The 244,056-nt window shown below is 47.8% G+C and overlaps 3 protein-coding genes, 2 long non-coding RNA genes and 1 other non-coding gene across 15 annotated transcripts; all 6 read right to left on the bottom strand.

Moving 5' to 3' along the window:
- Positions 1–9,211: 9,211 nt before the first annotated feature.
- On the bottom strand, positions 9,212–126,080 carry ADCY9 (adenylate cyclase 9). The gene is made up of 11 exons (XM_036090826.2): positions 125,539–126,080; positions 123,527–125,262; positions 44,681–44,871; positions 33,390–33,494; positions 32,227–32,444; positions 28,195–28,297; positions 27,064–27,272; positions 23,078–23,237; positions 21,982–22,130; positions 19,033–19,074; positions 9,212–13,640 (listed from the first exon to the last, which is right to left on the bottom strand). Exons 2-11 carry the CDS (start codon positions 125,217–125,219, stop codon positions 12,452–12,454), a joined length of 4,059 nt encoding a protein of 1,352 aa, XP_035946719.1. The 5' UTR covers positions 125,220–125,262; positions 125,539–126,080; the 3' UTR covers positions 9,212–12,451.
- On the bottom strand, positions 39,609–44,628 carry LOC144382298 (uncharacterized). Its single transcript, XR_013448928.1, has 3 exons — positions 40,777–44,628; positions 40,480–40,689; positions 39,609–39,721 (listed from the first exon to the last, which is right to left on the bottom strand). It is a non-coding gene; the product is annotated as an uncharacterized LOC144382298 (long non-coding RNA).
- LOC118535338 (U1 spliceosomal RNA) lies at positions 121,146–121,309 on the bottom strand. Its single transcript, XR_004917134.1, has one exon. It is a non-coding gene; the product is annotated as a U1 spliceosomal RNA (small nuclear RNA).
- A 19,698-nt stretch (positions 126,081–145,778) lies between the features above and the next one.
- On the bottom strand, positions 145,779–166,719 carry LOC118534770 (uncharacterized). 6 transcript variants are annotated; one of them, XR_013448923.1, is made up of 5 exons: positions 166,353–166,719; positions 164,726–164,955; positions 159,933–160,068; positions 159,796–159,853; positions 145,779–146,342 (listed from the first exon to the last, which is right to left on the bottom strand). It is a non-coding gene; the product is annotated as an uncharacterized LOC118534770 (long non-coding RNA). The 6 variants fall into 6 exon arrangements; XR_013448925.1 differs by having other exon boundaries at positions 159,943–160,068; XR_013448926.1 differs by lacking the exons at positions 145,779–146,342; positions 159,796–159,853; positions 159,933–160,068 and adding exons at positions 146,350–149,460; positions 150,660–150,825; positions 150,920–150,972.
- Positions 166,720–172,179: 5,460 nt separating this feature from the next.
- Positions 172,180–208,870, bottom strand: SRL (sarcalumenin). The gene is made up of 6 exons (XM_036090864.2): positions 208,806–208,870; positions 181,497–181,598; positions 180,609–180,704; positions 177,511–177,627; positions 176,563–176,796; positions 172,180–175,406 (listed from the first exon to the last, which is right to left on the bottom strand). Exons 1-6 carry the CDS (start codon positions 208,864–208,866, stop codon positions 174,595–174,597), a joined length of 1,422 nt encoding a protein of 473 aa, XP_035946757.1. The 5' UTR covers positions 208,867–208,870; the 3' UTR covers positions 172,180–174,594.
- Positions 208,871–221,094: 12,224 nt separating this feature from the next.
- TFAP4 (transcription factor AP-4) lies at positions 221,095–235,974 on the bottom strand. 5 transcript variants are annotated; one of them, XM_036091049.2, is made up of 7 exons: positions 235,829–235,974; positions 225,858–226,023; positions 225,642–225,740; positions 225,061–225,231; positions 224,090–224,230; positions 222,912–223,064; positions 221,095–222,163 (listed from the first exon to the last, which is right to left on the bottom strand). In XM_036091049.2, the coding sequence occupies exons 1-7, from the start codon at positions 235,843–235,845 to the stop codon at positions 221,969–221,971; spliced, it is 942 nt and encodes a 313-aa protein (XP_035946942.1). In that variant the 5' UTR covers positions 235,846–235,974; the 3' UTR covers positions 221,095–221,968. The 5 variants fall into 5 exon arrangements, with proteins under 5 accessions (XP_035946942.1, XP_077931018.1, XP_077931017.1 ...); XM_078074892.1 differs by lacking the exon at positions 235,829–235,974 and adding an exon at positions 232,742–232,834; XM_078074891.1 differs by lacking the exon at positions 235,829–235,974 and adding an exon at positions 232,727–232,821.
- Positions 235,975–244,056: the final 8,082 nt, after the last annotated feature.

Below are 244,056 nucleotides of genomic sequence, written 5' to 3'. Positions count from 1 at the left end.
AGAGGCTGAACTCTCACCTGTCACCCCCACCCCTTCTTCTGCTGGGGCCCAATGGGCAGCATCCTTTGGGAGCCTTGAATCTTCTCTCCAAGCCCTGTTTGGCCCCAAGTTAATCTTGTTCCTTATTTTGGAAAACTAGGATGCTTCCACTCCCACCCCAAATGGGAAGGGTGGTTAGCTGCTCACCTGGCCAGCGGTGGAGGAAACGAAAGGAACCGAACCCCCGTGCTTTCCATTGTTCAGCTTAAAACTCCACAGGGGAGGGACACCTGGGTGGCCTAGTCGGTTAAGCATCTGCCTTCAGCTCAGGTCATGATCTCAGGGTCCTGGGATCAAGCCCCACATCAGGTTCCTTGCTTAGCGAGGAGTCTGCCTCTCTCTCTCCCTCTGCCCCCTCCCTTCATGCTCTCTTTCTCTCTCTCTCAAATAGGTAAATAAAATCTTAAAAAAAAAAAAAAAAATCCACAGGGGAGTCCCCCCTCCTTTGGCCTTACCAGGCAGGGCAGGATACTTGACCATAGGAGATAGGATCTAGAAATGCATTTGAAAATCCAAATTCATTTTAAGAGTACTAAAGACATTTGCCTGCCTCCTCTCTCTCCTTCTCTTTCTTCTCTTTCCCTTTTTCTCTCTTCCTCCCCCCCACCCCCCTCTGGGCAGTGGAGGGCCCTCTCCCCTTGGGGAGGAGGGCCGGGGAAGCCAGATTTCATGGACTACCCTGGGTTGGCTTAAGGCCTGAGGCCCACATTGCCTGTACAGTAGACAGGCTGAGCAAGCTGACTGCCCCCAGGGTGGTGGGATCACTGCACCTGTGGGGGCTGAGAGGTGGGACAAGGGGGCAAGCAGTCTGCTTAGGAGTGGAGGGATTTCACTTGGCTACTACGCATCAGCTTCTCGGTTGAGGGCCCTCGGTGGTCTGCATACAGCCTGTCTGAGGCAAGAGTGTGCGGGAGCCCAGGAGCTACTGACAGAAACACAAAAGCAGAGTTCGTTTTCACCCTCTGAGTCTGTGGCTGCCTGCCAGCTTCTCCTTCAGATACAAACATTCCTGTTTTCATTCTGGCAGTTTTTTGTCAGGTTATTGCAAATGGAAGGGTGAGCAGACAGAAACGGAATGACATTTGCTGAGCTGGAGGGACGGTTTCTAAATCTTTTTTTGAGAGCACAGCGATGTATGTGTGCTTTTCAGGGGCACTCTCCTCCGTGGGGGCTGTGAATCCGAGTCAGAGACGGCCTCGTTTTACCAACCGGTCTCCGGTCTCAATGCATTCACATTTCCATGTGCAGAGTAAGGAGGCATATGACCAATACATGGTGAGGACCACTATCAGCCACCACTGGAAACATACGCAAGACAGGTGGGTGCTAGGTCCACAAGATAATGAGGACTCTAATAAATTTCATTGGCATCACATTTTTATGTTCCTGTAAACTTATGAAGACCTTGAAATTAAAATGACTGCCTCACGACATACCAGAGTGACTAACTGAAAAACAAAACAAAACAAAACCCTTCCAGAAAAACAGATAGATAAAAACTAATACTGCTTAAAAATCGAGAATGATGTCCCCAAGTTTAAACAGTTGCTCCCAGATCCCTTTGGCTGTAAGAATTTGTTGGACAAGGTACTTCCTTGTTTTTCAAAAGAATGTTATAGCTTTGGTATGCATCAAGTGAAGTGTCTCTCCAGGTGCAAATGGGTGGGGAATCCCTGGTCTCCAACCTCATGGGGAAGGTCTGAGGGGCCACCTGGGATGACCATATCAGTCTCAGGAGAGCAACTGGGCTGGCAAGGGGTCCCTTCCTGGGCATGATTCTATTTAAAGAGATGCTTTCTTATTTTCACACGAACTTGACAACTGGAAAAAATGTGAACAACGTTTCCTTCATGGACCAAAAAAAAAAAAAAAAAAAGTTGCCACGGGGCATTTGTTAACAAGCACATCAAAAGACTTTTCTCCTTACCTCCCTTGCATATCACTAAGTGGCGAGGAGAGCAAGCCTTTTCTCTTTCCAGCTAGTTGGGCTGAATTTTAAAACAAAAATGAAAACAAGTTCAGTCTCCTGCTGGGGGAGCATAGCTACTCTTGGTATCGTGTTTGCTAACCAGCATCACACACCTGTTCACCAACCAGCTTCACACACCTGTTTACCCAACACCAGCTAAAAAAAAAAGTCATACTCAGAGCTAAGAAGTACACACCTAGCAGTCTGCACAGGGAAGCTGACCCAACCACACTGGAAAGAGCTTTCTACGATTTCTGGGCGTCTCAGCTTGTCGGCTCGTTTTCAGCGTATTCTCACAATCCAGGGAATTGGCAGTTACACTTCTAAGTGAAAAGACTGGGAAACTGGGCCAGTGAATAAATGCTTACTTTGGACCTGTACTATTGATTTAAAAAATCACTGGAAAAAATGAGCCCCTTTCTTCCATTTTTGCTCAAAGCAGTCCAAAGAAAACAAGTTTTGGTTCACTTCTGTCTGTGAGCTCAGCTCGGTGTCGAACAAACTCCAGAGAAATCACAGAGAAAGCTCACACCAGACGTGCAGTAGTGTGTCCTATCCGCGATTCAGAGAGGCATCACCTTCCCCTCAGGAGTGGGGAGAGAGATCCCCAGGGAGAGCATACTTCTTCGAGCTCTCTATGTGCCTGTCTGCACATGTTCCTGCCTGAGGCGAAGGCCTAATGAACTTGCCAACCCTGGCATTTGAGGCCCCGGGAACTTGCAGCCACACTGTGTGTTCCTGACACATCGACTCCAGCTAGGAAGAGCTGATGGCCGCCCTGCCCCAGAAGGCAGGCTGGAAGGAGGCCTGCAGCACCCTCTCCCGCTTCCCACCCCCTTGCTCTGCACGGTGCGTGTGCATACACGCGGGTAAGCTGCATGAGTCCGTGTTGTTAAAGAGAGGTTTCAGGATTCCTGCAGATGAACACATTTTCTGATCGATAATTTATACGAAGCACATTTTCTATTTGAAATTGTGCCAAGCCCAGAATAAATAAACAACAAAATAGGAGTTAATTATACTGTATTTTGAATTATTTTCCCAGCCTTCTCGATGTCTAATGTGGGGTTTTCTCTAATACAGGACAGCAGTTTAGTACACAACAGATTACAAGGTCTGTAGTAATGAATTAAAGATACTGTGATCCTATCTATATACAGATATAGCTTAATATTTCATAGATATAATTCTTCCTGGTTTTGGTGGTTGACAAAGCGTAAGCCGTTTCTGATGTATCTATTTCTTTAATTTACAGTTAGGCTCCTTCCCTTTAACTGAAAGCAACCTTCGAGTTCCCCTCCCAAGAGTACTTCTGTCTGTCAGAAGAGAGAAGGAAGAGAATGTGTTCAGAGGAGATGAAAGAAAGAGCTACAAGCAGTTCCTAGAAAATATGATTTAAAAAGAAAGCTATCCATGCTTTGGGAATGGAAAGATTATTTAGAATCTGTGGTTTCTTTCTGTGTTTCATGACAAGCAAGAAGCAAAGCCCCATGCATAGGAGGCTCTCCATCAGCACGTGTGTGAAAGAATGCTGGGTTTTGGGTGGAACGTATGACCATCCACAGGTCAAAAGGCTGCTTGAACAAAACCCGTTGCCCCTCCACAGTGACTCACTGCCATGAACGGGGAGTTCACGCCCTGGGAACCCGTCAGGACAAAGCTGGACGGGGCGATGTTGGCGCGTCGTGTTACATTAGGACTTGCGTGCCTCACAGAATTGGTTTTGGTGTAAGGATCACTGCATGGACTGAGATGGTTGGAAGGTGATTTTAGTAACTGGATATCTCAGGGATGGCTCATCCTAAAATGCTGTTACAGGTCGTGAAGTTGACACAGGATTTCCAAGAGGATGTTAAGGCTTTGGGTTTTTCACTGGATGCTCATCTGTGTGTTGTGACTGGTGCTTCAGTTGGATGCTGTAGCATGAAGAGGGGGCACCTGGACACCCTGCCTGGCCCACCCTGATGGCTTATGGTGCACCTGCAGCCGTGGCACTTGAGAGTGGCAGAGGTGGCAAAGGGCTGCTTGGGATCCAAGACCTGCGGCACCCGGTCACGGACGCTGGTGAACTGCTCTTTGTTGACATCCATTTCTCTGGGCGTTCCCGGATGGTCCTCTGCTCTGTCCCTGACCTCCCTCAAGGGCAGCTTTGGGGATCCCAGGATACTGGGGATTGGTGGGGGTCTCTGAGAGTCAGGCTTGCTGCTGCCCGGGATGGCCCCAGAATATCCACTTTGTGAGCTCAGTTCAGATTCGCCTAGGACCTGGTGGCGGTTTATGGCGAGGGGCCCGTGTGTAAGGTGCAGATGGGGGGGGGGGGGGAAGTGTGACAAGCGCGACATGAAGGACACCAGAGTTCACCAAGAAGACAAGGAGGCAGCAGGAGGGTAGGCGCCGTGTAGGTGCTTGGACATTGTCTTCTTGCACAGCAGAGGAACTAGGGGAAGGGGAGTTAGTCTCTTGCTCACTGCCTGACTGTCTCAGGGCACACAGACGTTCACGCTGACACTGGCCACGCTCCTGCTAGAAGTCACCGAAGGGACTGCTGCTGTGGGCACTGATGACAGAGGTCTTGTGTTTGAGGCAGTGGCAGGAGCCACTGGTTGGGAACACAGGCAGAGTTTTGGATGGTAAGTTCACTAGAACACATTAAGTTTCCTCTCAAAGCACACAGGTCTGTGCCTACTGTAATTCTGCCAGCAAAATGGGCGGTTGAAGGAGATGAGGAAGTTTGGAAAGGAGATACTGAAAGCATGGAAATGACCCGTTGTATTGGTTGTGCAAGAAACGTGAATGGAAGAATTTGGATCATTGTGTGATTCGTGCAATCAATTCACTTTGTCTCATTAGCAATATTTTAGGAAAAAGGATGCTTTTATCCTAAATTATCTGGATGACTGCTTCAAATCTTTTTTTTTTCCAAATAGTTTTACCCTATCTTGTTAGGTATCAATTGAACTAATTTCCTGAAAATTCATGTAAATTACATTTTTCAATATTAAAAACAAACAAACAAATCCAAATGCTCTCCAGGTATTGTGGTAGATTAGGATCTTTAGAAGTCTATGGAAGTCCTTGACTGAAATTTTTGTAAAGTACAACTCGTCATGCAATTAATAATAAAAACAGGAGATCAGGAACAATATTCAGCCATATTCTTCTGTGCTAAATGAACATTCCAAACATATCTGTGATGCCATCAGAAGTCTTTACTCTTGAGGAGGAAGAGATAACATTCCAGCAAACCAAAACTACCAAAGAAAAGTTCCACCAACCCACCACATAACAAGACTTGCTGCTAAAAATTAAACTACTGGCTTCCTCAGTCCTTTGTGAAGAGTCAACAAAGTCCATTTTTTACCCAAGAGCCCCAAATTGGTGGAAACTGCAAATTATGTTCTATGATATTTCAAGTTAAACAGCCAAGTTATAGTTTTCCCTCTCTCTAATACTTCCTTGAAATACTTGAGATGTACAGATATATGTTTTTAAAATGACCTAACATTATACATAATAATTTATTGTGCAATCAACAGTTAAGGGGGGAAAACCTGATTTTGTGTTAAAGGTAAGCGATCTGTTTCTGTTCCATTTGCAGGAAGGACAGGACAGCAACATAACCTGTGCTTTCCACAGATCTTTCTGAAGGCACTGACGAGTTGCAAACTCTGCATTCCCCTGGCGCTCTTGGTTAGCACACGGACACAAGTCCATATGGACACTGGAATAATTTTAAAACGTCTCCATTGTAAGCACACACTAGGTAATCACTTAAATATTCCACATTGAATTCAAGTAGCCAGTCTTATAAAAAGAAGGGGAGAGGGAGAAGGGGAGATGTATTTTACGTGTACTTGGGCACACAGGGACCTACTGTCTAATTTCACCATTTAATTGCACGATGACCCACTCCACCCCCTGGATTCTTAGTTCTTTCTTGGCAAGGAAGGGGGAAGCCATGACAGGCAGTCATATGGATTTGGCAGCATGCTCCGGGTTCCAGCTCTGTAGCTGGGAACTGGGCTGCAACCGGCTGGACAGGGACAAGACCCTCCGCTAAGTTCAGCTCTGCAATCTGTTGTACAGAAAAAACACCTCTGCCTACCCACATAGGTGAGGCATTATGAAGACCAAGGGGTCCCCTGTGTCTTGAGTTCTTTGGTGGAAGCTGTGATGGGAAACTGCTTTATGTGCTTTATGAGACATGTTTGCCTAGGTGAGAACTGAATGTAGTGGCCAAAGGGTTATTTTCTTTCAATCAATAAAATGGCAGCTCACTGTGCTTCTGTAGGTTTATCCGTATTCCTGAAGTTAGACAGTGAGGATGGCATCTGGCATGGAACTGAAACCTACTTGGGAGATCAAAGAGAGCGGTGGAAGGGGGGTGGGGAGCTGGTAGAATGGAGGCACCTGTGTCCTTGGAGAGGCATGGCTGTCCGTGAGGTGGGGCCGGCTGGTCCTTGGTGGGAGGACTCCCAAGAAGTCAGGGCTGGAGACCCAAGAGGCTGGAAGCCAGGGAGAAGGTGAATGGAGATCTTCCCAAGCAAGGCCGCAGTGAGCTGTGAGGTTTGCCTTGGGGACAAGGGTATCACAAGGGAGTCAGTCCTGCAAGCGTGTAGGTGTGCAGCTCTTACCATTCCCGTTCCTCTTCCTTTTCCCGGGATCACGTGGACAAATCCAAACAATTCCTCCTTTCTGACACCATCCACTGCCCTTCCAACCTATGTGGCAAGAATTTTGTTTGCTGAGAAGAGCAAGAAAGTCAGAGAAAAATGAGATTGCAATTTGTTCAGAAGATTGCCCCCTGCCAGAAGCTGCTGCCTGCCTGGTGACAGGGCCCAGGGCAGAGACGGGCGGAGACAGGACGGGCAGAGACCTCTGCTCACCGCCCCCACCCCTCCCGGCCACCGGCACTTCTTTCCGGGAGGGCAGGGAGACACCTTACTGGGTGGTGCTCTTCCGGAAAGGCTCCCACCAGCCAAATCAGTCCAAGCCAGTGCCTTGTTCTGAGACCCTCATGCTGGGGCCCCAACTGCCATCTGGAGGATGGTTTTAACAATGGAAACAGATGATTTCACGAGTTGTACGTGGAGTGGCCTGCTCTCCCCATGAGGGACCAACACAATACGGGTACAAGTTGTTTTCTCTGCTTCTCATGCGTTGTTCTTTCCTCAAAGACTGAATACTCTTTAAGACCATGAATACAAAAATCATCTCTTTGTTTACAGATGACACTGAGAAGCCGCTGTGTAAACACATCAGTAAGGAGAGGACATCGCTGTGCCAACCTAGATACCTGGAACCGCCCTTCCACCTACTGAAGAATTCGCAGCTAGAAAGCAATAGGAAAAGCAGCGTCTCTGATCATGGCTGTTGCTCGAATATTCTCAAGCCTCGTGGCAACTTCAACAGCCCAAATAAAGGGAGGTTTGGCATTATTTGGCACATCGTAGGTACTCAGCTGGCTGAGTGTTCCTTATCTGTTGGGAAGAATTTGACTAACTTTGTGAAACTGTAAAAAAAACCTTTGAGTGGCTCCTTGAATATATTTAGCGAATCCAAACATAAAACACGAAAATATCATTTGCTTGGGAATGCATGTGCAAACAAAGCAGCATTAACATGGTGAACCAAATTTCCAATGGAGTCCAGAAATGCTTGGAAACCTCACCTGCAGATAATTATAACAAAAACTCGTCATTCCTTAGTTGTTGCAGATCGGGGGTACTTTATTTGAATCTGGGGACTCATGAAATTGTATGCAACATTAAGAGGGTGTGTGTGTGTGTGTGTGTGTTTCTGGAGAAAGGAGCAACTGTCATCAAATTATCACAGGCTCTGTGAGCCAAGAAATGTTAAGATCACTGCTTTCGATGACTGAGATTTCGGAGGCCCTCGGCTCCTGATACACAACCACTTAATTTGCTTCTCCTTCTGGCATCCAGGCCCAAAGGGAACAGGGAGAATTCCCCAAACTTACGTTACTCTAATATATAGTGACAACTCTTTGGAGTCACATAATTAAAAAAAAAACAATTTTCACATAGGAACTGTATAAAAATAGACACTTGGGAAGATTTTTAATTTACACGTATAGGGTGTGCAAGTGTGTACTTTTCTTAATCACTTCCTTTTACTTATCTCTTCCCCAGTTAGCTTCCTTTTCCTGGCACCCGGGATCTATTCCAGGTGGCCATAAGGAGATTCCCCACAGCAGAGAAAAGCAACCACATGCAAGAGAGAAACCACAAAGGCTAAGTTCTGAGGCTTACTGCAAAAAATTAGGGGCCATCTTTCGTGACTGCCAAGTCCTCAAAAGTCCCCGGGGCACCCCTTCGAGTAGAGAGATCCACGCTCTCACATGACCTCCGGTGCAGCACAGACCACAACTCCCTGACCTCCAGAAAGTTTCCTAGGGCTCAGGAGGGAAGGATGCCCGCATCAACCTGTAGTGCCCTCATAAGCACCAGGTTCCAGCAGAGAACCACCTAGAAGCTTGATCCCTGTGAGGTGATGAACAAGGACTGGGGGACCACATCTTCACCTCCCTCTGCTGAGTCTACAAGGGGATCCTGTGCTTTGAAGTTGCTGATAAATACTGTAGTCACCAGGAAAGACTTCGTAGGGGAAAAGGCTCTACACCCCAACAGATCTATGGTTTTGCTTCGAACCTGGAGGTGTTGTGAACCTCTGAGATACGCACAAATGGCATGTATGTGTTTTGGGGAAGAGTGACTGTGACTTTAAATGGATTCTGAGATGGGTCTGTGACTTCCCCTGATGTAGACACCCCCAGGAACAGGCTGTGTGGGTGTGTCTTTTCAGAAAACCTACTTCATTTTCTCAGTCAATTCCTTCTCCTAAGATCTTGCAGGAAAAACAATTTAGAAGGCCTAATAAAATAGGGATATCGTTGCAAGCCAAACTTGTCCTATAACCTTTTATTTTTTTTAATTTCCATATAAAAATATTTTTCAGTCGAAATTAACTGTAGCAAATATGTCCATTAAACAAAAAGAAACCACATACATAAATAGGGTTGTTTTGTTGTTTTTGTTTTTTTAGTTGTCTCGTTTTTAAAGTCATGATGTGAAAGAAAAGCAAATCTTCTTATTTTAGCCACAAATCTCAGGGAATAAGGAGTGCCCTGATTTCTGAAGTGTTAACTGATCTTTTCAACGAGGAAATACCAGGCATCAAATATTTAGATTTTAGAATATTTTAATATCCATTTCTTGAGTGGATGCATTCTGAAATAGAGTTAACAATTTAAAAAGAGCAGAGTGAAGGAAAGATGGAAAATGCAAACAGTTGGTTCTTGTTAATTTAATTTCAGGTTCTAGGCATGATGTGATTTTCTGAAACAACCAGCGAAAAAACGCTTACCTCAAAAATCTAGAAATGCAAACGCAGACAGATCTTTGGAAACTACACATTATTACAGTCCACGTAGCGGGAAGCACGCGGCCCTCTGGCTCTCAGTGTCGTGTGCAAATGTGCAGGTGCTGCCTCCAAGAGCGGAGTCAGGGTTAATGGAGTCGCGTGCAGGTGTTGCATAATCGGTGTGACTCTTCAAGCTACTTAAGGGCTTCATAACTGATGCTCTACATTTGTTTGCACTGGATAAAATTAGGTGTGCTTGTTTATATATACATATACACACACATATACATACTGTGTGTGTGTGTGTATATATATATGTATAATTCGATCTGACTTGGGGCCAAGAAGAAAACGGCAATTGCAACTCAAAGCGACTATTTACACACATTCAATTCTGAAGTATTGCTTCCTGACCTAAGTTCATAAGAGGTATTGCCTCTGTGAAGAGCACATCCGTCGTATTGGTAGCACTTGAACCGCTGCTCAGGGGCCTGTCCTCAGTGATTCTCTGTTCAACGCCATCGGAGCTGGATACATGGCGTTTCTGTTGCAGAGATTCTGTGCTCCTGCGTTGAGGTATGCTTCAGGGCAGGGAACTGGGAAGGACCCAAGTCGCCTGGTGGCCCAGAGAGAACATCTGTACTGGTGATTTAGAAAGGCTCGGGGTGTTTTTTTAAAAGACAATTTGAAACTCTGGGTGAGTTTCAAATCATGCCTCTGGGTGAGCCAACCATCAAAGGCTCCAATGCGCACGCTGCTGGACCAGATCGCCAGATGTTAAGACCCTCTCCCTGCGGTCTGCGGCTTCCCAGGGTCAGGAATCACAAACACCTCTGCAGGAGGGGAAGGGAAAAGAGAATGTGCTGGGGAGGAAGCATGTGCAGAGACGAACCTTGTAGGGCATGTTCTGAGTGGAACAGTGGAGACGCAGGCGACCTGTCGGCAAACACCCAGCCCCTTAGCTGCTGCCAGAGTTACAGAGCCTGAGGACAGAAGGCAAAAGGAGAGGACCACACTCAAATACGTGCCTCAACACTGGTGGGAGGAGTCCCTAACATGCCCACAGTCCCTATGGACAAGGACAGTGTCGGGTAGTGTTTTAAAATAAAAATAAAAATTCTGCAGTATCTTGTAAGAATACATTCTTTAGAAGCAAGAGGTATTGTCACACCATCCTTCCTCCAGCATTGGAAGACCAACAAACTGACAGTAAAACCTGAAGGAAGATCTTAGTTACCGAGAATGCTCTCGACTCCCTGGGACGTCAAGATCCTGGCTATGGCTGCATTGCTGGGAGGCCACCCCACGCGTGTCCCCCCTGGGGAGCTGACCCATCAGAATCAGTATTTCCTGATGCCAGAAATGGCAGATTCTCGATGAATTTTGGGAGGGGGGATTGATAATGGGACTTGATGTAGATGTGATAGTCATACAGAGATTTAGCAGCGAAAAGAAAACGCACAGCGAATGCCGATGAAGACCTTAAACAGAGAAGGAGCTAGTCCTCAAACTATCCTGTGAACCGTACGCTAGAGTCACCTTGAAAGTAACTATGCCGATGACAGGGCAACACGAGCCTCAGTTCAACTCTACATACCCTCCAGACTCAACGTGGCAAAACGTCATCACAGGCAGGATCATCAACAAAGGGCCCAGAAGTGATTTTCCTTAGGTTTTCTCTCCTTGCCCTAGCTCAACACCTCGTGTGCATGCGGATGATTCTGTCTCTACACACAGCGTGAGAACTCCATCTAAAGAAGGCTGGGATTCACCGGGTTCAAGCCTGCCACACACAGGCCCTGCACAAGCCAAGAACGGGAAAGGATGAGAAATTTCTTGGATATGTGCAAGCCAAGCCCACTGGCACTGCCTGCCCACCGCTGTGCTCGGCTCAGGCCTCCTGCCTCACGCGGGGCAGGGCTCTGCAGCGGGAGGGCCCCAAGGGCATGGATCTGCAGCCCTCGGGACAGAAGTGGCAGTGCCCATTAGTGGCTGAGAGCATCTCCATCCCAGGGTGCGCTGGCCGGGCCCGGCCAGGTCTTGCTCAGCCCATGTGGGGAGCCCCTGGGTGGCCCAGAGTGGCCAAAGCACTAATGGACATCTTCTCATCCTTCTGTGTGCCCCCTACAGACCCCCTCCCCCCAACCCAGCCTATGTCCCTTCGCCAGAATGACCTGGCCGCCCCTCCACCAAAACACACATTTCCTGATAAATAAATAAATAAATAAATGCAACCCTCAGACGTTTATTTTGAGTTTCCCTCTCAGAGGATTCAGCTTCAAAGACAAACCCCTTCGCTCCCAGCTGGAAGACCCCTTGGTGTCTGGGGCAGAATGAAACACGGCTTTTAAATACCTGAGGCCTGGGTTCACAAGCTCTGCTACTGGTTAGCATCTGCAATCTTGGCCTGCACAGGGAGGAAGCCCTAATGCCCCACGGCCCCTGAGGGCCCGGGTGCTCTGGAAGGTGCAGGTTGGGAGGGCGCGGGCCACCCTGTCTGGGGGCTGCTCGCAACGCCCCCCCACCTCCCCTCACAGTGAGTTACTGGCACTTGATCTCAGATTCATAAATGAAAGTGTGTGCGTGTATGTGTTTACATAGAAAGGTCAGGTCACTGGAAAACACTAGTATGTATACAGAAAAAAAAAAAACCTGCAAAAACATTGTACGAGCAAAAACAAAACAAAAACAAAACAAAAACCCAAAGTGTCTTGTGAGAAAAAGCAATAAAAATGATATCTTAACCACAGCTTCGTTTAAAAAGTCCAGCAATACCCAATGCCGCGATCTCCACGGGCGGCCTGTGTCCCCAAACGCGAGGCTGGGCCACCCCTGAAGGCACTTGTTCTCCATGCTGCTGACGCTCACACCCAGGGGACAGGGCTCTGGGGGACAAAAAGCAAAGAGACGGATGTGTGTGGCGCACAAAGACGTCAGAGCAATGACCACGCAGCGCCACATCCAGCGATGGAGGCTGTGGTGCTCGGGACGCACAACAGGCAAGTACAAACATGATTGTGTTTCGAGGAGCAGAGCACCGTGGCAGCGACGGGTGCTGCGTCACACGCTCTTGGAAACGTTGAGCCTGGTGAGCTCACTGGCTTCTTCCATGCCCACTTCTTCACAGTCACTTTTCTCTATGGCTTTGCCAAATCGACACCTTTCTTCAGTTTTGACGGGCTCTTTCCACGGCCTCTTCAAGGACAGGTGAGTGTCCTTGGCCTGCACGCTGTTTTCGGAACCCAGAGACGCCCTGTCCGTGTTCTGTACAGAAGGCACCAGGTTGGCGATCTCGTCCGTGGGAGACCGCCCGATGCTGCCGTCCACCTGGACTCGGATGTCCGGGGAGATGGATAGCTGGTGCTGTGGTACGGCCCCGCTGTCCATGCACTTTGGGTACAGGTAGGTCTTCATCTGGCCCTTGCCCTTCACGTTCACTGTCCCCCGGTAGTCGAAGTCGTAGCCCATCTTGCTCAGGACGCGGTAGCTCTCCTCGCTCACCTGGATGCGGCACTCCACCCCTGTGCTGTCCATCCTGCTGGCGATGTTGACGGTGTCGCCCCAGATGTCATACAGCAGCTTGGTGGTGCCGATGACCCCCGCTGTGAGCGGCCCGTGGTTGAAGCCCACCCTGAGCTTAAAGTTGAACCACAGCATGTTGCTGTTGAAGTCGTCCACCACGCGCATCATCTCCTTGGCGAACTCAAACAGGACCTGCAGGTGCTCCTGCGGGTGGCTGCCGTCCTGGCACTGGACGCCGTTCAGCCCCGACGCAGCCATGTACGTGGCCCCGATGGTCTTGATCTTCTCGATGCTGCTGTAGCCTGGCCTGCTCAGGAGCTCGTCGAAGTCCCCGATGAGCTCGTTGAGGACCCGGTAGCACTCCTTGCCCCCCTCGTAGTTCTCCTCGTAGAACTCACTGAAGTTGACGATGCTGGCAAAAATGACGCCTCCGCTGTCGTGGTTCTTGGAGTAGGTCTGGGAGACCTTCAGCTGCTCAGCCACGTGGTAGGGGATGATGTTTCTCAGCAGCCAGTCGGCTTGGTCCCTCATGCTCTGGATCTTGGTGCGGTGAAGGTCCGCCTCCACGTCCCCGTGGTAGTGCAGGCGGTAGCTGACCTCGAATTCTCGATTCAGGAACCAGACCAACAAGAGCAGGAGGAAGAAGACAAGAATCACTTCCTGGCCAATCAGGCTGGCTGTTCCGCCATCACGTGGCAAGGAACTATTGCACGGATTCCCCTCGGAACTGGAGAGTAAAGAGAAGAGAAAGGACGTACCTTCTTAAGTGCATCTTTTAAGAGAGAGGTTGCTGCACAGGACTTGCGGGTTCTGAAACAGCCCAGCTAACTAGCACTCTGCACCAAGGTCTGTGGAGTTCAACATGTCAATGACCTGCAGCCGAAAAGCTACCTGACCCTGTTTAGCTGGCTGGCTGAAGGGGTGCTGAGATAAAGACTGATTTTTGTAACTGATTTCTGAGTAACTACTTGGCGACTGCTTTGTTCTTCAGGAGTCTTTAGCTCCTTGATTTTAAAAATCTTTTCATTTCCACAAACTTTCTATTTTGAAAATTCTAAACACTATAGGAAAGTTAAGAGACTAATAATACATCTGTACACCCTTCTTCTGGATTCAACAATTGCTGACGTTCTGTGGCTTTGCTCTTTCCCTCTGTCAACACACACACGCGTGCACACAGCTTTCCCGCTGAACATTATGAAGGTAAGCTGCAGACATCATGACCCTTTGATCATGAATATTTCAGTCCCCATCTCCTAAGAATAAGGACATTTCCCTATGTAACCACACTACCATCATCATACCCAAGAAATTTAACATTCTCTGACATACTCACTTTTTAGATTCCTAATCCAACTTTAGTTCTGATAGATGTATAATTTTACAAACAATGAGTGTAAGTTCTTTATTGCCTACTTGTATAAAAGTCCGCCAATGTACCATTACCCCCTACTGGGTTAGTTCTGTTTTGTCAAAGTCATTTAAGACCGTTAACATTTTTACAAATAATAGGTATACTTTTCTTTTTTTTTTTTTGAGTAGACTCCATGCCCAGCATGAAGCCCCACACAGGGTTTGAACTCATGACCCTGAGCTCAAGACCTGAGCTGAGATCAAGAGTCAGATGCTTAACCAACTGAGCCAGGTGCCCCAATATGTATACTTTTAAGAGTAGCACCTTGTGAAAAACTCAAACAGCATAAACAGTGGTATAAAATAAGTGTCTTTCCTATGAGAAAGTTGTGGTTTCCTTGTGGTTGCAAGAAATTCGAATACATGCATGTACTGTAACAATCAGGGTCCAATCCTGGGCATTTGGCCTGTGCCCATCCCTTTCTCCCAGGGAATGCTGCCGCCATGCCATCCCCATGCATAGAAGGGAGTCTACAGAAGGGATAAACTACTGAAGTTGGAAATGCTGAGTCACTTCAACTACTGCACGTTTATGATTCCATTAGAAATTTCCACATCACCCTTCTCATTTCTGTTCCCTCCAATAACAGCCTGCTCTTGGGGGGCGGGGGGCTGTTCTGTAGTTGGATGGTGCTGACGAGCAACAGCTGTGACTGAAGATTAACACACACACAGTCTCTTTGAAAGCTTCTTTTTTAGAGGTACTTTTTCCACTTAAAAATACTACATTCTCATCAGAAGAAATTTAGGGGAAAACGCAGAAAGAAGAAAAGATTCATCCATTATTGATCATCCAGAGGCCATCAACTGTTAATGAGGGTTGCATTTCCTTCTTGTCTTTCTTCTGTTTGTTTACAAAACTGTGACTGCTCTGTTCATATAAATTCTGGGCCCTGATGTGCTTCTAAAGCACACAGAGTGGGCTTCTAGATTTTATGTGTCAATGGGTCGAGTCACTGTATAAATATAATTATATATAAAATGGATGGGTCCTCAGTTTCGATAGCTCCATGGCACCAAAAACTCAATTCTGTAATCAGAGCGTTTAATAAGTTTTACTGTTACCTGTGACTTCAGAACATTACAAAACATAATGAACTTGACCAATCTGGCCATAATGGTCCCCTACGAAACACAGTCACAAAAGTCCTGGCCTTGGAATAAGAATCCTGGGACTCTGTCCCAGCTGGACCACTGCAGAGTTCTGGAACCCTGGGCAAGATTTCTAGGTCTCAATTTCCTCCCACGTAAACTGAAGCAGAGTATCGCTAAGCCCCTACTGGCCTCAGATTCTGTGCAGAAAGCAGTTAACATAGCAGGCCTGAGGCTGCCATCCATAGAAAGGCACTGGCAAGAGTGCCCAAGGCTGGCATCAGGATCTTGGATTTGGGGAGGTTCCCACCCCTCCTTGATAAGAGGGGCTCACCGTGCCTAGACTGTGCCTTCCTTCTGAGAGTCTGGAATTTTGGTCCCCACAGCAGAGATGCCTATGTGACCAGCCTCTAATACAAACCCAGGGTACAGAGTCTCTGATGGGCTCCCCTGGTGGACAACATTTCATCTGCACTGTCCAAGCTCACCGCTGGAGGAATTCAGAGCGTCCTGGACTATGCCACGGGGACAGGACTCTTGAAAGCTGGCAACTGGTTTCCTCTGGACTCTATCTCATGTACCTTTTCTCACTGCTAATTTTGCTTTATGTCCTTTCACTGTAATAAATCACAGCCACGAGTACGACTATGTGTGGAGTCTTGAATCCTCCTAGCGAATTCCTGTTCTGGGGGTGGTCTTGGGGACCCCTGCCATGAGTTCCATGACTTGGCCCCTGTGAGCTAGGAACCAAAAAATGCCTCTATGGTAAGACACAGCACACTTATTCTTCTGTCATTTAATCAAATGGCAATACATATTGTGAATCTCAAGTACTAAACAGTGAATTATTTTAGATGACTGAAACAGATTTGTGTCCAGCCCTGCAAGCCTTCTAACTCGCTTGAGAGTAGGGAGAGAATCTGCAACAGGAGGCAGTAAGTCTTTTCTTGGGTGAGTCCATCTTGTTGGGTTAGGAGGTAACCTTTCTTTCTGTTTCTCCAAAGTGGTAACATTGAGGAACAGCCCCCTTTATGAGTAGACATCACCAAGGCTTAACATCATCTTAATGGTCCAATCAGACTTTGTAGCCCTGTGGCAGAAATGGGTGATGTGTCTGGCTTTCCTCAAGCAGGCTGCTACTCTTGCTTTCCTCGCTGTAGTGCGGCCTGACTCTGGGGAGGGGCCCAGGCCAGACCCTATGGACAGAGGAGGGGAACTGTGGAACACAGAGAGAAAGGGAAACAGACTGTGATGTTTGCTTTCATCTGTTTAAAAGGGGCGTCCTAATACACAGATTTACACTTAGTGCCCAAGGGGCTGCCGTGCAACAGAGATCTGGAACAAGTAGGAAAGACAATCACTTCCCATCGATAACCTATATTTCTCATTCCACTACACAAGGAACAAAGATTCCCAAATTCAAATAGCAAAGGTCAGTTCCAGAAAGAGGAATTTTATGGGACTAAATGCAAGAGTCAATTTATGACCTAATAGTTGGACATTAAGTCATAATTGGAAGTTAGAGTAAAATATAGTATAATTCATTATCATGGAGAAGAGGGATTAAAACAGAGAGAAAAACAGAAAACAAAGATCACTCATGGTCCTAACCAGCTTACCATGGAATTTGTTAACATTTTGGTGTATTTCAGTGCCATTTAAAATCTATGCCTATGCCTACAGATGCGAGGCTGGGGGTCACCAAGCTGGGACACAGAGGGTGCTTCTGGGGTACTGGTAATGTCCTATTTCTTGGTCCAAGTGGCAGTGAATGGGGTGTGCTCACTTGTGGAAATTCACTGAGCTGTGTTCTTACAATCTGGACACTTTTCTGTGCAATGTTATATATTCGTCAATAAAAAGTTTGCTTTAAAAAAGCTAAGTGTTTGGGGCACCTGGGTGGCTCAGTCGTTAAGCGTCTGCCTTCGGCTCAGGTCATGATCCCAGGGTCCTGGGATCGAGCCCCGCATCAGGCTCCCTGCTCAGCGGGAAGCCTGCTTCTCCCTCTCCCACTCCCCCTGCTTGTGTTCCTGCTCTCTCTATCAAATAAATCAAATCTTTAAAAAAAAAAGCTAAGTGTTTTATTTTAAATGCTATAGTCGTGATCATCATAGAAACACATCTGCATCCTACCTTTGTTCCATACTTTAAATCTCCTTCCCACTATGTGTCCACAGAGATTTTTTTAATTGTAGAAACAAAAAAAATCACTCATTACCAGATCATAACTATGACATATTTTACATTTTTTTCATCTATATAATGAAATACCTGGCTGTAGCTACAGACATGCAATTTCACATGGTAGGTGTTTTTCTTACTGCTGCATCTTAACAGCAGCAATATCTGAGCACATGGTCATAATTTAATTCATTTCTTTTTACTGGCAACTGAAGTTGCTGATGGATTTTCAATGTTATCAGCCATTGTGATCAATATTTTTGGGCAGGTGGCCTTTATCATATGCTGAATTATCCCCTCGGTAGATAAGCAAAAACAGAATTATTAGGTTAAAGGCTATGAACACTTCCGTAGATCATCAAAGTACTTTCTAAAACTATGTACCATTCTGAGGAGTAATGAGGCCTGGCAGAAAGAGCATGGCCTGGTAGTGAGGGAGGCCAGGATTTAAACACTGCCGACGACTAGCTGTATGACCACAGACAGGTTCCTTAACTTCTCTGAACTTCAGCTTCCTCATCTGGAAAATGGAGACAAAGTCACCTACTGTGTCAAGTTATTATGAGAAATAAACCATATGTTATAAGTGCCTGGCAGCTTAACAAAATAAACACCCACCCGGGTATGAATGTGGGTATGAATGTACCAGCCCTTGCTTGGGCTGGGTATGCACAATGTAACATCTTGAAGGTACTATGTAAAAGACCAAAAGGATTTTGTAGTTATTTAAATGTGCAATGACTTCAGTAGTAACATAGTTAGCTTCTCCCTACATTTCCTCTTGTAAATTTTTTTGGTTTTTGTCCTTTATTTAAGCAGGTTTTAACTCTTCATATAACGGCCCAGAGATGCTTTTCTCCGCCTGCTCTGATTCCCCCGACCCCATCAATGTGCCAATCAGTCTTTTATTTTTGGGCCTGTGTAGTTCTATTTATTATTTGTAAGACTGGAAAGTTACCTCTGTCTTAGAGGCTTGCAAACTAATTCTATTTTTTCTAGATTTTTATATAGTTTTATATAATTTAATGTTTATTTCTGACTCTTCAGTTGATACAGATTTTAGTTTGATGTTTATAGTAAAGCAAGGGTCTAGCATTTATTATTTCAAATTTCTAGTAGTAACTTCAAAATATTTTAGGGAATTAAAATAAGTACTTTCTTAGACTTGAGAGATTTCCTGCATAACATGCTGACATCTTATGTAAAATTAAGCTAAATCTACTATGTTCTTAACAATCATTCGTTTTCTCAATAAGATACTACAACTATGATCTGATATTTCAACAAGTAGGTATTTTCCACTTATTCTTTTAAGAATTACATACAATTCTTTTTCTTCAAGATACGACTGCTTTTTAGGAAGCTGAGAAAGACACAGTACTCATACAGTTACCCTCGTTTGTTCAGACACAGGCACGACGTTAAAAGCTCACCTGAAATTCCGTCCTGCATCAAGGTGTGAAATTACTATGGAACTGAAATTAAAATGCAGAAAAATATTATTATAAAAAGCAAAGAAGGCGTTATATAAAGTGAAACAGAGAAGAGTTTAAAAAACAATTTCCCTTTTTTTAATATGGAGATGAAGTCAGACAATAAGGATAGTTGATTCTTTATTATAATTTGATATCATGTGTGAACTAAAAATCACAGCAGGCAGAGACAGTGACGCAGCTGACAGGCCTTCACATCAGGTAGGGAGGTACCATCGCCAAAGAGCAAAACCAAACAAGAAGTCTCTAAGGCACTCATGTGACATAAGGACTTTTCCACGTGATCCCACAGGCTAGAAACCAGTCATGATCAACAGCGATGCCCACTGACAAAGGACTGATTTAGAAAGGATCTGCTGGAGACGCTGGCTGACCTGAGAGGCCAGACTTTGCTCCTGGTGTGCCCAAAGCAATCGAATCCCCATCCTGGGGCTTGGAAACCACATACAATAAAGAACGCTCTCTCGGTGTCAGGGCAGGACCTGCAACATGTGGTACCCTTTCCACACCCCTCACAGCTTCTTCTGGGGTCCTGTTGCACCCAGCATCCCCCCAGGTCAGTAAATCAGCCTCGTGCCCCCACACTTCCTGGTCCGCTAGATCTGCCTGCCCACTCACTGCAAAGGGGGACCTTACAAAGCTTCTGCAAGCAGCTCCCCATGGGCAGCAGAGGCCAGGGGATGGCTTAGAGTGGCTTTTACCATCACAGGGGGTGTTAGATGACTTCACGGGGAAGGAAAGAAAGCAAGAGCTACAGCACAGACACGTTCTGAGGCCGTATGTCATCTTCTCTCCCTGCCTAGGCACGACTATGACACTGTCCCTCTTCACATGTGCACAGCCCTTTTTATGTCCGTGTCCCCCTGCGAGGCTGGCATGGTTCTCAGAAATCCCCTCCCCTACACAGGGGGCCTGTCTGTATTTGTGTTCACCACTCCCCATGCTTCCTAAACCCCGTGAGGCTCAGTGGTGATGGCCAGGTGGATGCACTCAAAGTATTCTGCAAGTAGGGAGAAGTACTAGGTGAAGGGGAGATTCAGCTGCAGCCCAAGATCTGCTCTTTGAATTCTGGACAAAGCTGATGGAGTTGGTCCCTCATCACTCTGGTCCCTCCAGATCCAAGTGGAAAAGCCCCACACCAGTGAATGAATGATAATGCGAGTGGCTGGGGGGGCGGTATTTATCATGGTTCTTTTAAAAGGTTAAAAGGCAGACTAATGAATCTCATGCTCTTGGGAAAGAGCTTCATAATGACCCTAATTCCAGATGGCCATACCTTCAAAAAGGGAAATGTACGCTTTGTTCTGCTTAAAGTAATTTAACTATTCATTAAAGTTTCCTTTCAAATGCTGAAAGACAGTTCTGCTTAAAATTCCCTTTTGATCTTAATTTGCAGAATACTTGAGTGCCTTTCATGTCATCATATTTTATAAAATCTAACTGAGGAGAAGGATGCTTACTTTGTCCATTACTGACCACTGCTTTGGTAATACCCAAAGATACACTATGGTGGTTTCATATTTGATATTGCAACAAATTGGATCATCTTCTACTTCTGAACTTATTAAAGCAATGGTTCTCAGCAACAGTAATGCCATTCCTAGGGGGCATTTTGGAAGTGTTGGGGCTCCTTCTGGTTGTCATAATAATTTGAGGAGCCAGGAATGTTAGATGTCCTGCAAGGCACAATGAAGGAATGCCCTGTGTAACTCTGAAATATCTTGCTAGCCTAGACCCACAGTAATTATAAAAGAGCAGTTTTTTAATATACGTTAATAGTAAAATGTTTTTATAAGCAGTTACAAAAAGTCCAATATTTAGGAGAAGTTTGTTACAGAAGCAGAAGCTTAATGGTTTTAAGACATTATCCTAAACTTTCTGAACCACTCACTGAGAGCATTCTGCTCTCTTATATATCACTGTATTTCCAACTACATATTTAGCTGAAAAAGGCTGATTGCTGCAAAACCAAATGCAAATGTGCAACAATCAATTTGAGATCTGTTTTTAACAGACTAAGAATCAAACATTATTCAATTAGTAGGGCACATGAAAGGGATCTTACTGGATTTCATGAATATAGGATGTCTGATATATAGCACATATCATTGCCATCCTATATATTTTCATTTTTTGTAGCACGACGGTAAGAACCGCTTCTGTCCCCCCAGGTCTTTCCCACAGATCCTTTCTTTTCCCATGCCATCCTATCTATTCCTTGGCATCTACCAGTGATAAGGTTTTGAAGGCCATTTGAATACCACAGACTAAAAGTGTTCTTCATTATGTGGAAGGACTTCAAGATAAAAGATATATTTCCAGTGACTGGTCATCACTCCGTTTCACGTCATGACACACACGTCACAACAGTGAGTCAGTATTTATAAATAAGGCCCAGGCCATTTGCAAGAACACCTTACCTCTTCACTTCCTTTCCTTCAGCAACCTGCAAACTGGGTATATTACCCTTACTCAAATGAGGTTAGAACCAACTTCCTCTTTGCTTTCTTGTGTCTCCCTATACCTCTACTCCTTCACTTTCTTGATCATCTCGTATGAAACGGCTTCTGGTCCTACTTCTCCATCATAAGTAAGTTCAAGCACGTGTCTACCGCTCTACGTCTTCCAGGCAGGGATCACTCGAGGATGTCTATATGCAAATACAGATTATGTCATGAAGAATTATTTTCTTTTTCTTTCTTTTGCATATTAGCGTTTGGACATTTCATTAGGATGTTGACATTGTGTATGTTGGAAGCTACATCATGTTTTGACAGTATCTGATAGAGCAGAGGGAGAGGGCATAAGCATGGATGTGAGAGAAGCGAGGTCAGGAAAGGTGTCCCAGCCGGCGAGGGCACCAGACGCAGAGCACAGTGGTGGACCTACCTGTCAGGGCACAGGGAGACATAGAGCAGCAACAGGGGCCCAGCCCCAGCGATGGTGGCTAAGGAGGACCTCATCCAGGAGCTGAGCTGGCAAAAGTTACAGTAGTGCACGACGGTGATCAGGACGGCTGAGCCCATGAACATGGTGAACTGCAACAAGGGGCCAGCACAGTTAGTGACCCATCACGCCCTCGCTGTGTGGGCCCCTTGCCTCACTTCCAGCTGAGCATGCTGACATCAAAGGATTCACTCACTTATCTTTCTTTTGATATAAAAATAACACAAATATCGCAAAGTATCTGGCAGTTTCAGGGACAGATCATAAATCGTTGGGTTAATCACCCCAAGCTTTAGGCTGCAAGCTCGCACTGGCACTAAAACTCTCCTCCAGATGTGTGGAAACTGCACACATCATTCTGGAGGAAAGGGAAGGTAAGCCACCCGTCTCCACACCGCCACCATGTAGGTGGTTACCTCTACAAAGCCTTCCTTCAGGCATGCTCCCGCATGCCAACGGAAATGTAATTTGGTGTTAAAGTATCAAATGCAGTCAGCCCGCCTGGCAGCTCATGTTACACTTTCACCAAAAATAGAACTTTCCACAAGGGCATTAATTCAGTCTTCATGCGGTTTAACTTGGAAGCTCCTTCCCTGATCGACAGCAGCCAGCCCAGAGGCCAGTCACCTAACTGTGCCAGTTCAACAGGTGAGCACCATATCTTATCTGGAAACGTGGGACAGATGCTGCTTGGTAATATGCATAGGAAAATAACGGATTTGGAGCTCGGTGAGCAGCAGGTGAGGTTGGAGAGGTCACATGTGAGCTGGGCAGGGCAGCGTCGTACCCATCTCTCCCTGGCCATGGCCAGTGACAGGCTCGAGCATCTAGACAGGCCGCGTGCTGCCCTCCCTGTCTGTTCCTCTGTCCCAGGCAAGTCTTTTAAGAAGAGAAGCTCAAGGTGGTGACAAAGACTTTGTACCTCTTTAGAGGCCTATATTTAAATTGCTGTCCCAAGTCATCAGGCTTACTAAAACAAACAAAAAAGATAAGGGAGTCCCCAAGAGTCCAGAAACAAAGTCACTGGGCCTTTACTTACGTGTATGTTTGTCTCAAATTCAGAGGTGATGTGTGAATAGACTGCAAGAGCAGGGAGTGACACCAGGATGGCCCCAATGAAATGGCGCGGGAGCCAGCCGGCTATCCACTCCAGCAGGCGCTTTGTACAAGCCATCACGTCCTCCAGGAAAAACACCATCCTGGGATGAGGAGGGGAGAAAGGAGAAATGGTGTGTCTGTGGGCGGGTCAGCCTGCTGGGGAAGATGAGGACGGGAGACCCACTGACTCTCACCTATGTGGCTGCCGTGCACATGGGGGCAGGCGGAGCCCCCGCCCCCCTCACTTGCAGTCGGCAGCAAGTAAATTGGACTTGCTCAGCTCATCATACCTTATTTTAAGGTCATCTGTTGCATACTGATAACACGTGCTTGTACAAAGCCAAGCATGAGCTTCTGCGGGTCTCAAAGTAGATGTAAGAATGGGGCACACAAATGTTAACAGGCCCCCTCAGAGGTCACCACTTGCTGTCACAGGCTGCTAGGGCACTTTGGAGGTGTCTGGGAATTTGGCAGGGCCCAAATTCTGAGGGATGTGGCTGGCATCTGGTGGGCAGGAGCCAGGGATGGGGGGCGCATTGAGACACACAGTGTGGCTCTGCCCTGCATCCCACACGACTGCCACATGCCCCCCCAGACACCCAGAGAGAGAGCCCTGCTGACAATGACCTCAGCCCAGAGCCTCATTGTGTCTCTGTGCTGCTAACACATGCTGATCTTCTAGGAATGAACCACTGTGCGAAGTACCCTTTGCTTTGGGGCCCCAGCAAGGCTCACTCAGCATTTCAGAAATCATGTTACAGGCGGCAACCCAGTGTTTGTGCCACCCAAGCCCGCACGCTGCTAGTGGTCCGCATTTGGAGCCGTCACATTTGTGTGATCGTGCGCATGAGGACACAGCTGAGGACTCTGTTATGACTTCTCAGGTGGTGGTGTCCTGGGAAGAACGAGGTGAAGCACTACATATTTTCTTTTAAATGGCTCCCTTGCTCTTTCTTTCATATTTGAGTGACAGCATTTCATCGACTCCTTCTGAAACTGTGTGTATAAGTAGGCTGTGTTTCAGATAAGTGATGTGGACATCACAAAATAATTTTCATAAAGAAGGGGGAGCAAGTGTGTGGGGCTGAGAACCGCTGTTCAGAAGGAAGAACAGTCTGGCTAAGTGAGGGGCCCTGGGGCCAGCAGGGGCCAGCACCCTCATGCCAGCAGCAGGAGATGGAAGAAGGGGCACTGGGATTCAGCTTGGCAGGGAGACCCATGCACACAGACCCTCTCTGAAGCCAGGCTGCCAGGGAGGGGAGAAGGGACAGGCACACTCTCCTCACCTCTGGAAGTGCCAGGAAACCCCACTGAGCTTTAACAGCACAAGATCCCCTCAAGGGTCTTTGCCACACACCCAGATGCCTGCACCTTCTGTCCTGGACACCCACCATGCAGCAACCACTGGCTACAAACACATTATCTCCACGAGAAAACCGTGAATCTCAGCCATTTTCCACATGGAGCCAGGCCCTGTCTGACCCTTTTAGGGCCTGGATGGTTCTGGCCTCCTGACACTTGACGGATAATGGAGTCCTGGGAATATTTCCAAGAATAACCACAAATATGCTCAAAGGCAGAATACATAAGCCCCATGAGGAGACAGAGGAAGCCAAGTTCCAACGGGGAGAAGGCAGGACTGGGAGGCCCCCATGAAGGTCCCCAGGACGGCAGAGCTCTGAGGATGAGACCCACCGTTCTCATGCCTGCCTGCGTTCAGCACAAAATGAGGGGAGTGAAGGGATGGGCTGCAAGTCAAGATGCATGAAGGCCTCTGGAGGAGGTGCCAGGCCTGGGGCTGTACCCCGGAGCAGCCACAGAACCAGCCTCCCTGGGGCTCCCACATACTCTGAAGCACAGATTCCCGTAGACCTGGGATCCTAAATACGCCCTCTGTGTGGTGAGAGGAACTCCATCCCATTCCCAGCCCTGCCTCCCAGGCTTTGATGATTTGGGTAAAGTGAACTTTTATAGTCACACCAGTGGTCAATCAGGAGCAGCGGCCACCTCATTTGGAAGGCACTGGCCGAGCATGTGGGTGTGACAGGCCCAGCACACACCTGGGTGCAGCCAGCCTGGCATCTCTGTGGCCTACAGCCCTCTGCAGTCTCCACACCAGGGACAGCCCAGCTTCTGTAGAAGTGGGTCCAAAGGAACAGGAAACAATGGTGTAAAGGGCTTTTGAAAAAGGAATGGAGACAATGCTAGCCTCTAAGAGAGCTGGAGCCTTATCCAGCTGGAGGCCCTGTGTCAGACCGAAACCTGGACCCAGGGCAGGGAGCATGGGTGTGAGGGGACTCACTGCACATGGGTGCCAGGTTTTCTTTGAAATGTTCTAAAATTATATGGTGATGTTTGCACAACTCTGTAGGTTTACTAGGAATCGCTGAATTGTACACTTACATGAGTGAATTTCTTATATATGAATTATATCACAATAAACCTGTTTTTAAAAAGGAAAAGACAAACTAGGGGCCCGAGGATACCTTGGTTTGGATTCCCCAGAAGCAGAGCTGATTTGAGAGTGGGTCCCAGGCAGCTCAGCAAGGGGTGCAAAGCCAAGACTCGAGGGGCAGGCCCATAGGGAGGGCTGTGTTACAAGGAGTCCCTTGCTATGCACCACGCAGCTCAACCCTGGTGGGGAATTTGGGTAGACAGTGAGGACGTACCCTGCAGTTATCTCAACCTGGAGGAGGCACAGGGGTCAAGTTTGAAGCCCCTAGCAGCCAGAAAAGACCCTCTGCCAAGAGCCACAGGGGTAGAGGCAGGGATGGGGGGATGAGGAAAGGGGGAGTGGGGGGGGAGGGCAATGCAGCCCATATACTTCAAAGTGGGGTGGTGGGGGGACTAGCGTTCAGAAGCCACAGGGCAGACCCGGGGCTATTGTTTCCTGTCCTGGGGTGTTGGGGAAGGGGGGCAGAAACTCAAGGTCAGGGCCCTTCTTCCCGTTTCTGTTTCACCTCCAGCTTCTGGAGGCAATCACTAGCAAGACTCCTGTTGAGACAGACAGGGCTGGACAGAGGAGGTGGGCACGGTGCCCAGGAGGCAGATGGGGGGGTGTGCATGTGAATGGAGTACCCTATGCATTCACACTTTATCGGAAGTACTCAGAGCAGCTGTAAGTTTCCCCAGGTGATGGGCTGAACCCTGACATCAGGCTGAGTGGATCTTGAGGGCCTACCTTCCCTCAGGGGTCCCTGCTGCCTATTCAGACCTTCCGTCCATTTCTAAATGGGTTGCTTGTCTTTTCATTACTGAGCTTACATTCTAGGTATCAGACCTCACCACAGATGCAGTCTGCATAGACTCTCCTGTCCTGCAGGCTCCCTCTCACTCTGGCATGAGAAGGGATGGGTGCTCTTCAGAACAGAGAAGTTTTACATTTTGATGAGGTCCAACTTATCTCTTCTTTCTCTGGCTGCTCATGCTTTTCATGTCATATCTAAGAAACCACTGCCTGACCCAAGCTCGTGGAAACAGATACCCACAATCCTTCTAAGGGTTTCGAGTCTCGCTCGCACATATACAAGAGGCACCTGCTGACCCGCAGGCGGCCGCCCATTGTGTGCTCCTATATGCTTCTGTTCTGTTTCTCTTCCCTTTCTCATTCCCTCTCTCCCCACTTGTTCTTTTTAAGTCTCGGAGTGGGGAGCTGGCAGCTGAGGGGCTGCAGAGGACACTGACCCTCTGGTAAAGAAGGTGCCCACCTGTGCCGAGGGCTGGGGTCTGTGAGGGAGGATGCTGAGCAGCAGAGCTGGCGGAGGGAAGGAAAGAGGACCAGTCACCCGAAATGAGCTTGCAGAGGCCTCTGGTGTCAGGAGGCGGGCCAGCGGAGCTGCCACCAGACTGTGCAGCCATTAACTGGTGAGCCAGCAGAGGGAGCTAAAGGCTAAAAGCTGGAGCAAAGTTGGGCAGGTGGGCCTTTACCTGATGGAGACCACGAGGGACAGCACCTCCAGCAGCAGGGCGGCGCCGAAGACTGCCAGGGCGGCAGGCGGGGGAGGCGTGGTGGCAGCCCCGTACTTCAGGAAGCAGGTGATGGAGAGAATCAGAAACACTGTTGTTGACAGAAACACATCCAGGAGGGAGCTGAAGGTGGCACTAGCAAAAGTCTTCACAGGAGAATTCTTTATAACCTGTTTGGGGTAGGAGGGGAGGTGGGAGGCATGAGTGGAAACAGGTGGCCACGGAGTAGGATTTCCATGGAAAACACAGCCAACATTTGTTGAGCACTTGCCCACCCTGGACCAAGTGGTAAGTGCTTCAGGTGGGCCATCTCTCCCATCCCATTTAACAGTGAGGAAACTAAGGCACAGAGCAGTTAGGAAACTTGCACAAGGTCACACAGCAAGCTATTACAAACCAGTGAGTTCTCACAAACACATTACATACTGAGCCTGAAATCTGGGTTATGGGCTCTGCATCTGTAAAGGCCGTTGCACAAAAGCCATTTTGTGAAGCTTCCACTGAATGGCTGGGTCCCAGGTTCAGGCTGTGTGACAGCTGGCTTCATGACAGAAGTATCAGGCAGGGATTGAAGCAACAGCAGATGAAAGCATGGGCGGGTCAACAGATAGTAAGAGATGCTCATGCCTTCACTCAAGAGCATGCTCTGGGCCTGGCTCTGTGCAGGGTGCTGGGGGCAGACATGAAACATCGCCCTCTGGGAGCTCACAGCCTAACGGGGGGGACGGACAGGATCCGAAATGTCAGGGTGGTGTGGTAAACGTAACAAAGAGCCATGCACATAGTGTTAGGGAGTCACCGGGAAGGAGGGAGAAAATGAGGACAAGGCCAGCACGGAGCAAAGGGGCCTGGAAATGACATGCCAGTGACACTAGACAAAGGAGCACAGAAAGATTGGGGGTCTTCTCCCCGTGTGGATAAATTCACATGCAGATGCAGTTTGGGGCTTACAGATTGTCGGGAATCAGTACTAGCCTTCATTTTCCTATCACTCAAGGGGGGAAAGAAAAAGCTGCCAAAGCACAAAGCTGGTAGTGAACTATCCGGTGCAAACAACAAATTTCTTCAGTAGAAGTAGAAGGGGAAACACACCTCTTCTTGATAGCTGGTCCTGTAGGATCGCTCTAGCTCCTGATCCAGGAAGTTCAAGCTGAACTGATTGATAGGTGGCTTGAAAAAATAATCTTTCATCAGGCTAGGAGAAATGAAACATGCAGTTGATCAACACGGCACAGAGGCATTGCACTTACTCTATCGGCAGACTGATATCTATCTGTCTATCTATCTATATCGGCAGCTACCCAAACACCACTCGCAAAGCGTGTCACAAAAACCATGTCCAAGAGTCACTACGTGACAGATAATGCTTGACCTCTCCTTTAGAACATACGTCTGGAAAGTGCTTTGTGTTTTCAAAATACATGTTATGCTTCCGCTCCACTAAGCCATGACCATTTGCCATCATTATAGCACAGGTCATGAGCACCCTGCTTCTGGAAACATCTTCCAGTGTCCGGGGAAGAAGGCAGCTCTGCCATGCTAGGAAACCACCACTTCTGGAGGACCAGACATGCCTGTACCGAGAGGACTTAGGCTGATTCCAAGGCTTCCGATGAAAACCTAACTCAGAGCTGGCTGTCCTGTTGTTCAGAGCACTAACAGCAATTACCGCCGTCAGAGCTGACAGGTTGTTATCACAAAACTGTTTAGAGTTAGCATAATTGGAGTGCTATTGTCACATATGCAGACTGTGTGTGAAACCTGAAAAATAACACTCAACGATTTTAATAGCAGAGACATGAAAACTGCTTTCTGTGATTCTTTCATTCTTTTATAGTTGCTAGCAAATAGTAATATCCCTTGTATACTGCAGGAAATTTAAGAGAGTGTTAACATGATTTCAGAAGGCAAATACAGCCATGGAGTGTAGTCTCTCTCCCTCACACGGTAACGTCTGTAATTACATCAGATAAATAGATAAACTCGCTCCCATGTGCCTGACATACAGGGTCCCTGCAGCCCAGTGGACTTTCTCTCTGTGACAAGTGTGCCATACCTCACTATGCTCTCAGACTCGGAAGAGAGAAAACTCCAACCCCAGATGCAGACCCGCATCTTCCCCTCCACCCAGCAAGTGTGGACAGAGGGAAAACCGGCACAGCAGCCGTACGGAGGATGTACAGTGGCCACATGTAGCTAGATGCTGTGCTGCTCCTCTGAAATTAATATTAGCAAGTGCCTTTTCTGGGAACAGAGATTAGCTCCTTTTGGGCCAATCCTCTCTCAGATAACGACAATAAACTCTGGACAAGATATAAAAATGACTCCTGGAAGGTAGTGGAGACTGACCAAAGCAGGTGGGAAATGGAGGAGAGTCACACCTGGAAGAATGGAATAGCACCAGCTTAATTTCCCATACTTTACTGTTTTTCTTTTTTGGCTGAAGACAGCCATTCATCAGCACCATGTGCGGGACAGCTAAAACTCAGATGGAAAAGCCACAATCTTGCTGGCTTGGAAATTCAGAAAATAATGTTTGGGGTGCCCACAGTTGGAAAATGAGGTTGAAAATCCCAGAGAAAGGAAAAAAAAAAAAAAAAAACAAACAAACAGAGAAGGGGCATCCCCAAATTCATCATATGAGCTCTGCTCAGATCTCTGGCTGACCTTTAAAATCTGCATGTGCACAGCAGACTTGAAGCAGCCTAATTAAGGCTTAAAAAAGAGCAGCAGCCACCTACCCCAGGGGAGACAAAGTTTGCTGTCTGAGTTTAGGTAAGTTAACTGCATGCTAAAACAAAGAAACAAAGAAACAAAATATTGACACTCTTCAGAGCAATATAACAGAATCCAGTTTCTAAGCACAACACAATCCAAATTTACACAACATACAAAGGAACAGGAAAATATGATTCAACTCAACAGAAGAGCAATCAATGGAGACCAATCTGAGATTACCAAGAGGGTGGTATTAGAGGTCAAGGTCACAATGTATGCAGATGTAACACATGTGAAAACTATAGCATAAGGGGTGGGAAGAGAGTAATGGATCTACACAGCTACAAGATGTCTACATTTCAAGTGAAATAATACAGGTTCGCTTGGCCAGCTCAGTCAGAAGAGCATGTGAATCTTGACCTAGGGGTCATGAGTTCGGGCCCCACGTTGGGTGTAGAGATTACTTACATAAATAAATAAGTAAACTTAAAAAAAAAAAAAAGTGAAATGATACAATGTTAACCATAAGAAGACTATAAAAAAAATTCAAGGATGCCTATCTGTAAGTCCTGGATCAAGCACCAATAAATAAATAAGTAGATAGATAGATAGATAGATAGATAGACAGATAAAATAATAATAATAATGCAAAGAGGTATGGCTAAAATGCCAGTAAATATATTAAAACGGAATTAAATGTCAGAAACTTTTAGAATGATGAAAAAAGCAAGACTCATAAGAGACACACTTCAAATATAAAGATACAGGTTGAAATTTTTTTTTAATGGAAATTGATATACCAGGCAAAGAGTAAGAATAAGAAGGCTAGAGTTACTATATTAGTATCAGATAAAGTGGCTTTTATGACAGAGTATTACCAGGAATAAAGAGGGACACTTCAAAATGACAAAAGGACCAATTCACCAGGAATTTATAACACTCATAAATGTGTATGTACCTAAAAAAAAAGAGCATGAAAATACTTGAAACAAAAACCGTCAGGACTAAAAAGAGACGCAGACAAACCCACAATTACAATGAAAGATTTTTAAATCCCTCTCTTAACACTGATAGAGCAATAGACAAAAAGTAAAGAGACAGATGATCTAATACTCCCAACCACCTGGACCTAATTGTGTTTATGGATCGCAACATCCTACAAATGTAGAATATTCTTTCCAAGTGCATGTGGTATGTTCATGAAAACAGACACATGTGAGACCATAAAACAAGTATCAATAAATGTAAAAGGACTGAAATCATTTAGAATATGTCTTTGGCTACATGACATTAAGTCAGACATTAACAACGAACATTTCTAAATACCATTCTTCACTAAAAGGCTCTTTGGACAAATGGCTGATGCCTTACTAGGGTTAGGGAGGATATAAGACGAGCCTGGAATATCCTGTTGTGCTAGAACAGGGTGCCAGAAACTATGAAAAACAATTGATGGAGGGGCTCCTGGGTGGCTCAGTCAGTTAAGCGTCCTACTCTTGGTTTTGGCTCATGTTGTGATCTCACATGGTCGTGAGATCGAGCCCCGCGTCGGGCTCCCTGCCCAGCAGGGAGTCTGCTTGAGATTCTCTCTCTCCCTCAGCCCCTCCCCTGCCCTCTCTAAAATAAATAAATCAAATTTTTTAAAAATGATGGAGCCATGTCAATGTGCTCCAACTGCCAATGTGCAGTTGATGCTCAAGTAGGAGAACTGACATTCTGAACCATCATAGTAAAGGCTGTTTTAAGCAAGAACCACGATGGAGAGGAAATTTAGGGAAGTTTGCTGAGGAATGGAATACATGCATGATCTTAAAAGTATTGCTTACTAGTCACAAGGAGAAAATAACCACAGATTGGAGAGGTCAACAACACTTGCCTGGTTGCTCAAAATTACTATCACTGACGGAAGACAAATGGGCACAATGTGCCTCTGGATGGGATACCTGATGCCATTTCTGTGGCCAAAATTTCTAGCCAAACTGGAATATGAACCGTAGATTAGATCAAATATGCATCCATGTTAGATTTCCTGAATTTGGTAACCATGATTATGTAAAAGAACATCTTTGTAATTTAGGAAATAAAGTGTTTAGGGGCAAAGGGCATGATATATCCAACTTACTATTAAGTGGTCCAGAAAAAAAAAAAACACACATAAATTTCATAAAGAGAGAGAGAGAGAATAAAACAAAATAGTAAAATGTTAAAAGTTGGTAAATCAGGCAAAAGGTAAAATGAGAGTTCTTTGTATTATTCATGCAACTTTTCTTTAAGTTTCAAATTACTTCAAAATAAAGTAAAATACTGACAATGGAGGGGCAAACACATGGGGATAGGGTGACTCAGAAAAAGGGAGAGACTCCTACCTGCAAATCTTTACTTTCATTGGGAATGGTTGACTCTTACCTGTCTTCTTTGATAACATCAACAAAATGGGCATCTGTTTTCTCCCGGATGTTCTTGAATCTCAGCGGAAGGAGAGCTGACTGGTCCAAGCTCACTCCTGCCCACCTTCCCTTTTCCTGTAAGATCTCACACAGGGAGGTCTGACTGTTGGTGAGCTTCTCCTCTTGGGGAGGGCTCAGAAGTCCGTTCTGAGTTTTGGAATTCGGTGCTCCAGGAGCCTGCCTCAAGACAAGGGTAGTGGGGGGCAGACACAGAGGCTGCAGGGCGAGCATGCAACAGTGCTATTCCAGCCCGACCTCTGCCACGCTGGGGCCCCACTGCACGCTTGACCAGCACCTTCACATCTCTGTTCTGACCTGACGCTCAACCTCTCCACCCATTTGCTTCTCCCTATCCCCCTATTTCGTCAGATTGCACCTCCAGGGGCTGAGGCAGCCTGGAAGGTGACATCGTGGGAAGAGCCAGTAAGGAGGTAGAGAGAAGGTCATGGAAGATTGAGGCTCTTGGAGCTTGCTAACCACAGAATCAGCATTGCAGAGGGCCATGTGGGAAGGTTTGGGGGGCGAGGGCGATGGATGTGGTACGAGGATCCATCCAGGGGAAGGTGGCAGGCGACACAAGGATGGAGGATAACAGACATAGGCCTCCCTGGAGACTCAGCCTTTATAAGCATTCTTGGAAGGGCTCTCAGATTTGGTCTTTGTTCTGCTTTCCACTGCAGCCCTGGCTCTGTCTCCAGGTGAGACTTCTCTGGCAGTCCTTGCTGCTGACCCCAACCCCAAGCCTCTCTTTACAATGCAACTTTGCTCCGGCAGAGCCCCCCTTCTCTCTGCACATCCACACTGTACCGCGTGTTCCAGCCCCAGAGATCTCCCCTAGCTACTGCAGTCCACGTGGCTTTAAGCTCTTACTGCCCATGAAGGGAGTCCCATCCAGCTGGGCATGTGATTATTCTATTTCACAAGGGTTAGACCTGACTCTCCATCCTGATCTTCACTGGTCTATTACTGATCTATTCAAAACCCTCAGGATGAGAAGGTGTGGAATGGTGTCACTTAAGGGGAGTTATTCTTGGAACTGAGAAGCTGACAAGACAGGAATGTCACCTCAGGTGGAGGCACCAGGGGAGAAACCGACAGGAACAACAGCCAAGAGCTTGTTACCTTAGTGCTGTTTTTATGTTCCTCTTGACAGCCATTTTGGACTGCTCCTCCTTCTACACCAGCTTCCGATTTGGGGGCCAACATGATGCCGCATGAAGGACAGGTCTACAAGAAAAACATACACCATAGGAACACACCCAGAAAGCATGGCCACAACCCGTAATTGAAGTCTATCATTGCAACTGGCTGTCACGCTGAATGGTGGAAACCAACTGGTAGGGTTCCTGAGCCCCTTGAACAGGAGTCAAAAACAAACTGGTGAAGTGAAAACGGAAACATGTCCACACGAAGACCAGTACATGGATACTCAGAGCAGTGCTGTCCGTAACAGCCAGAAAGTAGAAACAACTCGAATGTCCATCAATGGATGAATGGATCAACTAAATGTGGTCTGTCTGCAGAATGGAATATGATTCAGCCGTCAAAAGGAACAAAACACTGACACCTGCTCCAACATGGATGAACCCTGAAAACATTGTCAGGTGACAGAAGCCAGACACAAAGGACCACATGTTATATGACTCCAACTGTAGAAAATGTCCAGAAAAGGCAAACTCATAGAGATGGTAAGGTGATTAGTGGGTGCCGGGGTTGAGGGGACGAAGGAATGGGGAGGGATCTAATGGGTGTCTGGATGGGTGATGAAAATGTTCCAAAACTGACTGTGGTGATGGATGCACAATCTTGCAAATACACTAAAAACCACCAAAATGTATACTTTAAAAGGGTAAATTTTATGGTAACATGAATTGTATCTCAATAAAGCTGTTATTAAGCCAACCAACCATCCGCTAGGCTACATGAGGTTCTCGAGCTCTGTGTGATGGTGAGCTGTTCGGGTAAAACAGGCTGGAAAGTCAAAGGGACATGCTTACAGACCTAGGAGTTCTCAGAAGCCTGAGCAATTAGCTGACCTGGAAAAGAAAAGTCAAGGCTTAATGCCATCAGGTAGAGCAGAAAGGGCCAGGCTTTGCTTCTCACAACCAGGGTGTGGAGATGCCCTGTTCAAATTACTCACCTCTGTCCTTTCACCTATAAAACGACAGTGGTGCCACAGCTCTTGCAGATGTGTGGTAAGAGCTAAGTGAAGACATGTGTAGACAGTCTAGCCTTGCTCCTGGCACTCAGTGCATCCTTAATCAATTCACTCTTACTATCAATGGGATCCAGTAAACTGGCAGCCACCACCAAGACAGCAACTAAGAGCTTCCAATGGAGAAGACGAACGGCAGCAGGACAGATTTAGAGGGATTCTGACAATTTCTAGCATAATAAGCACTGTTACACACTGGAACACATTATAGGAGGCTAGGCACTATTTTAGAAATTTAACGTAAGTATCACTTAGTACCCACGGGCAAGGATATGAGCTATATTACATCCTAAGTTAGATTTCAGGCCTCTGCTGTATTAAATAAAAGAAAGATTCTAAAGAGTTGTGTCATCTGAGAATCTAATGCAACACGCAAGTTTGAACATTCATATTCATTTGAAAAATGAAAATACGCCAAAGTGGCAGGCCAAATCATTAACTAACATACCTGAGTAAACAGCAATACCAAGGTAAAACATGCCTATAGCTCTTTAAACACTGACATCATTGACAGGGGCAGAATGTTCTAATTGCCAGTAATATAACATATAAATTTATTTTAATGCACCTTGGTAACGACTGAGTTAAACATCAAAACATGTTGCCAATGGGGCCACTGATCTTCTCAAAAGAAAAAACAAAATCCAACACCCTCGCAGGGAGCGCCCTCAGGAGTCTTGCTGGGCTTGTCACTGGAGCGCAGTGACTTCACCCCTCTGCGGGGGGCGAGGGCTGCGAGAATGACTCTGGTGGCGGCGGTGGTGGCAGGTTGCTCCTCTAGGGCAACACTGGCCTCTGCAAGGGCCAGCTGGCAGCCCAGGGAGAGTGGTGGGCACGGGGACAGTCCGAGAGACTCTAACCTGAGTCATACCCTTAGGGTCTGGGGCTTTCCCCAGTCTTGGGCAGACAGGACAAAGTAGTAAGAGTTATTTCTCTGGCCACTTTTGACACCTGAAGACTAGAGAAGTAGTGTGACAAGACCATTCTTTTTTTTTTTTTTAAAGATTTTATTTATTTGACAGAGAGAAAGACAGCCAGAGAGGGAACACAAGCAGGGGGAGTGGGAGAGGGAGAAGCAGGCTTCCCGCCGAGCAAGGAGCCCGATGCGGGGCTCGATCCCAGGACCCTGGGACCATGACCTGAGCCGAAGGCAGACGCTTAACGACTGAGCCACCCAGGCGCCCCATGACAAGACTATTCTAATTAGTTCCCAGAAGCTACCCCTTACTGGTAGTGTAGCACAGAGATCAGAGGTGCTGGTTTCGAAATCAAACTGTCATGGACCAAATCTTGGTTCGAACACTGACTAGGGTAGGGGGATCTCCAAGCCTCAGTTTCCCCTTTCCACAACAGGACTGTGTCTCCCATAAATGATGTTGTGGAAGAGGGGGCAAGGACGAGGATGCCGCATCCTGGCCCAGTGGGAGGACTGTGGCTGACTGGGGATATCCGGCAGGGGGAAAGCTGCACGAGCAGATGCACACATGCATTCACCACCCTGGGCTCTGCCTGAGGTGCTAGTGGGTACTCAACACATGCTGGTCCTTAACAGTGAAACTTCTGGTTATGAAGACCACGCAGCTGTAATATGATGTCCTTATCACAGACAGGACAGCCATCCTTGGTATCTCTCAGTCTCAGTTTGTTCCTAAGTACTTTTCTCTCCTCAAGTACACATACAAGATGTTTTAGGCACTTAGAGCCATAAATACGCAACAGAGACTAACAAACCTCCTGGACACCAGAGGGCACACACCGTCTACGAAGGATTCCCTGCACACACACTTAAGGCACACAACTTCAGCACGGTGCCCTCTCTCCGGAGGTTGACTGTGAAGGCGCTGGGAAGCCCGTGGAGACTGGGAGTGTCCATGGGGACTGGGCTGATCTCCAGGAGCCTATGACTGTGGTCTTCACAACTGGGCAACCCAAGTCCACATCCCTTTGACACAGAGAGGCTATGCGGCCTGTACCTGCTGTGATAAAATGTTCTAATACAGAGGTAAGGTCTGGTAGACTGTCCACAAAAGAACCTCAGGGAGCAAAGGCACAGACATAATTTTCATAAATGGTCTCTGAGACTCTCCTCGGGGAGGTTCAGGTGCTTGTCAGAGTCACATGGGAAGCAGTAGAGAGCAGGCACTGTGGCTGGGACCCCCCCCATGGCCTGAACAGTGCTCACTACTCCCTCTGCACCCCTACAGCAGCTTCATCCAGGGAGTGGGGACACCAGGGGCGGGGGGGGGGGGAACCAGCTGTGGATTCCAGACCCGCCTACAGCAAAGCAGCCCCAGGAACTTACAGCACATGGATCCAGAAGATCATTTCACTGTACTTTGAAAATGTGGCTTTTTTCCTTCTATTTCTTCCTCATCTACTTTGCTTTTTGGGGGAAATTTCATTGATTAAATCTTTAAAACAAATGAAACAAAAAATCCTAGAGAAGTCCATCTGCCCGATGGAGACATACTCACATCTCGACATTCCCTTCCGACGTGTGGCGAGCGTCCCTTCTGCACCAGAAAGGTCCCACAGGCAACAGAGGGTGGGTCTGTTTCCCCTCTCCACTACCCACAAAAACTTTAACTATTTTCCAGCTTTATTTTAATCAGGGTTAAAACACCTCACAAACTGGTTTTTGCCAAGCACCCAGATACCTCTGGGAGATGTTTCCCTACCCATTAAACAACTGCCTCTCTTCCTGCTGTGAAACCCTCACTAGGAAGAGCACTTTGGACTTTAGGGAACTATCTGGGGTAGGTTACCATCTTGGGAGACATGCCCGATATGCCAGATAAAATCACTCTTACGACGGCAGCTGCTGTGATGGAGAATCACCTGTGTGCTGAGCACATCCTCATGTGTGCAGGGTCTGTGGTCTCATGCGCCTGGCCTCAGTTAATCCTTGTAACACACCACAAGGCCACTTGGAGGACACAAAGGTTCGTCAGCAGCGGGAGTCAGCCTGCAGGCTCCTGGTCCCTGACCACTGTGCAGCCTCTCTCTGTTCTTTTCCTCACATAGGAAGGACCCAGGAATCATCCTGGCACTATGACCTCCTGGGCCTCGTTCCCCTCAAGTAGCCCAAGCAGTTATGACCACCTCCTGGTGCTTCTAAGTGGTACTACTGGCACACTGGCACCAAGGGAAGCTTTATTAAGACCAGCTAAGGTCCCCAAAACAGAGTACTCTACGGGTCAAGGCGTGTGCTGGCTGTTGCCTGGGAAACCCGAGATCCTTGGAGAACACCCAAGAGCAATCTCTGCATTTTCCCAGATGATCTCTGCTCCTTCCCCAACGCAGACATGGGTTTTGGAGGGGAGATGGTAACTTTCTCTAACACACTTGAACACATTTGCATTTGTTTTTAACACATTTCAATACACACACCCTACATTCTGTTCAGAATATATGGCATAAAGCTATAAAATAGGTTTTTCTTCAAGGCTATTTCTCTTCACAAGATAAATCATTTCTAAGCCAACAGCTGTCCTTTTTCATAACTGTCAAGGAAGAAAGCAGGGAAACCTCTTTTCTGAGAAACGAAGAGGAAACATCAGAAAAGCGCTGGCTTTGCCTGTTTAGTCTGCTGAACGTGACTATTTGGTAAGCTGTCCTAGGACCAAGAGAAGCAACACTGGCTCCCAAGCTCAAAACTCAGGCTGAAAGTGGCAGGCAGAAACGTGCAACAGTAACAACAAACAGACCTACTGAGGCCCACCCGAGGTTCTCGGCTCTCTGCCTGCAGTCCTCATAAGCACCCATGAAGCAGACACTATGATTTGCTCCATTCCACACACAGGAAACTGAGGCAGAGAAGAGAAATGACTTGCCCAGAGTCTCACTGTCAGAGAGTGACAGAGGGGAGCTTAAGCCCATGCAGCTGCAGCCTGGACCCCATCTGTGCATGTGACATCTCCCAGGGAGCAGGAATGGGGGGCAGTGCGACATTGTTTAAGCTAGTGGGTTAGCATGAGCATCAACACTTCCAAGTAGATGATTTCTACAACCAAAATACTAGAGAAAAAGAGAAGCAGGAATTGTTACAGAAAAAGAAAGGCATCCCAGAAGCTTTAAGAATAGAAAGTGCACAGTCTGAGAATACGGGAGGCAAAAAATAAATAAATAAAATAAAACAAAAAACCTGTAAAAATCAGACCCAAGATCTCGGAGTCACAGAGTGTGGAGTCATAAAACCCTGCTCAGACTCCCCAGCCCTAGACAACCACCGAGTGTAATAACTAAGGCTGATGAGGTGAGAAGATCATTCCTGTGCTGTGGGAATATTCCATCAGCAAGTCAAATAAGAAAATATTGGGTATTTTGGGAAACTTCATTTACATGTAATACTTCACTACCTGATGATACCAGTTAAATGATGCTGGACTTATCTTCTCATGTCAATTCATATGTAATATATAATAGAAATACAACCAATGTTACACACCTAACATTTATATTATATAGAATGATTAAAATAACATAGAGTAAAATAGTTAATACATATATATTAGACATTTAAACCGTGCAACAGCTTAGACTTATGGGGAGCAGGAAAGACAGTTCAGGGAGCTGCCACGTGTCCTTCTCCGGCATTCCCGAACATCAGTGGCTCACGGCAACCACGGCATGGCCATCGAGACTACAGCGTGAGCGCTGGCACAGTACTAACTACGCTCAGATTTCCCCGCTTTTCCCCGAACCGCCTTTTTCTGTACCAGGATCCCACGCTGCATTCAGCGTCTCCTTGTCTCCTTCAGCCTGTGGCAGGTCCTCGGTCTTTTCTCGTCTTCAATGACTTGTCACTGTTGCAGTGCCCTGGTCAGGCGTCAGGTGTTGTGTGATTTGGCAGAAGGACCCCACAGAGGTGACGTGCCCTGGTCAGCACATCACATGGCGGGGGCACATACACGACACTGCAAGTCTTATTAATTGTGATACCGGCCTTCATCGTTCAGTGAGGCAGGGCCTGCCAGGTTTTCCACTGTGGAGTTATTATTCTTCTCTTTGTCATCAGCAAATATCCGGGGGGCGGGGGGCAGTGCTTGGAGGCTGTAGAAATATCCTGTTTCTCCTTAAACTTCTACCCGCTAATTTTAGAATTCACTGAGGGACCCTGCTGGCAGCAAATACTACGGTGGTGTTCTAGTGTTGGTTCTCTCTCCCTCACTCCTTCTACCTCCATCAGCTGGAACTCTTCTGTAAGGTGTTGATTTCCATGGGACAGGCTTTCTCCTAGCTGAAGGAAACACACATGACTGGAAATATAGATAAAACCTGAACGTCTTTTTTTTTAAAAACTTACTTTATGTTCACCTTTCAGAGCGAGCAATCAGACTACTATTTATTTTATAACAGCTTTATCAAGATAGAATTCACATACCATGCAAATGACCCATCTAGAGAATATATAATTCTGTGGCTTTTAGTGTATTCACAGAATTGTGCAACCATCACCACTACCAATTCGACCACCATTTATAAGAAATACTTATTTAGTGTCTAAACTATAGATAGATAGATATTTACTACTTTTTCCATTTCTGAAATGAACTAAAAGGCCCACTGCCTCCTCACACTGATCCCACGGAGCCTAGTCATAATTATTTTACATACAAATAACAGGGAGATAAAAGAAGTGACCATTTATTTAGAGTCATTAAAAAGTCATAGGGACTGCCACAGAAGGATGGTCCCTGGGGCTACTGACCTCAAAGGGAAAGTATTACCCTTTTGAAAACAGAACAGATCCTCCCTAAATTGCCCCCATGTGGGTGAATCTACATCATTCGCCTCATTACTAACTGTAAACATGTAGAATTGCCCTATGAGCGCACAGCCCCAGGGTTCTGAATAATAGATTAAGATTAAATTCACAAAGACTAGCTGAGCAGGTGTCTTTCCAATGAGGCCCGTTAGAGATGAACTAAGATGCTTTCACCACTCACAAAGTTCACTGGTTGGGACTGATGTGATTAAAAAAAAAAAACCACCCACATGTTTGGTTTTCATTTCTTTGTTCTTCACGAAGATGCCTGACCAGCTATGTTCCTTGGCACAGGTAGTCTCAATCCGTCCATCACCCACAGTGTTCATGGAGAAGGAGCAGCAGATATCCCCTGGAGAGCTGAGGTCACACTAAACGGGCCAAGTTGCTCATGCTCTGATGTCCCATGTGTGACGTGGTTACATCCCCTACAGCAAAAACTGAAGAACCTCCCTCATATCAGAACAGAGAAGCCAAGACCTTCCTGAGAGAGTCAGTGACTCCTTGTGGGCAAATCAAAGCCTTACCTGTCTCCTCCTGCCCTTCTTCACTCCTACCACAGTCAGTGTCCATTTCTCCATGCGGAGTGAATACACGCGTGTCCAGTGTTAACAGAGCTTCTACTCCAAACCTAATATTCATGGACATTATTTCAGCTGATCTTCACAGCAAACCTGGGAGATAGTCATTACCATCTCACTGTGGCCAAGAGAAACTAAATGACTTGCTCACAGTCCCAAGACCAAGGCTTTGAGAAGCCCTTTCCACAGTAGTACTCCTCTCCCCCCCATTACACTATCCAGGGTCTTCCTGATGAGAAACTCTCACTGCCAGTCACTGAAGAAGCCAAGGCTTGGGTGTGGGAAGGGGTCCCTCTGACCTATGACCTCAGGGCCAAACCCTTTGACCTTTGACGTCACTACTAGGTCATCACAGTAGTCATACTATTTAATGAAATATTAGGTAAAAATCCTCCAGCTGTGAACTGGGAGACAACTCACATGGGACATGTACACAAGGAGTGGAAAACAAATGCTTCGCTGACGTTACCTGCTTCTATTCAGTTCTGCCTGGGCTTCTGAACTCGGTCCTTCTTGGCCTAGCTCTGCAGAGCTACAGTTCTCTGTGTATCATTCAAGAAAAAAACTTAAACCAAAAGAAAGTTATAGTTATCTACCCCATGCCGGGCTGTACACTTGGGAAAAACGTAAGTTATTTCACACATGGGTTCTACCCGCATTCAAAGAGCTCACAGGAAGCTGCGTAAGAAACAAGTAAAGGTGTACATTACAGCTGAATGGACCGAGGATGTGAAGATGGGGAGACAGCACTGTTAGCTGGAGGAGTCACTGGAAACTCCAATGACACTGAACAGGGCAAGGAAGAGCAGCTCAGAGGGATAGGGACAGTGAAGTGCACTGCAGGTGACAGGAGCGACAGGTCAAGGCACACATGCATTCACCTGAGGAATATTCACTCAACACCTTTCCCTAATTTCTTGGTTCCTGCATGAAACTCCTTCCACTAGACAATCATTCCCCCAAAAGGTGTGGCCTGAAGAAAGAAGTCTGTGGTCACAGAAGCCCAAGAATGCCGCTGCCACATCCCTCTCTGGAGGCCTAACGTGGACAGTAGCAGGTTCAGGGAGCTGCCACGTGTCCTTCTCCGGCATTCCCGGAGATGTCCTGGAGCACAGAGACCCTTTCTACAGCATGTAGCCCAGAACTGTGCAGGTGTCCTTGACCACAGAATGCTTTTTCCATACTTGCCACCTATTTCCAACCTGAGAAACTTCTGCTCAGAGAATGTACATTGAAGGGAAACACTGCCTGACACAGGCCCCCTCCGCGAGCCAGGGCTCCCGCACTGGGCAAGGAGATGCGGGGTTGGTGACAGAAGTCCACAGAGGAACCACCTCTTGCTGGACGAGGGGGCAGCAGCCACAAAGGAAAGAAGCTCGTTCACAGGGAGAGTCAACAGACCCTGGCAAATGATTAGGAGGAACCACTCAGTGCTTCTAGCTAAATGGAAAAACTAACCGTAGTGCAGACATAAGGCAACAAACTAATGACACATGGGACAAGTGCACAGGATAAATCTACACCAAGAACCTATGAGTGAGCAGCCAGTATTTTTTCTGTTGTGTGAGAACTCTTACCCAAAAGAAAGACTTATACGTCAGATTAGAATGTATGTAATCCTTGAAGCGGACCTCAGTTTTCTTTCAGGCTTGACGATAGCTCCTAAAAACTCACTCAGTTACCCAGCGCATACTATTTGCAAGGCACTCACAGAGGCCTGCTCTTACCTGACCCCATGAACTAGAAGCAAAGGGGCCAGACTGCACATGACTTCCCCAGACTGGCAAAGCCTGAAGACCACGCTGTCTACCTCTCTGTGCTCCTTCCACTCCAACCGCGGGGGCGGTCCTCATCTCAGATGTCCTCACATGAAAATATCCCAGAAATTATACTTCAAGATCCAGCTCGTCCTTCCTCCCTGGAAGGGACACAAAGATCTTTTCCCCCCACTAAAATTCTTTTTGGCAGACACAGTTAACTTAATAGATCACAAGATTTTCAGAAAACTTTCAATGACTATTTAAAAATTTATACATGACAACAGAATACGCTAAATAGTTTTTTATCTATCCAGATTTTTAAAATAAAGATAAATACATTTATATCTTTAACTATAACTATATACATTTAACTAGAACAAGAAATGTTCTCTGGGATAAGAGAAAACCTTTTTAGGTCAATTTAGCATCAAATCGCTGTCACTAAAATTGGAAGTTAGGTGCTATGGCTAGAAACACACATACACATAATCTAACATGGCAGGCAAACACAACACATCATTTATTTTTGAATTTGAGCTCTATTTCTCTACTTAAATACAGCTCAGTTTGAAGCCCGGAGGAAATAATTTCTCTCTAAATAATGAAGCTATATTTGGAAAACCACGTTTTCAACTTCTCCCTCTACAATGGTTCCTGCCCACGCTCAGGGACAGCCTGTGAGCCCGAGAGCGGAGAGCTCCTCTTCCTGATTGCTGCAAAACATCGCCCGGAGCAGAGGCTGTCTTGAAAGTGTGCAGGCAGTAAGGAAATTTCAGAGACATTAGCAGTATGCAGAGGACATGGGAAAGGACCGCGTCTAGTACCCTACCTCATGGGTTCTCAACCAGAGGGGATTTTTACCCTCCCTCAACCCTCAGGGGTCACTGGGCAGTGTCTGGAGGCATTCTCCATCACCATAATGGGAAGAGTGGGTGCTCCTGGCATCTGGTGGGTGGGAGCCAGGAATGCTGCTCGATATCCCACACTGCACAGGCCAGCCCCCACCACAAACAGTTACCTGGCCCAAAATGTTCCTAGTGCTGACGTTGAAAAACCCTGCACTAAATTAACAAAGCATATGATAAAAATGATACACAAGTACTATTAATAAACCTGAGCATGAGAATTACACAAAGTAACTGGCCGACAGGGACTACGGATTCTGGTGGAGGGAAATGACCTGGATGCCCACGTTATGATCCTGTTGAACTTAAATACCAGCAGAGCTGGCTTTCAAAGCTGTGAATGAATGTGGATAAACAGGAACATACTGGATTAAAGCTGTAACAACAGGCCATCATTTGGACCAACATATCGTTTGATTATTTGAGAGCACAACACAGTGAAGGGGAACTGTTATCTCTCTTTTTCTTTTTTTTTTCAAATGGAAACAGCAAATATTTCAACAGTAAAAACAAATAAGAGATACCAGTGGGGGAAATGAAATCACATGTGAAAACTGAGGAGCAGCTCATACACTGGCGTGGTTTCCTATACCCATGGCCCGCCATGTTAATCCTGTGGCAGTTGATGATGACAGAAATAGGTATGTGGAGACAGCCACCAGGAGGTCTCTGCCCCAACAATGAAATGCTGTAATGTTCCCGGCAAGCCCACACTCTTTCAGTGAGCTACACCACAAGATTCACCCACACAAACAAAATTTAAAATAATCGTGAGACATTGTATTTCAAGAGACATAGGAGCACTGGGGAAAATGGTCTCTGAAATAAGATACAAACGAGCTCACTAAGCAAGCTGCGAGAAGAATCACCTTTACTATCACTTATCATTAGCTTTCAGAGATCCCCAAAAGACAGCATAGGTCTCAGGAAAAGAAAACAACAGCTCGAGTGAGAAGCAAATTGATGCAGTGTGGAAAGAAAATGGAGGTGCATAATATGTCAAAAAAGCAAAGATGTTAAAAAATGCAAAATGCTGGTTACTTCATACTAAATTTAAAAATCGCAAAAAACCAAAGTGAAGGGCATTCCAAGTCGTCTGCCACAGACCCAAAGGCTGCTTATTATTTCACATGTTCTACTGCAGAATTAATATAAAATTTTAGAAGTAGAAAAAAAAAAACTAACCTTAAGGTTATCAAAGGTTTTGACAGTCTGCGCCAAGTCACTGACACTCCCTGGCGATGCTGTCCCCTGTCCCCTAGGACCCGAGGACACCCGTGAGCCGTCAATGACCTCAAAGCCAGAAAGCAAGGCCTCTGAACAGCTGCAATGAGACTCCTTCGCTCTCTGACCCGCTATCAGGTATGTCTTCAAACCTATGGATAAAAATTACAATCAGCACAGATGGAAACCACCGTTGGTTGAAATGCAGCTCGATCTTGCTTTCTATGCAGGACATGCTCCTGAAAAGTGGAGAGTAAAGTGAAAATATGAATGTCATATTTTACTACTGATTTCTATGATCTTTTCAGAGATGCGCATATTTCAGGGAGAATGTTTGCTTCCGAGACACACCATTTACTTATATCATGTTGTCTTTGAACTTTGGCTGCACATTTTACCTTGGGGGGCTGAAATGAGCATTAAAAAGCTCCTCTATGCAAGGGTCACATGACTGCTTTGTGCCGGTAGCTCAGCAGACAATGATGGTTGACCCTAGACATTCTTGGGCTTATTTTGTTCAGTCAGTCTATATGCGAGGGTGATCTAGAATATGGACCATGTTACCTATGTCAGGATTGCAAAACTGCCACGAAAAGTGAAACCGTAATGTGCACCACAGGAGTAATTAAAACCTCCCTTGATACAGATGATCAAGTATCAGTTTTCTGTTGGATCTAAACATTCATAGCAAGAACATGCAGCTTTTGTCAAGCTGTAGTCTATGATAATTTTATTCTCTCACAAAATCCTCATTAAAAAAGGTGGGGGGGGAGCACCTGGGTGGCTCAGTCGGTTAAGCATCTGATTCTTGGTTTCAGCTCAGGTCATGATCTCAGGGTCCTGAGATCGAGCCCCAAGTTGGGCTCTGCATTCAGATGGGAGTCTGCCCTCCCTCTTACTCTGCTCCTCCCCCCACTCTCTCTCTCTCATAAATAAAAATAAGATCTTTTTGGGGCGCCTGGGTTGCTCGGTCGGTTAAGCGACTGCCTTCGGCTCAGGTCACGATCCTGGAGTCCCGGGATCAAGTCCTGCATCGGGCTCCCTGCTCAGCGGGAAGTCTGCTTCTTCCTCTGCCTGCCGCTCCCACCACTGCTCATACTCTCTCTCTCTCTGTCAATAAATGAAATCTTTTTTAAAAAAATAAATAAAAATAAGATCTTTTAAAAAAACAGTTAAATGGACAATTAACCAATATCTTTACAATTCTTATTAAAGGCTGAAATAACACACTAAAGTATGCTACACTGTTAGGCAGCTCTAACAGGCAGGTAGGTCCCTGCTCCAGGTCTTCAGAAGAACTATCTGCTGGGAAAATACTAAGCAGCAGCATTTCCAGGCAGAACTCAAGCAATTTCTGAAAAGGAAGCAAATCTTATTTAAATGAATCCATTGTTAGTCCTTACTGAAAGTTCACCACGCTGCAAATCTGTTGAGGGGAGTGGCAATGTAATTTGTTCAATAAACATTTGTTTTAGGCCTGGGGTCGGCTATAGCTGGAGAATAGAGTCAAGAACAAAAGAAAGTCCCTCTCTTGGAGAGTTTAAGCTTCAGGAGAAAGTGGCAATGAAAAGGCATCACGGGGGGTGCCTTGGTGGCTCAGTGGGGCGCCTGGGTGGCTCGTCCGTCCTTAAGTGGCTGCCTTTGGCTCAGGTCATGATCCCAGAATCCTGGGATCGAGCCCCACATCGGGCTTTCTGCTTGGTAGGAAGCCTGCTTCTCCCCTCTCCCACTCCCCCTGCTTGTGGTTCCTCTCTGGCTATGTCTCTCTCTGTCAAATAAATAAATAAAATCTTAAAAAAAAAAGAAAGAAAGAAAGAAAAGAAAAGAAAAGCCATCACGGAAACATCTGAGGTGAGGAGTCTACACTCCTAAACCCACATAGGTGCTTATGTTCAGTATAGTTTAATAAATGCTTTAAAAGTAATTACTTGGGGCACCTGGATGGCTCAGTCTTTAAGCGTCTGCCTTCGGCTCAGGTCATGATCCCGGGGTCCTGGGATCGAGCCCCGCATCGGGCTCCCTGCTCTGCAGGAAGCCTGCTTCTCCTTCTCCCACTCCCCCTGCTTGTGTTCCCTCTCTCACTGTGTCTCTCTCTGTCAAATAAATAAATAAAATCTTAAAAAAAAAAAAAAGTAATTACTTAAAAAAGGGAGGGTGCCTGGCTGGCTTAGTCGGTGGAGCATGTGACTCCTGATCTCAGGATCATGAGCTCAAGCCCCATGCTGGGATTAGAGATTACTTAAAAAAATTAATTAAACAACCTAGGGATTACTTAATTATCCTTCATCATGTTATGGTTACACCCCCATTTCTTCGTTCAATCTCTCCTCATCTCCCTTTCTCCTCATAAAAATACTATATGGTGTGTGTTTTTAAGTCACCTAGAGAGATCCTAGAGGACAGCCAAATCATAGGTGGGAATCGAAAGACTTAGATAAGTAACTTTGGACATTAACTCACCCCAAAGAAGACCATGAAATACTCACTCTTAACTAAGGTCCAGAACTTCCATATGTCTTTTTTTCCTCCAACAAAAATACACAGTGTACAGGGTCAATCACAGTCACAACTAAATCCATGTATCAACTTGAAATGGAAGCATGAACTGGAATATGACAGAGGAGTAAAAGCACCTTTGTGTGAATTCCTCAGACTCCGTCACAGAAGACACTAAACTCACTTGCCATTTTGCCTTGGGAGAGTCAAAGAATGCAACCTCTGTGGGCTAACCAGAGAAAAGTGCTATTTCTGACCTAACTTGGAGTCTCCATGCTGGTAGGCTTATTTCTGGCTTTGTCAAAGAAGTGCATGGAAAGGCCCGTTCCCTGGAGCTGCTCGAATGGGCTCTCCCGAGAGCACAACGGACGGCCTGTGAGTCTCCCTGCAGTGAGCGGGGAAGGCCCTGGCTGGCACTCCATGCTGATGCAGAGGGCTGCCCAGGGGAGCGGAAGGAGGAAGGAGGAAGGAGGAAGAATGCAGTGTGGAGGAGCTGCTGCTGCAGGAAGAGGTTTTCATTATGTCTGTAGCCGGTCCTGACCCCAGATCAGCGATCCCTACAAGATGCTGGTGGCTCCCCTGCCTGAGGCTTCTGCTCCCTGTGGGTGAGGACTCCCCAGGGAAGGCAAAGCCAGGGCAGCCAGAGAGGCTCTGCTCTTGGAAGTCCTTGCTCAGATAATTGTTTATCCCCCTCTCCCCCCACCATGCAGCTCCACACCTGCCAGAGCAAGTGAAGGAGGCCTTTCCTGGAGGTGTGACAACCAAAGCAGAGAACAGGCTGAGCCAGCAGACCAGAAGAGCACAGACTGAGCCCAACAGATACATGCATGGAGCTGAAGCTAGTACTTCAAAACAGAGGCATGCCCTCCACCAGGGGACGTGAGCGAGTGACAGCGGCCCAGCTCTGTAGTCACAAACTCTGATGCTGCCTCGGGGTGCACATCCCTGAGGCCTGTTGTTGCTACTCTCAACAGTGACGACCCAGTCGCTGCTCATTCATCACTCATCAAGTGCTTCCTATTTACCACACACTGTGAGAGGTGTGGAGAGGACAGGTGTGAACATGTCAGCCATGACCCCCACCTGTATGGGGCAGTCGCCGGAGGAGGGATCTAGACAGCGAGCAGGTATGAGTACAGAATCCTAGGACTAGGAAGTGAGGGTGCCCTGGGAAGCACAGGAGGGTGGCCCCTTACAGATCTGGGGGTTAGGGAAGCCTCCTGGATCAAGTGCCCTCCAAGCTAAGGATTGAAAGATGAAGAGAGATCAGCCCAGTGAAAGCCAACAGGGCCAGGGGCTAGAGCAGCTGCTATCAAGCCGTGGGTGTCGCTATAACAGTTCGTGAACAGGCCCCACAGAAAAAGAGCCTTTGGTAGGCATAGTCAAGGGACGGAAGTGAATTTAGTGCGGCTGGAACAGGGAATGCATGTGGGGCAATGGTCAGAGATGAGCAGGGGCCTGTGCAGGGCACCACGTACACCAGCTCTGGGAGTCTTCATGCTGGGAGCAACAGAGGGTGCGGGGGGAGATGGTAAGGAGCAGGCATGAGACTTAGGAAAGGCCAGGGAGCTGTGGAAATGCCAGTCATAGTGGGTGATAAGGAGTTAGGGGACCTGGGAGTCCAGACGTCACGGTGGGAACAGGAACCTGCTCTCCCCCAAACGTGGTGGCAGAAGCAATGCTTCTACAATGAGCCATGCAGAGATGGGTAAGGGCATGGGTTCTGCAGAGGAGCCCTCAGATTCAGGCCCCGCCACGTCTCCACCGGGTGACCTGGAGTAAGATATGTTATCGTAGGACGAGGCTCAGAACAGGATGTGCCCCATGGGGCTGATGCAAAGATGAAATGAGGAAGACGCATGAAGCCTTTATGACAGTGCCCGGCACAGTGAAAACTTCGTAACATGAGCTATTATTATCAATGTGGGTGTCTGACTTACTTATCACTGGGAGTCTTCTTCGTATTCCACGTACAAAAACATTTGTGGAACTGTTAAATGAACATTGCTCCAAATGTGCTTCTAATGTGAACTGTTCTTTAGGGAGCCCCAGATGACCAACTGATGATGCACTGAGAACACAATGCTGCTAGTGTTCCAAAAGTCAGATGCATGTAGGCGTCCATAGCAAGCAAAATCGGCCAACAAATTAGGTATCCATGCTTATATGTGGAAAGCTAAACCTAAAGTGAAATCTTTTGCCAAAACTGGAGCCCGGTAAAGTAAGGCAGTATGGTGTGAAATTCCCTAGAAATGTATCCTGGCTGGATGACTGAGTTCTGGCCTCGTCAAAGTCTCAAGTCAAAGGAGTTTATAAGAGATAAGGATTTAATGAGTAACCACGACACACCAAGTTCGTAAGAATGACCCTCTTGGAGCAGAAGGTCAAAATAAGGCAACTAAATTATTTATTTTGTTAAGTATAAACAGGAGATTAATAAGATTTCTTACATTCCTTCCTGGTAATTGATTTTAAACCTCACCAGCATTGATGCCTTTTTTCATCAGCTTCATTTTACAGAGGCTACAGAAGGAGGACATGATTCCTACCACGATCCTACCTGATGGGGGGCTGGGGGGGGGGGCTGGTCTGTGGCTGCATGCACCAAGAAGACTGATGTGGTTAACATTCTTAAGCTTTGAGGATGAAAACTGTGGCTTGCACAAGACTGGTGCTTAGTTTTGGTGAACTAAGTGTAATTTGAGTGTATGCCAAAGTCCATTTTGGAAAAGCCAGACTATTCCGGCCTCTTTCTTTATCATGGTCTTTTGCTGCACGGCGCTTGCTTTGGAGTGAGACAGCCTCCATTACCCAGTATCAAGGACCTGAATGTCAGCTTAGCAGAAAGAGGAGAATACTCAGGAAGGAAAGGATGTTTTGAGACACGACCTTGAGAGTTAGCAGCATAACATAACAAATGCCTAGAAGTCTGCATCGCTGATGATTTGAAACAATAAACATAAGAGAGGCAATCAGTTTGGCCTAGTTCATAAACATTCTAAAAAGTTACTCCACTTTGTACTGTATTTTTCTTCATAACTAGGTCTACAATGGCCAAGAAGCATGAGAATTATTTAAACTACAGTGTAGTCAGTTGGGGCACCTGTGTGGTTCAGTCAGTTAAGCATCTAACTCTTGGTTTCAGCTCAGGCTGTGATCTCATGGATCATGAGATCGAGCCCTGTGTTGAGCCCCATGCTCAGCATGGAGTTTGCTTGAGATTTTCTGTCTCTGCCTCTCCCCCTGCTCATGCTTTCTCTTTCACTCCCTCTCAAATAAATAAATAAAATCTTTAAAAATAAATAAATAAAATAAAATGTAGTCAGTCAATAAGGAAAATAGATACTAAAAGATTCATCTATCAAATAACCAGGTTCTACAAAATTATAGATACGATATTTCATAATTATCTGTTGCTTCTGCTTAAGAAGACCAGAAGTTTTGGTGGGGAAAACAAAATAAAACAAAACATTTTGCAGCTTGTTAACATGAAAACACTCTGGATGGGTCTCTGTCCTTTCTGCTCCTACGTAAAACCACTAATCACAAGGACTGATCCATCCTGGTTGTCACAACACTTGACAATAAATCACAAGTTCCAACGGCAAATGGGTGTTGATGAAACTGAACCTCTTTTCAAAAAATGAAGTCCCAAATAATAAAATATGAAACAGCTACTCAAGCAGGTAAAAGAAACAAAGGGTGGGCACCGTGCCTGTTTAACTTGGTTCTGACTAAACCTTTAGCTAACAAAACAAACTTTAGAACACACATGTACATGCTCTACATCCTGCTCCTGGAACAGATGCTTTTCTGCACCTTGCCTCCCTCTCTCTACCCGTAAGAAGTAAATATGCTGCCATCACAGCCAAAGGCCAGTGACCAGGCCCTTAGTGACCATGTTCCCATGTACCGTCTTCTTCATTTTCGTATTTGGCCTTTACTAAATCCTACCCCATTATGTGCTATGGTGCCAAGTATTAACACAAGAGAGCTCAGTGGTGAAAACTTCAGAGACCCACTCCTCCCACCTCTAAAATACTCTTGAATTATGCTTTTATGCCACAGGCCTTCAAAAAGGCCACAGAAACAAGTTCTTTGAAGGAAAACATTTGACACACCCATAAGGAGCCTGCCAGGTACTATCTTATTCATTCATCTGCTCATTCACTCATTTACTTACCCAACAAATTGACTATTGAGTACTTACTGAGGGTGAGGAACTAACTGGGCAGAATGTTGAAGGGAATGAAGAGGAAAAAAAGCATACTCCAGTTTTAGAGACTGAGTGTAGTTGAAAAGTGTGACATAAACACTCAACTCCAGTTCCCTCATCAATAAAATGGAAACACTAGGAACTCAGCAATAACAGCATTTCACAGAGATGTTGTGGGGATTACATGAGTTAATGCACATAAAAAGGGAGAGATGATGCTCTTTCTTAGAGCGTCCTTAGGGGCACTCAGGAGTAACTCAGTAAACCGAGGAAAGGCATGAAGTAATGTTCACAAAACATTAAATTGGGGCGTGGGGGGATGGCAGTGAGTGTGAGGACAGTAGGTAAGTAAGTAATGACACACATCTACAGGAAGAGAGACTTACACGGATTCAGGTCTCTGTGCTGACGGGATGTTCACAAGGGACAAAGGCTTTCGACAGGGAGTTTTAGAAAACAAACCAAAAAAATGAAGGTCTATGGTAACTGCCTTGCAATACAGTAATATAACAGAGTTTAAATCATCACAGGCTGTGAAACAAGAAGGAGAAAAGGAGAGGTGTCAGGAGCCGAAACAGAGCAGCAGCTCATCGACGGTTATTCGCCAGAGGGTAACACAGACCGCCATCAGACAGAGGGAGCTAGCAGACGTCTGAAGCAGGTACAAGAGGAGTCACACACTGAATTCTTTCCCCCAGAGAACTGACAAATGACCATTAAAGATTTTAATAGTTAATATTTAAAATAATAGTTTAAAAGTTAATAATTTCAAAATTGCAGATTTAAGTACAGAACAAAGACAATGGAAAAGAGACTCCAGGAAGAAGATAAATGACTCAATTTATCATCTGAGAATAGGCGGCAACTAAATAGCTGACAAAGAAAACCAAACAAAGGGAAAACGCTGAAAACAGACATAAAGCTATGTGATGCTCAGTGAGAGAAGCCGGTCACCAAAGGCCACAGAGCCTATGACCCTGCATCTGTGAAAGGTCCCAACAGGCAAATCCGTAGAGACGGGAAGGAGATGAGTGGTCACCAGGGGCCTGCGGGTGGAGGAACAGGGAGCAGCCACTGGCGGGCACAAGGCTTCTTTCTGGGGGGTTGAAAATCTTATACAGTTAGTGGTGATGGTTGCACAACTCTGTGAATATACGATAAACCGCTGAATTGTGTACATCAGAGGGCTGCATCGTATAGGGTGTGAATCATACTTCAATGAAGCTGTTTAAAAAAAAAAAAAGAAAAGAAAGCAAGGTATGTGAGCTTCAAGATGCAACTGTTCTGAGATTGAGAGGAGACACAGAGCCAGTCATGAATACACCATCCTTGGGAATTCAAGGTAAAGGAGTGGGTGGTGGCAGGTAGAAGGAAAAAAAGAAAAAAGATAGGCTTGGAAGTAGCTAACTTGCTAGAGTTAGGATAGGAAAATATATAAATAAGAAACAAGGCTGGGGCGCCTGGGTGGCTCAGTTGGTTAAGCGACTGCCTTCGGCTCAGGTCATGATCCTGGAGTCCCGGGATCGAGTCCCGCATCAGGCTCCCTGCTCAGCAGGGAGTCTGCTTCTCCCTCTCACCCTCCTCCCTCTCATGCTCTCTGTCTCTCATTCTCTCTCTCTCGCAAATAAATAAAATCTTAAAAAAAAAAAAAAAATTAAAAAAAAAAAAAGAAACAAGGCTGAATAACCTTGAAAAACCAAAAAGTCGACATGGCAAGAGCTCAGAGGTCTGGGAGAGATTAAACAAAACAAAACACCAGTGTGACCTTCACAAGCTACCTCCCAGGATTGTCAGATTTGCACCCCTGACCATGGCAGTGTAATCCCAGAGAGCCAGGCCACACCCAGGCTGTCTTCTCCCAACCAATGACTCTACATGGTGCGACACAGCGTGGCTGCCGAAGCACCTCGTCTGCCACTTGCTCACTTGCTCGGCAACAACAGAGCCGAAGGCTCGGGCTTCCATGGCCGCCTTCAACACTGCTAGACTTCATCCAGGGTAGCCTTATTTGCAGAGGCATTTCCTTCTGCCGCAGGGGCAGACTACCCGCAGTGACACTTCCTGTGAGCATCTTCAGCTGGGAAGAAGGGCAACATAGCCGGCCTCACCCTACCCACCCTGGAAACATCCCACCATGCAAAGGAAAACACGCAATGCTTACAATTCCTGACTAGCCTTCCCTGGAAGGGCCACACTGGTGCCTTCGGCACCTGTTCCTCCATGGAAATGTTGATGCAGGCTTCTGGCATGATCCCAAGTCCCGTTTCCAGTACTTCTGTGAGCTTGCTGTGTTTTCCTCACTTTTCAAGCCAGTTTGCAACTCACATCAAGGTTGAAGGTTTTCTCTCCTTTTAGGAGTGTTTTTTCCATGCTGGCTGGATCACTGACCAAAAGTTTCCCAAACTGCATTTCCTTGTTCCCACAGAGCACATGGCAGACTTGCTCAAGCCATAATAGCTGAGAAACCCAAAACCTCTATTTTCTGATCAAGAAGCTGTATCATCTTTGACATCTCCAATTTCTCATTTCATTCCAGTACTGGAGGCAGTCTTTCCTTTTTAGACCTTCTCCAGAAGACCCATAGTTGTGTTTGTGAGGTCTGTTTTTAATAACCTTAAAAGTGTGGCCAGGTGTAGGCTGCGAAGCCAGAGTGGGGCCACTCTGCCACTTGGAAGGCCAGGGGCTGGGTGTTCCGCTCTCCCATACCAGCCTCACGCTGCATGACGTGGGACTGCAATCTACGCCTCCAGAAAATCACAATGGTGTTGTGCACTCTTGAAAAAGCAAAACTGAAAGCGAAACCAAGGCAGTGAGCAATGAGCGCCCATATGAGAGAAGAGCATGCAAAACGGGGCACATGGACACGCACAGCTGGGGTGACAACCAACAGCCCCTCGTTCACAAAAGGGGCTGGAGGAGTCTTCAGAAGTCGCCTGTCTGGGGCTGGAAAGTGGAGGTCTGTACAGAACCTGAAGGAAAGACGGGAAGTGGATTCAGACTCCCCGGGAAGGAAGGTTCCAGACGGTTCAGCAAGCAGCTCGCTGCCCAGCAGAGGTGCTGGCCCCAAACCACACAGCTGAGTGCTTGAAGAAGGAAGACAGGAAAAGCAGCAGCTAACATCACAAGGAAGAAAGAAAGAATTATTCTGAACAATACTAGACTAAAAACACAGAAACACAGCCTGAGGACCTAATGTAAAACGTGGTGACTAGAGTCACAACACTGTACAGTCTAACTGAAATGTGCTAAGAGAGTAGAACTTAAATGTTCTTACACACACATACACGACAGGGAGTCATAATACACACTTCAAATATCTTACATTTTTCTATTTGTCAATTATACCTCAATAAAGCTGAAAAAATTAATTAAAAGAAACATGGGGCACCTGGGTGGCTCAGTCGGTTAAGCATCTGCCTTCAGCTCAGATCATGATCTTGCGGTCCTGGGATCGAGCCCCGTGTTGGGCTCCCTGCTCAGCGGGGAGTCTGCTTCTCCCTCTGCCTTTGCCCCTCCCCCGCTCGTACTCTCTCTCCCTCAAATACATAAAATATTTTAAAAGAAAAGAAAAGAAACACACCAAAATAGGCCAAAATATTAATAGGAAAACAGGATTATGGAAAACATTCATTTTGTATATTAGATATTTTTGTTATCTATCTTTAAAATAAGCACGAATTTTTTAAATTATTACACAGTATTTTAGACACAGAAACATGTAAGGATAAATATGCAGAGCACTCAGGGTCTCACCAGTCAAAGAAATCAAAGGTCACTTGCCCTGTTCAGGTGCCCTGTGGACTTTCATCCATGGCAAGTTCTTCTCCCCCAACAAAGCACATAACTATTCTGAGTGCCAGGCTGCTAATATTGTGGAATGCTAAACAATATGCAGCATTAACAGGGTTTTTTTATTTAAATAAATGACATTTTACAAGTATTCTTCTCAAAGCTCCTTTTTCTGGCTCAGCATTATGTTCGAGATTCATCCATATCAATGTGCATGAACTGCACTCATTTATTGTCAATACTATGAAGTTTCCCACTGAATAAATATACCACAATTTATAAAAGGAGAACTGAAAGTATTAAATTAACACCAATTACAAACTATGTTCTATTAAAAATAAGAAAGAAATATGAAAAATAGGTCAAACTTATTTATAATACAAAAATACCACTGAACTTATGGAGACTAGTTTAAAAAAAAATCAGGGGAGGAGCTCAAGGATGAAAGAAAAGTTGCTGGAAAAAAGTCAACCAAATCAAACTCAGGCAAAGTGGCAGGGCTAGGCTCCACAAAATCACACCGAAGTGGAAAAACACAAAAGAGAGAAATAAAATACAAGGAATACAGAGCTCTTCAAACTGTCGAGTTAGGGCGCCTGGGTGGCTCAGTCGGTTAAGCGTCTGCCTTTGGCTCACGTCATGATCCCAGGGTCCTGGGATCGAGTCCTGCATCGGGCTCCCTGCTCTGTGGGGAGCCTGCTTCCCCCTCTCCTCCCCACTTGTGCTCTCTCTCTCACTATCTCTGTCTCTCTCTCTCAAATAAATAAAATCTAAAAAAAAAAAAAAATTAAAAAGAAAAAACTGTCGAGTTAACGAGACTAAGAGGTAAAAACTCCATTATCCCTGGTCGGGAAAGTCCTCATGACTGCTGCAGATCCAGACCAGTATGCCTTCCACTTACACCAACTAAGAAGGGACCTAGGGTTCCAGGGAACAAACCAGGACCAGGCTGACTTGTGACCAGGTTAGGGGCAGAGAGCAGCCTAACCGGCAATACGGTTTGGCCTGGTACTTCAGCTGTACACAGCTGGGCTTAGAGAAGTATGAGAGGTGGAACTGGAGGAGAAAGTTCCAGATGGTTCCAGAAAACTGAAGAGGCTTTCAACAAACCCTTGAGGGCAACTGTAGGTGATGGGATAATACAGGATGTGGGCTAATGAAGTGTATATGGCGTCTAGACCCAGCTGTCCAAAAGAACCGTCCACCATGATGGGAATGTGTGACAGCTGTCAGTGCAGTGGCCACCAGCCACATGTGGCTCCTGAGCATGTGAAACGTGGCTAGTGTGAGTGAACAGATGGATTTCTAATGGTTTTTTTCATTGTGACTTACATTTTCTTTCTTTTTTTTTAAGATTATTTATTTATTTACTCGACAGAGAGAGAGAGAGAGAGCACGAGCAGGGGGAGCGGTAGAGGGAGAGGGAGAAGCAGGCCCCCCGCGGAGCAGGAAGCCTGACGCAGGGCTCGATCCCAAGACCCTGGGACCACGATCTGAGCCCAAGGTAGACGCTTAACCGACTGAGCCACCCAGGCACCCATGACTTACATTTTCAAGAGCTCCGTGCGGCCAGCTGCTACTGTACTCAACAGTGAAGATCTAGATCCTTCTTTATTGGAGAAAAGGAATGGACTAGCAACAGAAAGCTCTTTCTTAACTTTATTAAAATAGAAAAGAGGTATAAGAACTATGGAAAGAAGAGTAGGTGGGATAAAGAGGACAACTGCATGTGAAACCAGTAAGTATTAACTTTTATTTATTACAGATGACATTTAGTAGCAAATATAAGAGAGAAACTACCCTGTACACTAATAGCAGGGTAGCAACTGGAAATTGAATAGGAAGGGATACTCCATCAAACAAAACGGTAGGATAATTTCTAATATCTCGGCCATAAAAAGAATAAAATCTTGACATTTGCAATGATGTGGATGGAACCAGAGGGTATTATGCTAAGTGACAAATATCATGTGATTTCACTCATTTGTGGAATTTAAGAAACAAAACAGAGGATCATAGGGGAAGGGAAGGAAAAATAAGACGAAAACAGACAGGGAGGCAAACTGTAAGAGATGCTGAACTCTAGGAAACAAACTGATGGTTGCTGGAGGTGGGGGGAGGGATAATTGGGTGACGGGCACTTGATATAACAACGAGCACTGGGTGTTATATGCAAATGATGAATCATTAAATTCTAACCCTGAAACTAATAATACAGTATATGTAAACTAAATACAATTTAAATAAATTTTAAAAAAAAAACAGAGCTTACAAACACTGAATATATTCCAAAGAAGATGAAAATGGGTTGAAAAATTAGTTCAAAAATCTAATTCAGACGCCATCTTTATATATAGCTCAATTGCTTGTATATATTATTCCTTAAAAATGTTTTTAGTGTGAATATTTGTAGTTATGCCACATTTCTGCGTTTTATACACTTTACATTTTACTACATGATTCCTAAAAGCATTTTGTAAAACAAACGCGGGAGCTCTCTGATCTTTCGTACCCATTAAAAGCAACACATGTAGTAAAACACACCACTGAACAAACTGCTATTTCGTTGGGGTTCTCTCTGACTCCATGGGGCCTGAATATTTAACTAGGCATACGGCCACAGTGCTAATAGGATTTGGCACACACCGTTGAGCGAGGCCAGGAGAATGTTGCAGGAGTTACTTACCCTTCTGCTGAGGCTTCAGCCCCAGGCAAATTTGAAAAGCAGATAAACTCTGGTCACCTTGGCCAACCTCCCCTTTCTTTCTGCCTCTCCAGGATCCCACTGCCTCCAGGGTCCTCTCTGTCCAGTCAACCTACAGTGTGAACACCCGCCAAGCAGCCAGAGGACCTCTGCTTCCATAAGCTACAGCGTCACCAGACTGATTTGCACAGTATGCCCTCCTGAACTGAACTCAGGTGACAACATCTAGTGCCTGGTCGTATCCCAGAAATTCTTGTATCACCAACATGCAAAGTTTCGGCAAGGCACCACACGATGGTGCCTCCCACCAAACTGGCAGTTCCCAGCATAAAGCTCTGCTTCACCTGGGATCATCATGAATCATGACATTCCTGTTGGGTTCTTTGAAATACTTTAAATTCCTTGAGGACCCATAATAGCACCTTCTGGAAACCAGACGATGAACCACATGTTCTCAACCCGATCAGACCCAATGGCTCCTTTTTATTACGTTTTTATTACACACTTAATTTGTAATGTCCTCTTTACCATCCTGAATAAAATTAAACTCATGGACAATCTATAACCCTTCATCACTGAGACCATTAAAAAAACACCTCTAACAATTTCCCAAACACCCCACTGTGGAGCCTTTCCTCAAGCTGCCTTAGGGTACAGCAGTAGTGCCTGGCAAAGGCGGGACACCAGCAGAGCCTCCCGTCCTGTGGCTCTCTTCCCAGGCCTCTCCCTGCCAAGACAGAGCCAGCATGAAGGACATTTGAAGGCTAAAAATTCCACAATCCTGTATGTGTGCATCTATTACATGATTGGATATATAATGCATGAGTGTGTGTGTATCTGCCTTATTTAAAAAGGAAAACATTTAACTTATCCTACTCATTCTTTTAACAAATAAAGTGCTCCAGAGATCTGCAAGAATGAGGTTAGTCCTATTACAAAGGCCAATAATACCTTGCACCTGACTGTGCCTCAGCCCCTCCAGCACCTAGCTGAAGGCCTCACACAGAGGGCATTCAGATATGTGAAGAATCGGGTCACCTCTCTAAAGCAGCAGTCCACTTGCAAACAGTGGGAAAATCAAGGAAGGGCAGAATAAAATACTGCAAATACTGTAACTTCTCTGGAGGCTGAGGAACAGGAAGCTACTCGTCTGCTGATTCTAGCCCCTCGCCCACTCTATGCCAGCCAAACACTCATGATACAACTGCAAGCATGGTATATATCGTGCCTACTGCCACGGAACCAGCAGCAGGGAGCGTAAGCAAGGGCCCAAGTCACGAGCTGTGACTAAGGACCCTGAAGGAAGTGAAGGGTTCCTGCCACAGAGAACAGCAAGTGAACAGGAGGGCTGGCTGGGAGACAGGAGGCAGGGAGGGTATCTATGAAGAAATGGCACTGAAGTGGAGACACTGATGATGAGAAGGAGCTGGTCACACTGTGGGCCCGGGACAGTTGGCGCTGGACGGGGGACTGGTGGGGAAAGATCATCACCTCTTCTCCTCGTTGAAAGAGGACCACAGTTGCTGAAGCCAAGTGAGGGACAAAGTGCATCGTTCCATGAAGCTGGAGGGGCAGGCAGGGCCCTGGAGCCATCAAGAGCCTTCAGAGTCATGTGTTAGGCCTGTGGAAGGCTTCGGCAGAGTTTTAAGCTCGTGAATGCACAATCTGATTTTCTTTCCTTCTATTCTTGCATTTTAATTTTTTAAAACTTTTAAATTTGAACTAATTTATACATACAGAAAAGTTGCAAATATAGTACAAGGAGTTCCTTTATATTCCTTGCCCAACTTGTCCTAATGTTAACATCTTATTGTAATATGTCAAGGAAATTAATGTCTGTACAATGTTACTAACTAGACTATAGATTTTATTCAAATTTCAACAATTTTTGGTCTGATTTCTGTTCTGGGATCCTATCCAGGAGCCCACATGGCTGGCCTGCTTTTTTAAGAAAACCACTCAGCTATAGGTGATGAATGGCTTCGGCAGTATCAAGAGCAGTAGCAAGAAAAATAAAAATTAAAAAGAGTAGTAGCAGGGACTCATTCCCAGGTTGTTGCTATGGCCCAGGTAAAGGTAAGTGTGGCCCAGCTTAGGTGACAGCAGGGTAGAAGCAGACAGACTGACAATATGATATCCAGGCAGGACAGGTAAGACGTTCCAACAGACTGGATGTGAGGGATGAGGAGAGGAAATGAGGAGGACTCCCTGGGTTCTGCCCATAGTAAGTGGATGATGACAACGTACTTCCTGGGGTAAGACTGAGGCAGGTAAAGGTTTTAGGGACAAGATCAGAGGCTCAGTTTTGGACCCCTTAAGTTTAAGATGCCTACGAGGGGCGCCTGGGTAGCTCAGTTGTTAAGCGTCTGCCTTCGGCTCAGGTCATGATCCTGGGGTCCTGGGATCAAGCCCTGGATAGGGCTCCCTGCTTCGCAGGAAGCCTGCTTCTCCCTCTCCCACTCCCCGTTTGTGTTCCCTCTCTCGCTGTGTCTCTCTGTGTCAAATGAATAAAATCTGAAAAAAAAAAAAAGATGCCTATGAAATTGCCAAATGAAGATGTCAAGAGGGCAGCCACATCATCCCAATCAGAGGGAAGATCTAGGCTAGAGGGGGGTGTTTCTACTACCACCCTGGAATGACGACAAGAAAGGAAAGGGCCAGGAAGTAAGTCTGGGGAACTTCAATGTCGATAAATGGTGTGGGGTGGGGGATCCAGCAACAAAGTCTGAAGCGGGACAAGTGGGGTTGGAGGACAGTCAGACAAACAGGATTCTAAGAAAGCTAGGAGGGGACAGTGTCTCAAGGAGGAGGAATGGGCAACTACATCGAGTACAATGTGGCTAGAAAAATGATCCTGGCCTTGGTGGTACGAAGACTATTGATACCATGACAGGTAGAGACACAGGTGAGTGGTGGAGGGCACAGGCCAGGCCTGAGATGGGGGGTGACATGTGAGCGTAAGTGGAGAAGTGGAGAAAGCCCACGTGCTCAATCCTTGAGAGAAGTCTGGCCATGAAGTATGGCAGAGAAGTAGGTGACGTGGCATCCTGGGAGGATGTGTGCAGGGCAGAAGTGCTAGAGACTGGTGTGGGCTGATGGAATGGTCCAGTAGAGGGGACAGATTAAAGATGCAGGAAAAGGAAAGGCAGCTAAAGGAGGAAAGTTGCCGAAAAGGGGAGAGAAGATAGAACCATTACCTCAAGTGAAGGGACTGGGCATTACCAGATGGAAGCAAACTTCTACTGTAAAGAAAAGAAAAAAAAAAAAAAAGAGAGAGAGACACCTATTGGTAGACATTTGGGGAGGGTGTTGGTGCATTTGGTTTGGTGGGAATGGGGATAGAAAAGTAAGACTCTGACAGGATGTCGCGTCAGGTGATGTGCGGTTCAGACTGGCACAGATGCTCTCGCGGGTAATTATCTTGAATCTTCAAGATGATAGTGCCACCAGCCAGACAAATGATAGTGGCAGCTAGCTCTTTCAGAACAGCACTGAGAAGGCAAAGAAATAGCAAAGACACAACTAAGGCACTTAAATATCTGTTGAATAAACACAAAATGGATGGATAGATGAATGAGTTGATTCACCAAGAAATCAACTCACAAATGAAAGCCTGTTATGAAAGCAGAACAAGAAGAGACAGGAGAGTAAAGTGGGGTGATGTGCTCCAGACACCCAGAGAAGGAGTGTATAAAGAACTCTTCCAACAACAAAATGACACCCCATTTTTTAAAAAGGCAAAGAATCTAAATAGACATTTCCCCAAAGAAGATATGCAAATGGCCAACAAGCACCTGAAAAGCTGCTCAACATCATTAGCCATCAGGGAAACACAAATCAAAACCACAACGAGATGCCGGTTCATACCTACCATGACAGCCACAATGAAAAAGACAGAAGAAAACAGTTGTTGATGGGGATAAACAGAAATTGTCATCTTCATACACTGCTGGTAGGAATGTAAAATGAAAACACTCTGGCAACTCTTCAAAATGCTAAACACAGAGCTTCCATACGTGTTACCAGCGATTCTCCTCCTAGGTATAAAATGGAAACATACGTCCACACACAAACCTGTATGTGAGTGTTTACAGCGGTGTTATTCATAACTGCCAGAAAGTAAAAACCACCCAAAGTTCTATCAACTGAATGGTGTATACATACAATGAAATAGCATTCAGTGGTAAAAAGGAGTGAGGTTTTGATTCATGCTATAACGTGGGTGAACCTGGAAAACATCACACCCTGCATGATTCCATCATTATGAAAGGTCCTGAAGAAAACCCAGGAGGAGACCTGGTCTGCAGGACTCCAACAGCTCTTACAAAGCTCTAGTGGTTAAGGCAGCGGATATCGACATAAGGGCAGACAAACGGATGAAACAACAAAAAGTTGAGAAACAGATTCTCACACATATGGACATAATTTATGACAAAAGAGACACTACAGAGCATGGGAAAAGGACGGCCTTTTCAAATATAGTGCTTGGTTCAGGGTGGATATCTTTTGCTTCCTTTGCAGCCACCCCAAGACCCTGGGCTGGTAAATACATACATGAAAAAAATATTAACATCACTAGCCATTTAGGAAATGCACATTTAAAATAGGAAATAAACATCACCATATGTCTGTTAGTATGACTAAAATGAAAAGTCCTGAGAATATCAAGTACTGATGAGGACGAGGAACAAGAATGCTCATATACTGCTGGCAGCAATACAAAAAAGTATAGCCACTCTGGAAAAATCTGCAGCAGTTACTTATAAAGCTAAATGTACACTGATAATATGCCCCAGCAACTCCAAACCTAGATATTTTACCCTAGAGAAATTAAACATTATGTTCATACATAATGTTGTGCACAAATTTTTATAGCAACTCTATTCATAATTGCCAAAATCTGGAAACAGCGTAAATGTCCTTTGGCGGGTGCATCCACAGGATGGAATACCATTCAGCATTACAAGGAATGAACAGATACATGCAACAACTAGGATGAAGTTCAATCTTTCAATTACACTAAGTGAAGGAAACGAGTCTTAAAAGTTTATACACTCTAGGGGCATCTGGGTGGCTCAGTCGGTTAAGCGTCAAGACTTGATTTCAGCTCAGATCATGATCTTAGGGTCATGGGATAGAGCCCCGCATTGAGCCCCACATCGGGCTACATGCTCAGCAGGGAGTCTGCTTGAGATTCTCTCTCTCTCTGCCTCTGCTCCTCCCCCCACTTGCACATGCACACACTCTCTCTCTCTCTCTCAAAATAAATAAATAAAATCTTTAAAAAAAAAATTTATATACTCTATGGTTCTATTTTTTTTTTTAAGATTTTTATTTATTTTTTGACAGAGAGAGAGAGACAGCGAGAGAGGGAACACAAGCAGGGGGAGTGGGAGAGGGAGAAGCAGGCTTCCCTGCTGAGCAAGGAGCCCGATGTGGGGCTCGATCCCAGGACCCTGGGATCATGACCTGAGCCGAAGGCAGACGCTAAACAGCTGAGCCACCCAGGTGCCCCTCTATGGTTCTATTTTAATGACCTGCTCCTAAAGGCAAAATTATAGGGACAGATAACAGATTATTTGTTGCTGAGGGGAGAGAGAGGGTTGGAGGTAGGTCTCTAAAGGGTCCACACAAGAAAAAGACTGGGGGTGGAACTGTTCTGTATCCTGATTATACTGGATGCTACAAAATCTATACATGTGTTAAAATTCATAGAACTGTACACCAAAAGAAGAAAGTCAATGCACAATGATTAAAAAAAAAAAATTATACAAAAAGGAATTACCATACAACCTTGCAATTCTAATCCAAGTCTCCACTCATGAGAAATTAAGACATCTATCCACATCAAGACTTGTACACAAATGTCTAGAGAAGCTTTACTTATGACAGGCAAGAGGTAGAAATAACCCAAATGTGCATCAGCTGGTGAATGGACAATGGTACGTCCATACAATGAAATTTGACTCATCAGTAAAAAGGAACTAAATACTGATCCACACTACAATATGGATGAACCTCAAACAATATGCTAAGTGAAAGAAGCCAGATGCAAAAGACCACATAGTGCATAATTTCAATTATGTGAAATGTCTAGAAAAGGCAAGTCTATAAGGACAGAAAGTAGATTCCCAGTTGCTGGGTCTGGAAGCACAGTAGGCCTGTGGGTGATGAAAATGTTCTAAAACCAGATCACGGTGATGCTTATACAATTCTGTAAATTTTTTAAAAGTAAGTGAACTATACACTTTCAAGAGGTTATTTTATGGTGTGTAAATTATACCTTAATAAAACTTTAAAAATAGTGCTCAATTAGATATGCATATTTTTAATGAAAACTTGACCTGACCTCATAGAATACACAAAAAATTTAATTCTATGTGGATCATACACATAAATCTGAAAAGATAAACAATAACATATTTAGGCAACAATATAGAAGAGTAATTTCATGACCTCAAGGTAGAGGAAAATTTCCTAAATAGGACACAAAAAGCATTAAGCTAACAAAGGGAAAGACTAGTAAACGTCATACACGGTAGGTAGAGCCACATGAAATTGCCAATATCTGAACATTCTGATCTACACAAATGGCAATTTCATACTCAAAAGGCAAGACCAGGGTGGGGGAAGTTATTTGCCTCACATCCAACTGGGAGAGGACTGGTAACCTGAAAATAAGGAACACCTGACACTCAACAAGAACACAAAACACAAAAGACCACCCAGTGGAAAAAGAACAAACCCAAACGGCCAACGGAAGTAAGAAAAGGCACTCAATCGGGGCAAATGCAAATCAAATAAGGGAATCAAAAATTAAAGCTACCAAAAGAAACCACACCCACCAGAGTGGCTGAAACCAGACAGGCTGAAAGGTAAGAATGCCGAGCAACAAGAGCTGGTCAGAGGAGGAACTGCGAACACAGCCTGCAAAGCAGTTTGCTATTATCTATATAAGAGTGGAAGACATTCATACTCTGGGACCCAACAATTCCATCCTTGGACGTTTATTTACCCAACAGAAACGCACGCAAGTGTGCAACAGGGTACAGGACATCCAGATGTGTCTGAATTCTGTTGAAGCCAAGATGGACAAGCCACACATCCGTCAACGGGAGGATGGATAGACAGACTGAGATACACTAACACAGCAATGAAAATGAACCGACTGCCAACTATGGGCAACAGGGATTAATCTCCCAAGTTTAACAGTGAGTAACAGGAGTAGCCCCCAAAGAATACATATCGCAGATTCCACTTATGTGAAATCCAAGCACTGGAAAAACTGATTAATGGGGCCACGATGTGGTTACGTGCAGGAGCTGGTGGTGGGTAGTCCTGAGAGGCACAAAGAAGGGCTTCTGAGACCCTGTCTCAGAAGGATTTTTTCATCTAGATGCTGGTTATGTGGCTGGTTATGTGGCTGGTTATATGGTCATTTTGTAATAATTCTTCAAACGTACACTTATAATTAATGCATTTTTATTTACGCATATTATACTTCAATGCAAAAATTTATTTTAAAAAGCAGACTTCCAAACTCTTCAAAAATGTCAGTATCATTAAAGACAAAAAAGGCTGGGAGTAGTTCTAGATCAAAGGCGACGACACAGATGTGTGATAACTAAATGCAATAAATGATCCCTGATTGGATCCTGGATGAAAAAAAAGAAAAGCTCTAAAGGATACTACTGGACAACTGGGGACCATTTGAATATGAACTGTATATTTGATAAGAGTATTTTGTTAACGTTAAATTTCTTGAGTGTGACCATTTGTTTTGTCTACATAGGAGAACATCTTTGTTCTGAAGAGATATACGTTGAAGAATTTAAGCTTGATGCTTGCAACTTACTCTCTAATGGCTCAGGAAAGAAACAGAAAGCACACACGCACACGCACATACAAAGGACATATATATATGCATACATCTATAAAACATTTATGTGTGTATATATATTTATACACACATACATTGAGAGAGAAAGCAAATTTGGCAAAATGCTAACAATTAGTGAATCTAGGTGAAGGGCATATTAGTGTTCATTATACCACGTAACTTTTCTGCAAGTCTGAAATTCTTCAAAACAAAAAGTTGGGAAAGCAGCAAAAGCAAAAGCAAACCCCAAATCTGGCAAAAGCAAACAACCGAAGTCAAGTGTTTAAGGATGCACACTTGGGTAAGAAAACCATAAAGAGAGGGAAGTGACCCCAAGTAAGGGCAAGACCATGGTTGCCTTTGGCAGGGAGGGGACAGGGAGGGACATCTGGGTGGCTGGCAGTGTTCTCTTTTTCAGTCTGGCTAGTTAAGACACAAGGGTGTTCACTTTAGAATAATCAGGCTGTACATTAGCTTTATGCAGTCTCCTGTATCTTCTCACATTTTACTACTTTTATGAAATTGTGGTTTTACTAAGGACGACACTGAGCAAGGCAGAGCTGCGTGTGCCGTGTGTGAGGGGCAGTCACAGTCAGATGCGGAGGACAAGGGCGGCTCAGCCGCTCAGCTCCGGGCTGCCATGGGTCTCGCCAGCCGTGCGGTGTAGCTTCCGGCGCCGTTACACAATCATAACAGCGCGGCTGCCTCTTAGCTGCCAAATGTTCTCACAATTTGGTTGCTAGGAAAACACACCTAACTTATACTGCAGATTGATTTATGAAAGGTGTGGCAAGATGGTCATTTTTTTGTGAAACAAAGTTGTTTTCTAGGAAGTTATTTTCCCACAGATCACATATAAACACTAAACAAAAAATATTTAAAACTCCCATAGTTTTGGTCCTTAATTCTCTTCTCGTGCTATTGCTACAAAGATAACGGAAACAAAATATTTACTATTTACAGCTGCTTGGAATTTGGTTCCAAATGCTTTGGTGTGTAGACTCACTTATGGTAGAACTAAATACGCAAGACTCCACATTGAGGACAAATTCTCTCCGTTTACAGGATGGAGAAACCCTTGACAGTCTCTTGCTGAGGTCATTCTTGACAAGCTGACAGCAGCGTCTGTGCTGTATGTCAGCTCAAGAACTCCAGAACCACTCTGCCTGCACTCAGACCCCAATTCTGCTACATGGAGCCCATGTGACTCATGCAAATCCCTTCCCCTCTTCGTGGCTCTGGTTCTTAATCTGAAAGGACAGGAAAACGTCACCTACAGTACAGGGTTGTCATGAGGACTTCCTGCTGAGCATTCAGCAGGTGCTTAGAACAGTGACTGGCACAAAGTGTGGTATCAATGCTTCTTCAAAGCCAGGATTGAAGTAAATGAAGGAAACACACAGGCTCAACACCATGAGAACCCCCAGAGAATGTGGTTGAAGGGATCACAGGCAGCTTGCAAAGAAGGGGCTTCAGAGAGCAGCACTGCCCTAGAATTTAAGAGCACGGACTCTGGTCTCAAGCGGTCTGGCTTTCGGCAGCAATTTTACTACCTTGAAACCAGCTACTATTTAACCCTCTCTGTGCCCGTTTACTCGTTTGTAAAGCTGGAGCAATGGAAGGTCCCAGTTCACAGGGTTGTTGGGAGAATTAAATAATGATATGAAAAACGCCTGGAACAGTGCCTGGCACACAGTAAGCACTCAATAAGTGTTTGCTGCTGCTATTACACCAGTGCGTTTGTGTTGTACTGCCCTATAAAATAAACAGTGCCATGTATCTGATTCTGGCCAAAAAACTGTACTGTCGATTGGTCAATAGCTTGGATGAAGACACAGGAAAGCTGTTCATCACACATGCAGATGGGAGGGATAAACAAAGGCTCGTGGGTGCTGGAGGAGCTGCAGGCCTCATAGCAGCCCCAAACCCAGCAGGTAAGCCCGTGGGCTCCAGCTGCCTCTGTGCTGACTTTCTGAGTGTGGACAGATGTGGCTATTGCCTCACTTCTGCTTTCTAGAGCCTGTGAACACTGCCTCCTGTGGCCCAAGCTACCACAGATTTCCACCACACTGACTCAGTATGAATCCACTGCAGTCCACCCCTTGCCAGCCTGGGATCGAGACACACACCTCTTTAACCATACTTCACTTCCAAATAAAGTCAGTGGTAAAATCAGACTTCCACCTCACATAATGCCCTTATCCCTCTCACAGCCAAAAACATGCTAGCCCTCTCTCCAAAAGAGGATCCCAAGTCCCTTATAGTTCATTTCTCTTCTAGAGGAGTCATTGCTGCTCTGATCAATATCCCCTGGGATGAAGAGTGCGATCCTGTTCTGACCCAGGTGAGAGTGCTGGTGGAACCCCGAGGGATAAGAGTGAAGGAACACGGCCAGCCCTGCCAGGCACAGAAGAAAGACGCTTTCACCAGCATACCACCCGCCAGCAAACAGTGGATCTGTTACAGCAAGAAACCACATCTGGCTCAGCAGCTGCAACCAGAGCCACCACCGGGCTGAGCTTATAGTAGCCCACTGCCATTCTCCAAGACCCACCTGCCTTCTGCGCAGGCCAAGCAGGTGGGCTGGAGATGTGGCAGGAATCACCACCCTTACATCTTTCAAGTCCTGATGGTGGCACTAATCTCTGCCAACCCTGCCAGGAATGTGATACTGCTTCTGGTGCACTATTTTGATGGGTAGAGTAGCTCTAGTGGCTTCCACTTGGCCTTTCACACCATAATAGCTCTCACTCCAGGGAACTGATGTCAGAATTCTGCCAATGTACATGTGTATATTTCAGTTAAACATTATAGAACTGGAGGGGAAAAAAAAAACACAAAATAGGTTGTTATACCTTAATAATTACTTAACATATAATATGCAGTAATGTGTGGGATTAAGGGCGCCTGGGTGGCTCAGTCGGTTAAGCGTCTGCCTTCAGCTCAGGTCATGATCCCGGGGTCCTGGGATGGAGCCCCATGTCAGGCTCCCTGTTCAGTGGGGAGCCTGCTTCTCCCTCTCCCTCTGCTGCTCTCTGTCAAATAAATAAATAAAATCCTTTAAAAAAATATCTCACAGACATGCCACACTCCCTCGCAAGTCCTATGTGTTGTAACTGTACAACCCTGACAGCATGCAGGCTGCACAGCACCATTTGGGTAGGATGAACAGAACCATTGCATCCTAGCCCCACAAACTCGCTTTTCCCCTCTTTCCCTAGGGGTCGCCATTCTCCAGTCATCCCAACCAGAGGGCTCCATGTAACTGTTCTCTTTCTAAGCCCTGTCCAGTCCTCCTGCTGAGCCCACCTTCTCTCCACTCCCTCTGTCTCAACCTCGGGTACCAGCCAACAGCTTCCTAACTGGTGCACCATCTCCCGGTTTCTCCTCTTCCAGTTCATGGCCTACACTGTCACCCAACAGACCGTGCTCTAAAACCTCTGAGAGCTGTCCTCTTATAAAAATAGTAAGAGCAACAACAACTACTATAACACTTAGAGAACAACTTACTGTGTGTCAAACACTGTGCTGAGTGCTTGACATCCATGATTATCACACTGAGCCCACACAGTCCTATGAAGTAGGTGCTGTTACAAATAATGGATAACAGAATAAAGTATAAACGCCAACGTGGCGTGGAAAGCTGTTCACAACCTGGCCCCAGGCTACCATTCCAAGCCCAGCTCCCACGCCCACGATCTTCACCTCTTCCCTGCGCACTTACACGCTACTTACCAAGCACCCCGTGCTCTGTCACAGTGCCACAGACCTAGTGTGGGCTCCCCGCTTGCCTTTTTTAGGGGTTCCACTAATGTTCCAATTCTTATCTTTTTAAGTGTTCCAATTACACTTAAAAATTGCTTTGAGGGACGTCTGGCTGGCTTCGTCGGTGGGACATGCAACTCTCTATCTTGGGGTTGTAAATTCAAGCTCCACGTTGGGTATAAAAATTACTTAAAAATAAAATCTTAAAAAATTACTTTGACTGCAAGATTTCACACTTGAAAATGGAAATTCTACTTTTACTAAAAGAATAAAACTGAGCTTACCATGTCTTTTCACACAGATAACTCCAATGATGGCTTTAATCTAGTCTAACATTTTCGCTTCCATGGACATAACATTTTACTAATAATTAGACAGTCACCCTGATGCTCCAGGATAGAAATCAGAATCTAGGTTTTAGGACACAAAGCTATATAAATCAGCTCAAACTACAGTGGTTTTTGTGTCGCTGTTAAGGTTTTTTTCCCCTTTCGTTTTGCATTTGTATTTAATCCAGAAAGCTTCTGTAGGAGCAGGGAAGCTGCAAAGTAATACTCTCTGGAACTCTTCTTCACTTGGTATCACTACTTTCACAACAATTAGTGAAGGAGTTGAGGACTATCGTATCTCCTGGTTTCTTCCTTACTTAAAAAGGGATTGCTCATTAAAATGACACTTAATTAAACAAACATTTATGGAGTGTCTACTAAGTGTAAGATACTGATTCCAGGTTACATAAAATACTACAAGTCTTTTTACCTGTTGACTGAATTGCCTTTGATCATTGTGCTTGTGTGGTACTTTGCATTTCCATTACATCATTCAATTTTCCAGTGAGACCAGTGAAATGAGTCTGCCTCCCATGACAATGGGCACACAAAGTGGCAGGCGCCGGGCTTTACCACAAGGTTCTGGTTTTATGCTGGAGGTAAGTATCCATCCAAAACTTCAGGATGGAAACGATCACACAAGGGACGCCTGGGTGGCTCAGTGGGTTAAGTGTCTGCCTTCAGCTCAGGTCATGATCCTGGGGTCCTGGGATGGAGGCCCGCTGTCAGGCTCCCTGCTCAGTGGGGAACTTGCTTCTCTCTCTCCCTCTGCCCCTCCCCCCGCTTTCTCTCCCTCTGCCACTCCCCCACTCACTCTCTTTCTCAAATGAATAAAAAAAAAAAAAGATCACTCAAGATAAAGGCAGAAAAGCAAAGCCCAGAGAGGAAAGTCATATATGGAGCATTAAAGACCAGCAGTGTTGAAAGACTTCCTACAGAACAGTAAGTTCTAGAACAAAGTTAAGTTTGGGTAGGAGCTTACTCTCAGAATGGGAACTGCTCCCCCCTCATAATTCTCTGTTTCTGCCCTTATTTTTTCCTTCTAAAAGGCTAGACTCTTCTAAGTTTTCAGATTTATTGTCAAACTCAAGGAACATTTGATCGCAACAGTGTGCAACTCTGAAATGACAAAGTAGTAGCAAATGCCATCTTTGCTTACTATCATTTTGCTGGTGGGCTAGTACCAAAACAAGAAAATGATGTGTAAAGAAAAAGTGAGTGCTGTTCATGAATCTAAAAGTTTTTATTTATCTGAATTCATTTTTTTTTAAGTAGGCTCCACACCCAGAGCAGAGCCCAAAGCTGGGCCTGAACTCACAACCCTGAGATCACAACCTGAGCTGAAACCAAGAGTTGGATGCTTAACCGACTGATGCTTAACTGACTCAGCCACTCAGGCGACCCTGAACTCATTTTTTTAAAAAGGAGAAAAAATATGACTCCCTCCCTCTCTTATTGTTTGATTGGAGTTTATGAACTGAATTCTTAGCATACTTCGCCTATTTATTTCTTTCTTCAAAACCCATTTTTATACCAGCACCTTAATCTGGCTGATTCTGTTTTGGTTTAATTTTAGATAAATTCCCAGAGGACCTGCATTGCATTCAACTGTTGTTTGAACTGAATTTTCTAGTTACCAGGATCTGTAAATACTAATTACCTGAAAGAGAGGAGATAAACATACAGTGTTTTTAGAGTATAATACCTGACCTCTCCCCTAAACCTGGAAAAATGGACCAGACCAGTGACGAGACGAGAGCCCACGGCTGCCTGTGATCCCATGCTACAGTAACACCTGCTTCTTCTGGGCTTTCTGGATACAATATAATTTGGGCAAATTGTTTTGGACATATCTAGTTTGGGTCTGATAACTTACAAAGTATCTGACTTCAGCAAGTTACTTAACTTCTCTGGGCTTCATTTCTCCCTTTTGTAAAACAGGATGAAGAAACTGCATCCCACAGGGTTGCTTTGAGAATCACAGAATTTCTTACATATAAACATAAAGCATCATTATAAGAAGAGATGTATACCAATAGAACAAACTCAAAAGAAGATTCCTTTATTTTCTAATAATTTGGAACCTTTCATTCTTTGCTTAGACTCAGTGCATTGCAAGAATGAGCACATTAAGTTCAAATAACAATGTCACTAAATACTTTGTGACCTTGGGCAGGGCATTTCAGTTCCACGGACCACCGTTTCTCCCTTTTTAAAAAATGAGGTAGTTTAACTACAATCATCTAAACTACAAAAGTGCATTTACTAATTCCAAAATGTAGGATTTATAAAATAAAATTCTATGATTTGATGGAGCCATTTTTGTCCAAGACGTTAAGAAATGCCTGGCAAAGGGGATCCAAGAAAGAGTCCCTGAGGAGTTAGACTTACACCTTAGAGACTTGTCTCATCATAAACCTATGGAATCACAGAGTATAAAAAGTAGCCACCGGTAACAGCACAGAGCCACATCAGCAAACATAACTGCACTGAACCTGCAAACAAAGGGATACAGCTTTGTAAATCAGCTTTGTCTCTGGATATTCATAAATCCCAATTTAGAAGCCTGTTCTATTTTAAGAAAAACACAGCAGGAGAGTATCACTTTTGAACCTTCATACATTTAAATGATGTCTCCAGAGTGAGAGCCTGCATGTAAATCCTACCAATTTTCCAGGACCTAGCTCAGAGGCCACTCTAGCACTCTGGACAGGCGGATGAACTCTCTCCATCCCACTTTTGCTGCCCCCGGAATAATAAATCTTTCCCCAGACAAACATTCCACTTCCCAGCATTACAGTGATTGGCCCCTGGCTCCCCTAGCTGATTATAAATTCTGAGACTGTGCTGGCTCTGCATTTCATGGAGCAAGCATGCAATAAATATTTGTTAAAATAAACTCATAAATTAATATAATCTTAATTTATGAGTTTAAGTACAAATTACAAATGTGTTGTAAGTGACTCTTTGGACAAAGTCTGAATTAAATCCCAGTTCTGTTTTTAGATCCTTTGATGATATTTGAGGGGATCTGAGAACGAAAATAAGACCAAAATAAAGTGGTTCCTGAGGGGAAAAAAAAAAGTGAAACCTAGGTATGAATAAGTAGTTTGAACTGTTTTATTAAGGAAGAGCCAACAATTTTGCTTCCCAATTTTCTTGGTTCATTCAAGAGCATAAAAAAAATCTCAAGGAATAACTAGCTTTGAAAATCTTTATGAATTTACAGTTCATGTTACTGATAAAAGTGAGCCTAAGCTTGAAGTCACTGTTCATGGTCACCTAAGCAGTAAGTGGGCGGGCTTAGCTTGAACAACACGTGCATTTTCTCATATTTGCCAAACTTACATTAATCAATGTACTTTGTGCAGATTCATGTGTGAGCACAGCTACAATTCTTACTAGCTTTGTAAATAAGGAAAAAATTGTATTGGCCAGCAAAGTTTGTTGCTTGTGCGTGTGTGCCCTACGTTGGTGTTTTGAGCACTAATGATATAAGTGAAGAAACCAATAATGTTTCCACTCATCCAGAAGGAATCATTAATTCTAAATGAGGCTAGTAGCTACTTCCAAGGCAAGGCAAATGTGCACACTTTGTGGAAGGGCACAGAGGCTCTTCTACTGTCCTTTCATTGACATCTAGTAGTGTGTCTCTCCAGTAGAGCTCTAAAGAAAACAAGATTCTCCAGAAATTCTAGGCTGGTCATCAATGTATGTCTTCTTAAACCAAGATTTCTGACAGGTCTCCCTTATCAAAGTAACATTTCTCTCCAGGTAAGGACCAGAGGATTTATGTATCTGTTATAAAGTCATTAGGTAAAAAAATTCTGTTCTTGGCAGATGGGCAATTGGATTGACAAAGAAGATTCCTTTGCAACCAATCCCTTTGTGTGTGGAGCCTGCGACATGTACTGGTGTTCATTCCAAATGGAAAGCAACGTGACGTGGAGGCCGAAAATGGGTCTTTAAAACTTTGCCTGCAAGTAGTCAAAAAGCTGCTTTTGGTTGAAGTGTTTCCCTACAACAGTTCTACCCCCTCCAACACACACTTTAAAAAAAAATAGAATTTTGGACACCTTCCATTCCTTGCTTCCAACTCTGCACACACAGCAGGCTCGAGGCCTGGCACAGGTTTTCCTGAACAGTAAGGTGGGAGTTGGGTCCAAGGTTACCCCACATATCTTGCTCACAGTGTCTGAAAACTACAGAGTATATTCTAAGAATACAAGAGAAAAAGATCTTTGTTTTGGGGATGGAACATCCCCTCAAATATTCGCTGCTATTGTTTAAAGTGCAGATACCCTCCTAACCTTTCTTACTCAGGAGCAATGAGGCTTCTTGGGGACACTGGCTCTCAAGCTGCGTTTCTGTTGTCTCTGGGGCCCCACCCTGACCCACTTGGACTTGTAATGCCATCCTCCCCTCAGCCCCACGAAAGGACCCAGGTCTCCAGTGTGCTCATCCTGGACGGAAACAGGTCTGAGGCTGGGAAGGGCGCCAAACAGAGATATTTTCATGGTTTCTATTCCCCGTTATTTTGCAGGGAAAAGGAAATACTCAACAATCAGAAATTGTCAGGCAGATGTGAAAGAGATCTAATTAATCATAAAGACCATTTTAAAGTTGTATTTGCCATTTAAAAAGGAGATAACACTAATAACATTGAAATGAAGTCTCTATTAAAAGAAAATGACTACGTGTTGCCCAAATCTCGATTACTTCTTTATTTGTCACTGATAAACCATCCTCAGCTCGTTATACACACAGACTATGAAACAGAGCAGGCTAGTCCTTCGTCACGCTTCTCCCTTCTGTGGTTTATGTAACTTCTCTTTTTTCATCAAATGGCAGCACAAGGTCAAGACGGAGTTTATTATAAAAATGGATCAATTAAAACCTACCCAAGAAGAACACATGTTACAACTCCGCTGTTTTCCAAAGGTCATGGGTGAGGTGGAAAGAAACATGGGCACACCCTCAAGAACCACTTAGACTGGCACCTCATTCTCCCCACAGAGGGAGACCCACACAGGAAACAGAACATGGCCATGTCCAGCTCCCTACTTTCCTAAGGGCTGCCCATTTCTGCCCATTGTAGATGAAGTGGAAATTCCTTGAAGTTAGGAACATGTGTCATTATTCACCACTCTGTTTTCCACAGAGCTTGACACAGCATCTTGCACCAGGCGAGAGTTCAGTAACGTTGGGAAGTGTTTCATTCCCAGTGTTACTGAGTGGTTCCACTGACGACCCTCTAGCATGGCTGCTCCAGTCCCCAGACCACTCATAACCCTGGGGTTCCCCAGGAGCCACCTGGGCAGGTCCTCACTGGAGAAAACCCAACAACATCCCCATCATATGAAATCTCTGGGCATGCCTGGGTGGCTCAGTCCGTTAAGCATCTGCCTTCAGCTGAAGTCAGATCCCAGGATGCTGGGATCGAGCCCCACACCAGCCTCCTTGCTCAACAGGAGGCCTGCTTCTCCCTCTCCCTCTGCTGCTCTCCCTGCTTGTACTCTCTCTCTCTGTGTCAAATAAATAAAATCTTAAAAAAAAAAAAAAAAATCTCTGGTCTCCAGATGATGACTTGAACTCCACGCAAGTGTCCAGAAAGACCCTGCGACCATCAGGACTTAAAGTAACCAAGGATCCTGTACCAGTCACGACTCGAATAAGGAAGGAGTAACACCAGATCAGAAAGTTTTTCAATACAGGGAAACAAGGGGCTTCAGAGACCCTCACATGTGCCACCTACCATGTGTCTGCTTCGGAGGCCACAAACAACAGAGCAACGTCTCCCCTGACTCCCACAGTTGAGCAGAACCTAACCTGGGGTCACACAGGGAAGGGGCCAGGGAAATACAGCTCCAGGCTTTCTCTGAGATGAAGGAACACATCGGGGGGAGGCAGCGGCACCCCACTAATGCTGGACACACTCCCCACAGTGTTCCTGACCCCATCAGACCCACGGATATGGGTTAACAAGACACTGGACACTTTCTGCCAAATTGCCCTCAAACTCAGTCACTGAAATGTCAACTTAAATCTCTGCAGTCAACTCTCTAGGCTACTTCTGACCCAATCTGGGTGCACATAGATTTGTCTTCAGACCCTCTGGTGAACTCACCTCACACTTCCAATCCAGCTCTTCCAAAAGTACTTTTGCCTTGACAGGCCCAACACCAACAGAGTCAGCTGATTCTTCCAACTGTCAACACCTTCTGACTTGGCTTGGAAATCAATATTGAGAAGGAAGGCCTTTTTCTCCGCTTATGTTGGATATATTGTTCCCCTGTGAATATTGCTATAAAGAACTACCCCTGGACTAACGGAATGCCTTTTTAAGGCAAACACGGAGATTTAAAAGTTACATGTAGTGTTTGCTGGCACAGGCTCAAGGGAGTCTGCCCACCCCTGGAGGCACAGGTAGGGGGAGGGGATGCTCCTGGGGCCAGAGGTAAGCACCAAGGCCTCGAGGGCCTGTGTAGGAGAAGGCTGGTTACGCTCAAGGGGGCTGATCAGATAAAAGAAGATCTCACAGATGACAGAAGCCACCTGTTACTCTCATCGTTGGAGGAAGAGAGGTATGAGCAGGGAAAGGGGAAAAGCTAACGGGAACCAGGGGATCTGAACTGTAATTGGACACGTCACAGCTCTTACAGCTAGGTGGGAGGACAGAGAACGATACATGTATGTGTGCGCCCATGCGTATATGCACATACTTGTGTGTGGAGGGGAGCAAGTACATATAGTTTCCTAACAATGCCCACTGAGAAGGCTTAGTAGCTCTAATGCCCCCAGGGCAGCAGACACATCTAGTGCTCCCATCTGGGTTTCTAAAAACCATTCTTCACTAAAACAAACTGGGACTTATTGAAGAAATGGCTGATTCCAGGGCTGAGACAAGGAAGGTTCAAGATAAAACTGCACGTGTTGGGCCAAAAAGGTAAGCAAGTGCTCAAAGAATGATGCACATGTGTCAAAAGTGCACAAGAGCCAGATTGAAGGGCTCCCACAGGCCAAATATGGGATAATCTGAGCATCAAAGTGGTTAATGATAGTCATGGATTATAACCCAATGAATAAGAGAGGAACCTGTGAGTCTGCAGCTAGGAAAGAAGGGAGGGCGGGACAGGAGGAAGGAGGAAAGAAAGAGGAAAGAAAGCTCTGCCTTGCGGTGGGTTACCAACTAATAAGTGTAAAATAAATGATGCAATCAGTAAACCACCATTTGGCAGCCGTCACGCTAATTGATTCAGGTAGGACTCACCACAGGGTGCTAAAACTAGTGGGTTTAATGAGAGACAGGATGTTTACATAGTCTCAAAATACTGCCCCACAAAATACTTACTTAATAGTTGCAAAATGATCATTCATTAATTTTGCCATGAAGAAACCTGGCAGACACCTATTCAACCCATGATAAAAATTAGCATCTCTGGAAATGGGACAAATCAAAATCATAAGCCCGCCTGTTGGCTGCACCTAGGACGCAGCCTCACGTTCTTGGCCCTCCTGCCGAAAACATACAAGCAGAATCTAATCGCGGGGGAGCACCAGCACCAGCCGAGTCCAGGTGCAGGACATTCTACAAAGTAACTAGCCTCTTCTCTTCAAAAATGTCAAGGTCATGAAACACAAACACTAAGGAACTGTTCCAGACTGGAGACAATTCATGCACCGCTGGGCTCGTGGACCCATAAAGGACACTACTGGGACAAGTGGCAAAATGTAAAGGGGGCCTATGGATTAGGAGGTGTAGGATGGCAGTGTTCATTTCCCGACAGTAGGCGGCAGCTACCCAAGGAGGCATACACACAAAGTATTTAGGGACATTGTCTGCAATCTATTCTCAAATGGTTCGAAGAAAAAACAAGTGTGAGTAAGTGTGTGAGGGTGGAGAGAGACAAATGTGCCAGGACATTAACAATTGAGGGAACCTGGCTGAAGGGTCGGCACAGAGTTGGCAGCCAGACGCCCCAGCTACACAGCTGTGGTTATGCCCACCAGGCACAGCTCTTCAGACAATGTACTTGGGCTAGACCACTAGACAGAAAAGCGTGTTAGGGGTGGCTTCCTCACTTTCAACGCTAAATGGCGTTGGATCATCAATGCCAAGGCGAGGAATAGGGTGCCACAGACTCCTGAGGGAAAGGCTATGTCATCTGTCTCTGAATCCCACCGCCATGTCATATTTAGTGCCTTATAAATGTTCAAATAGTGAGCGCGCGACAAATACATGTTGAATGCAAGCTACTTATCATAGGTTGAATAGTGTCTCCCCCAAAATTCCTGTTCACCCAGAACCTCAGAACGTGGCTTTATTTGGAAATAAGGTCTTTACAGATGTAATTAGTTAAGGATCAACATGAAATCGTACTGGATTAGGGTGGGCCCTAAATCCTTTACAAGAGACAGAAGGGGACACACAGAGACACTAAGAAGAGGGTGAAGTAAAAAAGGTAGATGCAGAGATTATAGTGATGAGTCTGTAAGCCGAGAAACGCCAAGGGTTGCCAGCAGCCACCAGAAGCCAGGGCAGAGGCAGGGGGCGGATCCCCCCTCAGAGCTTCCAGAAGGAACCATCCCTGCCAACACCTCGATTTTCAACTTCTGGCCTCCGGGACTATGAGAGAATTAATTCCTGTTTGTTTGCAGCCACCCAGTTTGTGGGGCTTTATTACAGCAGCCCTAGGAAATGAATATACTACTCAAAGAACACTTAAAGTGGCTTTTTCAAACTACACTAAAACCTCACTTAACATGTTAACTTCATTAAAGGTAAAATCACTTTAACATATTCATACTTCAGTTAAATGAATCTGACTTACAGCATCTTAAGCCACGCACTGCGGAAGTATAGTTTCTTTATAACATTAAGCTGTTCTTACTCGGCACTGGCCCGGTGGAGAAAGTCAGCGACCAGCAAGAGGGGCACGCTGTATTTTTTTCTTAAGAGACACACTGATTTTTAAATTACTGACAACCTACTATATGAATGGCACAGCTTCAGATGTTCTGACATGTTACAAATAAACTACAGTAAAAATTTCTTGGAATAGAAGCTAAAAATATGGGAATGAACATATTTAAGAGGTACGTATTTCCAGCCATGAATCATACTGCATACACAACACAGTTATACATAAGTCTATCATTTAAAATGAGGCCACAGGAAATTTTGAAATGCAGTGAAGTGGGCAAGATAAATCTCTGATTAACAGTAAGGAGAGAAAAATACATCTGGATCACAATATTGGCAACAGTTAAATTACACGGCACTCTTCTGCAGAAAACACAGTTGTTTTTTTAATTTAGTCAGTGAAACAAAAAATAATATTGATGTCTGAGAAGGGAACAGCAGTTCACATTCATCAAGACAGGACTTGCCCTTCGAACGTTTCAGGTTCAAGCCTCGCGTCTATTTATAACGGTGAGGCACATGTCACCACAATAGTTGACTGTACTGTGCAGCTGTGAGTGTGCATCACGAAGGGCAGCTGTGGACAGCCTGCACTTTGATGTTTCCCTTTTTTTGAGATTTAAAATAACATTTAAAAAACTGCCAACCAGCAAGGTCACAAAATATTTTTGGATGGCACGGGGAATGATTGCAAAGTTGTGGTTCACTTCAGATGCGGCGGTCTGGGACTCCGCCAACAGGCTCGATTGCACAACATCCTGCCAATGCCAGCTTCAGAAAGCTCACCAACGCCTCCTCCCCTGTAATAAAACCACATTCTATAAGTTTGCAGAGGTTCTCCCTGACAGAGAATACCCAAGAAAACAAGGATTTCCCTGACTGCCTTATTTACAATTATAACCACTGCCACCATGCCTCTTCGCTGCCCTCACCCCATGCCACCCCAAAGCCCCTGCCCTTCCATGAATTTTCTCAAAGCACTTAACACTGACACACTACATATTTTTCTAATATATACGTCGATGGATCTACAGACCTGAGACTCGTGCCTGACACATAATATTTACAGAGTGCATACTTGTGAAATTACCTAATTTAAACAGCAGAGACAATGGCTACAGGAAACACATGGGAACACTGATGAGTAATACTAGACTCCAGAATTTGATGCTGCCCTCTCCCCCTATCATACACATTTGGGTTTTGTTCACACATTTAAGGCATGTAAAATCGGAAATGGACTTTTAAAATACCGGATTTTCTCAAACTGTGGTAGAAGGCAAAGACCAGGACCTCACGGGGCCCAACTGTGAAATAATAATATTCATTCAAACTGTGTCTCTGGAGCTCTTAGATCATAGTGTGTCCATCTGATAAACCTTCTTGCTAGAGATGTTGGACATGCAAGGCCCTGAGTTAATGAAGTGTGGCCTTAATTAAATAAGTATTTAAAGATCATCAAGTCACACAAAAGAATACAGTATCGTGTACAACAACTCTTTGAGGTTTTCGTTTTTTTCAAGGTTTTACATCAGTGTATCATGAAAACCTAACTATCTTAGGTAAATAAAATCCAACAGTACACCCACCACTCAGAAATTCTGGAAGGTCGGAAAGTGGCACAGAGCAGAGCCCCAAGGGAAGGGGGGACACAGGGCGAAGGGGGACAGGAGACCAAGTGGGGACAGGATCAAGGGCTGCCCTGGGAACTCTGCAAAGCCTTTCTTCCACGCCGTAAACAGACGGCCACACTCAGAAAGCTGGTTCTATTCAGCATAATTCACAAGTGAAGAAGCCTTTAGTAATGCTTTTTGAAGGGGAACAATTCACTAGCAGAATAAAGTTGTCGTTTAAGCGTGAGTCACTCCTTATCAAAGATGCCTCAGGAGCGAGAAAGCCCCTGCAGCTACAATGGCCGGGACGTTTACCGAGAACCTCAGGCAAATGGTTTTGAAGCCACCTTCCTGACATCGGCAAGCAGTGTTTGAAAGCACAGTCAGGGGCTCCCAGTCAGGGCTGTGGAATGTGAGAGTCTGCAGCTAAGAGGGAGCAGGTCAAGTTCCACTAGAGACTTTTTTTTTTTTTTTTTTTTTTGGCCCTTCAGAGGTTGTCTTCAGAAAGAATCCATGGATTCTGGAAAAATTTCCTCAACATCAGATCTCAAAACATTTACAGAACAACTGCTTCCTGCACAGCTATTTTCCTACCTGCACCAAAGTTCTGTGGCTACAAAGCAAAATTAAAAGGGGTATTAGTCCTGCCAAGAGTCAAAGCCAGCTCTCCCTGTAAAAAGCAGAATTCTGACTTCAAAACTGGTCTGGGAGCACTGAGTGGCTGCATGTGACCTGCAGAGGCAGCCTGACAGACCGCTCACCTCTGCATCAGCAGCACTCAGCACCACGCTCCGTCGTGTATTTGAGGGTGACGAAGGCCAGACGTGGGCAGATTTCTCTGCGTGTGTTTCCAGTAGCAGCTCCTGAGGACAAGTCAGTCACACTCACCGTGTCCATTCCCCCCTGCTGCAATGTGTGAAGCTGCCTCACCACAGCACCCACTTCCTGCTTCAGGCCCTGGGACCCGACCAGTGCAAGCCACCGGACTCTCCTCCGAGGGTCCAGCCTGGGGCTGACATGTGGCTATTCCTGCAGAGCTCTACCTAAGCACTCCGTTCTCTCAGGTAACCTGCACTGAGGAAACCCACCTCGATCTTACTCTGCTACTATTTTATGTCTGCAGTGGGTTTGGGCAGATAGAATAACAGCCTTTTTTTTTTTTTTAAGATTTTATTTATTTATTTGAGAGATAGCGTGAGAGAGAGAGAGAGCACAAGCGGGGGGGGGGGAGGGGCAGAGGGAGAAGCAGGCTCCCCGCTGAGCAGGGAGCCAGACATGGGGCTCAATCCCAGGACCCTGAGATCATGACCTGAGCTGAAGGCAGACACTTAACTGACTGAGCCACCCAGGTGCCCCTATAACATTCTTTTTAAAAAACAAAACGACAAAAACTGATGCTTGCTTTCTCATTTCAAAGACAACACATATTTTTTGCTGGAAATATCTGAAAGAGCCAAAAGTGTAGTATAATGAAAAAATAAAGATGATCAGTACCCCAGCCAGAGAGATCAACTCCTCTTTATTTCCTTTCCACAATTTTTAATGTTAGCTCTATTGAGGTGGATTTCACATACCACACAGTGTACCCACTGAAAATGTACAATTCAGTGATTTTCGGTATATTTAAGGAGTTGTGCAACCACTGGCACAATCGATTTACAAAATTTTTGACATCCTCAAAAGACATTCTGCACCCTTTAGTGGTCACTCCCATATCTTGGCTTGTCTTCTGTGTCTGCCCAGCTGCTGTCCTGTTCTGTTTTCTTCTTAACATCAGACTCTCTTCCCAGCCTACCATCTCCCAGCTAGCACCACCCCCCATGCCCTGTTGGAAAGTCTTGACTCCACTCAGTGGTTTATTAATACCAAAGTTTCTGTGAGCACAGAAGAGGTCCCACTCAAAATTTTCTCTCCTATATGAAATGTCACTGCTAAGGGTAATAATGTTGATGTCATCAAGACAATGAGGACAATGACAACAGAGGAAAGCATTCACTGTGTGCTCCAGAGTACCAAGCACTGTTTTGTACACATTACACAGGGTATCCCATTACATCCTTATTGCAACCCAATACAGCAAGGACAGCTACCAGCCCCACTGTAGAGATGAGAAAACTGAGGCCCACAGAAACCAAGGTCACAAAGGCTTAGGAGAGCTGAAATTTGAACCCCAAGCAATGTGACACCAAGCTCAGGCCCTCTTAACCCTATACTACACTGCCCCTCCCTTGAGAGAACTCTCTAAATGGAGTCGAGTCAGAGTGACATCGTGTGGGAAAATGACTGGTCAGGGACTTGTCTGGAGAGCCTGGGAAAGGATGAACTATCAGTAGGATAAAGGGCAGGGGGATGAGAACACTGTACACAGGAAACTAGATGAGGATGGCCAGAACCAGGTCCACTTCAAGGGTAAGAGTCATACCAGCCTTAGCATTCTATCCCCACCAGGAGAGGGGCCCTGGACTCCTTGCAGTCAAACTAATTATTGCTAATTAAGTTTATCTCCTTGCATCGGGGAGCTAAAAGAAACCTCGGAATTAGAAACTATTGTGGTAAGGGGTAAGGAAATTGTGTGGGGAGAGGATACAACCAAAAATGCAATGATTAAAGTTAAGGCTTTAGTCTAGAAACAATTCACTAACCTATTAGCAGCGGCTATCTTTAAGGGATGGGAGTAGTAAGTACTTTTCATTTCCACTTTATACATTTCATACTGGTAAATTTCTACAACAAGTTTATATTACTTAGAAAGTTGAAAAAATATCTATACAAAAGAAGGACTGGAGGGGAGGGGCAGAACTTCTGGAACAGTGTGAAGCGTGGCAAAAACTTCCCCAAAAAAGCAATGGTAAAACTGGACAAATTTGTCAAAAACAACCATTTCAGGACTAGAAGTCAACCAGAGTCATACAACAGATTGAGGAGTATTTATTCGAGAAGAACTAGAGAGCCTCAAGTTGGAACAGTGGCAGTATGTGGCATTTTAGCCTGGGATGCTCCCACCCCTCAGCCCAGCTTATCACCGTGATAGATCCACCAGGGCATGACAAGCTGTGAAAACTGGTGGATCCTTTGTTGGAGGGGTTGACTTGATGTAAAATAAACAAGCCCAAGGGCATTGTCATAAACAACAGTGGTCGTGGACAATTATAGACCAACATCTCAGCTAGCTTCAGGTTGTCATACTGATTGAGGCAAGCAACAAACCAGCAGACAAGTAAAAAAATTGACAGGCAGATGCAAAGAATAACAGAACCATAGTGATAAGCTGCCACATGTCCCTGGTGTTCTGGAAGGGTACACATATATGGGAGAGACTGAAGACGGCCCTGGTTATCAACTCACCCTAGGTAAAGTGAGGCCTAGTGCATGCACAGAGGAGGCATAAGAAGGTCTGGCAGAAAGTAAGCCAAGACAGAACTGTAAATAACCTGAACTTCTGAATGTGTTTCTCAACCTAAACACAGATCCACTGCAGAACGATGAAGCTTTACTGGCTTAAGGTATTTAAGCAGACCTCTAAACAATCACTGGCTAATCACTAAGCTATACTGGTCCAGGGATGATCCTTAGGATGCTGGGCTTAAATATAAAACAAGGGGGAAAAATGAGCAGGATCATCAGCACCTGCATACTGCTGGGAAGACAGACTCTCCAGAATTAATCCAGACAAGTCATAAACAAAAAGCAACAACAAACCTGGATTTTGCCAAGGGTGGTCAGAATCCACAGTTGCTACAATATATGAACTAAAATATCCAGTTTAAAAAATAAAATGTGAAAAAAAAGTGAAACATGCAAAGAAACAAAGAAAGTATTGGGAACTATACTCAGGAAAAAGAGCCATCAGTACAAACTCTAAGGAGGCCCAGATACTGGACTTAACAAAGAATCGAAGTAGCTATTATAAATATGGTCAAGAACTGAAAGAATCCATGTTTAAAAAGTAAAAGGAAAGTATGATGACAATGACACATCAAATAGAGAATATCGAAAAAGACATAAAAATTATAAAAAGGAATGGAAATTCTGGAGTTCAAAAGTACAATAACTAAAGAAAAATTCACTGTAGGAGATCAACAGCAGATCTGAGATGGCAGAAGAATCAGCAAACTTGAAATTATCCAACCTGATAAAAAAAATAAAAATGAATAAAGAAAAATGCACAGATCTCAGAGATATGAGGGGCACCATCAAGAATATCAATATGACTGTAAAGGAAGTCAAAAGAAGAGAAAAAGCAGAAAAGTATTTGAAAAAAACAATGGCCAAAACTTTCCAAATTTGATTTTAAAAAGCTAACCTTCACATCCAACAAGCCGGAAGTAAGTTCAACAAACTCTAAGGAAGATGAACACAGAGATCCGCTGGACTCAGTATAGTCAAACTGTTCAAAGCCAAACACAAAGAGACAATCTCAAAAGCATCAAGAGAAAAAGGACTCATTTTATAAAGGGGAACCACAAAATTAACAGTTGATTTCACATTTGAAATGACAGGAACCAGAAGGCAGTGACATGATACGTTCAAAGTGCTAAAAGAAAAAAAAACTGTTAACCAAGAAGTCTATATCCAACAAAACTACATTTCAGAAAGTAAGTAGAAATAAAGACATCCCTAGATAAACAGAGACTGAGATAATCTGTGGCTAGCTGAACTGCCTTACTAGGAATACAAAAGGAAGCCCTTCAGGCTAAAGGAGAGGACACTGGGTGGTAATCTGAATTCACCAAAGAAATAAAGAGCACTAGTAACAGTAATTACATAGGAAAATATTTAAAAAAGAGAGTTATAAATATTTTCTTCTCTTTTCTACAGGTAACTGATTTAAAAGCATATAAAACAGTAACTATAGACCTTTATTTTGGGACTCATAACATATTAAGATGTAATTATATGATAATAACACTACAAAGAAGGGAGGGAAAGAGACTTTTTTTTTTTTTGATCTTTGATGCAGTGTTCTTTTTTGGCTCTTCAAAACTCTCTGATCCTGGGAATGCCAGGATGGAGTTCACTTATCTATGGTATCTGTAGAATGGGAAGATTTCTTACATTTGATTGTCTTTCTCTGTATAGGCTACTTATCTAAAAGAAAGAAAGAAATTTTCCAGGCAGGTAAGGTAGATATTTATACAAAATAAATAATGTCTTTTTTTTTTTTTTTTTTTTAAGTCCTAAAGCTGCTAACCTTGACTTCAAAAGAGCATCAGTTATAACTCTTCAGAAGAGATCTGATAGTTGGGAGCTGGCAGAATCAAAACACTGTATACCCAATTTTTGGAAAAGTACACTTTATCGGTTAAAATGTGGTTATAACACAAGATGTTCAAAATGGCATCTTTGTATTTAATATTACTGTGCACTGAATGAACTGAGAGATGTAGTGGAGAAAAGTTTCTTTGTTTTTTAATGGAGTAAAGTTTCTATATTTTATTGAAAATGGGTCAGTATTAATCTAAAGTAAACCACGATGAGATACTATCATATTGCAATCTCTAACCACTAAAAATATAACTCAAGAAAAAATGTAAAAACTGAACAAATGAACTAAATCTAGTAGAACACTAGAAATTATCTAGTTAAGACGGAAGAAGACAGTGAGGAGCAATGAACCAAAAAAGACATGAATCAGAGAAAACAAATAGCAAAATAGTAGATGTAGTACAACCATATCAATAATTAAATCTGAGTGGATTAAACACTCCAATAAAAGGCAGACTGTCAAAGTGGATAAAAAATAAAAACAATATCCAACGATATGCTGTCTACAAGAAACACAAATAAGAAAAAAATGTACAGGGGCGCCTGGGTGGCTCAGTCGGTTAACCACTTGCCTTCGGCTCAGGTCATGATCCCAGGGTCCTGGGATCAAGTCCTGCATTGGGCTCCTTGCTCAGTGGGGAGCCTGCTTCTCCCTCTCCCTTTGCCTGCCACTCCCCCTGCTTGTGTTCTCCCTCTCGCTCTATCAAATAAATAAAATCTTAAAAAAAAAAAGAAAAAGATGTACTATGTAAACATTAACCATAAGAAAATTATAGTAGCTATACTGATATCAGACAAAATAAACTTTAAGATATAAAAAGTTACCAGAGAAAAAGAGAAAAGTTTTATAATTATAAAAGTGTCAATTCATCAGGAAGATATGACAATTATATACACATAAGCAGTTAACAACAGAACACCAAAATACATGAAGCAAAACCTGACAGAACTGAAGGGAGAAAATAGGCAACTCAAAACAGTATTTGGAGACTTGAATATCCCCCTCTCAGTAACTGATGTAATAACCAAGGGGAAAATCAGCAAGGATACACAGGCTTGAACAACACTGCCAACCAACTTGACCTGACTGACATCTTGAGAACACTTCCAGCAGCAACAGCAGGATACACATTCTTTTCAAGCACACATGTGACATTCTCCAGGACAGACAATAGGCTAGGCCAAAAAACAAGTGTCAATATATTTAAAATGATTAAACTAATATAAAGCATATTCTCTACCACAATGGAATTAAATTAGAAATCAAGAACACAAAGAAATTTGGGGATCCTCAAATATCTGGAAATTAGAAAACACGTCTAAATAATTTGGGAGTCAAAGAGGAAATCAAAGGGAACTTAGAAACTATTTCAAACTCAATGGAAATAAAAACACAGATCAAAATTACAGAATACAGCTTTGGAAAGTGCTGTGAAGGAAATTTTTTACTTTAAAAGCCTGCTGAAGACAAAAGACTCAAGTCAATAATATGAACTTCCACCTTAAGAAACTAGAAAAAGAAGAGTAAATTAAACCCAAAAAAAGCAGACAGAAGGCAATAATAAATACTAGAGTAGAAACTAATGAATTAGAAAAAAATAAAATCAATGAAACCAAAAGTTCATGCTCTGATCAGGAACAAGGCAAGGACTCTCTGACTCATGTCTTATCACTTCTAGTCAACACTGTAGTGAAGGTCCTAGCCAGTATAATATGGCAGGAAAAGAAAATTTTAAATGTACAGATTGGAAAGGAAGAAGTAAAACTTCCTTACTCACAGAAGACATGACCCTGTAGGGGTGCCTGGGTGGCTCAGTCGTTAAGCATCTGCCTTCGGCTCAGGTCATGAACCCAGGGTCCTGGGATGGAGCCCTGCATCGGGCTCCCTGCTTGGCAGGAAGCCTGCTTCTCCCTCTCCCACTCCCCCTGCTTGTGTTCCCTCTCCCGCTCTGTCAATAAATAAATAAATAAATAAAATCTTAAAAAAAAAAGAAGACATGACCCTGTATATAGAAAATCCTAAGGAGTCTACCCCAAAAAAATCTAGCATGATAAGTGAATTACTCAAGTTCACAAGACACAAGATCAATATCCAAAAATCAACTGTATTTCTATATACCAGCAATGAACAATCCAAAATAAAATCAAGAAACAATTCCATTTACAACAGCATCAAAATTAATAGGAATAAATGTAACAGAAGTGTCAAATGATCATACATTGAAAAATATTGTTGAGATATTAAATAATTATCTACATAAGTGGAAGGAGATAGATACTGTGTTCTTGGATTGGAGGACTCAGTATTGTTAAGATGGAATTTCTCCCCAAACAGAGCTACAGATTCAACACAATCCAGGAAGTTTTTTATAGAAATTAACAAGAATGGCCATAAGTAGATAACTGTTTGAAGCTGGGTTATGGGCACTTTACAGTTCATTATGATATTCTCTTCATTTTTGTATGTTTGAAATTATCCACAATAAAGTGGGTTGTTTGTTAAAAAAAAAAAGTACTGGAGGAAAGAAAAAATTAACAACTAATGAGAAACAATCAGAATTCCAAGCACTGCCTTAATATTCCTTGCTCTTCATCCTCTGCCTTCATCACTTAGCTACAGGTTCCTCCTTGCTCAGAGTCCACTCTCTGTGCACATGGCTAGTGTATGGGTACGTACGAAGGGAAAACTAAGAGAGCAAACACACAGGCTAACAAAGGGAGCATAAGTGAAAGATCATACGCATTTGCTACAGCCATTCCTGTGGCTTAATCCATCGCCAGGCTTAAATTTTTGGCAGCTAACAGCAACTCCACAACTGCACATGTCAATCTCTAATGATCCACGTGCCAGACTGGAAGCTACCAGCGAACTGTTACAAAATGCTCCTCTATTGTTATGACAATTGCACAGTAATTTACTTGGATCTGAGCTAAGTACAAATTAGTGGTACCCTAAGATCAAAGCATCCAGATCTTCAAAGTTGCCATCTTCACTGCCCTACCCCATCCTGTCTGGAACACCTGCACATTCCTTTCACTTTCTATTCCCAAGTGCACACTATAAAGCCCTGGCCGAGAGGGAAAGCAAAGCCTATTTTAGTTTCCGTCCAAATATTTGGTGCTTTCCAATTTTATTCCTTCCTTCCCTGATGGAATAATACTTCACACTTATAAAGCATCATTCATCTCCTCTTAAGATCCTTACCAAACCACCATGACATACATAGGGCAGGTGTTAAAGCTGAAATAATGGCAGAAGTCCAATGTCACATAGCAGCATCCAGCCTCCCTCCAGTCCATGACTTTAACAAATGGGTTGTGCATTCCACTTCCTATGCTGCCTCTCAAAGCATGGGGGTCACTTCCCAGCAACAGATGAGGAGGCCCTATTCTAGGAATGAGTAAGAACTTGCCTGAATGGTCTGTGATGGGCAAGTGGAAAGTTCCACCTACACCTCATCATGGAACCCAAAAAATAACTTACAAAAACATATAATCCTCAAGTTTTAAGAAGTATTAAATAGTTCTAACATATAATACTCCATAGCACACTTGGTTTTCTCATTTTGACCTACAACTATAAACGTCCTTCTACTCCTTGACTATGTTTAATTTTCTCTCTCTTCTCCCTAGTCTAGAGCAATAATTTTACTTTTTTTTTTAAAGATTTTATTTATTTATTTGAGAGAGAGAGAATGAGAGACAGAGAGCACGAGAGGGAAGAGGGCAGAGGGAGAAGCAGACCCCCTGCTGAGCAGGGAGCCCAATGTGGGACTTGATCCCGGGACTCCAGGATCATGACCTGAGCCGAAGGCAGTCGCTTAACCAACTGAGCCACCCAGGCGCCCAATAATTTTACTTTTTAATGAGACAGATCATATGTCCAATAACATTTCCATGAGATCCATGAAAAAGGCAAATATCACTCTTTAGAATAATAAATAATTCATATCAAAACACTTAGCTATAAAAGATTCCCACTTGTAAGAGCAATCAGAACTTCAAAAATGCCCAGTGAAACATAATCTTGTCCATCCCAGCTTTCTCATTTACATATAATTAAAAGAAAGGATTTACTTTTCCATAAATTTCAATTTTCTTTAGATGCAGCAAAGATTCTTTATTACATCAAAGCAAATGCAACTTTACTATTCAATTTCCTTATCTTTTATATAATTAAACTGCAAATCATCATCTGAGACAGAATTAGACAACTTGCTGACGCTCAGCTCTTATGAAAAAGAGTTTTAAGAACTGAAATGATGGCTTTAAAACCATTAGAATAATGGATGGCGGAGAAGGGATGAGAAAAAAAAAATGCTTTCCAAGTTAGAAACATGAGCTCCTGCTCAAAGTGCAGGGTTGTTGTTGTTTTTAATGAATTTAAGAAACAGATTGAAATAATATTTATAATCAACATTATTTTACAAGTATAGTAAAATACTAATTTTTAAAATCCTTCTTCTTGTACAACTATGGCTATTTTGGTGTTGGCCAAGCAAGTCACTTCCTCTCTCCAGGATTCTAACAATGAACATATTCTGACAGCATTATACACACCACAACTCCACTACAGACCAAAATGGTTCTGGGTCAAATCCAAGACTTCTGGTTCAAATTAGGATAGTTATCAAATTAAGATAGTTCTGGCTCAACTGAGTCATCCTACACAGGCAGCTGAGTCCATTTCAAGGTTAATTGCCTGCTGTGGGGTAACCCTGAGCATCCCGGATGGCTGCATTTTATGGTCTGCCCTAAACAGAACTGGACCCCCAGAGGAGTTCCAAAATCAACACAGCTTCCAGGTGGCCTTCAAGAGCAGGTTAACTTATAGCTGGAACTGACCAAGAGGACAGGGTCTCTATCACCAGCAGGTGAGATGTCATCTCCCTAGACACACTCCCCCACTGTGAGCTAAGTATGCAAACATTTACTTTGTGAATTTGTATATCATCACTGAGTCATCAGAATCAAATCTCTGAACCTGATTTTTCTGGTGGCTGCACTAACTCTACAGTTGCACTTTTGGTGAAAAATCAATTCTTTAGTTAAATAGGCTAGAAGGGGGAAAGGTAACAGAAATATTTTTTTCTTCTTTCACTTTTGGGATGTGAGTGTCTTTAAGGGTTTTTCTATTTGTGGGGAAAACAAAGTCTTTCAATATTATGATTTATAATTTAAGCAGCTTAAGGAATTAAAAAAATGCAGGGGCGCCTGGGTGGCTCAATCAGTTAAGCATCCGACTCTTGATATCACCTCAGGTCTTGATCTTAAGGTTTTGAATTTAAGTCCCATATTGGGCTCCATGCTGGGCATGGAGCCTACTTTGAAAAAAAAAGAGAAAATGTATAGAATGTGATACTCTCACACCAAGACAAGTTCACAGCCAATCTGCACCCAGTACACTGTCAGAGTTAACTTGCATTCACTTTTCCTCACTTTCGTGCTTTTAACACACATTCCCACCAATTAGGATAACTCAGATAATGGCTTCTTTTTAATTAATAGTTTCTTTTTGTTAATAAAAGTAACACCTATATGTTAAAAAAAGTATAAAAGAGGGGCACCTGGGTGGCTCAGTCGGTTAAGCGGCTGCCTTTGGCTCAGGTCATGATCCCAGGGTCCTGGGATTGAGTCCCACATCGGGCTCCCTGCTCAGCGGAGAGCCTGCTTCTCCCTCTCCCTCTGCCTGCCTCTCTGCCTACTTGTACTCTCTATCTCTATGTCAAATAAATAAATAAAATCTTAAAAAAAAAAGTATAAAAGAAAAAACTAGAAGTTCCTCTAATCCCACCTTAACGACAACCACTATTTATATATTTATGTACACCCTTTAATGCATATGCCATCAGCTCTATGTACACAGACTCTTAAAACATATCTTTTGATGGAAAGTGAAATCATGTTTCACCTATAGTACAGTCACTTGTTTTTTTCAATTAACAATTAGTGATGGCTATTTTGCACACATTGATACACACAGATCTACCCCTTCCTTAAAAATATTGGTAAGTATTCCACTACGTGGATAGACTAACTATAATTTACACTTGATAGATATTCAAGTAATTTCCAGTTTCCTGGTATTACAAGTAAGAAGGTAACTAAGATCCTCCTAAATACATCTTTGCACACATTTACAAGTATTTCCATAGGGTAAATTCCTAAAAGTGGAATGGCTTGGTCAAATGGTGTGACATGTAAAATTCTGACAGATATGGCCAAATGCCCTCCAAATAGGTTTTTTAATTTATACTCCCAAACACCAGTAGTATCTCAGACCACCTGGTTTCCCTGCCCCCCCCACCACCAACTATAACCAATCTTTGTCATCTTTGCAAATGAAAGAGATTAAAACTCATCATGCTCATTTCAATTTGTCCTTTTAATTATTAGGGACGTTGTGCATTTAGCTTTCCATGTTACCAGATCTGTGACCCTGGGAAGGTGTTTAATCTGTCCATGCCTCAGTTTCCTTGTTTTTCAAATGGGGATAAGAGTAATGTCTTCCTCCTGGGGTAACTGTGAAGATCGAATGAGATAAGGCAGCTAGGACACTTAGCACAGAGCCTGACACACAGTAGGAATTGAACAACAAAGATTTGTTGAACAATGGGGCAAATATAATATTCTATCAGGCAGACTTCCCAGAGTGACCTCAGCGATTACCACTGCTGGTAATTCAAGCACTGTTCAATGTTTGCTATTATCAACTGCACTACATTCTTTGAGTAAATCGCTCTTTTGTCTCTTTAGGACCATTTTCTAAGGCTATTCTCCAAGGATTTGAAAAGTGTTACAGTTCTTCCTTCTATTCTTGAGAAAAAATGAACTAGCAACAATATGCCACCTATCAAGTTTTATGAACTGAAAAAACAACTTCTTTTACAAGCAGTAACTGAAAAATTGAGTATTATATATTTATAAATAAACACACATATTTCTTATATGTGACTTTTCTTCTACCAGTAAAAAATAAGATATATAATTGAATAAAAGTTTAAAATAATATTATCTTATAAATCTCATACACTGTCTGAGCTTAACCAAATTTCTCAAAAATAACCAAGAAGTTATTTTAAGAAAGCTAGAAAGAGCACCATCCCATCTTAATAAAAATTAAAGCCAAAAAAAGCTACAAAATCACAACTCTTCCTGAACCCAACAAAGAGCTAAGGCCACAAAGGCAACCAAGTAGCCTGAAGTCCTAGATAACTCCCACATTAGGAGAGAAGAGACACATGGACTGTTCCAGTAGTGGTATAGCCCACAAGAAAGACATGCCTACTACACAAATGGGATCTAGTGGAACAGGTGGGCAACATGGATGAAAAGATTTAAAGTTAGAGCAGAGAGACAGAAAAGCTAAGACAGAATCAAATGGAAATGATAGAAATAAAAAACACAGTATCACAGATAGTAAGTACCAGAGACAGATTCACCAAGCTGATGTAAGAATCAACAAAGGTGCAAATAGTTAACAGAATCCCAGAAGAAAGAAAGAATGGGAAGGTAGAAATATCTGAATACATAATGGCCAAGGATTTTTCTTTCTTTTTTTTTTTTTTTTAAGATTTTATTTATTTATTTGAGAGAGAGAGAGAGAATGAGAGCACATGAGAGGGGTTAGGGTCAGAGGGAGAAGCAGATCCCCTGCCGAGCAGGGAGCCCGATGCGGGACTCGATCCAGGGACTCCAGGATCATGACCTGAGCCGAAGGCAGTCGCTTAACCAACTGAGCCACCCAGGCACCCAGCCAAGGATTTTTCAAAGCATAATGAAAGACATCAAGCTACAGACCCAAGGGGTGTAGAGGACCCCAAACAAGATAAATACCAAAATCACATCACATCCAAATTGCTGAAAACTAAAAATAAGGAGAAAACCTCAAAAGCTGCTGGAGTAGAGGCAGGAACCGGGGAGACACGTTACATTACCTTCCTCGCAACAATGAGGGGAATTACAGCAGACACTGCATCAGGAACAATGCGTGTTAGAAGACAATGGTGCAACATCTTTAAAATACTGAAGGAAAAAGATTCAATGCAAAAGTCTATGCCCTGAAAAAACGTCTTTTAAAAATAAGTATGAAATTAAGACTTTTTCAAACAAAAGCTGAGAGGATTCATTCCCAGAAGATCCACACCATAAGAAATATTAAAGGAAGTTGTTCAGTCAAAAGATAGTGTGAGAGGGGTGCCTGGATGGCTCAGTCATTAAGTGTCTGCCTTCGGCTCAGGTCATGATCTCAGGGTCCTGGAATCAAGCCCCACATCGGGCTCCCTGCTCAGCAGGGAGTCTGCTTCTCCCTCTCCCACTCCCCCTGCTTGTGTTCCCTCTCTCGCTGTCTCTCTCTCTGTCAAATAAACAAAAAAAATCTTAAAAAAAAAAACAAAAAAGATAATGTGAGAGAGCAGGGGAAGCACCCTGGACGGTGGCAAGGGGGGTCGGGGTGGGGCAGCATATGCCAGGGGCTTTGGACACCCTGGGGTCAAGGTTCAGAGTTTGCAGGTTTGAGACCTGGCCTCAGATGCGGAATCAGAAGCTCAGAGAGGTGAAGTGACCTCCCCGAGGCCACACAGCTAAGTGGCTGCGACTGAATTGGAAAGCTGGAGTGTCCAGTTCCAAATCAGTGCCAGGTGAAGTTCTGAGAAACAAAAGAAGAAGGAAAAGTTAACTGGCCACTGGAGCTACCAAGTGTTCGGAAGTAGAACACTGCAGAAGGGGAAGAGGAAAGTAAGCGCCAGGCCCCGTGGGGCCAACAGACAGCTGAATCCGCACTGTTGCTGAATTTGTTCTGTGTGCTGCTGATGGTGGAGACAGCATCTCCAGGGCCAGGGTCCCATGTACAGGGGCCCACATAAGCCCCCAGTCTTTAGCCTCAGGTGTGACCCAGACCCCCATGGTAGATGTGAGCATCCAGTGTATAGCTCAGGGGCATTAGTCAGTGCAGCTGTCACCACCATGCACCTCAGAATTGTCTTCCTTTTGAAGGCTAAATAATATTTCACTGTATAGGGCACCTGGGTGGCCCCCAAGTAGCACAGTCAGTTAAGCGTCCAACTCTTAATTTCAACTGAGGTCATGATCTCAGGGTCATGAGATCAAGCCCCACGTCAGGTTCCATACTGGGCGTGGAGCCTGCTTAAGATTCTCTCCCTCTGCTCCTCCCCCCAGCTTGTGTGCACATGCACGCTCTTAAAAAAAAAAAAAAAAAATCCACTGTATGGATATGCCACAACTTGTTTATCCATTTATCCATCAGGGACACTTGCGTTGCTTCCAAACCTTCTGGCTATTGTGAACAATGCTGCTATGACTGTGGGTGTGCAAATATACCTGCCACCTGGCTTTCCATTCTTTTTGGTATATACCCAGACGTGGATTTACTGGATCATATGGTAATTCTATTTCTTTCCAGTTTTACTGAAATAGAATTGACATCCAGCACTGGAAAAGTTTAAGATGTAGAGCACAGTGACTAAACTTACATACCCTGTGAAATGATAACCAAAATAAGCTTAGTTAATACCCATCATCACATACAGATCAAAAAGAAAGAAAGAAAAGATAATGTGAGGAAGAAACCTAGATCTACACAAGAAACTAAGAGGCCCTGAAATGGTTTAAAAAGAAGAAAGTACAAAACAAATTAAAATAAACTTTAAAACTCTGTTCATCAGTTACAACCAGCTACCTTCCAGGTACTCAGTAGTCCCATGTGGCTGGTGGCTACCATGTTGTACCTCACAGATACAAGTATTTCTGAAGCTGCATGAAGTTCAATTGGATAACACCCTCTAAAAGGTAATTTAGTGTCTAAAGCAAAAATAACAACAATGCATTGTGAGGTTTGTAATATGTAAAATACAGTATTATGACAACAATAGCATTAAGCATTCTTACAAGGTTCTTGTACAATAGATTAAGTAGTAGAATATTTGAAAGCAGACTATGATAAATGAAAGATGTATATTGTAAGCTTTGGACAATCCCTGAAATGGGTTAGAAAAGGAGATACAACTAATAAGTTACTAGAGCATACAAAAATGAAATCATAAAAAAAAATACTTGGGGTGCCTGGGTGGTGCAGTTGGTTAAGCGTCTAACTCTTGGTTCCGGCTCAGGTCATGATCTCATGGGTTGTGGATCAAGCCCTATATTGGGCTCCTCACTTAGCAGGGAGACTGCTTCTCTCTCTCCCTCTGTCCCTCCCCCTCATGCTCACTCTCTCTCTTTCTCTAAAATAAATAAATCTTTAAAAAAGAAAGTTAAAAAAATAAAAAATAAAACACTCAATCCAGAAAGAAAAAGAAACAACACATAGGACCAGGCATAACACCTGTTCCCAAGAGCCAAACTATATAGCTAAAAAGGCTGAATTTTAGTGTATGTATGTAAACTATGCCTCACTAAACCAGTTTTATTTTTAATCAGAGGAAAAAAATAACGAAGGAGTCTCTGTCCTGATAAAAGGACACCATTTGGCACGACAACAGAGGTATAAGACTTAATACTTACTTCACTATTGCATATAGAATTATTTTGTATTTGAAAAGTATGGGCTGCCTCGTGGACAGCAAAATTTCCATGAAGTGTGCAAATACAGGTAGCCCTTGCTGGTGATCACAGTTTATAAGCAGTAAACCTAGGATTCAATTTAAGCCCAGATTCGTCTAACCCCAGAGTCCACCCTAAATCCACTCTACTAAATCCAACAGGATTCTGTATTTGATGTTTATGAACTGAGCCACAATTGCACTTCAAGAGTCGGCTCTTGATAAAATAGGGCAGGGGTCTTACATGATTCTTTGCCCTGATACTAGCATTGGGAATGCCTATGTGATTAGCACTTTGCCAAACACAATGCATCTGGTGCACTGGTCATCCTAATGGGGCACCCAGCTGTCAGTTGAACAAACAAGACATGAGATTGGGAACAGACCAGTCAATGTAGGCACACGTGGGTGATTGTCGTCAAACCTTCCCTGGTTGCTGGACAACTCATGTCCCAGACACAGAGGAAGGCACCCTCCCCACCAGGAGTGGGCACTGATCCCCAGCCTCCTGCATCCTCCCTCTTGTCCAACAACATGAGAAGAAAATGTACCAGCAGACTGACTATAAAGAGGGAGGATTAAAAATGACAGAGGAGGGGCACCTGGGTGGCTCAGTCGGTTAAGCATCTGCCTTCAGCTCAGGTCATGATCCCGGAGTCCCAGGATTGAGCCCCACATCGGGCTCCCTGCTCAGCAAAGAGTCTGCTTCTCTCTCTGCCCTTCACCCCACTTGTGCTCTCTCTTGCTCTCGCTCTCTCTCAAATAAATAAAATCTTAAAAAAAAAAAATGACAGAGGAAACAGAAACTAAATATTTCTTTGTATGAAAAATCTAAAAGGTTATTTTGAAACTAACAAAAACTTAAGCAAAACCATTACTTTTAAAAGTCACTTCATGCAGAATATCAACAAACTGAGTCAAAAGACCTCACTTCCAATACTGAGAAGCATGCAACACAGGCACATATTTTTATTATTATTTATGTAGTTTTAAAAAAACAGAAATCGATAATATTTTGGGTATTGTTAATGCTTGAATTTTACCCTGTTCTTTTAATCCCTAAATTAATATTTCAAGGCCCAGAAGATTATGAACTTATGATAGAAGTGATGAAGAAAAGGAAACTGGATGTATTTACAATTCACTTTATTGAAAGCATGAACCTCATGAACCTAAGTACTGAGTACCTATGAAGCACTATTCACTGGGGATACAGCCACGTTGTCAACTGTGTCTCAGGAGCTCACAGTCCAGTTAAGGGAAGAGACAACTCCCAACAACCTGCCAAAGCAACAGGAACTAAATACAGGTTTAGACTTCGTCCTGGGTGAACACAGAGGTGGGAATACTGCACTCTGTCTGGGGCTTAGGAAACGCTTCACCGAGGAAAAGATATTAGAGCTGGTTCTTAGAAGGTGAGCAGGGGCTCAATGCACATAAATACTTCGCTAATGAGAGAGCCTGCCCTATTGAGAAGGAATACAGACGGGTTTTTAGAGAAAGTGACCAATTCTAGAGTCTGGAAAAGTTGGCTCAGTCCCATCATCCTGAAATGCATTGGTGTTAATTCATTTCAGAGACAGATACCCAGTTAGTGAGGAGAAAAGGACGGCACAAAAGCACTAATTGATGACAAATCAAATGCAGAACAGAATTAGAGTCCAGTCCCTCGGGTTCACACATGGTTGTTCGTCTATGACAGCTCTGCTAGAAAAGCTAATCAGAGCTAAGAAGAGAAATTCAAAAGTCAAACACACGATTTATGGTGGCAAATCTATAAACCTATCAACTTAAAAATTCAACAGGAGATGGAGACTTTGCACCTTTTCTGCCAAAGGACAAGAGCTTCCATTGTTACCTCCCATTCTGTTGGCTGACATCACCTGTCGGGTCACACAGAGGATGAGTGACACCCCTTGCAGATGAGCAGTGCTCCAGCTTTCACCTCCGGGGTCTAAGTGGACATCGTGCTAATCAGCAAGAGATGAGGCACACTGGGGATTTAAGAAGAAAGTACCTGACATGGTTACAAAAAATGAGAAGTGCACTTGATCAGCAGCTACAGCCACCACGGGCCCTCAGTCCATTTGATGGCTATGCGATGCATTGACCAATCAAGGAGACATCTATTCGTAACACCCCAAAGAGATCCAAACGACAGCAATAAATTCAGAATGAGTCTGCTTTCTATATATGCTTTCCATGGCCTGCAAGCAGACAATTGGATTTCAACTGGATTACTGGGTATAAAATGGGACTAAAATTTAGGACTTATTCAGGGGAGTCATAATTTTGTTCAAACTCACTTACATGGGAAATGGCCCAAAATCATGAATGTACAGTGTAGCACAGACTCATTCTATTCTAGAAAAACAGCACCGAGGACAGTACCTGGTGCTACCTGAGTACTGGGGAGAAAACATTCTCAAGGGTAGTTTTTGTTTCTGGTCTGCTTATGAGGTCTTTTGGCTATGGAGACATCAAATGCCCTTCCCCAAACTCCTTTAGGAATTAAATGGCTGGTTTAGCAGCAATGAGCACTTAAGAAATAAGACATCGGGGGTGCCTGAGTGGCTCAGTCATTAAGTGTCTGCCTTTGGCTCAGGTCATGATCCCAGGGTCCTGGGATCGAGCCCCACATCGGGCTCCCTGCTCTGCGGGAAGCCTGCTTCTCCCTCTCCCTCTCCCACTCCCTCTGCTTGTGTTCCCTCTCTTGCTGTGTCTCTCTGTGTCAAATAAATAAATAAAATCTTAAAAAAAAAAAAAGAAGAAGACATCATTTCCTTCTTTATGATTATTTCCTGCACTTTACATCACCCTTTCTTTTCTTAGGGAGAGAAAATGCACACATACACACAAACACACACACACAAGCCACAGTCGTAGGTTACTGTAACTCTAAGCAGAGAAAAGGCCTATTTTTCCCCTTTACATTTCAGTTCAGTGAGAAGAAGTGAGATATAAAGACTGAAAAGGAAAGGATTTAAAATTTATATGATTTTCTACCAAAAAAATCTACGACTATCTGACTTTTAAAAATCAGAACCAAAAAGCATTCAATAAAGTAGCCAGTCACACAGAAAAATAACATTTTCAGCTGTATAGTTTCATATAAAGTTAAACACATACTCACCATACAACCCAGTAATTCAACTCCTATGCATTTAACCAGCAGAAATGAAAATATACGTCCATAAAAGACCTTGTGAATGTTCATAGCAGCTTTATTCATCATAGCCAAGAACTGGAAACAACCCAAACATCCATTCCCTGATGAGAGGATTTTTTTCCCACGGTGAGATATCCATATAAAGGAATACTATTTAGCAATAAAAAGGAATAAGCTACTGATACATGCAACAACATGGATGAATCTCAAAAGCATTATTCTCTCTGGAAGTAACGAATCACCAAAGGCCACAAGCTGTAATAGTCTATTGCTATGGCATTCTGAAAAAGGCAGAACTACAGTGACAGAAAGTGAATCCCTGGTCACCATGAGCTGGGAACGGGGGCAGGACTGCCTGTGCTGGGGGCACAAGGGAACTTCTGGGGTGAAAATAATGCGCCGTCTATCAAGTATGGTAGTGATTACACAACTGTAAATATTTGTAAATTCACTGAGCTGTGCACTTAAAATGGGTGGGGTTTCACTGTTACGCAAATTATAAAAAATGGGCAACTTTCCTATACACCAACAGTAACTGCCTACAAAATACAATGAAAAAAAGATCCCATTCATAATAGCAATGAAAAACAGTAAAATTTAAGAATATATTTAAGAGGGACGCCTGGGTGGCTCAATCAGTTAAGCATCTGCCTTTGGCTCAGGTCATGATCCCGGGGTCCCGGGATTGAGCCCTGTGTCAGGCTCCCTGCTCAGCAGGGGGCCTGCTTCTCCCTCTCCCTCTGCCTCTGCCAGCCGCTCCCCCTGCTTGTGCGCTCGTGCACTCGCTCTCTCTCTGATAAACAAATAAATAAAATCTTAAAAAAAAATTTTAATAAATATGTAAGACCTCATGAAAAACTACAAAACTTTACTGAGCAACATATGAGGGCCTTGTATAAATGGAGATATACATACCAGCTTGCTGGATGACCCAAAATTGTACAGATGTCAAAATCATCTGTAACCTAAAAGAAACTGAATCAAAATGCCAAAGGGAGTTTGTGAGAAAACAGCAAGTCAAGCTTTGATCTGGAAAAATAAATGTATAAAAACAAAGACAAAATTAGCCTAATTTTTCAAATTAATAAGGAAAAGACAAGAGCCATCCATCGGTTCACAGCCAACTCATAAAAGAAGAAACAATGACAGCAACACACATGAAAAAAGGGTCTGGCCTGTCTAGTAATTCCTGTGAGCAAAGACAATTCCCAAGAAGAACGTGTCACATTGCCATAATCAAACTATATGATGCCACTCAATTTGAGGGATGTCTAGGAAATGTACATCCTAGTATCATCATATACAGTAATATAAAACTGGAAACAGTCTAAATTTCCAACATATACCCCATAACAAAACATTACAATCATTTAAAATGATGATGATATAGAGGTATATACAGATGAACAGTGGAAAGATGTTCATGATCTATTAGGTGAAGAAGGAGCTTATAAAACACTACGTTTAAAAGGACACCACTGTGATTAGAAATCATTATTGATATGTACGTCTGCATTGAAAAAGTCTAACAGCCTTGTATCAAAACGTCCCAGTGGCTATCTCTTGGTGGAAAGAGGTTTTTTTTTGTTTTTGTTTAGTTTTGTTTTGTTTTGTCTTCCTTTTGCTCATCTGTCTTTTCTGAAAGTGAGATCACATATTTCACTTCTGTGATAAAAAATAAAAATAAGGTGCCCATCCACCTTGTCATGTGTTTAAATATAAGTCTTCAAAAGGCACACATTTCTGGAGCACCTGAGTGGCCTCAGTCTGTTAAGTGTCCAACTCTCGATTTCAGCTCAGGTCATGATCTCAGGGTTGTGAGATCGAGCCCGGAGTCGGGCTCTGGGCCAGGCATGGCGTCTGCTTGGGACTCTCTCTCTTCCTCTCCCTCTGTCCCTCCCCCGTCTCAAAGAAGTAAATAAATCTTTTTTTAAAAAAAAAGGCACACAGGGGCACCTGGGTGGCTCAGTCATTAAGCGTCTGCCTTCAGCTCAGGTCATGATCTCAGAGTCCTGGGATCGAGCCCCACATCGGGCTCCCTGCTCGGCAGGAGGCCTGCTTCTCCCTCTCCCACTCCCCTGCTTGTGTTCCCTCTCTCGCTGTCTCTCTGTCAAATAAATAAAATCTTTTAAAAAAAAATAAAAAATAAAAAATAAAAAATATATTAATAATAAAAGGTACACAGTCCTTAAAGGGGCAATATTTACAAGGGGAAAAAAATCCTGGAACAATCTAAAAGGTCAGACAGGAAATGGTTAAACAAATGATGGTCATTCATTCCAAGGAATATTACATTCTCCTTATAAATAAAAATATGTGAAATATGGAAATGCACAGAAAATCAACAGAAAACAGAAACAGAAAATGAAAACACAACTTGATTGACATCAATTTCAACCAAGAAAAAATAACTGTCTATCCCTAAGACTATGAAGTTATAATCCTAAAAAGAGAGGTCAATTAAGGCATCAGGTTTCATATAATTATTTGCTTTTACCTTTTCATTACTTATTCATATAAAATTACTTTAACAGAGGCAATAAAAAATACACACTTTACAGAACCACTCAGCATTCTATAGGTCTCTAACATTACTGCCCAAAAACATTCCACGTAGAAACAAATGGCCCATAGTTAGCAATCTGTTCTCCTGTCTTCTCTAAACTCCTGCTTACAAGTTTGTTTTTTCAATAACCTGTTCTAAAAAGAAGAAAATTTCAGGTAGAAATGTCTACACTGCACGGAAATAAAGCAAAAAGTTTCATTCATCTCTTTCTGTGTGTGCTTTTCTCTATTTTCTGGTTAAGGAAAACATTTTTCAAGTGCATAAAAACAAGGAACTAAAATTAGATAGACATGAACTGAACCTTGACTCACAGTAGGGAAAACGTTATTTTTAAACTGAGAAATATTTATAGGCCTGTGCTTTATGGAAAAGGAAGACAGGCGTGCTAATGTATGTCGATGGAACAGCCTAGGGTAGGGATAGGAGACTTGAGAAGAGAAAATACTTTCACTGCATGTTTATATTCCAGGAACTGCAGGCACTTCACATATTTTCTCTCATGGAATATGAATTAGGACCAATAATTACAGAGTATTTGAGGACTCTATTCACTTAACATTAAAGAAAGTGTTGTAAACAGCTCACACCAGACCATGAAACTGTCCCTCCTCCTCCCACTGCCGTCCAGAGAACCGGGGATGCTCCCCAACCCCGCAAGAGTGGCTCTGCTCTAGACACTTCATCATCCCTGCAGGACAGACAGCACTTTTCAGAGCTCCAGACGAAAGTTATAAGGTTTTTTAAAAAGACACAGAAGTGAAATCTAAGACACTTAACAGGTGATATTCAGAAATAAATCCTTAAAACTTGTTAAAACCACATTCATTTTGACATTCATAGCACCACTCAAAAACCTTCAAGAGCGCTTTACCACCCACCGCATCAAGTCTAAATGTCTTCTTTTCATTCACTCACACCCACGAGGTCAACATGGGAGCACCTGCAGTGAGTCCCCAGTCCAGCGGGGGAGGAGGGTGGTTGTGTCTGCAGGGGTGGATAGGTAAGAGCTAATGGGAAAGAGGAAGGGGTGCAACTCATTCCACCCTGGAAGCTGAGTAGAGGGAAGGGCTGCAAAGAAGCACTGCTCTTTGAGCAAACTCAGCTGGTAGATGTGTGGATTCTAGGGGGGGAAGAACCACTATGCAAGGGTGAGGGACGGGGACCATCTCAGAGAACTGGGAAGAGAAATGCAAAGGTTGAATGGGTTGCATGATCCAATTTCACAAGTTTCTCCTAAGAACAAGCACCTAACTCTTCATTTTAAAAACACTGCATGTTTTAACTAAAGTTATAGCTTTAATGCTTTGCCTCCCTAAGGACCATTCCTTCTTCATGCCCATGCCACCACCCCCATCCTTCCTGTATCAGAAGCCTGATTCTCTTTGGGGGATCTTCCTTCCACTTGTTCAGGAAGGAGACCCCCCTGCCCTCTGCCTGGTCACAGTGGATGGAGCTGGATAAGTCCAGGCTGCTGGGGCCTCACTCCCCTTGCCAGTGACGGGTGAGGACATGGCCCATGATACATAAAATAAGACATGCATGAGAGGAAAAGGCACTCTTCTTTGCTAGATGTCATTGTGTCCCCTGGAATGGCTGCAGCACCTTGTGCCATGAGGGAAGGCATCTCCCACACAGCAAGAATGGCAGAGAGCAAAAGCAGAAAGCACCTGGATCCTTGAAAATGTCATCAAAACTCTGATGTAATCAACCCTGGAACTAACGCACTTCTTGCTATATGAGATAATAAATTTCTTTTTTTTTTTAGCTACTTTTAGTTAAATCTTCATTAACTCTCACACTTAATTTGAAGCCATCTTGGCTTTATTCTTAAGCATTTTTACATATGTTTGCATTCCTTATAAAACAGGGAGTTTTCTGTCTTATGGTGAGGTTTTGTTTGGTATCCTTGTTTGTTCTGTAACAACTAACCTTCTTTAAGGAAGGCACAAGGTAAGAGCTTTGACAGAGCTTCCACAGTTCAGGGAAGGCACTCAATCTGGCGGACATAAGTACTCTGGTCCCTAGTAAGATATACTTGCTATGATTTCCCCATGGCTAAATACAATACCACATTCTTTAAGATCCTTTGCTCGGACACTACACTCCTTAGGCAATCTTGTTACTATTAATTAGGCCCTCCCAGATATCTTGGAGGAAGTGCCCCATGTAGTAGATATGAACATTCTAGACCCTGGAAAAGCACAGCATCTCCCCCAAAGTAAACTAACACACGGACACCTAGTTTATAGTCAGTCCCACGACCAGCATGAATCAGTCCTCCGAAATGTGTACAACTCTGAACACTGAGCTGTAACTCACATACCATACAATCCATCCATGTATAGTATACAGTTCAGGGATTCCTTAGGACATTCAGAGTTGAGCTGTACAACCATCACCCTGGTCCATTTCAGAGCATTTTTATCACCTCAAAAAGAAACCGCAGACCCATTAGCATTCACTCTCCAGGCCCCTCAATGCCCCCAGCCCTAGGCAACCACTAATTTACTTTCTGTTGCTATGAATTTATCTGCTCTGGACACTTGAAACAGAATCATTACATATGTGGCCTTTTGTGACTGGCTTCTTTCACTTCAGTTTGCAAGGTTCACCCGGGTTGTAGCATGAATCAGTACTTCCTTCCTTTTTAAGACTGAACAATATTCCACTGTACAGACAGACCACATTTTGTTTATCTGTTCATCACTGGATGGACATTTGGGTTGTTCCACTATTTGGCTATTATGAGAGATGCTGCTGTGAACATTCACGCACAAGTTTTTGTGCGAACCTATGTTTTCCATTCTTTTGGATGTATGCCTGGAAGTGAAACTGCTGGGTCACTCGAAAACTTTAAGTCTAATGTTTCAAGGAGCCGCCAGGCTTCTTCCCACAGCCTGAAGGTGCTCCACTCTGTATTTCCACCAGCATTTTAGGGACAGTCTCAGAGATTTCTGAGACAAGGACTACAGTTTGCTTGTCCTCATATCCTCCATCTCCAGTAGGTACTCAAAAATCTTGTTCAATAAATGTATGCTAGCAAACATGGCTAAAAGAGAAAGCCAGGGGCACCTGGGTGGCTCAGTCGGTTAAGCGCCTGCCTTCAGCTCAGGGATGGTCCTGGAATAGAGTCTGCTTCTCCCTCTGCCTCTTCCTTCCCCATGCTCATATGCGCGCTTGCTCTCATTCACTCTCTCAAATAAATAAATAAAATCTTAAAAAAGAGAGAGAGAGAGAGAAAGAAAGCCAACAGCAGAGTCACAGGGCACTTTTCAAGGGCCGGTTTCCTCCCTGATGGGCTCCTGACATACACTGTGCTCCTTCTGTCCCCTAGAGAAGCTACACTGACTTACCCAGAAGTTTTACGTGCCTACCTACAGAATTGAATAACATCCTACTGAAAGGCAAAGGGCACTTGGTGGGACTCCACTGGCCTGAGAGCTGCGTAATAGTTTTGGGGATCATCTACTTGTGGCAATCATAATACAGCTGTCCTATGGGACATCCCAAGCCGCCCCATGAGGGAAATTTTTCAGATGGACCAATCAACGTGATTGGGGAGCATACCAGCCCCCAGAGGGGAGGGCTGAGGTTGGCTCTAAAACAGGCTCCTTGGCACCCATGAACATTTCCCACTCGCCCCACCTCCTCAGCAAACGGCAGGATAGAGTCTGGCTGACCTCCAAACTCACCCATCTAGCCACAGAGGGACCCTGCCTTCCCTTTGCCCTAAAGGAGGAATACTGTTTTTCTGATTAGAAACTCAGTTTTCTCCTCTTCTACCCTAAAAAGCACTGACACTTGGTAACACTGACAAGTTTACATACTCTTCCTTGTTTTAACTGCATAAAAACAAATAAAAATGAACTATGAACTGATGACCATGTTTGGGAGTTGAGCTCTTTCAGTAGCCAATGTTTTTTTAGAAAAATGTTCTATATTAAGGCCGAATTGTGGGAACACTACTGGCTGTGGACAGTATCCCACATCCCCATGTTCTAAGGATAGCTAACAAGCAGAGTGTGTCCCAGACGGGCACAAGAGACCCATGGGCTCACTCAACCCCACAGAAACCAGAGGGGAAGACTAATTTTACCACACTGTATTTAGTTTGAAATTCATTTGAACAAGAAAGTTCCTAGAGCTGTTTTGGGTGGATTTTTGGGGTTGTTTTTTTTTTTTGATCAATATTTAAATAGTACTTTTTTTTTTTTTAAGCTTGCCCTAGATACCAACTATTTATCTAACGCACAATTCCAAAGTTGCCAAATCCAATGCCAGCCTGAAGGGGACAGCCAAAATCCATATGTTTATCAGTAAGAAAAGGTCTCTAAACATGTTATATCTACATTATAATTTTATCTTAACCACAATACCATTGCAAGTTACAGTGAACAAAGTCATTATTTCAATCAAGATACATAATTCATAGTATTACCTATTACCAGCTTGACTCTCAACTTGGAAGATGTTTTTGGAAATATCTGACTGCTAGATGTGGCTTTTTACAGGGTTCTTCTTATAATTTTGAGTTTCTCGTTTTAAAAAGTGATAGAGGTTTGTAAAAAACATACAGTTACCATAAGCCCCAGCAATTCTACTCCTAGGCATATACCCAAGAGAATTAAAAACACGTACTCAAAAAAAAAAAAAAAAAGTACATGAATATTCAGAGTAGCACTATTCACAACAGTTGAAAGGTGGTAACAGCCCAAATGTCTATCACCAGAAGAATGGATAAACAAAATGTGGTCTATCCATATAATGGAATATTTTTCAGCTATAAAAAGGAATGAAGTCCCAATATACACTGCAATGTGGATGAACCTTGAAAACATGATGCTAAGTGAAAGAAGCCAGACACACTGTATGATTCATTCATATGAAGTATCTAGCAGAGACAAATGCATAGAGACAGAGAGGAGATTAGTGGTTGTCAGGTGCTGGAAGGAGCAAGGGATGGGGAGTGACTGTCAACGGACATAGGGTTTTCTTTTTGGGGTGATGAAAATGTTTTAGAATCAGAGGTGATGGTTGTGCAACACTGTGAATGTACTAAATGCCACTGGATTATTAATTTTATGTTATATAAATTTTATGTCAATTTAAAAAAGTGAACAGAGCATCAGGAAACTGTAGGATAACAGCAAGGGTGGGAGTGGGAGAGAAGTAGCAGAATACGAGGCTTTAGAAAGTTCTAGATATGGCACAAGAAGCCCATCTGTGGACCAGTGTCAGAGAAAGTTTATGAAAGCAATCAAGACAACACCACCAGGCCTGCAGTTTAGACTGGGAGGCAAGGTAGGTTTCGATAAATCCTAAGTCCCCCATCCAAGGATTTTTCAGACAATCTTACAAAGACTGACACAAGAAATGTTGCCCCCCGCCCCCCCGAGTCCAGGCACTGGACAAGCAGCTCATGCTTCCCCACAGAGAAGCCTGAACTAAAGATCTGACATGTGAATATACATTTTTCTTTATCTATAGAAGGCGGGAAGAGGAAATTCAAGTGTTGTATTCATGGTCATTCTGAATCAGCCATAATATTAACTCACAACTATTCAGAGAGATGAATGCACCTTTCACTCACCAGATATAAAGTCACTCGTATCCGTGACGCTGTTCTCATCTGGCTTTATTTTCCTGTGCAGCCCCACCACTCGCAGGACACGGTGTCCGGGTTCTGGTCTACCTATTTTTATACTCTTCCTTACTGGGATCACACTGTGCTTCATACTCACAGCCTGGGGGAGGCAAAGCTCAGGACTCCACGAGGCACACAGAAAGGGCAGGTGAGTACCAGAGATGAGTTCTCTCTGGCTATGAGGGAAGCCTGTGGCTGATGTCCCCCCTGAATCACACTGGTGAGGGGGGGCAGAGCTTCCTGCCGCTAGCACCTGCTGGGCATGAGGTTTTGGCATTACAGGGCTCATGCTCCCACTGTGCCCCCTGAATCTCATAGCTGCTTATGGGGTAACATCTATTACATGGGTTTCAATGCTGATGAAAACAAGTTTGGGAGAGGCGGGGAGTAGGGCAAAAACCAACAACTGCTAAACACCTACCATGTGCCAAGTGCTATCATGTGCATTATCTCACTTAATCCCAATCAAAACCCTTCAGGTTAGGCAATTTGCTCCCCCAGAGAGAAAACCAATATGCAGACTGCCATTTATTAAGTAATTACATATTAATTACTTTAAAAATTAAGAGCTGACAATCCATACTCCTAAGAATTGAATCTACTTTAAATTTTTTTTTTTAAACATGGGGCTTGAACTCACGACCCTGAGAGCAAGACCTGAGCTGAGATCAAGAGCCAGATGCTTAACCGACTAAGCCACCCAGGCAACCCGAATCTACTTTAATTTTTAATCTAAAAGAACAGCCTTACCAAATGGGTGGGCCAATACTTCAGCAAACTTGGCAAGCACATCTGAGTAACCTGTGGAGTGGGGGGCAGAGCTCAGACCTGGCTGGGCACCCGCTGGGCAGTCCGGCACCCAGCCAGCCCCTTCAGGAAGAACAAACCTCCCCAAAACAAGCAACAACACTTAACTAGCATTGCTGAATGCCAGACTACTAAATTTCTGGGATGAAAGTCCAATGCACCCCTTCAGTTTAAGCCAAAGAAGAAGAAATATGGCCTATTCTTCCTTGGCAGGTGTATCAGAGAACACACAAAATCTCTATACAGTCATTCTTACCAGAGGCTTCTTGGGAAAGTCTGCAAAGTACTTTCCCAAAAGTCTGGTAAATTTCAACATCAATACTTTCCAAATTTAACATTCACATTTTAGCTTTGTAATATAACTAGTTATAGAGTTGTTAATTAATTCTAATTAATTCGTCATCCAATCTGTTATTCCCATTTTCTATTTCCACATAGTCAAAAGAAATCTACTTTGGTCTTGTGGAAAATATGCTCTGTTTATGAAGATACAAATTTGATTCAAATTTCCCTTTCTCCTCCCCTTTAAGAAATATGCTAAAAATAACTGTCATAACATCTTACTCATCCTGAACTCAGTACCTGGCAACTTATTCAGAATATTTGATCGTTTGAAACCAAAAAATTGCCGGAGACCTAATTTTTAGTCCTTTTAATCAAACTATATCTGCGGAGTTAATAAGCTTGGTTTATTTGGGTTTCTTTATGTAATAAAGTAAAAACCAGAAGCAAAGCTATTACAGAAAAGCCTACCAATAGCTATATAAACTGATAGCAAGAAGCAAGTAGGAAAACTATTTTAAAATGTAAGAACTGGAAAAACAGAGCAACTCAGTTTATCTAAAGTAAAGCAAAAACTCCTAGTCTCATGGGGTAATTGCTATATCAGTAAAAGCTGAGTAACAGGTAATAAAAATAACAGTCATTGAGAAAATTAATTCATTTGACATATTTCATTTTTATGAAGGTAAAAAAGTGTTATATACATTTCAGAAATATAAAACCAAATGTTTAATCAGGTTAAAAGAGGAAAATGTCTGCTTGACTAAAGGGGAAAATCCTCGGCTCTTGGGAAATCCAGAAAGGCTTACGTTAATTGATATTTATATTTAACTAATTGAGGCTGGTTTCATATTCAACCATATGCTTCCCCTACAGCTGCCTTTTAGGGATCTGGATAGAAGAAAAGAAAAGGATCAGAGAATTTAACATTTAATCAACCTGGATCAAGCTTAGAAAAGAGGATAGCTGTTTAAAAAAAAAAAAAAACAAAAATTACGTGAAACATTTATATTAAAGTATAATTCGGTTTCAAATTTCATTTAATCAGGCTTTCTGGGAAAACTTGTAAACATTAGTGAAAACAAAGTAACTAAATTTTAATCAAGGTGTATTATTAAATAATAGATTTTTTTTAATCCTTTCAACTTATTTTCAAACCATCAGCCTGACTGTCGATTTCAAACAAGAGCTTTTCCATCAACTGATGAATGGACAAGTAAAATATGGTCTATCCACACAATAGATTATAGGGCCATAAAAAGGGATGAAGCACTGACTCATACTACAACGTGGACGAACCCAGAAAACAGTATGCTGAGTGAAAGAAGCCAGACCCAAAAGGCTGCATATTGTAGGACTCCATCCGTATGAAATGGACAGAACAGGCCAATCTATAGAGACAGAAAGTAGATTAGTGGTTGCCAGGGGCTGGAGGTTTTAGGGGAAATGGGGAATAACTGCTAATGAGTATAGGGTTTCTTTTTAGGGTGATAAAAATGTTTTAAAATTGCTTGTATTAATGGTTGCACAGATCTGTGAATATACTAAGAATGACCAAATCACATGCTTTAAATGAATGAATTGTATATGTGAATTATATCTCCAAAAAAAAAAAAAACTGTTATTAAAAAAAAGAAAGAAAAGAAAAGAAAAACTGAAAATCATCCACTGTGAGAAACTTGGTCACATTCCTTATTCAGGAAAGTTCCACACACCATAGCAATGCTGCCGAAAGAAACAGAAACCTTAGTGCAAACTGGAATACCTCCAGGGGAGTATATGGAATTGGAAATTTAATAGCAACTAAATAAAGTAACATCATGACTGGAGCCATGAAACCAAACATTTCCATGTGAATGGTCAGATGGCAGAGGGACAAAGTTGGTATCTGAGAATCATCAGCTCTGAAAGTGTTCAGAATCACGGTTTTCTTTCAGGAGCCAGAAAGAACACAGAGTTAATGAAGTTATTCCAGCTGAGAAATTCACTGTGAAATGTGTGTTAAAGACAAAAAAAAAGAAAAATTTTTGTTTGCATGGTAGTTGTAAGAGTTTTGACCTTCTGCAGTTACTTACACACTGAGTCAGTCACTTCAGTACTGGAAACATGTGACTCCAACAGGCTGTGAATAACACTTTCTCTAAGGGAAGCTACAGTTTCACAAGGTGGGTCTTTGTTGGGGTGAAATTCTCTCTCAGGTCAGATGACACATGTAGCCAATGATAACACTGTCTTTGAGGACAAAGTAGAGTGTTTTTCCTTTCCCACTTTGTTTCACCAGCCATGGACATTACAGCAAATATTATATTACTTTCCCTGAGCTGCTTTGCTGTTCTTAAGACAGGATAAGAAGACCATTCAAAATCTTTTATAAATCCTTTATAATTAAATCCAAGGGTTTCTTTTTATCACTGGTGACCTCTAATTTCTAATTGCAAGGTCTAAGGTAGACATTTTCCAGGTACATTAATTTTTGAACTACAAGAGTCACACTAAATATACAGTAAATATATGGGACCCTGGTACACTAAGTATCCAGTCATCAGGTCCAGGAACTCACCATCCAGAGCAAGCAAGTCTTTTATTAATAGAATAATCAGTAAGAACATTATTAAATCCAGTATTTGCTCTGTTTGGCTAGTGGAAAAATTTGCCAAAACAGTGAAATTAATTGTATTGGCAACTAACCTTCCAATCTCTCTCCAAAATAATGTTCAAACAGGAATTAAAGCATATGTTTAAAAAATTTAAACACTTCACATTTTCTCCAAGCCATTTCAAGAGTGTTCCTCAAACTTTCAGAATCAAGCAGTGTTCCTCTAATGATACTCTGCTTTATGTAACAAATGTGATCCAAAAAAACCACATGTAAATTATACTCCTGTAACTTAATCTTATTCATTTACACATAAAGCAAGTAAAGAATCCTCTATAGAAAGTGAAGAATCCCACACCTGCCCTGCAATGTAACAGTTCTGTAAATCTGAGTTTCCATATGTTAGATCTGCCTAAATGAGGGCTCACAGTTTAAAGAGATGGATGAAGAAGAAACAATACTTCGTATTAAGAACCCATACTATTTTCCAGTCACGTGTGAAGCTCGGCTGCTCTTAGAGAAGAGTGGGGGGGTCTAGTTCAAACTTTGTTTTACAAATAGGAGGAAACTGAGAACAAAGTATTTCACTAGTTAGTGGAGAAAACATCTTAAGATAAAAAGCTAATTCTCCCAAATTTTAGACAGCTCATTGACAAAACAAAAATTAACATTAATGACCATAAGAAGCATTTTCTCATGGGGAAAAGAACTCATGTATGAAGTTACAGAATACAATGCAATCCACACTTTGAATATTAACACTTAGCAGAGTAAAACTCACTGAACCAATGTGCAATAGACTCTTTTACTTAAAATGTCAAAGCCTTAATGGTTTATTGTATTTTAATATCCCATATACAAGAAAATAAATCACATGCATATGGGTTTTCTTCCTCTCTACAAACTAAATGGCAAAAAGCTGAAGTTAATATTTCCCAAACAATTCAAACATGAATATAAATGATTCAAAAGCTGCTTTCAGTAGCACATTTTTCTGTGGAAGGAAAAAAAATGAATTTAATAGCATTACATAAAAATCCTGGAAATTATGCACAAAGACTATCCTGGAGCTTTGCCAGAAAAAGGATATGCTGGTTTCTCATGTGCATAAATGATAATCAAATAAGAATTATAAGGAGCTATAGTATTATTAAAGATAAATACACTTCTTGAAATCTCCATTTTAAAAAGCTTAAAAATGACTGCCTAAACTAAGCCATTCAAGCCCACATTTCCTGGGCCCTAAATAAACACTTGGGTTTCAGTGACCTCAGTTCCTGCCCTACAGCCCAGCCCCCCGACCTGGTAGCCTTCAATGGCAGCACCCTGGAGCCCTCAGTCCTGAGGCTGCCCGCTCTCCCGCACCCATGCCCTAGGTCACATTCCCAGGCACTATGCGTCGGCAGCTCTCTCTCTGCCTCCTTCCCCAGATCCTTGCAAGACCCTACCTACAGCCTCTATTTAACAAACCACTCAACCATTCCTTAAAAACCAGTCATTGCCTTCCGTGTGCCTCCTGGTTTGTTCTGTGTGGATGTCCGGGGTGTGGTGCCCACAGAGTGCCCACATGCAGAGTGTAAGTAGTTAGAATATTCATTCATTCATTCATTCATTAAAACAAATATTATTGAGCATCTACTATATGCCAGACTATGTTCCCAGCGGTAGGAATACAGAAAATCCCTGCTCTCAAGACACATTCTAGTGGGATGAAGAAAGATCATAAACAAAAATAAGTAAGTCAAATACATGTTATGCAAGATGGAAAGGGGAGTGGTAGGGCAGTCATTCCAGGAAGCACTATTCAGAACAAAGTTCCCATGGACGGAATTCCTGGAGTTGGGCCTTCTGGAACCTTCCACAGCTGTGCTGGGGGATGGAACTTGCTGGGCTGGGGGCACTCTTCAGTTTGCAAACAGTCTACATTTTGGTTTAGGATTCCTTTCATTTTATATTTCTTTGTCTCTACTTATCTACATTCACAGGCACCTGTCCCTGGACAGGCATTAGTGGGAAGACAGAGTTCAAAGAAATGCTGCATTGCTCTATAATTCTCAATTTTAAGAATGCAAATTAAAGCTTCCAAAGAACTTGAAGCAGCATGAACCATTTCTTCTGCAGTGCTGTTTCTTCATATTAACATGGATATACTATTAATTTTCTTTTCAAAAAAGGAGAGGGAGGGATGCCTGTGTGGCTCAGTCGTTAAGCGTCTGCCTTCGGCTCAGGTCATGATCCCAGAGTCCTGGGATCGAGCCCCACATCGGGCTCCCTGCTCCGTGGGAAGCCTGCTTCTCCCTCTCCCACTCCCCCTGCTTGTGTTCCCTCTCTCGCTGTGTCTCTCTCTGTCAAATAAATAAATAAAATCTTAAAAAAAAAAAAAAGGGAGAGGGAAAACTTTAGCTCAGTCTCTCGGAATAAACCTATGAGACAAACAGAAGTAACGAGATTTTAATAACTATTATTTCTCTACTCCTTAAAAATGTTACTAAATGCATAAGAAAGCTATTAAAGACTTCGGGATTGTATGAAAAGGACTCGGGGGCAACCTGAGGGGGCTTCCATGGGCCCAAGATGGGACAACTTAAGCATCAAAAATTGTGATCTCTGTAATGGAGTAAAATACATCAAATAAGCTGAAATCTAAGAATTTATAAAGATACTTGAAAAAAAAGTCATTGGTCACCTTTGGAAGATGTTAAGAAACCAACTCAGCCTGGAAACCCTATAATGGGGTGGGGGGGCACCTGAGTGGCTGAGTCGGTTAAGCATCTGACTCTTGAGGCCATGATCTCAGGGGTGTACTATCGAGCCCCACATCAGGCTCCACACTGGGTGTGGAGCCTGTTCAAGATTCTCTCTCCCCATCTCCTTCTGACTCCCCCCAAAAAGCAAAAAACTAAACAAAACAAAAAAATCCTATTATGGGAAATAAGCAAACAAATAAAACATAAACTCCTAAACATACACAGTTCCCGTGATCCTAAGACTTCACAATGGTTGAGATAACAATGTGCATGCAAACACTCTGAGAACTGGAAAGAGCCACACAAAGGTATGGTTGTTTTCCTACTGTTGGTGCTAAGAAAACTGTCCCCACTTTCACTAGCTAATGCATCTAATCTCTGTTGAGTGTCACTGGGTGCCAAGTACTTTTCTACGTACTTAACATCATTTTCTCCTTTAATCCTCACTGCAATTCTACCAAGTGGGCACTAGTATTTCCTAATACAGCCCCTTTGGGTCTAAATACCGGCTCTACCACTTAGCAGCTCTTTCTAGCTGTGTGGACACCCCGAGTTACTTAATCTCTCTGTGCTTCAGTCCCGTCACTTATAAAATGGAAATGATAAGTGTCCCTACCTCCCAGCCCCATTTGTAATACAATAAGCAAATCTAGTGTGTATTTGTTCAGGTGATAATTTGATTAATGTCTACTTCCCCTTCTAGGCTGTATGCTCCAAGAGAGCAGAGGGCTCTCTCTCCAGAACCTAGTCCAGGCCTCACAAATAGCAGGAAATCATTTGATATTTATTGAGTAAATAGAGGAGTTTATAGTAGAAAGCGGTAGAGCTGAATAACTGTTCTAGTTCAAACTTCAGCCAGGATCTCCAGAGTCACAAAGCTGAGGATTTCCCCATAATTCCTCAATTATCAAGGGCCACATCATCTTAAGTACCCCTAAGCTCTGGGGACCAGACGCAGCCCAAGAACAATACTGCCTGAACTCCCTGGGGTTTTCAGTTAAGAAGTTGCCAAACTTGGCAGCTACAGTTTAACCAGGGTAAGCTATCAGTCTTTTGTATTTTGGACACTTGCCCTTTTTAATTGGAGAAACTGACACAATCACAGTCCCTGGTGTGTTTTGGGTTTCAGTACCAAATTATACAAGACTGCACCAAACAGAGTGTAGGGAAAAAGAAACACCCTTGAGTACAGGACAAAATGTGACTCACCCAGGCAGAAGAGTTGGTTATTAGCAAGCGAATAAATCAATCATGGGAGAGTCACTACGCTAACAAGTGCTTTCCTTCAATCCTCTCACTCAATTCTCCCAATAACCCTCTGACAGAGCTACTGTCACTCCTGTAAATTGGAGAGTCCCTACATACTTGCCCAAGGCTCCCCAGTTCAGACATTGCACAACTAAGAACTGAATGCAAATGTATCAGAAATCAAAATCCATGCCATCATCCACTAAACTATACTGACAAAGGGTAAGCCCTGCAAAAAAAGTTAAAAAAACAAAGTTGATAGTCTTCATTGTGAACCCACCAACAAAAATTTGGCAGAGGCACAAAGAATTTCTTTGATTTAAAAAAAAAAAAAGGTATGAACTAAAGTCACTTGGTGCTTCCACAATAAACGCGCTATGTCCATCGCACTTCCAGTCTGAACAGTTTCAGGTACATGAGAATGTGTGTTTGGGTAGTATGTACAAAACCCTCAGGCTTCCTATCTTACAGCTTAGGGAAGCAGTTCCCCACATATTACCGCAGACCCCCAGGGACCCCTGAGACCTCTGCAGAACATCCATCTGTGGGTTCAAAACTATTCTCATCTTAACACTAGGACATTATTTGCCTTTTTCTGTGTCGGCATCAGAACTGATGGTGCAAAAGTAATCGTGGGTAAAACCACTAGTAATCAAGGTGGTGGCACCATCCGAATTGTCAGCGTGTTCTTGACTATCACGCACTTGCAGAAGGAAAAAAAAAAATAGTTTCACCTAAGGAGGTCCTTTGATGATGCAGTAAAAATGAATAATTGTGTTAAATCAAACCCTGAGTGACTGTGTTAAAATAGGAAGTGCGGCCACAGCATGGCCACTGCACACAGAAGGGCAAGGGTGTTGAGAAAAGCACCCTCGCAGTTGTCTGGGTTGCAAGCTGAACTAGCTGCTTTTCGGATGGAACATCATTTATGCTCGACCTACAAACTGTGGTCACTCAGACTAGCGTATCTGGCAGACTGTTCCTGAAAAATGAACAAAATGAGTCTGTCACTTAAAGGGAAACAACTGACAGTATTTGTCGCCAGTGATAAAATTTAAACTTTCAAGTGAAAACAAGAATGAGAAAACTTCTGCCCCTGTGAAGTCGGCATCTTCCCGGTATTTAAAGACGGCTATGTCAACATTTGGAAGATCTACATAACTCAAGAAGCCAATATTTTCCAAATGACCAATGCATTACGTTACAAAATCACGCCTCGGTAAAGATTCACTCAAAAATAAATGGGGTTTGGGGCGCCTGGGTGGCTCAGTCGATTAAGTGGCTGCCTTCAGCTCGGGTCATGATCCCAGGGTCCTGGGATCAAGCCCCGTGTCGGGCTCCCTGCTCTGGCTCCCTCTCCCTCTGCCTGCTGCTCTGTCTGCTTGTGCTCTCTCTCTGTCAAATAAATAAATAAAATCTTTAAAAATAAAATAAAAAATAAAATAAAATAAATGGGGTTTGGGGGTACCCGCTGGCTCAGTCGACAGAGCATGCAACTCTCCGTCTCAGAGTCGTGAGTTCAAGCCCCACATTGGGTGTGGAGCCTACTTAAAAAAGGGGGTGTGGTCTTAATAGCATACCAAAAAATTGACTAATAGGATTTCAGATTCCATTTTTTAACTGGTCTTAAGAAACTACTGGGTATTGGTAGAGCATCAAAGAAAAATATCCACAATTACCTAAAAAAGCTATTAAAATGTTCCTCCATTACCGAACTAGGTAATTCTGTAAAGCCAGACTTTCTACACATTCTTCAACATATTGCAACAGACTGAATGCTAAAGCAGTTAAGAAAATCCAGCTACCACACTTAAAAATAGTTAAATTAATAAATTTTCAATGTGTATTTTAAAAATTTTTTTAAAAATCCAGCAGTTTTTATTTATCTGGACATTAAGGAGAGAATGTAAAGGCAAAAATGTAAAATGGTACCACTCTTCTCACCAAATTTGACTTTGAAAATACAAATTGTTGAATCACTATACTATACACCTGAAAGTATTATAACACAGTAGGTTAACCCTACACTGAAATTTAAAATAATTAAAAATTAGTTACATTTTTAACATATAATTATCTGTATAAAAATGTTATTTATATTAACATGCAGTGGGTACAATGGATTTATTATTATTTTGAAATAAATTATAAGGAAACATTCTCTTAAACATCTCAGTTTGTTTCAATTTCTAATATGATAAATATCAATAGATAAGGCACATAAACAAGAGCTCTTTAGTTTCTCCAATAATTTTTAGGGGTGTAGAGGAGTCCTGAAACCAAAAAGTTTAAGAACAGAACCACGGGCTGATGGAAAGCCTCACTGGTTGGTCACAGCTGTTCTTGATCATCCCAGTCCCAGAATCCCACTCCGTCCCAAAGCTGTTCCGGTCCCTCACTCCCGTTCTGGTTCTGCTGCCTGCCACTCCCTCCACCAGTCTCTGGGGGGGCTTGACCTTCCAGACTATTCTAAGGAAATGAGCCTCTCTCCTAACCTCAGCAGAGAATGCATGCCACATGCCAGGCATTTTCCTACAAGTGCAATGCAGCAAATGCTGGGGGAAAACAAAAACCTGATTTACAAGAGCAAGCAAGTTTTACAAAGTACAGTTTCACCAAACCTGACCCAAGGTTGGCCACGGGGTGGCTTGGCCAATACAGTCTACCAGGGCATGAGCAAGACCAATGAATGTCACGGCCTTATCCAGCCTTCCTAGAGGAAGACTACTCCCGCCCTTTGCCCACTGCTCTGTGCCTGGTAGCCCCGGTCAGCCTGTGAGGCACTCAGTTCCCTCACTGCGATCCTGCATTAACGTCTTAGCGTGGACGGTCTAGACCTCACATGGCAGTGCCCTTCCTGTTTCAAAAACTCTCATCTCCTTATAAAATTCCCTCCAAGGATGCTAGTTCCTTCTGGGAAAAAGGTCTTCAGATGTCTCATGTGCAAAGTACAAATGATGCCAAGAGTCACATGAATGAGGAGCCACTCAGCCACTCCTCTGGTGGTCAGCAGCCTCCTATCACCACCAGGAGAGGGGACATGCATTCTAATGATTAATGATCACTGTCTTATAAGAATCCCAACAGAAATACCAATACTGAAATCACCAACCAAAAAGAGGAAAATTTAGGCACATGTACATACGAGAGAAAATTCAATGTTTTCTTTCAAGATTATTACTCCACAGCAAAGTACACAGGTGACGCTGACCAGGAGGCAGAAACACAATCATTATTTGAACCAGGCCGGCTAGTCCCTGAAATTTCGTTACTTATGCTATTTACTTCTTTTTAATTTTTCCCTTTCTTAGTTAATTCTACTTAAAAGATTACCTTCCTTCCTTCTTTATTCCACCTGCCATTCTGCAAACTATATCCTTAACTTTCTTTGCCAAAGGCTAATTCTGCTCAAAAGCTGGTCCTCAGAATTAACCTGTGTGCTTCTTGCTGGAAGGCATGTAATTTGGCCTGAAGAAGCCTGAATACATTGTCACCAAGGGCTGCCTGAGCATCAACTCCACAGCTGTTTGTTGTCTCCAATCTTGGTTGTCAAGCTAAATTCTGCTTCATCTTGTCTCTGCCACTTGCCATCCAAGAGGCTATGTTTCAAAGTGCACGAGACAGCCCGTTCTAGGGTGCAGGTGAGCACAGAATTTCTTGACTGGACTTTAGAGGAAGCACTGAGCTGTCAGCTGTAGGCTAGCACTCCAGTGGGTGGCAAGGGTACATGCTTAGGCGGGGACAAGCTATCCAAGCTTGGGTAGGGCTGTTAGCTGCCAGCTGGCAGGGAACTAGGGGGCCCAGACTGCCAGTTTGGGACAGCAGTTGGTAAAGGCTAAAGCTCAGAGTGCCTCAGGCCACTGTCAATTTGAGGAATGGCCCCAGCAGGGGGCTAGATAGGAACTCTTCTAAGTGCCACCTATTAGCACTTGGGGAAGGTCTTGGTCGCTGTGGCCAGCAGGTGACGATCTGCTCCAATGCACATCAGCAGATCTTTCCCCAGTTGCTCATGAGCCTAAAAGGTTGGCAATAGCTACCAGATATTCCCTTTATAAAGACATGGTTGTTGCGGTCAATTTGGAGTGACTGCGCACCCTGTTTCAGCTTCCTAATGTTTCAGAGGGGAATATAAGACATTTATAGATATCTTCTGACAGTTTCACCTTCTGTCTTTGTGACTCTACCTATGACAGGAAAAAAACAACAGTTCCAGACAATCCTCCTCACCTTTTTGGCTTGTGGCCCAACGCAGAAGAGAACAGCCAGTACCCTTTTGGGCCCAGTAGTTTGTCCCAAATGGTGTGAAAGGATGCTTCTTCCCATCACTCATATCACACTATTTCTCCCTATCTTTAATAATAATTGCCTCTTAGTTTTTTGATCATTTCCAAAATCCTAGTCCTGTGCTGAAAATTCCTTCAACCTTCTCTCTCAGTGACTGGCCACCCTATCTAAAATTTCACACACATACACACAGACTGCAAATCCTCCTTTTTGCTTTATGTTTTCTCCTTAAAGCTTAATGCAAAATAAATTTTATATTTCATTTATTTGTTTACTGTCTGACTGCCCTATTAGAACAGAATACCACTGCTGCTCTCCCTTGCAGAGGCAGCCCTGCATGGCTGCTCAGACTGGTGTCTGAGAACTTTCAGTGCATGACAACATACCATGAGGGCAGGAATTTTTGTCTCTTTTGTTCACTACTGTATCCCCAGCACCTCGAACTGTGCCCATCACAAAATAAATTACTTGCTGAATGAATGAATGAATGAACAAGCCAGGGGTTCCTGGACTGTTTCATATTCTGCAACTCAATCCTGCATTCTCTATTCATACCACAGAAACTTCAAAGGTCTCAGTCATTCCTGACAGCAAACTGTCCCCAACGTCAACTCCAGAAACCTTGAAAGGCCATCTCCCATTCAGACAATCTATCCTCTCACCCCCCAAGCTGTCTGTTTAAATCTGACTCTACTTCTTATCAAGTCTGTCCTGCTACTGCTCATATCTGTCCCACCACCTCCATTGCCACTGTCGTCACCCTGTTTAAGGCTGCCATTACCCTGCCTGGGATTTACTGAAACGACTCCCTAATCTCCCATCTCATACCCTTCCAACCGACACTCCCTAGAATTGAAAAAGTAAGCCCTCTAAACTTGCAAATTAAATCACCTAAGCCTCCTGCCTAATGCCTATCAGTGGCTCCCCATTACCTACAGGATCGAATATAAACTCCTTCCCGTGTGACCCACAGCCTTCCTTGTCCTCATGAAGTACTGTACTTAAAGCCCACCAAGAAAAACAACCCCAAGCCTTTGCTCATGTTCCTCCCACTGCACTGAATGTTCTTTTATCTACCTGGAGAGCCACCGCCCGGTCTCAATATCCACCTCAGTATGTGCACCTCCATACAGTGTTCCTGACTCTCTGCACATGCTATCACCTTTAGAACTGTAAGCTCGCCGAGGTCAGGAACTTTCAGGACTCCATCTGCTCATCCACAGCATGGGGCGCACATAGAAGCACGATGAAGCTTTTCGAGGAGTGAGTGAATGTGCAGAAATAATGAAAGTCCACCCTTCCACAAACCTTTTCAGACAAATTACAGAGCAGTAGCTACTTTTCACGCTGCCAGGCTAGTTCTGGAGTGACCAGTCTACTGATACTCATTTCTACAGAGTCCTCTACTGGGTATTTTTAACCCCGTTGTCAGAAAAGGGGATGAGAGGCAAAGGCTGATGCCCAACATTGTAGAGAGAAAATATCTCCATAAACCCTAAGACAGGCTAAAAGAAATTTATTTTTTATTTACTTATCTTTTTAAAAAAGGAGAGAGTGCAAACTCAGTCCCCCACTACCACAAATTATGCAGTCGAGTTTCCCACATTTGGGGAAATCACAGGGGTCAGCACATCTGGGGTGCAATGGATAAGCATCACCCTGGGAAAACTGCCTTCATGATCATGGTATCCCCTGTGCCAGATAAGTATGGAAATTTTAAATATATAACCTTAACCTCATGTATAAAAAGGATTTTCTACAAACTGTGCTACCTTCTCAATTTAGCAGATTTGTACAATGACAGGAGAACAGAACTGGGCAGCTTCAAAAAGAGGCAGGAAGTTGTGTAGACATCCTATATTACTGGAGTCCTGTCCACAAAGGTTTTCAAAATCAGCTGAATAAAGCAAAAATCATGGTCTCAGGGAAACAGTTAAATGAGGGAATACCATATAAAAATATAACCGTTTCAGCTAACCCTTCCATCTTTCTCTACCTCCCATCCAGTAGTAAAACTTTTCCCTTAAATATACAACTACACAAATTTAAAGAAAAAGCTAACTTACCAAATTTACACTATTTGAAGTTAAAAAAAAATCAATAAACCCATTCTAGCATATTTTGTCAGTGTCTTTGAGACCCCTGGCTTGAACTGAAATTGAAAATAAAATTACGCATAAATTTAAAAAAATGGGTATTGCCAAAGAGTCAAAGACTTGGTGACTTCCAGACCTACTTTATGTTACATCTGTTTTTATTTTTGATATTCAAGAAATACACTGTTCAAACTACCACTTACAAAACTGCTATCCTTGTCATAATGTCATACAGCACAGCTCAATTCTCTGGAATCTGTCCCACAACCCCTGAGGACTGAGCCTACAACACTCAAATCTTAAAGATGCCAAAGTGTCAAGCAGGGATTACATCTGCCCCACACTCCACTGGCATCTTTAGACTCTGAGGACTCTGAGAGCAAGGGTCACCCTCCTACAGGGAAAGACAATCGCCACGGCAGAATCTCTCAAGTGAACTGCAAAGTGTAGTTTCTGACCTCCTCAATGTAACATTTACAGCTCTCTAGACAGAGGGAAGTATCAGGTGAAAATAGTTTTCTACTACATCCATAAATTCTTCAACTCCTAGCAAAATTAATAAAGAAAAGTCAGGAGAAGGATAAAGTGCTCTCACCGAATAACAAGTAAATGACACGGGGGAACTCCAATCACAAGGAGAGAAATGAAGTATCAATTGAGCATATAGAATGATGTCAAGCCTGACAACCTATTCAGGCCCCCACACTCAACCACTTACTGTCTCTGATTTACAGTATTACTTCTCTCATCTCTGACTTAAGCTGTTCCTTCCCCCGACAAACTCTTTTTCCTGGAGCTTTTTACTGTGTAATCATGCAACGTGTGGGCACCACAGAACACAATAAGCTTTACAAACTTTGGCTTTTAAGAATCAATATTATTTTCTCTACATACTTCCAAAATAGATGTCCCCCCTCCAACCCAGAAGATTTTAGTAAAACATAAGGACTGTTTTTAAAAAGGGGATAGGATGGGTGTTAGGTATTTAGAATCCTTACTTTGGGTCCCACTTGCTTATACATCACTTTCCAGGCCTCAAAAATTTTTGTCCTATGTGAAAATAAGAAAAACCAAAGAAGCCCACTGAAAATATCAAGAACAGCAGTAATTGCTTAAGACCAAGATAAGAGACAAGATACAAATCCAAGGGGTTGGGAATAGGGGGTCTAAATACTGCTCCGGGTGTATTTCAGGTGTATTTCTAAAACGCTGCAGTCTATAAGACAAATATCACGATAAAAATGAAACTTGAAAGCTGAAAATACATTTTAAAAAAAAAGACCTAGGCAAAGGCAGTGTGTACTTGGGAGTATACAATTCCATCTAATTCTCAAGAGTCCTGCAGGGTTAAGCCAACTTCCTTATTCCAGCAAAGTGAGGCCTCAAGGCGAGAAAGGTTTTATTCTTCACAGTTCTGGAAAAAGGCATAGAGAAATGTTTTGATGGGATTTAGGGGCAACCAAAGACAATCTGTTAAAGTACTTCAAAGTTCTGCCTGCTAACAGGCTCCGACTCCCCATACATTCATCGGACCTGCCCCCAGGATTTCAGAAACAGTAACAGCTGACTGGCAGGATACGCATTTCCAAGGTTCTCCTTCCTCCTAAAGGTCTCATCTAGGTCAGCATTGTCACAGTGTGAACAGATCTGTGATACTTGACTCACCAGAGGAAAAGTCTCACCAGCCCTGAGATGCCCCCATGGTGAGGTGTCCTGAGACAACTGATCTGCCTCCAGATACTGACACTAGAAAAAAACTGTTTGGTTTTTATTTTCCTCAACACAAACAGGACTGGGGAGGGAGATGACGAGGCAAAGAAATGCACATACCTTTCAACTGATCAGCAACAACGCTCTGGCCAAGGCGTTCAGTAACTTTCCCATCTTCCATTTCGTACCGATCGTCTAGGTATTTTGCTGTGGCCTCGGAAATGTGAACTTTGCCCGCCACTCCCAGCTGCTCCATGAGATTGGCCAAGTTCACATCATTGGACCACACATCGAATTTGAACCTCCTCATGCCCAAGATGCCACAGAGGACAGTCCCCGTGTGAACCCCGACACGCATGTTCACCATCTCTTTCTTCTCCTGGCAGAACTGCTCGATAGCTCTGATCATGCCCAAGCCCATCTCAATGCAGCAGTAGGCATGGTCAGCCCGGGGCTCTGGACACCCCGCCACACAATAGTAGCAGTCTCCCAGGGTACTGATTTTCTCACACTTGGTCTCTTCACACAACTGGTCGAAGCGACCAAACAGATCATTGAGGAGACCCACCAACGCGTGAGCAGACTTATTGGCACTCATCTTGGTGAAGCCCACGATATCTGCAAATAAAATACTGACTTCTTCGATCTGCTGCATTTTGAAAGGGCGGAATGCTATAGGGGCTTTCTGTATGGAAGACTTTTTCTTCCTGTTCTTGGGGCTCGAGGTGGCATGTCTTTTGACTGAATTCTCGCTCTCCTCATCCCCCTGTTTCATCAGGTCATCAGCTATGATTCTTGGCATCACAGAATGAATCATCCTCTCTTTCAGGGCTTTTTCCACTTCCAGATCCTTTCCGTGCATAATTGACTGTCCCACCTTGAGAAAGGTGCTCCTAGATCTCACCTGGGACATGATAAATAGGTGGATCCCAATGGCGTGGATGCAGACATGGAGCAGGGCTCGGCTCAGCAGCTCCCAGTGTGGCACCCCTGCTCCAGGTGGGGGAAAGCAGTCTTTGTCTCGGAAATGATAGCCAAACGTCTCAAAGAGAACAGAATAGACCACTCCCAGAAACAAGCTCAAGTACAAAGGTAAGTGCATGACGGTGTAGAGCAAAAAGAGCACTTCGATGCACATGGAAAAGCTCCCCACTTGAGATAAGCAAGTGTCTGTGGGCTTGGCTGCGAGGGTATGATTGGAGCTGTCAACACGTCCTGAGAGAGGCGTCAAAACCTGAAACTGGGCGGCCAGGGTCAGGGCGAACACCAGGAGGGTGAGAGCCAGAGAGGTCCACACGTAATGCCGGGCATACAGCTTGGTGAAGGTAAACAGAAAAAAGCCCACACACACTACGAGTATGCACAGAGCTGGGGCTACCATGACAATCAGTCTGGACCGCATGTGGACCCCAAAATAGATGCTCCACAGAAGGCAAGCGAAGCCGATGTAGAAGAGCGCATACCGGAAGCGGCGCTGGGTCTGCGGGAAGCAGCGCTCCATGCAAGCCTCCTCCAGGTTCACCGAGTCGAACTTGGGGTCCCACCACCGGCTAGAGGCCCTCTCGAACAGCTGGGGCAGCTTCTTCTGCCTGCGCAGGCGGCCTCCAGCGCCCACTCTCCGGGGGACGCCCCCTGAGTCCCCAGAGCTGCTACAGCTGGAGGAGATGCTGTACTTGCAGTGCTTGGGGTGGCTGTTGGAGGACAGCTGCTTGGGGTTGATTTTGACCCTCACGCTGTTGCTGTCTCCGCTGGAGTCACAACTCACCTCGGTGCTGTGGTGCTGCAGCAGCTGCTGGTGGGGCGGGGAAGCCATGTTGCCGAGCGCTCAGAACCTTCCCGGCCGGGGTCACTGGTACCTACCGGCGAAGACAACCAGAGTTACACTGGCACTGATTCCTACACAGGTACACACACCTGAAGGCCACGAGCTCCACCGGTTTGCTCGGCGGTGGCCCCGGCGGTCTACTTGGAGAGGCACCACATGCTCCCGAAAGCTGCGGCTAACGTCTAACCGGGGCTTCCACCGTCCCGCCCCGAGGCCGCCCGCAGCAACCGGGACGGACCCGGCAGCCCGGGGCCGGTGAGGCGGCGGCGCCCCTCGGCCCCCCGCGCCGCCCGACCCGCGCACTCGCCTGCTCCGGCCGCCGCGGCCGTGGAGGCAAGTCCAGCCGAGCCCTCTCACGCCGCCAGCCGCTCTCGCCGGCACAGCTCTCCCGCCGACGGCGGCGGGCCCCTCATGCCGCGCCGAGCGGCGCCTCCCCTGCGTCAAAGGCCGGCGGCCCCGCGGGAGGCTGCGGACCGGCTGTGAGGGGCGGCAGCGAGGCCCCGGCGCCGGCGCGAGTCTGAGGAGCCCGCGGCGCTGCGGCCACCCCCGTCGGCGCGGCCCGTCTAGCGGGGCCTGCTCCCGGCCTCCGGGGCCGACCCAGCGGGGCGGGGATGCCCAGCGCCCCGGGAGACGCCGGGCAACGAGCGCAGGGCGCGGCGGGCGCGGGCCCCTCAGCCGGCCGCCCTGCGCGGCGCTGCCGCAGAGCCCGCTCCCGCGACGCCGACCCGGGACGCCCGCCCGCCCACGCCCGGGGCGGCCTCCCGAGCTAGCGACGCCGCCGCGGCCGCGGCCGCCGCCGTGCCTCCCGCTGCCGCTGCCTCATGTCGGAAGAGCCGCCACAGCCGCCGCCGCCGCCGCCGCCACCATCTCCGGCCCCGTCCCCCTCCCCCTCCCGCTGTCACTGACAGACTCGCCCGCGCCTCCCCTCGCCCCGCCGCAGCGCGCACGCGCGGCCCGCGCACGCCGCCGCCGGACCCCGGGCACGCGCACGGTGCGCGCGCCGGGCTGGCGCGGCCGCAGGGCGGGGGCGGGGCGGGCCAGCTGCAGCTCCGCCCTCAGTCCTCCGCCCGCTGCCCGCCGCCCCCGGCGGCGCGGTGCCCCGACCACCACTGCATGCACTGCTGGGCTGAGGGACGTGCGGGGGCTGCGGGGCTGCGGGGACTGCGGAGGTGACGGGGTTCTGCGAGACCCGTTTTCCTCCCGCCTCAGGCCCCCAGACCCGCTCGAGGAAAACCAGTGGTTACTGCTAGTTAAGGAGCAGCCCGGGTGCGACGTTTAGGAAACGAAAATGTTTGCCTGTCAGCACACCTTTTTTTAATACATGCAAGTTTGCAACTATTGCATTTGCCGAAAGGGAGGCACCGCTTCCTCTCTAAGCAATGAGCACGGGCCCCGGGGGCACAAGCCCTTCCCTGAGCGTGCTCGCCGCAACCACCGCAGTCGGAGCCCCAGCCTCTGGTGCCTCGGCCCCCACAGGCCTGCTCTTCCAGCCCCAGAGACTTGCCTTTCCCGTGCCTGGGCCATCTGCTACAACTGCTTTTACCTGCCCACAAATGAAACTTTCACAGGAGTCTGCTATCCATAGGGCAGCCCCACGGGGGCCTCCCTGAGTGTTGTCTGCAATGTGTCGTACAGTCCCCATACATACTCTCCACTCCCCCGTGCACCAATCCTGGCCCTTCCCCTCATACTTAATACCTCCTGCCAGTCACAAGGGTCTCCTTCCTCCTCCCCTCACTTTCCAGGCCCAGCCCTGGGGCCCACGCCAGGCTTCACAGTTGATTTAGAAAATAAAATAAAATGTCGCCTGTCCACATAATGGAATATTATTCAGCCATAAAAAGGAATGAAGTACTAATCCATGAAGGAACGGGGATGAAACTTGAAAACATGATACTAAGTGAAAAAGAGCCAGTCAGGAAAGACCACATATTGTATGATTTCATTTCCATGAAATGTCCAGAATAGGCACATCCATAGACAGAAAGCAGACAGGTGATTTTCAGGGGCTGGGGGCGCTGGGAATGGGGATTGCGGCTGTTGGGAAGGCGTTGCTTTTGGGGGTGATGGAACTAGATGGACGTGGTGGGTGCACAACACTGTGAATGTACTAAATGCCACTGAATTGTACACTTTAAAATAGTTTAAAGTGGTAAGTTGCATGTTATGTGTATTTTACCGTGATAAAGATAAAAGAAAAACAAAACAAAAGTAACACAACATCATGACTGGTATTCCTGCCAAAAGTACATAACCTTGATCTAATCACCAGAAAACATCAGGCGAACCCAAATTGAGAAATATCTCTTCCAAGTAATTGGCCAGTACTGGTCAAAAGTGTCAAGGTCGTGAAAGACAAAAAGCGAGGAACTGTCAAAAATTGGACTAAACAGAACACGGGATCCTGGTATGGAAACTGGGACAGGAAAGAGCATTTGGGAGAATTCAAAGAGGTCTGCACTTTAGTGAATGGCATTGCCTCTTGCCGGTGTAAATTTCCTGGATTCATCAATGGACTATGATTACAGACAATGTTAACATTAGGGGAAGCCTGCTGTAGAGTGAAGGAGAACGCTCTAGTATTTTTGCAACTTCAAGTCTAAAATTGTTTCCAAACAAAAAGTCAGAAAAAGTTATAAATAAAACCTTTACTGATCATCAACTATGTGCCAAACAACTCTGATGTATTCTGTTTTTTACAGACAAAGAAACGGAGATGCAGTGGTGTACATTGCACAAGCCAGTAAGAGAGATAATAATAGTAAACTTACACTGACTGAACGTGTCGTAAGTGCCAGAAACCACTGGACGCTTTCACTTGTGACCTATTTGGTTCTTACCGCAACCCTCTGAGGTACATGTGATTTTCCCTATTTTAGAGATGTGAAACTGGGGACTGATAAGCAACGTGTCCCAAGTCACACAAAGTCTAGGAACTGAGCTCAGATTCAAAACCAGGTCTGACCCCAGAGGCCATGGTGCCCTGATAAGCCTTGGCACCACCCTCTCTAAGCCTCATGGTAGCCCCTCACGTACCCCAGCATCTCACATGCCAACCCACCGCCTGGGACCTGAAGCCCTTGGAGAAGGTGCTGACAATTTACATTCCCCCCAAAATTTAATGCAACCCTTCACTCCCCACTTGCTGGTTTCCTTCAGTAATCGGAAAGATCTATCTGTGCTTTTCCTCTCCTCCTGTAATCATTTTAGTCCACCCACCACTTGTGGTGACTTTGGCATTTGTAAATTAATTAGTTATGTCAGATTTTTAGACACGAGCATGATTTTAGATCATGCCGACCTCCCTCCTTCTCTCCCGTATGTCTCCTGGAAGCAGTTGGACAACATTCCCTGTTGATGAAGCCTGTAACCTGCCAAAGCCTCCTCAATTTCCAGGTTAGGGTGTAAGTCATTCCATAAACCCTTGGAATTGGGGATAATGTGCCCGGCGCTGTGCATTAAGCCCTGGGTGTCCAATGATGCACCATCTGTGTCTTCAAGGGGCTTCTAGCTGGGAAAGATACTGGGGAAGGCGATGGGTTAAGAAAATGGAATCATCATACGTGAGGAAGAATGCTACCAAAAAAGGTTAACTGCGTTCTCCTAATGCCAAGACCTGGAGGGGAGTCGCTGGTAGGCCCTGGGTCCCTTCTCCTTGACTCCCAGAAAGCATACTACTGCCTAATACTCAACAGATACGGGAAAGAGGCAACTGCTTTCTCCAACCATCCAAACAGGTTGCCTCCAGGTCTGTAAGGTTTTCTCTCCATCTGTGATGTGCGCAGAACTTCCACCCCAACACAGCGTGCATCAGATAGTGTCCACACAAACTTTACCGAAGTTTTCTGCAGGTGTTGCCAGCTTCATCATATCACCCTCGCCCTCCCTCACATGCGCGTTCACCTGACCTGTGAGGGCCTTGGCTCCAAACTATTAGAAGTCGCACAGGGTAACAACATGACTGGCTTCAAGATAAAGAACACATGGATGGAGCTCTGGCCATTCTCGTCACGTTGGTCCTTGAGGTCTCAGCAGTGCCCATGTTATTTCTGGTGGTCAGGTGGGCAATCATTTTGGAGAACCACCCACTGGAAGGGGGGATTCCCTGTTCTCATCCAATCAAGCTGCAGTTAACAAGCTTTGAGTCCTTCTTCTCTTGCCTGGTAAGGGTGAGTTTGTAGGAATAGACCCACATGTTTTCCCCTCCATCAGTGGATGGTCACAGGTCTCAGGCAGCTGCCTCCACACTGGCAGAGGATCAGGTACTGAGGCAAAGTAAAAGAAGGCTGATTAGGGAAGATCATCAAAATCCCTGGCAGGCTCCACAACAACCCAGGAGTCTTTGATCTAGCCAACTATATATATTCCAAATCCTGCTGTGCCTGGTGCATAGCTCAATAATGCCTATTGAATGAATGCATAATGGAATTATAAGAGACAAGATGTGTGTGAAATAGTTAAGTTCTTGGTTGCTTTTAATAAGCAGAATAAGTAATATTCAATGTAATGCTTATGAGTTTACAGCTCTTTCCACCTACATATATAGTAGAGGTTCTAGCTTGAACCTAAAGCTAAAATATGTGATGGGCATATTTATGACCCCAGGGGGGCCAGGGAGGACCAGTCCAGGGGCAATCACATTTTGAAGCAAGGAGGAGCTGGTTGGTTGACCCAGCAAGTTTAACTGAGACAGAGGGTGAAGATTCTGAGTAAAGCATGGTGACTGTCCCTCAGATTTGCAACCTGGCCCAGCTCCTGCTGAACTGTTACTCCCGTCCCATTCCCTAATTGGGAATCCATAATAGGGTCTTAGCAGATGTAATTACTGAAGATGAGGTCATTCTGGATTCAGATGGGCCCTACATCCAGTGACTGATGTCCTTCAAGACAATGGGGGACACAGAGACACACAGGGAGGAGAAGGCCATGGGGAAGATGGGGGCAGAGATTGGAGTGATGTGTCCACAAGGCAGAGAACGCCAAGTGTTGCCGGGAGAAGCTGAAAGAGGCAGGGAAGACCCTCCCCCCAGTGCCTTCAGAGGGAGCAAGGCCTCGCTGACACCTTCATTTCTGACTTCTGGCCTCCGGAAATGTGAGCAAATACATTTCTGTTGTGTGAAACCACCAAGTTTGGGGTCATTGTTATGGCAGCCCCAGGAAACGCCCACAAACTGTTTCATCACAAACCGCAAGCGAAGGTACAATTAGCACTCCACGTGACCCCTCCAACCGTGCAGACATGAAAGACAAAAGGCAGGAGGGGCTCTCTCTGCTTCACAGGGGACTAGAGCAAACCTTCAGCATCTTGAGAGCTGCAGGAGACCCCAAGGACACACAGCGGGGTGGAGGTCAGCCCTGACCAGTGCAGGTGAGAAAGAGGAGGAATTGGGTCACTTCTGTTTAAAAAGCCTCTAGAGACGCCTGCAGAAACTTGGCTTACACGACACCATGCCCATTTTACAGACCAGGAGCGTGAGCCGAGAGAGCACGTTGCCAAGCATCCTGTGGCTTCCAGTGTTGTGATGAGAGCTCAGATACCTTCTGACTCTTGATCCTAAGTATGAAACCTGGTTTCTCTCTGGAAGTTTCCCCATAGCTCCAAAACGTCACCATGCTGGATCGTAGCGTGGGTCTGTGTTCATCCATTGTGTTAGGCCTTGGCTGGCCCCTCGCAATCGGAAGACTCATGTTCGTCATTTCTGGGAACTTTTATGAAATTGTGTCTTTGATGATTTCTCTCTTCTGTTTTCCCTGTTCTCTTTCTGCAATGCTTATTGTTGGAATGCTGGACCTCCTGTCTGTTCCTCTTATTTTCTTATCTTTTCCATCTCTGTGACTTTCCTTTTTCTCCCTTTGACTTTTTTGCTCAATGTTCTGGGAGATTTCCTTAACTTTACCTTTTAATCTTTTTTTTTTTTTTTTTTTTTTAAAGATTTTATTTTTATTTATTTGACAGAGAGAGAGACGGTGAGAGAGGGAACACAAGCAGGGGGAGTGGGAGAGGGAGAAGCAGGCTTCCCGCTGAGCAGGGAGCCCGATGCGGGGCTCGATCCCAGGACCCTGAGATCATGACCTGAGCCGAAGGCAGTCGCTTAACCAACTGAGCCACCCAGGCGCCCCACCTTTTAATCTTTTATAGAGATTTTTCTTTCTATCCTTTTTTCCTTTTCTCTTCAAAAACTTTGCACAATAATAATTCTACTGTCATGTTTTAATATCCAAGGGCTTTTCTGTCTTCTGATTTTTTTTTTTTAAGATTTTATTTATTTGAGAGAGAGAGAACAGGAGCGGGGGTGGGGGGGAGGGTGTGAAAGGGGCAGAGGGAGGAGCAGACTCCCTGCTGAGCAGGGAGCCTGCACACGGTGCTCGATCCCAGGACCCTGGGATCATGACTTGGGCTGAAGGCAAACGCTTAACCAACTGAGCCACCTAGGCGCCCTGTCTTCTGAATTTTTAAAATCTCATCCTTTTCTCATTTCACCAGTGGAATAACTTCTCATCTCTCTGAAGATACTGAAAATAGATTTAAAAAAAAAAAATTTTTTTTTCCATAGTCTTCACCTTTTCTCATTGTTTTGGCCTTCTTCAAGTTAGAGGCTTTTCTTACATGTCTGGTCAGCTTTGGCTGTCCATTCACAGTTTAGAGGAGTCACTAAAAAGCTGATTAGAAACTCAGAGCAGGTGGTGGGACATGCCAACCATAGGCTTCCCTTTACACAGTGCTTCTCAGCCCGGCCACATGCCACAACTATCTGGGATGCTTGTGGACACTAATGATCTGACCCCAACCTCAGAAATTCTGATAGGGAGGAGCCTGGGTGGCTCAGATGGTTAAGTGTCTGACTCTTGATTTCAGCTCAGGTCATGATCTCAGGGTCCTGGGATCAAACCCCGCATCCGTCAGGCTCCCCGCTCAGGGGGGAATCGGCTCAAGGAGTCTCCCTCTCCCCTGCCCCTCTCCCTGCTTGTGTTACTTCTCTCTTTCTCTCTCTCAAATAAATAGATAAATCTTAAAAAAAAAAGAAAAGAAAGAAATTCTGATGTGACCATTTGGGGATAGGAAGGGGTACAGGAGAGCATTTCAAATCTCCCCAGGTGATTCTTATGATCATTTGCTGCTTTAGAATGTTCTGGTCAGGTCATTTTGTAGGAGACCCTCTCCCGTGTCAGTACTTCCAAGTGTTTTTCCCTGCATTCGTCAGGTTTTCCAAAGAAGGCTCTTCCAGGCTGGCTGCCACTCATCTGAGAAGCAAAAATGGCTGGAAAGCTGAGCATTCAGTATCTATCTAAACCTTCGCTTAGGAAAACACTATCCAGACGGTTCTGATCCTGGTGGACTGCTGCTGGCTTTTACCCAGGAGCCCTCCTAGGACAGTCCCTTGCACAATGAACCTGCAAATTGTTAGCCGCATCCATCGGTATCCACCATGGTAGAACCCCATATACTTGTTAGGATGATGAGGGTATATTTAGGCACACAATCATATCAAATTACCATTAACACTACTCAGAAAGAAAGTCAGTGAACTAGACAAGTATTACCACAATGCCAATAAATACATTTTTTTTTCAAATATAGAAACATTCCAGGAGGAAGTATCCAGTACCATCTACAATACTCAATATCTGAGAAGCTCCACACTGTTGAGTCCAGGCTGTATACGACCAGCACAGTTTTTTCTGGATTTCTCTGTTCTCATTTATGCTTCATGTTTCAATGCTTCATGACGAGATCCTCACACGAGTCATGATAAAACCCACCATGCCACAGTGTGCTGGGACTGTTTGCAAGAGACAAGCCTTTCTTGTGTGCAGGGCCTATAGAACACTCTACAAGAGGGGCGCCCAGGTGGCTCAATCAGTTAAGTGTCCGACTCTTGATTTTGGCTCAGGTCATGATCTCAGGCCCATGAGATCAAGCCCCGAGTCAGGCTCGGTGGTCAGCCGGGAGTCTGCTTCTCTCCCTCTTCATCGCCCTCTGCCCATCCCCCCCACCACATGCCTGCTTTCTCTAAATAAGTAAATAAATTTGAAGACTCTACAATATTTCCAAAGAGTGCTCTTAACTAACTGCAACTCGTTACCTACATAAGATGTCTTTGGTTCTAAGAGTCCCATTTGCCCACAGTTTCCAGGAATAGTGTTATAATTTGGGGCAACATCCATATCCTCTCTTAGACAGAACGGTGAGGTGGGGAGCCTGGAAGGAGGAGCCAGTGGGCCCGCAGGCTGGTTCCTCTCTGGCCCTCCTACTGTGTGGCAGTTAGGTGTGACGGGCAGTTTACAGTGAGTTACAGGCTAAATCGTGCCAACCCCCTCCCCGCCAAATCCATATGTTGAAGTCCAAACCCCCAATACCTTAGAATGTGACTGCATTGGAAATAAGTTATTGGAAGAGGTGATTAAGTTAAAATGAAGTCATGAGGGTAGGCCCTAAACCAGGATGACTGGCATCCTCAAAAGAAGAGGAAATTAGGACACTTACACGTACAGAGAAAGATGATCTGAAGAAGCACAAGAAGACAGCCATCCACAAGCCCAGGAGGGGGGTTTCAGAAGAAACCAATCCTGCCAACACCTTGATCTCGGGCTCCCGGCCTCCAGAACCAGGAGAAAACAAATTTTTGTTGTTCAAGCTGCCTGGTCTTCAGTACTCTGTTATGGCAGCTCTAGCCAACTAATACAGACGGTACCTTTTTTAGATGTATTCCACCACAATTAATAATAATAATAATAATAATAACAGTTCATAAGCCTATGAATATGCAAGTAGAATAAAAAAACAATGAATCTATTTTAAATTTTCCACTTCCTCTGCCCAGTCGTTTCTGTGACTTTATCCCCTCCACACATACCCTGTGCAATGACCCCTTTTGTACCTCTCCAGCCAAGGATATTTAGGGACAGGAATACTGAGTTCTTGAAATGGGATTCACCGCAGGAATGGCCCCAAGGAAAGCGTTGACCTTTTGCCCCTTTCCCCAAAACTAAGAAGTTGACCCTCTGTGTGCTTCCCTAGCAATTTGGACCTGCTTGTATTATCAACCACACCACAACTTAAAATCAGATGTGTGGATCGCTCTTCGAAGGCTCTCCACTCCTGGGAGGAGGAAATGGGGTGCAGGAAGGGCTGGTACCCAGGCTGCAGGGTCTGGAGTCCCCCCTGTCTAAACTGTCTCCTTCTCTCTGCACCTGCCTCCAGAAGCCAGTCGGTAATCACAGGAGGACAGACAGGAAGCCATGCAAAGCAATAACCCAGCTGCAAAATCGCAGGCCATGAACAGGGAACGTGTGTTCACAGTTTAATTTCAGCCTGTGTGGGAGCCAAGTGTAAGCACGTTTCAAAGCCTGGCAACATTAAGAGCTAGGAAACCGCCTTTTCCCCCATCTTGAGTTACTCAAAGGCACATTCAAAGACACGAGGGTATACGCACACTGGGACACTGTGTACATCATAATACAAACATCTTGGGTTTATGAAATACTTTACAGTTTGCAGGAGGCTTGCCTCTGTACTCCTTCCTTTGATCCTCAGAACAGTGCTGGGAGGTCAGCGGACAAGACAAACAGCCCCGGGACAGAGGCAGGCACCGAGGCTGGGGTTGGTGGTCCTGGAGGTCACAGAGCCATTCCTTGACAGAAGTGGATCTAGCTCACTATTCTCTCTGCCCCAGCCTGATAGCAATAATTACCACTATGCTCGCTTGCTCTGTGTCTGGCATGTCCACTTACTGTCTCATTCCATCCTCAACCACCCTTTGACGAAACCAAGGTTTAGCCAACAAATACCGGGGAGGGGGTGGGATTTGAACTCAGGAGTGTCCCCGAATGCCACCTTCTAACTCCGCTGCATTCAATGTCCTCCCATTCATCTGGTTCCTTTGTACTGGGTTTCTGGTTCATACAAGGCTGGTTTAGGTCTGCAGTATCACCCCATTCTTCAGTGGGGATGGGGGTGTGGTGGTAGCTGCCCCTGCCACAACCTTAGGACAGGCAGACCTCAGACAAGCAGGCGGTGGGGCCCATCACCCAAGAACTGGGGGCAGGTTCAGTGTGCTGGTTCCCGGAGCAGCATCGAGTGAGCACAGCCCAGGGCCAGGCAGGGCGGAATCAGCGCTTCTGAGATTCAGGGAGACTGGGGAAAGAAAATCCTCAAGAGCCAGGGTAGCATTGCCAGGACAGCATAAAACCGCATTCCTGGGCTGCTTCGGTACCCCCAAGAAGATGGAGGTTGTGTTAATCGTCTCTGCTACAGCCAGGCCACAGTGCCCCACGAGGGCGGCGGGTAGCAGGCTAACTCCATATGACAACTCAGCCCAGAGCTGGGCTTCCTCCTGATTCCTTCTCAGCTGAGGCTGTGGTCACAGTACCATCTGCAGGAGATGTGGCCCCACCCGTGCCCAGCCAGGAACAGTGGCGATGCAGCAGTGCCCGGCTGCCAAGACAGGGACATGCAGGGAGCCGGCAGGTCTCCTTCCTCACTGGCTCAAAGTGGAAGTCCAAGATGCAACCGGTCACATGCAGTTCTGGACTTTAGTTATGTTCAACACACCCACTGTCTGCTCCTGGCAAGCAGGGAAAGGGTATCAGACATGGGTGGGGAGAGAAAATGCCTTGAAGACCTGCTGGTCCCAGGAGGGCTCATGGAGGGCTGGAGTGTCTGGGGGATTCTGGAGGAGGGGGCTGTGCTGGGGGAGATGAGCAGGCCAGCTGGGCTGCAGGGCACAGGGGATATGAGCCAAGTAAGCAGCATGGGCAGGGTGGGACCATGTGGAGAAGAGGCTCAGAAGCCTCTGGGAGATCCGTGAGGCACAGTGTGGGTGCCTGGGCTGCCCTTACAGGACAGCCCCTGCACAGAGCCCATCAGCAGACCCTCCCAGCTGTATCTGCTTACGAAGGTGGAACCGGGACAGTTGTAGAAACGTGCTTGGGGTGAGGAAGAAACCTACCTCCCATCCAGGATCAATGATGTCACGCACAAACGCAGACACATCCCTGCCTGGTGGCACCACGGCTCCAAATCAGGAGGCGGAAACACCTGAGGGGCTGGGGGAGGCGTGCGGGGAAGGCGGGTCTGTTGAGGCTCTCGCGAAGAATCTGGGAGCGGCCGCCCCACGCGGGGACTCGGAATGTGCCAGGCTGCAAGGTGAATTCCTGGTGCATTTGTGAGACTCAGGTGATTCTGAAGGTAGAGGCTGTTCTGGAAAAACAGCATCCTGCAGACACGGGCTCTGAAAGACGGGCACTGGGAGCTGATTTCACCCCGGAGCCCGGCCCACAGCCCAGTGCCAAACAGATGTCATCCCCACTGGCAGCTCTAAAAGTGGACCTTGGTTTGTAAGCCTGGAGCACGCGGGGCAGCTGAGCAGACTTCACCTGCCAGTTCACGTGAGGAAAAGGTCTGGGGACAAGGGTCAGCCATGCTGTTCCAGGGGCTCCTCTTCTTTATCAACAGGCTTCCTGCTGGGAGGAGAAGTTATGTCTGCTCCTTCTAATGACTGGTTCCTGGGGCACCTGGCCGGCTCAGTCTGTAGTGCATGCAACGCTTGATTTCGGGGTTGTGAGTTCAAGCCCCACACTGGGTGTAGAGATTACTTAAAAAATAAAAAAATAAAAATCTCTAATAGCTAGATACTATAATATTATATATTTGCACCCATTCTTCCAGTTATGGAAATGCCAAGAAAGGAGAAGTACAGAGCAGAAGTCATTAAGCTAGAAGCTTTAGGATGTCAGGGCCAGTGTTCCATTTCTAGCAACGGGGAGGCCTGAGTGGTATTGGCACATCCCCTGCTCCACGATACCTAAGAAGAAAAAAAGTTATTCTGACAAAATACATATGACATACACTTTACCATTTTAACCATTTTTAAGCGTATAGTTCAATGGCAGTAAGTACATTTGTACTGCTGTGCAACCATCACCACCATCCGTTACATCCAAAACATTACCTCTTCCCAAATTGAGCCTCTGTCCCCGTTAAACACTCACTCCTCGTTTCCTCTCTGCCGCCTGGCCCCCGTGACCTCTATTCTACCCTCTGTCTCTACGAATCTGACCATTCTAGCATCTCGTAGGAGAAGAATCATGCAATATTTGTCCTTTTGTGTCCGGCTTATTTCACTCAGCATAACGTTCTCAAGGTCCATCAGTGTTGTAGTAGGTGTCAGAATTTCATTCCTTTTTCAGGCTGAAGAAGATTCCATTGTATGTCTATACCACATTCATTCATCAATGGACATCTGGATTGGTTCCACCTTTTTGCTTTTGTGAATAATGCTGCTAACATCAGAGGACAAGGGTCTGTTTCAAGTCTTTGCTTTTTCTTGACTTAGTGATTTTTTTTTCTAGAAATGTATGCTTTTTTTTCCTGAACATGAAAATTATTGGTAGGTTTTTCATAATCTTTTATTATTCTTGTCATCTCTGCTGCATTTATGATTATGTCCCCTTCTAAAATCTTCATATTATTTATTTGTGTCTTCTTTGTTCTGGATCTTGTAAGAGACTTACCAACTGCTATTCTTTCAAATAGCTAATCATATTAGACTTGGGTTCAGGGTTAGAGAAAACCTCCAAATAACAGCTTAACCCTTCTCACTGTGATACGTCCTGAAGGCTCAGTCTGGGGCTGGTCTGGCAATCCACGGTGTTGGAGAACCAGACTCCTTAGATCCTGTTGCCCTTTCATTGTCCAACAAAGGAAAAGTCACTGTCCTATATCTAAAGGTCCCCCCCTTCTGTGTAGGATAGTTTCTGGAGCTCCAGACAGGAAGGAGGAGGAGGGAGAATAAACGCATGCACAGAGCACTTTTGTTCGTATCTCCCTGGCCAGAACAGTCATACAGCCACCCGACTAGCTAAAGAGTTTTTTGAAAAATAATTTCACTAGATACAGAATTCTAGATGATTGCTTTTTCTTCCACTGCTTTGAAGATGTTTTGATGTCTTCTGGCTTACATCATTTATGACAAGAAATCTGGAGTAATTCTAACCTTTGTTCTATATTTAATGTATCTTTGTCTCTGAAATTTAAGATTTTTTTCATTATCACTGGTTTTCAGCAATTTGGTTATCATGTGTCTTGGTTTGGTTTTATGTTTATTCTGTTTGGGATTCTTTGAGTGTCTTAGATCTGTCTATAACTATCTTTACAGCTTTCATTAAATGTGGAAAAAACTTTGGCCATTAGCTCTTCAAATCTATTTCTTTTTTTTAAAGATTTTATTTATTTATTTGAGAGAGAAAGCACTGAGGGAGAGGGGGGAGAGTCAGAGGGAGAAGCAGACTCCCTGCTTAGCAGGAAGCCCGATGCAGGACTCGATCCTGGGATTCTGGAATCATGACCTGAGCTAAAGGCAAATGCTTAACCGAATGAGCCACCAGGTGCCCTCTTCAAATCTATTTCTTTCTTGACCTTCTTCTTCCTGGGACTTCCATTACACACAATCACACATACACATGCTGCTCAACATTGTCCCACAGGTCAGAGAGGATCTGGTGGGGTTTTTTTTTTCTCTGTGCATTAGTGTGAATAGTATCCATTCCTATGTTTATGAGTTCACTGATGTGTTCTTCTGCAGAACCCCATCTGGTGAAGTTTTCATTTCATATACTGAAATTTTCAGTGCCACAAGGACCATTTGGGTTTTTTAAAATATCTTACACTTTTCTCCACATTACATGATTTCCTTTAAGTCTTTGAGGATATTTACAATAGATGATTTAAAGTCCTTGTCTGTGAGTCATTTCATCTCTGTCATTTCTGACTGTTTCTATTGACTGATATTGCTCCAGATTATGGATCACATTTGATCACCTCTTCTCATGTCAAGTAATTTTTTGTTGGATGCTGGACATTGTGAATTGTGCATTGTTGAGTGCTAGAGTTTGTTGCCTTCTTTTCAAGAGTATCAGACTTTGTTCTAACAGGAAGTTAGGTTATTTGCTGATTAGGTTAATTCTCTCAAAGCATGTTTTTAAGCTTTGTTTGGACATATCTTTAATAGCCTTTCCTGTAGAAATACTTCAGCTTAACTAGTGACACTGACCCTTCTGGGGTCTCTATGAATGTCCATGTGTTCAGTGATGACTCTCCACTCTAGCTGTTTAGAACTCCAGTATCACCCACGTATTGTTCAGTTTATAGTTCTCCAGTTGTCCTTTGACCAGCTTCATGGAGTTTCCCCCTGTGTATTTGTGGCTTGGTATTCAGTAACAGTCTCCAGATTTTTAGAACTCTTTCTTTGCCTAGGATCCTCCTCTCTGGGACTCTGCTCTGCAAATTCCAACTGCTTCAGCCTCTTCAAATGCCTATATCTGTCTCCTCAACTCAACAAGATTGCCATACTCTGCTTGCGTTCCCCCTATTGGGCCACTTGGATATTCCAGAAATACAGGACTGGTTTAATATTGGAAAATATATTAATACAATTAACCACATTGCCATATTAAAGGAGGCATGATGATCTCAGTAGGCAGAGGTAAAAAATCAATGAAATCAATGAAATTCAATAACTATCCATTTTTTAAACTTTCAGCAAACTAGGAATAGAAACTTCCTTAACCTAATAAAAAAAATACCTATCCCCCCCAAAAAAAAACTATAGCAAACCTAATAGTTTTAAATACATAGCTGCAGTTTTAAACAGGGTGATGAGGTCTCACTGAGGAGGACACATTTGGGCAGAGATTTGGAGAATGTGAGAGAAGGGACCATGTGGATATCTGGGGAACAATGTCACAGGCAGAGGGATTGAGGTAGCAAGAACTGCGTGGAGACAGGAGCCCACCTGATGTGCTCCAGGAACAGGGAGGAGGCCCATGTGGCCCAAGCACAGAAAGCAGAGAGAGTGGCAGATCAATTCAGAGAAGCCATGGGGGTGATAAGCCACTGGAAGGACTTGAGGTTTTACTCCAAGCAGGATGAGGATCTGGAGAATTCAGAGAAGAATGGAGAAGAGTTACATGATTGGTCTTAAGCCTGTAGAAAGGATCCCTCTGCCCACTGTGTTGAACATCACGTGTAAGAAGGCAGGGCAGAAGCAGGAAAACCAGCGAGGCGGCTGCTTTGGGAGCCCAGGTGTGAAAGGACTGTAGCTTGGTCTAGCACAGTATCAGTGAAGGCAGTTAACAGTGATGACACAACGCATATGTTCTCAAAGCAAGGCCAGTGGGTTTGCTCACAGATCCGACGAGGAACGTGAGAGAAACAGGAGTTAAGACGACTCCAAGGTCATCAGCCTGAGCAGCTGGAAGGACAGGAGGATGGAGAAGACACACCCAAAGAAGGGCTCTATCCTGGCTGCTTCTTCTGTGCTTGTAAGAAAGAGCAGCTAGGAACACTTAAAAACCCTCCATTCGCATCCAGCAGTGGACCGCCAGCACAGCACATCATTGTGTCTGTGTGGTTAGCTCCTGGGCAGCCCCTCAATTTGCATTGATCCCAAGCCGACTGGGACCCAGCAGGCAGCCTGCTTGCTTGTGTTAGCCGCTAATGCTGCTCACATTTCAGACCACTAGCAAGAGCAGGGAAGAAATGATTACCCCGTGAGGTTTCCTCCGTGAAAGCGGATTTAAGTTTGGGCTTTTGCCCTCTAATTCGCAACACCAATTTGATAATGGCTTATTTTAGAGATCATTTGGAGTCACGGAATAACCACAGAATACACAGGCTACTTTAAAATTGTTTATCTGATTGTGGTGTCAAAAGTCCAGTGATCAATTCATTAAGTTGGCTTGACTCCCAGACGTATTCAGTGAATATTTTATTGAGTACCTACTATGTGCCTCCATATTGAGAACCAAGTTAAGGCCTCATCATAATACCAATCTGCTCCCTGTGATTACCAACATTTTCTTACTTAACACAACATCAAAATATCATAATTCTATTTTAAAATGGATATCTTTTTATCCAAATGCTGCAACCCATCATGTTCATCTATTCACTGTAGTTGGAGCCTTCATGTCTGCTCTTCTATAAATCATTTACAGATTTTTCTCAAAGACCCATGACCCAAGCACTGAGGTCAGAGCTCAGAGCCACATTCGTCATGATACACACAGGCTTTAAAAAAAAGTGGATTACTGGGGGTTTTATTTAATTAATTAATTTAATTCTATCAAGGCCAACAGGAAATTCACTTGGAATCAGTTTTCTTCTTTCCTTTTACCATGTAATCAGACTGGGTTTTCAAGAAATATCCCCTCCTCTGTGACCTGTGTTCAAGAAGAGAAAAATAATACTTAAGATAGAGTCTGACTTTTCGGTCTAGGAAACTCCCCTTCCTGCAGCAGGTACCTGTCTGCAGTAAAATTGGAAAGCACACGCACTAAAAGAGTGGAACCCATGGGTGGAGAAGGGCAACGCAGACCCCTCTGTGCACAGGGTCTCTTCTAAAACAAAGTGGTGTGCATCACTGCGTAGTCCCAGACTCACCCGCCCAGCAGGGACAGGAAACACATGAAGAGATACTCCACATCACTCATTAGGGAAACGCAAATCAAAACCACAGTGAGATGTCATCCCACACCAGTCAGAACGGCTATCATCAAAAAGATAAGAGAGAACAAGTGTTGCGAGCATGTGGGGGAAAAGAGAACCCTTGCGCACGGTTGGTGGGATTGTAAATTGGCACAGCCACTGTGGAAAATAGCATGGAGGTTCCTCAAAAAAATTGAAAATAAGAGCTACCCTACAACCCAGTAATTCACTTCCGGGTATTTACCCAAAGAAAATGAAGCATTCATTCAAGAAGATGTATGTACCCCTATGTTTACTGCAGCATTATTTACAATAGTCAAGATATGGAAACAACCTAAGTATCCATCAGTAGATGAACAGATAAGAAGATATGATATACATACACACACACACATACATACACACGATGGAATATAACTCAGCCATAAAAAAATGAGATCTTGCCATTCACAACAATGTGGATGGACCTCAAGGGTATTCTGCTAAGTGAAATAAGTCAGACAGAAAACGACTAATACCATATGATTTTGCTTATATGTGGAATCCAAATAAAACAAGACAAAACAAAACAAAGCAGATGAACAAACAAAACGGAAGTGGACTCCTAAGTACCGAGAAGAAACTAGTGGTTGCCAGAGGGGACGGGGGCGGGAGGGATGGGTGACATAGGCAAAGGGGATGAAGAGGTACAAACTTCCAGTTAGAAAATAAAATACGTCAGAGGGATGAAAACTATAGGGAAAAAAAGGAGGGGGAGAATCGGCAGAAAACCCCCAGAAGCTGAGCCTGTGCAAACTTAAATGTTTGCACCTTTTCCTTCTGTGTGTCCATGTCCCTCAAGGAATCCAGAGCTCCTCAACCGCACACAGACCGCGGGGTCCAGAAGACAGGACACGAGACCGGAGATTAAACCCAGTTCAATGAAAGTTGCCGGCTGGGTGCCTTGGGCAAGTCATCATTTACTTCCTCTTCTGTGACATGAGGCTATTCTAATACCTGCCTTGCCCATCTCCACGAGGTTCAGGAGACCCAAATGAAAAAAACCGAACAAGGAATTGCTTTGTATGCAATGATGAAACGCAGGCTGGAAAAACATAGTGTGTTATCACGGTTAATCTTAGTTCTGCCACTGACGGTGTGACCTTGGGAAAGTTACTAAGTTCTCTAAGCTTCCACATCTGTAAAGCAGGGGAAATATGACCTACCTCAGATGTTTAAAATAGGCATTAAATAAGATAGTTAATATAAACCAGACACTTGGCTTTCCCAAGCCCAGGGGAGGCCTTCTCCACCTAAATAAGAAGATAAGGACCTGCTAAGGGAAAGTTCTGCATCCTTTCACCCTTCCTCCCTCCTTCTTCCTGATTGGAACATAAGTGTGAGGCCTGGAGGTGCAGCAGCTATCTTGCAACCAGGAGGCAAGAGGCTTGAGAATAAAGGCCTCTGCTAAGGATAGAGGAACAGAAAAGTAGAAAGAAGCTGAGTTCCTGGTGATCATTGATACTAGCCCCAGGACATTTCCCCTGAACTTTTTACTACATAGGAAAAAATAGTTTTTTATTGGTATCAGTCTGTAAAGTAGGGCTTTCTGTTGTTTATATCCATATGCATTCCAAATAGATACACTGCCTTAATTTTTTTTTAAGATTTTATTATTTATTTCAGAGAGAGAGAGCACGCAAGCAGGGTGGGAGGGGCAGGGAGAGATGGTGGGAGAGAGAGAGAGAGAGAGAGAAGCAGACTCCCCATTGAGCGCAGAGCCCAATGCAGGGCACAACCCTGAGATCATGACCCAAGCTGAAATCAAGAGTCGGACGCTCAACCAACAGAGCCACCCAGGTGCCCCTACACTGTCTTAGTGTACATTAAGTCTGGTCCCTACAGAGCACAGCTATGGGATAGGGCCTTGGCATATGGTTTCTACTGTGTTGGCCGAGACAGCTAAAGTAAATAAAATTTGAAATTAAAGTCTGGGGATTGGACGAAAAGTGTTAATCATGAGAACTCTGAGAAATTCAAGAATCCGCATACATTTCACAGGCGATGAAAACTGCAGTGTTATTGTTAAAACAAAGAAGCTCATCAGTCAAAAAGTTCCTCTGGCAAATACTTTTCTTTAAAAGTAAATGAATATAGGGGCACCTGGGTGGCTCAGTCATTAAGCGTCTGCCTTCGGCTCAGGTCATGATCCTGGCGTCCTGGGATCGAGCCCCACATCGAGCCCAACATTGGGCTCCCTGCTCAGCGGGGAGTCTGCGTCTCCCTCTCCAGGCTGCTTCTCCCTCTCCAGCTCCCCTCTCTCGCTCTCTGTCAAATAAATAAAATCTTAAAAAAAAAAAAAAAAAAAAAAAAGTTAATGAATATAACAAAAGAAGTACAAGACTTTCACCATGAAAATTACAAAACATTGTAAACCAGAAAGTAGATTCGTGGTTCCCAGGCTAGGGCTTGAGGTGGGTGAGGAGTTAATGCTAAGGGGTGGGCACTTCTTTTGGGGGTGATAAAAATGTTCTGGGAAGATGGTGGTGATGCCCGTACAACTTTGTGAATATAACCACCACCACCGAACTGCGCACTTTAAAAGGGTGAGTTTTGTGGAATGTGAATTATATCACAGTTAACAAAGAGTGAATGAAGAAGAAAAACATAAAATGAACAAGAGTAAAGGAGACTAACTACTTACTCAGAGCCCCTTCAGACTTCCATCTGAGTCTAATCATTTGACCCCTTAGCCCAAAGACACATCCATGGAAATTTCCACTGGGGATAAACTGAAATTTTTGCTCATACTGCCTCCTCTTTGGCAATGTTCCAGGCATCTTCCCTCAGTGGTTATGTTGACATGGCTCATAAAGCAATGAAAAAAAAAGAAGAAGAAAAGAAACCCCTCCATTTGCACCCACCTAGCTTGCAATACCAACATGGAGAAAACAATCCAGGTCCTTTCACCGATTTGCAGTGTTGGTCCTCTTCGACTCAGCATCTGTGATTTTCAGGGTGGCAAATACTAAGATTGTGGTCTGATAATAGTATTGTGGTCTGTTGCTTATACTTATAATTGAAGGAAGTACAAAATATCCATTAGGAGCTGATAAAGATAAAGATGTAATTTTTCCAATCTATAAAGATGGATACCTATAGGGGCACCTGGGTGGTTCAGTCAGTTAAGTGTCCAACTCTTGATCTCAGCTCAGGTCTTGATCTCAGGGTCATGAGTTTAAGCCCCGTGTTGGACTCCACACTGGGTGTGGAGCCTACTTAAAAAAAAAAAAAAAAGATGGATAGATACAGATACTTTGTGCAGTTTCTGGCATACAGCAAGTGCTAACTTTCTCTGGGAAGGAGGAATGGGTTCATGTGGAGACAGTGTGGTCTCCGTGGCAACAAAGCAAACTGGCCCACCCAAGGGACTGGACTTCTGACCTGGACCCCAACACAGTGGCTAACAACAGAGCCAGCCTCGGGCTCCCACAGCCTCAACATCCCCCCTGAAGACACCCGCAGTCCCTACCCGCACTCTCCACCCTGGGCCCCAGACTCTCAGCTATCCTGTGACATAGAGGCTGGGCTTGGGGGACCTCGGGCGCCAGACACACCCAGGATGTCCTCACCACTCCCAGCCAAAACACCCTGCTCAAAAAACAGAGAAGTGAAACCTGTAAATAATCAAAACTTGTTTCCAGACCTTCGGAGTTCTCCCACCCTGACCCATCTATCGTGTGTGTGTGTGTGCTCTGCCTCCCCACGGATCCTGCCGCGAACACCAGGGGCATTAACCTGTTCTTCCTCAGTCCTCCCTGCTGGAGCAAATGCTTCACTCATGGAATCAGAAGCTTTCCGCCTTCACCCTCAGAATCCAGCTCTGGAAGAGTAAGAGTGGAATCGAATCTTCGAATCTTCAGGCTTGGCTCAGGAGCTTGGACGGAGCCAGTGGGCGAGGGGCACTGGGTGAATAACTGAGCAAATCAGATGATATTTTTACATCTTGCAATGGTAATTCACAGAATTTTCCTTTGAGTAATCACTGATTATGCCACAGTCTTAAAAATTAGGACACTGTCTGGATTACAAGCATATATTTTTTTTATTGTGGTAAAATACACATAACATAAAATTTACCATTTTAGCCATTTTTAAGTATAAGTTCTATGACATGAAGCATATTCACAATGTCGTGCAACCGTCACCGCCATCCACCTCCGGAACTCTGCCCCCATTAAACACAAACTCCCCGTGTCCCCACCCCCCAGCCCCTGGTAGACACCATTCTACAGTCTGTCTCCATGATGTTGACTGCTCCAGGGACCTCACATAAGTGAAATCACACAATATTTGTCTTTCTACGTGTGAATCACTTCACTTAGCATAACGTCTTCAAGGTTCATCCATGTTGCAGCATGTGTCAGAATCACACAGTTTTTAAATTTTTTTAAGCTTATTTTTTTAGTAATCTCTACACCCAGCATGGGGTCAAACTCACGATCCCGAGATCAGGAATCACGTGGTCTTCTGACTGAGCCAGCCCGGCACCCCAGAATCACACAATTTTTAGCAGACATTCACTGGGTCATCAGAAAATGTTGATGACCTTCTGTTGCAAGCAGGGCCGGTACTCAGTGTTCTAGCTAAAACAAAACAAAACAAAACAAAAAAGTAAATGATAGAGTCTCTGCTCCAAGGTGTCAGACAACTCATCTCATTTTTAAAGGGTCCAATGTGCTGCTAAATGAGAGACAGCCAACACAGCTGGCCTTCCTCTCTGCCCTCGAGAATGGCTTTCTACATTCCAGCCTACAGACTATAGACTATTTCCCAGGTGAATCTATGGATTCCAGAACACAATTTAAAAACAGAATTGGCTAATGGGAGGAATTTCAGGCCACACTGGGGTAGCAAGCAAACAAATAACTGATAGAGTCGGGTATCCACTCCTCGGGTCATGCTCTGGAAGACCATCAAGTGGACAGTCTATGGCTCTTTCCAGAAATCCTAAGAGGTGCCAAGACTTTCCACACAGTAAGACTGCTGCCTCGGCACCCACCACCCCTGGTGCACCTGCTGGGAGGCCGCCAAGAAGGCCTTGGATGGACTGAAGATCCACTGAGCTCCTACTCAAAGCCAAGTAGCACACTAGGTGCTTCCACACATAGTATCCCATTGAATAATCTGAACAACCAAATCCAAGAGACACCATCACCTCATGTGTAGATGCAGAAACGGAGGCTCAGGTGAGCTAAGAGACAACCCAAGGTCACACAGCTAATTCGTGTCAGAACTGAGCAAACAAATTCAGGCTTGTCAACCTCAACGCTCTTTTCTTTCACTCATGATGCCTCTCATTCCCAGTCACTACAGCATGGCTCTCCAATGCGTTCCTCATCTCCAGCCCCCACGCTGCTCCTCCATCAAAGACCCCAGACATACATCTCGGGAAAATGCCTCAGTGGTGGGACCAGCTGAAAGCACAAGGAAAGGTGTTATCCTCCACCCCGCAGGGATCATAAAGGGGGCTGGGGGGGGGGGTTGTCCCTCCAAAGAGGTCTATCTGGAAAGGACAAGATTTCTAAGAGCCCTTAAGTAAGAAAGGAGAATATTCCTACGGCACCAACAGTTTAAGCATGGGCAGGGCTTCTGACTGAAACGAAGAACGCTCAGGCAGCTTCTCTAATTAATGATGGCTGAGTCATACAAAGAAGGAAACGTTGGCTCCAAGCTGATTCTGAGAGAAGGGTGCCCTCTGTGAAGTGCCTGAGTAGGCGTCTCTTGCAGCCATATCCCCCACTCTCTCCTCCAATACTGATGCCACACCTTCTGGCACTTTCTCATGGATAGAAGCTGCAAAAAGCTGGAGGCCTAGCCCAACAGATTTGGGAGAGCTCACTCTGGCCAACCAAATGACTGGTGGGGATGTTGGTGGGGAAGACATCTCCACACGGAGAAATGGACCGTGGCTGGTCTTGTACACTGGCCACAGGATAATCTGAGGGGCAATGGCAAGTCCCAGCCAGAAACACCTCTCCACGTCACTGCCTCTGAGATTTCACCTTTAAAAATGTCTTTCTCAGAAGGCTATCAGCCTCATAACAATCACAAAGTCACTGTCCCAACATGGGATATGACATAATTCACCCTAGATTCATATGGAAGAGCACTACTAAAGAATATCCAAGAAAATTTGAAGCAGAACCAAGTGGCAAGAATTTACACTCCTTTTTTTAAAAAAGATTTTATTTATTTGAGACAGAGCGAGCCAGAGAGAGAGCATGAGCAGGGGTAGGGGCAGAGGGAGAGGGAGAAGCAGACTCCCACCGAGCAAGGAGCCCAATGCGGGGCCAAATCCCAGGACCCCGGGATCATGACCCGAGCCCAAAGGCAGATGCTTCACTGACTGAGCCACCCAGGTGCCCGGACTTCACATCCTGGTATCAGGAATAATGATTAAGACGGCATGGTTCTAATAGCAGAGGGATAGACAACACACCAGAGAACAGACTAGGGAACTCAAAAACCATTCAAATACAGAAACTTGATAAATATCAGAAGGGGCTATAAATATTGGGAGAAATGTGGACTATTCAATAAGTAGTGTTACAGTTAAACAAAAAAGTCTTTCGTTTGGTTCCTTTCCCCAGGAGAAGTCCTCTTGGGAGGAGAACATTAATCAACTCCCGGTAAAGTGTTAGAGAATCAAATGGATCTTGGAGGTCACATGATCCTGCCCAGTGCAGGAATCTCTGACAGTATCTGCTTGTATATCCCAGGGATATGAAAATCATAATCAGGCAAGGAAGGCTATTCCACGGCTGTATAGCTCCCGTAAAGTTCTTCATATTAAGCCAAAATATTTTCCCACAGCTTCTTCCCCTCCCTGTATGGCACAGGATAAATGTGCTTCCTCAAGTCTGCCTAGCAAGGCCCCGAGCACCTCCTGAGGACTGCTGTTCTCTCTGTCATGCTTGTGGCAGGACATTCAATACACATCCCCCCTTCCAGGATGCCTCTGATGGACTCACTCCAATTATCAGTAAGACCTCTCCCTATGTATGATATTTGTATACACACACACACACATCCTAGTTAACAGGAGGAAAAGCAAAAGGCTCCAAACTGAGGTAACACAATAGACCCAAACGGAGTCTCAGATGTGTTAGTGGGTGTTCCTGGCCATCTGGTAGACCCCAGGCAGCAGGCATTCACAGCCCCTGATCCAGCAGCACTCTGCCATCAAAGTCATTCATTCAGTTCCCCTCTCATACGCTGCTTCTTCCCATCCATCTCTTCTTTTCTCCTCCTCTTCCAAGTGTGCGGTTGATTTTGCCACATTTCCCAGTCACTACAGCATGGCTCTCCAAGCCGGGCCCTTGTGGAGGTCGCTGGCCGCTGTTGCTCAAGGAACGGCCTAAGGAGGCTCATCAGGAGCTGGAGGCACTGCAGTTTCTCTCGGGAGGAGACAGTGAGCAGGAATAGCCTGTGCCTGACCTTCACAGTACAGCTGGTGCCCAAAAGGGAGGACTAAAAAGGTGTTCATCTCAGTTCAGGGAGGGAATAAGAGAACACAGACTTCTTGGCTGTCATGCTTGATTCTGAAATCCAGATGGAGGGGACTCAGTGAGAATCACTGTGTGACCAGCTGCTTCTTGTTGGTTATCATCTGGGGCTGTGAATAGGGCCTCAACCCCAAACATCAGCCCCAGTGTCTGTCCACCTATCACCCTTTCATCCCTCTGTGGCTTCCAGTCTCCTCTATTAAAATAAAAATGCCACTTAGTAATAAATTTAACCAAAGACATACAAGACTTCTATGCTAAAGGCTACTAAACGTTATCAAGGGAAATAAAAGAAGACCTAAATAAATGAAGAGATGTACCATGTTCATGGATTATAGGACTCAATATTGTTAAGATGTCAGTTCCCTCCAGATTGATCTACAGATTCAATGTAATCCCAATCAAAATTCCAGAAGGCTTTCTTTTCAGAAATTAACAACCAGTCAATTAAATAGAAATTTAAACAATTTAAGTAGAAATGAAAAGGACTAGAACAGCCAAAATAATCTTAATAAAGAACAAAGTTGAAGGGCTTACAGTAGCTGATTTTAAGATTTACTATAAATAATAATAAAGAGAGTTTGGCATTAGCATTAGGGTACACAAATAGATCAATGGAACAGCAAACAGAGTCCAGAAATAGACCTACACATGTAAGCAACTGATTTTCAAAAAAGGAACCAAGATATTCAATGGGGAAAGACAAATATCTTCAACATTTTTAGATAGACATAGAAATAATTTTCTATCTAAGAGGGAAAAAAAAAAGTGAACCACAACTCCATACATCACACCAAAAACTTAAGCTGAAATGGATCCTAGACCTAAATGAAATATGGCATCTTAAAAAAAAATGAAAAAATATCTCCCTGACCTTGAAGTAGGCAAATATCTCTTAGGCAAAACACAAAAAGCACTAACCATTAAAAAAATTTACAACTAGGGGCACCTGGGTGGCTTGGTCGGTTAAGTATATGCCTTCAACTTGGGTCATGATCTCGGGAGTCCTGGGCTCAAGCCCCATGTCGGGTTCCCTGCTCGGCGGGAAGTCTGCTTCTTCCTCTCCCTTCTGCCCCTTCCCCCACTCATGCTCTCATGCACTCTGTCTCAAATAAAGAAATAAATAATCTTTTTAAAGAAAATTTACAACTGAAATTCATAAAAATTTAAAATTTTCAACACACCAACCTTAATGGCTATAATTAAACAGACTGACAACACCAAATGTTAGTGAGGATATGGAGCAACCAAAACTCTCATACACTGTTGATGGGAGTGTAAAATGGTAAAACCACTCTGGAAAAAAGTCTATCAGTTTCTTATAAAACTAAAAATAAAACCATAGACAGAGCAATTCCATTTCTAGGTATTTAAGAAAAAGGTAAATGAGGGCACCTGGGTGGCTCAGTAGGTTGGGCATCTGCCTTAGGCTCAGGTCATGATCCCAGGATCCTGGGATCGAGTCCCACATCAGCTCCCTGCTCAGTGGGGAGCCTGCTTTTCCCTCTCCCTCTGTCTGCCGCTCCCCCTGCTCGTGTGCTCTGTGTCAAATAAATAAAATCTTAAAAAAAAAAAAAAAAAAAAAGGTAAACATATGTCCAGGAAAAGACTTTTACAAGAATATCCATACCAGCTTTATGTATAATAGCTCTAACCTGGAAACAGCCCAGATGTCCATCTGAAAGAAACTGTGGTAAAGTCATTCATTCTACGCAGGGGGGAAAAAAAGACACAAGCTACTGTCATAACAACATGAGCAAATCTCAAAAACATTACGCCTGCTGGAAGAAGCCTTACACAAATGAGCACCTGATACATGATTTGAATTATAGGAAGTTCCTGAACAGACACAATTCATCTCTGCTGGGAAGATGCCACTGTGGTCGCTTCTGGGGGTAGAGCAGGACTAACTGGGAAGAGGCAGCAAGGGCTTTCTGGGGTGACAGGAATGTTCCATATCTTTTTTTTTTTTTTAATAACAGCTTTATTGAAATATATTTCATATGCCATAAAGTTCACCTTTTTAATTGGTGCAGCACAGTGGGTTTTAGTATATTCATAGTTATGCAACTGTTGCTACTGTCTAGTTGCAGAAGAAACCAGATACCCACTAGCTCAGCCCCAACCCCCAGCCCAGCCCTAGAGAGACCGTTTCACACCATTCTGTCAACCACCCATCTGCTTTCTGCCTCCATAGATCAGCCAGTTCTGGACATTGTGCAGAAATGGATTCATCTATTCTGAAGCCTTCTGTTTCTGGTTCCTTTCACTCAGCATCATGCTTTCCAAGTTCATCCAGGGGCGCGTGGGTGGTGCAGTCAGTTAAGTGTCCAACTCTTGGTTTTGGCTCAGGTCATGATCTCAGGGTCATGAGATCGAGCCCCACATCAAGCCCCTCATCAGGCTCCACACTCAGTGAGGAGTCTGCTTCTCTCCCTCTGCCCTTCCCCCCACCCCAGCTCATGTGCTCTCTCAAAGTAAATACATCTTTAAAAAAAAAAAGAGTTCATCCGTGTTGTAGCAGGTGTCCATATTTCTTTCCTACTGCTGTGTAATATGCTGTTGTATAAATACACCACATTCTGTTTATCCATTATCATTGCAGCTGATGGACATTTGGGGAGATGCTTAACTGGAAAAGGCAAAAGGAAATGAACTCTCCTGGGTAATTAACATAGCAGCTACATGAGTGTATATATTGGTCAAAACTTATTGAACTGTGTACTGAATTGTGCATTTTATTTTAATGAATAAACTGTAATTAAGGAGCACTCGGGTGGTGCAGTCACCACCAGTCAGTTAAGCAACCAACTCTTGGTTTTGGCTCAGGTCGTGCTCTCAGGGTTCTGAGATCGAGCCGCGCGTGGAGTCTGCTTGGGACTGTCTCTCCCTCTGCCCCTGCCCCCTGAGTTCTCTCTCTCTCTAAAGTAAATAAATAAATCTTTAAAAAAAAAAACATAATTTAAAATAAAAGAGGCCCCAGGAAAAAAAGAATAAAGAAAGAGAGAATACAGGAAGAAAGGAAGAAATGAAGGAGGGAGGGAGGGATGAGCAATCACCCAAGCCAGCAGCACTGGTTTCCCTGTGGGCTGTAGCAATTGCTCTCAGTGGGGATCAGGCTGTGCCAGGATTGCCTGTGACCCTGCGATAATCAGGGCGTACACCTCACAGGGCACATTCTGTCCTGCAGAGAAAACCCACCGTGTGCGGCCAGTGTGCTGGAGAGGGCACCCAGCTGGGAGGCAGGGCGTCTGCTTTGGGCTGGCCCATCCCCGCACAGGCCCCTGAGTCTGAGCACACTCTTTTTTGAGATCATCTGATTTGCTGCTTACAAAGCAACTCTGTAATGCCAAGATGTCTTTATGGGGAGATGTTTCTGCTGCAAAAGGGAGATGTAGCTGGTTAGTCTGGCAGTTCTGTCTCTTGATGTAAATCAATAAATTGATGTCAAGTTTGCCATTATATATATATATATATATTATGTCTGAAGGGCGGCCGTGTCAGAAGGGAGGGAGGAAGAGGCAGGGAAGGAGGACTGAAGACTTGGCCACCACTTGCACCTGGACAAAAATGGTCAAACAGTGGCATTTTCATTTGGCTCAACCTTGAGACCATCTGGTGGTTGCAAGACTCTGTGCAGGGTTGGAGACCTCTGTTCTAATTGTGTTTGGGGGTGGGGGTGGGAAGCAGGGCACATGCAGAAAAAAATAACTCATGATATAGGCAGCAGATGCCAAGCGCTGTCCCAGTGCAGGCCGCAGATCGTGCTCGCCATGAAGGCTCCAACGGCAGAGAGGCCGCTTCCCACCATTCTGTCCACACGTGCTCTGTGCCGGGGCTCCGGATGCCGGGATTCATCACGTGTGGCCCCACACTCCAAGATGCTCCCTCGTGGTCTAGGGGCGCAGACTCACTTGCAAACAAAGAATTGGAAAGCACTGTGGTAGTCATTAAGCGGAGGCGTCTGCCAATCTAGGGCTTCTGCCTGAGAGTGGGGGGAGCACGGTGGAAGGGGGGAGACAGGCTGGGCCAAACTGGGGACATTCCAGAGAGAAGAAAGAAAGGTTCTCGGAGTATCAGCACAGAAGTGGAAAGATGCACAGACCAAGGAAGGTCTCATTTTGACCAGAGAAGTGCTCGTGGTCACGCTCAGCAGCAGGAACTAAGGTTGAGGAGCATCTGGCTGGAGGGAGAGGGGGTTGGGGGAGTCCACCTGAAAGAGCCAGCACAAGCTCCTGAATAATGGGAAGAAGCGAGACACGCAAACAGGAACACACAGCAGAAGCTGGGTCTCTGGGTGTCCTGCACGAGGCAGGCTGAACAATGTCCCCCAAAAGATGTCTACATCCTTATCCCCAGATCCAGTGGCTAGGTCACCTTACATGGAAAAAGGGATTTTGCTGAGGTGATTAAGGATCTTGAGAAGGAGAGATTACCCTGTATGACTTGGTGGGCCCAGTATAACCACAAGGGTCCTCATTAGAGGGATGCAAGAGGTCAGAGTGCATAGTAGATGAAACCACGGGAGTCAGATGTTGGGGTGATATGAGGAAGGGGCTGCAAGCCAAGGAATGCAGCTGACTCCAGACTCTGTATGACAAGGAAATGGAAGCCTGCAGAAGGAACACAGACCTACAGACCCTGTGGTTTTCATCCAGGGGGACTCATTCCAGACTTCTGACCCCAGAACTGCAGGCTAATATATTTCTGTTGTTTAGGGCCACCAAGTGTGGTAATTTGTTACAGCAGCAATGGGAACCTCATACACTGCAGAATCAGTGGAAAAGCAACTTACACAGAGCCCCCTGCCTATCCCCTCTCCCTACCCTCAGCAGATACGTTTCCCTCCCAAAACGTCAGGCCACCAAAAAGAATCGGGATGCAGAAGCATGGTTAGCAAATGTGGTCCCACTAACTGCTGCTTCCTTCATCCACTCACTTAGCAAGTGACAGGAACAGAGCAAGGTCCGTGATCCATACCAACATCCCTGCCCTCAGCGAGCTCAGAGTCTAGTCGGGGGTACAGACGTGTCAACAGCTGGTCACCACCCAAGGAGGTAGGCAGGGGGGAACACAGCAGCACAAAGGACAGCCAACTGGCCTGGCTTCCCAAGGACAGAATCTCCGGCACAGTGTGTCTCAGCTGGGCAGAGGGAGGATGAGAGGGAAGACAGGCAGATGGGACTGCCTTTAGCGGAATGGAGGCAGCAGGAGATATGACTCGCCTGGGGGAACAGAGGCCAGAGGCCGGGATAGGTGGCTCCTGGTTACAAGGTGGAAACAATTGCTTCATGGCAGCTTTCTCGGCCCTGTGTTGGTCAGGCCCTGTGTGAGGGCCAGGAGCTGCAGGAAGATTCATGGCAGAGATGGGCAAGGGTTCTAGGGAAAGCCTCCCTGGTGCAAACACAACCTGAACCTTCAAACTCCAAGCTCCAGTACCCGAAAGAGATGGTCCAGGCGGGGAAGACCCCAGGGCTAAGCCCTCTGACCCTGTTCCTCCCACACGACACCTCATCCTGGGATTCGTCCCCCTGCAGGGCCACGGCCACGACACGCAGACCTCAGGGGCCACGGGCTCCCTGCCGCCCCTTGCGCCAAGAGGCAAGGCAATCTTACCTTCACGAACACAAGGAGGAGGAGATTCCCACCCGGGGAGTAGCCTGGCTTCTCCAGCGGATTTCTGACCTAAGCCATTCCCAGATGATTGACATCACTGATGACAATGAATGAGCCAACTGTGTTGTCATAGTTGGATGCAAAAAACAGCCCTGTTGTTGAAACAGCACTGCGCTTGGGGAGTGACCAGACAACGTTTGGTCCCAAGGGTGAGGAAATCTGGGGATGGAAAGAAGGAGGAGAAGGGCAGAAGGGGAGGAGAGGGGGGAAACCAGGACAGAGGTGGAGAGAAGCAGGAACTGCATCTCCCCTTGCACAAGGGACGCAGTTCAGACTTTCCAAGACAGAGAAAGCCTTTTAGGACCCCTGACCTCAGGGAACAAATCTGGGCCATGGCAGCATTGCAGGCTGAGGCCACAGGGACAGAGTTCAGGCATCTAACCCACTGAGGCCACAGACCTTGTCCATCATGCAGATCAGAGCAGGAGAGCATGAGAAACTGTATTAAATACCAAGGGGAAGATTTTGCAAATTAATTTTTTTTTAATTGTCACTACTTAAGCACGAAAACTCTGAAGTCTGAGAAGCAACATTTTATTCTCTCTAAGCAATCAGAGATAAATAAAAAGGAGAACTCTCTGTACTGAGTGAGTCTGCGTTGGTGTGGGCCCACACTCGGCAGAACATGGCGGAGGGAGTGGGCAAAGCTGTGGGGCTCCTCAGCACAATTTCCATTCCAGATGGTGCAGGCGTGGGAGCTGGGGGGGGCTGCAGCTGAGAAGGGAGACAGCAAACCAGGAGAGAAGCCCGCTCCACAGAAAGCCACAGGAGTCGCATGGGGAAGGGCGAATGTTTGCAGCTCAGATGCACAGAGGTGCCCTGAGGTCCGCGATCCCGGCTCCGCCTTTGCCATGAAGGCTCTGGAACCAGAGGCTGTTGGCGGGGCTACAGGAGCTGTGTGGAGCTTGAGAGGAACAGGCAGGAGAGCGAGGAGCTAGGAGCTCTATTACTAATTGGCCATGCAGCCCTGGGCTGGCCACTTCCTCTCTTGGATCCGGTACCTCGTTTTGAAAAGGATGGTGGGTGGAGGGCTGACACTCTTTTTGGTAATGCCTAGGACCTCCGGAAGCATCATCGTTGGACAAGAGGGGCTTGACAACCCTCTACCCCCAATTCTACCCAAATGTGCTGCTGGCACTTCTCACCTTCAGATATTTGCCATCTTTCCTCTAGCTTTCTTAGCCCCTTATCTTTCTTCCTGGGCCAGTAAGCATGCAAGGGGGCCTCCAGATCTACGCAGGGGAGATGTGTGAAGTTGGAGTCATGCAGAGTGAAGCCTCAGGAAAGCTCTCTGTACTCATGCAATTCTGTGACTGAAGCCCAAAGGCTCTCAGCCTGAGAAAGCACAAGGTCTTGGTGAGGCTTCCAGGCCGGCTTGGGTCTGGCCTCAGGCCACGGTGACATGTGCAGGGCTGCCTTCCATTTCAGTTTTCCTTTCCCCAACTCATGACACCCTTGACTCTTATGCCCTCAAAACCCAGCTTCACTTAGACTGACAGGACAAAGAAGACAAACAGTGTGACTTCATGCACCACAGACGATGAAGGGGTTATGACAGGTGTGGGTATGGGGGGGCACTTTTAGGGCCCTTATGTAATACAGCTCAGGCAACTGCTCCCCCCCATTCCTGATGGGCTCCGCCAACCATGACATTCTCCCTCCCGTGAGCCTCTGCAAGTCCGGGATGAGGGTGTGAGGCCCAGAGATACCCCAGGCTGGCTGATTCTGCCCTAACTTTCCATCTCTGCCAAATACAGATGACAAAAGACGTCTCCTGGGTTAGAAGAACCTAAGACAGAATCAGACTCGAAGGAACAAAATTTGATTTGGGACACCAGAAGGAAACAGGGTGACTGAAACTCCGGGGAGGAATGTGGATCCAGCGCAAGGGGGTCATATTCACTCCTGCTCAACAGAGCTGGCTAATGCAACAGCAACAATCGCTGTTACCACCTTTACTGTTTTACTTCTACTTCCAATAGGCAGCATTTTAGAACACCTTTATGGAGAGATACTTCACACAGCATAAAATTTACCCATTTAAACTGCACAACTGAATGGTTTTTAGTATGTGTGCAGAGTTGTGAAAGCATCACGACTAAGGTGAGCACATTTCATTACCCCGGAAAAGAAAGCCCGTGCCCATTACACTCAGTGTCCATGCTGCTCCTCCCCACCTCCCAGCCCTGAGCAAACATTATTCCACATAGCATTCTGCCCCTTTACGTACTTTTCCTACAACGAGGGTGGTAAGATCTTAATAAGATCTCATGACCCATAAACAAATGACCAACAAGCACAAGATGCTCAACATCACTCATCATTAGAGAAATGCGAATAAAAACAATGAGATACCACCTCAAAACCCATTCAGGACAGTTGTTGTCCAAAAAACAAAAACTAGCAAGTGTTGGCGAGGATGTGGAGAAATCAGAACCCTCGCGCACTGTTGGTAGGGGTGTAACCTGGTGCAGCCACTGTGGAAAATAGTATGGTGGTCATCCCCCAAAATTAAAAACAGGATTACCATATAATCCAGAAATGTCACTTCTGGGTATATACCCAAAATAATGGAAAGTAGGGTCTTGGAGAGAGATTTGCACACCAATGTTCATATCATTATTATATATGCAGAATTATTCTGCATAACCACAAGATGAAAGCAGCTCAAGGACCCAACAACTGATGAGTAGAGAAACAAAATGTGGTCTATATGTACAATGGATGCTATTCTGCCTGAAAAAGGAAAATCCTGGCTCATGTCACATCATGGAGAAAACTTGAAGACATTGTGCCAAGTGAAAGAAGACGCTCACAAAAAGACAAATATAGTGTATGATTCCACTTATGTGAGGTACTAGGGTAGTAAAATTCATAAAGACAGAAAGTAAAACTGTGGTTGCCAGGGGCTGGGGTTGGGGAATGGGGAGTCAGTGTTTAACAGACACAGAGTTTCAGTGTTCCAAGAAGAGGAGAGTTCTAGAGATGGATGGTGGTGATGGTTGCACAGCTTCTTCTCCCTCTGCCTCTCCCTCTGTGATCTCTCTCGCTCTCACTCTCTCTCAAATAAATACATAAAGTAAAATAAAATAAAAAACCAAAGGGTTTTCCAGGGATCCTGGGCGGCTCAGTGAGTTAAGCATCCAACTCGTGATTTTGGCTCAGGTCATGATCTCAGGGTCGTGAGATCAAGTCCCACGTCAGGCTCTGTGCTCAGTGGGGAGTGGACTTGAGATTCTTTCTCCCTCTCCCTCCCCCTACTCGCATGCTCTCTGTTCTCTCTCTCTCTCTCTCAAATAAATAATCTTTAAAAAAAAAGGGGGGGGGCGCCTGGGTGGCTCAGTCGTTAAGCATCTGCCTTCGGCTCAGGTCATGATCCTGGGGTCCTGGGATCGAGCCCCGCATCGGGCTCCCTGCTCTGCGGGAAGCCTGCTTCTCCCTCTCTCACTCCCCCTGCTTGTGTTCCCTCTCGCTATCTCTGTCAAATAAATAAATTAAATCTTTAAAAAAAAAAAAAAGCAAAGGGTTTTCTCCCACTGATAACAGAAGAGGAAGTCAGAGACTCAAAGCACGGGGGGATGTGAGGTCCCACAGCTGGACTGAAGATGGAGGGACACGTGGAAAAGACTGAGTGGCCTCGGGGAGCCGAGCCGAGAGCAACCCCCAGCCAGCAGCCAGCGTGGCCTGCCTGGACCCATGACCAGCAGCAGTGGGACGTAACGAGCAGGTGCCATGTTGAGCTGCTACGCTGGGACATTTGTTAGGCAGCAATAGAAGACAGATTCAGTCTCCTAATTGGGGCCAGAAAGGGAGCAGAGATGAGTCTCAGTGATTGACTCTGTCTTCTTCACATATCTCCACCTCCTCCAGAAAGCTTACCTGCCCCTGAGAGCCACTGAGGATCTTTGCCTCTGCCTTCCTCTGCCAGTAATTATCTACCACTCCCTTGGCCCTGCGCATGCAGGCCTGCCAGCCCGAATCCCCTGCTCCTCCACAGTCGCCTTGTCTTCTCAAATCTGGTCTGAGTGCATCCAACACAGAAGCCACAACTTGACCTTTTTCATATTCTCCAAAGCTCCCAGTACAGGGCCAAGCACAAATAGATACTCACAAATATTTGGTGACTAAACCATTTCCTTTCAGCTCCAGTGACCAGCAGGGCCAACGAAGAGATTCAAAACCGAGGTGGACACAGACACTCGGGGGGAGAGCCTTTCCCATTAGACGGGCTTCACCGCCCCCTGGGATTAATAAAGCACCAAGATGGTGACATCCCATCTCAGAAGCCTGACCTTCCATTAACACCAGCCACTCAGTTTCCCGGCACACATCAGGCTACCATTTCTCTGAAGCTTTTTGTTTTTCTGTAATGTTTTTCTACAACTGGAATTTGCAAACAAAGGAAGTGAGAAGACAATGACTCGAGCTCCCACAAAACATACTACCTGTGTTTTGTTCAACAACAGCCCTACCCTGAAGGCCTGCCATGTCCGGGCACCAAGCTGAGACCCCAGAGACAGGGAACTAAGTCACAATAGCCCCTACTCTTGAACTGTGGTCCAAGTGTCCCCTAAGTACAGAGGTCATGGCAGAGCCTCTGACACTTTGGAAACCAGGAGATGGCACTTCTTCAGGTGGGACCAGGGGATCAGGTTGACTACAGGCAGGCAGGGGGTGGGGCTCCCTTCTGCATTCTACCCTGCCCCCGAGACTCTGGGGCGGCCTTCTGTGCCCCACCCTGGGCTCCAATAACATGCACATGATGTCACTGTCTAGATGTGCGACAGTCTTGGCAAGTTTCATCCAGAGCCCTCAAGCACGGATTAAAAAGTAAATCCATAGCGTTTGGACAGACCTTTACAGGTTACAAGGCGCTGTCACATTCACGGTCTCGGCTGATCCTCCCAGGAGCCCTAGGAGGTGGGAGGAGTACGTTATTACCTCCCATTTACACATGAGGATACGGAGGCATAGAGAGCTGAAGTGACTTACCCAGAGCTACCTGATTTGGAAGCCAAAAAACCACATCCTTCGACGTTGGATCTAGTCTTTGGGCCTACAGGAGAACTCGGCGGAGACGGGCTAGGCTCCTCCCAGCTGGCCTTAGCAGCTGGTGACTTGAGAGTTTCTTCACAGAAAGAATGAAGGAGAGGTAGGGAATCAGGAATAAGAGGAAAACACAATGATGCCTCCTATTCTAGTAACACTTTATACTTTCCAAAGAACTCACATATTTCTTATCTCATTTGGTTCACAGAACAATCCCAGACGGTCCATAAGGCAAGTATATCGTCACCAAAAATGGAATCAGAACTAGTCCCCAACTCTTCTGATTCCAAGACTCTTTCCATAAGCTAAGGGAGGGTATTCTTGCCACTTACACCCTCCTCTTGTCCCTTTGGTCCTGAAAGGTCAAGACCAAGAGACCACAGGATACCTTTCTCTTGTGTGGCCACACAAGTCCAGCTTACAGTGACCTTGCATTTCACCGTGTGTCCCCTGCCAGAAACTGGCCCCAGAAACCAGCCATTTCCCCCTTCTGGTTTTAGGATTGCTTTTAAAGAACTGATTTTATATATATATATATATATATTTTTTTTTTTTTTTTTTTTTTAATTTGACAGAGAGAGACACAGCGAGAGAGGGAACACAAGCAGGGGGAGTGGGAGAGGGAGAAGCAGGCTCCCCGCAGAGCAGGGACCCTGATGTGGGACTTGATCCCAGGACCCTGGGATCATGACCCAAGCCGAAGGCAGTCGCTTAACCGACTGAGCCACCCAGGCGCCCAAGAACTGATTTTATAAAACGCGTACACCGGGGAGAATGGAATCTGCTAAACTCTTGCTCATCACAAATACACAACAAGATGGAAGTTATCAGGAAAGGGCTGTGGAAGATCAGCACCATGCTGGCTGGTGGAAAGGAAGAGTCTTCATGAAAAAAGAGGCACTGAAGTTGGGCCTTGAAAGATGAATGGAGAATCTTGACAAGTAGGAAGATGCAGACTGAGGAAATAGCGTGAACAGCCCCTTGCAAGGGCAGCAGCAAGTCCACCTTGGCCCCCCACCTCAGACTGAGGCTGGCTGGGATCCAGCTTAGACCGCCAGCTAGCTCTGGGCTGGTTCCTGCCCCGGCACCATCTGCTCCGTCCTTCCTCAGGCTCTGTGGACTTGCAGCACGTCCCACCAAACCTTAACCACCCTCTGAACTACTCACCTTTTCGGCTCTCTGGCTGTTTCCCCCATGCGTCTTGCTTTCCCAACTAGACTAAAATACTGGTCTCCTGATTCCTTGAGCACAGAGCAGGGGGTGTCTCTATCCTATCCGAGCCAGCATGAGGTGGGAACAGAGTAGGTCCAACAACCTGTTTGTTGACTGGCTGCCAAAATCTATCGGCCCAAGAATCATGGGATGACACTTGTACAAACAAGTAGAGCGAGAAGGGGCACTGCTTGTAACCCCAGCCTGGGATTACAGGGACGGGATTAGGAGAAGACACACACTTCTGGTTTTAAGATTATAGAACTGATCTAAATTTAAATCAAGGGGCTCAGATGTGTTGGGTCACTCTGTGGGATTGCCCTGTAGTTCACCTTTGGTCCTCTCCGAGACCAACATCCCAGGGTCCCTTTAATCCGTTTTTCTAGTCCCTGCTTGTCAACATCTTCCAATGAGACATAGTGTCTCATTCCTCCTCTTGGAAAGAGTGATGGAAATGGCGCAGTGGACATTTCCAATCTGGGGACTCGAGGACGATGCCAGAGGAGAGAGGGGAGTCAGGGCCAGGGTGGGAGTGGGGAGGACCCTGGGACACAGTACAGCTTCCTACCAGCTGGCCTCCAAGGTGCTGAGGTCTCCCCTCAAGTGCTGGGTGGACACAACTGACAACCAGGGAGACTGAATAGGGTCAAAACCCAAACGGGTCACAGCACCCCCAGAACGGAGCACAAGTAAGCAATCAAGGTAATCAACTAGGAGCCGGGGAGGGGGGCAGGGGAAGAACCAAATGCGCAAGTGAGTTCGGAGGCACAGAACTTCCGTTTTAGGGACTTTCTAATCCAACCCTCTTCTCTAAGCCCACAGGTGAGGTCCTCAAACATTCTTTCCTGTGGTAGTCTAACCCTGTTCTACCCAGTGTCTCTCTGCATCTTCGACCTTCCAATCCATCCTCCATATTGCTGCCACAGTGATCTTTCTACAACACAGATTAGTTAGTTCAGTGTCTCCCCTCCACCTTCAGAAGGTCCGATGTCCGCGTGACCCACAAAGGCCCTTCACTGCGAGACCCAGACAGGCCTTCGAGTCTAATCTCCTCTCTGCATCCCCTTGACTTCATCCCCACCTGGCCCTGCCCCCGGTGATGTACTGCTCAACACTCCCCAAAGATGCAAGTCTCCCCATGGTCGGCAGGGAGGATCCCAATTTCAAGGCCCAGCTCAAATGCCTCCAGCGCTGGCTCATCCCCCCAGCAAAGACGAGTCAGTTTCTCTTCCATGCTCCCCAAACACCTCCCTACAGCCTTTATCACCCTGACTCGAGCTGATTTTATAGAGACTGAGAAACCACCAGGGGTAGGGATAGGTTTTGCCTTCTTATGGTCGCCTTGTCCTTATTTCACTCAGCAGGAGTAGGTGGTCAAAAACATGTTTCCTGAAAGAACAAACCCCTTTCCTTCAGAGCTGCACAGTGAGCTCCTGGCGGGGCCCGGTTACTACCGAGGTTGTCTGATGCCCAGATCAAGGCACTGTTTTCTCAGCTGCTGCTTCTACCTGTTCCTGTGCCCCTGCAACTGGATGACTCCCCACTCATCTGGACCTTGAGATGCCGGGACAGCGACAGGCATTTGCATGAGCAGGACCCCAAGCTGCTAACTGCAAAGAGAGCCTTGTATGCCTCTCCTAGGGAAGAGATCTGATTCCGAAGTGCTCCAAACCCAGCTGTAGGCAGCAACAGAGCAGGTGAGTCATGCCAGCCCACACCCGTTCTCTGCTGCAGAGCCCCAGCGTCTGTCTGTCTTGGGTCACATGGGATATGGGTGCTCTGAGCCGACTGAAGTCCCAGGGAGGGGGTGCTGCTGTTCCGGCCAAGGACTCCCCCACCCTTGGTGATGAAAGCAGGCATGACGGCCTTTATCTATGACAGCAAACATAAAGGGACTCAGGGAGCACAGGGGATGGCCTTAGAGAAGCTGCAGCCCATGATAAAGGTCAAGGGACACAGCTAACCACTCTTGAGATCCCATCTGGACAGACAGATGTGTAGGGCCATCCACCTGCCCAGCCTGTTATCCACTGCCTGCCCTCATCAGCATCTCTTCATTTCCCCAAATTCAAAGCTCCTCAAGAAAAACACAAGCTGTCCTCCACCGCCCATCCTCCAGACTCAACCCAGACATTTATCTTGCAGATGAATCTTGTTTTAAGCAAAGTCAGCATGTAAAGTCGAGGGATAAATCATTTTACAAACGCCTTTCGCCACAAAGAGCTCCCTTGACACCTTCACCCCCCCACCACCCCCACCCCCGGTGGCTTACTAAGCTGTAAGGTCCTCTGTGAGAAGTTGGAGAAATGAACACTGTTGCAGGATAGTCCCTGCCCTCAACAAAGTAAATAAGTTGCACATCTGAACTACTGTAAATACAGGAAATAATGCGCTCAATCCTTTTGGAGAGGCTCACAAGGTGAGTCTGGGAATCTGGAAGTGAATGAGTTTGGAGGGACATCATCAGGGAGGTGGCACATGAGTTGGGCTTTAGAGAATGGGTTGCATGTTGCCATTCAGAAACAGGTCAACTGGCCTACCATGTGGAGGAGGTGTCATCAGCAAAGGACTGAAGGAGGACCCACAGACTGTGGATGGAATCAAACGTTAGGCAGATCCATACGGAAACCCACCAGGGCAGGCTGAAACAGCACATTCGACATGCCCAAGTCCAGGGACGCAGGCCACAGCACAAGGAAAAGTCTCCGAAGAGCAAGGGTCAACACGAACCCAAATAGTGCAGCAGCAGGCTTTATTTTGGGTGAGAAGTGTACCAGGATGGCCTTGGAATTAGACCGGAGGTCAAATGCCAGCTCTACCCTAAACAGCTGGGTTTGGTTACCCACCCAAAGTCTTGGTTTTCCATTTGCAAGGCCCCTCCCTAGCACTCCCTACCTAGTGTCTCACTAAGAAATGAAATGGGATGATGGAGAGCACCCATGGGGCGTAGTGGCAGGCACACAGCAGGTGATCAATCTGTGTTAGCTTCCTCCTCCGTGCTTGAGGAGCTGGGACAATGAGTGAGCGACAAGTGCAAGACTGGGTGGGGCTCTCTAGGAAGAAAGACGCCAAGAAAAGGGGACTGTAAAGACAGGAGATGGTGCAGAAAGAGGGACCACAGAGAAAGGAAACAATGTCTTTACGCTGAGCTTTCTGCTCCACAGCAGGCCATTTTAGGGATGCTGGTAAAAGTCCCCACCCCACTGGTAGCTAGTTTATCCCTGAAGAACGCCGTGTTCCAAGAGCAGCACCAGCGATGCAGTTAGCAGAACTGAGCTTGTGGGTGGAGCGATGGGTAGGAGCTGAGGCAGCACCCTGGGCCCCTGCCCAGATTGTGGGGGCACCAGAAATCAGGACTGGATCAAGATGGCTTCAGAGAGAGAAAATTGCTTACTTCCAAAAGCTTCCACTAGGAAAGCCCAGAAGTCCAAGGTTTTTTTCAGATCTAGATACCTGCTCTTTTAACCTGAATACCTGGCTCACTACAAGCTGGCAACAGAGATACCAACAGGCACGGGACCCACCTTTGCAGAGAGCCTCCGGTCCCATGGAGAACAGGCACACTAAGGATCTTCAGGGAGATGCACCATCTAATCCTATGTGTGTTTGCTCCTCATTCATTCATTCATCCATCCATTGCACAAACGTCCACAGAGGAAGTACCATACACAAGATACGATCCCGGAGAGGCAGGTGGCAGCTTAGCTGTTCACATCTCCATTCCTCAAGTTGTTTCACTAGTCAGTTTCCTTATCTGTCAGATGGAGAAAACGGGGTTTAGAGAAAATGCAACGGGATAATGGACATACCTCACACAGAGTAAGTACTCAAGACCTGTAAACTCTTAATAAACCAGTAGAAGTCAGGTTGCAGGTTATGCTGGATATCTTTCATTTGCTCCTCCAGGTCCTTTTTGCAGCCTTTCCACCTGTACTGTGCCCTAGAATTTATCTGCATGGGCTAATCAACACTCCCTTGACCTCTGACTTCCCACTGGGTTTGGCCCATGGAGAGCCTTGACAAATCAGTGGGGGTTTTATTCCCCCAACTGCCTTCCTGAGCCCCTTGACCTGAAGTCCCAACTCTAGCAAGATGACCCTCCACACGGCCTCTCTGCCTCCAGGAGTTTAAGATCCCACTGTTACTAGCTCCAGAACATTTCATTGTCCAGAGTTGTTTCCCACACCCTGCCTCAAATTACCCATTCGAAATGTGCCATCTGTTTTGTGCTGGCCCCTAACATACATGGTGCAGGAGAGTGAGAACAGGCCTGGGAATCAGGAGACCTGTGTCCCATCTTTGCCACCAGCTGATTCTGTGACCCTGAATGCTCTTTGCTTTACTAGGTGTCCAGCTTCTTCATCTGTAAAAAGAACAGATGGGACCACATGGCTCTCTGGAGCTACAACTCCCTACCACTACTGGCTGCTCTGACGTTAAACCCAGAAAAGGGATGCACATAAAGGAATAAGGCTTCCTAGTGCAGAGGGCAGGTTAGCCAGCTAAGCCCCACCCCAACTCATTCTTGCCCAGGGGGCACCTCACTCCTTTCCAAGGACTTCCCTTTTCCTCCCAGATTCCGTGGGGACCAGGTGCCCAAATGATCTCCACTCCAAAGCAACAGACAAGAAAACCCAGGAAATTACAAGTAACCAACTGGCCAACCCTGATGTAGCCACAGGGGCCCCTTCCCAGATTCTGGTATGCCCAGGGGGCCAAGCAGAGAAGCAGGTACACACTGCCCGTGAGCATTCTCCACAGGGCTGCGGAGGGAAATGGCCTCTCACAAATGGTATCTAGGGCAGAGGGAGCCACCCAAACCAGCATCCGGTCAGAAAACCCTGAACTGAGATCCCTGTCACTGGACACGTTTCAAATAGAGGCTAAGGACCATTTGAAGGGATAGTAGAGAATCTCTGGAGTCCGTTTTAGCTTCTAAAAGTGACTCAGGGAACGCCAAGATCCATGAGAAAGACATTCCAATGAGAATATCACCCTCCCGGGCGTCGCCCCCCTCCTAACCCCACCCCCACCAAATCTGGAGTTTCACCTGCCCTAATCCACCCTCACCCAGACAGAGGTAGCGCAAAGTGCCAAGGGAGGAATGGGTTTCTAATCCTCAAGGACAGGAGGAAAGGGCAGTTTGGATACCAAATGCTCTGAGTTTCTGGCGGGGTAAGGGAGGTGAGACAATCTTTTCAAATCTCAGTCCCCGGGCGGGCCGCAGGTGCAAACCGCAACCTGGTAACTGCCAACACCAATCTCTCTGACGTTCTTCACGTCCCCCAAAGGCCTCCGGAAACCGGTGGTCTCTCCCCGTAACTCTGAGCAACTTCAAAGCCCTTCCCGGTCCCAAATCAAAACTTCCGAGACACTCAGGGCTTCCAGCGGCCGAACAGCGCACAGGACGGCTGCGGCCCAAGGAGGGCACAGCGGGCAAAGGCCGGAGACCGGGCGCGGAGGTGACCTCTGCGCTGAGTCACCGCGCACACCGCCTCGCCGAGCCCCTATTCCCAGGAAGCCCCACCGTGCGCCTGCGCATGCGCGAGCCTCGGCGCGTGACTCGGGAGCGCGCAGCTCTGGAGGGGGTGGGGCCGGGCCCCGAGTGGAGGCGCATGCGCGGGGCGGGCTCCCGCGGGCGGGGCTTGGCGGGGCCTGGGTTCCTCTCTTCCCCTGGCGGTGTGTCGGCAGGTTTGCTGTAACTAACCTCCCTCTGGGAAGCCGTTTATGCTGAGGAGCCGGCTTGCGGGACGAGGCCAAGCTCGGCCAGGGGCCAGGTTCCCCCACCCTCTCGTCCCCCGTTCAGACCGCCCTGTTCGGGGCCTCAGTTTCCTCTCGAACGCGAGGGGATGCAGCGCGGAAGGCGGACCCCGCCGCCGTGAGGACGCGGGCCCGGAAGCCCGTCCCGCTGGATGATCTGCACCCCCAGGCCGGGGCCAAGAGCAGTGGGGTCCAGGGCCCGAGAGGGGCTCCTAAGGAGGACCAGACTGCTGAGGTGGGCTTCCTCCACCGCCTCCTTACAGGGCTCCAGCACTGGTCCCCCCCTCGTAGCGGTGAGGCAGCATCTGGGGAGGACAGGGACCCGATGCCCCCCAAGCAGCAGCCCGTGGACCACATAGGCCGGGTTGCCAAAAGAGGCTCCTTGGTGCCAGGCTCTGGTCTCTCTGTGAGTCCCGGTGCTGCTGCCCGCCGGACCGTCCCTGCTTCTTCATGGACCCCCTCTGTCCAGAAACTTGCAGTGGCCTGAAGCCCAGACTCCTTGAGCTTCCATTTAAGGGCCAGGTTTCCCTAACCCACCTCATCTCACCTTGACTCCTCACTGGCCATACACAGATGTCTTCCTTTCTGAGTTCGGGTCCTTGGTCTTTCCCCAGGATCCGTCCCCCTGGTCCCTGCCCTTCCAAACCCGCCCGTCCTTTAGAATGGAGCTAGAATTCCACTCCCTTTCTAAGCTTGGAACCCCCAGGGTGTCCCAGTATTCCCAGGAGAGTCCTGATGTTATTAGGTAAAGGGATTCTCCTCCCCAAAGGTAATCTGTTAAATGTTTAAATAGTCTGTGTGCATGGATAGAACTTTTCAAATAATTACATTTACAAGTGAGAAAGAAAATCCTTTGCCCGACCATGTGTCTTGTATTATGATTGGGACATGTGGCCTTGTCATTCCCCAGGATCTGCCTGGTCACTCCAGTTCCATGCCTTGTGTCCCTAACTGGATGGTTAGCCCCCCAGGACAGATATTATGCCTGAAAAAACGTGTAAATTCCAAATCTTTTGAAGTTTTGGTGGGGAAAAAATTCAGAAGTTTGGAGAATAGGAAATATAACCAACAAATAATTTTGCACTCATCACAAATACAAAATCACTCTTTTTCATGTGTCAGAAAAATGTAGTGTCCCAATTGCTCTAGGCTCCAGGTTAACACAAATCAGTGTGATTGAATGTAGTAGAAGGGATAGTGGGATGGGTAGAAAATTGGCCCTTTAGTTTGGTTTGTCATGTTTTATTTAGCTGGGTGAACTTGGACTTAACTTCTCTGGAGACGCAGCTTCCCCACGCTGGATTTGGTTTTAAGGATAATAAATATGCCTGCCCCATCTAATTTATAACATGATCAGAGTGAAGATCAAATGTGAAATGGAGTTAAGGATTTGGTTTTTTTTTTTTTTCTTTTTTGTTGTTGTTGTTCAGGAAATAATCCTTAATAAATTTTCTTTTAAGATGGTTTAGGGGCGCCTGGGTGGCTCAGTGGGTTGTGTCTGACTTTGGCTCAGGTCATGATCTCAGGGTTCTGGGATTGAGCCCCGCGCCAGGCTCCCTGCTCAGTGGGGAGTTTGCTTCTCCCTCTGCCTCTCACTCATTCTCTCAAATAAATAAATAAAATCTTAAAAAAAATAAAAAATATATTTTGGTTTCTTTTTTTTAAAAGATTTTATTTATTTATTTGACAGAGAGAAAGTGCACAAGCAGGGGGAGTGGCAGAGGGAGAGGGAGAAGCGGACTCCCCACTGAGCAGGGAGCCCAACACGGGGCTCTATCCCAGGACCCAGAGATCATGACCTGAGCAGAAGGCAGATGCTTAACTGACTGAGCCATTCAGACACCCCTAAGATTTTATTTTTTTAAGTAATCTCTACACCCAACATGGGGCTTGAACTTAAAACCCTGAGATCAAGAGTTGCATGCTCTACGGATTGAACCAGCCAGGTGCCCCGCCTTAACAAATTTTCTAATGCAGGCACCTGGGTGGTTCAGTTGCTTAAGCATCTGCCTTTGGCTCAGGTCATGATCCCAGGGTCCTGGGATGGAGCTCCTCTTAGCTTCGGGCTCCCTGCTCAGCGGGGAGTCTGCTTCTCCCTCTACCCCTCCCTCCTGCTCGTGATCTCTCAAGCTCTCTCTCCCTCAAATAAATAAAATCTTTTAAATAAATAAATAAATTTTCAAATGCAAATTACGTGTGTTTTAAAATTTCATTACCATCAAGGTTCAAGGTGCTGACGGACCATTAAAAAAATCAGGCAATTCTGCATTTTTGTCAGTTTCTGAAGAGGAGGGAAAGGCCCTGGGATCGGAAAGACCAGTGTCACCAAATGTGACCCTGGGCAAGTAACCTCGCCTGCCATAGCGTGAGTCAGGCTTCAGATGGAATTCTGGCCCTCCCACCTCCACATGCCGCCTCCCCACTGTTCTGACCATCAGTCTCCTCATCAGTAAAATATGAATAATAATAACATGCATGGAATGCTTGCTGTGGGCTGCGTACTACTTCTAGCACATTGCTTGTTTTAAGTGATCTCATCCTCACCTCAGCCCCGCAGAGAGAGGGGCTCTTCGGATCTCCATTTCATGGCTGAGGATTCTGAAGCACACAACTGTGTCATTTGCCTGGAGCTGCCCAGCCAGTAAGTGCTGGAGCCCAGGACGAAGCCCAAGCAATCCGACTCCGGGGTCTCTGGTCTTTTCCGTGTGAGACAGCTCCCTACCTGTGGGGCGATGTGAGCATTACACGAAATAATACACATAAAGCACCTATCATGTGGCCTGGCATGTGGCTGTTAGAATTACCTCATCATATCAAATATAACTGTGGGAATGTCTATTGGTCTCTAGCCCAGTTCCTGGCAAAAGGGGGACCCTAGAAGTTGGTTTTCTTCCCCCAGTGAAATGATGCGGAAACAGAACATGCTCCACAATGCAAGCACTCACAGAAAATGCTCATTTATGCATGTTATTTTTTTAACCTTTGGTACAGGGAATAATACCTCAGAACCTGTGGGATACACCTTTGCTACAGGCAAATGCGTGTCTCTACTCTCATTTTCTTGTTTTTCTTATGCTTCTTTTTTATTGCCATCAAGGTTTCCCTAGACTGGGAAAAGCTTGAGCCAAATGTCACAGACAGTAGAATCAGCACGAAATGTTGCCAGTGCTTGTGAGTTTTTGAAGGCTCCGACTTCCCCTCAGTTTGCTGAGGGGTTGGGTTGGGGGGGCCTACGACTGCAAAGCCAGGGCCTCAGAGGTGTCCTCCTACGGATGGGTCTTCCTGGGTCTCCCCCCTGGGTAGGGTATCTGGCTCTCCCCATGCACACACCTGCCTATGCCCAATGCTCCCATAATCTGTCATCCACATGTCATTCATACAATTACTTCTTCACAGCCACACCCACACATACCTTCCCCCCCCCAAGGACCCTCTACACACAACATACAGTACACAGACACCTTCTTTACTCCCCCCAAACCCACTTACTCTTTCATTCATTCTGATGGCATGGAGGTAGAGTCCTCCGTGCTGGTCACCGTGCTACATACTCAGAGATCTTTTGGCCACAAACACTCACATATACACTGGTTTCCGCACACATGCCAATTTTCCATGCAGGCATTTGCACGCCCCTTGTACATATAACCACAGGTAAACCCCACATATTCACATACATACACATCCCTGTGAAGACACTCGTTCCGTTCAGGCCCCTTAGATCACCTGGCTAGGTTTAGAATGGTCTTTGATTTTGCTTTCTCCATGGCATCTGGCTGTCCTCATGGCAGACAATGTAAAGGTGTCAGTAGGGTACAAGGCTTGTGAAATAGCACAATTTTGAACATGCTGGCAGGTTCTGGTGTGTGATGTTTATCTTCAAAACAGACCTCACCTACCTTCTGTTTTCCAGGAAAACGCTCCGTATTTCTCCCAGTCATAGGAAAACACTGGTTGCTGTCATGGGCGGGAGAGCTGACCTGGAGGAGGGCAGCAGTGGTGTGAGCTGGGTCAGGCTACTACGTTGCTGACTGTGGACTGTGGACCCCCGAATCAGGAGGAGGGCAAGGGAGAGGGAGGCAATGAGCCACACTGCCCTACTCATCCCACCCTGAGATCAGCCTCTCCCGACTTAGGAAACCCAGAGCAGGTGGCCACCAATTCCGCATCCTCCCTGTGCTGACCCCCTCACGATGGCATGTTGTTCACTCTCACACCCCCGTATATTTCCAACCTCCCACCGACTCCCCAGGGCCCAGGTCCTTCCTTTGCAAACACGCTCTGAATCAGTGTGAAGTCCTCCATTTCAAAGTAAAGGAGCTCTGCTCGGGGAGTCAAGGACAGGGTAAGGATTCATTAAAAACAAGTACAAGGAGGAAGCCCGGGGTCCTGCTGTGGAGAGCGCCACTTTCAGCAGAAGCCGAAGGGAGGCACCGTCCTTACATTCAGGACAGACCCTCCAGCTCCCTCCCCAGAATCTTCAGCTACCAAGTGGGCAGTGGCATAGTTGAGGACATGGACGTAGCGGCGTCTGCCTCTCTGAGAGTCTTGGGGACAGAAGCTTCCATAGTTCCTATGAACGGGCTAGTGCCATAGACACCAGGGAGAATGACAGCCAGGGGCTGAGGAGAGAGCATGTCTTCGTTTCCAATCCTACAATGGGAAGCCTGGGTTTCAAGGTCATCTTTGACACTGGGGGGCTGGAAGCAGGAAGGGTCTAGCGAAGAAGGCACGGGGGTGTCTAAAACACAAGTGGGCAATTCATGTATTGTCAATCTATCCCTAAGAAACTTAGAAAGTAGCACTCGGGGTTGGGAAGAGATGGGAGGGATGAACAGGTGGAGTGCAGAGCATTTTTAGGGCAGTGGAAATACCCGTATATTCTATAAGGATGGACATATCATGATACATTTGTCGAAACACACAGAATGCACACCACCAGGAACAAACCCTAACATATGGACTCTGGGTGACTCGGGCATGTCCACGTCGGCTCATCAGTTGGAACACATGTTCCACTCCGCCGGGTGTGTTGTGAGTGGGGGAGGCTGTGCATCGTGGCGGCAGGGGGTGTGTGGGAAACCTCTACCTCCCTCTCTGTTTTGCTGTGGACCTAAAACTGCTTGAAAAACAAGTCTTAATAAAAATCAGTCTACTACTAGATAAAAGGAAGAGGAAGGGATTAGGCTGGCCAGAGACCATGAGAAAGCACGCGGTGTCACAGAGAGATTGAACTTTATTGAGATTTCCTCCCTGATGAAATCAGAACGGCAAGAACACTGGAAAGTTTCCACTTTGGAGAGAAACAGCAACTGTTCAGGCACAAATACTTACAGATAACTCCTCTTGGGGGGAATCTCTGGATCCTAAATTTACCCCCAGGTCCCAATCTCCCTCCTCCCCAAAGAGTCAGAATTCTGCTTGAAATCCACATCCACAGAGCGGGGGCCCAAACAGCACTGAAAGCCTAGGCAGACCCGCTGACCAGCCTACGGGCCATTTAGAGAAAAGGCAGGTTGAGAGAGCAGAGGAACAAGTAAGAAAAGGCAAATGGATGGAACAAGAAAGGGAGAAAAGATCACAATGATAATGTCGGCCCCAGTCCTACGAAAACAAAGATCCTGTATGAATGTACTGGCCTCCTTGCACCCGCTTCCCCCAAAGCGACGGGGGCATCGGCTGCTATAACAGTTCTGTACTTTGTACGGCCCCACTGCACGGAGAAAACCTGATATGCTCGAGGACATTGGGAACATTAAGGAGCAAGGTGAGAGGGGATGTGATGGGGTGGTGAGGCAAGGGCTGGTTTTTAATGAGAAGAAAAGCAGCTCCTCAGGCCCTGGTCACCAGGCTCCTTGGATGCCCCAGCAGGCCCCTGGTGCTCTGCTTGGCTCTGTCCTTAGAAACAATATCCTGGAGGCTTTGGGGCCTCTGGCTTTCTTGTGGGAGCTTCCAGGTCCTGCTGCAGCATGCACCCGAGTGCTAATCATTCTGGGAAGCAGGAATTCCAAATTCTCCACAGGGACCTAATCTGATTGATCAGCAATTTGCTTCCATGACCTCGTCCTCAGAGTGCCTCCCATCTGCCTTCATCTTCGCTTTCCTTCTGGTCCAAGGTGACTCCCTGGTGCTGGTGGGTCCTGACCCAGGCCTCATGGTGAAGCCCCCCAGATGGCTCGCTCCCAAGTGAGGTTGGCTCACGAGGCCGCAGCTGCCACTCTGGGCAGCCCTGGCCCAGGTCTTCTGGATTTGCACGAACTGTTCAACCCACCTACTTTTCGTCAAAAGGCTCCTTCCCTCCATCCCCCACTGCCCTCCGGGGTTGCCCAGCAGCCAGGCAGGCCCCTCACAGAGCATCCTTTCTCCGTGCCCGCTGGCCTCTGCTGTCTCCCTCAGCTCTCTTGGACAAGGCAGTACACGCATATTCACACCCGTCCGTACTTGAAGGCCCTGGCTGCCCTGTGGTATGTTTGGTGCAAATCAGTGTCAAGTTCAGGTGGAAAACCGAATGTGAAGCCTTGGTTGCCACCCACACCGAGTGGCTGGCACTGGTTCTGACTCGTGGGAAATCACTCTGAGTTTTGAGTGTTGGCACATCAGGGAATGGAGAAGAAAGGGGAAGCCATGGCATGAAAACCAGGAGGGGACAACCCTTCCGCAGAGCGTCTCTGCAGAGAAGGTTTGGAAACCGCCTCCTCCTCATCCGGGGGAGATGGGCTGCCCAGAGAATACCCTCATGAAAAGGAGCAAGGTTTCCATCATCCTCCCTGAAACCCAATGCCTTTGGGGTCTGAGTTTTCCAAGACATGCAATAGACAAAGACACACTGCAAACCAATTAACCCTCTGAGCCCCTCTGGTAGTTTCACTGAAGTCACTTCCAAGAAGTCAATTACCTGAATGCATGGAACACTCAGCCTCCTCTTGGGGCCGAGAAAGGGACCGAGCTTCCCAGCCGGCTTAGAAGACTACATCAGAGAAATGGCAGGGGGGAGGCAGCTCTGTCTCCTAGCCTGGGGGACTCCTGTTCTCTCTTAGCGTTCTGGTATCCTAAACCGTTCCCCCGCCCCAAGAGGAAGCAGGGAGGAGGGCCTGGGGGTAGGCTCGAAACCCAGGTGGATTCTGACCCAAGAGACTGTCCCCTGTTGAAGCCAACCCAAGCAAGGAGCAGGCGAGGGCTGGAGGACCAGCAGGAGACTGCGTGGGAGGAAGCCACGAAGGACGTGAGCAGCCCTACAGAAATCAAGTCTTCCCTATTTTCCCAGCTTAGAGGGCGAAAAAGGAATTTCAGCTGCTTTCAGCTGGATCCTCATCACCTCAGTATAAGTTCAGTATACACTAGAATTTAGCTGCTCGCTGTCCCTTTGTGATAGGACCCAGGAAAAGCAGGCAGGGCCTGACCTGCCTCAGTCAGGCCCCCCACTGAAGCAACAAGGTGGGCACACTATAATTCACAGTTTCCTCTGGCCTCCCTTGACCCGCACCCTCCCCCACCACTGGCCTCAATTAACTCCCAAATCTCCGGCGTGTAAAGATTCTTGCCAGTGTGGCTCAAAGGGTTAATAAACCAGGACTTCTCAGAGAGGACACAAGCTCATCCACCAACAGGAACCCCAGAACAGCGACACAACGACCTAGTGTTTCTTATAGCGATTCTTTGGGGTTTCGCCACACCCTGTTTTGTCACAGTTGAGAGCACCTGGATTCTTCCCTAGCCCAAGGCTTCCCAGGAGGCCGGGGAGCTCCTGCGTGATGGCCCGCTCAATCTTCTCCAGGAAGCAGCCCCCCATATAGGAGCACTGCTGAGACAGCAGCTTGAAACTGGAGATGGGGTTGATGCCAAAGAAGTCCTTATAGGCCTCGCGGTTGGGAAGGTCAAACTTGCTGACGTTGGTCTTTGCCAGGATGGTCTTGAAGATGTAAAATTTGTCGGGGTCTTCCACAATGTCCTTAAAGACCAGCTCTCCATCACTGAAGAAAGTCATTTTGTCCTTATAAGTCTGCAGATAGCGGTCGACCAGGAGGGCGTGAATGCGGACCCGGATGGCATGCTGGCGGATGAAGGCGATCTTGTTCTCCAACCTGTTCTCGATCACCTGGTTCAGGTCTTCCAGGAGAGAGATCTCTTCCTTGAGAAACAGGTCCCAGTGTGTATCGGGCCTGTAGTCTTGTGGCCAGAAGGAGCTGACGTAAACCCGCGGGGGCTCTGTGACGTTGATGAGTGGGGCCAAGCTCCAGAAGAGGGCCCCATAGACCCGCATGAGCATCTGCATTGCCAGGTTGTCGGCCTTGTTCAGGATGATCCTTATCTGGGACTCGCGTCCCTTCAGCTGGCGGAAGAGCGTCTCCAGCTCCAGACCCACGTCCAACTTGGTTGGGTCAAAGACGACAAAGATGAGGTCCGCTCTGTCGATGAACCACTGGCACACATCATTGAAGGGGTAACCTTGGGGGGGGGAGCAAGAAGTCAAGCTGAGCAGGCTCACCCTAAGCCCCTCGTGCCCCCTTCCAGAACCAAACCATTGGCTGGATTGAAGGGAATAAAGGTAGTAGGGATTTTCTGGGCTTCCAAAGACTAAAAGAATTAATTGCATATCTCCTGCGCCTTGTCAGCCTTCAGCCAAGAACAGCCTGATCCTTGTTTTAATCTATGGAACCCAAGGCTCCAGGAAAGTAAAATACTTTTTCAAAATGGAGATCTTTCTACTGTCTAAAAAGATATGGGACAGTGGCAAAGACATTGAAGGGCTGAAGTCAGGGAATTAGAAGAATATGAAAGAGAGGATATGCTATTTAGGGGGAAGCAATGTGGAGCTGGCCCAAGACCCGGACTGGAATTTGGGTTCTGCCACTGGCCAGCCCAGTTCCAAGCTGTACCATCTTAGCTACAAAATGACAAGAAAAACAATAATACCTAGGTTGATATAAAGAGTATGATGTTGCTATAAGGAAAGCACGTAATTAAATTGCCTCTCACACAGTAGGTGCTTGACATATTTTAATTCCTTCCACTTATTTCCAAAATGAGGAGACTAAGAATACCTGTCTTGAAATTTTTCTACAACAATCAACCAGTAATACATACAATTATCTGATGCATAATAGAAGAATAAAGGTTAATTTACTATTATAATTATTAGTGACAATATTATCACTAGTAGTAAAACAGTAAGGAAACCAAAATGAGAGTTATAACCATAAAGTGAGTTCCACCATCTGGGCCTATAATCCTACAAATGCCCTGTGATGACTCATCTCTGCAGACAGCCCTGTGTCATGGTGATACTCACTGGCCTCTGTCATAACCACGTGTCTGCTGGGCCCAAAGTGGCACTCCTCTCCCACTAGAAGAGAATGCTGGGAAGTCTAATGCAGGCTTCTGGTCAAGCAGGCCTGGTCAAGCAGACACTGGACCAGGAAGAGTTCGAGGTCAGGTTCAAACCAGGACCCAAGTTAACCAGAGGTCAAGTACACATGGACAGGGATCCAATTCATCTTGGACAACGCTGGCCACCTTTCCTCTCCCCAGTCTGCCTACCACCCTCTGTCGAATGGTCTTCTAAGACACAGCTCAAGCTGTTCAGATACAAGCGCTCAACTACCTCTTTCTTGCTGCTTGCGGTTCTCAATGATGCCTGGTGTATCCACGAAAGTGACTCGCTCCAGAAGTTTGTGGGGAACCTCGATGCCAATCAGCTTCTCTAGGAAATTCTGGCCAAATTTCTCGAGGGGTGAGAAGGACCGGGCGCTGTCGGCAGCCATGACGATACCCTCGATGGTTTTCAGCTTGGGTCCGTGCATGAGGACAGTGAACTCAGAGGTGGTGGGCTCAGCACCTGCACGCATGGGCACGAGGTCAGTCGGGACACGGTCACCTCTGCGACAGAGACCCTACTACAAGGTAAGTGGGTAAGCCAGGGGTTTCAGGGCAGACTTACCCCAAGAACTGGATGCCCTGCTTGCTAAGCTAGTGTCTTCTTTCTTTTTTTAATTGTAAAATATATGTCACAAAATTGACAGTTTTAACCATTTTTAGGTGTACAATTCAGTGGCATTAAGCACATTCACACCATTGTGCAGTCCTCACCACCATCTATCTCCCAAACTGAAACTGTCCCCACTCATTCCCCCTTCCCAGCCCCCGGTAATCTCTCCTCTACTCTGTCTCTATGGATTGGATGACTCTAGGCACCTCGTAAGTGGAATTGTAAGATATCTGTCCTTTTGTGTCTGACTTATTTCAATATAGTGTCTTCAAGATTCATGCATGTTGTAGCATGTTTCAGAAATGCATTCCTTCTTAAGACTGAATAATACTCCACACTCTATTGTACGGATAGACCCTTTTGTTTATCCATTCATCCATCCATGGATGTTTGGGTGGTTTCTACCTCTCGGCCCTTGTGAGAAATGCTCCTGTGAACACAGATTGTAGCTGCTGGTTTCTTGTAATTCTCATCATTCTATTGAAGACACACATGACTATTTCATCATGCCTTCACATAGGACAGTGACACGCCAACACACAGGCAAGAGAATCCCACTATTACCTGTATAGAGCTGGTAGCGAGTGTTTTCCAACCCGAGGAGGTAGTTTATCATGGTGGATTTGCCAACGCTCCACGGTCCGAGGAACAGCACCATGGGCTTGGAAGTAATCTCCCCATCTGCAGGCAGCAGGAATTAGACATGGAAGTGACTGACAAAGTTTATACGGGAGTGACCCAGTGCTTCCCGCCGCATCCCGCGCCCATCTGACGGAGTTATAGAATTCTACACCAGACCGGGCAGGGTGTGGCAGTCCGTGGCACGTGTCTTGCTGGGTAAGTGCGATCACCCAGTTAAAAGACACCAGGAGACGTGATTTTGGCCTTACACAGATCCTTGGCACACAGGCACCAGAAGGAGGTAAGTGACATCAACAAACACACCAACTCAGAGCTCACTGTGGGTGAGGCCTCCTGGTTTGCATCTGGGGGATGGTTCATAAGAAGGGGAGAAGGGAACTACCACAGGGGAAGAGGTTAAAACTCTGCTACCTGGGGGCGCCTGGCTGGCTCCATCAGTAGAGCGTGTAACTCTTGATCTTGGGGTCGTGAGTTCAAGCCCCACATTGGATGTAGAGACTACTTAAAAATAAAGTCTTAAGGGGCGCCTGGGTGGCTCAGTCAGTTGAGCATCTGCCTTCAGCTCAGGTTGTGATCTCAGGGTCCTGGGATCGAGCCCCACATTGGGCTCCCTGCTCAGCAGGACGCCTTTTTCTCTCTCTCCCTCTGCCTGCAGCTCTCCCTGCTTGTGCTCTCTCTCTGTCTCTCTGTAAAATAAATAAATAAAATCTTTAAAAAAAAAATCCTAAAAAAAAGTAAAAAAAAAAAAAAAAAGACAAACAAACCCTCTGCTATCTGGATCGGGAACAGAAAAAAAAAAAAAAGACATGAAAGAGGCTCACACAATCTTAGACATCCTGGACGGGGGCCCCCTGACATCCTACCTCAGGCTCAGCCTGACCCTGGGCTCCGGGCCAGTCTCAAATTAGCCTCCAGAGACCATGACCTATTTGCCAGGTCCCAGGACCAAGCACTGACTAGGTAGTTCTTGGGTTTCTGGGCCCTGTGTCCAATGTCAGGAAGAGCACCCTGCGTGGGCCACACCAGTTGGGGTCCCTAAGAAGGGAAAGCAGAATCCTCCAGTGCTTTCAAAACCGGGGGCGGGGGGCGGGGGGGATGAGACCGCTGGCTGCTGACTCGCAGGCGTCTGTTCTTGCAACTCGTCTCTGAGCCCCGGCACAGGGGCCAACCCAGTGTCACGTACACCTCAAGTTCTCCAACCTCTTTGTCTCCCTGAGCCCGGCACATAGGCCCTGACAGTAGACACTCTTTTTTTTCCATTTTGATGCATTTAATTTCTTGGTTCAAAAATCAGAAGTATAAAAAGGTATAGAGTGAAAGTCTCCCACCCCTGTCCCCAATCCGCTTAGGCCATAACACCCACTACGTATTCTTTCAGGCATTTTAATGCATGCAATCCAAGCAATAGGAGCAGATATCACATTCCCCATCTTTTTTCTCCAAAGAGGAGTACAGTATTCTTCTTGTTCTGCACCTTGCTTCTTGAGGTGCTGGTTTTCTTTCTCGAAGGTGAAACTTAGTCCCAGAAGACCAAGACGGTGTCTCATAAATGGCAGGCACATAAATAATTGCCTGAAATTGATACCACGGCCCCGCCCCAATCCTCCCTGCCGGAAAACACACACGATGAGTCGCTCGCATCTCTGGGCGTCAGCCCCTGGCTTGAGGACAGGAAGGGATAGGCAGTCGGAGAGGGTGGCAGGAATCCCGTTACAACCACAGAGATGCTACAGAGAATGTCTTTGGCCCAGGCCTGGGAGACATGAGGGGAACTGGACCTTCCAGCTCCAGCAGAGACGAACCAGAAACGAACCAGAAACGGGCTCTCTGGGGACTGCTGTTTCAGCTGTCTGCAGCAGGGGGCGCTACTGCCATGTGCAGGCGGCCACAGGTGAGACACAGGGAGGCTGCGAATCCCTGGCGTCTGCGCCTGAGGGCCCTCTTCTGTGAAGCGGGAATAATGGCTAGCCTAAACACCCTACCCACTTTAGAGCCATCGAGAGCATCACATGAGAGAATACAGAAACCCCCAGTTCACACAGAGAGAGATGTGTAACGCCACTCACCATTCAACCAGACACCACCGTGAAAGTTTTCGGAGAGGAGCAGCTCGGGAAAAGGGCACGGCTGCGGGGGAACAAGACTCTCACAGACCATTGTGGCCACAAACTGGTCCGACCTAAGGCGACTTGGCAACAACTACGAAAATGCTTAACTCCATTGTTGCACTTGGAAACATGTGTCCTACAAATGGATCTGCACGAAAATACCTAGCAATCAGAGTCGCGTTTGGAACGTTTTTGGAACTGAACGTGGCAAATGCCCGATCGTCCGTCAGCTGGACAATGACTATCTAGAGTGGTGTGTTCAGAGGCTCAGAAAGAGCAAAGCACGGCTGCGCACCCACAACCATGCGCTGTGATACCATCGGGCAAAACACAAACAGAGAAGGACGCGCCTGTGTTTGCTCACAGGCACAGAGCAAATGTCTGGAAGTATTTGCAGGAAACTATAACAGAGGGAGTCCCTGAAGTGGAAGGGGAGACGCTGAAAATCAAGAGAGGGATTTTTATTTTTCAATCCGTACTGTTTTCCACTATTTGATTTCTTTTTGGCAACAAGTATCCCTTGTTTTTATTATTCCGAAAATGAATCCAGACCCAAGGAAAGCCAACTGAAGAAGTGATAAGGAGAAAAAAAAAAGGATTCCGGGCAAATTAGGGAACTTGACACATGACTTCTTCGCAGTCAGGGGCCCTGGGGGGCTGTTCAGCACAAGAGGGATGGAAACTGGGAAACCATGACTGTACTACGGAAGCATGAGCGCACGCAAACAACGTGGTCTCCACAAACCCTGTGCAGATATGGGTACCCTTGCAGGGGAAGGATGATCCCGGGACCGAGGCCTCCGGGGGGGATCTAGGAGAGCTCAGCTCCACATGTCCTCACGCCCGCCACTCACACAGCTCAAGAGGGACGGGGGAGGGGCTCTAAGCAAACAGCATCAGCCACGAGGGTACCTGTGATCTCGTGCTGCCGAAGCTCGTTGTATTTGTAAGACTGCTCCAGGGGCTTGATGGATGAGTGGTAGATCTTTCGAAGCCGCTGCAGCACCACTGGGGGCAGAGAAGGGTGAAGGGAGAGGGTGAAGGAAGAGGGTCCAGGCTCACTCTGCAGGACCCCTCCCCCCAGCTGGTAGCCTCACTCTACAGCCATACATTAGCATTCCTGGAGGGAGTTGGTCCACATCCCAACCCTCAGAAATCGTTAACCAAAAGGCATTCCCTCCCACCCTCAAAACCTCCTGCACTATTTTTTTTTTAAACCTGATCCTCTTCTCCCTCCAGGGAGAAGCAACTCCCAGGGTGAGGCAGGGAGCCTGCAGGGTGTGAGGCCCAGAAGGAGGAACTGGGGCCCCAAGCCAGGCTGTCTGGACCCGACCTTCTCACTGCTTCCCTCTAGCTGTGCACCCCATGAGACCCGTGCAAACCCGAGGCTGCTCTGAGCTCCAGCTAGCTCCTCAATGAAGAGGAGACATGAGCCCCACTGAAAGCCTTGGGTTATTCTGAGGATGAAGTGCCAGGAATAAAAGGGCTTTATAAACTGTAAAAACCAAAGCAGATGGAATGAACTCTCATTAGCAAACCTCCCTGGCCACGGCATGAAGGCTGGTACCCGGCCCCCGGCGGCAGTACTGGGATTTGTCCTCGACCCTGGCCCTGTTCCCTCTGCTTGGATCACCTCTCCTCCTCCCTGCCAATCCAGAGCCCCCACCCAGGCCTTGGACACTGCTCTGGGAGCCTCTTCCACAGAGCCCCCCATCTCCAGGGCTCTCAGCCCTGGGGACCTGCCGGCCTCAGAGCCCAGCCCTGGACCCAGCCCCAGTCCCAGGTCCTTCCTCTGGTTACCAGAGTAATCATCCACTGGCTTGTCCTCATTCAGCATCAGAGTTTTCTCAATGTGGGAGCGGTCCCTCATCGGGGCTTCTTCACTCACATCCTCTGCCTCTTCTGGGGAGAGAAGCACAGAGCAGGGTTAGGGCAAAGCTAAGAGCCGGGCTTTGCTCTTTGCAGGAAAGGGCATAAGGAAGTGCTGCAGGAAGGCTTGCCAAGTTCAACTGAACCGAGTTCTGTCTCGAGGAGACTCTGAAAATCCAAACTCAACTTCTGCTAAACTCCATGATCCATTTCACATATTCAACAAATACGGACTGAGTACCTACCATGGGTCAGGACTGAGCTCCATGCTAGGAATGCAGTGGTGCCCAAAACAGACATAGCTCCTGCCCTTGCGGAGTTTTCGGGGGAGAAATCATCTTGAAAGTAAGGTAATAATTACAGTCAGTGTTGTGGCTATGGCAGGAAAGATTCCAGAAGCTATGGGGGCCTAAGATGTGTGCCTACGAAATCTCAGCTGGGGAGTCAGAAACCCTCCCTGGGAGCTGAGATCAGAGGGGAGGAGTTCAGGAGGTAAGATGGGGGCAAGAGACAGGACCCATTTATAGGAGTCTGCGTTACTTCCTAGGAGCACTGGCAGCCAGGGAGGGGCTCTAAGCAAACAGCTGACCTGACAAAAATGAGCATTTTATCAGGATCACACAGGCTACTATGGGGCTTGGGTGGGAGGAGCTGCAGCTGGATGTCTTGGGCCAGAGGGGGGGAGGGCAACCCTCGCTTCTGACCAAGTGGGAGATGCCCTGGTGACCCCCTGCAGGCTCCCAAGGAGGGGTGCCCACGTTGTAGGCCTACCAGGTGGGATGGACTTGGGCATGAGGGGCAGGGGAGACCAGTTCGACAAGGGATGGGAGCAGAGAAGAATCATTGTGCCTCGTGCAACACCTCAGGAATGTGATTCTCCACCAAGATCTGCCGGGGCAGCCCAACCCCAGACGCAGCACAAAAGGGACAGGGGAAAAGGGGAGCCACCGGCTGGCTGCAGGCCCTTCCCCTTGTGGAGGGTGCAAGTGCCCAACAAGCAGTGTGGAAACTAAATCCTGCAAGGAAATCTGTGGGGGAGCCATGCTGGAAAGTGAGGACTGAGCTCAGGCCCTCCATCCTGAAGGCCGCTATTGGTCCAGGCCAGCATATTCAGATGTGGCCTGGGGGGGCGCCGGCCATCCTTAGGATGCACTACATCTCCAGTGATGGCCCTGCCCTCCCCTGCGCCCCATCCCCCAGTCCTGCAGGACATCAGTCCCAGCCAGCCTGAGATTTCTTATCACCATCCTGACCCTGGTCCCCGTCCACCCCACCAGACCCAGCCTAGTCTTCAAGGGGAGAACCCAGGGAGCTCCAGAACACACCATACCCACACCTCTCTCCACCAGCCTGCCACCACAGGGCCCCAAAACCTGCCACTGTGTCCCATGTCCTTCAGGTTAAGGCACTGGCCCACATTAAAGTAGATTGAGGGACCCTAACAGGGAGGCTCCAGAGGGCCTCACTCGGAAGTGACCAGGTTATTCTGGGCCCTACATGGTGCAGCCTCCCACTGGTCCCTCCCAACAGGGTTTAGTGGCTCATGAGCGGCCCAAAGGCACCCCATGGGCCAGGCATCCTGGCCGGGGCCTCCACCCAGCAAACCCGGAGCTGGCTGGGTGTTCTCCCACCCCACCCTGCCCCTGCCTATCCCACCACACACAGGTCTTCCAAGAAGAGTGCTGAGAGCTATCCTGGTGATCCCCTACCCTGAGGCCCCTCCTTAGACTCCTCTGCCTCGTCCCCCTCAGGCCCTGTATTTAATTCCTTGGAGCTCAGCTGGGTCCCCTCGTCATCTCCAGGGCTCTCAGTTCCTGCTGCTTCCTGGGGTTCCTCGGCTTCCTCTGAGGCATCCCCTGCTTCTTCTGAACTCTCCCCATCACCATTCTCCTCCTCAGATTCTTCTGATGGAGCTCCTCCTTCCTCGCCTCCACTATGGTCACCACTCTCTTCTTCAGAGGAGGCCTCGTCCAGGCCCTCCTTGGTTAGCCCTAGTGCCTGGCCCTCGGGGGGGTGGTCCTCCTGGGCGCCCCCTGCCTCGGAGCTCTGTGCATGGCCGGTTTCCGAGGCTGGGCTGGGGCTGGGCTCCCCCCGGTCCTCAGCCCCCTCCTTGGTTTCTGTGTCCATGTCCAAGACTCCATCTGGCACTTCTGGCTCCCGATCAGGCCCTGGGCTGTCCTCCTGTCGTGTCTCAGGGGCGTGGACCTCCGTGACCTCCATGCCAGGAGAAGCTCCCAAGACTTCCGGCTGTGCAGTCCCTCCTGCTGCCCCCTGCGCAGGGTGGTCCCCTCGGACCTCCTCAGCTTCCTCAGGGACCAAGCCACTCCCAGCCTGCCCTTTGGCCTCCCCGGCAGCCCCCTCCTGTCCTGGGCCCTCTCCCAATCCCAGCTCTTCTCCAGGCCCGCCCTCCCCTTCTGTTGGAAGGGTGCTGGCTCCGAGTGGGCCCGCTTCTTCCTCCCCAGACCCCGCAGGGTCCCCAGGGGCAGCTGACTCTGAGGCTGAGGCATTGGAGAGGCTGACTTCGGGACCAGAGCCCGGGCCGTCACCGGCAGGGGCCCCAGTGGCTGTCTGCTCCGAGCTCTCAGCCTCCCTGCCATCCGGGGAGTGAAGGAGCAGGGTCTTCTCTCGAGGGGCCGCCTCCGCATAAAGCGCCCTTTCCTTCTCCTCTAGACTTGCTTCTCCAGCAGAGAAATGATTCTCCAACAAATTGCCAACATCTTCTGTGCCACCCGAAGCGGAAACTTGCAGTTCTAAATGATTAGAACACCATTGGTCAGTTTCACAGGGTTGGCACTCACTCTGCTTCTCTAAAGAGTCTAACGCAACCTAGCTCCTGTCCTCCGGGAGTGAGATGTGGACCTCCCTCCCTGGTCTTCTGAGGCAAGCAGAGCGGGTGTTACTCGGCCTCCCTCCCACCCACTGTCCATCCCTCGGGGAGTGAGCGGCTGAGCTGCCCCAAGAGCCCCACCTCTCAAGCCTCCACTGGGTCCTGATCACCACAAGGAGGGAAACTCAGGGATCCCTTGCGGCAGGCACGTGCAGCCAGGCTCACCAGGAGATCTTTCCACGATAGGACAGATGCTTGGACATTCCACCCCCTCGTCAGTTCCTAGAGTCATTAACCGGCATGCTTTTTATACTGCTATCAGCAAAGGAGTGAAAACAGGTGTGTTCGGGCCAGATCATCTCAGGTTACAGGGCAAGTACTTAGGGGATTACTTGTGGCTCTCGGCCTTATTAAGTCACACATCCAACTCTGTCCCCTTAAGGGCAGGCATTTGCTGGCCTTGCTAGCTTAAATTAGAGGGAACATGGCCTGAGGAGGAGGAGATACCCAAAATGGGCAGGGCTAGGCCTTCCCGGTGGCCTTAGCCAACCCGTTCCCGAGGGGATCCCCTTCTAAGGGCCCATGGCTTTACCAAGAGAGCTGAGGGCACAGAGAGAGCAGAGCAGGAGTGAGGGGGGGACCTAGTCTGTGCCAGAGACCTCTGTCAGGGGGTAAGTGGGATTTATGTGCAAAATGGGGCTAGGGGAGAGGATGGGTTCTATGCCTTCTGTCCCCTCCCACCCAGGCTGGGACCTGTTTAAGGAGGAGGCTCCAGGAGGGGGACGAGGGAGGACTGGCCCCCTGCCTTGGGGTAGCTGAGACAGCCCCGGGGACTCCCTTAACTCACAAAGATGCTTTCTGAGCAAGTGGCATCTCACCTCCGCTGGGGACAGCCTGGTATTCCCATCCCTGCCTCCCACAAAGAAAAACCACATCTTGGGGTGCCCCTCTTGCCTCAGGGTACCCACCCACCTTGTTCCCTGAAAGCTGGGGCAACCTCCAGAGGCCAATAACAAATATTTTCTCCCCACAGCAGCAACCTGCTATCAAATTCAGAAAGAGGAAATTCGGGTGCCTTTATTTATAAAGGAGCGGCTTACACTGATAGGACTCTTTCCAGTTCACGACCTCGACTGATCTCCTTGATTACCATCAGACACATTTCAGAAGGTCTAGAGAAAGTCTTTGACTTGCCTAAGACAACAGGTGGCTAGTGGGTGACTGGAACGCAGAACCGTCTACTCCTCGTCCAGGCCTCCTGCACCAACCTGTGTTCAGGGGTGCACAGGGGAACCCCTTCTCACTGGGACCTCGCCCCTCCCTGCACACACCTTCTCTCCCCGTCTGGACTACAGGAGCCAAGGCGTTAATAATCCTCCCTGTGTTCCCCAGTGCCCAGCCCACAGAAAGTGCCATGAAGAGGTCTGTGGTGACATCTGGGTACAATAAGAATCTCTGGTCCCTCTGGGGAAGAGCTGCACATTACCCATTAAAATTTTCTTTCCTTATTTGTTAATTCTTCTGCTTGCATCTCCATCCCCCCATCCCCACCCCCAACTCCCTAGAGAAAAATCTACGGCAGGAAATTGGTTAAACCCAAAGAGACTGACAGTCTCTGAGCAGCAAGATACATGTAATATATCTCATATAAGACACATTTGTACAATTATTCAGTATGCCAGGCAATGCTTAAGCATTTTATGTAAATAAGACATTAATTGATCTTACTCAATTTACTTCATTTCACTTGCTTCTGGAAGACAAGTCTTACTCTTCTCCCCATTTTTACAGCTGAGAGGTCTGAAATCTGAGACACTGAATGCCTTGCCCAACACACAGCTGGCAGCTGGCTGAAGCCCTTTAACTACAGAGCAGCAAAGGAGGCTGCCTGGCCCTACAGTGGGGTGGTACACCTATGCTACTCAGGGCGTGGTCTGGGCACCCACAGAACCAGCATTACCCGGGGGGCTTGGTAGAGATGCAGACTCTCGGGCCCCAGCTCAGACCCACTGAATCAGAATCTGCATTTTCACAAGATGCCCCAGTGATTTGTTTCCACATTAGTTTGAGAAACACTGGTCTATACCACCTGGTAAAAATGCCTCTGACCCAGCGGTTCTGGGCACTGGCTACACACTGGAATCACCCAGTTCTTGGTGTCACTCCTCCCCCCACCTCAGAGGTTCTGATTGAATTAGGCTGTATCCCCAGCATCGGGATGTTAACCAAAAAAAAAAAAAAAAAAAAAACTTGGGTAATTCTACTAGGCAGCCAAAGCTGCAAACCACTAATAAACAATCTTGAGCCCTGAGGCCCTGAGCCCAAGGCTTCTGCTCCTGGCCCCTCCCTACTAATGTGCCCACTGGGGGCTCCCAAGTTGGATGAGTCACCCAAGGCTTGGCATTCGCCCTTGGAATAGCAATGGTCCAGGCTTCTCTGGTGAATCTAGCCCTTTCCACAGGCCCCTATTGCCCTCTAGTATTGATGATGATGATGGTAGGGATGATGATGCTGATGATGATGATGATGGTGATGGTGATGGTGATGGCGGTGATGGTGAGGATGGTGATGGTGGGGATGATGGGATGGTGGTGATGGTGATGATGGGGATGGTGGTGGTGATGGTAAGGATGGTGGTGATGATGATGGTAAGGATGGTGGTGGTGATGATGGTGAGGGTGATGATGATGATGATGGTGAGGATGGTAGTGGTGATGATGATGGTGATGGTAAGGATGGTGGGGATGGTGATGATGATGGTAAGGATGGTGGTGGTGGTGGTGGTGACGATGATGGTGGGGACGGTGGGTGGAACACACTCTGGGTCTGACCACCTGTGGTGTTTCTAATATTCTCAGAACACCCTCTGTCCCTGGTAAGGCTGAAAGGCCTACATAATCCCAAGGGAGATGAGGACCCCAGACTTTGGGGGCTTATCATGAACTTTACATTGTTGTGTATTTCCACTCCTGGGCCCCAGACAGGAATCCAAATATGTGCATGTGTGTGTGTATACATCCATACCCTTCCCTGGTTTTTATGATTTAGTGTCAAGCTGTCACTGACCTGCCAAGCAATTTGGAGCAAAAAGACCAAGGGTGATGCCTTCATGCCCTGTGACCTTCCTTCCCAGACTAAAAATAACTCTGATGGAAAATCTCTCAATGAAACAAGCTGTGCCATTGGGCCCCCAGAGCCTAATCCCCAGGAAGCAGCTGTGCCATTGGGCCTGATATCTCCTCTGGGAGGCAGTCAGAGGCTTCAAGAGCCTCTGATTAAATTCAGTTCAATTCCATGAAATTAAATCCAGTGTCTTCCCTCCCTCCCTGATCTCCCCAACATCTAGCTGAAGCCCCCTAGTGGCCCCTGGAGGAGGTGGGGGAGGGCACAGGACACCCCAGACACCCTCCAAGGGTTGAGAGCCTGGTAAGATGAGTCTTGGTCTACCCCGGGACTCACAGTGCTGTACTATATGTGCTGCTGCCAAGGCAGCCGCCCTGGCCTGGACAGGCCTGGGTGCTTACATCAGAGTACATGAATAGCAAGCCCCCAGCTCAACCCCACAGATCACGGGAAGGCCCGCGTGCCGCGCAGAGCATGGCATAAACCAGTTCTGCTTTCTCTCCCGACACTGCCTCTGCCATCTTTGGAGTCAGCCTTTCGGCAGCTTGCCACATCCACAGCCCCAACAGGGGCTCCAGGCTCAGTTCCTCTCTCTACTACCAACAAAACACCTGATTTTTCCCCAGCTCCTAACCCATTCCAAAGCACTTCCCACATGGACTCAGAACTGTGGAGTCACCAGGGGCCTTGCCGAGTCCAAGTGCAGTGGGGGGAAGCTCTGGCAGGGAGCTTTAGAGACTTTCCCAAGGTCAGGGTAGGGTTGGGACAGAGCCCAGGTTCATGGCTCTCAGTCCACAGTTCGTTCTGCCCCCACGGAGTTTGCAAATCACGACCCATGAAGGTTAGGGCTCCACCGACGTGCTTCAGAGGTGTGGGAAGATGAAGGAGCTGGGGTTCAGCCACCCCTTTATCTCTTGCCAGGTGCTTCCCTTGGATCTGTCTGTGCCTGCCAGGGACAGGATGGGGGGCCTAAGGATGGGGGATGACAGCCACTGTTCCTGCCTCTCCTGCCTTATCCCTAAAAATCCCACTAGCCTCCTCTTGATCATTTTCCCCAAAAGCCCAAGGAGCCCCCACTACAGGATCTGCTGACTTTGCTGACCAACACGTGCCAGGCACTGAGCTGGGCGGTGTCTCGCCTTCACGCAGAACTTCACGCTTCCCAAAGCAGTTTTACGGTCCCCTTCCCTCCTCCCGGCAGCCCTCTGAGTCATGGGAAGCAAGGACTATTAACCTCTAAGAAAGCGGACACAAGGAAGTCAAGTTCTTTGCCCAACAAGCATTCCAGGAATGGGCTAGAGCCCGGGCCAAGAAACCAAGCGGAGCTCCCTGGCCACGTGCGGGCGGCACCCAAGACCTGCGGGGCTTTCCAAGCACAGACGCCCAGTCTCCAAGGGCGGGACAGCGTGAAGCTGCGTGTTGCAGAAGGTGATGCTAATGAGCACCAACATTTGAGAACCACTGCTCTGAGCCACCCTCAGTGCCAGGTGTCAGGGAGTCTGTGTTGAAGCTGGAGATCGGGAGAAGAAAGGTCAGAACCCGAGATTTTGTTTGGCTGACCTGTTCTGATCCCACCTCTAGGTGCTGAATTTATTCAGTGCCTCCACGGAATAGAAGGTAACTCAATCCCACCTGTCCAAGACTCTTTAGCACATGTTTCTAAGGCTCTGCCAAGGTTATCCTCCATGTGTCTTTTCATCCATTTGAAACTACGGAGTCCAAGTCACACACAGGCAAAATATCTTTGGCGGTCACGCATACACAGTATGCAGATGAGTCATCCGTAATAAGGCCCCAGGGGGACAATCACTTTCTAGTTCTAGCCTTGGACACATCTGTACCCAGGAGTCAGGAACACCAGTCTTGCATCCAGAGGGTCCCAGGTCTTTCACCAGGCTGTCCTTCACCCAAACACATAGACAGCTCATCGGTCGTGCCTCAAGTGCAGCTGAGAGCCCTTCAGAAAGAGTTTGCAGATCCAGAATGGCAGACCCCTTCCGCGTCCTTGATCTTGTCTCTGAACACTCCTGGACTGGGCCAATGGTCAGCAGCTTCTTTGGGGGTCGCATTTTTTTCTTGACCTTATTTACAGAATAAATGTTCACCACTCAGGGCCCCTTGTTCTTTGGCTTTTTGGATGAGGCTTCAGACAGCTTTGCAGATGCCCATGCTGAGGACCCTAGAAGGGAAGTGTCCACATCCTCCCATAACCCCAGGACCCTCTCTCTCGCCATTTGGTTGGCCTTTACCTCTTTCCCCCCAGACAAGGGACCCAGGGCACAGTGGGCGAGGCAGCCATCCTGGGAAGGTTCTTTGTCCTCCCGGCCAAGCTGCTAAAGTCAAGGTTAATCCCACCAGGACAGCTAGTCCCCAGCTGGACTCCAGCCCCAAAATGATTCACCCAGGGGACAGGACACAATGACAAGGGCACCAATCAGAGAGAACCATGGGATTAGGCGTCAAAAGGGACCCCCTCACAGACCAGACCAAGTGGTTTGATTTCACTAATCAGCAGCCTAAAACTCTGAGGAGTGGCTGCCCCAAGGCCACAGGGCTGGTTAAACCAATCAGCCGTGGGCTGGTTCTAGAAGCCAGCTCTTCACCAACTGAGCCTCATCGGCTTTCCTGGCACCAGGCCACCAACCCCCAGAAAGGAGAGGAGGTGAGCCAGCTTCTTAGTCCATCCTCTTCCTCCTCCCTTTAAAAAGGATTTAGACTTCAAGACAATTGCTTTTAACCCATAAAGTCCAGAAAATTGACAGAACTCCACTCCCCTCTTCCCCATCCCTAATTCCTGGGAATTCTTGCTTTGGGGGCTATGGAGAGAAATCACCCACAATCCCACAACCATCACATATACACGTTCTTATTGCTAATGCCCAGAGGATTCATGAATGCAGATGAGCACTCACTTTCCAAAGGCAAATACTTCTGGAAGAAGTAAAACCTGAAGTCTTCACCCCTCGGTGTGACTCAATTATTAAAGGGATAGCCTGTGGAAAACCCAGTTTTCCCAGAGATCAGCCCTGCCTGAAGTGAACAGAAACCCTTGTAGGAGTCATTGGACAATACTTCCTCCATTCAGAGGGGCTGATCTGGGCGGGAGAGGGAAGGCAGGAGGGAGAGGTACACGCTAGATCCCGAGAGAGGTGGCTGGCCCTCCCCACCCAAAGACGTGGAGTCTCCCTGGAGTCTGGAGGATGACCTCTGGGAGGGCTGATGGTTGAGTTTCGGTCACCCGGGGAGAGACCTACTGGGAGTGTGGCCCCCCGAGGTCCTGGTCAGATGGCTGCCCTGAGTTCCGGCCAGAGCCACCTGGGCTTGCAAGTGAGGGGAGCAATGACTTACCAGACGCACCGCATCCCCAAGGCACGGAAGCAGGGCGGAGTCTGCTTGATTCTCGAGCTTTGGAAATGGATTTGACACTTTGCCCAGCCTGGGCCAGGACCACATCTCGGGGCTGCCCTCTGCCACGAGACCCAGACCCAGACCGGTCTCTGGAGGGGGTCAGAAGTTAGGAGAGCTCCTCCGTGTCTCACTAACCAGCAGTGTGACCTTGGTCCTCACTCCCCCTGCAGCAACTCCATTCATCCATAAAATGCGGGTAATAATACCTCCTTTGCTATCCCCTTCAAAGTATTTTAAGCCCCGGATGATGTTTAAAAGCATCCTGCAGGGCGCCTGGGTGGCTCAGTTGGTTAAGCGACTGCCTTCGGCTCAGGTCATGATCCTGGAGTCCCTGGATCGAGTCCCGCATCGGGCTCCCTGCTCGGCAGGGAGTCTGCTTCTCCCTCTGACCCTACCCCTCTCATGTGCTTGCTCTCTCATTCTCTCTCTCTCAAATAAATAAATAAATAAATAAATAAATAAAAGCATCCTGCAATGTCAGATATAATAATACTAATTTCCTAGAAGAGCAAAGATGCCAGGTCAAATCCCAAGTTCACTGAGGGGGCCAAAACAGAACAAGCTTCGGACAGGAGCCAAGCTGGCTCACCTTCACTCCACCCGTTCCAACCCTCTGTTTCTGGGGGGTCGGTCAGTGGGCCAGAACAGTCTTTCTGCCTGGGGCTCCTTCTCCTTACTCCCCTTCTCCCAGCCAGAAGCACTCCGACGAGGAGTTGTGGACATGCTGGGGGTAACCTGATTTTTTCCATGAGGTTCCAGCTGGCCTGGGACAGGAATGGGCCTCAGCTGTCAACACTCCTGGGGCCCAGATCTGGTCCTGCTGAGCCCCACGTTGACTCCTGTGGTGACTGACCCCCACTTCCAGTCAGCCCTGACTCACCCAGAAACAAGGCCACGCACAGCTTCCTCGGCCCCCCAACCTCCCAGACTCCTTCCATCCACCACGGAAGGGAGGTGACCGTGCATGTCGCCCCCAGCACAAATGCGCCCCAGGAGGATGCCTAAGCAGACGCACTTGTGGGCTGCGTGCGCCTGAGAACGGCCGAGAGGCTCTGCCCGGAGGAAGTGGCAGCTCTCAGAGGTGGCAACGCTGCAGGCGAAGCCACCACAGTGCCAACGTGTCTTCATTGTCCTTGGAAGAAGCGAGCCCAGGGAGCAAAGCAATAAGCCCTTCAGAAATGACTCGGGCCTTGAGAAAGTAGCTTTGACCGAGCCACAGAGATGGAGCAAGAGTGGTTCTAGCTCCGCTTGAGCGGCGCTCCGCTTGCCCTGCTCGGCTGAAATCAGAGCTAATGTTGTTGCAGCTTTGAGGGGTCTGTGCAACCAGAGGCGGGCCCTTCGCCCCTGTGAGTGGGGCCCGGCCTCCCCCACACCTGCTCAGAAGGCGTCCTTAGCAGAGCTCACCTCCAGCCGCAGAGAAGCAGTTTGCCCCCCAGTCTGCTCAGAGAAGGTTATGGAGGAAGATCAAGCCAAGAGCAGAGGCTAGAGCAGCGAAAACATGACTATTCTGCCCCGTGTGTTGCCCTGTGTGCTCCGGCCCAAAGACCCTTCCAGCAAAACTGCTATCCAGATGCCAAGATGCAGATCTTTCCACCTTCTCTCCCAAAGGGCTTCACCAAGTTCGCAACAGATGGGCTCCACTCCTGGGTTCTCACACTCATGGTCCCAAACTTCATCTTGTTTTGGTTATTTTTGCGTTAGAGGTTTGTAGCACTGGAAGGAAACTTAGAAATTAACTAGCCCAACTCACTCATTTCACAGCGGAGGTGACCGAGCCTGCTGGAAGCTGCCTACTGAGCTGGGGGCAAAGATGAACACAGGGGCGCCTGAGTAGCTCAGTCATTAAGCGTCTGCCTTTGGCTCAGGTCATGATCCCAGGGTCCTGGGATCGAGCCCCGCATCGGGCTCCCTGCTCGGTGGGAAGTCTGCTTCTCTCTCTCCCACTCCCCCTGCTTGTGTTCCCTCTCTCGCTGTGTCTCTCTCTGTCAAATAAATAAATAAAATCTTTAAAAAAAAAAAAAAAGAAAAGAAAAAGCTGAACATAAACACAAAGTCCCTGGACCCCTCACCCCCTCCCTGAGACCCAGGACTCCTGGGATTGCCCATCCGTTCCCCCCGTTGTTCCTATATAACGCATAGCATCTCAAGGGCCAGCCAAGGGCTCTGACATCAGGCTGGGTCCCCGAGCACAGCTCTCAATGGAGATTCTGGGAAGGACTGGGGTAAGGTTCAAGCTCGAGGAGGCCACGGACGCTCGGCCCAGCCCCGCATTCCCCATGACTCCGGGTGCTCTGGTGTCACAGGGAGGAGAATGCAGGGAGGGGCTCACTGTCCCGTCACCAGGGGACAAAGGTCAGCTGGTCCCACAAAAGCTACATGAGATCAGCTCTTAGCTTCTGAGTTCAGGACTGCAGAGGCCAAACAAGACGAGCCAGAAGAGGCTTCCAGAGTCTGGGTCACGAGGGAAAAGGAAGAAGACCTCTGCCCACTTGCTGCTCCATGGACGGTACAAACTCCCTAAGCCTCTCAAGCACTTCAGAGCTTGGAACACCACAGGCAAAGAATATCCAGGCGGCTCTGTGGTAGAACGTTCTAGAAATCCCATGTCTCCCCAGGGAGCAGGCTTCCCGGTTTGTATCCTCAAGTGGCCTAGCCCACTGAACCTCAGACACGTGGGCCACGCTTTCCCAGTGAGAGGTGGCTCTGTCCCTCCCTCAGAGCTCCCCCTCTGAACATCCCCACCCCAGAGGAGAAATCATTTCAGGCAATCAAACCCAAGAGCGGCTTCCTTCTTGGTAGCGTTAGTGTTACCAAGGGCCTGAGCTCTCGTCTTGTCTCTTCAAACACTGAAACCAACCAAGGCTCTTGTCACCCAGAGCTTTCTTTTCCTTCAGCAGCCTGGTGACCATGCAGGTCAGGGCGAGCGGAATTCTAGTTCCCACGGGGCTCCCCTGGGGAGAAGCAGGTCAAAGCCAAGGGCAGGCCAGAGGGCGGGGCAAGAGCAAGTGAACATTCCGCACTCACTGTCCCCGGGGTGACCCTTCCTGATCAACACCAAGGGCCCCACACAGTCTCCGCCAGGCCACATCTGAGGAGCTCCAGCCAGAGGCCTGCCTGCCTGCCAGCCGGGCAGGACCAGGGCCCCAAACCCCTGCACCAAAGCCTGTTCCTGTGCCTACTGTAACCAAGCACAACCTGAGCAGCTTAAAGCAGTAGAAATGTTTCAATTCACGGTCAGGGAAGCCTTCTGAATCACTGTATTGTACACCTGAAACTAACTGAACACTGGAAGGAGGGAGGGAGGGAGGGAGGAAGGAAATTAATGTATTGTCCCACAGTTCTGGAGGCCAAAAGTCCAAAATCAGGGTCGGCAGGGCCATGCTCCCACCAAAGGCGCTAGGGGAAACTCCTTCCTGCCTCTTTAGCTTCTGGTGGCTCCCGGCAGTCCCTGGCTCGTCCATGTGGGTCTCCAATCTCTACCTCCATGGCACACGGCCTTCTCCCTGCGTCATTATTCTGCATCTCTTCTCCTTCACATCTAAGGGCTCCAGTAAGATTAACTCACTACATCTGCAAGGAACCTATTTCCAAATAAAGCCACATTTGGAGGTACTATGAGTTAGGACTTCAACCTGCCTTAATCCAACCCGTAAGAGGTCCCGACGGCCACACCACCGCCTGCCTGGAATGCCCTCCCGCCTCTCCTCAGGTCCAGCCGCACTTGCTCCCTCTTGCCAGCCTACAGCCTGCTGCCTCCATGATGTCCCCTGCTTCTCACCCCTCCAGGCCACACGGGTCCCCTCACCTCAACTGACTCAGGGTCCATGACCATCCACACCGAGCGAAGTGACACAGCCCCAGCCCCGTGTGGCTGTGACCTTCGGGGGGTGTGCATGTGTCCGATCTGCCCTCCTCGGTTGTCACTGACTCTGGGGCAAGAGGTAGACCCAAAGCCTCTTCATGTCCCCCCAGGGCCTGAGAAAGCCCTGAGCACCAGACTCACACAAAGAGCACCTGCAGAGTTCTCTGAGAAACCGCTTTCAGCCTCCATGCATTTCCAACCAGTCTCCCCGAGCGCCAGCCTCACTGTCGTCCACTCCCCCACTGCCTGGACCTGGCTAATTCCAGCTCACCCCTGGGAGGCCTCCCCGGGCCCCTCAGGACTGAGGTGCTTCTGCTCTGTGTTCCTACAGCACTTGTCACCCTATGTGGCAGCCTTTTTAACTTATGTCCCCATGCACGATAAGCCCCCCGGGGCCAGGTCCTACAAAGTGGGATTGCAGGTGTCCAGCCTGGGGCCTGGCAGATACCCCAGCACAGCAAACACCTATTGGATGCCCTGAGAGCACCAGACAGTGATGAGCCGCCTCCCCTGGGTCAGCCCTTCTCAAGATGTGGCTCAAGGCCATTTGCAAAAGGCTCACAGAGAAGTTTAGTTAAAAGGTCCATTCCTGGGCCATTCCTCAAACCCACTGAATCACACTCCACATGAGGAGGGGCGCAAGGCTGATGCCCATCAGCTCTGGGGACATTACGGGTCTGGGGTCTAGCCAGCCTTGCTACCCTGCGGAGAAGAGCACAGATGTGTCTGGTGGTGGGAGACCTCGAGGAAGCTGCCTGTGGGAAGGGAGCCTGGTGCTCAGGCAGAGCTGCCCGGTTCCAGGAGCAGCCCTGGGACCCTGGGACTCTCAGGGAGGAAGAGAAAGACAGAAGGACAGAGTTAGGGGCCAAAGTTGCTCTCCTAATAGGCAGTGGAGACTTGAGCAAGTATTTCAACTCTTCTGTGCCTGTTCCATCAGTAATAAAGTGAAAAAAAAAAAAAATAGCAGCCTACCCACCTCCAGATTTGTGGTGCCTTCATTCCACAGCTATTGATGATGGAGCGCCTACTATGTACCAGACAGTGGGAGGCTCAAGTGACAGGGGATAGAGTTCTGAAAGCCAAATAATACTAGAAAAGTATAAGGTATTTCTAGGGGTGCCTGGCTGGCTCAGTCGGTGGAGCGTGTGACTCTTGGTCTCGGGGTCATGAGTTCTAGTCCCATGTTGGGCATAGGGTTTACTTACAAAAAAAGAAAAAAAAAGGAAACGTGTAAGGTATTTCTAATATTAAGACAAAATCTCCCAGGGCACCTGGGCGGCTTAGTCAGTTAAGTGTCTGCCTTCAGCTCGGGTCATGATCTCAGGGTCCTGGGATTGAGCCCCGCATCGGGCTCCCTGCTCAGCAGGGAGTCTGCTTCTCCTTCTCCCTGTGCCCCTCCCATGCCCCCACCTGTGCATGCACATGCACTCTCTCAAATAAATAAAATCTTTAAAAAAAAGTAATAAGACAAAATCTCCCAAAACACATCTCCACACAGGTATGTATACATTGGGAGTGCCTGGGTGGTTCAGTTAGTTAAGCGTCTGACTCTTGATTTCAGCTCAGGTTGTGATCTCAGGGTCGTGGGATCAAGCTCCACATAGGCTCCACACTCAGTGGGGAGTCTGCTTGAGATTCTCTCTCTCTCCCTCTCCCTCTGGCCCTCCCACTCGTGCATCTCCTCTCTCTCTCTCTCAAGTAAATAAATATTAAAAAAAAAAAAGATGGTGTACATCGATGTTCACAGAAGCATTACTCACAAGAGCCAAAAGGTAGAAACAACTCAAATGTCCATCATCTGATGAATGGATAAACAAAATGTGATCTATCAATGAAGTATTATTTAATGAATGTTATTATTATTATTCAATGTATATTCATTCCTTATGGAGTACTATTCAATGAATATTCATTCTTTGTTACTCAGTGGCATAAGAAGGAATGAGGTCCAGACACCTGCTACAAGGGGGGTGAAGCATGGAGACATGATGCTCAGTGAGAGAAGCCGGACACAAGAGGCCACATACAATGTGGTTCCATTTATATGAAAGCCCAGAAGAGGGAAATGCATAGAGATAGAAAGCAGATTAGTGGTGGCCAGGGGCCACCGGGGCAAGCTTGTGAGGAGTGAGGAGTGACAAGGACACAGCTTCTTTTGGGGGGTGATAAAAAAATGTTCTAAAATTGACTTGCTGATGGTTGCATGTATCTGTGAATACACTTAAAAACTACTGGACATTGGGGAGGGTATGTGTTATGGTGAGCGCTGTGAACTGTGTACGACTGATGAATCACAGACCTGTACCTCTGAAACAAATAATACATTATATGTTAAATAAATAAATAGTAAAAAAAAAAAAAATACTGAATTGCACACTTCAAATAGGCATATTACATATATTTGGGTTTTTTTTTTTTTAAAGATTTTATTTATTTGACAGAGAGAGAGATACAGTGAGAGGAGGAACACAAGCAGGGGGAGCGGGAGAGGGAGAGCAGGCTTCCCTCAGAGCAAGGAGCCCGATGTGGGGCTCGATCCCAGGACCCTGGGACCATGACCTGAGCCGAAGGCAGACGCTTAACGACTGAGCCACCCAGGCGCCCCACATTACATATATTTGAATTATATCTCAATAAAGCTATTTTTTATTATATTTATTTATTTGACAGAGAGAGAGATAGTGAGAGCAAGAACATAAGCAGGGGGAGTGGGAGAGGGAGAAGCAGGCTTCCCACGGAGCAGGGAGCCCGATGTGGGGCTCGATCCCAGGACCCTGGGATCATGACCTGCGCCGAAGGCAGATGCTTAACGACTGAGCCACCCAGGCGCCCCACAATAAAGCTATTTAAAAAAAAAAAGATAAAGTGTTTTTGGTTCCTTTCTTTCTCCAAAACCTGAGCTAAACCTGTTGTCTGCCTTCAAAATCTATGCTGTCTAATCATTTCTCCCACCCCCAGCCTGTCACCTCTTACCTGGGATGTGAAACAGCCCCTCCCTGAGCTCCATGCCCTCCCTTCCTCTGCACATGCTCCATGGCTCCCTCCTCCACACAGGCTTGCTCTTTGGGGAGCAAGCGCTCCAGGCCTCCTGCCCCCCTGTGCTCACTGTGCTTTCTGCAGGGAACGCTCTCCCCACACAGCCGCCTGGCACTCCCCTCTCCTCCCTAAGACTTGGCTCCTTGTCACCTTCTCCTGCCACCCCTGGTGATACTGTCTCCCGACTAGCCTTCCTCCTCCCCAACATAGTCTTCTTCTCCACTGCACCTAAAATAGTCCAATAAACTAAATAACTTACTTATTTGGTTTCCTCATCAGAGATTTTGTATCCCAGCACCTTGGACAGCCATTGGATGGGTGGGTGGATGGGTGGATGGATGGATGGATGGATGGTGGTGGTGGCAAAATGTAAGGCCTTCCCTCCACTCGGTGGCAGAGAGTTCCAGAAGAGAGGAGATTCAAGACTGGGATTCAGAACCAGAGAAGTACCCATGGGTCAAGTCATTTAACCTGTGCAGGCCTATTTTTTTGTGATGAGAGGGTCATAGGAGTAGCTGCCTTACCAGCTCAGAAGGTTGTTGTGATAACCATGAACTGGATTCCTGAAGTGAAGACCCTCCCCCTAAACACAAGGCATCTAATTAGAGAGGGATGTGGGCGGGCATGAAGAGAGAACTCGCCTCGTGGCAACAGTCTCAGCGGTGGGCAGGGATGGGGACCCCAGGAGCTCCTTGAGCGGTAGGGCATTTGGGGTCAGTCGTTGCAGGAGCCAAGGCAAGTGGTCAGGAAGATGGGACAAGCCAGACAGAGGAGAGCGAGGAATGCCAGGCTAGGAACCCAGACGGCATTCACCAGTAAGCTTTTCTAGAAAGGCCAGCAGACCCTGGAGACCTGTCCCCATCCCTGCTCTCCTCCAGAACCACCATGACAAACCACAGAAAGGGAAACAGAGCTACAGCCACCAGCTTCTAGAGCTGCCTCTGGCCTGGGGACCCCTAAGTCTGTTGTGAGGAGACCCAGATACCCGCCCTTCTAGCTGGGTGCTCCTGCGCTGGAGAGGAGGAAGCAGAAAGGCAGACATGCCGGGATGACATGACACCGGCAGTGGACACACCCAGAAAGTTCTCTTTCCAAGGGGTTAGGCCCTCAGAGGATGGGGAGGCACCTCCGTGTCCTGCTCACTCTCCCGCTGCAGCTGGGACCGGGGACTCTGAGGGGCTGGGCACGGGTACTCACGCAGGAGAGCTGGGCCTAACGCTGCCAGGCCTGAGTCGCCGGCTTCTTGGCCTGCGGCTCTCTCCATCACGTAACCAGTCGAGAACCAGAGCCCCTGGCCCCTAGGACAGGCCTACTCCAACTGGCTCTGTACCTGAGCACACCCAACAAGGAGCTGGAGAACTGCCCCCACCAGCCTCCCCAGCACCAGCGCTAGGCTGGGCGGCCTCCTGGAACTGCCTGCCCCCGGCCAGTTGTCCGTTCACCCATGCAACACGCTTGGGCTGGGTGTGTCAGCAGAGCTCCAAGCTGCTGGGGCAATTGCGTGGGCTGTGAGGCCAAAGAGAGGGCCAAGGAAACAGGTGCCATTTGTGCCCAGCAGAGGACCACCAGCCAGGAGACAGACGGGAACTACACGTTCAGAGGCAGCAACGGCTCAACTGTCGGGTCCAAGGCTGAGGAGCCAGAGAGGCTGAAGAGTGCCCCTTCCCCCCAATTCACATCCAGCAGGAACCTTAGAAGGGGACATTATTTGGAAATAGGGTCTGTGCAGATGTAATTAAGATGAGGCCATACTGCATTAGGATGGACCCTAAGTCCAATGACTGGTGTCCTTACAAGAAGAGGAGAGGACACACGGAGACATAGAGAAGAGGCCACGTGAGGACACAGAGGCAGAGCCTGGAGAGATGCATCTACAAGCCAAGGAACGCCGAGGACTGACTGAATCTACCAGAAGCTGGAGGAGGCAGGAAGGATCCTCCTATGGAGCCTTCAGAGGGAGCAGGGCCCTGCCAACCTCTCCGTGTCTAACTTCCGGCCTCCAGAACTATGAGAGGTTAAATTTCTGTTGTTTGAAGCCACCCAGTTTGTGGTCGTTTGTTATGGTGGCCCCAGGAAAATAACACAGGAACAGCACTGAAGAAGCCTGGCCCCACGAGATCTTCCCGACCCCTCTCCCACTAAGCCGCTGGGGCTGCCACCAGCCCCGTGGCCCCAGGCCCTGTCCCACATGCTCCCCTTCTCTGCACACTCAGGCTACTTATTTTTAGCCCCTGATTACATCTGCCTTATATGGTTCCCTATTCCTGTCATGAGCGGGGACTCTCTCCCCTCCTGGTTCGTAAGCTCTTTGAGGACAGAGAATCCGAAGGATATTAACAGCCCTGAGAAGGGGCAGAGATATGGATGGATTCCCTTGATTGTTCATGTTTCATGATATTTGAGGAAACCTGTGGCAGATGTCAAGCCAATGGGATAGCAGCGACAGCCTATAATTACTGCCATAGTCCTTCCAACCTTAAAAAGTATCTGATAGCAAAAATATGTTAAGCATCTGATAGCCATGTTTAAAATTTAGTCACGTAACAACCCCATGCTGTAAATAGGGCAAGTATTATTATCCTGCTTTATGGGCAAAAAAACAGGTGCAAAATGGGAAGGGGCTTGGTGGCGAATTTGTGGCAAAGCCGGTGCCTGCTCTGCACTCGGTTCCTGTGGGCTTGCCGTGCTCTCCCCGCCCCTCCGCAGGCTGTCTGTCCTGCAACCCGGGCGGGCGGCCTCGGGTGACAGGGCTCCAGATGAAGAGGCTGCTGGCCTAACTACCGATTCAGAAAGGAAACTGAGGCAGGAAAAGTCAGGAGAAAGGTGGATTTGCCCCTGGGCTTCTGTCCTTGTCACAGCCTGTACCCAGACCCACGGCAAGGGCTGTGACCCTTCTCCAATCTTTCCAGACCCCTTCCTGGTGTCTTGACCTCCTGGGATAAGCTAGAGAAATAAGTGGTCTTCTACCAGCTGACATAAAGGGTAGGAGGAAATGCAGGGACAAAACAAGAGAAGCCCCTCTGGTGGGCACAGATGCACAGGGCAGGCAGCTATGGGACTAGGTGCCCTCAGAGGCACGGTTTCCAAGGCAACGGCTTTGTCAAGTCTATACCTATTGCCATCTAGGGAAAATTCTATGGGGGACAACTGGGCTGGCCGAGATCCTAACCGAATGGCCACTTGGAAGAGGACCAGGGGCCCAGTTTTGGCAGTGAGCTGGTTGGGGGAGGGAGCAGGGAGGAGGCTCCCAAGCCCCAGGGCTCTCCCCGGCCTGGTTCTGGGCTGAGCTCCCAACACAACCCACTTCCTACGGGCCCAGAACTCCAGGCCAGACTTTGCCTGCACCTGTTTGAGCTCAGAATGCAGGCCCTGCTCTAGAAGGATCCAAAAATATCTGAGAGGGAGAAAGGGAGGGGCTAGGGTATGCTGAGGGCCCAGGGAGAGCCACCTGGCTTAGCATTCCAGACCCTTTGCCCACCAGGGTGTCTGATCCCCCCAACAGGAGCCCCACAGCCACGCCAGAGCTGGGCTCCTCCCACCCTTGCCAGCACGACGCTCGGAGCGTCCCCACTCCTGGTTCTGATCACCTTCCTCCTCTGCCTGCACAAATCGTCTGCTCCTTCATCTGACACTGTTTGGTGCTTTCTACGAACCACATGAAACCATGCTAGGTGCTGATGCAGAGGCAAGCCAGTTAAATAAACACACAGCCCCTGTCCTCTTGGAGCTGACAGTCTAGTGACTGTCCCCTTTCTCCCAGTCCAGCTGAAACCCTGCCCCTCTGTGAGGCCGACCTTCCAGCCCTCCTCTGAACTCCAACCAGAGCCACCCGGGGAGCGGGGGGTAGTTACATTTTCTCTCCCTGGGTGTCACCGCCCCAAATAGAAGTCAGCTCCTAGGCGCAGAGACACAGCCGATTCCTGTCTGAGGAGTGTGGCCAGCCAGGGCCTCGGGGCTGGAAAGTTGACTTTTCAGAGGGGGTCCCCATTGGCCCACCTTTCCCACCTCTCTCCACTGTGTTCCTCCTCTCAGTTGCCGCTGCGTGCCCCACATCTTTTTTGTTTAAGTTTTTGTTTTCAATCACACTTTGTTCACATGGTGTTCTATTAGTTTCCGGCGCACAATACAGTGATCCTACACTTCCACACATCACCCAGTGCTCATCACGACAGGTGCGTTCCTTCATCCCCATCACCTACTTCACCCCCCTGCCACACACACAAATTTCTCCCCCCGAATACCACCAGTTTATTCTGTAGAGTTAAGAGTCTGTGTCTTGCTTTGTCTCTCTTTCTCTTATTTTTCCCTTTGCTCATTTGTTTTGTTTCTTAAATTCCACATATGAGTGAAATCATATAGTATTTGTTTTTCTCTGGCTGACTTATTTCTCCTAGCATAATACCCTCTAGCTCCCTCCATGTCGTTGCAAATGGCAAGATTCCATTCTTTTTTATGGATGAAGAATATTCCATTGTATATATATATATAATACTTTATGAATTCACCTACCGATGGACACTTGGGCGGCTTCGATACCTTGGCTACTGCATATGATGCTGCCGGAAACATCAGGGAGCATGTATCCCTCTGACTTCTCATACTTGTATTCTCCGGGTGAATACCCCGTAGTGTGATTGCTGGGTCATAAGCCAGTTGCATTCTTATATCACTTGCTGACCACATACTGCCCCTCACCCTTAATCATGAATTCATTCTGTTCCCAACCCAGGGTGGGCTCCCCAGGGCAGGCCCCGTCTCCCTTTTTTCCAGGACTCTGCACTGGGCCCTCCTTCTCCCCAGGGCTCACCACGCAGCCCACACCCACTCTGTGCCCTGTAGCATTCAGAGTTGACAGAGAACGAGAGGGTCAGTGCTGTCGAGGTTGTAAAAGACAAGGACCCCCAGGGGGAGGGTCCACCTAGCATGGAAGGAAAAAAGCCTTTTCTCATTGCATAACACCCTTGCTATGAAGCTGGGGAGCCTGCCTCAGCAAGGCCAACATTCCACCCAAAATCCTCCTGGGCCCCAGGATTTGGAGCAGAAGGAGCAGCACTATGTTTTCGTGTGGCTCTGATGACATGGTTCCAGGGAAGACAGGAAGGATGGCTCCTGGGATGGCGCCAGGCAGGAGCTGCCCAAAGGCACCATGGTCCCCTGGTCTTCAGAATCAGGCCCCTGGGCACGCCCGCCCCCTGGGCAGCGTGGGGCAGCCTCCTCTCCACACAGCTAGGAAGAGCTTGAGGGCCCTGGAGAGGAGGCTCTTGCAAGGCCTGGCTGGGGTATGAACAGCTGACCTCCTAACAACTCCGCACTTTCAGAGGCAGGAACAGGTTCTGCTGCCCAAGCCCCCAACTCTGAGACCAGGCCACTCAGGAAAGGCTGCTTGGGAGCCCTCTGCAAGGATGAGGAAGTGACAAGCATGGACAGGTCCCTACCTGGGACCTTGACTCTGAACAAAACCACCTTCAGGGCTGGAGAGGGATGCGGCTGAAACCAAAGGGACAGGACTTCCCTGATCCCAAAGTGAGCCCTACTGATGGGCTTGGCAAAGTCCTCCCAGCCAGGAAAACACCCCAGAGGGAACCTGAGCCTGGGCCTGTCTCTGTTGCACAAGAATGAGAACCCAGGCTGTCATCCGGGGAACTCACTGTGAGCCTCTGAGCCAGCTCCCGCTAAGTCACTGATCCTGATGGAGTCCAAACACAGAGCTTTTCCCGTCGCAGGCCCAGGGAACAGTTGCTGAATGGACACCTTAGATGGTGGAGCTTGGGGTCGGACTTAGCCCTGGCTGGAGAGGGCCAGCCCACCAGGGGCCAACATTCACTGAACCAAAAGGCCGGTTCACTGACTTGGTCTCCGGGCTCTGCCTGGTTTTCCTCCAGCACCAGAGACCAGGCTCTGGTCTTGGTCCTGCTGTTCCATACCAGGCAACTTGGGGCAAACGGCCTTCTCTTCCACCTCATAGTCTGGTTCCTTCCCCCCACCCCACCCCGTGGCCCTCCGGGCCCTCCACAGCAATCCCAGGGAAGCCAGAGAACCCTCCCCCCTACTTGAGCTCCCTCACTGGCACCGCGGCTCCTGAGTTTACCTCGAAGGTGCAATGTCCCTCTGAGGTCTCCACGATGCCATGGCATGTGTCCCCTAAGACCTGCCCCACCCTCCCCACACGTCTGACACCTTGGTCACTTCCTCTCCACCTTGTGTCCATCAGTCCTTCTCTCTCCTAGGACCCTCACCATTGGCCCATAAACACACTTAGTCTTTCTAGTGTTGAAAAGGAAATTTGCTACCTCTGCAAACCCCCTACCCATGTACTCCTCCATGTCCTCTATCCCTCCTGAGCCCACTGCCCCAAATGTGTCACCTCTGCGCCCTCCCTAGATGCGCATAAGGCCTTCGTGCTCTGCCAGCGACCTCGGTGATATCAAAGCCGACGCCTCATCATCTTCGGCATCTCTGTGGCATTCCATCCCTTCAACCACCCTTCCAGAATGCACCCTTCCCTTGCCCTCCAGGTCACAGTCTCTTCCAGGGTCCCTTTCCCGTTTCCTGAAATCCACTCATCTTCCTCGTCCCATTACTTGAATCTGGCGCTGCCCAGTGACCATCCCTGAATCTCTTCTTCTCTCTCTGCAACAGCTTCCTTCATGACCTCACAGACTCATCTTCACCCGACTGGATCTCCAGACCTGACTTTCAATCCTCCAATATCCAGTATCTGCATCCAGATGTCCCCCTAGCACCCCAAATTCATAACGACCCAAACTGAACTTTTAAAATCTATTCTTTTATGTTCCTGCTCTTTTTTTTTCTTTCTTGGAGGCAAGATCAGGTCTCCAGCGACCTACACTAGACCTGTGAGGGCTCCCTTTGGCCGGAGACCAGTAGACTCCATCCCAGCTATCGGCTGGGTCTGTCCCTCCTCTCTGCCCCCCACTCTTTCATGGAGTTCACACCTTCTAACCTGCATTTCTGACAGGGTCCTCCAATCAGCCTCCCTCATCCTCCCCCTCCCCACAAACACCTGCTGGAGGGATGCTTCCCAAGCCCTCAGTGGCTGCCCGCCACCCACAGCACAAAGCCATCTCGGCGGCCAAGTACGCGAGGCCCTTCATGGTTGGCCCAAACCAGCCTTCCGAGTAGCTTCCCCACAATCCCCACTTCACTCTGCCTGCCCTTCTTCCTGCTCAGTTCTTGCCAGAGCCCTAACCTTTCCTGATGGCATGAATTCACTCATCCTGTCCCTTGTGTGGAATTCTCTTCCTTCCATCGTTCCATGTCTGAATGCTACTTTCTTCAAGGCCCATCTCAAATATCCCCTCATCTGTAAAACACTTCCTGATCCACTCAGTTAAAAATAATCTCCCCAGGTGCTTCCGCCCCACCTCACTCCACCTGTACCCCCCTCATGACACTCACGCGTGTCCTGCTTGTGTGCGTGCAGGTACGAGATGGGAGACGCCCTATCTCCCAAACTGGAGGTAAGCATGCCAAGGACACAATGCCTGTCTGGATCCCTCCAGTACCATGCCTAAACAATAGGAGGTATGCCATAAATCTGGAATGATTAATACATGGTGAGATGTGGTGAGGTGTTTGAATGAAAGGCTTTGCACTCAAGCAATATATAAATGTAAGGAGTTGTGCAGGGAGTGGGTCTGGATTTGGATTTGGAGCTGTCCAGGAGAGAGCTTAGCCCAGCATCCCACAGCAGCAGACCCCACACCTGCCCACCATCCCGCCACACCCTCATTCCCTGCCCTTGGCCCTGGGACCCTACCAAAGAGGAAGAGTCATCTTCCTCCTGTGTCCATAGTGATTAGGCTCCTTCTCAGCCCACCACACCTAAATGAGCACCAAATGGCCAGGGGGATGCAGCTGGCCTCATCTGACCTCCTTCTGCGGGAGCAAGGAGACCTGAATTCCAGCTCTGGCCCTGCCTTGAACTAGCTGTGTGACTTTCACTGTCACACCCAGATGTGGGACAAAACCAGCATTTCCCAAACTCTGGTTCCACAGACCACCAAGCAAGGTGTGCACATCCATTGGCAAATCCCAGTGAGTACTTTGTAGACTCGTTGTGGGAAGTGGCAGACGAGATGCTCCCTATGGGCTCCTCCAGCTGCACTGAGCCAGGAGTCAGGGAAATCACTGGAGACACAGTTTGCAGGGGGGCTGCCAAGGCTTCTGCTTTCTCCCCAAGACCTCTGAGGTCATGACCTTCTCTCAGTAGCCCTCCCCATGGTGAGTCATGGCAGGAGGGCTGTCCTGTTGAGGGAACATGAATACAGAATCTTTCTGGAGATAACCAGCCTGGGGCGGGTGAGGAGGGGCCACAAAGGGGTTCCGGACAGACCCTCATCTCTCATGGAGGGGCAGGTCAGCCCCAGCGTGCACCAACTTCTCCCCATTGGGATGGCAGGGTGGAGGCCAGAGCAGGCTGCAAGTCTGCAAAGCAGGGCTGGGCTGGAGAAGGATGAACAGACTCAGAATCTCCATTGGCCCACTCTCTGCAAGCAGGCAACAGGAAGCAAAGATGTCCCGAATCCAGCCTAACAAACACCACTGGCTTGAACCCAATTGCTTCCTCAGCACTGGCCACTCCCCACACCACCCCACCCTCGGAGGAGTCAAAGGATCAGAGGCATCTGGAGGAAAGCTCCCCACAGGCAGCCTCTCCAAAGGCAGAGGGAGTTAGGTGGCCGTCAGAGAGAGAGAGGCTGAGGGGAGGACAGGAACTCTGAGGTGGGGGGAGACGGCCCTGGGCTGCACATGCCTGTCCATAATTCACTGCCCAACCTTGTGTGCATCTCTCATGCCTCTGGCTTTTGCTCTTACCTCAACAATGAGGGGACACAGTAAAGCAACTCAAGGCTGCTTTCCCCTGTCCTTGAGCAGGCCTGTCACCAGGCCAAGTCCCCAAGACAAAGAGGAGGCCCCAGTGGTCACAAATGCCTGGGGGCCACGGATGGCGGGGTGGAGACTCGGGGGGTGCCTGATGATCGGGCCCTGGCAGCTCCAGCTGTTCCTAGCATCAGGAGAGGCCCTTGGTCCCTTGCTTGGGAACCAAGAAGAGGCTGCCATGGTCCAGGAGACCACAGAAGCAACATGGGGACCAAAGAAGGAAGGGCAGCTTCACCCCCCAGGAAGCAGGAAGTAGGTTAGAGAAAGCCCACCTGCGATGCAGTGAGGGGCAAGCGTCCAGGGGTAGGGTGGGAAGTTCAGGAGCAAAGCTGCTGCCCTTGGGCAAGATGGCATTTACTTAGTGGCACAATTTTAGGGGGAAATCAACCAGTAGGAAGGACTGTCATTATAGGGGCAGGGAGAAGCCACCCTTATGGTTGGAACCTCCCAGTGGGTGCAGGAGGGAGCTGTCTTTTAGGGTAACCTACAGCTGGAAAAGTGATAAAATCCACCCCCTGGGAAGAACCCAGAGCGCAAGTGGTGAGCGGGAGTGAGGAGAGAGGGCACCCTGCACGTGGTGAGCAAGGCCTCCCTGGAAGCCAGGCCAGGGGCACACTGCAGAGTCCAGGAAGGAAAGAGCGTGCACAGAGAGGATCTTCACACAAAGTGCCTGCCTGCCTCCTTTCCCCACAGCAAGATCCCCCAGTGAGACCCGTGGAACATTCCAGATGTCCAGTTCCCTCGTTGGGAGGAAAGATGAAGGATGTCCCTAAAAGGCTAAAAGTCCCTGGGCCGGCTGTGTGGAAGCAGGGGAGGTGGCAGCTGGGGCTGGGCAGAACAGAGCAAGGGCTGTGAAGGGGAGCTCAGGATCCAATTACACTGCTGTTTCCATACTTAGCCACCTGACAGCCGCTTGGCATCCTCACCGCTCCAGCCACGGCAGCCCTGCAAGGCCCAAATTAACTCAAGGGCAGACAAGGGCAGGACCCAGCGGTACATGCAAGGCCGGAGCCCCCCACCTTGATCCCTAACTCCCCGAGGGAACACCTTGTGCTTCTGCCCGCCACCTGCTCGAGTGGCAGGGACTGGGACCTCAACAAACAGAACCTTGAAGGTTGGAGAGGCTGGGGCTCTGGACCCCGTGGTCCCCTGTGCATCTGAAGACTGCCAACTCATGGCAAGACAAAGCAGGAGACCCAGATTCCTGGGGGCACCCCAGATCACCCCTGAAGCATCCCCAAGGGGGTCCCAGCCCCAGGAGTCTCAGGAAGAGAGAGGTGGCAAACCCTCTGGTGTCCCTTTCATCCCTATAAATAACTCGCATGCTGTAACCTGAGCCTCCACCTCTGCCACACAAAGTGCTGAGATCCCAGAGGAAAATCCATGCACACAGGCCCCCCGCCCCCTTCCAGTGAAGCCCCCAGCCTGGCTCAGGGATACTCTGGAGTATCCCACTCCTCTCCTGAACTCTGTGCCCAATCCCCAACTCCATCTCCAATCCCATACCAAACTGACCACCTCCTCTATCCCACCGTTCCCCAGACAACCCCAATTCTGTCCACTGCACCCGGTCCTCAATTATGCAAAGCCAGCCCCCTGCCCAACCTCCACCAAGTAGGAGGGCAACATGACTGAGACTTCAGGGCCCCCCCAGCACCAGGACTGGGTTCTTTTGTCCGTCTAGGAGGGTCCCCTAGTCTTAACTTTCGGGGTCCCCTTCCCCAGCATCTACTGGCCAGACCTGCCCCTTGGCTCCTGGCCCTTGGCTCAGGCCTCACACCTGCCCACACCTCTCAGTCCACGGCTCCCACTTTCTCTGGCCTCCAGGTGAGCCCCCGACTGCTCTTGGGGTCTCTGGACCCAGTTTTCTCCTGGGCCCCAGGGAGAAGGGGATGGAGACGATGATGAGACCGGCCCGGAGTCAAGGTTTGCCGTCAACTTCAGGAGCCACAGAGGAGGCCTCATCCTCCATCTATCACTCGAGCCTCCCTCCCCCCTCACCCCCCGCAGTAAACATAAAACCTCTGGGCACGTGGGGGTCACCATCTGGCCTGGCTGACAGGGGTGAGGGTCATAATACCTGTTTGTCCTGGGGGCAGGAGCGACGCCACAAAGCAGCAGAGCAGGACCAGCGTCCTCATGGTGACTGCCAAGAGAGCCCAGCTGCTCCTCGCCTCTATTTATAGGGCGGGTGGCGGCGCAGGGTGGGGGAGAAGGGTCACACAGTCACTAGGGCAACTGGGTGGACGTGATGAAGAAGCAGCACAGACCCTGACAGGCTGTGCGGAGGCTCACTCTGCCACTGCCCGGCCAGCTGCCTGGCCCCAGAAGGCACGGCCCGGCCGGATTCTCTCCCCGCAGCAGCCCTGGGGTCATGTGACATGGGTCACAGGGCAGAGGTGGTGGAGAAAACGTGGGACATCCCTTGGGTTAGGTCTAGGGGCTAGGAACCCAAGCCTTCGCAGTACCCGAGCTAACTTGATCTGAAGTCTGGGACAAAGTCACTGACCTTCACATGCCTCGGTTTTGTGAATGAAGGAGCCGAAGAGCAAAGCCAGAGAGATTCTATGTGATAGCCACCTACCGACATCCCGGCCCCTCCCCAAAGGTCAGGAAGGTGAAGACACAATGGCCGGTTAAAAGGAAGCTGCGACATCTGACCTCTGAGGTCAATGGCTAGGAGCTTAACCTTCTCAGGCCTCCGGAAGATACAGAACGCTGACGGGAGCGAAAAAGGGAGAGCTAGGAGTCGTGTCCCATGCTGTGATGTAAGCCAATGGACAGAGATACATTTCCAGTGACCGGGGGGGGGGGGGGGGGGCCGGGGGGGCGGGGGGTCACCAGAACCTTCCATCATGTCTGCAATGTGCTATTTAATGTAATTTTACCAAGGGCATGTGATGGCCCCTAAGAGCCAGTTCTATGAAGCTGAGGGACAGCAGACACCGGCTGGTCTGGCCGGGGGGAGGGTGTCACTGTGAGGGTAGTGGTCAGGAAAAGAGCTGAAGTCAGTTGGCCATTCTTCTATGGGCTTTACATTAACACAGCTTTACTGAGGTATAATCCACATGCAGCACAGAATGCTATTCACAGCTGATATATTTTGACGTACGCGTAGAAGCACAATTAAAATAACAGATTCCTCTCCTAAATTTTCCTCATGTCCCTTCCTAGTCCCCTCTGCCCACCCCCTTCCCCGGCAACCAGCACAGAGCTGCTTTCTGTCACTACACATTATTTTGCATTTCCCAGATCTGGATACAAATGGAATCTCATCGTATGTGTTCTTTTTTTAAATGGCTTCTTTCACTCGGCATAATTATTTTGAGATCTATTCACGTTGCAGTTATGTATTGATAGCTCAATTCCTTTTTATTCTCAAGAGTATTCCACTGTAAGGACTGAGCACAATTTGCCATCCATTCTCCTCTTGAGAGACATCTGGATTGTTTCCAAGTTTGTGAACATTCGTACACAATGCAACTTATACACCTTCACTTTCCCTTCTCTTGGGTAAATACCCAGGAGGGGATGGGGCTGGATCGCATGGTGGGGGACTGTTTAATTTTTTTCTAAGATGACTGCGCCATTTTACATTCCCACCACCAGTCCCTCCACATCCTTGCCAATCCTTGGTATGGTCAGTCTTCCAGGTTTTAGTCATTCTTGTAGGTATGTTGTGGTATCTTATTGTAGTTTCAGTCTGCATTTTCCTGCTGACTAGGGATATTAAGCATGTTTCCATGTGTGTATTTGCCGTCCACTTCTTTCGTGTGTCTTTGGTGAAGCACCTGTTCAAATCTTTCGCCTATTTTTTATGTGTTGGTTTCTTCTTTTCAGTGTTGATAGTTTTTTTTACATACACTGAATACAAGCCCTTCCTCAGATACGTACTTTGTAAATATTCTCACCATCGGTGGCTTGTCTTCATGCACTGAGGTGTCTTTCAAAGAGCAGAAGTTCATAATTTTTAGCAAATCCAAAGAACTCTTCGCCTAACCCAAGATGCCCAAGATGTTTTCCTGTTTTCTCCTAGAAGTGCAATAATTTAGGTTTTACATTTAGATCTATGATCCATTTTGTGTAATTTTTAATATGTCGCAAGGTATAAACCAAAGTTTAGATTTTCGCATGTGGATAGCCAGCTGTGCCAGCATTTGTTGAAGAGACTATCCTTCCTCCACTCAACTGCCTTTGCACCTTTAATGAAAATCAATTGACCATATGTGTGTAAAGCTACTTCTGAACTGTATTCTTTCTGTTGGTCTATGTGTCCGTCCTTCCACTGTGGTTTCCTAATTAGTCTTGAAATCACATAGTGTGAATCCTCCAACTTTGATCTTCTTTTAAAAGTTGTGTTTTTTGCGGGGGTTGGTGCCTGAGTGACTCAGTTGGTTAAGTGTCCAACTCTTAATTTCAGTTAAGGTCATGATCTCAGAGTCATGAGATCAAGCCCCATGTCAGGCTCTGTGCTGGGCATGGAGCCTGCTTAGGATTCTCTCTCTCCTTCTCTCTTCTCCCCTCCCCCACCAAAAAGAGAAAAAAAGTTGTTTTGAAGTTGTCTGGCTGGCTCAGTCAGAAGAGTATGCGATGCTTGATCTCAGGGTCATGAGTTCAAGACCCACATCGGGTATAGAGATTATAAATAAATAAACTTAAAAAAATTGTTTGGGCTATTTTAGTTCCTTTACACATCTGTATGAATTTTGGAATCAGCCTGTAAATTGCTCTTTAAAGGCCTTCTTTGATTTTAATTGGGATTACAATCAATCTATAGACCAGTCTGAAGAAAGCTGGGGAGTTACCAACTGCAATGGTTAATTTAATGTGTTAACTTGGCTAGGTTATGGTGCCCAGTTGTTTGGTAAATATCAGTCTGAATGTTACTGTGCCGTTATTTTTTACATGGACATCACATTTAATCTGTAGACTCTGAGTCAAGCAGATCACCCTCCATAATGTGAGTGGGCCTCATCCCGTCAGTTAAAGGCCTTAAGAGTAAAGGCTGTGCTCACTCCCCCAATCCCAGAGGAGGAAGGAACGCTGCCTCTGACTACTTTCTGACTCAAGACTGCAACAATCACTCTTGCCAGAATTTCTGGCCACCAGCTTCCCCTGTGGATTTCTGACTTTCTGGTCCCCACAACCTCTCTCTATAAACAGATATCCTATTGTCTCTGTTTCTCTGGAGAACCTGACTAATACACCAATACTGAGTCTTCCGTCCATGTTCATGGCTGGGGGGAAGGGCTCGCCATGAGGGGTTGGAGGCAGCACTTGGTCCTGGGACAGAAAAGGAAGTCAAAGTCAATGACGCGCCCACTCCGGGCCAGGTGCTTCACGTGTCAGGAGAGGTGGGCATGCCACCACCATTCACAGTGAGGAGGCCAAGGCTCCGACTGCTGTGGTAACTTGTTCAACACCATCACATAGGAGCGGAGGGATCTGAATTTGAACCCGGATGTGCCTGACTCACAAAACCGTGACTGCTCCCATCAATCCAAGTGAACACCGTCAGGGGAAGAGAGGAACTGGCGTGTCAGGGAAAGGGTGTGGAGGGCTGTGTGGAAGAATAGGGAAAGGCGCAGGCTAAAGGGCCAGAGAAAGACACCAGAACCCAAAATAGGCAGAAGGGGAAAGTGTGAACCCAGCACCGTTTAAAGGGCTAACTGCATGTGATTTAAAGATGCCCCATCTGAGGGCGCCTGGGCAGCTCAGTCAGGCATCAGACCCTTGATTTCGGCTCAGCTCCTGATCTCGGGGTCATGGAATCGAGCCCAGCGTGGGGAGTCTGCTTAAGATTCTCCCTCTCAGGGGTGCCTGGGTGGCTCAGTCGTTAAGCGTCTGCCTTCGGCTCAGGTCATGATCCCAGGGTCCTGGGATCAAGCCCCACATCGGGCTTCCTGCTCAGCAGGGAGCCTGCTTCTCCCTCTCCCACTCCCCCTGCTTGTGTTCCCTCTCTCGCTGTGTCTCTCTCTGTCAAATAAATAAATAAAATCTTTAAAAAAAAAAAAAAAAAGATTCTCCCTCTCTCTTTCCCTCTGCCCCTCGCCCCATAAATAAATCTTTATTATTTTTTTGAAAGATTTTATTGATTTATTTGAGAGAGAGAGAAAGAGAGCACAAGCAGGAGGAGCAGCAGAGGGAGAAGAATCAGGCTCCCCGCCGAGCAGGAAGCCCGACAGAGGACTCAATCCCAGGACCCTGGTATCATGACCCAAGCTGTAGGCAGACACTTAACCAACTGAGCCACCCAGGCGCCCCAATAAATAAATCTTTAAAAGAAAAAAAACAAGATGCCCCCTCTGGGCTCAAACAGGTCCTTGCACGACCATGTTCACAGCGGCACAATAAACAAGAGCTAAAAGGTGGAAACAACCCAGGTGCCCATCAGCAGATGAGCAGAGGAACCAAGTGTGGCCTATCCATACAATGGGATATTATTCAGGCATAAAAAATGGAATTTTAATACATGCTGCAACACGGATGAGCCTTTGAAATGTTAATGCTAAACGAAATAAACCAGTCACAGAAGCACAATGCACTCGTTTGCTGGGGCCACCACGACAAACCACAGACCATGTGTCTTAAACCACAGACATTGATTTCTTGCCATTCTGGAAGTCTAAGATCAAGGTACAAGCAGGGCTGGTTTCTTCTGAGGCCTATCTCCTTGGCTTGTAGATGGCCCCCTTTCCTCACTGTTCCTTCACATGGTCATCTCCTGGTCTGTGTTATCTGTGTCCTAATCTCCTCTTCTTGTACGGACACCAATCGTATTAGGTTAATGCCCACCCATATGACCTCATTTTACCTCAGTGACCTCAGTAAAGACCCCATAACCAAGCACAGGCACATTCTGAGATTCTAGAAGTTAGGACTTCAACATGAATTTTGAGAGGACGCAATTGAGCCCATAAGAGACAGATATCATGTGACTGCACTTACATGAGGTACCTAGAAAAGTCAGAGACAGAAAGTAGAATGGTGAGTGCCATGGGTGGAGGGAAGGGGGCAGAGGAGTTAGAGTTTCATGGGTAGACTTTCTATTTAGAATAATGAAAACAGGGGTGCCTGGGTGGCTCAGTCTGTTAAGCATCTGCCTTCAGCTCAGGTCATGATCCCAGGGTCCTGGGATCGAGCCCCGCATCAGGCTCCCTGCTCAGTGGGAAGTCTGCTTCTTCCTCTCCTGCTCCCTCTACTTCTGCTCTATCTCTCTCTCTCTCTGTCAAATAAATAAATAAAATCTTAAAAAAAAAAAAAAAAAGGAATAATGAAACATTCTGGAGAAGGACAGTGGTGATGATCACACAACATTGCAAATGTGCTTTATGCCATTGGATTAAAAATTAAAAATGACTGGGGTGCCTGGGTGGCTCAGTCGTTGGGCATCTGCCTTTGGTTCAGGTCGTGGTCCCAGGGTCCTGGGATCGAGCCCCGCATTGGGCTCCCTGCTCGGCGGGAAGCCTGCTTCTCCCTGTCCCACTCCGCTGCTTGTGTTCCCTCTCTCGCTATGTCTCTCTCTGTCAAATAAATTTTAAAAATCTTTTTAAAAAAATTAAAAATGATTAAAACAGTAAATTTTAACCATAATTTTTTTAAAAATCAAAGAACAAAAAAGGACATTTTGTTCGGAAAGCAAGAGATTAAAAAGGAAGTTAGACTCAATTGAAAATAAACTCTCAGGTCATAATACTTTTTTTAAGATTTATTTATTTGAGAGAGAGAGATAGGGAGCACTGGGGGAGGGGCAGACAGAGCCCGACAGGGAACTCCATCTCAGGACCCTGAGATCAGACCTGAGCCAAAACCAAGAGTCAGACGCTTAACCAACTGAGCCACCCAGGCGCCCCTCAGGTCATAATCCTTAGAGAGCCCTCACCTAGCCCTGTTAGAGCTCCAGCCAGGGCAGGAATCCCCTCCACAAAAACTGTGGTATCTGTGCAGCCTTGTCCGAACACCTCCCTTGGCAGGGAACTCACTAGCAGGGAGCGCTAGTTCTGCCCTGTCCAATATACCACATGAGGCCCAGAACCAGCCACAGTGCTCCAGGGTCACCTCCCCACCTGCCACCTCACCTTCCCGCTGGATCTCTCAAGGATCCCCTCCCTGATCTCAAACAAGCAGCCCCCCCCACCTCCGTTAAGCCCCAGGGCCTACCCAACCCCACCAACACTTCCTTCTCCCGATAGTGGAACAGGAGATTTTCATCAATTCTCTCTTCCGGTTTTCCAACCTCCTCTTTATCTCCCGCAGGGCGGGAGGCAATGGGAGCCAGACCAGCTGATCTCCGATACCCGTGCAGCACGTGCAGCCTTCTCTAGTCGCTTTCCTGCTCCCTCTGTAATTGGATCCAGAGGCTGTCCACCAGAACCGGCCGCACCCCGGGGGTGGGGTGGGGAGCCTGTGACTTAGGCCCCCTAATTCAGGAAATTCTGCAGCTGTCACTCCTCACTCCTTTTCAACACCAGGGGTGGGGTGGGGGGAGAGTGGGTTTGGGGAGGGCATTCCTTTCTACAGCTGCCACATGTAGGCCCCGCAGCCCCCAGTCCTATCCCCTCCTCTCGGTCAGCATGCGCTCCTGTCCATCAACACCAGAAACCTGCAACCTGGCAGGGCCAGAGAAGAGAGGGGACAGGGGGTGGTACTGACTCCACACCTAGCCCAGGACTTGCAGGGCAACGGAGGGCAAGCAGAACTTGAGAGAATGAAAAAGGCAAATGACACAGCACAGTGGCACCCAGAAAAGCAGAGAGGCAACTGGATAAAGAAGGGACAGTCAGAAAGGCTCGGGTGGGACAGGATGGAACCAGAGCCAGCAAGGTCTGAGGCGAAGGATGCCTGGCCAGCGGGCTCCAAAGGCAGCTGGAGGATTTCCTTGTGCTTTACATACTTGTCTCAAGCCATTCTGAAGCCAGCTCATCAATGGCTAAGGAGGCTGAGGTCACAGGAAGGCTCCCACTTCTGCCAGACAGCCCTTCAAACATCGCAGAGCTGGGCAAACACGACCCAAATCGTGGCAGACGCAGCATTTATTTATGATAACCCACCCTGTGCCAGAAAAGCATGAAGATGGCTCTTGAGTACTCATAAAGTGTAGCAAGAAAGCAAGAACTGAAAGTTAGAGTACAAGAAAACCACACCAAGGCCGGCACACAAAATGGAGCCATTCGTAAGGCTGACACAAACGCAACCGGCACTTCGCGCGTAAGGACCTCACATGTGTGTAACTCGATCACTCGCCAATTCACAGTGTCCTTAAAATAAGAGCAAACCAACTGCTCGGGAGAAATGAAATTATTTCTGCTACTGAGACTCCACAGGAATTTCTTCCGAGGATCTTCTTTGTAAGGAGGACGCGGTGTAACTTAATGATCCTTGAGAACATCAGCACACATACATTTCCATGAGGTTTATCCCTAACAGAGACCCTTAAAATAGGCCAAGGGAGGCCACCAGGAACCAAGAATGCCCAGTCCCCTCCCAAAGAACACAAAGAGGGTCAATGGTACATGTTGGGGATGTATTTTCTCCTCCACTGCCACTTTACCTCCTCACACACACGACAGTAGAAGGGTAAACTGGCACAATCTATTTGGGGGGACAGTATCTACTAAAATATATTCATGATATTCATGATAGGAGCACCTCAGTGGCTCAGTTAAGCATCCTACTTTTTTTTTTTTTTTTAAGATTTATTCATTTATTTGAGAGAGAGAGGGTGAAAGAGCACAAGCAGGGGGATCAGCAGAGGGAGAAGCAGGCTGTCCACTGAGTAGACCTCCCAGGACCCTGGGATCAGGACCTAAGCCAAAGGCAGACGCTTAACAGACTGAGCCACCCAGGCACCACAAGCATCCTACTCTTGATCTTAAACTCAGGTCCTGAATTTAAGCCCCGTGTTGGGCTCCATGCTGGGCGTGGAGCCTACTTAAAAAAAAAAAAAAAAAAAAAAAGAACAGTAATAAGGGGCGCCTGGGTGGCTCAGTCATTAAGCACCGACCTTCGGCTCAGGTCATGATCCCAGGATCCTGGGATCGAGCCCCGCATCGGGCTCCCTGCTCAGCGGGAAGCCTGCTTCTCCCTCTCCCACTCCCCCTGCTTCTGTTTCCTCTCTCACTGTGTCTCTTTCTGTCAAATAAATAAATAAAATCTTAAAAAACAACAATAATAATAAAATAAACTATATCCATGATAGCTATAAGTTGCAAGCAATCTAAATGTCCACAGCTAGGTGAACGGCTAAATCCACTGTGGTATATCACGCAATGGAATATACTTGGCCATAAAAATAAATAAACTGCTGATACACACAAAACCATAAACATTGTGTTGGGCAAAAGAAGCCAGACAGTAAGAGTATAAATACTGTGCAATTTGTATGATGATCTAAAATAGGCAAAACTAGTCCATGGTGATAGAAATTAAAACAGTGGTGAGATTCCACCCTACACCCACCAGAAAGGTTGAACAGATGCAATTATACTCTGACGATGATTGCCGGTGAAGATGCAGAGCAACTCATACATCGCTGGTGCAAAACGGTCCATCAACACACACACACAACGAAAGCACATAAAACTGGTAAAATGTGACTGAATAGGGCTGGTGCGCCACAATGGTCATGATGATCTGGTTCTGGTGCTGTACTTGAGGTATGCAAGACGGTAACACTGGGGAGGCTGGGTGAAGGGGTGCACAGTACCTCCCTGGACACCTAATTGTTTCCACAAAATTTTTTAATGTTTTAAAAAAATAAACCACTTGAAGCCCTGCTGTGGTGCTTGGTACATGGGGGTATATTGAGTTTGTGAAAATTCATGGAGCTAAACACTTAAGCTATGCTCCTCTTCTGAGTGTGTATTCTGTGATACTTCAGTAAAGAGGTTTTGTGGAACACTGCCTTGATCGTGTCTCTCCTACGCCCCCACCCACTCACAAAAAATAAAGTCCAAGCTTCTTAGCAGCCTTGGATGTCCTATGCCATACCATTCCCACATCTTCTCCACTTATTCCTCCTCCCAAGCCAGCCTATGCAAAGCCTGCAGGACACCATGCCCTTCCAGACCACCAAGCCTGGCCCCCAGGTGGTATGGCCATCTGGACCAGAGCCACTGTACATGTAGCTGCTGACCCTGGACCCTGTCACTACCCCCACGTGGCTGCTGACCCTGGACCCTGTCACTACGCTATGTGTGGCTGCTGACCCTGGACCCTGTCACTACCCCCCACATGGCTGCTGACCCTGGACCCTGTCACTGCCCCCCACGTGGCTCCTGACCCTGGGCCCTGTCACTACCCCTTGTGTGGCTGCTGACCCTGGACCCTGTCACTACCCCCCACGTGGCTGCTGACCCTGGACCCTGTCATTACCCCCCACGTGGCTGCTGACCCTTGACCCTGTCACTACCCCTTGTGTGGCTGCTGACCCTGGACCCTGTCACTACCCCCTGCGTGGCTGTTGACCCTGGGCCCTGTCACTACCCCCCGCGTGGCTGCTGACCCTGGACCCTGTCGCTGCCCCACGTGTGGCTGCTGACCCTGCACCCGTGGCTGTCCCCACATAAGTATGGCCAGGGCAGACAAGGTTCCCAAATACGGCAGGAAGAAAAGAATGAGGTATTTCGTGCGTAGTTTCTTACATTCATCACCTGTTCTGAAATGACACTGTTGCGGATGCTGTGGCTTAAAAATTAAACACGTCATTAAAATTAACATCACCTGTTCCTTTCACTGCGGCCACTAAACCATCTAAGACTCCCGCCGTACCGCGCCGGCTACAGCACTAGACCGCAGGCCGAGTCCCAGGCTCGGCGGGCGCGGGAAGAAGTAAGCGAGCGCCTCCGCGCGGGGAACACACGGAAGCCGCACGTTTGCGGCGTTTGCGTGCGAGGCGTGCGTGAGAGCGGGCGGGGGCGAGACCGGGGGTGGGGCCAGAGGAGCGGGCTGGCGGGAGCGCGCACAAGGCTGCCTGAGGCGCCAAGGAGCATGCGCGCCCAGGGGGCGGGAGGGCGGGGGGCGAGTCCGGGAAGGGGCGGGGCCGCGTCCTCGCCCTTGACTTCCGCCGCCTGCTGGGGAGACCGCCTGCTGTCGCCAGGCGCGCCACTGAGAGTCGGAGGAGGGGACTTTCCGACCCCGCCCCCAAGTTCCTCCTCTGGCCTATAGGAACTGAGCAGTCCCGCGGGCACCGGAAAGAGGCGGAGCCTCCGCCCTCACTGGGCCTGGCGTCCTGGGCCCACAGCGCCCTCTATTGATGCTCTTAGGAGCCGCACGGAACCCGTCCAGTGCGCTTTGCACTTGGCTGGAAAGGGTCGCTCCGCTGGCTTTGGGAAGGGGTCTCCTCAACCAGATCCTAGTGAAGCCGCTCCCCTCAGACACGCATTTTAATGCCATTAAGTAAATTTAGCTAGATAGACCCAAGAAAGGAAAATTTGTTATAATGCTAAGTTAAAGAAGCTAGCTAGAGTCAAGAGGCTAAACATGATATGATTCCATTTATATGACATTTTGGAAAAGGCAAAACTATAGGAACAGATCAGTGTGGTTGCCAGCGTCTGGACTACAAAGGGACAGTGAAAACAATGAGGATGAGGACTGTGGTGATGGTTACACAACTGTATGCATTTGTTAAAACTCACACAACCAAAAACTAAAAAGTGTGAATTTTACCAAATGTAAATTATACTTTCATTTTTAAAACACTAAAACCCTTTCATTTTTAAAAACCCGAGCAGGGGCACCTGGGTGACTCCAAACAGTTAAGCGTTTGCTTTCCGCTCAGGTCATGATCCCAGAGTCCTGGGATAGAGCCCCGCATCAGGCTCACTGCTCCGCGGGAAGCCTGCTTCTCCCTCTCCCACTCCCCCTGCTTGTGTTCCCTCTCTTGCTGTCTCTCTCTGTCAAATAAATAAATAAAATCTTTAAAAAACAAATACGTGAGCAGAAAGCCGATTGGTGTTTGCCAAGGGCTGGGAGGGAAGAATGGGGAGATTAGGGGGTAAGGAGTTCATTTGGAGTGATAGAAAGGTTTTGGAAGTGTACAGAGGTGGTGGTTACACAACAGTGTGAATATAGTTAAGTGCCTCTGAATGGTTTACTTGAAAATACTTAATTTTAAGTTATGTAAATTTCATCTAAAAAAAATTAAAAGTTCTAAAAAAAAAAAACGTTCAGGCTCCTGCCTGCCTTTCTATTCAACAAACTCGTGGGGTGAGGGGCACCTGGGTGGCTCAGTCGGTTAAGTGGCTGCCTTCAGCTCGGGTCATGATCCCTGGGTCCTGGGATCGAGCCCCACATCCGGCTCCCTGCTCGGTGGAGAGCCTGTTTCTCCCTCTCTCTCTGCCTGCCTCTCTGCCTACTTGTGCTTTCTCTCTCTGTGTCAAATAAATAAATAAAATCTTTAAAAAAAAAAACAAGCTCGTGGGGTGAGATGTGAATTGGCCATTCTGCTCTGGCCTCAGTGCCCATGTACCTATCACAATGTGTGCATGAGGAAAAGCAGGAGAAAGGGAACACTTTGGGGGTTTTTTGGTTTGGTTTTTTTTTTTTTTTCAGATTTATTTACCTATTTGAGAGGAGAGAGCGCATGTGCGGGGGGGAGGGGCAGAGGGAGAGAGAGTGTCCCAAGCGGACTCCACACTGTGCGTAGAGCCCGATGGAAGGCTCGATCTCACGACCCTGAGATCACGACCTGAGACAATGAAACCCAGAGTCAGACGCTCAACCGACTGCGCCACCCAGGAACCCCAAGAGGAACACTGTAAAGCTGTCTCTGGGCATGAAGGATTAAGAGAGTTAAAGGCCACCTCCCTACCCAGTAAGACGAAATGCCCTTGCGCCACTGACTTCCAACTTCAGATGACGAAACGATGCTCAGAGATCAACGGGCTCACCCAAGGAGGAACTGACTGCTGGCAGACAGACTCCAGGACCTGATCTCTTTACCACCACACCAGGAGGTAATACTCCCTTCCCTTCTGTAGCTGGGGAGACTGAGGTTCAGGGAGGTTACACAAGATGAGGAAGTGGCAAAGCCTAGTGACAGCCAGGACCCCTGAACATCCTGTGTCCTTTCTCTAAGAGATAGGAACCTGTTTCTTGGTGGTTCATTCTCTCCTTGCCTCCCACCAAGTTGGGAGACACTCCTCCCACCCCCAACACTATCTCCCCTCTTTGCACGATTGAGGGAGTAATCCCAGGGAGTCTGGGGACCCTGACTGCTCATTGCAACACGACGCTCAAGCTGGGGGAAGTCATCGTGCTCAGCTACACCCAGTCCCCTCTGGAGGGCCCCAAGAGCACCCCATACTCTAGTCCAGAAAGCCTTCCCCAGCCCCTCAGGACAGCACACACCCAGGAGACACAGAATCTAAAAAACAAAGTACAAACTTTATTTTGTTTCTTTATAAAGGCACGGTGGCCTCTTGGTTTTTTTCCCCCCACTTTCTTAACAAAATATAATAGCTTCTCCTTGAACACAAAGACCTCAAAATTGTAAAAAAAAAAAAAACAAAAACAAAAAACAAGAAACAAAAAACAGAAAAGATAAACAAAACCAAAACCAAAAAGAACCAACAACAAACAAAACAAAAAGAGAGAGACAAAGACATTTTTGGGGTGGAAGATGGGAAACCTGGAGGGAGAGGTGGGGCTGGGTGGTGGTGGGGAGTGGCAAATCCTCGTGCTGAGCCGAGGCCAGGAGGGGAGGGGAGAAGGGCAGCAGCAAACCCCAACCGAGAAGCATTGTAGACCCCCGGGCCCCCAGAGAGCCCCGACCCAGCCAGACCCCCAACCCATGTAAGTGCTTAAAGGAGAAAGGAAAAAAACCAAAAAGAGGAGGGAAGGAGTCAAAAACTGACCGTCTAGGGCTGGCTCTGGGGAGGGCAGAATACCTTGGGGTTTTGTTTGATTTTCCCTGTTCTTAAAAACATGTTTAAATGAAAAAATGCTTTTTGGCGGAGAGAGGCCAGGCACCTGTGTCAGCTTCCCCCGGCCTCCGGGGCGAGGCCCAGCCCCAGGTGTCCCGGTGCTCCCACACGCTCCTGCCACCCCAGCCCCCGGAACCTCAGGTCAGGTGGCTTTGCTCCAAGGTGGATTTACAGTATTGAAAAAGAGGTCATAAAAGAGACCCAAATGACGTCGTAATTTTGTAAAAATTCCTCACTCGTTCACCTGCGTTGCTCCCTGTTGCTGCCCCACCGGCCCCCTCCAGCCCCAAGAAGGGAAAGGAGGGCTGGGGGGTGGTCAGGGAAGCCCCCCGTTCCCTGCTGGCTCCTCCCGGCTCTGGTCCATGGCGTCGCTGTCCGAGGCCTCCGAATCGGAGGCAGTGTCAGAGGCGTGGGCCTCGGGGAGGCTGCGGCCCGGCTTCACGATGACTGCTCGCCGCTGCTCCTCCTCCTGCTCCCGCCTTTCCTGGGTGCCCTCGATGTGCTGGATCGCCTGGGGGGGGGCCAGGCTGTGATGAGGGCGGCCGGGGACACGCACACACCCCCCTCCAGAAAGGCCCACAAGGAAGCCTAGCAAGACAGCAGCCGGCCTGCCCAGTGGTCAGAATGCCTCGGCTAAGCCGAAAAACTCCTAGGGGATCACAGTGCAGGGTCGCCTGGGAGTCACAAGCGTCCCTCATTTATATATTTCAAAGTGCCTGTTCACTTACGCAAGGTCTCTGTTATTAACTTTATTATTCAATTTGCTGGGTTTATGTGCAACTACAGTTGCAGGGGTTGATGGGGTTTTTTTGTTTAGTTCTTTCTTTTTGTGATGCTGTTGGGTCTCCCAAGGGGGGCCATGCAAAGCTGGGCCCAGCAGAGACTTCGGGCCTGACCCACGGAGCTGATCGATCATCTCGTTTCTTCCTCCTGTGCAGGAGGCTTAACTGTCCCCCAGCCAGCCCCTGCCACCTGCACCCCGCCCCGGGTCCTGGGAGATGGAGCTGAGAGGAAGCTCTGGACCACCCCAAGAGCTGGATACAGGAACTTGACAGCAGGGGGCTCAGGGAGCAAAGAGCCCTCTCAGCAAATCCCATAGAGGGAAGGAACGGGGTCTTCCAGGCCATGTTGTCCCCTGCCCATTCTCTGCCCTAAACCTTCTCCAGAGCCACCTCCCACCGCAGACACAGAAAGGGAGACGCGGGAATGGACACAAAGGGCCCGTTCCCACATGATGCCCCGTCCCCAAGCCCAGGTACCTGCACGATGGTGTCCAGGTTTTGCCGGGATGTGGAAACAGAGTTGATGACCGAGGAGGGGCCCATGGTGACAACGTTGATGTGGTGGGAGGGAGGGGGTGGTGCCGGCACGATCACTGTGGGGTGGTGGGTGGGAGCCGGAGGGGGCAGGAGCTGCAAGACAGAGGCCCTCAGTCTTTTTCCAAAGGTTCTAGGAGCTGCCCCTTCCCTTCTGTCCTTCTGTCGCTCACAGAGGGACGGCCCTCGAAACCATCTGCTTCGAGAGAGCCTCTGCCAACCACCCCAGCCCTTGAACTCCTTCACTCACAGAGGGCCAGCCAGGTTGTGCTCCACCCCTCTTATTTTAAAAATGAGGGAAAGGTTGGTCCAGAGAGGGCCTTCTCAGCCATCTGAGATCCCGTGGCCCCTTCACTCTCCAGCACCAAGCAAGCACTTCAATAGCTAATAAATCCAGTGGTTATGGGGTGCCTGGGTGGCTCAGTCAGTTAAGCATCCGACTCTTGATTTCGGCTCAGGTCACGATCTCGGGGTTGTGAGCTCGAGCCCCCGCATCAGGCTCCTCACTCAGCAGGGAGTCTGCTTCAGAGTCTCTCTCCTGCTCCCTCTGCCCCTCCCCCCACTTGTGCTTGCTCTCGCTCTCTAAAATAAGTAAATAAAAAATTTATTAAAAGTAGGGGCGCCTGGGTGGCTCAGTTGTTAAGCGTGTGCCTTCGGCTCGGGTCATGATCCCAGGGTCCTGGGATCGAGCCCCACGTCAGGCTCCCTGCTCGGCGGGAAGCCTGCTTCTCCCTCTCCCACTCCCCCTGCTTGTGTTCCTGCTCTCGCTATTTCTCTCTCTGTCAAATAAATAAATAAAATCTTCAAAAAAAATTTTTTAAGTAAATAAATCTTAAAAAAAAAAAATACACTGTTTGTCAGGAGTGTGGACTCTGGATTTCGACGGCCATGCCATTGAGGATCACAAGTGGGCATGTAATGTAACCTTTCCGTGCCTCAATTTTGCCATCAGTAAAATGGGAAGAATAAGAGCTCAGGCCTCAAAGGGCGGTTACAAGGCTTCAACGTAATAACACATGCAGGACACCTGGGAGCCAGTAACCTTAGGCCCTGAGTCTGCCCCGCCAGGGCCCAGAGGCAGATGCTGCAGGTAAAAGCCCCTCCCAGCACCTCCTGCTCACCTGGGTCCGCAGGTGCTGCTGTTCCCGCTCCAGTTTCTCCTGGTGCAGCAGCCGCACCTGCTCCTGCTGCTGCTGCAGCTGCACCTGCTGTGCGATCACCTTGAGCTTTTCCGGATACATGTGGGCCTCCAGCGAGCGCACCTGGGGGCAGGACAATAGGTTCGGGGCAGGGCTCGGACCACACCCCGGCGCCTCCCCCCACCGCGAGCAGGGCCCTCAGGACTGCTGAGGTCAGCCTCCCCAAGCTCCGTCCTTCGCCAAGAGACCATTCGCTCCTGCTGCAAACCCTAGCATGGAGCTCGTCCACCCTCGGGGTAGAGACCAAAGTCCTTAGAGCAGCCTGCCGGGCTCGCCGTGACTCACCTCCTCTCCTGCCACGGCCTCCCTCATGCCGGGCTCCCTCCCACCTCCAGGCCCCTGCCCATGCTGCTCTGTGCAGAGCACCCTTCTCGCCTCTCTGCACCGTTAACTTCGAGACTTGACCTCCCAACCTCAGCTCAAGTCACTTCCACGGAGAAGCCGTGGGGCAGCCTCCCTGGTTCCCCAGTGCCCACCACAGGCACGTGGCCTTTATTACAGCTGTGTTTTTATTTTACTTTTTTTTTAAGATGTTATTTATTTAAGAAAGAGTGAGAGCACATGCATGCGCAGACAAGGGGGGGAAGGGGGATGGGACAGAGGGAGAGGGACAAGCAGACTCCCCGCTGAGCAGCGAGCAAGACGTGGGGATGGATCCCAGGACCCTGGGATCGTGACCTGAGCCGAAGGCAGAAGCTTAACTGACTGAGCCCCCGAGACACCCCACAGCTGTGTTTTTACAGTGTGAGATCCTCTAATGTTCCCCCACCCCGTGCAGACAGTGACCCCGAAGAAAGGGAGCCGTCTGCTTTGCTCCCGGCTGGGTCCCTCACTCTCAGGCCTGGCACAAAGCAGGTGCGCCTGTAAAGAACTGCTCAACCCAGCAGCCTCACCTGCTCCTCCAGCATCATGCGCACCGAGCGCTCCTTGTCCAGTTGCTGCCTCAGCTCGATCATCTCCCGGCGCAGGTCCTCCGCCTTCTCGTCCTCCCAGATGTCTGGCGACCCGATGCCCTCGTCCTTGTCCTCTGCCCGCCGCCGCTTGGGGGATGAGCCGCTCAGCTCCTGGGGACCCCAAGGGGCCAGTGAGTGTGCTCTGACACCCCCATATTACCAACAGCACCACCACCAGGTCAGAGGACTCCCTCTCAGCCCCCCAAGGCTGTCAGGCCCAGGTGTGCCCCATTCTGCAAATCCAACAAACGGCCAAAGGCCAGAAAGGGAGCAGAATGGACTTGCTTTCCAGAAATCACCCGGTTCCTTCCAGAGCCCACCCCGCTGCACTTGACGGATAGGTAAACAGAGGCCCAGGCAGGAAGGGAAATGCCTGAAGTAGGCAGGTCAGTGGGGAAGATGCAGCCTGCAAGCACATCAGAGTTCCAGGCCATGGGGAGCCGGGACAGGCCAAACAAGGGGAAGGGAGCCAGGAAGAGGGCAAGGCACCGAGGCAGCAGGAGGCCTCCACAGGGCGCTACCTGGATAAAGCGCTTGAGCTGTGTGTTCTGCTGCAGAAGCCTGGTCTTCTCCTGCTCCAGGGAGAAGATGTACTCTGCCGTCTGCTGGAGAATGGCTGCCTGAGGGCGGGAGGGACAAGTCAGGGACCCCAGCGGGCAGGGTCTGCCAAGGCTCACTTTCTTCTCCCCACTTGAGCCCACCACTTCCTCCAGGAAGGCTTCCGGGCCCTAGCCCACCTTGCTGAGCTTCTCTCCATCTGTGTGGGGGATGAGGGTCTTGAGGGACTGGAAGCCCGCGTTGATGCTCTGCATGCGCCTCCGCTCGTTGCTGTTGGCGATCTCCCGCCGAATCCGCCGCTCCTGGTCCCGCTGAGTCTCAGGGGTCAGTGGAATGTTGGCAAGGCTGCAGGGGAGGATAAAGACATGCTCAGGCTAGGTGCCCTCCGTACCCTGCCCCGGTGGGACCCTGTCTTTACCATTCACCTCCAGAGGGCCCCTAGTATAACTTTCATCCCTCCCAGTGCAGAAGATGCCAGAGCTGTCAGATGCCTACACCCGCAGCAGATCTGGAGGGTGATGGAGTAGTATGCTCTGGGATGCCTGGGTGTCAGTAAGTGTGCAGCCCCAGGTCCCAGCCCCGGTGTCTGCCCAGCCCGTGTGGGTGGGGCTCAGAAGCCTGAACGGCTACCAAGAATCTCTGTGATTCTGATGCCCATGGTCCCAGACAATTAACTGCAGACACCTGTCCCTGGGACACCTCTGAGCTCCTGGCTATACACCTGGACCCCCTCCTTCATGACTGCAGGCTTGAGGACTGAGCGAAGAGATCCCTCCTCCCTCCCCATTGCCACAACCGTATCTCCAGCCACACACTCGTCTGCAAGCCCCCAGCCTGGCCCCAGAGACCCCATGCTAAGACTTCAGAAACGAGACAGGTACCACTCCCTCCAAGAAGGGGACATCAGACCAACCACCCCTGGAGACACTTCTCCCCCAAGCCCAAGCACCCCAAGAGGCAGGCCCACCCAGTGCCAGACAAGCAAAGCTCTCAGCGTGCAGTCGAAATGGTACTGCAAATTACGTGACTGCATCTTACAGGAGCAGCAGCTAGGGGGGTGAGAGAGAAGGCAGCCAGTGGAAGGGGGGAGGCTGTGGGCCCAGCGGCATCGGCAGGAGGCAAAGGCAGCAGCAGGGCCTGTGGGCCCAACGCCACCGCTCCCGAGGGCTGGGCCTGTGTGTGGCCTGGAGGAGGCATTTCCCCTCTCCCGGCCCTCTCCTGTAACTCCCCCCGCCCCTGGCCTGATGGCTTCCAGATGCTGGGCTCCCAGAAGAGGCCACCGGCCCCACCCAAAGCCACAGCCCTGGCTTCTTCCTGAGGGGCCCTCCCGGGGGTGACCTGGTCCAGGCCTGGGCCAAGAGAGCTCACACCCCTGGTTCTAGAGAAGTAGGGAAAAGGACTACGGGTAGCCTTATTCCATCGATGGGGGCCCTGGGTTCAAAGAGGTGCCCAAGCCCCCGTGCCCATCCCCAGGCAGAAAGGAGTTTGCTCAGAAACCCAGGAGAACACGTCTACAACAGCTGGAGACAGCCAAGGCCTTTCCTGGCCCCCTGGCCCAAGCCATCTGTCCTACTCCAGGCCTGCAGGACCCTGGACTTGCCCTTGCCCCTTTCTGGGCCTTTGCCTCCTCTCCTGACAGAGAGGTAGTCCATGTCAGCCTCGGCTGGGGGTCCACAGACAAGCCCTCTCCTCCACCAGCACCTCCAAGGCCTCCCCGGGCCCCCTGCCTCAGGATGCAGTTTCATCACGGCACCCAGAATGTCGATGTTCGAAAGGGGGCCCACAACCCTTTCTTCACAGATAAGACTCAGGGCTCAGAGTGAGGAGGGACAGGGCTTTAGAGTCAGACTACCAGTCATCTGGCCCCCCACTTCTGGGCCAGGGGCACCTCCCTTCTTCCAGTTTCCCCGCCCCTACAGTGGAGGTGATGGGACGTCTGGGCGGAACAATGGAGAGGATGCAGGCCTGAGACCTGATATGCAGGGGCTTGCCTGCCCTTTGTGGGGGGCATTAGAACCTAGTCCAGGCTCCCTGGTCTGGCTGTGCCCTCTAGACCCTCTGTGGTGGGGAGAAGAAGAAGAAGAGGTGGGGTAGGTAGCCTGGCTGGCTCAGTCGGACGAGCATATGACTCTTGATCTTGGGGTCGTGAGTTCAAGCCCGATGTCGGGTATAGAGCTTACTTAAAAAAAGAGGTGGGAAGAGATGTCCAAAGGAAGCCAAGCCACCAAGGTCAGACAGCCAGACCAGGGCTCAACAGGCACCTGCAGATGCCAAAGCCCAGCTTCCCCCCCCCCCCCCCCGCCATGGTACCCTCCACTGACGGCTCACAAAGCGGCTGTTGCTTACCAGAGTCCCGTGTATGGCCTCAGCAGGTAGTGTCCCTGCCCCTCCCAACAAACAGGCACAGAAGTAGAATGCCCTGCCCAAGTCCACCATGAAAGACAGGAGGAACAGGGTGCAGGCAATGCAGCTCCTGCACGTCCCAGCCCCCACTGCCCCCCCAAGTCCCACCAATGCCCCCCAACCCCCAAAGAAACCAGAGTTCAGCCCCACCTCCCCCAACCAGCCAGCTCATCTGCCCATGAAAATCTCTGCCCTGGGAGACCCTCCGCTCCTCCCTTCTCCCCAGGATGCCCGGGAACTGGAGACACCAAAGGAGAGTGAAGGACCCAGGCAAGGAGCAGAGCCTGCTCATCTTGGTTCTTCCCAATGTTCCATCCGTTCTGTCCCCTTCGCCACCAAGTCCATCCACCCAGCCTCCTGGTTCAGGAACCAGCTGCTGGGGAACCTAATGCGCACTCAAGTCCCAGAAAACAGACTTCACCCCAAAGCTGCAGTTCCTCGTGAGGGACTGCCACCAAGACCCTCATGGATAACTCACCGAAATGGCCCTGGAAGTACCAGCTGATAGTTTAATAGAATGTGGACTAACCAAGGTTTCTGATTGGTGGAATGTTGACTCATCAGGGGTTCTGATTGGCGAAAGCCGGCTAACCAGCTGTTGATTGGTGGAATCACGGCTAACCAGGAGTTCTGATTGGTGGGAGTGCTGGCCAACCAGGGGTCCTGATCGCTGACCAACCAGAGATTCCTGTAATGGATGGCTAGTCCAGCTACTGTACTAGATAGGGATAAAGGGGATTTTTTTCTGCAAATGCCTGAAAGTTTCTTACACTTCTTTCTGAGCTTTGCACACATAAATGTGATTTACAGGAATGGTAAGGAATGGTAAGGCCCTCTGCCCCCTCCACATCAACTTCAGACTCGCAGGTGAGCAGTGAAGGGTCCACTGACACCCAGCGTCTGTTCCTTCTCTCCCTCCCGGACTGCCCTCCGACAGTCAGTCTCCAGGAGAAAGCAGCCAATGGCCAAGAACAGTTTGGGTACCAGCCCTGGGTGCCGAGACTGCCACCCCAATACCAGAGTACCCCCAGACGGCCCCCTGGGAATAACACCAGCATAGCAATCAGAGCCTCTGGGGTAGGGAGCACACTCTTCAAGACAGAATCCTGACCTGTACCTGTTCTTCCTGCCCAGCCCAAAGGCAAGTAGCCCCCATCCACCTACACCCCCAGGCTCGGCTCCAGCCTCAGATTAGGCATGGAGAACTCTCATTTTTCACTGCCCAAAGTCACTCACATATATGCCACTCAACATTTCCAGTGAGAGGTGGGAAAGCCTACATGGGATTTCTCCCACACCCCAAGAGGAGGACAGGAGGGAAGAAGCGACCCTCAGCAAGGATGCCAAGGCGCTCATCCTTCTCTGTGCAGCCAAGTATTGAAGCAGCCCAGGGCCTTCACCCAGCCCCACTGCTTCTATCCATACACCTCACTCTGATCAGCCTGCCACCCCTGCCCTTGGCTCTGAACAGACCATGGCCAGGCTGTTCCCATCAGAAACACCTCTCCCCTCTCGGGCTTCCTCGGTCCTTCAGAGGGAGCTCCCTGCACTGTGTTCAAGTACAAACCAGCCCGGCCATTTACTAGCCATGGAACCCCATGCTTAAGCACTTCATCTCCCAAAGCCTGTTTACCCACCTGTAAAATGGGGGGCTACTGCCTCACTTCATAGGGTCATGGTGAAATTTAAAAGACATGGAGGAAGAGGGCGCCTGCCTGGCTCAATCAGTAGAGCATGAGACTCTTGATCTCAGAGGTCATGAGTTCAAGCCCCACATTGGGCACAGAGAGTACTTTTAAAAATAAATAAGTAAGTAAAAATGATCCTTAGGTTATAAAAGAGAGAAGGAGATGGAAGAAGAAAAAAGAGATTGAGGGCAACAGGATGCCTTGTTTTTCCAGAGTTTGTACACAGGACTCCAGGAGATCCCAAGATCTCTCTTCATTACGGGGCTGACAAGACTCTTTAGCACCAGATTTTGAGCTGTTAGGACAGGGCCAATCCTGGTTCCCAGCACAGAGTAGGTGCCACATATATACTGGATCAGGGACTCAGGACACACTCCAAAGCCCCTAACTGTCTCTACCTCCTGAGAACTGGTCTCTTTGCCTCCACCAAGGACAGCAGGTAAACAATAAGGCCACAATGCTCCCGCTTCTAAGAGTTTGAGTGCTATTTTAACAGACACCAGGCACTTTCGAGACACACAGCCAACCTTCACAGGTGCTCCATTTTATAGAAGTGGAGAGCAGTGAGACCACACAAGTCCAAAACCACACAGCATGGGCATGAGCCGGGCTAGGAGGGTGATGCGGGGTGGGGGACACATCAGTTGGTGCCCACTTTGCAGTACGGCCCCCTCCAGTGGGTCTGGGAGGGGAATGAGAGAGGTAGGGAGCCCTTCTAGTCACTGAGGGATGGAACAAAGCCCCCCAGCCTCAGAAGCCGTCCACACAGCCCGAAGGTCCCACCCAACCCACACACTTGATCCCACCTCAGCCCACAGCTTCTTCTGAAAATGAACAAACCCAGAGGGCCCAACTCCACACCCAGTGCACAGGCTTACACCTGTCTCACAGATAGGCAGGCTGAGCATGTCCCCAGGCCTGAGCCTGGGGCGCTTGACCCCTAGAGACTGCTGGACTCCTCTAAAGCAGGGCTTGGGACAAGGACAGTGAAGCCAGAGTCCTGGGAGGCCAAGAGAGGATTCAACTAAGTCCCAGGCCTGGTGGCCAGAGGTCTCGGCTGTGCCAAGCCTGCCCAGGATCAGGCCCAAATAGTCCCGCCCAGCCCTTCTCTGAGCAACCAGCCACTAGGGATAAGAGCAGGGCTCTGGGATCAGGGTTCAAGTCCCAGCCCCACCACTTGTCCTTCTCAAGCCTCTGTCCTCATCCCATATGGGAATCATAAGGCCGCTTAACTGAGGAAGAAGAGTGTGAAAATTCAATGAGAAAAATCTAGCAAAACGAATCCCTAAAACATATTAAGAGCTCCAGAATTTTTTTTCTTAACTTATTACAGCTAGGCCCTCCAGGTAGACCTTCTGGAAGGGCCAGCACCCTGAACTTGAGAACCGTTAAGGTAGGAGCCCTGGGGCGAAGTGGGGGGTGTGTGTGTATACTTGAGCAGCAACCTTCTCCTAACCCGGTTTCTGCAGCCCCTGCTGTCCACCAGCCTGGGCCACACCGCCCCGGGCTCCTCCTCCCTCAATCCCCGCCCAGCCTGCCCCGGGCGGCAGAGCACGTGGCCCCAGCCCTAGGGAGCCATTTCGCTCCAGGAGTAGCATGGTTCTCAGGGGCCTTTAGGTTCCAAACTTGGGCACACAGGAGAGCCCCAGACGCAGCACTGCCATGTCCCGCGGGCCGTGTTCAGTGCAGATGCCCAGGCCCTTCTCCTGGCCATCGGAGTTTCGGGCATGTGCATTTTAACAAGTGTCCAGGGAAACGGGATGCGAGTGGTGCACGCACCCATCATCCTTGATAAAGCGTGGATCTGGAGCAACCCGGGGCAAACCTGGGAAGTGGCTCCCGGGCAGGGCCGGGGACCTGGGATCACCCACCCACGCACCCACCGGGCTGCAAGATTGAACGCTTTCGGTTTATGGCTAGGGGGAGGGGCGTGGGATGGGAAAGTTTGCAGCCGAGACGTGCGTGCTACAGGCAGCGGCCTCGTGAAGCCAGTGGCGGCGTCCGGTGCCCCCTCCCCAAAAAGCACCCCCACCCCGGGCCTGCCTGGCCCATCCAGCCCTCGGGAGCCGAGCTTTGTGCGGGGAAAGCGTGGCCCCGGCGCGCCTACAACTCCCACAATGCCGCACCGGCAGGGCGCGGGGAACTACAGCTCCCGAGAGGCGGCGCGCCGAGGTCCGCCTACTCCAAGAGGGCTGCAGAGTCACGTCCAGGCCTCGCTAGTAAACAGCGCCCGGGCGCGGGCGGCAAGCGTGCGACCGGCCGCCAACGTGCCGGAGTCCGCGGCGCCACACGGCCGGTAGCGCCGGCCTCTCGGGTCCCACCCATTCCCGCACCCCCACTCGAGCACGCCCCCCCATCCCCGCCGCAGCCCCGCTCCCTGCAAACACATCACCGGGCTCCCCGATCCTCCCCCCCACCCCGCGCCCAGAGCCGCGGCGTGGCTGCATTGTAGCCGCCCGCGCCGCAGCCCCACGCGCGGCCCGGGCCCCCCAAGCCCCCTTGGAGGGGGTCACCCAGAGACAGCGAAAAAGGAGGGAGAGGAAGGAAGCCGCCGCGGGAGGGGGGAGGAGGAAGCGCGGGGGGGAAAGCCACCAGCACCAAGCATGGCCGGGACTGCTGCAGAACCACGTGGGTCTGTTTGCAATTTACAAACGTCGCGACTCGCCCGCCTGCAGCGGACAAAAGTGACCGGGGCCGCTTGGGGCCCCCACGTTCCGGGGGAGGAGGGTCCCCCGGCCGCGCAAGCCCGGCGCGCGGGGCTGTAGCCGCCCCGGCGGCTAAGAAAGGCGAGCGGGGTCGGCAGCGCGGGCCATGCGTGCGCACACGCGCGCCAGCCCGGGCGGGCTGGCCGGGGGCTGCAATCATGGGAAGGGGGTGGGGGGGAGGAGGAGTACACACCTACAGAGCCCTCCTATCACTTCTTTCTCTGTTTTCCTGAAATGTTGCAAAGAGGGCACCTTCTGAGTGGGTACCATGAAATACTCCATAGCGATCGGCCCCCCTCCTCTGCACGAGCCGGGTCCCGCGGTCAGCCGGAGAATGCAAGATGGAAATCCGAATCAAAGGGCAGCGCCGGACGGAGGTGCAGAAACGGCCGGTCCCAGATGCTGGCGGCGGCGGCGGCGAGGGGAGGGAGGCGGGCGGGAGGGGCGGGAGGGAGGTCTCTCCGGCCTGCCTCCCCGGGCGTGTGTATGTGTGTGTGTGTTTGCAGCTGATCAGATGTCTGTTTCAAGGCGGGAAACAGCTGGTGAAAACTCAGCACTCCCCCGGCCTCCTTCCGCGGAGTAAGGAATTGCATGTAAACAAAGGACTATTTGCAGCGCCCCCCGGGCGGCGCGAGGCCGGGGCGAGAGGGGCGCAGGCCCCCGGGGGCCGGTTGCGGCCAGGGTCTGCGGGCCTACCGCCCGGCACCAGGAGCCGGGGGCCGTGGGCCGGCTGGGGGGGCGCGGCGTGAATGGAGCGAGCTGCGGCCGAGCTACATGCGCCACTATGGGTGATGAGGTCCATCAGCTGACAGGTTGGCAAGCGTTGCAAAAAAAAAAAAAAAAAGGGCCAGCCACCGCGAGGGAGCCTAGCCCGTGCGTCCGGGGTCCGGCAGGGACTGCCTGATGCAGGGTCCCGCGCTCGGCGGCCCTCGGGGACAGAGGGCGCGCAGCTGGGCCCGACGAAGACGGCTTAGGCGGCCTGGGGTGCTGCTCGGGGCTTTTTCTTTTTCACGGTTGCAGCTGCACGGAGAGGAGCCGCTCTGGCGCGCTCCCTCCGAGCCCAGGGCCCCCTGGAAACTTGCGTCACAGCCACCTCTTCCCACATGTAACTTGGGGCCGACTTCGGAGGCCAGCCAGCCCCCTCCCTCCCTGCCTGCCCAGTTGGCCGCCCAGCCCGGGCTCCGGAGCCTGGGAATCCCGGAGCCGGGGAGGAGGAAGCAAAGGGGGGCGCGCCGGGCGCCTCAGATCCTGGGGCTGCCTTAGGAAACGGGGGCCCCGGTGGGGAGTGAAGGGTGGAGGCGGGCCAGGACGGCAGCGGCCCCGGCGGCAGGCTGCCTGCGCGGCTCGGAAGCCTGGTGGCTGCTGCCGGGTACCCCCCTGTTACCCTCCCTCCCACTTTCCCCCTCCGCGGGGAGGCTGGACAGCAGGAGGCGGAGGGCCAGAGGGCCGAAGCTTCTCATTCATGGCTAAGCCAGTGCGGGACCTGCTCCTCCGCCAGGGTGCGCTCTCTACTACGGGTGACGGCCCGGGGCGGGGAGGGAGGGACGCTGTGCGGCCAGCTTCCGTCCTCCCTCCCATATCCCCTCCCCTGGCTCCTGGAGGGTTGGCTCCTGGCTCAGGAAGACCACGCCTGCCTTGGAATGTCCTCCCTCCTGCCCACCGCCTTTCCCAATCCCATCCGCCTTCAAGGTTCCGCCCAAATCGCGCCTCCTCATTAAAATATTCCTACTAATAACAAGGGTTACTGTTAACTTTAGGAACTATTATTGTTACTAGATATTGCCACAACCTTGTAGATTTTTGCATGCATGTTCTCCGATCCTTAAACCAACCTGTTGGGCAGTTTCCCCAAGTACAGATCCCAATCCCTGGAAAGCCTCACTGTGGGGACAGGAAATGTGCTCAGGAAATGATGACTTCTGGGGGGCAAATAGGATACAGGGCCACATAACTGTATACATGGAGTCAGGTCTATAGTGCCTGAGTGGATGAATGAAGGAATGAATGAATGAGAGCCGGGAGAAGTGTGTCTTTCCCTTGCTCTTCTCTTACAGAACTGCCTTGGTGGAGCCTGGTTCCCCCTGAGCACCCTGTCATTCAGACTGGTCTCCTCATTTCTGCCAAAGGTGCCAAAACGACTCCCCGCGGTGGTTCAGCCGCCCCTGCCCCAGGGCCTGAAATACCACCGCAGCCCCCACCACCCCATCCAACTCCCTCCCAACACTTACCCCTCTTTCCCGAAGTGACAAAAGACCCTCAAACTCCAGGCTGTCCCCGTACCCAGGATTCCAAAATTCGGTCCACTGTGCCCCCTGCAAAATCCCTTAGAGCCTCCACCCCTGATTCAGTCACCTTCCTGCCCTAGATTAGGGGGTCAGCAAACTTTTTCTGTAAAGGGCAAGTTATTTGTAATAGTTTCCCATTGCTACTGTAACAGATTAACATGACGTTCCTGGCTTAAACCAATACAAATGTATTCTCTGGAGGTCAGAAGTCCAAAAGGGTTATATTTGACTAAAATTCTGCTGTTGGGGACGTCTGGATGGCTCAGTGGGTTAAGCATCTGCCTTTGGCTCAGGTCACGATCCCAGCGTCCTGGGATCGAGCCCCGCATCGGGCTCCCTGCTCCGTGGGAAGCCTGCTTTTCCCTCTCCCACTCCCCCTGCTTGTGTTCCCTCTCTCGCTGTCTCTCTGTCAAATAAATAAATAAAATCTTTTTTAAAAATTTTATAAAAAAATAAAATCCTGTTGTCAGCAGGGCTGCATTCCTTCTGAAAGCTCTAGGGGAGACTCCTTTCCTTACCTTTCCAGCTTCTAGAGGCTCCTCATGTTTCTTGGCTGGTGACCCCACTCTGGTGACTCACTCCAACCTCTGCTTCTATTACCATATCTCCTTCTCAGACTCTGACGCCCCCCCCCCACACACACACTCTGCCTCTTTTATGATGACTTTGGGCCCACCCAGATAATCCAGAATAATTTCCCCATCTCAAGATCCTTGCCTTAGTTGTATCTTCAAAGCTCCTTTTGCCACATAAGCTAACTTACAAGTTCCACAGATTGGGATGTGAACACCTTGGGGGGACCATACCATTCTTAGCTCAGGGGCCATACAAAACCTGGCAGAGGTTGTCATATGTCCCAGCAGTTCCACTCCTAGGTATATACCCAAAAGAATGAAAACAGGGACTCCAACAGGTAATTGTACACCAGTGTTCATAGCAGCATTATTCACAGTAGCCAAGAGGTGCAAACCACCCACTGTCCCTCAGCTGAAGAATGGATGAACAAAATGTGGTTTACCCATATGATGGAATATTACTTAGCCTAAAAAGGAATGAAGTGTTGGGGCACCTGGGTGGCTCAGTCATTGAGCGTCTGCCTTCGGCTCAGGTCATGATCCCAGGGTCCTGGGATTGAGCCCCACATCGGGCTCCCTCCTCGGTGCGAGCTTGCTTCTCCTTCTCCCACTCCTCCTGCTTGTGCTCTCTGTGTCTCTCTCTGTCAAATAAATAAATAAAAATCTTTAAAAAAAAAAAGGAATGAAGTGTTAATATATATTACAATATAGATGAACCTTGAAAACATGGTAAGTAAAATAAGCCAGGATACAAAAAATCACATATTGTATGATTCCACTGGCATGAATACCTAGAGTAGGCAAATTCACTGAGACAGAAAGTAGATCAGAGGTTACTGGGGGGGGGGGTGTGTGGCAGGGTGGGGGGGAAATGGGGGAGTTATTGCTTAATGAGTATGGTGTTTCTGTTTGGGGTGACGGAAAATTTTGGAAACAGTGATGGTTGCACAACATTGGGAATGCAATTAATGCCACTGAATTGTACACTTTAAACATATTTTATTTTTATTTTTTATTTTAAGTAGGCTTGACACCCAGTGTGGGGCTTGAACTCATGACCCCAAGATCAAAAGTCACATGCTCTACCAAGCCAGCCAGGCACTCCCTGAATTGTACACTTTAAAATAGTGAAAACAGGGCGCCTGGCTGGCTCAGTTGGTTGGGCGGCTGCCTTCGGCTCGGATCATGATCCGGGAGTCCCTGGATCGAGTCTCGCATCGGGCTCCCTGCTTGGCGGGGAGTCTGCTTCGCCCTCTGACTCTCCCCCCTTCATGTGGTTTCTCTCTCAAAAAAATAAAATAAAATCTTAAAAAAAAATAAAATAAAATAGTGAAAATAGCAAACTTTATGCTATGTACTTTTACCACTATAAAAGAAAAAAATGGCCAGGGGGCTGGATTTGACCCCATTGATCCTGCCAATGCCTTGCCCCTTTATTGTCTCACTTCCCTCCTTATCCAGCTTAGAATTCACAACCCATCAATATAATCCTTCCCTTGCATGTCTAACCCCACCTGTCTTACCCCTACCCTCCCAACTAGCCGAACAGCCCAGAGAAAAGGAAATCCCACAACCTATCTGACTGATCTTATTTTCAAATCCCACAGTGGAGCCTCCTATTGCCCTGGTCTGTTTTTCCTCCCACCTTCTCTCTCCTCAAGACCTTCATCATCTCCCCACCTTCTCACTCAGCTACATGACTTCAGGTCCTGTTTCTCTGAGAAAATGGGATCAGCCTTGAAGAAATATCCCACACACTCCTCTTGCCGCCTCTGCCTCCCTACCTGTACCTGTGATCTGCCATCTGGCCCATTTCTAGATGAACGTCCACACTCTGTCCGTGCGTGGACAACCCCTCCATGAGTATCATTCAAAGATGTTTCTCCTGCATCCTCACTGTGTGCCCTCTCTCGAATCATTTCCATCACCAAGAACAAGCTGTGTTCTTCCCACTTAAAAAAAACAAAACAAAACAAAACACCCACACCCCTCCACCCTGTCTAGCTACCACTCTCCCCCCGCTATTCTTTACAGCAGAACTCCCTAAGTGGGTGTTTTGTTCAATCTCCTCCTCTCCTGCCCCCCCCCAACTCCATGAAAACTATTCTTGCATTACTGGTGACCTCCAAGGAGCTCTGTTTTCTGTCTTCACTGTATGTGACCTTCTTGTTCTTTTTTTGCTTGGCATCTGGGACACCCCCACAGCCGAAGTCCTTGGACCTTGTCTCTGTCTACACACACTCCCAGCTTTTTGGACAATAGAGTTCCAGAAAGGACCAGAAGCTGTATAGTGTGGTTCAGAATCCAGGTTCTACCTGAACCCCAGTTTCAGGTATTAGGGTGACCACGGACAAGTTCCTTAACCTGACTCAGCTTCCTCATCTGTAACACAGAGGCCACACAGCACCTGGCTTACAGGCTGTTGCAAGAAGTCTGTGATCCACCTGGCACATCAGAGCATTAGTGATAGTTGTTACCACTGATGCCAGGTTGCCATGGGCAGCGGTGGCCAGAGGCATCAGAGCTGGCCCAGGAAGAATGACAGGGTTTGGTGGTGATGTGCAGGGGAGGGACAGAGGAGGGGCCAAGCTTTTCTCCCTTCCTGCTAAAACCTGCCACAGGTGAAAAGAACAGGTGTATTGTAAGGTACTTTGCGGTGCTTTATGGTAGATGCCTGCACATAGGGTCAGGTGGTTTGACAATCAGCCTGCAGACCACTTGCCCTTTAAACCGTATGTATGTATGGGCCGGGGCAGCGGGGGGAGGGGGGAGGTCTCTGTAAAGACTGAGAGCAGCTAACTGCCCTGGTGGATGATCTGTGTTAGAAATGCAGACTATCATCTATGGAACTGACACACAGCTGGCCCATCTGCAGCTCAGTTCTGGCTGCAGACCCTGGGCAGACACTGCTCTGGAAAGCTGGTGTGGGGAGGAGGCCGGCTTGACCTGGGGAAAAGAGCTGTGACTGCAGTGTGGCCTCAGAACATGGGCCCTCCTTCCTCTACATTGTCAAATAGGAGCCCACCCAGCTCCCTTCTTCCCCATTGCTGCCCTTCCTCCAGTCCCATCTCCAAATTCCAGGTAGGAAGAGTGAATGAGAGTTATCAACAGGCTTTACGGATAAATGAATACCAAAAAATGTGGTCTATGCATCCAATAGGTATTACTCAGCCATAAAAAGGAACAGAGTACTGGGGCCCCTGGGTGGCTCAATCATTTAAGCCTCTGACTCTTGGTTTCAGTTCACGTCGTGCTCTCAAGGTTGTGGCACCAAGACCCGAGTTGGGCTCTGCACTGGGGGTGGAGTCTGCTTAAGATTCTCTCTCCCCCTCTCCCTCTGCCCTTCCTCCCACCTCTCTCTCCCTCTCTCTTTTTCTTTTTTAAAGATTCTATTTATTTATTTGATAGAGAGAGAACACAAGAAAGGAGGAGGGGCAGAGGGTGAGGGAGAAGCAGACCCCCCCACTGAGCGGGGAGCCCGATGCGGGGCTCGATCCCAGGACCCTGGGATCATGACCTGAGCTGAAGGCAGACGCTTACCTGACTGAGCCACCCAGGCGCCCCACCCTCTCCCTCTCTTAAAAAAAAAAAAATGTTTTTAAAAGGAACTAAGTACCAATACATGCCACCACATGGATGAACCTTGATAACCTGATGCTCAGTGAGAGAAGGCAGTCACAGAAGGACACAGAGTGTAGGATTCCATTAAGTGAAATATCCAGAATAGGCAAATCCACAGAGACAGGTGGTAAATGAGTGGTTGCTAGGGGCTGGGAGCAGGAGGGAATGGGGAGTGCCTGCTAATGGGTATGGGGTTTCTTTCTGGGAAGATGAAATTTTCTAAAATTGACTGTGATGATAGTTGCACAAATTGTGTGAATATACTAGAAACCATTGAATTGTACACTGATTTTTTTTTTTACTGAAATGTAGTTAACACACAACGTTACATTAATTTCATGTATACAACTGTAGTAAGCAGAGAACTCTATATGTTACACTGTGCTCACCACTGAGTTGAACACTTTAAATGGGTGAGTTGTATGGTATGTGAATTCTATCTCAATAAAGTTAACAAACAAAAGGAATGAGGTAAAGATACGTATAACAACATGGATGAATCTTGACAACATCACACTGAGTGAAAGAAGCCAGAAACAAAAGACCACAGTACAGAATAGGCAAATTCATAGAGAGAGAAAAGGGATGAGGTTGCCAGGGAATAAGGGGGAGTCAGGGGGAAATGGGAAGGGGGGATTTCTTCTTGGGGTGATGAAAATATTCTAAAATTGATTGTGGTAATGATTGCACAACTCTGTGAATATACTAAAAACCACCCAATCATACACTTTTTCTTATTTTTTTTTTTAAAGATTTTATTTATTTATTTGACAGAGAGAGAGAGACAGCGAGAGCAGGAACACAAGCAGGGGGAGTGGGAGAGGGAGAAGCAGGCTTCCCGCCGAGCAGGGAGCCCGATGTGGGACTCAATCCCAGGACCCTGGGATCATGACCTGAGCCGAAGGCAGACGCTTAACGACTGAGCCACCCAGGCGCCCATTTTTCTTATTTTTTTTAAGATTTTTTATTTATTTATCTGTCAGAGAGAGAACACAAGCAGGGGGAGCATCAGGCAGAGGGAGAAGCAGGTTCCCTGCTGAGCAGGGAGCCCCATGCAGGGCTCGATCCCAGGACCCCGGGATCATGACCTGAGCGGAAGGCAGACGCTTAACCGACTGAGCCACCCAGGTGCCCCAATAAATAAATATTTAAAAAAAAAAAAAAAAAGAACACCCATTTATCATTACTCAGTTCAGGAGGTCAGAAGGCCAGGTAAGGCATGACTGGGTTCTCACCTTAGGGTGTCACCAGCTGAAATCCAGGTGTGGGCTGGTACTATGATCTCATCTGGGGCTCTGATCCTCTTCCAAGCTCACTGGTTGTGGGCAGAATTCAGTTCCTCTCAGCTATAGGATTGAGGTCCCTGTTGTGTTGCTGGCCGTTGGCCAGGGACAGGGTTCAGCTCCTAGAAGCCATTCTCAGGTCCTTGCCCTTGGCCCCCTCATCTGAGCAACAGAGGATGGCCCTCACACCGACCCCTTTCTCGCTTTGAGTCTCTAACTTCCTCTTCTACCAGAGCCAGAGAAAACTCCCTGCTTTTAAAGGGTTCGTTGATTAATCTGTCTACCTCAGGGTCAACTGAGCCATCTCACATAGGCTAATCACAGGAATTACACCATATGCACAGGTCCCACCCACGCTCAACAGGAGGGGAGGACTAGAGAACAAAAGTCACTGGGGGTCTAATGAGAATCCAGCTGCCACAGATGGGGCAACATGCAGGAGGTGCCAAGAAAGTTAAGGGATTTTCCTAAGGACATACAGAGAACTGGATAGGGAGCCTAAACAGGAATCTAGGGCCCCAACCCTAATTTAAGGCTTCTTCCTCCACACAAATATGCCAGGACCTGGGGGATGTACCAGATGGTCTTTTGAGCCCCAGCATGCTCTGGTGTGTATGAGGACCCCCACCTGCTGGTTGCAGGGCGGAGAGGGAGTACCAGCTATTGGAACTGGGATGAGGCCCCCTAGACGCAAAATGCTCCTGCCAGGGAGAGGATCCTGACTGTTCCCAGGAAGGCAGAATAAGAGCCAGACGGCCCTCCTGGGGTTTGAAGCAAAGGCCAATATCCCCAGTGCCCAGGTCCCCTTTACTAGTCTAGACACAGAGATCTCTGGACCAACGAGGCTAGGGTCCCCCGACCACTAGGGGGCGCCTGGCACACACAATGCTTTGTGTGCAAGGCTGGCCTGAACACATTTGGGGAACCCAAGGTAGGTACAGGGCCGGGGGGGGGGGGGGGGGGGGGGGGGGGAGGGGGGGTGCGGGGGGGGGGGTCTGACCACCTGCCTCCTCACACCCCCAAGGCTCTGCAGATCTGGGGGGTGTCTGGCTTGTTTAGGTGCCCTAAGGCCCTGGCGTCCTGATGCCTGCTTCCTTCTTCCAGCTTAATCTGATTCACTTTGCTCATAAGCAAGCCCTTGAAAGGGGGGGGCGGAAGTCCACCTCTGGTATGCACCCCTGTCCCCATCTCCGGGTCCTGTTCCCGGTGTCTCCAGGCCTGACACTTCAGCCCACTGGGGCGGGCTCCTGCCCTCACCCCTGCTCACCCTCCAGCATTGTGCCCTGTCCTGGACCTGGTCAGCACCCAGCTCCTTCCATCACACTCCATGGGAAACCTTCACGTCCTTCTGCTAGGGGCTTTTCCCCCAGGGAAATGTGGGACCTGACACCCAGCCCAGGCCCTTCCCACCAGGGAGTTCCGGGGGAAGTGGGGACAGATTCTCAGGTCATCTTGTCAACATTAAAATGAGAGCAAGTCAGGGGGCGCCTGGGTGGCTCAGTCAGTCGTGTCTGACTCTTGGTTTCAGCTCAGGTCCTGATCTCGGGTTGTGGGATCAAGCTTGGGTTGTGGGATCGAGCTTCGCATTGAGCCTACGTCAAGCCCTGTTGGGCTGGGCTCTGCACTCGGTGGGGAGTCTGCTTGGGATTCTCTCTGTCCCTCTCCCTCTGCCACCACCCGCCCTCCCCCCGACCTGTACTCTCTCTCTCTCTCAAATAAGTAAATCCAAAAAAAAAGAGAGCAAGTCAGCCCAGAAACCAAGGGGGTGTGGACAGAGAGGGCAAAGTTTGAGCAGAGGCACACAAAAATCCAGGAGGGAGTATTTGGGGTTCAGGGGGAAGGTACAAAACATAGGGCCACTGGAAGAGGACAACTAGGGATGCTGTTGAGCTCGGGGAGGGTGTCCAGTGTTTGTCTGCGACGTGGGCTCTCCTCTGAAGGAGTGGCCAGAGATGGGGGAGAGAAGGCAGGACCTCAAGTCCCATTTGAGGATAGAAAAGGCTGGGCCAGGAGTGGCCAAGTCTGGGAAGGGACAGAGGCCTGCTCTGATGGGGGAGGCCACGGGAGTGGGTCTGCCTAGGGAGGGGTGGCCTCGGAGCCCCAGAGTACCCAGATGTCTGTGTGCCTCCGTGGCCTGCGCCCCCACGGACGAGCTGCTGCTCTGGCGGCTTTACCGCCATTCTGTTTGGTCCTCATTATGGCACCTCAAGTCCTGGGATGCCCTAGGGACTTGCCCAAGATCATGCCCGCCAGTCAGCGCCTGGCTCCCTTCAGGCCCCTCCCGGCCGCCTGTGCTCCTGCCCCCGGAGTGGCTCCCATGCTGGCCTCAGGACTCCAGAGCTCACCTGCTACCAGATGAGGCCAGGTGCAAGAGAGGAGCCGGCCTGGGTCGGGGCGCGGAGAGGAAAAAACATGGTCTACGTGAAATGACAAGGTCAAGTACGCAGTGAGATAGAACCCACACATTCTGTGGTCACTGCCCAGACAGCCAAAGGAAGAAACAACTCCTGGGGGTCAGGAAAGGCTGTGGATTCGAGTTTGAGCAGACAGGGAGGAAGAAGAGAGAAGCACCCCAGAGCGGATCCAGGCTGGAGCAAAGGGGTTGGTTTCAGGTGGGCTTTCTCCTCCCTCAGCAGCTCCGGACCTTGAGCCCCTGCTGTTCATTTCCGGCCACGCTGCTGCCAGCACCAACCAGCACACGAGGGGTTAACTTCTGTCTGGTGCAGTGGCCTCAGCAGCCTCAGCGGCCTCAGCAGCAGCACGGGGTGGTGCCAGTAACTCAGAAGCTGCAACGTGAGAAGCAGGAGGAGAGGGGCAGGGCTGGGAAAGGCTGAGTCTCCGCAGCAGTGAGAAGAGAGGGTTTCCCTGGCAGGACCCTGAGGCTCCACTCCTGCGGCCAGACCACATCCCCTCAGGATGGTGGCCCTTCCTGCCTCGTGCCGGGGGCTACGGCACCCACGCAGGGTGGCCCACAGTCACGGCCAGTATCCAGGCCCGTGGGCCAGGGGGCAGCAGGTCTGTGCTGCAGATCTGGGGAAGGGGCCGAGGGCTGTACCCAGGCAACCAGCAGAGAATGCACTGGGCCCTGCCCAGCTTTGCCAGAGCACCAGGTGGGGAGCTGGGCAGAGGGCAGACCCAGGAGAACGGGAAGGTTCCTTGGGGTCCCGACCTCAGAGGCCTGGCCTTGACATCCCCCTCCTTGAACAGAACTGAGTCATAGAAGCCTCCCACGGCTCCAGGGCAAGGAGACCCACAAAGCTCCCTGCCCTATCCCTGGGCTGGCTGCCTGCCTGCCTCTGCAGTGAGGCCCAACCAGAGACGGGTCACTTCCCAAGTGTGTGTGAGGTGCTGGGTACTGAGTACTTCATCTCCCTTCTCTTGGTCAGTCCTCATCCACCGTATCACTGGATTCATGGGTAGTAGTGTTATGACCACCACTACCAATGAGCAGAGGCTCAGAGAAGTTAAGAAACTTGCTTGAAGCCACACAGCCAGAGCCCCAGAGCAGACTTGACCCTGGGCTTGTCTGACAGGCACACTCAGCCACATGCCATGTGGGAAGGTGGAAAAAGCGAAGTTCACCAGCAGATGAACGTGGGTCTACGTGTCGAATCCAAGAAGGGCAGCCCCCGGACTCCCAGGAAAACAAGGTAATATAGGCTGACATCAGCACCCAGAGGAGGCAGGGGAAATGCCTGGTCCCAGATGTGCGGATGAATCTGTGGCAGGAGGGACACCCCATAAGCCCCAGGTGCGTCCCCAGAGCAGGTGTACAGCTGCTGGACACATCACAGAGCACCTCTGGGGCTTGAGGTTTG

The sequence above is a fragment of the Halichoerus grypus genome, chromosome 6, assembly GCF_964656455.1.
Source record: "Halichoerus grypus chromosome 6, mHalGry1.hap1.1, whole genome shotgun sequence".
Taxonomy (NCBI): Eukaryota; Metazoa; Chordata; class Mammalia; order Carnivora; family Phocidae; genus Halichoerus; species Halichoerus grypus.
Note: the sequence above shows the minus strand (reverse complement) of the source record. Positions and strands in the feature narration are given on the sequence as shown.

Bases quoted from the DNA above. Each gene is read 5' to 3' on its own strand.
- ADCY9 (XM_036090826.2), bottom strand. From the start codon at position 125,219: ATGGCTTCCCCGCCCCACCAGCAGCTGCTGCAGCACCACAGCACCGAG. The intron at 22,131-23,077 runs GTAAGTAAAGGC...CCCTTGTTGCAG, and splicing joins AATTTGAGACAAACATACAC to TTCACCATGTTCATGGGCTC. The intron at 13,641-19,032 runs GTGAGCTTTTAA...TTTACTCTCCAG, and splicing joins GATGCAGGACGGAATTTCAG to TTCCGAGGGGAATCCGTGCA.
- SRL (XM_036090864.2), bottom strand. From the start codon at position 208,866: ATGAGGACGCTGGTCCTGCTCTGCTGCTTTGTGGCGTCGCTCCTGCCC. The intron at 180,705-181,496 runs GTAACCAGAGGA...CTCTGCCCCCAG, and splicing joins GCCAGTGGATGATTACTCTG to TGGTGCTGCAGCGGCTTCGA. The intron at 175,407-176,562 runs GTAGTTGAGCGC...CCCCCCCCCAAG, and splicing joins CCGCAAGCAGCAAGAAAGAG to GTTACCCCTTCAATGATGTG.
- TFAP4 (XM_036091044.2), bottom strand. From the start codon at position 232,756: ATGGAGTATTTCATGGTACCCACTCAGAAGGTGCCCTCTTTGCAACAT. The intron at 225,232-225,641 runs GTAGCGCCCTGT...TGGGGTCCCCAG, and splicing joins AGCTCAAGCGCTTTATCCAG to GAGCTGAGCGGCTCATCCCC. The intron at 222,164-222,911 runs GTACCTGGGCTT...GCCCCCCCCCAG, and splicing joins ACCTGGACACCATCGTGCAG to GCGATCCAGCACATCGAGGG.